The sequence below is a fragment of the Grampus griseus genome, assembly GCF_964374135.1.
Source record: "Grampus griseus genome assembly, chromosome: 16".
Classification (NCBI taxonomy): Eukaryota; Metazoa; Chordata; class Mammalia; order Artiodactyla; family Delphinidae; genus Grampus; species Grampus griseus.
The window spans coordinates 14,737,280-15,025,637 of NC_139010.1; the positions used below are offsets into that span (position 1 = coordinate 14,737,280).

Genomic DNA, 288,358 nt, shown 5'->3' on the forward strand with positions numbered 1-288,358 from the left:
CCACCTCCCCTTGGCAAATTCCTTTTATTCCATTCATTTTGATGCAATCCATGTTATACAAACTTAAATACTTTGCCTCTAACATCCATTCTTATTGCAGGAGGCAGACCTCTCACATTTATTTCTCAAATTTCGAAAAGGGCTGTAGTTTAAAAAATGCCAGTGATTATAAGAAATGAAAAAAAACACCCTATGGGATTATGTATGCAAGCTGTTTCTCAAGTATTTTTCCCCAACTTCAACTCAAGAAGCTGGTTTGGTTTTTTCCCCCGACCAGGGATAGAACCCAGGCCCCCGGCCGTGGAAGCGCAAAGTCCTAACCACTGGAACGCCAGGGAGTTCCCTGTATTTTTGTTACGAAGCAGAACCTGGCTTGATAAATGTGTGTTGAATGAAGGTGTCCGTGAAGCAAGTAAGAAAACTCAGCGAACCCTCAATCGATAAGATTCAAGAAGCAACACTCTCTTCTCACAAGCCCACAGCCCCTTCCAGCACTCTCAGAGCAGCAGAAGGAAGCATACATCCAAGTCCGGGCTCTGAACATCCCTCGACAATACTGTTAACATCAGATAGAGCCTGCTGGTGTTTTCGCTTAGTGGAAGGCACAGGATGTTTGCGGGAGGGGGACTGGCTTCTGGCAGGAAGGTTCATTCAAGTGAAGGTAATTGGCAACCAGGAACTAAAGGACTGCCCTTCAGTCCTTGATAGATATCAGGAAATTAACTTCCTGTCCTTAATCAGCCCACTGTTTGTTAAAGAGATGAGAATGGCTTGGGCATGGTAGGGGGCAGTGGAGAGGAAGTGATAGAGAACAGTCATCAAAAGCTGTTGCCTAGTGTCTCTGCCCCGACCAGCTCAACTCTGGCCCAGTTTCAATTTCTGGGCAAGTTTGGGGAAACTTGTGTGGCTGATACAGGCATGGACCTCGGAGGTAAAGAGTTCTGTTCAGTTTTCCGGTCGGACAGGCAAGTCATTGTAACTGAGCAGGACCTCCCCCCCATCATGTCCTCCACCTGCCTTTTGTCTATAGAAAAACTTTAGTCAAAGAATAAATTTAATCAGAGAAGTGAAAAAATGCAGAAAGGAAAACAGTCAAGCAAGACAAAATAAAAATAGTTTAGCCATTAAGCAAAGCCAAGGACCTTTAGTTCCTCCTCAAGGGTTATAGATAATATTCTGAGCCACATCCTTTGAGCTGTTTTGCAGATACTGAAAGCCCCACCGGGTGGAAGAAGTTAACTGATGCTGCCCACGAGCACTTAGACCCCAAACCGGTTGGAACCAGGTTGATAATGCTGACTCCCAATTACCTCACCACCAACCAATCAGAAGAATGTCCACGAGCCGATCACGCATCCCATAATCCCCTTCCTCGCCCTGTCTTTAACAACCTTTCCCTGAAACCTTTGGGGAGTTTGGGTCTTTTAAGTACTAGCTGCCCCGGACTCCTTGCTTGGTGCCTGAAATAAACCCTGCACTTTCCTTTACCACAAGCCGGTGTCAGTAGACTGGCTTTGCTGTACACGGGTGAGTGGACGCAAGTTTGGTTCGGTAACATTATCACATTTTCCAGGTGGGAAGTTGACAAGGATTAAGCACATAAGTAATTCTTAAGACACGACAAAGGAGACTAAACAAAACTCAGACAAAATCAGTAAGGTAATCTTACATGTTTGGATGCGTCTTTCACACACCACTACCAGCAAGAAAAGTCAGTCAATTTTGAAGACTGCAACTGTCTTTTTTTTAAATTGCATTTTCAGAAAGTAAACATTAAAAAAGAAAAAGAAAAACTTAGAGGTATGAGAAACTAAGGTGGCATCTGTCATTAGAACTTAATATTATGACAATGCTGGAATGGTAAACCCAGGGAATACAGAAATGTATAATAATAGTTCTTGTATATTGAGGGTTTAACTTGTCCTAAGTTCTAGGTTCCTGTCCTAGAGCTTTATCTGTACTGTGGGAACATACTTACTCCACACAACTCTATGAGGAAGATGAGAAAACAGACTCTGAGTGGTTATGCAATTTGTCCAAGGCTCTAAGTTTCAGAGCCAATATCTAAAATCAGGCACTCCGGTCCCAAGGCCCAGTCTCTCTCCTACGCTTTCAAAATATACATGGGTAGCTACAACAAAAGCATATATTTTTTTAGTTTTTTAATTTGGCCACGCCATGCAGCTTGTGGGATCCTAGTTCCCTGACAAGGGACTGAAACTACACCCTCCATAGTGAAAGCTTGGAATCCTAACCAACTGGACTGCCAGGGAATTCCCTAAAAGCATATGTTTTGATGCAATGAAAAAAAGTTGGGGGAGCCACACCTCATATCAGCTGATCAGAGAGGTCAATCGGATGAGTGCTAGCACCCTCTTTGTTTTTTTTTCTTAATTTTAAAAAATTAATTTATTTATTGGCTGCCTTGGGTCTTTGTTGCTGCATGCGGGCTTTCTCTAGTTGTGGCGAGCAGGGGCTACTCTTCACTGTGGTGCACTTCTCACTGCAGTGGCTTCTCTTGCCGCACAGCACAGGTTCTAGGTGTGCAGGCTCAGTAGTTGTGGCTCACGGGCTCTAGAGCGCAGGCTCAGTAGCTGTGGTGCATGGGCTCAGTTGCTCCGCAGCATGTGGGATCTTCCCGGACCAGGGCTCGAACCCATGTCCCCTGCATTGGCAGGTGGATTCTTAACCACTGCGCCACCAGGGGAGTCCATGGCACCCTCTTTAGATACCGACTGAACTTTCCTTCAGAGACATAGATAGGCCGATCCAGCTTATAGAGAATTCCATTTATCACACAAAAACAAACAAACAAACATGCAACTCAGGGTATGGGTTCATGGATATTTCATTTCAAACCTGGCTCAGAGTCTGAAATGTGGGTATTTCCCACCTAACCTTTGGAGGGACTCTGAATGCATAAAAAAAAGCCAATAACATGAATAAGCTGCACTTTATCTAAATGGTACTAAAACTTACTTAACAATTGAGGATCTTAATGCCAATTTAAGGCATTTGCTTTCCTAAAACACAGAGAGTAAGTAACATTAAAGAGCACTTGGTTTTTAATTGCTTTACAAATAAAATCATTCCTTTTCCCCTTTAAGCTGCTACAATTGCCATCTGGTAAATCAGCTCTGGAGAGCTGAGCCGAACTAGTCTCTGAAGTATTTTCTTTAGGACCAAGGAAACCAAGGATCCGAAACCAAACTTTTCCAGATGAGGGAACGGAATTTGAAGACAGGGTTCTTCAGATGAGGAAGGTGGCTGGGAATCTGGGGACCGGAAGAATCTAATCAAACTTTTGCTGGTTCCATGGCTCACAATGTCACTGTCCCAAACTCTCACCCAGTCAAATGAACAAATGCTACCCTTGGGGGGAAGCTAGGAGGAGAGTAGAGAATTTAAGAGCTTTCCTCCAGACAACATTTTTTTTTTTTTTTTTTTTTTTGTGGTACGCGGCCTCTCACTGTTGCGGCCTCTCCCGCTGCGGGGCACAGGCTCCGGATGCGCAGGCTCAGCGGCCATGGCTCACGGGCGCAGCCGCTCCGCGGCATGTGGGATCTTCCCGGACCGGGGCACGAACCCGTGTTCCCTGCATCGGCAGGCGGACTCTCAACCACTGCGCCACCAGGGAAGCCCCAGCCAACATTTCTTTACATTTAGTTTTATTAAACCATTCGCTTTCACAGCCAACACGAAATATGTGATTATCCCTTTAAGAGAAGAAGCTGAGAGTATCAGAAATGCGCTGTCCACACCCATGTAGCCATTGAATTTTTTAAAAATTACTGTTCTTAAGTACTGACCTAGGGTTAGTGAGACAAGCCAGGTAGAAGCGGCACCCAAGGTCTGAAATTGGTCAAGTCGGACATTAAGCACACTTCAGAGCTGGACCCTTGGAGGACTGACCCCTTATTCTGCATCTCACCTTGATTTTATGCCCAATTGTGCTACCCGACCTGGGGTTATATATATGTTATATAACCTAAAAGGCTAATACAACGAGTGATGAACACTCCCCACAGGGAAAGTCCAGCAATTTAAAAAGCACCCCCAGGGACTTCCCTGGTGGTGCAGTGGTTAAGAATCCGCTTGCCAATGCAGGGGACACGGGTTCAAGCCCTGGTCCGGGAAGATCACACATGCCGTGGAGCCACTGAGCCCGTGAGCCACAACTACTGAGCCTGCGCTCTAGAGCCCGTGAGCCACAACTACTGAGCCCACGTGCCACAACTACTGAAGCCCGTGCACCTAGAGCCCGTGCTCTGCAACAAGAGAAGCCACCACAGTGAGAAGCCTGTGCACCGCAACGAAGAATAGGCCCCGCCTGCCGCAGCTAGAGAAAGCCCGTGCGAAGCAACGAAGACCCAACACAGCCAAAAATAAATAAATAAATAAATTCGAAAAAAGAAAGTGTGAATTAAAATAAAAAGAAATAAAATGAACTCTTCTTGGATTTCTTAAAAAATAAAATAAAATAAAAAGCATCTCCAAGTTGAACCTCAGAGTCCCACAAAGAGACGGAAAAGCCAAAGTGATTTTCTTTCCCTAATCTCGTTGTTAGCTCATGTATACTAATGGGAACCTCACTCAATACTCAGTTAAGTATAGACTATTTTTTCAGAAACCTCGTTACTGATTACCTTCTTCAGGACTCCCAAGCTGTATGAATTTACCCCAAGCCTCTTGTGGTCCCAAAGTTCCATAAGGCCAACCCAAAACTTAGTGACAGTGACATCACGTCTCGACTCAAAAATGAGAACCCCATGGGACACCTGCAGGCAGCGGCCTTTCCCAAGCGAAAGGGAAGCCCCACCGTGCCAGCCAGCCCCGCTATCTGCAGAAATGTAGATATGAGAACAAAATGGAAAAAAGGAGAGGACATTCTCTTGTGATGAACTTCACCAGGTTATCAGTCACTCCAAGCCATTTGCCCAGTGTCCACAACTCCCAAACCCAGATACACGTGCTCATTTCAGAGCAACTTATCCCCAGGTTTCTCAGGTTGGAGGGTGGTGTAGAGAACGCTCCCGCTTTCCTGCAAAAATTAGAATCTTCTATGGCGGCATCTCTCTCACTTTCCCAAGACTCCCTTCTCCCTTTCCATCCTTAAAAATCTCTTGATCTCTTCCCTTCCATTTCTGAAAAATTTACTAAGAAAATCTTAAACATACAAGTGTAGAGAATAGTATAACAAACTCTCAGGCGTCTATCACCGAATTTAGGGCATCGACATGCTCCCCATCCTGTTCTCCTGTTTCCTCTATACCTACATCCACCTGCCTACCACCTGCCCCCTCAGTGAACCTTTTCAAAGAGAACCCACGATACCATATCATTGCATCAGTAAGTATTTTATTTAGGAACTTCTAAAAGATACAGATCTTTTAGAAATATTATTTTTATTTACAGATAAACAATAGGATGAATGCATCTTACACATCAATAAAAAACAGAAAAAAAAAAAAAAAGCAAAATTAGAGAGATTTAGTAACTTCCATAAAGTCATGAGCCAGGCAAAAGTGAGTCTATCTGTAACCTGCATCTTCTGTTGCTTGGAATTCTGTCCTTCTGCAGTTATACTCTGTGACCTCTCAGGCAACCCTATCTCTGATGGCTCTGCTGAGTAAGCGTTTGAACTCATGTTTAAGGACAAAGCTCCCCCAAGTAACTAATCTGCCTAAAGCCATGAGAAAGGTCTCACGGTAAACCTGGAATCTTCCCCGGATGGATTTCCATCTCTGTAGCCTTCCCCAGCACCTTCATTCCATGGTCCTGGTATTTCTCATGGATCTGGGGCCCAGGTTCTAGGGGAAATAGTCATTGGCTAAAATAAAAACCTTAAAAAAAAAAAAAAAGGAAACAGTTACAATACCATTATCACAGCTGGAAAAGAAATGAACAAGAATCCTTTAATACCAACTATCCAGGGGGTGTTGGACCCATTTCTGCTTTGATCCAGGTGGCCCTGGTCTCTCGGGTACTCGACTAGGCACGGAGAGAGGAAGCCTCTTTGCTTCTGAGGGCCCAGTCAGTCCCCCAACACACACCTAAACACACATATGAATGGGGCACCTCTCCAAACAACATTCACAGGCTTCCCTTCCCTCCACTCTGAACCAACGCCTCCAACCCCACTCCTCTGCTCCCATATCCCAACACATCTTCCTAAGGATTTTGTGGCAGCTGCCAATGACCACCGCACCAGAATTCCTTAAGTCTGTGAGGCCTGCCTGCCTCATGGTGATACACCCACCCCGTTACCACATTTCTTTTCCATCAAGTGGTTAAGATTGCACGATCTGGAGCCAGACGGTCTGGCCTTGCCACTTACCGCGTGATTCTGGGCAAGTTATTGAAACTTTACGTGTCTTGCTCAGTTGATAGTCCAACCGAGACCAAGAGGAACGGGACGAGAGGCAGCCCGTCTCGAGGATAGCTGAGGGAGAACCCATCACCCCGCAGAGCCGGTAACGCCCTTGCTTCTGCAGAATGAAGCTCTAACCTCCTGTCCCGCTGAAAGCTAGGATGGTGGGGAGGGGAGGTAAAGGGAGAGTAGGGGGAAAACTGTGACTGCAGAAACTGTGCCGCCTGAGTGTGCCTGGGTCTAGGCAACAGTCCTGGGATCCTTCCCGCAAGAGCAGCTGCCTCAGCTGCCTTGAGATTCCTGAGGGAGTCTCACCCTCAACCTTTTGCCCTCTGCCAAGTCCAGACCCAGGCTTGCTCAGAGCCTGCACCTGTGCTTGGGGTTTAAGCGCCCTCAAGTAAATCACTTTCCCTACCATCACCACTGCCCTTGCAGTGGGATGTATAAACACCAGAGGCCTCCGATAGAGGAGGCTCCCCGGACCTCTGGCCCACAGGTATCCTAGAACAAGCTCAAAAGGCTCAAGGGAGCTGATGGTTAAACTGCCAGGAATTTTGTGAGCTGGTTGTTAAACACAGATACTATTAAAAATTAAATTATTTAAGATAATTTACAAGATGGTATTGAAAATACAAGTGAAGGGAATTCCCTGGTGGTCCAATGGTTAGGACTCCGCGCTTCCACTGCAGGGGTCACGGGTTTGATCCCTGGAAGGAGAACTAAGATCCCGCATGCCTCGCAGTGGGGCCAAAGAAACCCCACAGGTTTAAAAGAACACATAGGTAACAAATACTCAAACCACCCCGCTTCCTAATCATTTGACTACATTTTACTATTACTATGCATTTAAGGTTATTTATACCTAATGTATCTGTACGGTAGAAATACCATATACGGTGTTACTACTGCACCTCTCTCTCCAAGTTTAGTGACTTCACCTTGGTAGCTTGAAATCAGCCACGGTGGGGAGTATTTACACCATGAACATCCATAAGCAATAAAAACCAAGGTTTGTTTTCCCAGAGGGCAGACACTTATCAACAACGCTGTCTGACTCATCTCCTCTATAGTTCTCCACCCATGGGTACATCCTCCTCTCAGCCTGCTGAAACCACGCTGCCTGTTGAATTGGGGGAGAACAAGGGGCAAAGTAGATGGCATCGCAGCTGAGAATCCAGGAGCACTTTAATCCCATCTCAAATCTTGGCCAACCATCCCTATGAGGCTCACAAGAAAGACTGATTTCCCGAAGTCCATTGCGCATCCACAAGCCACTTTTTGTTTTTTTTTTAATATTTATTTATTTGGCTGTGCCGGGTCTCAGTTGTGGCATGTACGCGGGACCTAGCTTCCTGACCAGGGATGGAACCTGGGCCCCCTGCATTGGGAGTGCGGAGTCTTAGCCCCTGGACCACCAGGGAAGTCCCCAAACCACTTTCTTATTAGCTGGATTTGTGCTGGGAGCTTCTGGTATAGGCCTCTTTCCAAACAGGGCTTCAGTTTTCACCCCTCACTCTCCTACTCTTGCCCCCTTCTCTCTTTCTCACGCACACACACAAGCTCTAGCCTTCTCTTCTCAAGGAGCCTATACCAGGGCTCCACGAACTCAAAGCCCGCAGGGACCACACTGTAATAACTTGTGTGGTGGGCAGGGGGACCACCGTGGCTCTGGAGGGGCAGGTGTTCCCTGCTCCCCTGGCATAGCTACTGCTCAGCCCCTGCTGACTGAGCAATGGATGGCGAGGCCCTGCTGAGCTCTTATTTTTTAAGAATAATAAGAAATCTGGATTTTTTAAAAAATGAAAGTCTCCCTCATTTCAAATCAAAAGGTATTTCAACTTTTCATAAATTGTAACTATGGGAAGCGACAGATATGTTCACTAACCTTATTGCGTTCATCATTATGCAATATCTATGTATCAAATATTACATTACACCTTAAACTTACACCATGTTATATGTCACTTATTTCTCAATAAGATGCGAGGGAAAAAGGAAAATAAAACACATTACATTTTTCCACCTTTGGGGAAAAACCGTTTTTCATGCATACTTAGGCCAAACCAAATGACGGTGGGAGGTGTTTAGCCCCCAGACCACCTGTAGCAGAGCTGATGCAATCCATCCCACCCCCGTCCTCCAGCCCACCTGATTTCACTGTGAACACTCATACACCTTGCCAGCATCCCTCATCAAACAGGGAGTGACCATCATAGGGACACAAAACACATCAGTGGCTGCCCCGTGGTGGCGGAAGGAGGTGACTGGATACAAAAGGGAATGAGGAAACTTCTGGGGGTGATGAAAATGATCTACAGATTAAAGAGAAAACTACTATTGGGTCTTGGGTGATGGTGTGGAAAGGGACAAAAGGACATTGCAGGAAGGTCATTTTAAGCATAGAGTACGGTTCTGGGACTTCCCTGGTGGTGCAGTGGTTAAGGATCCGCCTGCCAATGCAGGGGACACGGGTTCGAGCCCTGGTCTGGGAAGATCCCACATACCGCGGAGCAACTAAGCCTGTGAGCCACAACTACTGAGCCTGCGCTCTAGAGCCCATGAGCCACAACTACGGAGCCTGTGTGCCACAACTACTGAAGCCCGCGTGCCTAGAGCCCGTGCTCCGCAACAAGAGAAGCCACCACAATGAGAAGCCTGTGCACCGCAACGAAGAGTAGCCCCTGTTCACCACAACTAGAGAAAGCCTGCATGCAGCAATGAAGACCCAACACAGCCAAAAATAAATAAATTTATTTTTTTTTAAAAAAGCATAGAGTATGGTTCTGTTGTCTTGAGAAACAGGGTCATCTGCTCAGGCTTTGGCTTCAGCAAACGGCACTAATTCATTTCTATGTTCTTTAGACCACCCATGAGGAGCTGGTAAACACAAGATTCTGCAGAAGACTGAGAACACCCTGTAAGCTGAACTCTGGTTCTTAAATACCTGTGAAAGGCCTTAAATAGATTAAAATATGGTTCTCCTTAAGAAGAAAGCATTGCCGTGTTTTACAGAGGGTTCTGTATGTTCATTTTCAGTGTTCTTTTTGGAGGGAGGAGGGGGTACTGTGGTCTTCCATGACTTGTTCGTAACTGACAGATTTTGCCTCAGTGAAGGATCCTTCTTACTGAAGTACATCCTTGACTGTTTACCATGGTCCCAAGCAAACATGCCTGTAAATGATTATAATAAAATTGCGGGAATCCCTGCACCTAGAAGGAGGGCGATGGGCATGGGCAGAGTGAGGAACAGATACCTTCGGTTGAAGGGACCTGTCCAATACCTTAAGCCACATCACACAAGCAGCTGCCTCTTCTGGGACAACTCTGACCACAAGATCCGGGACAGTGGTACCTGAATTAGTGTCTACAAGGTGATCTGATGAAGAAGCTTGGTCCAAATAATTGGTGTCAACAGAATCCCATGGCTATTTTGGGGCTGGTGTATGTTTTGTAAAAACTTGTCATCGTTGATGGTATTTTCTCCCATGAATATGTGTTGCACATGTGCATGTCCCTGCGTCCTGGTTATTAAGCAATGGGATTTTGTAAATATGCATTCCACTCAGATATAACATTACTTCCGAGTTTCAAAGCATGACCATTTCAGAACTATGGCATCGATACCTCCATTCCCAGACACAGGATTTTCAAAAGTGCAGATTAAGTGCTAAACAAACGAACAAACAAAACTATGGGGCAGCCACCCTTGGCTTTGTTGTCTCAGGGTTTCCAGGAAGCCTCACACACAATGGAGAAAATTCAAATGTGGGAGTCATTCTCCCCGGGGTCACCTTCAACCCCTGGAGGAAGGAGTAGGTGCATTGGACAGCATTCCTGTCCTCTGGTGGGATAGTACTGAGGCACGTTCTCAGTTCTTCCTCGGGGACACCCAGTGGGACTGAATTGCAGTTGCCCCCCAATGCTAACGGGCTCATCTGCACACCCTTTGTTGGCCTCACCTTCTCCACGTTCTCATTCCGCTTTCTGGACTCCCCTTCCAAGGAAGCTCCCTGCACCAAGTCCGTCTCAGTTTGCTTTCAGGGAACCCAAACAGTCACCACTTGTGTCATGCTCAGACCTGCAGGTTTCCACACGTTATTCCCTCTGCCCCAAACACTCTTCGCCCAATTTCCACCTGTTCTTCAAGAATGTGCTTAGAGATCGACTCCTCCAGAAATCCTCTCTGACCCTCCCTCTCTTCTAATGCCGTGGGTCCCACTGCGCTGCTGCCCCGCTCACAGCACCCACCACACTGGGAAACGCCAAAAGGGAAAGAAGTCGGTATTCACGTCCCCTCTCCCCCCGCCCCATCCCCCGAATTCCCAGCACCGCACACAACGGCTGGCGTGAGCAGTATTTTTAAAACAGCTGTAGAGTGAATGAAATGATACTAGAAGTAGTTAAGAAGCGACACTATGAAGACTCTTAACGCTCCCATGTTTTAACAATGTTCACTGGATCCCAACCACCCCATTTGTAACAGAGAAGAACAAACGTGACAGCATATTAGATCTATTCCTTTAGCTCTAACCCCTGTGCTCTGTGGCCTGTACTCAGCTGTGCTGGCTCTACACCTCTGGAAAAGAATGTTGCCCACAGCCTGAAATACACAGGAGGACTCTCAAGGCTCTGACCTTCAGAGATGCAAAGTTGCAGAACAGAGAATAACATCTGTCTGGTTGGAGGTGCACAGGGAACACAGTGGCCAGATCTATGTGGACCGCTGTAAGAACAGAGCATCCCAGCGCCACAAAGTCTGCACCAACCAACCTCCATCTTGCCCCACCCCCCGTCCTTTTTAGTATAAAAGAAGCCTGAATTCTATCCCTGGTAAGATGGTACTTTGGGACACTAGCCCACCATCTTCTCAGTTGGCTGGCTTTGCAAATAAAGTCGCTGTTCCGTGCTCCAACTCATCTCTCGACGTACCGGCCTGTCGCCTGGTGAGCAGTACGAGCTTGGACGCGGTAACACATTCTCATTCTTATCTTGTAGGTGAGGAAACCAAAGCCCAGAAAACTGGACTTAGGCCAGACCTGAACCCACAGGACACTTTCTACCGTACCTGGGTACCTTAAACCTGAGGCTTCGTGCCCAACATTAAAGTAACAGATAGCAGTAGTCAGTCAGTCCCCCAGGTTAATGACTTCCCAATAGCATTTCACCAGGACCCAGACAAAGCTACCCCTGGGGAGATGCGGTGGGAGAAAAGTAGGTTAAGGGGGCTTAAGTTGAATTTCAGCAGTTGCCTTTCAAAGGAACATTTAAAGAACACAAATGCGAATCCACAAAAGACGTTTTTGTTGCTTTACGTATTTCATATACTGTATTTTTTGTCTCTAGAAGTTCGACTGGAGGCTTTTTTACGTTTCATTTTCCTTATGCTCATGTATTCTTCTGCCTTCTAGAATGCACGAAGAATGTTTATAATGGCTGTTTTCACATCCTTGCCTACTAATCCTATCATCTTGTTTCACTTCTGAGTCTGGCTTTTCCTTTTCTTGATTTTTAAGATGAAAAATTTTCAGGTTAATTACTAAGCTCTCCTTATGGGATAATTAGTAATCTTGAAAGTTGCACTCAATCATGAGTAGGGTATCAGAAAATACGATCTTTAGAAAAAGATCTAAATACATTCAGTTCAAAAGGATTCAATGTAATATGGAAATAGGGGTGATGTGAAAGATAGAAAAAAAAACCTTTAAAGGACAGAAATTCAACGTCTCATGTTGACAGAAACATTTGGCACAAACCATATTTACCATGCACTGGCGTCTTCCTGTTTCTAAAGAGAATGTTTAAAAGTTTGGGCCTGAATTAGACATTAGCGAATACAACTGAATTTTCCCAAGTATTTTTTAACTTAAATAGCCCATACGTTAAAACAAGGACCCAGATTTACCTACAGAGTTTTACGTAAACACAAAAAAAGTTTCTAAACCCACCGTTTCAATCTTAGAAGCACCACGTGGACACGCAGCCTCTAAAAGGTGTTAAAAGAAAAAAAGTGTACATATAGCTTAAACTTTATAACTTACATGTTGTTAAAGCACTTCGTTTTGAATCCCATTTTCTTCAAATTCTACATGAAGTAAGAACGGCTATCTCCACTAGATAGATTAGAAAACTGAAGCCGGCAGATGAAGCCAAGTCCTAAATTCAGAGGTCCTGCGGAATTTCTTGGTCAACATTTTCGTCAAGTTACAACTAAAACCTCGCTGCCATGAGAACAGAGGCATTTTGAGATTTTGGTCAATTCACCAAATGACAAATCAAATTAAAAACTCTTTTCATTAACTAATAGTTAATATGATATCTTGCTTAAGCCAGAGCGAGTCAAGACTAACTCAAGGTTTATTTAGCTCTTTAATATGGAAAAGGACCTAGATTTAAACAGCTCGCACTCCTAAGACGATATCACAACGGTGTTCTTGAAGGCCATGCTCCTAGGGCAGGATCCTAAGTCTGTTCTTTTCCCCTACAGAATGTGGACTAACTGCTAGGGGCTTCCTAAAATGCAAGGTGTATAAAACATCACCCCAAATATTCATTCTACCTTTCTACCTAAAGGAATGGACACGGAAAGGACTTGTGTCTTATTGTATATGTGAAGGCCTGTACTAGAGGGTTTCATCTTGATTTTCTCATCTTAGCAAGGCATATAGTATTGTTATTTTACAGGTAAGAAACTTGAGTTCCAGGGAGGTTAAGTAACTGAGCCAGTGAAGGAACTGGTACTCAAACCTAGAACTCATTCTAAAGCCATGCTTCTTATACGTAGGAAGAGAAAACCATACAAACAGACTTAAACATTTAAGAATAAGCTAATATACTGAGTGTAATTTCCAAAGCCTGACAATATATGTGTGTGTATATACCTATATCTAATTGTTTATACGGAACATTTTGGGAATGAGTGTGCTTTTCCTTTCCTTTTCATAATCCCCTAGGTGTATGGTTTTCAAGTGAAATACAACACAGATATGGGACAGTGCGCAGATCATAAACGCACAGCTCAATGAATTTTCAAAAACTCAATACATCCAGGTAACCAGCATCCTGATTAAGAAACAGAGCGGTACCAATCCCTTTTGTGTCCTCATCTTAAGTTCACTTTCTAAGGCAGCCTTTAGTATTCAGAATCTAAGCTGGATATCTATCAGAAATCACAGGGAAACAAGGTTCATTTTCCGACTCAAAGACCAGAAAGAAAGAGATAGGGTATAAAGCTCAAGAGATTCATTTTAAAAAATTATCTTTATTTAGGTTTCTGATTCAGCACATGTATCAAAGACTAATCAACATAAAGAAGTAAATAAGACATTAATTGGAAGTCTTACATCTCTCTAAACTCTGACCAAGAATGTCAAGATTGCCACTATTACCAGAACTCCAACCTAGTCAAGTTGTAGACAAGCTATCATGAACGACGTACAGTGAGCACACATACACAGAGGCCAGAGACACGCTATAGCACTCGGCTGTCCTCTCTTCCTTGTTGATGTCTTTCCATGGGACAGTCCACTTTTGCTGTCCATGCCTAGTTCCAAAGAAAGTCCAAAGAAGGCTCAGGGTCAACCTGATCCAACACTCTGCTGGAGGAATGCATTCTCAAACCGGTGTGCCTGCAACTTTGTTTTTGCCAGGATGAAGTTCAGATCGAGATGTACAGTACAATCTAGATGACGGTGCAGACTAAGTGAAGAACTAAAGTTGAGCGGTAACCCGAGTTAAGGCATGAATGCGCACACATGTGCACACACACAGCACCCACGTTATCATGCACATAGGATTCCTCCCATTGCCTAGCGAGAGGCAACCGGGGCTCGACAGTTAACCACGACTGCTGAGCGTACTGAAGCATGCCCCCCATAATTCTATCCTAACAGCTGTGTGTGTCTGTTTTATCACAAAAAAAAAAAAAGAGAAAAAGGAAAAAAGAAAACTAAAAAAACAACAACAAGAAAAAAAAAACAAAACCCAAAACCTAAAAACCCCTTAATCTCTTACAATGGCTCTTGAGCATGGAACTCACGTAGCAGCGTCGATGGCTGGGTCTTTAGTAATTTGGAAATAAAAGGTTGTTTTACTATGTATTTCTTTGGTAGTCCTCACTACAAAGTTTTCAGTGTTGGTTACCTATAAGACAAGTACTAGATAGAAGATAAAGTTACGCAGAAATATTTCTTCTATACTGATAAGATAAAAATAGTGAGCTCTCCAAGCACAAGTTACTATGCTTTTTCTTGCCTTATTGGGCTTCCTCTACAAGCAAGGCTTCGTGCAGGAAAAGTTCGTGTCTACCTAACAAAGGGCGATACATATTCTATCTTCCTACAATTGAAGAGTTAACGAAAATTCACATTATCCGTTATTTCTGGTCAAATCAGTTAGAAGCCGATTACAAAGGGGCAGCAAGCACTTGGTGTCAAAGCCACATTCTGGTCACACATTCATTCCATGGTTGTGGTCAGTCTCTCAGGAGCTCAGAATTTAAAACTCCTTTCAATGAACAAAGGAGCAAGTTAAATCAAATCCGAAATACTTCCACCATCTGCCCAATGTCTAGAAGTCTGTCTAGAATGCCAGCATGCTGGATGAAAGAGAGCAGTTCAGAGCCCAGAGAGGCCTCAGGTGTTAGGGAAAGTAATTTGGTTTTGTATAAAAGGCATGGTCCTCTGGCGAAGAGTACTTATCCTACTAGCAGCACAGTGGTAGCCAAGGGTCTCTGTCAGCAAGACAGGAAAATGAAGCTACTGAACCTGCTGTGGCTCCCACCTGCCTTCCAAGGCCTCTGGGGCCTCTGGGAGTCAGTCCGGGGTTGCCCTGGGCGGGTGGGCAACAGGAATAGCAGGAACCAAGTTCAGCCCCCCCGAGAAGTGCCCCAGGTAAGTCAGCTTCTCGTGGCCTTGGGGTTGGAATCTTCGGGGTCCCTGGGGGCTAAACCATGGCCAAGGAACTGCCCTAGCAGGTACTGCCCAAGTGTGACAGGCTCCACACGGGGTCATAAAACACTCGAACAGGACATGAAACAGCATCATTTCGAAAGGGTAGTGTTTGTTCTATCAATCCAGAATGTCCACCGGGAGAGGCAACTCGATTTACGGTGAGAAAGTGCTGTTTGAAGGAGCTGTGTTTTATTTTGCAGTGAAACAACTAGTCTAAGGAAACTGGTGCTACATTTCTGTAGAAGTCTGGATGTCAAGAACCTGTCTCCAAAAGGCATTTATCAGAACTGTCTGCTCACTCCGAATGCTTTTTTCAGTCACCACAGGGCAATGTTTTGACTTTTGTGCTTTCAGGAGGTCACTAAATTGTTAGCAAGTGGAAGGAAGATGATTACATTTTGGACTTTCTTGTTTGAGTGCAAGACACTACTCAACAGCACTGAAATCTATAGTCTCGTAGAAGATTCTTGTAAACATATACCATTTCTCCTGTAAGAAAAACCGAGAACTGTACGATGCAGGCAATACTTGTTCGCCTGCTCTCAGAATTCCTCAGAATGGCCAGGTGCCAGGAGGGATGGTGAGCCGTTGGTGAAATCCCCGGGTTGGACAGGACCCCATCTGACTGAATTAAAAACCTCAAGCCTCAATAATTAAATGCCGAACTTCTTCCCCATATTTGAAAACTGTACTATGATTATGTATATTACACCTTATAAATAAAATTTATAGAGACCTACGATTTCTTTCAAATGACTGAGGAGTGACACTCTCAGTTTGGAGGTGGAAACTGAAAGAGTCAAAAAAAAAATCCTATTGTTGCTTTTACTCTCAAGTTCTTAAGATGCTAGTCAAACACGACTAGCCAGTGAGACGAGACCTTTTCTCATTCTGTAACTTGTAAATATGCAATTCAAAGGCAAAAATGGAGGTTTCCCTACTGTACAATATTAAATATCTACAATGTCATGGTTCCTTACGGGTAGGAGTGTGTTCAGTAAAGAGCTAGCTATTAGCTATCACAAAACATGGACTCTTCAAAATTACGGATAAATTAACTTTCAGTTCTCTGATTATATCCAACAGATACACATTCTCATCATAAAATATACATTCTCTAGTAAGTTATTTTTGTCCACGGCATATATAAATATGCAAACACAGGTGGTAAAAATCACTTTACTACCAAAGTACAAAACAGTAACTGCTGAAAAGCCAAAATAAAGGTGTTGCAAGTGTTAAGAAAAGACTGACTCACGGCGTTCCACTGTAGAGTGAAACCAGACGATTTATTTGTGCTAAATGAATGGAAATGACGCATTCAGGATATACTTCTTTGTACACTGCGCTTGCTTTGACTGGGCGAACTAAGCAGTCCTCAAGGCTAATGTGCCACTTTCCTCTACGCCTCTTTCCTGCCAGCAATAAAGTATTTTGGCCATTGTGCCAAGATGTTCCTATAATGTTCATTTCACATAGTATTTTCTCATAGTACTCTGCACCTTTAAAATATCTGTTCGAACTCTATTTTAGGGGAACGCGAGTAAAGAATGTAAAGGGAAATGAGCTGTTTCTGTCACCATCACGTTGCCTTCTGCAGCAGAAATCACACAGCACATCCTAATCAGCCATCGCAACCACTGGTGGGTAGGACAACAGGTATCGACTCACGTGAGAGGGCCAGTTTGGGTAGGGTAACATCAAGGATAAAGAAAGACTCACACCCAGATATACGATAATTATCTATCCCATGTATGTGGAAAAGGTACAGCCATGTGATCCAATACTTCAGGAGATCTGTTTTACAAGAGACATGGATGTTGAGATATACTGAAAAGAACGCATACAAAGTGTATCCGTAGAAAGCTCTATTAAACATTGTCTTGGGCACTGATGCATCCAACTTCCCATTCTATAGTGAGAGCTAGATTTTCAAAGGTCTGAATTGTAGTGCTGAATTACTGGTATGCTTGGTAAACACTATTCTAATGGGGGTGGGGGGAGAGGTGGGTAATAACAGCTCAGTAACTTTCTGCAAATTCATGGGAAAAAAAAATATAAAAAAGATATCCCTTTTTATTTTACAAACCTAAAAGCCAGGAAAATGAAGCTCTGGGGCCAAGCAAAAAAATTGCACACCGCTGCTGAACTACCAAATAGTCGAATAGCCGACGTCCCAGCCAGGGAATGGACGCACATGAAGATTCAAGTAAAACACCGATGGAGAAAGTCGTCTGTTTAGTGTTGTAGACCCACAACACTGGCTGCGTTTCCGACACACATTTACAACACAATGAATAGTGAAGCCTAGATAACCTCAGTGCAAATAAGTCAGATCCGAATATGCCAGGGAAGGAAGCCTGTGGCGTCTTGAGTCGACGGCTCCACTGCACGAACGAGTCCCAACGTGAGGTTCGGACTGCGCACATGCATTAAGGCTGGGAGGAGGGGTGCACCGAATGTTGCGAGGGGGCGGGCTGCAAGGTGGCTGCCGAGGGGACCGCGGGCTGCATGGGTGGCGGAGGTGGAGGTGGCGGAGGCTGGACGGGGGTCTGTGTGTTGGGAGACGGAGGCGGCGTGGGCCGTTTGAATTTGTCAGGGCTGTTGCTCCTCCGCGGTGAAGGCCTCTGTAGACAGGACAGGAACAGCAGGTCAGAGCAGGCACAGACGGCTCATCCCTAACCCAGCGTGACTCGGAGCCCAGGATGCCCCAAAGCGGACCCACAGAGACCAAACACCAGCGAGGTCCTTGTCCATCCCTACTGGCTTCTGAACCCATCAGGAACACTTCAACAAGGTAGAGTTTACACCGACATCTATGAAAAAGCTATGCAAAATCACTATGAAACGTGCATCGATCAAACGACTGGACTTCGGTGAGACAGTCCTAAAATTGGAAAAACAGCTGTCACGTCCTCCCCTTAAATCTTTTCTGTTCGTTGTATGTCTCCAGCTCCTTCCATCCCTCAAACAAGTTGTCAATGTCATGAAGGCTACAGCTCGACCCAAAACGTTCCTGCTTTAATGTAAAGCTCATCAAACCAGCAAAACAGATTCAGAAATATCTTACATGCTTTTTTTAGAGAATGGGGTTCTTTTCAAGATTCCCTCATTGGGAATACCCTCAGTTCTACCCTATTCTCAAACCCCTATTAGCGACATTTCTAACCGGTCTATTAGTCAACTAAATAACCAGCTCTAATGAAAACACTCCCCTGAGTAGAGTTTGAACTGGATACACTTAAGGTTCCTTCTAATTCCAGGAAAGAAAATTCTGGATGAAACTAGAAACAAGTCTAATTCCAGGAAGAATACTGAGGGTCAGTGAACTGTGAAGGTGCGGACAATAAATATTTTAGACATTGTGGCAACCAACGATAATTCGCTATGGCAAGGAGCTGGCTAGAGTTCAAACGAGGCACAGGCCGGAGGTCAAATTACGTTTCACAAAGGGCAATATTTCATAGAAAATGAAGGTGAAGTTTTGCCTCCTGGGAAGGATTTTAGTTTCAACACCAGAATGTAGCATCAAACTGTTGGGAGGTCTCTAGAAGTTTAAGGTGAACTGAAGGAAGGAAGGAAGAAGAAAGGTAAATGTCCGAGGACATCAATGTTGGCTCCCACGGAGGACCAGTCGCTACCACCACCAGGAGGAAAGCGCTGCTTCCTGCCCCGTGGATACTTACTGTGATACCGTGGGAGGCTCCCATATGCTGCACATGAAGACCTGGGGAATTGTAATAAGACATTCCAGCTCTAGTCAGTGAAGTCGGTGGCGTGAAACCAACTGTGTGACTTGCATACGAGAGACCTAAAATAGAACAACAACTTGTAAGTATTATTACAAACTCAACTCTCTGGTGTCTTTAAGCATGTAGGAGGCTTTAAAATGCAGAAGCTCTTAGTCACCCACAAAAATGCAAACAGATAAGAGGAGTGGTGGGCTCACCAAACGGCCTGCTGGATGGGTAACAAGGGATATAAAAGTCAAGCCCTGGTACAGACTAAACAGCCCAGAAATAAGTGCACACGTAAATGGTCAGATAATCTTCAGCGAACGTTCCAGGAATATGCAATGCGGAAAGGGTAGTCTCTTCGACAAACGGTGCTGGGAAAACTGGAGATTCATGGGCAAAAAGAATGAAAGTGGAGCCCTATCTTACACCATACACAAAAATCAACTCAAAAGGAATTAAAGACCTAAACATAAGACCTGAAACCATAAAACTCCTAGAAGGAAACACAGGGGGAAAGCTTTATGACATTGGTCTCAGGAATGATTTCTTAGATAGGACACCAAAAGCACGGGCAGCGAAGCACACGTAGCCAAGTAGGACTACAGCATCCGAAAACGCTTCTGTTCAGCAAAGGAAATCATCAACAGAAAGGTCACCGATGGAATGGGAGAAAATATTTACAAACCATAGATCAGATAAGGGATTAGTATCCAAAATAGATAAGGAACTCCTACAACTCAAAAGCAAACAAACCAATACCCTGATTTAAAAATGGGCAAATGACTTGAATAGACATTTTTCCAAAGACAACATACAAATGGCCAATAGGTACATGAAAAGATGCTCAGCTTCACTAATCATCAGGGAAAAGCAAATCAAAACCATAATAGGATATCATGTTACACCTGTTGGGATGGCTATTATAAAAAATAAAAATAAAAAACATTTTTAAAGTGCTGGCAAGGATGTGGAGAAAAGGGAACTGCTAATGGGAATGTAAATTGGTAGAGCCACTATGGAAAGCAGTACGGAGCTACCACAAAAAATTAACAATAGAACTACCACATGATCCAGCAATCCCACTGCTGGCTATTATCCAAAAGGACTGAAAACAGGATCTTGAGAAGAAATTTGCACTCATGTGTGCATTACAACACTATTCACAGTAGCCAAGACGTAGAAACAACCTAAAAGTTCATCAACAGATGAGTGGATAAGGAAAACATGGTATATACACACAATGGAATACTATTTAGCCCTTAAAAAGAAGAAAATTCCTTTAAAAAAGAACATGGATGAGCCTGCAGGACATTATGCTAATATAAGCCCGTAACAGAAGGACAGATACTGCATGATACCATATACACGAGGGATCTAGGTCACACTCACAGAAGCAGAGAGCACAACAGTGGTTGCTAGGGGCTGGGGGTAGAGGAAATGGGGGACTGTTGTTTAATGGGCACAAAGTTTCAATTTTATAAGAAGAATAAGTTCTAGAGATCTACTGCACAACACTGTGGTTTGTTTGTTTTTTAATTTATTTTATTTTTGGTTGCGTTGGGCTTGTGGGCTTTTTCTAGTTGCAGCGAGCGGGCTCTTCGTTGTGGTGCGTGGCCTTCTCATTGCGGTGACTTCTCTTGTCGCTGAACACGGGCTTTAGGTGTGCGGGCTTCACTAGCTGTGGCATGTGGGCTCTAGAGCGCAGGCTCAGTAGTTGAGGTGCACGGGCTTAGCTGCTCCGCGGCATGCGGGATCTTCCCAGAACAGGGCTCGAACCCATGTCCCCTGCATTGGCAGGTGGATTCTTAACCACCGTGCCACCAGGGAAGCCCCACTGTGCTTTTTTAACAATACTGTACTGTACAGTTAATAATGTGTTAAGAGGGTAGATCTCATGTAAAGTATTCTTATGACAACTAAAAAAAAAACAAGTCCAGCCTTGACAGGAGTCCAACTGAGATGTACAGAAGTAGAAGACATGAGAAGAAACAAGAGTAAAGTGGAAAAAATAGAGCAAAGGGGTAAAAATCGGATGCAAGGAAAGGGTAAGTGTCAAAAGATATACCAATAATAACGAGACAAAACCAATGGGTGTGTATAGCAGCCACAAAGCAAACAAAAAATTCACCACTGAGAACTTGGCAACTTCAGGATATTCAATGAAGAAAACAAAAAGCCCTACATATGCCATTGTTCCCCCCAAAGAAACTGATATTTAAGGAAGAAACACCCCCAGCCCACTATAACCTTCTGCATAGTCTTCATCTAGGACCCCAGAATCAGCTCCAAAGTTTAATGCCTAGATCTTAGTTCCCTGACCAGGGATCGAACCCGTATCCCTGCAGTGCTCGAGCAGTCTTAACGACTGGAACACCAGGGAAGTCCTTAAAGATGCTCTTCTATAGTGTCTTTTGACTTCCACGGTTGAGACATGCAGCCACCACGCCTATCTTTATTTGTCCTGTCCCAGAATCTGTCTGTGCCCTCAACACCTATGGTTAAGGATTTTATTTCTTGCTTTGACTATGAACTAGTGTGCTGCTTTCTATCTGACATATTTCCATTTCCAATTGTGGATTTGGTTCACATGTACACAATGGAGGTCTGGGGTAAAGCACAAGTCTTTGGGAGCTCAGGGGTCATTTACTGTGACTTGTATTTGTATCGCAAGAACTTCGTTCAGCTTGGGGAGGGAAGAAGGGGTTTTCTTTAAACAACGTGGGGAAATACAACCCTAATTCCATTTCTTATGAAAGTGATGAAATTTAAGAGAAAAGCTTTGAAGGTAGGTCCTTATCCCCAGATAGAGAAGCTCAGGGGGTTCGATTCATAATACAAAATAAATGAATAAGATCAAGCCCATTGCCCAGTATGACAAGGTTAATAATGATGAGTATGTTAATCTGCTAATCACGAATCTTCAAAGACCGCCTACTGCCTGCTCAAATTAAAAAAAAAAAAAGAAAGTCCCTTCTCTGGCTATTAAAAAGGCCTGCATTTGGCTCCAAACTATCTCCTGATGTTCTAGGTCAGTGGTTCTCAATGCCGAGAATCAAAGCCCTCGTCCGACCCCAAATCAAGTGAATCCGAATCTATGGGGAGCAGGGCCCCAGGGCAGCCGGTGATAAGAACCACAGTGACCTGATCACTCTTGATTCTGACCTCCACGTCTCAGTTCCCACCATGGCCTTTGCCTGGGATGTCTTCTCTTTACTGCGGGACTTGGTTTCTCCTTCTCCCCTTGTCAATCAGGACCTCACTCAGCCTTTGGAGGGGCAAAGAGCCCAGACTCCAGAGCCGACTGCCATATTATCTCGGGCTCCAGTTCTGCCACTTGGTGCTGAGCGACACTGGACTTTAGATCCCTCAACTGTGAAATGAGATTATCACAGTGACTGCATAAGGTTGTTGTGAGGATGAAATGAGTGCCTGGCACAAAGGAAGGGCTCAGCATGTTTCAGCTCATTAACCTCTCCTTCAGGGCTCTTCTCAAAAGCTCTCTAAGCTGGTAGCTCTCTCTTCTTTGAAACTCTCTTTATTTAGTGCTTTTTTTTAATTATACCTTTTAATTTTATCCTAACTTTTTATTTTGAAATAGTTTGTAATTCGTAAGAAGTTGCAAAAATACTACAGGGTCCCTGTCTACCCTTCACCCAGCTCCCCCCAGTGATATCTTACATAACCAGAGCACACTGTCAAAACCAGAAAATTGACACTGGTCCAATACAAGTGACTAAGGTACAGACTTTATTTGGATTTCATCAGTTTTTAATGCATTCTTCGTGTGTGTGTGGGTACAGGTGTAATTTTTATCACCTGTGTAGATCCAAGTAATTATCACCACAATCTGGATACAGAACTGTTACAAAACCACAGACAAGCTTCCTTGTGTTGTCCCTTTATAGGGACATATAGTCACCCCTTCCCTCTAATCCTAACCCCTGGCAACGACGGATCTGTGCTCCACCACTGTAATTTTGTCACTTTGAGAATGTTATAGATATGAAATCATATAGTATATAACCCTTTGAGATTAGTTTTTCATTCATCACAATGCCCCTGTGACACATACAAGTTATTGTGTGTATCAAGTTAATTCCTTTTTAGTTCTGGGTAGTATGTCATTGAGTGGGTGTACCACAACTTAACTTTTTAGGGGATATAAAATACATAAAATGCGGGCTTCCCTGGTGGCACAGTGGTTAAGAATCCGCCTGCCAATGCGGGGAACGTGGGTTCAAGCCCTGGTCCAGGAAGATCCCGTGTGCCACGGAGCAACTAAGCCCATGTGCCACAACTACCGAGCCTGCATTCTAGAACTCATGAGCCACAACTACTGAGCCCGTGTGCCACAACTACTGAGCCTGCGCTCTACAGCCCATGCTCCGCCAACAAGAGAAGCCACCGCAATGAGAAGCCCGCGCACCGCAATGAAGAGTAGCACCCACCTGCCGCAACTAGAGAAAGCCCGCGTGCAGCAATGAAGACCCAACACAGCCAAAAATAAATCAATTAAATAAAATTTTTAAAAAACCTATAAAAAAGGCACTGCTTATTAAAAAACAAGCAAACAAATATATATATATATAAAACTTGTATTAAGATTATCTTATTTCTTGTGTTTTGCCCCCTACTTCCCTAGGCCCTATAAGCTCTTAGAGGCCAGAGACCATGTCTTACTAGTTTTTGTTTTCCCTTAATCATCATGCATCTGACCCTCTTGCCCAGGAATACAATAAACAGTAAGAATCCCAAAAAGCCTAGCTAGAAAATATCTCCTAAACAGAATACTGTGGCTTTATAAAGCTATTCCTGGAATAAATTGCTCTTGCTGTGCTATACAAATGCATTAACTAGAGTAAAAATTTTAAGATTTATTTCATTGTCCACAAGTTCAAGACAACAAATTCTAAAAATGACTCATGAAAAGCAATTCATGACCAAAAACCACTGAGCAAAATGAATCAAGATACCAAAGTGTATAATCCATAGAAAACCGACTACTTAAAGGAAAACTACAAGAGGTCGGGGGGATAGGGAGAGGAGACACTTGAAAACACTAAAATATTAACACTGCCTTCGGATAAAAGGATTCTGGATGATTTTATTTCTGCTTCTTTATACCCTTCCGACTGCCCCCAAATTCCCTCTAATAAATCTTTGCTGAAGGAAGAAAAAAAAATAAGCATCGTCGAACCAAACTAAAGGCAGACACCTTCTGTTCCTTTGAAATTTATCTTAGTTCCACAAGTCGGACATGTCTCTGTTAACATTCATACGCTAGAGATACGACTTCCTCTTTAACGCTCTCTCATCTGGCTCTGTCCCCATCACTCCATCAAGGCTGCTCTCGCCAAGGCCAGCAGTGTTTCCGCGCTGCCAGGTGCACTGCTACTCTCCACCTCTCATTGCACTTGACCTTGGGGCAACAACAGACAAAGCTGACCCCTCCCTTCCTGCTGAAATGCTTTATCTTAACCTCAGTGACATCGGATACCCGTTTCCCTTCCCCTTCCCTGGCAGCAACTTCCCAATCTCCTTCACCAGGTTTCCTCCTGTACCTGACCTCTACATATTACATCCTTCAGGATCAGATGGGAGGGTTTTCCTCTTCTCCCTCCATCTTCCACGACTAGGTGATTTCATCTATGTTAGTAGCTTTCTTTAAAATAAATTTTTTTATTTTAGAATAGTTTTAGGTTTACAGAAAAGTGGCAAAAATAGTACAGAGAGTTCCTGCATCTCACACACTCAGATTCCCCGTTATTATTATTATTATTATTATTTTTTGGCCGTGCCCCGAGGCTTGTGGAATTTTAGTTCCCCAACCAGGATCGAACCCAGGCCCTCGGGAGTGAAAGTGCAGAGTCCTAACTACTGGACCACTGGGGAATTCTGAAAGATGCCCTATTATTAACTTCTTAAGCCAGTGTGGTACCTTCATCACAACTAATAAACCAATGTTGACACATTATTATTAACTCAGGTCCACACGTTATCTGGATTTCCTGAGGTTTTGCCTAATGTCCTCTTCCTGTTTCAGGAACCCATTTAGGATACCACATGCTATTTAGTTTTCATGTCTCCTTAGGCACCTCTTGGCTGAGATAGTTCCTCAAACTTCCTTGTTTTTGATGACCTTGTCAGTTTTAAGGTGTGTTGATCAGGTATTTTATAGACAGACTGTCCCTCTACTGTCTGATGTTTTCCACGTGGTTAGACTGGGGTGATTCGTTTTGAGGAGGAAGACTACAGAGGTAAAGGGCCCTTCTCATCACATCGTATCAAGGGTACATACTACTGACATGACTGACCACTGTCGATGCTGACCTTGATCTCCCAGATAAGGCAGTGCCTGTCAAGTCTTTCCTCTGTAAAGGTACTTTCTTTTTTTAAATAGCTAAGAAGGTTTTTTTATTATTATTTAGTTAGTTATTTTATTTATTTTTGGCTGTGTCGGGTCTTAGTTGCGGCACGCGAGCTCTTCCTTGTGGTGCGTGGGCTTCTCTCTAGTTGTGGCACACAGGCCCCAGGGAGCCCGGGCTCTGTAGCTGTGGTGCACGGGTTCCAGAGGGCGTGGACTCTGCAGTTTGCAGCACATGGGCTCTAGTTGAGGTGCGCGAGCTCAGTAGTTGTGGCGCGCAGGCTTGGCTGGCCCCCGGCGTGTGGGATCTTAGTTCCCTGACCAGGGGTTGAACTCGCGCCCCCTTCATTGTAAGGTGGATTTTTTTACCACTGGACCACCAGGGAAGTCCCAAGGTACTCTTTTTCCCCCCCCCTCCCTTTTACACTGTATTCTTTGCAAGGAAGTCCCTATCTTTAGCCCACATTTAAAGAGTAGGGAGCTATTTCCACTTCCGTGAAGATGGAATCTCTATGTCAATTATTTGGAATTCTTCTGTATAGGTGATTTCTCTCTTCTCTCGTGTTTATTTACTCAGTCAGTCATTTGTTCATATCAGTGTGAACCAATGCATATTTGTTTTATGTTTGGGTTATAATCTAATATTACATTATTTATTTCATTGCTCGAACTGTTCCAGTTTGGGCCTTTGGGAGCACTTTCAGTTTCCTCCTGCGTCTCTTGGACCTATCCTCATCTTTCAGTTTTTTGACCTTCTCCTTCTGGCATGACCAGACTGTCCACGTTCATCTTGTATGTTCCCTGCCCAAGGCCCTAGAAACATCCATTTCTTCCAGGAGCCCTAGTTCTCTTCATTGGAGAACGGAATTAGAAACCAAGATCTGGGTGGTAGGTGTGCCTGTGGCTAGTGGGATGTAGATCCTTTTTAAAACTTCAGTTATTCCCCATGGCTGATGTAGGCATATGAAAATATGTTAACTGGGAATGTCTTTTTCTCAGGCTATATCAAATAGTGAACAACCTGAAAAAAATTGTTGAAAAAATAATCCTGTCCCTCTATATAATCCACACATAAGCAAGCAGAAGATTTTTCAGAAGTACTGGGAAATGTACCTTTCAATCAAATTGTGAGATCGCCCTCAAAATATTCCAAGTCAGTGAAAATGCAAGACTGCCAATGCCAATGTTAACCAGAAATGGTAAGGGAAGAAGAAAAGCCAAAATGCTTCAAATGGAAATGAAAACTATACAAACAGCATAATTCCACTAGAGAAGTGATTAGATATTCTTAATACGGAGAAGCACAAGTTCTTCCAACAAAAAATAAAGTGAAAAGAAAACTTGAAAATTCAGATTGTGCTAATGTATTATGTATCCAATGGACTAGATCAGAATAGGAGTAATTCTACCGCCAAATAGGAGATTATAACCTACTTTGATGATATTATAGAACTTAAAATACGATACAAATGTTCTCACTAAGGCTGGCTGAGAGAAAAAAAAAATCTAGGTGTTACTTATTATGATGTAGTTTAAGGGAAAAACCAACTAGCTTGTCTATACAAGCAAGCCCCACATTACAGGAACAGGGCCAGCGAAAGCCAAAATTCTGTGCATGGAATAAAATCTTCCTGCAGAGTATTTGTTACCATAGAAGTTAATATTCCCAACCAAGGCCTCACTTTTGTTTTTTTCTTTCTTCAATGACCACAACACTATATTTAATGAACTGGAAGTTACACGCCTGTAGGTTTAAATAAATCAAAGAGAACATGAATTTATATTAGCATGAATCAGCATCACGATCAACTATAAAAGCCTCCCTCCTTCTTGCTTCTTCCTAACTCATGACTTCCTTTTACATCAATAAATCAGAAAGCAAAGACAACCTTTATCACGGTAACGAAATCCAAGTGCTATTTGGGGAAAACTGAGAGGCGGCTAGGGAGAGAAGCTTCTGGAGAGACCTCAAGGCCACTGCAGAGCAGGAGAAACAGATTCAGGAACATCCTCGGGGCAAGAACAGCTGAGGACTGCGCTGTGGATCCACAACACAAAGTCCTTTTGGTTCGCACACAGCCCCTCTTCCCCCCGTCACATGCCAGAGAGCGTGCCGGCCCCAAGCGGACAAAAGCTGCCACACTTCGTGTTGGACTTTTTAAAAATCACCCCTCTTACAAAAACAAAAAGTCACAGCAGCACAGTGCTTGGGCTGGATCCTAAACTCACAAACCCAAGCCCCTCCTGCCTGCCGCTACCCACGGCCACCCGCGAGGCTGCAGCATTCCCCCTCGGTCAACCTGAAGGGCGTCCCTGGTGTCTAATGATTACAAACAGACAAAATGAGACGTCACCCTAACCTGAAGCTGTTTTACTGTCCGAAGCCACAAAACCTTTATTGCTGCCACCTTCTAAGCCGTCACCTCACTGTATTCTGTGCGAAAGTGCTCCGCCACCGCCCTTCCCCCCTCCCCACACACGTTTTTCCCCAACTCTGTTGAAAATCTGTTTACCAGCGCGCACAAGAATGTCAGCCTGGACACTTCAGTCACAAGACACGATCCCTTGGCCGACTACCTTTGCTTTCCTCCCTCCACCCCACTTGCCCACACACACCCCCTCCGGCCCCCTGCTTCCTCTTTCTTCCCTGCTGGATCATTTACTTGCCCTCCTGGCCCGAAAGCCCCATGCTGTGCGGGTACCGAGCCAGAGACCCTGGGGAGAGAGTTTTTCAGGGTCAGATGAACACAAGCACGCCTTTGAGGGAAAGGCTTCTGAGGGGCAAAGCCAGAGGCAGAAGCGCAGCCAGTTCCTTCTTGCACGGCCTGCCTGCTAGGGCCGAGGCCCACTCACCCACCAGTGGAAATAGCAGGATGCAGCTCATGCTCGAAAGAACACAGGCTTTGTGTGAAGCAAGACACGCCCTGCCTGGCCACGGCCACTTCCTGGCCACGTGACCAGTAGCTACAGACCCACCAAATGACTGCTTCCTCAATTTTAACACGACGCCTGCGTTAATTATTCTGAGGATAAAAAGGAGATGAGGTATGTAGACCATAATGAGAGAACCCATAAAAGATATGCTATGGTGCATCTCAGAAATCTGCCCGAGGTTTTTGTCAAACCACCGGCACTTAAAATCATAGTCAAAGATAGTCTTTTTAAAAAGGTTTTATAGAGTTAAGTTACTTTTTTGGTTCCAGAAAACCACCAGTTGACACTGTTTTAAAATTGCAAGCTAAGACTCAGTTGTGATAGCACTGATCATTTCTGGTGTTTTGGGACAACACGTGACCACCCTCTGTTTACAAGCTTTTCAGATGCTAGAAGGGAATGTATTCAGGGATACGTTAAATACAGCAGAAACAGAGGTAGCTGAGAACATGTACTCACCAGGTGATATCGGCCGGCTAGAACTGGGAGAAGGTGTGTAAGGAATCGGGCTGGACACAGTGCGAGGTCTTAATCCTTGTGCAGACATCTCGTTAAAATACCTAAGAGGAGTGAAGGAGATGGTTAGAGCTGCCTGCGTTGCAGTAGTTCCTAAGAAAGCTCCTATGAGAAAATGTTTGGGGTTCACATCTTGAGGTCAAACTCCTGAATGTTTAGAAATCAATGCTGCAGTGAGGAGACATGTATAATGTGGACCCCAGAGCCATGCTGTTCCACTGCTTGGCAAAGCTCTCTCCCCAGGGGCACAGGTGAGGGAATCCGGGGTGTTTTCGCTCAGGATGGAGGCCTGGTGACAGAGCTGCGTCATGCAACAGAGAGGACCAGGCTTTTCTCCATCACACTATAGCTATGTAGACATTCACCACCACTGTCCCAAGAATTAGACAAATCCACATTCTAGTGGCTACCTGTAAACTGTTACTTGAAAGGCAAAACCAAACAAGCCCTCTGAGACGCAGATCATCGAATTGGAGATAATGTGATCCCGTGAAATGGATGTCAATTGTCCACAAGGCAGGGTTTGCTTAACTAACAGTCACGTGTTCAAATGCAGAACGTGGAATATAATAAATGACACATGGGCTGAGCACCTCTGCAGGTCACGCTGTGCCGGGTCTGACTTATTACTGGATTCGGAAGTCACATCAGGCCGCACTTTGTGAACAAGCACAGAGAGCTGAGGAGGAGGAATTTCTGCTTGAGAGACTCCCTAATAAGCGATCCTTCCCAGGCCTTCTGGCCAAAGGAAGGAACGGCCACATGTGCAGGCGTTTCTATCCCAGGAAACATCTCAGCCCTGATATGCAACCAGTTCACGTGAGGAACTTTTAACACAGGTATTCCTATGCTAGTTTATTCAACTCGAAGAAAAACAGATTCCCAAGGTTTTTTTTTTTTTTCTTTGCTGTACGCGGGCCTCTCACTGTTGTGGCCTCTCCCATTGCGGAGCACAGGCTCTGGACGTGCAGGCTCAGTGGCCACGGCTCACGGGCCCAGCTGCTCTGCGGCATGTGGGATCTTCCCGGACCGGGGCACGAACCCGTGTCCCCTGCATCAGCAGGCGGACTCTCAACCACTGCGCCACCAGGGAAGCCCTAGACTCCCAAGTTTGGCATGCACCTCTCAACGAGCTACCTACCACCAATTCTTCCTTCTCTCTTTAGCACGGCCCACCACAGTGCCACCAGGCTGGACCTCTTGTATTCTACAGCCAGGGGGGTGGCTAAGACCGCCTCTTGGTCTTTAAGGAATTAAACACACTTGTAGACGTCTCAAGTGTCTGACTATTTTCTTCCTCCCAGATCTGACATCATCATTCCCAGTAGAGAGAGCAGATGTCTTTATTCAACAGCGGTACTCTACCTGGGACAATCTAACCTAAAAAGGTAAGGCAAACCTTCTGGAGTGAACACCAATCCTGGAAAAAAAAAAAATTTATCTGGAAAGCCTGAAGTAGCTTCAGTGCTGTCACCACAGTCAGAGAAACTGTCCCTCAGAGTATGTCGTAATCAAAATCAAGCACAGGGTACTGTGTGTGTTAATACATGCTCTGCTCCATGTCTTAAGGTGGTTAAAAAAGTAGTTAATAAGTTATCTACTATTGTAGCTTATGTTTTCAATGAAATGGTTTTCAGAGGAGAAGAGTTTCAGAAAGAAGGAGACACCGTCAGAAGCAGATCAGTGAAATTCAGAGTTAAGGTTGATAGTTTTATGATAGAAACTTCTGAGAAAGAATCCTCTTTATTCTTTTCAAATGAGGAAGATTTTTTTTTTAAAAAAACAGATCTAAGTCTGTTTTTTATAAAGTTTTTTAAATTATAAAAGTAGATCGGGAATTCCCTGGTGGTCCAATGGTTAGGACTCTGTGCTCTCACTGCTGAGGGCCTGGGTTCCAGCCCTGGTCGGGGAACTAAGACCTTGTAAGCTGTGCAGTGCAGCCAAAAAAAAAGACCAGATCTTCATTATAGAAAAATTTACATTTTTCATGAAACGATAATACCACAGCAAATACTGTCCACAGCAAATTAATCAAAAGCCCCTCCCTGGTGGCGCAGTGGTTGAGAGTCCGCCTGCCGATGCAGGGGACACAGATTCATGTCCCGGTCCGGGAAGATCCTACATGCCGCAGAGCGTCTGGACCTATGAGCCATGGCTGCTGAGCCTGCACGTCCGGAGACTGCGCTCTGCAACGGGAGAGGCCACAACAGTGAGAGGCCCGCATACCACACAAAAAAAAGCCTTGTTAGCCCTCTGGATCTATTTCAATAAGAGAAACAGAGTGCTGATCTGCTAACACTGCCCACATGCGTTCAAACAACGTGCTCTGGCATCGACAGCCTGTATTAGTCCTCACAGCCGTTGGCAGACCCTGGTCTGAGGCGCTGGCTGCCCAGCACAGGTGGATGTTGCTTATCTTAACGATCACCTCACTCCCAAGCACAGAGGAGGAGGGCAGGTGGGGAAGGAAAGGAAAATCTGGGTGAGCAAGGAGAACTGAGCCGTGTCCTCTAGTTAACCAAAGGATGCCTCTCTTATGCCGGCCCATTTCCCAGAGGGCCAGTGAGGGGACTTGACATTGCGACCTGAGCACTGCGTGAGTTCTGTTTTTGAAAACCAGCTGCAAAAAGGTTGAAGTTACCAAGTGTGGTAAACCAAAGCCTCTGGCTTTCAACAGCTTCCACCCACCCCGCCGTGGACTCTTTCGCCCCCTGGATGTATTTGCTTCCTCAGGCTGTACCGCGCACCGCCTGCTCACCTGTACCTAGGGATTAAGATATGCGCCCATGCTCCAGGATGGGACGATTCAACGACACCTGCAAACGCTGCCTCCCGACACAAAACCCGCCTCCATGTCTGTCCCACTGAGTAATTTGGGAAAGGCCATGTTTTGTGTGTCTTTTTGTGTTTAAGGAGGACGGTCAAACTTCTTCATTTATCCCATTCTCAGCATCCGCACTGAGGCCACAGTGTTCATCATCACAATAAATAAACGTCCCTGCCGTCTGCTGCCTCCTCTTACAGGAGGTGAAGAGGGGCTGGAGCCTGGGCTGCTGCTTTCCCGAGGCTTGTGAGACACGCACGCACCTTTCATCATCCATCTCTAAGCTGGACTCGCTCTCGGAGAGCTGCCGACACAGGGCCTCTCTTCTCTCCATCTCCCTCTGCAGCTTCCTCTGCAGCCTCAGGTTCTCCTCCCTCATGTGGCGTTCCTCCTCCAGATACTGCGCCATCTTCTCAGAATCTGAAAGGCCAGAGTTCTCAATTAAACCACGGTCCGTGCAGTCACAGTACACGCTTCAAAAAGACGGTGGTCCAGCTCCTGTGCCACAGACCGAGAAGTGCTGAAAGACAGCCATTCTCACTCTCCCACACACAGATGAGATCCGGATTTCCAGTTTATCCCAGGTTCCAAGGTTGACCCACGATGTGCGTTTAGAAAAACATACGAAAAGCAGTGCTGTCAGGTTAGGCATCTTCCATCCTGCTTCCCTGCCTTCTAAAGGGCTTTATGTAGAGAAGGAATGCTGGAGCTACGTGTGGCCCGAGCAGCTCCCAGAGCTCCCTCTATACTGCTGGAGCGGAGAGGGAACGGGGTCCAGCTGGGGAAACAGACTCAGCCCACGGGGCTCCCCTCCAGGCACCAGTTCTGCTGTCTGTCAACTCCAGACACAGCAGGGTAGGTCACCTATGGGAGCACACCCACGGGTCACACTTGTTAGCACACCCCCCAGTGCACTGGGAGGTGCGGGGTGGGGGGAAGCGGTTTGCACACGGAGAACCAGTGTACTCAACGTGCTAGGTAACAGTTATAAATCTTTTTATAAAACTAGAAACTGACATAACAAGCAACTTTAGATCAATATTTCAAATCAGTCTAGTTTTCGGCGTTTGTGTTACTGCTTCCTGACTTACGCACAGTCTTTCGGAGTCAGACAGCAGGTAAAGACATACATGCAGCCAGGAGCTCGGCATGGCACCGTGCTTATGACAAATACCCCTTCCTTGGGAGCTGCCCTGTATGCGGAGAGGTCTCTGCTACAGCGCCGGCCAGAGCTAACCAGCCCCAGGGCGAGACACTGGACCCAGGCTAAGCTGGCCAGATCATCCTTCCTGCGAATCTGAAATGTGGAACTGATACCTTCCTGGGGCTCTGGAATCTCGTTCTGCTGAGTTGCCTGGACCCACTGTAACCCCTGCCCTTCTGAGTGACCCTGTGCAGGACTCTGTGGCGCCCTCTAGTGTCCTTCCAGGCAATGGGAAAACATGACCCTCCCCGCTGTCCTGTGTTGTCACTAAGTATCTTGAATACTTATCTTGGTATCTTGAATATCCTTATTTCAGAAATTCAAATGGAAATACCAACATTATTAAACACTATATTCCTGGGCCGTTTTCAATCTAACCAGAAACCCTGCTGTCTAATCCAGATGCAAAAATCACTTTACTGGAAGGCATGCTGGGAAAATATTTACAAAGTACACTTTTAATATAAATGATTTACGTTATTTCATCCCAAATATGTCAGCAGACGGAATTTTTCACTTGCTCTACAGGCATCGCTACACTGACCTCTTGGAGTATCTACTGTTTCTAGACGAGAGGGACAGTTGTCGGAGGAGGTTGCCTTTCTTTTCCATAAATAGGAAAGCTTCGCAGAACTGAGGATTCATGAGGCTTTGAGAATAATTACTTAAGAGGAAACACTGTCTTTCAAAGAAAATGGCAATCCTCTAGCATCTGGGGAAACCAGCAGGGGGATCCTTCAACAATAAGCTACCGACAAGAACATCAGTCACCAGGGGTGATGGCTGAAAAGACCTCCTGGCAGTCTGGCAATTAACCCAGAAGCTGGAGGCAAGGAGAAGGCGCCAGGCCCACAGTCTCTGGGAGTGAGAGACCCAGGCACAGATGGCTGACGCCGTGGCATTCCTTGGGTGCCCTCTGCTGGCTACCGCACACCTGACTTCGAAGGACCATAGATTTACTCTCAGGAGTCTTCCTCTTTCCCCCACAAAGAGCTCCCTAGGACTCAGGGTCCTGAGGTTATGTTGCCCCCATCTTCAGCCATCTCACAGCAGTTAGTCAAAGACAGTGTCAGCTGAGGGTGACTTACGGACAGTCTCCCAAGAGACGAGTCCTACCTGATCCCAAGGTGGGGATCTTTTAAATTCCCTTTCAGGTTTATGGCTAGAAAATACTAGCCGTATTGGATGGGGTGTCCAGACCCCATCCAAACCACTTAAGTCAGAATCCCCGAGGATGAAGCCTCTCCACTGGTCTACCAAAAACTCCCCAGGGGACTCTAATGTCAGTTGAGAGCTACTGGGAGAGCGGTTCAAGTTCAGACACAGCTGGACTTGGGGGAGAGGGACCAAGTGCCCCAGGAGCTTTCAAAGTGGACAAGGTTATCCAGCCTAAGGAGGCAGAGGCAGGTGGATGAGGAAAGCCATTAACTCATACTCTACACCCAACCCAAAGCTACTGTGTGCAGCTAAGTGCCACGGCCTTCCCTGTCCTCACAGAATCCAAACAGCACTTTGCAGAAGCCTCTGCTGACATCCGCAGTCTCTCCAGAGACCAAGCAGTACAGTAGGAAGGAAGTAGAGGAAGTAAGATATTCTTCACAAATTTCTTCTAAAAATGTTGTCTGGGGAACAACAAGGCAAGTCTATACAAGAAAGAAAAATATAAACTGACAGCAGTGGAAAGAGTTCAGAAAGGGGCTCACAAGACCTGTGTCTGTCCAACACAGCAAAACCTCAAAAAATATCCTAACCTAAAGCAACTAATATTTGAGAACTCCTTGATTTGTTTTCACGGAATACACATCCATTCTGGTTCTCAAGCCGGGGTACATATCAGAATCACCTCTACTTAAAAAATACAGAGGACCAGGCTCCACCCCTAGAGTAAAAGCCCAGAACCCTGGATGGGGTTAGACAGGACAGTGGCCTCCCAAAGATGTCTGCATCCTAATCCCTGGAGCCCGTGTCCAGGTTGCCTTCCATGGCAAAAGAGACTTGCAGGTGTGATTAAATTAAGGACCTTGAGATGGGAACTCATCCTGGATTATCTGTCTGGGCCCGAGGCAATCAAGAGTCCTTACACAGGGAAGGCAGGAGGGTCAGAGGGAAAAGATGTGACAAGAAGCAGAGGTGCGAGTGGTACCAATGCAAAGGAGTCATGAGCCAGAGAACGCAGAAGCTGGAACAAGCAAGGACACGGATTCTCCCTTAGAGCCTTTTACAAGGAACCAGCCCTGCTGACACCTTGATTTCAGCCCAGTGAGACCTATTTTGAACCCAGGCCTCCAAAAAACATGATATCATAAATTTGTGTTGTTTGAAATCACTAAGTTTGTGCTCATCTGTTAACAGCGGCAACAGGAAACTGACCACACTGTACTTCTTAAAGGCTCCCAGGAGAACCTTGAGGCACCCATCCCAGATGCACTACTGCACTAGAACTTGAAATCAGCTTCGGAGAAGAAAACATAAAGATAAGAAGCGCTGAAATTTTAAATGCACATTTCATTTGACTCAGCAAATCCACGCTGTGGAATTTACCCTGAAGGTGTTCGTGCACAGGTATCAAACGTTTGTACAGAGATGTTCGCTATGGTTGTAGCATCACCACCCAAAGGGTCTGTTGGTAATGGATGAGTTAAATAAGTTACAGTGTATCCAAACACTCAAATACTATAGAGCCTTTAACAGGGGGAGTGGACTCCCCTGGCAGTCCAGTGGTTAAGACTCCATGCTTCCAAAGCACAGGGCGTGGGTTCAATTTCTGGTCGGGGAACTAGGATCCCACATGCCACATGGTGCGGCCAAAAGATTCAAAAAAAAAAGGGGCAGGGGGAGTAAGGCAGCTCTGTATATATTGGCAGGGAAAAAACTGTAAGACATAGTGAGTGAAAAGAAAAATGCAAAAGGGTATGTTCATTGTGCTACTATTGGTATAAAAGAAATCTATACAGGGCTTCCCTGGTGGCGCAGCGGTTGAGAGTCCGCCTGCCGATGCCGGGGACACGGGTTCGTGCCCTGGTCCTAGAAGATCCCACATGCCCCGGAGCGGCTGGGCCTGTGAGCCACGGCCGCTGAGCCTGCGCGTCTGGAGCCTGTGCTCCACAATGGGAGAGGCCACAAGAGTGAGAGGCCCGCGTACTGCAAAAAAAAAAAAAAAAAAAAAGAAGTCTATACACACACACACACACACCTGAAAAATATATTAAAAATGTGTTAATTGTGAGAACTGTGCGGCTGGGGATCAGGGGTGAAAGGGAGACTTATTTTTCCCCTGCATACCTTTCACTGTATTGTCTATTCAAATAAGTTGAACGGCCTAAAAACCAAAACAGAAGAAACCCAAGTGAATGCAGAGTGATGTAATCAAGTGTCCAGAAATTAGTTCCTTTGATTTCCAAAAATAAAAAGGAGATATTTCAAAAGCATTTATTCCTCAATCACCATGAACAATCGTTAGCTGAGGCCAAATTTCGGTAGTAAAGAAGATAAACACTGTTTTCTGCCTAATGCCCCCAAAGTACACTGAGGTCTCCTGCACTGCTTCTGTTAGCACCATCCGAGGGGTGAACACCAGGGAGAAGGTTAGAAATAGTAACACTGATATAAAATAGATAACTAATGGGAACCTACTGTATAGCACAGGGACCTCTACTCAATATTATGTAACGACCTTATACAGGAAAAGAATCCAAAAAAAAAGAGTGGATATATGTATATGAATAACTGATTCACTTTGCTGTACCACAGAAACTAACACAACACTGTAAATCAACTATACTCCAATAAAAATTTATTAAAAAAAAAAAGAAAGAAATAGTACCTCTGATTCTGGACCATCCTGAAACTATGTGATTTTCTAGAAGTATTCTAAACTATTTGCCCTGCTCTACTGTAATTTTTTTTTAAATAATCTATTCCAGGATGACAGACATAAATATGTACTAGCAATGAAACACAATATGAATTTGATTTATACAAATTCAATAGTAAATATAGGTAAAACTCTATACTTGGTAAGTGGATTAATTCTGTGGACAGACGACCAGTGACACCAAGGCTACGTACGCTGTAACTGGGCAGCTCTCAGTTGCTTCTTCAGCCTCTCCACTTCATTCTTTAAAAACCTGATGTGTCGCATCATGTTTTCTGGAGAGTCGATCTCCATGGAGATGTCTCTAGGCGATGGGGGAGCGGACACCGGCTGGTCTAATTTCTCCTGCAGGATTCTTCATTGAAAAGAAAATTCCAACAATGAAAAACAGTTTGCCTTTAAAACACAAAACGTTGATTTGATGCTCACCATTGTCTATTTAAAAAATACATGAATAAGTTCTCAGCAATCAGAAAAATAAATAAAGACAGAAACAACAAATTCTAGCCGGGAGGTTCATTAACAGCATGCCCATGTTAATCGCCAAAACTCAATGAATTGTTTGACTCCTGTGCCCATTTTCCATCAACTTCTGGTCGCCCCTACCTGACAGTCAAGTCAGAGGGCAGAGCTGAAGGAGCCACCTTCCTTTTTCTCCTTTCAAACGGCCACTGGTAATTAAGCCTTAATGAAAAAAAAGTCTGTAACACTGGCTTCTGATTATCATGCCGGAATACACTGGGCAATCAGAATGATCCGCTGACTAAATGGTCCACAGGCTTGGGTTGCAGGGAACGGCCACACTGGAGGAACTTCCTCTCAAGGCTTTCAGTTGAAACTTACAGACTATGACTCTCCTTGGAGAGTGACATCATGTCAAGAGACTGACTTCTCAACTCCCCTCCTGAAAAACCAGTCCTGAAGGTATGGCAAACTGGACCGAAGGCCCTTTGCTTCAGGCCACAGCAAAGGTAACAAGAGTTAAAAAAAACAAAAACAAAATGTACTGGGTTAATAACTGGTGGTTGCCACCTTCTCTACCAATTATCATTATTTTGAAGCACATAAAACATGAATATTCTACAAAGTGACAATTTCATACTGTTCGATGCAATAATTTGGTACTTATATATATAAAACCTCCCACTGCTTTTTAAAAAGGAAGACAGACTGGCAACAGACCTCTCTGCCCCTTTTTATACGCTGCTGGGAAGTTTCTGGTTTCGTTTGGTTTTCACCTTTTTACCGTTGAGTTTACCCAAGTGCAAACTGTGAATTACCTTCAGGCCTTGTTGAGAAACCTAGTAGGTTAAATATTGTAATGGTCCCCCCATCTATTATATGAAATCATTTTTCAAGCTTCAATTTATTAGCACTACTGTAATAAGGCAAAACACAGCTGATTCAACTACTGCTTGCATAATTCCGTATAGATACACCTCAGATTGTCAGTTTTCTTAAGCCTGTGGTATGGCTCTATGTTGCAAATCTTGAGATGAACTCAATTTACGGATGTTTATCCAAACCAAGTACTTATGGCAAATGTCTCTGGCTAGCAAACAGAAGATCGTGGTGAAGGAGATGAATGAATATTTTCAAGGAGCTCCCTTTCTACACCCAGACACACATCCCACCCACAGAACCTCCTGCCATTATTCAAGGTCCACTCCACCCACCCCAAAGCACACAGTACTTAAATCTAAGGGCCCAACCGGATCTTGCACACAGGGGTTCAAGAAATATGTGCTGCTGAGTATTCCATATCCATGTATATACGTTTAACACCAAGAACCCTAACCTTAATTAAATATGTACCAGTATTTCTTTATAGCAAGTCTCAAAACACACAGATGATCGTTTTTCTATCAAAATCCCAGCCTTCCTCATGAAGTACCTTCTAGAAATGTGTGATAATTCACAGTACCCAGCACATATCCGAAGCACTTGAGAAAATGAGTGGGGAAGCCAGTTCAATTAGGTAAAAAGCTGGAACTGCAACCATCCTCTAGAACAACAGAGGCGAACAATAGTATTAAATTAAATGGTATTAAATCCTGTGAACAATTTCACAGGATTTAATACCAAACGAAAAGAAATTTTACCGGGTCAGTGAGGGAGAAGTATAAAGAAGTGACCAACAGGAGGACAGGCTATCAACATTTTTTCCACTTGATCAAGGAATTAAAATGTCCCACTGTCATTCCTCGGTCACACCCAGCAAGCTACCCCACTCCTCCAACACACACATACGTACAGAACACCGAACAGCAAGACTAAACGAACCGCTTTTCAGCTTCAAGTTTATCCATCCTTTTCCAGAGACGATTCACTAGTGCTTCCTGTTCTTGTTCCAAAGTATTTTCAAGGTCAATCTTCTCTCGTCTCAGCTGAAGGAAGGAAAACAGTTTTGCTGAGAATTGTAGACCACTTAAACTTCGTTAATTAGATTCTTTTTGATTGGACCATTAGGACCCCTTTTCATGGAGAAAACTGCAAAGGAATGGCCAATTTTCTGGCACAGATACATTAAGCGCGTCTAGTTCTTAAACTTTAATTGAGAACATCGAGACAGGTTCATTCTCTGATGTTAAAGCTTAATTGCTATCTGGTACGTGAATCACAGTGGTTGCCTCAGCATTTATGCAAGGCACATGGAAAGTCTTCCTTAAAGAGGGTTTGAGGAGTTCTGCTTACTAGTTGTCCCAGGACTTAACTGGGTTTGTCCCCCCAGTCCTGCATGTAGTTCAACATTAAACCAGAAAGGTTATAGTACTATTTATATAAATAACTCAAACACCTGAAGACAATTCTACGTAGTGGTTAATTGGTACACATAAATATGTCCTAAGATATAAAAAGCATATGCAAAAAGGATAAACGCTGAATTCACAATACAGGTTACCTACGGTGAGGTAGGGAAGAAGGAAAATTTGATTTGGGGGGGTGGGGTGGGCAGTTGCAGAGGGAACCCCGAACTGCATTCTACTTCATAAAAAGAAGCAATATGCGGAAGCAATTAATTTAATCCACTAATGTAAAGCAATATGCAAATATAGAGAACAACGTCAGACACCGGTTAATAGGGATGATATAACACGGAACTAAGGAGTCAGAAATGTCTGCCCTCAGGGGCCTTACCTTGTAGTGGGGGCCAAGACAGTAAACGAAACAAATTATAGACTCTGGTAGAGGGTGAGAGAGAGAGGAAGAGAAAGAGCGCTAGTGAGGGGGGTAGGAAGTGCCACGATGAACAGACTTCACAGAGCCGGGGAGAGGGAATGTGTGATATCATTCTTTGTATTTGTCTATATGCTTGAGATGTTAAGTAACTTTAACAGGAATCTTTTTTAAAAGGAGGAAAAGGTTGTGTTACTGCCCCATGCTGTCTCTTCAACCAATAGCAAGTTACCTTTTCAATCACAGGCTCAACGAATTATTTTTGTTTGCACAGCTGTAAAGACGTCGAAGTAGCAGAGTTCGTATCTTTTTAGCAGGTTATTTCTCTTTGATCAAAGATCCCTATACATACAGTAAAGAGAGACCAATTCCCTGGACAAAAGGTAGTCTTTTTTTTTTTTGCGTTATGTGGGCCTCCCACTGTCGTGGCCTCTCTCGTTGCGGAGCACAGGCTCCGGACGTGCTGGCTTAGCGGCCATGGCTTATGGGCCTAGCCGCTTCGCGGCATGTGGGATCTTCCCGGACCGGGGCACGAACCCGTGTCCCCTGCATCGGCAGGCGGACTCTCAACCACTGCGCCACCAGGGAAGCCCAAAAGGTAGTCTTTTAAAGCAACCAAAGCAGACAGACCTTACTGCACAAGTGAAGGAGCCAAGATCACACAGAGTCAACTGGAAACACAGCCTCGGTACACTTTCTTCGCATAGGAAAAGGCAGAGGAGTCAAACCGAGTCGGAAGCATTCTGTGCTGAAGCTTGGAGCCGCCTAGTGCACAAATGCTCTTCAAGATATTAAACGGTTCCTACCCGCAGCGAGGAGGAGAAACCCAGGAACACCTCGCAGACCTCCTAAGAACCTTGGCGATCCTCTGACCACATTTTGGGCCAAGCTTTGAAGTACAATTCACAGCCATTTATTTAAAGAAACAAAATGCCATGGCATTTACCCTTTAAGGACTCTATTCCCAGGTTTAACTAAAACATGATAGGGGGTACTTGGTAGGTGAGAAAAAAATTCAAGCAAGGCATCATTTCGTAGTAGAGATGCCTGGTAGAAACTTATGCCCAACGACTTTTAATTTTAGAGTCATCATGCACCATGCTACTCAGTAACCCTGAAAAGCCAAGTCAAGACAAAGCTCTCTTTGCCCACGTATAACTGACTTGGCGTGTGGCTTTGAGTAGGTACTCACCTGCCCTCATCTACGCTGGCCTTGATGACGGCCAAGGTCCCTTCTGGGGCCACCCACTCTATCATTCTCTGTCCATCTCAAGAGGGCAGCTGTCTTCAGTCTGAACTAGCTCCGTAAGAGATTTTTAGAGCCAGAAGCAGCAAGAGAAATCATCTAAATCCACCCTTTCATTTAAGAGCTGAGGACACCACTGGCCTGGGAGATGGTGTGACTCAGGAAAAGCGATGGATGCTGCCAGGAGAGGAATGGGTATCAGTCACCATGGTGACCAAAAGAGCTGGGTCCCACCCAACCAGCGAGTTCAGAGCACCTCGAGGGGCAAGTAGGATTTGGGGTAAATTACCCAATAATACTTGGGAGTAGCCGAGTAGGGGTAGCTTAGTGAGTCCGAGAGTATGCAGGAGCAAATAAGAGAGCAGGAAAAACAGGAGTTGAAAACAAACACGAATCTCAGCTTCTTTTTGGTACCTGTTGGTAGAGCTACCAGCTATCAATTTGCTGCCCACTTCAGTGAACCAAGGCCTCCTGGGGGTGCAACTTGGGTTTGCTGTACCAGTTTGCTCTACTAATTTGTTTCCATGAAGCAGGCAACACAGGAAGCCCAGCGCAGCAGCTTGGATTTGGGTGTTTCATTACACAGGCTGGCAGTGCTATGGGAGTCCATATTCTCTCTGGCCTTAGAAAGAACAGGGCTTCCAGTCTTGTTTTTTCAGCTAAAGAAAATCTTAACTTTTCAGCATTGCTGAAGACCAGAGAAGTTAGAGGAAACGGTACTAATTATGATCATGATTAATTCCCCCTGAAGTTCTTTATCAGAGCTGCCCTTCCATCTCCCGTCCATCTAATCCCACAGCCTAAAAAGAGTCCACACCAGTACTATCAATTCGGACAGAAGTAGATTTTCAGTGCTTGCATTGCCCTGAGATCAAACAACCCTCAAATCTGACGGTATACGTTAAATTTACAGCGTGCAAAGTCAGAAATTCTTGCTGGAATGGAAACAGCAGCCCAGCGCTGCATTCCTTGCCTGTGCAGATGATCTTTTCTGTGCTGGTCTCCATCTGTAATACTCTCCCCCATCTCCTTCCTCATAATAGCTAACGGCCTTTTAAACTCAGTGTTCGCGCAACAGGCACCTACTCTCTTCCACTGCCAGACATTAAATTCTCAGGCTAACCCAAGCCCCTTCCGACTGCATAGTCTGTGAGCACGCGGCAGCAACGGATATAGTCGATTCGTAGATGATTTATTTGAAAGGCTGCTTTGTAATTAAGTCAGGTCAGCGGCCTCCCAGCCAAACTCTTTACTCCTCTTCAGTAGCCCTTCCTCCCACTGAAAGTTAATTAACGTGGCCCCAAGAGTTGTTATTATATTCCCCAAATAAATACACAACTTCTTTAATGGATAAACTTAAGAGTGTAAAAAGAGAGCTGGCTGTCTGAATTCACAGCCCACCCTAGCTGTGTCTTTGCAGTGGGCAGACACTCACCACTAAAAAGGCAGAAAAAGGGGGCAGCCAAGAGACGGCTCCCAACACCATCGCACTTCTCTCTCAGCGCAGCATTTTCCCATTTAAAGAGAGCCGCGATGCTGGGCTGGGGGGAGAGGGTGGAAGGGAGTACTTGGCCAAAAAAAAGCCCGATGAGAACTTTACCATGACCTCTGCGCTCAACGATAGAATTCTGAAAGGTTTTAGTGCACCTTTTCAAGCTACTTGGTTTTAGCCTAACTGCCATATTATCATCATTTCTATGGGAAAATATATGAACCCCAAACGTCTGACTGAAAAAACGAATTCTGGAAGGCAGCCCATGACAACTAATCCACGTAAGGGCTACCATATACACGGAACAGAGACACAAAGTTTGTTACAACGTACGGCAAAAAGTACTTAGAATGATGGTGATACAAGAGGTGTATACCAGATGTAAGAAATAGCAGAGTACTCTAAGACCTACGTTGACCAAACTCTTTATTAGTTGGCTAATTGTTTTTTGTTTTTTTAAAGAGATGGCGGTTAATCCTAAGAAAACAAATGGGTGTGGGAATTAACACAATCCCCCCAAACTTTCCAAGTTAGGTAGCATCTGAGAGCCATTAACAGTTCAGCCCGATTTCCCATCAATTTATTACATAATACCATAGATGTTCAAAGTGGGGACCTTGGAGGTATATCAGAGTCACCTGGGAAAATAAAACATACAATATTCAAAACATGACTAAATCAAAGTCAGAAAAATGAATGCAGTTTCTGTAATGGACTGAATGTTTGTGTCCAAAATTCACATGGTGAAGCCTAAATCCCCAGGGTGACGGTATTTGGAGGTGAGGCCTTTGGGAGGTGACTGGGTTTAGCTGAGGTCAGGAGGGTGGGACTCCCATGACGGGATTAGTGTCCTTTCTAGTCACGAGCGACCCTGCAGCTTGCTGCTCTCTGCTCTCTACCAACTGAGGACACACACAGTCAGCAGTCGGCAGAACTCCATCAAGCTAGCATCCTGATTCTCGACCTCCAGCCTCCAGAACTGTGAGAAATAAATTTCTGTTGTTTATAAGCCAGTCTGTGTTGTTAAATCAGCCCAAATGGGCTAAGACAGTTTTGTTTATACTGCAAGAGTAGAGACAGTAAAAGATATTACCTCATTCCATCCTACTTTGCCAATACATCTAAGTTAATCATAGTTTTACTTATATATAGGAAAGAAGTGACTAATAGGATTCATGAAGGGGCTATTAAAACATACCACATGCAAATGATGCGAAAAGCACTGAAATCATGCACAATGGTCCTTGCTCGGTGGTAAAGGTCCCTCACAAATTAAAGCAACAGAGACAAGTAAAGTAAAACTTAAACACTGCCTCTGCTGGTGTAGCAATCAGCGGAATTTTACTTAGCCCTGGCAGGTTTCCTAGGCTGGAAGACATCTGACCTTTGCCTTCTGGAAAACATATATATATCTTTAAGAAATCAAGCAGCCAATTTGTGTTATAGATGAGACAGGTGTTCACAGACTACAGAGCTCCCAAGGTACCTATTTGATCAATCAAGTGCATATGGTTTCAGAATTAAAAACAAGTTCTAGTTCATCGCCACTGGCTTGTGTAATGTTGAGCCCAGAAAGAGCTAATGGAAGTTCATCAGTAAGGAGCAAGAGAAAAGGAGAGAAAGGATGATCACTTTCAAGTCTAGGTGGTCAAAAATTACAGTTCAAAAGAAATATATATATGTGCATCAGAAATATACTGACACGGGGACTTCCCTGGTGGCACAGCAGATAAGATTCTGAGCTCCCAGTGCAGGGGCCCGGGTTCAAGCCCTGGTCAGGGAACTAGATCCCACATGCATGCCGCAACTAAGAGTTCGCATGCCACAACTAAGGAGCCAGCCTGCTGCAACTAAGAAGCCTGTGGGCCACAACTAAGGAGCCTGCCTGCCGCAACTAAGACCCAGTGCAACCAAATAAATAATTTTTTTTTTTTTTTTTGCGGTACGCAGGCCTCTCACTGTTGTGGCCTCTCCCATCGTGGAGCACAGGCTCCGGACGTGCAGGCTCAGCGGCCATGGCTCACGGGCCCAGCCGCTCCGCGGCCATGTGGGATCTTCCCGGACCGGGGCATGAACCCGTGTCCCCTGAATCGGCAGGTGGACTCTCAACCACTGTGCCACCAGGGAAGTCCATAAATATTTTTTAAAAAGAAAAAGAAATATATACTGAGAGAAGGAATTTCCTGGTGGCCCAGTGGTTAGGACTCTGCACTTTCACTGCTGAGGGCCCAGGTTCCATCCCTGCTCTGGGAACTAAGATCCCACAAGCCACGCGGCACGGCCAAAAAATGAAAAAAAAAAAAAAAATACTGATAGAGAACAGAAAAAGATGCAAAAAAAAAAAAAATCATGAAGAACTATATAGCAAGATAAATAGGGTCGGCCCTTGGGTGAAAGTAATGTTGGTGGTAATTTATCTTCCTACCTTTTCCAGCTCCCACCCTATTTTTTATTTTTTTTTTATTTTTTTTTGTGGTACGTGGGCCTCTCACTGTTGTGGCCTCTCCCGTTGCAGGGCACAGGCTCTGGATGCGCAGGCTCAGCGGCCATGGCTCACGGGCCCAGCCGCTCCGCGGCATGTGGGATCCTCCCGGACCGGGGCACGAACCCGTGTCCCCCGCATCGGCAGGCGGACTCTCAACCACTGTGCCACAGGGAAGCCCTCCCATCCAATTTTTTAATGAACATTTACTATTTTTATAACAAAAAAAATTAAAGACATCTAATCTTAAAAATTAACTATTTCCTAATAGTACATCCATTAATTTAGGATATTAATTCACATATCTAAAATACAGAGTGAACCAATAAACTCTCAGAGGAGAAATGATAGTGAAGGCTTAGCTATCTGGAAGACAGAATTTTCCAGACTGCCAAGAGTTAACTTTCTTTACCATAGCTTATAACTTTTTTCTTCTCAAACACTGTGTTCCCATAAAAATTAGATTTGTTCTTTGAAATGGACAGAACTTCAGGATAATATTAAAACCCCGTTAATATATAATATGTGAAAATAACACTTTCATAGTTTACCAGCTCAGTAAATTTTGCTTTTGTTCAATGACACTGAAAATGAAGGTCTTTTATGCAATAGATACATATATAATTAGTCAGATTTATATGGTTTCTGAGCTCAAGTTTTTATCACTTTGACATCAGCACAGTATTATACAAATGTGCATAATGGGTTCATAATTCCAGGGGTCTCTTTTACCAAATAATTACCATTGGTGGAAAGCAGGTTTCAAAGTCTGGGGTGTAAACTCTTTTGCTACATCAAGAGCACAGTGGAGAAATCCTGGGGAAAGAACACATACCATAGTGCATGTTGCAAACACACTATCACATCAAGAAAAAATATCAATAGCAGTCGTTTGGGGAGGATTGTAGTCTAGGTAATTTTTTTCATTTTTGTACTTCTGTGTTTACATTTACCACATTTTCTTGAAAGAGCAATGGATTACTTTTACAATGCAAATGCTTGATTAAAAAAGTTTTCAAGGGCTTCCCTGGTGGCGCAGTGGTTGAGAGTCCGCCTGCCGATGCAGGGGACACGGGTTCGTGCCCTGATCCAGGAAGATCACACATGCCGCGGAGCGGCTGGGCCCGTGAGCCATGGCCGCTGGGCCTGCGCGTCCGGAGCCTGTGCTCCGCAATGGGAGAGGCCACAACAGTGAGAGGCCCGCGTACCACAAAAAAAAAAAAAAAAAAAAAAGACTAGCTTATGTCCTCAAAGACACCGCACATGCAGACTGCCAAAATCCCTACTGTTCCCCTTCCCAGTAACAAAGAAGAGGGATTCCACTTCGCGTCTTCTGCAGGAACTCTCTTCTGTGTTCTCGGCATCTCTACTCCATGCAACCTGTATCTACATTTTACTGCATTATCTTCTCTCCCATTTCTGTCTCCTCTCACATCCCTGCTTCCCTGCAACAAGGCTCGATTTAGATTTATCCAGCCCATGTGTGTTAAGTAACAAACAATTAAACCAAATGCCAAGGAGCTTCAGGTCCTTCTCAGTTGGTTACGCGGGAGCGGGGAGTCCTGCTGCAGTAGTAATGCTGTTCCCCTAAGCACAGCTCGGCACAGGGCATCCCTCGTCACTGTCCACAGGTCCACTGGCCTCCCTGGACCAGGCTCCACGAGACCAGGGACCCGACGTCATCTTTCTTAGCAGAGTTTGTGGCAGACAACAGGCATGTTAATAAAGGTGTGTTGAATTAACGCAGAATGTGTGCCACACAAGTGCAGCATGGACCAAAAAGACAGTCACACAGATCCATGGATTAAAGAGATGGATAACCAGATCAAGGAAGGTGGTGAGACGTTTGAGGCTCAAATAATATGTATGCTCATTTTCCTGGAAAATGGGGAGGGCAAAGTACCACAGAAATTAGATGAACACTTTGATTATTAATGGCAGCACACACAATTTTTGGAGCGCTTACTATATGTGAGTCACCAGGGATACAGGGGTGAGGTTAACATCGTACCTTCCCTCCCTTACCTTATGAGGAGCTCACAGAAACGAAATGATTTAATTGTTAATTGCTGTTTGTGTACCAAGTGGTACAGGAAAAGGACAGAACGTCATGGAAACACTTTGGAGCACAGACCCCAAAGTGACTAGAGGAGCAAACTGGGTAACAGTTAAGTAGGGATGGGGCAGGGGAGGGAGAAAATGGGCCAGGCAGAGGACACAGATCCATGGAAACCTGGGGGCAGGAAAGCACTGGGCACATCAGAGCATGATTTTTAAACTGCAGGTTGTGACCCACTATTGGATTAGGAAATTAGTTCAAGTCACTTGTCACCTACATTTTGCTAAAAACGGAATAGGATTGAACAGAAAATCAGTGCAAAGCACATAAGCAAGTGTTTCACAGAACTTGTCCCAGTCATAAATACAGTTACAAAAACATCAGTGTACTGGGTCACCATGTAAACTTATTTACTGCTGTGCAATCCACATGGGGACAATTCTGTGCAGGGGAACAAAACTTGCCACCCCAAAATAGGTCTGTTTGGCACAAGGATTAATTTAGGCTGATTGTGACATAGAGAACAGACTGGGGGGTTGCCAAGGTGGGGGAGGGGTGGAGAGGGATGGGCTGGGAGTCTGGGATGAGCAGATGCAAACTGGTATATACAGAACAGATAAACAACCAGGTCCTGCATAGCACAGGGAACTGTATTCAATATCCTGTGACAAACTATAATGGAAAAGAACATGAAAAAGAGTGTATATATATGTATAACTGAGTCACTTTGCTGCACAGAAGTAATTAATACAACATTGTAAATCAAGTATACTTCGATTTTTAAATAAATAAACAAATAAATGATTTAGGCTGATTCTTTTTAAGGCCCCAAAGAATCGGGAGGAAACTTTGACCTTCCCCCTAACTGCCTAAAAGAATGTAGGTAGAGGACCTGTTCCAGAAAGGGAGCTATCACCATGATAACGGTAGCATGACCTAGGTATGTAGAGTGGGAGGAATCCAGCAAAGCCTGTTTGTTGAAATTCCTCTCTGTGTCCCACTGTCTCTGCCTAGCAAACATTTGTTTGCCCAATGTTTGCTTTTCCCTCTGCCTGTCAACTGCCTTCCTCTCCTGCTCTGAAGTTCCAAACCTCTGCCCACAACATCCTCTTTTGTCTTTAGTGCTGAAGACAGTGTTAAAGTGAGGGCTTCGACAATTTTGACGAATTTTCTCTCCCACGTATACATGTCATTAAACTTCTGTTGATTTTCTCTGCCAGAAAAACCTAGAAGGGAAGAGGATAATTTCTCCTTCCCCGACAAGACAAATGAAAGAACTTCAATAGGGATGGAGCGTGAGGAGAGGCAGAATGGAAGATTTATCCCCCCAACAAACCTACAAGTTAGAGAGTACGTCTGTTCACAGAAGAGATCAAATCGCTGGCCTGACGTCACACAGCTTATTCAGGTGAAAGGGAGATATGAACCCAAGAGTGTCCCGAAACTACAGGGGCTGAGATACTGTCATTACACGTAGATGCTAATAAATAAAATGACCATTCCAATCCTAAAGCCAACCTTTAGAAATGGGTGTCTGTGCTTTGGGACGAAAGGGCATCTCCGATAAGAAAATACACCCCAAATTCTAGAAATAACTGAGAAGACTTTACTGGGCCAACCACAGGAGAAAAGAGTAAGAGGTCTAGTACATGACAGGCATCCCTGTTCGTCATTAAGTGTTAGCTGAATTACATGACTAATTCTCCAACCAATTTATTCCAGATTTTTCTACTGTACTAGCTAATAATAGTTAAGTGTCAAATCCACCTGTTTATGGCTGTTTTCTTCTTTCCTATAACTTTCTGTGCAAAGTGCACAGAAGGTTCTCACATCTGCTGAGCTGAACTTCACTTAATAAATAAGCTAATTTGTGCCCTTTCATGCTAGTTATCCTCAGGAGAAGGAAAATCCTTCCTAGTTGACAGAACACATTTTGATGAAGAGTTCTTGACACTTAGAGAATATTTTAAGTTCGAAATGTTCTTATCACCTAAATGTAACAGTGACCACATGTCGGAATAGGCAGTGCCCACCAGTGTGTGTTAGAAAGAGCCCTTAAGAGTACTAAAGTCATACTGACTAAAGTAATCCAGTTTATTAGACTAATTATTAGTGCTGCAAAGACCACCTAACGTTACAGTTTTCTGAACATGCTTTTTTACATCTGCTTATAAAGTATCTTTTGGAGTTAAACATTCAGAATGCTAAGTTGTGTGACTTGAAGAAAGCCTCTTGATCTCCCTCTGGGTTTCCTTCTCTGAAAAAGTGTGAGCAGGTATGAGCAGGCTGGGCCACCTACAGGCCAAGCTGGTCCATTTTCCTCCCAAGCCTGCTTCCTAGGCAGCAAGTTCTGGAGGAAGAGGAAACGGGTGCAGGTAGCTGTGGTTCCAAAGCCTGGGCAGATCTGATGCCCCTGCCCCTGGATTTCCTCGTGATTTCCCCACTTTCTCACATCCCCATGAGGGGCTGGGGACAAAGTAACGACAGAGTAGTCTTCTCCCGCAATGTGGCCTTCCAGCTCTACAATTCTATGAATTCTCATCCTGCAAAACACCGACAGAACCACTGATAGCCCAGAGCCCTTGATGATCAAGCTGGTAACATTCCCTTCTTAAAGAATGAAAAGATCTCAGATTCTAAGAGAAGAACAAATGCTATCTGACTAATTCCAGCGTCCATGCCGAAGGCCTGACTTTTGGTGAGATTAACTTAAAATTAGGCCTCCAGCACGTGAGTTAATTGGAGCCCACCTTGCAAGGAGTCTAAGACTTAGTCCCAAACCCAGATAAGTTCTGCTTTACAGAGAATAGGCAGGTGCCTTCTTTTTCTTTCTTTCTTTTCTTTTTTAATTCATTCATTCATTCATTTATTTTTGGCTGCGTTGGGTCTTCGTTGCTGTGTGCGGGTTTTCTCTAGTTGCAGTGAGCAGGGGCTACTCTTCGTAGCAGTGTGCGGGCTTCTCATTGCGATGGCTTCTCTTGTCGCGGAGCACGGGCTCTAGGCACGCAGGCTTCAGTAGTTTTGGCACACGGGCTCAGCAGTTGCGGCTCATGGGCTTAGTTGCTCCGTGGCACGTGGGATCTTCCCAGACCAGGGCTCGAACCCGTGTCCCCTGCATTGGCAGGTGGATTCTTAACCACTGCGCCACCAGGGAAGTCCCCAGGTGCCCTCTTAAAAACCGTTACAACCTAAGCTACACCTTCAAAACAAACATGTATGGCCAACACGAATCCCTGGCAGAGGCCTTCCAATACCCCTTCTGCAGGTTCAACCCATTAGGTTCAAAATATAGATGATTTTTTTTTTTAGTTTCTTTTTATTTTGAATTAAAGTATAGTTAATTAAAGATGTGTTTGTTTCAAGTGTACAGCAAAGTGATTCTGTTACACACACATATATATATATATATGCTTATTTAAAAATTAACAGCAGCAGCTACCTTATGTTGAGTGCTTATGTAGCAGGCATTATACAAATCACCTTACACTCTCATTCACTGTACCTGACACAGGTTTGCTATTATTGCCATTTTACAGATAAGGAAACTGAGGCTCAGAAACGGACTGGTTGAGACAACTAGATGCAAAAGAATGAATTTGGATCCTATTTTACACCACATATAAAAATTAACTCAAAAGGAATCAAAGACCTAAATGTAAGCACCCAAAAAAGACAACGGGGTAAATCTTCGTGACTTTGCATTCTAAGATATGATACCAAAACACAGCAACCAAAGAAAAAGATTAATAATTGGACTTCACCAGAATTAAAAAAGCTCTATGCTTCAAAGGACACGCTCAAGAAAGTGCAAAGAACACCCACAGAAAATGAGAAAATATTTGCAATGATGTATCTCGTAAGGGACTTGTATCTTATAAAATACATATATGTATAAGAATATATAAGGAACTCTTATAATTCCATAATAAAAAGACCTTGAATAGACATTTCTCCAAAGAAGATATACCAAGAAGCACCTGAAAATATACTCGACATCATTAGCCTCAGGGAAATACAAAACCACAATGTGATGCCGCTTCCCAGCCACCAGGATGGCTGCAATAACACGGTGCAGCCACTTTGAAAACTGTCTGGCATTTCCTCCAAAAGATAAACAGAGAGTTGGCATGTGACCCTGCAATTCCATTCTAATTTCCAAGAAAAATTCAAACACATGTCCACGCAAAAAATCGTACATGAATGTTCACAGCAGCATTACTCATAATAACCAAAAGGCTGAAACAACCTAAATGTCCAGCAAAGGATGAATGGATAAACAAAATGTGGTACATCCATATAATGGATTATTACTTAGCCAGGAAAAGGAATGAAGTACTGATATATGCTACACCGTGGATAAAAATATCACGCTAAGTGAAAGAAGGCAGTCACACAAGACCACACACTATATGATTCCGTTTATAGGATGTGTCCAGAATAAGCAAATACACAGAGACAGAAAGTAGAGTAGTGGTTGCTTAACGGGATTAGGGGATTGAGTGACAAGGTTTATTTTGAGGTGATGAAAATGTTCTAAAATTGATTTTGGTTATGGTTACACAACACTAAATATACTAAAAACCATTGCATTGTACGCTTTAAATGGATGATTTGGAATGGTATGTGAATTATAACTCAATAAAGCTGCTACCAAAAAAATAAATAATTAAGATATTCAGCAGAGGAAAAAGGTTCACATCTGGTTCCATTCAAGTCCAATACCCAGACCCTGAACCTACCCTACACCGCCTTTCAAAGTACAAATGACAGCTCTTCAGGCACCTGTCTAAATCCACACTTTATTTAAACTCTTCCAACAAAGCAGCGGCGAGGCACGGGACACATAGGATAATTGTCTTCAAATAGCTTTTAGTTTTAAAAATATGTTTATTGTCAGATAGGAGAGCAAAGGCATGTACTACACACATATATCGTTATAATGCATAGTACAGCACATGCCTTGGCTCTTCTGATAATAATTTCAGTATAGGATATATTATATTATATAGACTACGATGTATCGTAAATATTATAATACAGATGATAATCCCAAGAGATGGCCACAAGAGAGGATCAGATCACATCCATGGAAACATGGAAGACATTTATTTCTACAGTAGAGCAAAACAAACATTCTCCCCTAAACACCGACTAAAATTACTTGTAGTTAAAACAAATAAATTCCCCAACATATAATCACCCTAGACATACCCAAAAGAAAGGGGGGAAAGTTTTAGGATGGTGTTACTTTTCCCCATCTTAATTAAAATGAGGACTTGTAATGGTCTATATGGGAAAAGAATCCAAAAAAAGAGTGGATATATGTACATGTATAACTGATTCACTTCGCTGTACACCTGCAACTAACACAACATTGTAAATCAACTATACTCCAATAAAAAAAATTTTTAAATAAAATTAAAAATATAAAATAAGGACCTGATATCCCAGATCTGAGGATAATTTCTAGTTTAGGGCTTTGCAATGCACACATTCCATTGTGGAAATCCATTTCTTTGGTGCTGAGGTCTGAAAGAAGCCTTACAGTGGACTAAATCATTAACTTTGGGAGAGTGTATGCCTTTGGGCCTCATTTTAAAAGCATTTAGTCACTAAAGTTTCCAAAGAGCCTTAAGACCGTGCAGCCATCCATCCTCTCTCCCAGGGACAGTAGGATCAGTCAACCCTTCTCTTTCTGACTCTAGGCCACTACCTCCACCTTGTGGCCACAACTGAACTGTGGGGGTCAGAGCTCCAAAGTCTCCTCAAGGAGCCTGTAAACAAACACAAGATAGAAGCTACTTCCGTTATTGACAGCCATCACAGGGAAGGTGTTGACCAAGTGAAGTTCTCACAATACTAACCACTGTGAAAATTTCACCTGGCCACTTGGTTAACTCTTGATTAACAAGTACCAGTAACGAGTTCTTGGTATGTCAGGGACTTAAACAAGAATCTTCAAAACTTTAATTGGGAAGAACTGGCTATTGCCTACCCTGGAAATTAAACAGGTGAACTTTGGAACAAAATGCTTTAAGCTGGAGGCAGGGTCGGGGTGGGGGGTGGGGGGACGTGGGGGAGTTTTCTAAATTTAGAAATTGCATCTGAATTCCAAAGAGGACGGGTAAGAATCGATTACTCTGGATATGTGTAAAACAGCCAACCCTTGGAAATGAAGCTTTTTTGTTCTTTAACCTAGAAGGAATGGAAAAATTTCCAAGGCCATTATTCATAGTCTTAGAAAACCCAGTGACGTTCCACCCTTTGATATAGGTAGATACAAGAATAACACAAAAACCAAAAGTCAGTCCAATTAGTTTAAAACAAACCCTGGCTTCCTCTCAAGCCTGACATTGCCGTCACGGTTTCAGCCTCAAGTACAATGATGAAATGAGAATGGTGCCGAGGGTGATTCAAGAACCAGTCAGCATGGAGTAAGATGCACAGAAAGATCCTAAAATTGGGATAAATCAGACAAGTCTGCATGAAGAGCTTGGCCAGATCATCAAAGTGGTAATTGGGATCCACATCGCAAAGAACTAGAAAATGTGAATACGCTGAATTTGACACGGAGACCAGGTGGCAGTAGACTACGGTCAGCCTCTTCTAACTCTGGGGAAAGAGCGTGGGGAAAAGCGCTAGGAGCTTCTGTCTGACACCCCAACTTGGAAGGACTGATAACGGTGGTCCACGATTCTGTGAGTTGGCAAATAAGGACCAGCCTGGCCTCCTAAGGCAAGACCTGTGCTCAAATACCAACGTCTACCAAGGGCAATGGCCGAAGAAACTGTGCGCTATCACCTTCCGCCTTCTGTACCTTTTTAAGGTTGCCACACCTGACTTTAGTTTGTGCTTCTCTGTTTGCAAATGGAAAACCTGGGCCCAGAGAAGTTAATGAAGTTAATGCAAGGTCACAAAACTCATTAGTGGCTGAACCAGGACGTGCAACTAAGTCTAGGGCTCCATACCCGTATCAACAAATCTAGGTGGGAAAAGACAGGGTTCATATAAGGTTGCTAATAATTCAAAGACAGAAAATGCTAATTGTTCTGAAGAACGCTTGAAAGAAAAGTTTTAGTTCCATAGCCACACCGTCTCAGGAAATTTCACAGAAACGATCCTGTGGTTAAAAACATATTCTTCCCCCTTTTGCAAAAGGAACCTAACATTTCCTGCCTATAAATCAGTACATCACAACGTATCTCCTGAAACTTTATTAATTGTGGTTAAGAAAAGCACAAGTGTGTGAAAGAGTGAGCAGGTGCTATGCAGATCTGCCAATGTGTACTTCAGAGAGGAAGCCGCCACTGTGGGAAGAAAAAGTTGAAAAACATTTTTCACTGACATTCCTCAGGACCTCTTAAAGCTTGAAGGAACAGTTGATGATATGAGAAATATATATATATATATAATTATAACGATCCTAAAAAGGGTACAGAGAGAACTATACATTTTTACCTGTTCTAACGTAAGCTGCTTAGAAATGGTATCGTTCTCCAGTTTCTTAATTTTCTTCATCAGTTTGTTGACCTGGAATTCCTGTTCCTGCTCGAGGTGCTGTTCTAGCTCAGCTTTCTCATGCTGCAACTGGAAAATGAAAAAACACAGATGTGGAAAGCAAGACACTCAAAAGCCATGGGAACAACGGCTCCGAAAGCTAGTTAAACCGAGTATATCATAAAGTTACATTAGTCATTTCTGCTCATATGTCCAAGTGTACACCTAGTAACTTGCTCCTGATTCCTCTAACTTATAACCGAAAATTATAGTGCACAGTCAGAGGCACTTGATCTTAGTGAAAAGGCCAAGAAATGACAGGGCAAATATATCAGAGCATCAAACCATGATTAAACACCGATTTCCATTTTTAAGAACATGTAAGTGGTTATCTCTGTAGGGAACAACTGGGGATGAGGAAAGGAAGAAAACTTACTTTCCAGCATATATATAACCCTTTGGTACTCTTAAATTTTTATACCATGAGCATAAAAATTATTAAAAAATAGAAAATTTGCAACTGTTGGTTTTTATTGAATGAATTACAGTTTACTTGCATTTATACAATGTGTGGAGAGAGGGAAGAGATGCTACAATCACAAAAAATACTTAGTAAATTATTCTGAAAGCTGTTTCCCAATGTACTAAGTAAGCATGCTTGGCAAAAATAAGTACAAATAATTAACTTTCTGTAATGAGACCAAACATCACACCTCCTACATCTTTCCTAAAAAACCAAAAGGCAAGGCCTCTTATTTATGAAATTAAAAGATAAGGTTATGGTGTTGCTGCAAAAGAAATTTAAAAAAAAAATGTACTCCAACCTTCAAAACCAGAAGAGAATAAAAGAAATTCAGTGGACACACAACGACTGGGGTTCTCATGAAACACTGTGCATTATTTCTAAGGTTCTCAGCTGGGAGGGGCTGTTGATTCATGGTAGGGGGTGAAGGGAATGAGAGCCACAGGGCCTGGTAGTTTCAGAACCATGGACAGATTAAGCAAAAACTACTAAAAACAATGAAGCACACCTAGTTGGATTGTGGGGTCTAAGATGACACCACTCCCTAATTCTACCTTCAAAACCATTTCCTCAGGCAGGCAGTGCGTACCAGGCTCATCACATGTGTTAGGCAGGCATGATCACCCCCATTTCAAATGTGACGAAACAGGTTAATGGATCAAGGTAATTCATCTGGAAGGCGGCAGAGCTTGGGGCCCAAACCCTGCTCTGAACTCTAAACCAGAGTTCTCCCACCGGATCCTGAGCACTCCTCAGAGGGGCTGGCTTCACACTCCTCCATCCACAAGTGCCTAGTGCGCCCTTGGCATTCAGAAGGTCAAATGACTGAATGTAGAAAACAGTGAGCCATATATGCCCACCCAGTGGATGCTACGTTTCTTTGTAAACCCTGCACAGGGTGAGATGGACAACAGAGAGCTCAGTGGGCCTGACGGACCTCAAAAGGCTACACCTAACCATCTCCACATTTGAAACAATTTCCATTGCTCTGAAAGCACCATACTTGGTGTTTAAAAAGAAAACAAAAAAAGTTAAAAATCTGACATCTTCTTCCAACACTGGAAATGTTGACTAAACAGATGCTGTTTTGCCTCCAACTGTTTGTGATGCACAACTCCAAAAAAAACTGGTCAACCTTGCAGGGACCGAGAAAGAAAGCAGATGTGAAGAGGTGCTTACAGCCATGAGTCTATTTTTAGCTAACCCTTTAAAACTCAGTTTCTGCAAGACCAAGCAGTAATTAAAAGAACTAAGAGGAACACACAGAGAATGAGAAGAGTTTCCAGCATTTCGGACACAAAGACCTGAGTGGGAAAAGCATCACTTACGAGGAAAAAATAGCAAAACATGTACATCTTCAACTAACACCTGTATTCTATAAACATTACCTGTGTGGCATGTCTTTTACCTGAATGTATTATGTCAGAGGGAGTACAATCTATGGTTAAGACATTATCCTTGCCCTAAAATAGTTTATGAACACTAAGCTTAAATGATATCTACTGGTTTTAGAAAAATGAACTGTAGTCTTAAAACCTTTAAACCATTTGCATAGCTTTTTAAAAATATTAGCTGTGTTTTCCTCTAATATGTTTTCAATTGCTGTCTTTTTTATTTGAAAGAGCCCCCTTCCGCCTTTTTTTAGCGTTATGCTTCTGCCTTGAAGTAAATTAAAACAATAAAGGATGCAATCTAATGTTGAAAAATCTCTTGCCCCCCAAGCAGCAGTTGTCGCAGAATATCAATCTGAGCAAAGGTAAGGTTCTCATTGGCTTAGAGGAAAATACTCATATACAGACAGATGGCCCAACACCGTCAATATCTGATTAGGTATTTCCTATAAGAATACAGATTCAACTAGTAAGGAAATCTATAAAAAGCTCTCAATTTGAAAAGGCCTTTTCCTCTCAAGAGCCATACCCTGAGGAATAAGCTGTCGTTACCAGAACTCAAGCGAGGTCCCTGGGTTATGCTAACCCACTGGGAAAATGTCAAGCCATCCTGAGCTCTAACTCTGCCAAAGACTCACAGTTTTCATTGTCCCCCAAAGACAGACCTGGAACACATGGCTCTGCTGCCTGCTTTGCTCTGCCATCTCTCGGGCGACAGGCAATCTAGGGGCAGGGCATGGAGTTTCTGAACAGAATACTAGAAATAGAAAATCTGGTTCTTCCTTGGAACAAAGACACCACCAATACAAAGAAAAACACAGAGAAAAATACAGAAACAACCCCCGCCAAAGCAATTATGAGATGAGAATTAAGATGGGCAAGGAGAAGGGGGGCAGAGCAGGGAAAGAGAACTTGAGGAACTAACAGCCATAGAGTTTGCCTCATAACAGGTTGCCTGAGAAAAATTCAGAAACCGTTTCTGTTTTAAATAGACACCATGTATATTCAAGCCATGTGGCCCCAGGAGGACTGGAACCAACACCCTGAATCCACCTGCCTATTTTATTTTATTATTTTCTGCATTTTGCCGCGCCTTACAGCCTGCGGGATCTTAGTTCCCTGACCAGGGATCCAACCGTGCCCCCGTCAGTGGAAGCACGGCGTCCTAACCACTGGACCGCCAGGGAATTCCCTCCACCTGCCTATTTTAAAGCTGTAGCCCATGATACCATAAACAAAAACCCTAAAAGGAAGCCTGGTTTAGGCTGACCCAGGACCTATCAAAAGAACTAAACTCCGGTTTCATCTCTGAGTAGCATCTTCAACGTGGGCATAAAATTCAAGCCATGATTTTAAATTTCTTACCAAAGGTCTTAACACTTTATGAACGATTTTTAATCTTTCAATTAGGTCAGAGATCCTGAGCTAGAACAAAAGTCATTCAACCTAAGAAGTAAATAGTCAAGCAAATTCTATTCATGTGTTTGAAAAAAATTCACGTGTTTGCCTTCAAAATATCTAAAGCAAAATGCTTAAGGAGATTAAAATTTGTTTCCAAAATCAGAATTTTCTGTAAATATACTTCTTATAAAGTCAATCTCAAAGACTATGGAAGAGTTTTGGAACTCTTACCCGTGCAATATACTTTTAACATTAACAACAAAAAACCTTATAGAATGGAAATTATGTTATATAACCGATGATCCACTGGCAGCACATTTTCAATGGAATTAGGGTTATATAAATAAAGATTTGTTCCTTAGGATTCAGCATGAAAAATATATTAACATAAGTGAAAAAGCTATAAGCAAAAATACAACTACAAACCTGTAAAATTCTAAGTACTCAAACATGAGCATTTTTTGACTGTATCCACTCACATATGGAGTCCCAAAGCCAATTTCCAGCCCATTAAAAAGCACAAGTATAGCATTAAGTTGATCTAAAAACAGGCAAGCCTTAAGCATCAGTGAATTACCAATAATTGTTGTCTTTCTCATAATTTACAAAAGCTTTCTGGAGCCACTTCAGTAAACCAGGCTTCTTATATCAGAGATTCAAGCACTCTTCACTGAATGGCTTTTCTTCTGGGCAAAAATTCTCTCCAGCAGGTGAAGGCACCACTGCAGGTGCACATGGATGAGTCAGGCCACCCACTCAGCACACAGCAGGTGTGCCAAATCCCAGGCTGGGCGAAGTGTGTTTGCAAGTGTGTCTGGGCTTCTTGTCAATCCAGCCAGTGCCAAATGAGGCATGCCTTCCGGCCACCAGCCCCGGGACCCACCCTTCTCAGTGCAACTTGAGGATAAACCCAAGATGCCCCCACCTCTGTTTTCAGTAATCATTCTTTCTGTGTACCACCCACAGTTCTGCAACCAACGTGCCTGGTTTATTGACAACCACCAAGGACTAGGGCCACTTGCACTGGACCAAGTAAAGCCCACCATAGGACAGTGACCACATTAAGTCATTGGACTGTCATAAACAATTACAGTAAATCCCCTACACACGAACCTTCAAGTTGCAAGCTTTCAAAGATGCGAACGTGCGTTCGACACATCCAATCATGTAAGTTAGTTCACGTGTCTGGCGTACATTGTCATGTATGCGCATCCTCTGCGATTGGTTGTGCTTTTGTGTACTTTATTGTAAGTACTGTATAGAGTACAGTAGTACAGTATCTTTATTTCAAGTCCAGGATGTCCGGAAGCAAGTGTAAAAGCAGCAGTGATAGGGCTTCCCTGGTGGCGTAGTGGTTGAGAGTCCACTTGCCGATGCAGGGGACAAGGGTTCATGCCCCAGTCCAGGAAGATCCCACATGCCGCGGAGCGGCTGGGCCCGTAAGCCATGGCCGCTGAGCCTGCGCGTCCGGAGCCTGTGCTCCGCAACAGGAGAGGCCACAACAGTGAGAGGCCCGCGTACCGCAAAAAAAAAAAAAGCAGCAGTGATACAGCTAGTACTACTGTACTTTTCAAGGTACTGAAGTGTAAGATTAAAAATGTTTTCTTTTTTGTGTTTGTTTTTTATGCATTAATATTATTTGTGTGACAGTACTATATAGATCATTGTGTTAGTTGGGTACCTAGGCTAACTCTGTTGGACTAATGAACAAATTGGACTTACAGACGCGCTCTCGGAACAGAACTCGTTTGCATGTAGAGGACCTACTGTATCATGCAGTTAACATGGCCTTTGAGAAAAAAGTTCAGAACTCTCTCACAGCACTGAGTCTCTTAATCAACTCTAAACCGTTCTGCTGAGCAGAAAGCCTGCCTCCCACCTCAAACTCAGTGCCTCACCACTAAATGCCTCCTGGGCCCACACTTATGCCCACCTCCTTCCTCCTTCTGTCACTGGTACTATTATTCTCATTCAACACACACCTCATCAGTTACCAAATGGCATTAAGTCAGCCCCCAGAACAGCTGTCAAATATACCCTGTGCTTTCTGTGCTCTAGTTCAAGTCTTTTATTCCTTTTCACCGGGCCACCGCCAAAGCCTCCTAATGGATGCCCCCAGGTCCAGTGTAGATCATGCTAGACTAAACTAACAGAGTTTTCTATGCATTCAACACCCTGCTCAAAACCTTGCAATGGCTCCCTACTACCTGCAGAGTAAGTCCAAACTCACTGGTATGACGTTCAACTCCTCCCATGATCCACTCCCCATGCAAGTTTCCCATGGTTTCCTCTTGCTACTTTCACACTCAACCCAAGTGACAGTCTAAGGTTTATAAACGTTAATGCCTTCAGGGTCCAGGCATCTGGCAAACAAAGAATGATGGGTCTCAGCACAGAGAGTGGTACTAACTGCAGTTAGAGGCACAGCTCGTGTCCTCTTCTAAAGACTCTTTCCCTGAAAAAACACATTTTACAAAATGAAGCCTATGGGCTTCCCTGGTGGCGCAGTGGTTGAGAGTCCGCCTGCCGATGCAGGGGACGCGGGTTCGTGCCCCGGTCCGGGAAGATCCCACATGCCGTGGAGCGGCTGGGCCCGTGAGCCATGGCCGCTGAGCCTGCGCGTCCGGAGCCTGTGCTCCGCAACGGGAGGGGCCACAACAGTGAGAGGCCCGCGTACCGCAAAAAAAAAAAAAAAAAGAAGCCTATGATCCCAGGCAAACGTGTCTACAGACCACTCCAGCCCAGGGGCTTCCAGACCACGAGCCCCGCTGGTCACACAGGACTATGCTAACACGAGCTGCTGCACCCTGAGCCCACAGCCCTGGTCACACTGCCCTCTGACTAGGGTACCTGGACCCCTCCCTCCAACTTTCTGAAACTCCCACAGCTCCTTCCCATACGCCCTCAGCATCACGTATACTCCCCGCTCTTCAGGCTGGGATGAGCGCAGTGTGCTTCCGGTGCATCTCCACATCTTGTTCATGGTGTTTTCATATCCTTTCTATGAGTTACGTTCATGGTGGTTTCATATCCTTTCTCTGAGTTACTTCAAAAAGCAGCTAATACTTCAAGGCACTAGTTACTATGGAGCAAGCACTTTATGCACATCAATGCACTTACTATTTCTAACTCTGTGGTAGATACTACCATCTGCATTTTGCACATTATGAAGCCACAGCTTCGAGAAATGAGGTAAGCTGCCCAGAGTCACACCGCTGCTAACAGGTAGATCCTGGCTTAAAATACAGGCTTCTGGCTTCAAAGCCTTTATTCTTATCCCTGATGTGTGCTGCCACCCTTGAGCACCTGGGTGCACTCTCAATCACCCTGACAGCACTGTGAGCTCTATGAACAGCAGTGACCAGGATTTGCTCAACTCTACCCTAGAGCATCTAGAAAAATGTCTTATCTATGCAAATACTGACTGGATGAATGGTAACGAATGACCTCCCTTCCTACAGACTCTTTCCCCCTAGATTAAGCCTCCGGATGAGCAAAATAACCAGGCAAGTAGAAAGGATACCACTGGCGTATATTAATATATATATATATGGCCCCAAATCAAGAAATATAACATCGCCAGCACCCCAAAGCCCAGTGCATCCCTTCCAGATCACATCCTCTATCCCCTAGAGGTAAATGCTCTCCTGATTCTTATCGTATTCACTTCTTTGCACCTTTTATCTTAAAAGATTTTACTATTATTTCTAAGCATTAGTTCTTGCTTGATTTTATATTCTTTTTTGTCTAGCACCTTCTGCTAAATGAAATTGTGACTTCACTCACCCCTGTTATTGAGTATAGCTGAGGTGTGTATTTTCATTGCCTGATAATATCCCATTGGATGAGTACATCAAAATTTATCCACTCTACAGATGACGGGTATTTACGTCATTTCTAGGTTTTCACTATTATGAGCAAACGTCACAAAGAACATTCTTCTACACATCTGGTGCACACGTGCAAACACCGTAAGATATACCCGGGGTGGAAGTGCTGGGTTAAAGACAATGAGTATTTCCAACTTCATTAGGTAATGCCAAATTATTTTTAAATGGCTGAAACGATTTCCATGCTCTGACGGTATGCATGGGGATTCTCTAGTAATATCTTTCTTTCTGTGGTTGATTTCACCTTTCCTGATTACTAATTGGGTTGTGTACCCTTCCATATGGTTAGTGGCCGTTTAGCTACCTGTTTATATGAAGAACCAGTTCAAGTCTCTAGCCATTTCTCTTTGGGGTTGTCTGTTTTTCTGCTGATTTGTAGTTTTGTGTTGGTTACATATGTCGATAATACCTTCCTCCACTCTGTGGCTCGTCCTTGCAGTCTCTCTACGTGATCTCCTGTGTCTTTGGTCTTCTTCTCCAGGCATTAATTAATTAATAACAACAGTCCCGAATTTATATCTTTAGCCCAGACTTCTCTTGTTGAGAGAGCCTGCCTATTTGTTACTTACATTTGGATGTCTAGACATCTCAACTGCACTTCTGACCTTGCCACTCCAAGTCTACTCCACTTGCCATCTTTTCCACCTTAAATGGTGGGAAAGAACTCTGTTCTTCCAGTCATGGAGGCCAAAACCAAAGTCTTCCATGATCCTGTCTTTGACTCACACCCACTTCTAATCTCTCCTAAAGTCCTGTAAGGATAGTCCCTCAAAATGCACCCAAAATTCAATAAAATTTTATTTGTAGGTGAAACCTGTGGCCTAGGGTGATGGTACCTTCCTCCAGAAAATTCCATTTTCTTCTGCCAGGCACCAGAGGTCTGGGTCTACCTTAAGCCTAAACCAAAGCTAGCTCTCTAGCTCACCCAGATGATGCAAAACTGGTTCACTCTGGTCCTGAGGGTATAGCTCTTCATGATTCCAGCTTAAAGTGGGGGTGACTTTTCTTTGTCCTCACCTGTGGCCAGCCCCATGTTCTGACTTCTGTAACCCCAGCTCCACACAACTGTCAAAAGCACAATTCAGTTTCTTGGCTGTTCTGTAACGAATAAATAGCAAATGTGTTCAGGACAAAAGGAGGCTTGGGTGCTGGGTCTCCTTCTCAGTTCCTACCCCCCCAGATCTCCAACAGTTCTTCATGATCTTGTTAGTTCTTTCGTTTATCCTCGGTGAGGTTTGCCTGAACTGTCGAACCTGTCATTTTCTAAAGGGAAAGGCATATATAACTTTTGCAAGGGAAAAAAATAGGTAGGTCCTTCCAGAAAATTAATTATTTTTTAAATGTTGCTTTCTTGTGAGCATCCTCAACACCAAGGACAAGCTCTCACCTCTGAGTGGAGGGCTCCAGTACATGGGGCTTCCCGTCCACTCACAATACCTAAGGGGCTAAGTCTGAGTTTCCTAGATTCCCAGTAGCATCATGCTGCTTAAAGCATTAACACCTTTAGGGCTTCCCTGGTGGCGCAGTGGTTGAGAGTCCGCCTGCCGATACAGGGGACATGGGTTCGTGCCCCGGTCTGGGAAGATCCCACATGCTGCGGAGCGGCTAGGCCTGTGAGCCATGGCTGCTGAGCCTGCGCATCCGGAGCCTGTGCTCCACAACTGGAGAGGCCACAACAGTGAGAGGCCCGCGTACCGCAAAAAAAAAAAAAAAAAGCATTAACACCTTTAAAGAAATCTGGTTAGGAGGGAGGTTTAAAAAAGATGCTCCACAAATAAGATAAAGAAGTCCTTTAGGCTCTAGAGTTAACCTGCAAAAAAAAATCCATTTTGTAAAAACTAGCCTTTTCTTCTTTGAGGAATAGAGAGTATTTAGCCCAAAGAAAGAATTCATTCTAAGCTGAGACCTTACTGTAAATTAAAATAAAAAGCCCCATCTTTCTTATCCAGTTAATGAATAAAGAGGAAAAAGGAAAGTAAAGATAATTAGCAGCAGGATATAACTCTGTATTTTAAGGTAACTACTAACTGGGCTGAGTGTAAACTGTTTTGAAAATGAAAAAAAAATTTACCCAATAAATGCAAAACGTTGCAACATTTATAACTGTAGTTTTGAAATCATTTGAAAAGTGTTTCCAGTGATAGCTCAAGTCCATTTACAGTGGAGCCAAGTATCCTTCAAACACCAAGATTCACCTTTTCAATTAGAAATAGCAATGCTTACCCCTATCCTGGTGAAGAAAGCAACCTCTCACTCCAGCTTCACCTTATTATTTATTTGTTTATTTTTAATTTATTTACTTTTGGCTGCTTTGGGTCTTTGTTGCTGCGCGGGGGCTTTCTATAGTTGCGGTAAGCGGGGCCAACTCTTTGTTGCGGTGCGCGGGCTTCTCATTGCGGTGGCTTCTCTCATTGCGGAGCACGGGCTCTAGGCACACAGGCTTCAGTAGTTGTGGCTCGCAGGCTCTAGAGCGCAGGCCCAGTAGTCGTGGCTCACGGGCTTAGCTGCTCCACGGCATGTGGGATCTTCCCAGACCAGGGATGTGAACCCGTGTCCCCTGCGTTGGCAGGCGGATTCTTAACCACTGCGCCACCAGGGAAGCCCACCTCATTATCTTTAATTTCCTTTTCCTTCTACCTTTATTTCCTACCCGCGCTTTCCTGTATTTCGTCAAAGAAGTCAGCCTGGGAGGCTTCTAAGCCCTTGCCCTTGCCCTTGCCCTTGCCCTTACACTTTGGGGAGGCTGGCACATTAACTCCGGCCGTAATGACAACACACATGCACACACTTTGAAAAAAACTCAGTGATTTCTGAAGACTAAAGAACTGCATCAAATTTAGTGTATTTTCTAATCACAGTGCAAATTATGTTAGACTGAGAGATTTCTGGCATGCTGCTAACAGGAAAGTTTGAGCTTATAATTTGCCCTCTGGTGGTTGCAGCATTTAAAATGCAATGAAAACATCCCAGAAGCCTTTTGCAGATGCATTGGGAACACAATGTATACGCCCCTTGCTCCGTGAAAAGAAACAAAGAACACACAAAGCTGAGGTTCAGATAATTTGGAACGAAAAACAACAACAACCAGAAAACCCAGCTTTGCCCCAAATGTTCTGTTAGCTATTAGGTGATGGCCAATTTTCCTGCTCAGCCTTAATAGCCCTGAAAAACTAAAAGCCAAGAGGGCCACTGGCCGAGCCAGCTTAATGAAGAACATATTTCAAGGTCTCTTCCCCCCTGCCATCAGGGAACAAGTTTTCACCTGAATGGATGCAATGGCAGTGTTAGCCTCGGTGCCTTTAAAATGAACTAAACAGAGTTCCATACATATTTATCACCCTGACATGTGATTTTGCTGCCTGAACAAACAAAATCACTGCACTGCCGTCTTAGTGACTTGGAGAACTTGAAGTAAAAAAAGGGAGCCTCACGGATGGACCTAGAGTCTGTCATACAGAGTGAAGTAAGTCAGAAAGAGAAAAACAAATACCGTATGCTAACACATATATATGGAATCTTAAAAAACAGTACTGATGAACCTAGTGGCCGGACAGGAATAAAGACACAGACGTAGAGAATGGACTTGAGGACACAGGGGAAGCTGCGATGAAGTGAGAGAGTAGCACTGATAATATACACACTACCAAATGTAAAATAGATGGCTAGTGGGAAGCAGCCGCAGAGCACAGGGAGATAAGCTCGGTGCTTTGTGACAACACAGAGTGGGGGGACAGGGAGGGTGGGAGGGAGATACAAGAGGGAGGAGATATGGGGATATATGTATACATATAGCTGATTCACTTTGTTATAAAGCAGAAACTAACACACCATTGTAAAGCAATTATACACCAATAAAGATATTTAAAAAAAAAAGGCAGCTTCAGATTCTGGTGTACAGGCTTGAGAAGGGAACTGGGGGTCTACACTCACTTCTAATGCCTGAGGACACTCCAGCTGCCCAGAGACACAGCCTCGCAGGGGCTAGGGAAATGCACGCTGCAGAAAAATCCTGCATCCATTCACTTGGTATTGGAAGAAGAAACTACTTCTCCAGACTGAGGGGAGGAGAGGGAGACGGAAAATGAAGGTATGCCTTTGCCTAGATGAATAGGCAGATTTGGGGACTTACTGAAATCCTTCCTCTCAGTTTCACTCCGAACTGCTCGGCAATACATCATTTGGTACTGGCAGATTCAGCAGTGGTTTTTGCCCACAACTTCCTTCCTTCCCTCCATATATCATCTTTCCATAGATGCTAGGAAACTACGACTGCTTTAATTCCAGGAGGCATTTTCACCTCAGGGAGCAAGTCAATAATGGTAAAAATAAGCCATGCCACTTAACAAGAAATCCAGGAAACCTTTGTTCGTAAGTGCTTTCAACCATCAATAAGAATGTGCCTCCCCCATAAGAAAATGAGTACAATAATTTCTATTATAGTCATAGTGGCATTATTTTCTGAGGACCAGATCCAATTTCAAGTGTGAATCAAAAGAACAAAACTACAAACCTATCTGTTATTTTAAGGTCTAAAATTTGAATATTGGATTATAGGGAAAAGATTCAGAGATACATATAATACCTCGTACTCTTATCTCACTCCTGTTCCAGCCTTTTAAAAAAAAGATAAAAAAAAATATTCATTACCTTTTGGCAGTGGTATTGGTTGAGAAGAGTGTAGGCCACAACTGAACAGGGCTTCCCAAGAGCAGGAAGTGAACCTGATGCCTTGGGCTTACAAAAAACTGAGGAGAAAATCCACGAGTGCTAAAACCACTGTCACTCTCAGCAACAACAGATCTTCCACTTGGCACTGGTGATGGGGTGGTTAACAGGCGGCGGAATTAAGGATTTTTTTTTCTAAGTTTTAAGACTGAGGGGCCAATGGAATGAATCATATCAAGAGTGACAAGACAGTTAAGCCAATCATTAGAGCATTCTGTTTATGCTAGCTCGTAATGATTTGGGCAGTCCAGAATCTTCCATCACTGCAAAATGAGCCCTGACTTTGCAAGGAGCTCCCGTGCATTGCTGTCCATGACAAACAGATGCAACTATGATAGTGAAACCAAGTAGGACCCTTCAGGGCCTTACCAGGCAGAGATCTCCATCCTACCCCCGTCCCTGCTGGAACCCCTGCCTCTTGGTTTGTAGCAAAGCTTTAGCCTCCTTGGCCTTCTCTGAGTTCCAAAGAGCAAATTTAATCAGAGAAGTGAGAAAACAGTCAAGCAAGACAGAATAATAATAGTTTAGCCATAAAACAAAGTCAAGGATCTTTAGTTCCTCTTCAAGGGCTATAAATAATATCCTAAGCCATATCCTTGAGTTGTTTTGCAGATACTAAAACCCCCACCAGGTAGAAGAAGTTAGCTGCCTGCTGACCACCAGCACACATAGACCCCAGACCAGTTGGAACCCGAAGGTTGATGACTGAGATTCCTGAAACATCACCATTACCTCGCCATCAACCAACCAGAGAATTGTGCACGAGCTGATCATGCACCTTGTAACCCTCTCCCCTCACATCGTCTTTAAAAACTCTTCCCTAAAAGCCATTGGGGAGTTCAGGTCTTTTGAGCACAAGCTGCCTGTTCTCCTTGCTTGGTGCCCTGCAATAAACGCTGTACTTTCCTTCACCACAACCCGGTATCAGTGGACTAGCTTTTTTGCGCATCAGGTAAGCAGACTAAAGTTTGGTTCAGTAGCAACTGCAGGACTGTGAGCTCTAGAAGTCAGTGACACAGAAGGAGGTTTCAAAAGGTAAGGACAAAACAGGCATCAGAATTTTTAAATTTCCTTTTTAGAAAGTAAGATATTTTCCGATTGCAAAAGTAATGCACATTGCTTTCTATAAAATGAGAAGGAAAGGAGCATAAGAAAATTAACATGGGGGAGTGGTGATGGTGGGATGAACTGGGAGATTGGGATTGACACCTATACACTAATATGTATAAAATAGATAACTAATAAAAACCTGCTGTATAAAAAAAGTTTTATAGACCAAAAAAAAAAAGAAAATTAACATAACCTATAAGCTCAGCACCCAAGTATAATTACAGCTAACATTTCAGAGAATAGTCTTTCAGACTTTTTTTCTAACATAAGTATTATATATCAAATTCTTCTGAAGAGTTTGCTCATAAAACATTTCTTATAAATTTTAATTACAAATTATGATTAAACTAAAACCTCTCTTCAAGGCGTTCCAGGGCTGAATTTAGTTCTAAAGTAGGCTTGGCATTAGACTAGAAGGCTCTTTTTCAGACTTTTCACCAATCAGGTCAATCAATCCCATGGTCTGGGCTCAGAAGTATGCAGATCTTTCAGACGGAGAGTGTTCACAAAATCAAAGTAACTATCTTGCAGATATATACAAAAACAAGGGAGGAAAGCTGCATGCTTTTGTCTGTGTGTGTGTTTTTTGTTTGTTTCAGACGGGCTTAACATATTTGGAGACATTGAAGCTATCTTCCAAACTCGACCTTCTAAAAGGGCAAAGGGATTTCCACTCATCTACACTTAAATAAACTTGATTCAGTTTTTAAAGGTATTAGATACCACCTCTATCATAGCAGATGGGAAGGGAGGTATCTCCTCTAAAGTAATAATCTCGTTTTGTTCTCAGGACCAAAGAATTCCTTTGAAATGCACATAAAGGCACTGCTCAATCACTATCGGAGACAATAGCCATAGAACAAATGACAAAACCAAAATTGTTTCATAAACAGCCTCTAAGCAGCCTTTGGGTGAAAAATGCTAAACACTTCCCTGGTGAACAGGTCAATTTACTTCTTTGTCCATCAGTGTCACCTGCAACACAGGTTCTCTTAGTAGGCTATCATAACAAGGTCTTATTCAGAAGCAAGCATCCTAGAGAGTCTTTTTTTTTTCCCTCCTCGGTACACGGGTCTCTCACTGCCATGGCCTCTCCCATTGCAGAGCACAGGGCTCCAGACGCGCAGGCTCAGCGGCCATGGCTCACGGGCCCAGCCGCTCTGCAGCATGTGGGATCTTCCCGGACCGGGGCACGAACCCACGTCCCCTGCATCGGCAGGCGGACTCTCAACCACTGCGCCACCAGGGAAGCCCCCTAGAGAGTCTTAATGAAGTAATTACACCGTTGGAAACTGATACCAATTACTCTAAAAATCTTCCATACGGAGATGAGTTCTACCATACTGGGTGGCAGAAGATGTGAGCCTTCAACAAAGGACTGGCTGGAATCCTTCAGGAAAGCCTGGGGGATGCGTACAGTAGGCCTACAGCTCTTCTTCCCTGCATCTATACAAGATCCTTCCAACTGGCCAACGGTGAGAGGGATTCTCGGGTATTTACCACAAAATGGCATGCTGTGATATCTGGTGTCTAAAGTGAGAGATCACCTACCATGCCACATAACAGACATAGCTCCAGAACTTGCCAGAGACCTCAACCTCAAACTACCTGCCAACCGTGTCCTTTCAAAAGGAAGAACCAGGTGTGGGGAATGAGGAGTTCTTTTTTAATGGGTTCAGAGTTTCAGTTTGAAAAAGTTCTGGGGATGCATGGTGGTGATCGTTGCACAGCAATGTGAATGTACAATCCTTAATGCCACTGAATTATACACTCAAAAATGGTTGAGAAGGCAAATTTTGTTCTGTTTGTTTATGTTATTTATATTTTACTACAAAAACAAAAAATATATATGGCTTAAGAACCAAGCTGAGATTCATGAGAGACTGTCTCAGAGACATGCTGACCATCCATTTGTCCAGATTCGACAGGTGAGGCCACTGACGAGCTACAGACCCACCTAGAGCTCCCGAAACAATAGACTCACACCCTCGTACCAGACACTTTGCTTTGACTGAGGGCAAACATAAGACCCGGCCATGTGAAGACAAGCGCTCCACATGACAGACTACTTTGCGCAAGAACAGTTTCTTGTGTTGTTCAGTTTGTTTATTATTCAGTACCTTTAGAAAGATCCATGCCCCTCAAAAAAATTTAAGTTTTTAATATATGAAAATTTTTTTCTCTTGACCAAGTAAAACTAGTTCTTTTAATGTAAGAATTGTGAAAAAAATCACTATGTTTTTCCAAGTTATAGTTTTATTTATAGGATGCTCAGAGCTTAAATTTTAAGTTCAAACCTCCTTATGCCAAGTACATTTCTATAACTAACCTCCTTTTCGCTGCACGTGTCTCTTGTGCTTTCACTCTATTCAGCAGCTTATTTTAAGGGACATCCATGTCCTTGGAAAGTAGGTGGGTCATGATAATAAGTGAATGAGCGATTAGTGATAAACGACTCGCTACAGACCACTCACGATGAAAATAAGTCTTTCCAGAGAAAAGGAGTATGATCTGGCTAGGTTTTGACTGCTTTACAATGTACTTTAATCAGACTCCAAATACCAACGACTATGCAAGTTGAAAACCAAAAAATGTTTCTTAAAGTGTTAAAAATTAGGACACCTGATTACACACTAAACTCAGAAGAGCAAACGATAATCGATCGCATCCTTCTATTTCTAGAAGCAACATGCAGAATAATTCGTCTAATGCCGCCAAGGTGAGGTAGAGTCAAAGGTCAAACTAACCTTCTTCCTCGTTTTTTGTCTAAATCAGAATACAGTTTCAATGCAGAAATTTCACCATAAATCTCTGCTAGACAATAATGCCTGGGTACCTCTATCCTTCACATTCCATCAGCTACCACATAAACCAAATTTTGTACGAGACTGCAATGGTATCTTTATTCAGTAATTAGGTAGGAAAATGAGAAGAAAAGAAAGATGGGATAAAAGTTGCCTGGACCATTGCATGGTCTTAACACTAAGGTTTCTGGTCTTCTCTTCTAATATTTTATATGTTAGAAGGTAAGAGAAGAATTTAGGAAGTTTTTTAAAAGTCCCAAATATCCTTGTGTTGTAATCTCACTAAAATATGTATTTCAATCAAATTAATGAGTGAAATTGTTAGTAATACCAGTGAATAGAAAATACAAGGGAGTGTTCCTACCTTTTACAGCCATCTGACAAAATGGTAATTGTGGTCCTCCTCGGAAAATTTTATACCTGCCCACTCTTTTGGACACGCTTTGTTAAATAATGAAAACTCAGTGTCCTACTTATTCTCAAGTTCACATTAAATACACCGTAAAATATTTGCCCTCAACAAATTCTACTTTTGTACTTTACTAGTAAGCTTCGAGGAAAACCAAACCAAACAGGAAGGGGAGGAGGAGAATCTCTGAACTAGAAACATCAAAACTTCTATATGTTTTGTGTGTTGTCTTCTACACACCATTAGCGATAAAAGTTAAGTTTCAACATTTGTTATTTGCTCAGTAACATATTACTCACCCGTGTGAACACGATTGTGTAAAATTTTAACTATCACAGATACGTATCTTTTTCTCCCCCCAAACTGACATTTCCCTTTGTGTCCTCATATATTCGTGCAAAAGACCCACTTCTGCTTGCCAAAAATGTTTATGTATTCATTACAGATTCAACATTACAGGAAAAGAAATCTCATATTTGGTGTTAATCCTCATAATTCCCAAATACTGCATACAGCATTTACTCCTGCGCTAAGACCTCAGGCTTATCAGCAGTTTCTTGAAATGCTCAGGGTATAAAATATCTTACCTTACCTAAGCAGAAGCACAGTCTTGAGTATTATACTGCTGCCATCTTTACTAGGTATTTTTAATCTCTAAAGAATTTTAGCTACAACCTCATCAGCAAACGTTTCAAGCAAAGTGCTGTATCAAAGTCATTTATTTCCTAGAGAAGAAAACAGGCAGGGAAGATGAGAGGGGAGAAAAGGTAATTTACCTGCATCAATTTTCTCGAGAGCTCATTAGTGAGGAACTCTTCTTCCTTCTCATAATTTACAGCAAGGGTTTCTTTCTCCTTCTGCAAAGCCTGAATTTTCTTGAATAAAGTGTTACTGATGAATTCTTCTTCCTGCTCAGCCCGGGCTTGCTGTTAAAATAAAAAAGAGAACAAAAAAATATGTTAAGGAAACAGGAATTTACTAATTGAAATATAGTCCTTATTTCCAGAGAGGGCACCCATTTTAATTAGAGCTCTATTTTTAACTGTGAACCAATATACCCCAAGAAGCACAAAACAGAGGAACTCAGTAGCAGCCATAAAAGTAAATGTTACCCCAAAGGGCCTCCCTGTGTTATGCATGGCCCCTCTTCTTAAAGAGATATTCCAAAGAAATTAACAAAGGTTGTCTTGCAAGTTTTAGAAGCCATCCCACGTCAATCACCAGACTACAGAAAGCTTCTTCTTGCATAGGGCAGACGGGTCCAGTACTGGGGTATATGCATCGATTCATGACAACTCTCTACAACTCTCCACATCCCAAAGGTTCAGAGGTAAAATATCTAGGCAACATTTTTACTGAAGCAGAGAAGTACCTCTCGCTTAAAAGTGAAATCGTAAAATCATGTCATCTCTCTAAGATGTTACTGAAAGGGTTTCAGTATGCAATTTAAAAAGCAATACAGATAGACATAGATTAATTTACATGTTTGTTGAATAGTTGCTGGAAGGCTAAAAAGTAGTTAACTGCAAAGCAGCAAGAATCCAGGGAGTGAAGGGTAAGGACGGATGAGAGTGTCATTTTTCACTTATTTATTTCCCTACTGGGAATTTTCTGGAGGTGAGGGCACGGACAGGCATTACTGAGCATTAAAAACAGAAGAAAAGGGGGTCAGGCATAATTCCATGGAGATGAAAATATTTTTCTGCAGATCCCTTCCACCACCTATGTTCTAACAGAATAAACAGAAAAACCAGCCATCCTTGAAGGAAATTAATCTTTTCAGAAAAAGGGTACTTCTTTCAAATGGACTCAACTCTATTCAAAGTACTTTTTAAACTGCAACATTTTGATGTGTTAATCCCCAATAATGCATTCCTGTTTCATCTGCCAAGTCCAGGAAGGGAGAACTGCATCAATTCCAAGCCTCCAGTACCTGTCACTTATAATAATACAAGAGAGCTAGAGGGCAGGAGACAAAAGGGCACCTACATTAAACAGTTACCACCTTGTACTGTAAAAGGTCCGCCAACCACTCCCAACTCAGCTGGTTTGGATTTCTGTACATACGCACTGACTTCCCCGACACCCAGGGCCCCCTAGAGCCCTGATTTCTGGGGAGCCCATCCTCCCTGCTCCCCATGATAGCAGCAGAGAGAAGGATGCCAGGGCCTGAACTGCCTGCCAAGCAAATCTACCAAAGAAAGCCACGTGTATGTAGTACTTAGACTGAAAAACAGAGCTACGTAGAAAATGGAAACTTCAGGAGGAGGTGTTGCAGTCCAGTTCTTTAAGACAGCATTTTGGGATAGGCCGGGAGATGTGAACAGCAAAGAACAGATCACTCAGCTAATAAGGATTTATGACCAGCCAAGCACATCCAGGTAGCAGGCCCTAGGTGCCCAGGCCCTTACACACTCCGTAATTCATTAGCACTTCTCAAGGTCATACTCCTTACTCCATGGTCAAGGGAACACTGCCCAGGACTGGCACTTCCCCCCTCCCCTTTAAATTAACCTCCAACTCGGCTTCAAAACTCTCAGACCTCAAGATCTCATCCTAGTGCAATGGGCAGGAACCCAAAGCATTTCTTTCAGGCATATCTGACACACACATCCAAGCCCGCAATCTGTCTGAGCTACCTGTTTTTCTGGTTTTGACTGACAAAGTTCTATATGATTTGAATTCTGATTATTCTAAAAGCTACAGGACAAAAATGGTAGGGAGGGGAACTGTAATGCCTTTGCAGGTGACTGTGCACTTAGATTTCAAAAGGTTTGCCATAAATTCATTTTGTTACCAAGTCAGACTCAACTTCTTGCCTATTACCAGGCATTCCCTATGTTCAATGACTGGGAAATTTACCCACAGACAGTAACAGAGAACCAGACTCAGAGGCCCAGCAGATCACCTCCCCCTGTGCACAAGGACCCAGAAGTGAGAAGCTGAGAATAAGAGGCCAGGCCCTAAGGGCTTATTCATGAAACTTCCACCTCGGCCCCTCACCCTTCCCATATTTCATCCAATCATTAAGTTGCAGGGGTAACAGGTCTCAGTGTAATATAAAACAAAACTCTGTGATAGAAAATAGATTAGTAGTTGCCAGGGGCTGGGAGGGGTGGAGGTGGGAGAACGGGGAATGACTGCTTCTGAGTACAGGGATTCTTCTGGGGTGTCGAAAATGGTGTGGAATTAGACAGTGCTAACAGGGTTATGTAACCTGGTGAATATACTAAAAGTCAGCGAACTGTACACTTGAAAATGGTGAATTTTATGGTATGTGAATTATAACTAGATTAAGGGAAACAACTCTAATAATTAACAGGGCCCTGTATTTCACAGAGCATTGGGTTTCCTTTGCAATTCTTCCCAGGGAAAGTAGCAAATTTATTATAAAAAGGATCAGGAGGACTTCCCTGGTGGGCCAGTGGTTGAGACTCCGCGCTTCCACTGCAGGGGGCGTGGGTTCGATTCCTGGTCAGGGAACTAAGGTCCCACATACATGCCTTGCGGCCCGGCCAAAAAATTAAATAAATAAAATAAAAAGGATTCGGAGAGGGCGACGTTCAAGCTAGATCTGCTCTGAAAGTGCCTTCCAAAATGAGTGATGGTTGTGAGAGACTCGGGCTTTAGCCAACAAAATTCTTCACCGCTTTAGAGTAGCCACTTATTTCTAGGCAAAGCCCATTCATAGAAAACTCCACTCTCAGGACCCACCACCAGCGTGAGGAACTGATCTGTGGAAGCTAGTTAAAGCCTCTCTAGCTTAACAAGGGGTTAAGCAGGCCGGGCACAGATTTTGTTCAAGGCTTCCTTTTGCTAAGGTTTAGCACGGGGACTGTCACTCTGCCTCCCACTGTCATCCCAGAGAAAAACCACACATCTGAAGGGCAAGACTCCAGGCCCCGGAAACATAAAACCCCAGTTCACACTTTTTCCAACTGGTCAGGGGGCACTGTTAGAAATTAACACGTAAACAAGGACAAAGACAAGGTGCCACATCCAATACAGCCCCAGAGAAAATTGGTTAAAAGACCAGCTCCAGGGGCTTCCCTGGTGGCGCAGTGGTTAAGGATCCGCCTGTCAATGCAGGGGACACGGGTTCAAGTCCTGGTCTGGGAAAAGCCCACATGCCTCGGAGCCACGAAGCCCATGCGCCACAACTACTGAGCCTGCGCTCTAGAGCCCGCAAGCCACAACTACTGAAGCCCCCACGCCTAGAGCCTGTGCTTTGCAACAAGAGAAGCCACCGCAATGAGAAGCCCACACACCACAACGAAGAGTAGCCCCTGCTCACCGCAACTAGAGAAAGCCCAAGCGCACCAACGAAGACCCAATGCAGCCAAAATAAATTAAAAAATTAAATCTTTAAAAGACCAGCTCTAGTGTACTGACAACCAGAGTAGGCACCATGCATCACAGACAAGCAGGACGCACCCATCTGGAATTCTCCCTGCAGCCTTCTTCCCATTCTTTGTGTATTATCTTCTCAATCTTAACCTTAAATCCTGGCTTTTTCTTCCCCTAAACTCCAAAACAGGCCTTTTTATTTAGGCCATAAAACAAATTACCTTTGCAATTTATTTCCCCCAAGCCAAGAGCTAGGTAGACAAAGGCAAAACAGGCCATGTGCCATTTGCAAGGAACTAGGGGTCAGGCAGGTAGACAGAGCAAAGATAAAACAGGCTAACATGGAATCTCATCAGTTTTATCAATCTATTTCCCTTTTATCTGCAATGCTTTAAAATCAGCATACCTCAACAAATTCAAAAATAAAACTATATTTCCAAAGCTAAAATTTATTTTAAAATTTAAAATCAAGGTTTGCCTATAATTCCATAAACTCTCAAAAGAAAATGTGAAGCAAAAACTTAGGAACTCTTTGTTTTGCATACGTTTGTAGAGTTGAAGATTGGGAAAATCTGGGGGGAAATTTTTAAAAACCTGTGATTAGAGATATAGAGAACAAACTAGTGGTTACCAGTGGGGTGAGGGAAAGGGGGAAGGGGCGTTAGAGGAGTAGGGAAGTAACAGGTACAAACAATTAGATATAAAATAAGGTACAAGGATATATTGTACAACATGGGGAATATAGCCAATATTTTATAATAACTATAAATGGAGTATAACTTTTTTAAATTGTGAGTTACTATATTGTACACCTACAACTTATATAATATTACACAGTAACTACAGTTCAATTAAAAATATGATTATATTTTCATGTTCAATAAGGTTCTAACTGCTATGTTCAGAAGCAGAGTGAATGTTGGTATAACCTTATTCACTTATCGGTGTCTGCTACTTTGACCCTCACCCAGCAGGGATCACTCGATGTGTGATGTGAGGACTAGAGTACAAAGCAAGTCTCCATCACTCTTCCCCCATCCTCCAAGAGTCCAATTAAAAAAAAAAAAAAAAAAGGAAAGGGAGAGCAAGGGAGAGACAGGAGCAATTTACCAAGTCCTCTGGGAAACACACACACACACACACACACACGCACGCACACACATTTAGAAAAAATTCTTTTCTCTTGAGTCACCACGTATTGAGGCAACCATACTCTAGGTGGGCACAATTTTCTGATAAGGAAATCATTCTCACCCACTGCTCTCACGACTGGGGCACAGATTTGACAGGAGATTCCCATGTGCTTGTTTAGTGCTTCTGTTCTTTATCAGTGGTATTTTGGAGATCAAGGGTTAGTACAGAAAGCAGAATTCAAACTCTCTCAACAATAGCACTGCTGAAAATTCAAGAACCAAGACCAAAATTATATAAAATGATGCAACTCATCATCTGTCAAGAATTTAAAAAAAGGACAGTTTCCAAAGCAAAAAAATATAGGCACTATCTATTTCAGAGCAGGCATGGGTAAAGGATATAATCAAGAGGAAGTTCAAGTGCCTACCAAGATAACACATTTGCATTTGTTTTAAAAAATTACTTTTAAGTTGAATGCTGACTTGCTCTAATAACAAAAAATCATAATAAATAATAAGATACCTTGAAGCTCTAATGCTTAAGAATCCAGGCAGGCTCTATGTATTATTTTAATTATTTAAATTCCTTAAAGTTAGGAACCTATTTAAATGTATTCTTCCAATTATTTAAATTTATTATCCTGTTGCTTAGTCACTTACAGTACAAATTTTCATTATCTTAACACATCAGTTTGAAAGAGCATCTGAAACCAAACTGTCAGGATAGCAGAAACCACCAGGGCAACCGAGTAACACTCGGTTCTTTTCTCTGCTGTCATATTTATTAGGTGCATCACTGCCCATATCAATTGTTCTGGGAGATGCTCGGCGTTCAGTAGAGCTCATGACTGATGGCTGGTACCTCTTATAGGACTCGCTTGAACACCGGTCATACCCATGGGTTTATCAACACAAACCACTATGTTGCAGTGGTCCTGCACTGGCTAACACTTTAAGTGCCAGTACTGCAGGGGTGGGTGACAAGTGATACATGTGACAGGCCCAAAGTGCACACCTACGTTTCTTCTATTAGAAGAACTAGGGAAATAAAACAGCAAAAATGTGACTTAAAAAAAAAAAAAAAAGAACTAGGGAGGTGATGTCAATTACATGCCTAAGTATTACAACTCTCTATTTAGTCTATGAAAGCATCAGGTAATTTTGTGCTTCCTTCACACTGCGTACCAGCCCGCAGTAAAAGCAATTATTAGCTGATGGACGAAGGCACTTATATTATTTATTTCCTTCCAGTATTGCCAGCAAATCACTAAGTACACAGGAGCCAGAGAAGAATCATGATTAGCCCTCACAACTGGGCTGTTCTGCCCCAGACACTACGCCCAGGCCACTGTTCCAGGACTGGAGGGCAAGAGCTCAAACGGCAACAAAGGGTGACTTTCAGGACAAGAAGAGAATCTTGATGTTAAAAAGGACCCTAAAGGTTACCGAGCTTCATCAAGCTGCAGTGCCTCTCAAACCAGCTTCAGTGAAAGACGGCGTCCTCACCACCGATCTGCAGGGGACAACACATCCCTCTGTGCATGTCCTATTAGACATGACCAGAACACAGCTCCACAGACATGCCTCGTCCCATGAATTCAACAACACCCAAACTGGTCCACGCCTGGCTCAGGAAGATAAGTCCACTGGTCACTCGCTTGGATACAGAGCAGTGAGAAATTGCTAGAGAAGCTGCTAAATGTTTGCATGGATTATGGATTAAGAACTTATCTCCCGGTGACAAAGAGTACGGGTCCACAGGCCAAGCTCTGAATAACGTCACTGGCGGGGGCGGCTGCGCGTACACCATCAGACTCTGGGGTCAGGTTGCCTGGTCTGCAGGGTGCCTATGGCCACCTCCAGCTGTGTGGCCCTCAGGGAAGCCATGGGACCTCTCGGAGCCATTGCTTTCTCCTCTGTAAAGTGAAAATAACGGCACCTCCTTCCGGGTTGGTTATGAAGATAAAGTAACATAATTCACATCAAGAGCTTACGTAGTACCTCGCATGAGTAAGCACGCAAGAGATATTTACAACAAAGCTTGAGGAGGGGGCATGTACGGGATGGTTCATGAGAAAACAGGGAAATCTTACAGAATCTCCATTTAGCTAAAAGGAGAAATGGACAGAATTATGACACATCCACGGGGGGGGGGAACATAGCGGAACCATTTTGTACCGTCATATGTACCTATGTATGTACCGTCATAAAAAGATGTCTAGCAACAAATGGCCAAGTGAAATAGCGAAGGTAAAGGTGGAAGGGCCCCAGGTTGAGTTCCCAAACCAAAACCACACATCAGGGACACAAACCGCTATGCATCAGTTAACAGAAACTATCTGTTTACGATTCCACGCACAGACACGAACTACCCTATCCTCACGATAAGCAAAGGCTTCAGACATTCAAATTCTCATAAACTATACAATAATTTTATCTAAAACGTGCACAAGGAAACAAGAGGATCACAAATGTGAAAGACATCAATCGACTCAGCAAGGAAAAGGAAAAGATGTAACACACAACTAACTAAAGACTAGGATGAGTAACAGTAGAGAAAGAGGGAGGGAGCATATTTGAAGAGATGGTGGCTTCAACTCCACAAACATATGCAAATCTGAGAATATCCCGTAACTAATCTAATGAAAGACCTGAGGGAATTCCCTGGTGGTCCACTGGTTAGGCCTCGGTGCTTTCACTGCCAGGGCCTGAGTTCAATCACTGGTCGGGGAACTAAGATCCCAAAAGCCTCAGGGCGCAGCCAAAAATAAATAAATAAATCAACGCAACTCCTCATCCTGTGTCCGTTTTTGCCAAATCTGCCAACCCTATTTGGCTTCCGAGTCTCTCGCCGTTACACCAACTTCAGCTTTGGGGGTATGGCACAATGCTCACACCCTTGCCCCTTCTTTAGCAACAGGCTGCTTGTTCAAGACAGTTTTCAAACAGGTTCTCTGGTATTTTCTCATTCTTCCTCTCAAAATTCTTTATCTCCTACTGCAACAGTCACCAGATCCACAGTATACTCCAACTGCTGTTAGGTCCCCACTCCAGTATAACTCCCAAACAACCCTTTCCCCAAAATGAATCACGCCCCCAAATCAGCGACCTTCTTTCCATTACAAAACAAAGCTGTGAGCACCTAGCAGCCCTTTCTTTGCTGAAGAAAGCAATCAGATTGCTTGCTAAATTATACTAAAATGTGAAAGACTTTCTTCCTAACCCTGATTTTTTTTTTTTTTTTCCTGAGAAGACAGGAGGGCATAATAGGATCCCTGCCTGAGTATTTTCATTCAGAACAAGTTCGTTCTATCAGTTACCTACTGCTATGTAACAGGCCATACGTATTATTTGTCATTATTCTATAGGTTGATGGGTGGGTGACTCCTTGGTTGGTTTCATGGCGCTCACGCCCAAGGCTGCATTCAGCTGGAGGTTCAGCTGAGCTAGATGATCCAAGATCAAGGGGTAGGAAATAGATTCATATAGACGCCATGTCTTAATGGGAGGAACAGTCAAATACTGTGCTGGTGATTTTCAAGTGACCACACTCAACCAGAATACTTCCCTTTTTCAAAGCTTCTTCCCTTCTTTCGAAGGCACAGATTTCCTAAAATCTCTCAAGGTTTTTTGGTAACGGATCAGAATGGGAAAGGAGCAACTCTAGAATTTGGTTCGTGTGTGCAGTCAGATCTAAGTGGGAGGACTACCTGCACCGGTAATGACCACCAAATTCAGTACAGTCAGAAGTTTTTTTCTTGTTAAGCTTACATGATATACTTGTTCTCTAAACTCCATTCCTTTCTTGCTGACAGCACTAGAGAATGTAGTCTCCTGGCGCAGTAATAACCCATTTTCCCAATTAAAAATACAGGAATGGGTCCTGCAGTACTATCATGGGTAATCTCAGATCTATCAGCAATAAGTAAAAAGAGATCAGACAAAAAATATCGGTGCCTGTCTCAAGCCACACAGATCTGTAAGAACAGGGCTCACAAACTAGACAGATGCAGAGATATATGGATAGAAATGCAAAGGGAGAAAGGACCACATCAGTGTTGTGTGTTTGTGATTCACATCACTGATTAACTTAAATCCATGATCTTCACGTTAATTTAAAAAATTTAACTGAAGGCTTTCCTTTTTTTTTTTTTTAACGTCTTTATTGGAGTATAGTTGCTTTGCAGTATTGTGCTAGTTGCTGCTGTATAACAAAGTGAATCAGCTATACGTATATATATCTCCCCATATCTCCTCCCTCTTGCATCTCTCTCCCACCCTCCCTATCCCACCCCTCTAGGTGGTCACAAAGCACCGAGCTGATCTCCCTGTGCTATGCGGCTGCTTCCCACTAGCTATCTACTTTACGTTAGGTAGTGTATATATGTCAATGCCACTCTCTCACTTCGTCTCTGCTTACCCTTCCCCCTCCTCGTGTCCTCAAGTCCATTCTCTACGTCTGCGTTGAAGGCTTTTCTTTTAATACATTTAAAGAGCTCCACGGGGCTTCCCTGGTGGCAAAGTGGTTAAGAATCCGCCTGCCAGTGCAGGGGACATGGGTTCGAGCTCTGGTCCGGGAAGATCCCACATGCCGCAGAGCAACTAAGCCTGTGCGTCACGACTACTGAGCCTGCACTCTAGAGCCCATGAGCCACAACTACTGAGCCTGCGTGCTGCAACTACTAAAGCCCACGTGCCTAGAGCCCGTGCTCCGCAACAAGTGAAGCCACTGCAATGAGAAGCCCACGCACCGTAACGAAGAGTAGCCCCCGCTCACCGCAACTAGAGAAAGCCAAGCCCATGCGCAGCAACGAAGACCCAACGTAGCCAAAAATAAATACATTAAAAATAATAATAAAAAAATAAAGAGCTCCACGGAAACAGGTAACATTCAACAGGTAAATAATCTCCAGGGGTTATTTTGGCTCAAAAGCCATGGGGGAAGTTATTCATTGCTCTTGGAATATGTGTCCTTAAAACAGGTCTTCAGGCTTCCCTGGTGGTCCAGTGGTTAAGAATCCACCTTCCAGTGCATGAGACACGGGTTCAATCCGTGGTCGGAGAACTAACATCCCACATGCCGCAGAGCAGCTAAGCCCGCAGGCCACAACTAGAGAGAGGCCAGTGCACCGCAACAGAGGTCCCTCGTGCTGCAACTAAGACCTGACGCAGCCTAATTAATTAATTTAAAAAAACAAACAAACTGAGGTCTCTATCATTTTCTTTCACAAGTAAACCACCAATGCCACACTCTCCATACATCTACCTCCACCCAAACACCCTGAGGTTTCTCAACCTGGCGCCGGGGCAGTGACGGAGACCCGGAGAACAGGGATATGAAGTGTCTACAGCACTTGGGAAATGCGTGTTGCTTCTCCGTTGCCACCTGTGCAGAGTCAGGCAAGCTCTACGCCAAAGAATCAATAGGGGGAGCTGTGGGCAAGTGACCTCTATGGAACAGGAAGGCAGGCCAATTCCGGACAGAAAGACTGAGGGACCCGCCCCTCCTCCACTCTTCCCCTCATACAAGGTACAGTCCCCCAAAATGAGAAATGGTGAAGGAAATGAAAAACGACAAAACAAAACAAAATTCGAGCAAAGAATGAACTCACCGGCAGTCAATTTCACCCTGAAGGTAAAGCTGACTGCAAATGAATGATTCCAGATTGAATACGGGTCACGCACCATTCGTCATATGCCTAACTTGAAGCTTCCCTATATCAGGAAATGTGTCCTTCTAACCACATCCCCACTGTTTCTGACACGGTAGGGGGTCAGCCTCATTGCTACTCCCAGAGACATCGCTCCCATATGCTCCCCCCTCCCCCAATAATAAGTTCCCAACCAGAACCGCTGACAAGTAAGAGCAAACTACAGTCGTTAGATTTTTAAAATTTAATTCAACACGCATGACAGAGTATCTCGTACACGGTAACCACTGTGTGGACATGGCAGTGAATAACAGACACTGTCCCCGCCCTGAAGGGGTATATAATCCTTCTAGCAATTAAAGAAAAGTAACATCTTAATCCATACATTTAGCAACTGGCCTTGGAATGGTCTTGGCTCTATAAAATAGCCTGAAGAACCAAGGGATTTAAAATGAGATTAAGAGGGCTTCACTGGTGGCGCAGTGGTTGAGAGTCCGCCTGCCGACGCAGGGGACGTGGGTTCGTGCCCCGGAGCGGCTGGGCCCGTGAGCCACGGCCGCTGAGCCTGCGCGTCCGGAGCCTGTGCTCCGCAACGGGAGAGGCCACAGCAGTGAGAGGTCCGCGTACCGCAAAAAAAAAAAAAAAAAAAAAAAAGATGAGATTAAGATGCACAGAAGAAAAAGCTAAGTATTGTATCCACTACGGTAACAGAAGAAATGGTCTGGCACGTAAGCACTCATACACCTGTTGAATAATGAGGAGCGTAATCGTATACAAATATACAAACTTTATATTATGTGTGTGTGTGTATATATATATTTATAAATGCATATTTAACTTTTGGACTCTCTTATAATAAATGATAAAGGCAGTCAGCGTTAAAGAACTGATTATACTGCTGGCACTGTAGCAGCCTCTTCCTATGGGCCCTCATTTCATCCACACGTTGGCTCCACACATTTTAGCCCCATCTCATATTCGGGGAAACAGGGGCTGAGCATGGTAAAGCAACTTGCCCAAGCATCCAAGCTACTAAACACCAGGGCTACAATCTTCCACCCTGGACTGGCTCCAGAGTGCCCAGTCCTTCTACGTCCTGCCCCACCATCCAGGAACAATGTCTTCCCCTGGGACAAGGGCTGTGGAACCAAGCTCGAGAAGCCGAACCCACTCACTTGCTAGTAAAGCCAACATCCTCTGCGCTGCCACACAGCGACTGAGCATCACAAAGCAGTTCATCTTTGCAAGGAGATACCCTGTAATTTCCTTGCCTGAACTAAGTAAGTAAATGTTAGGTGAATGACAGGTAATCTTTAAGAACTGCAAAAGAGCCACTTTTTGCTACTGCTACCGTTGCTGCTACAAGAAGGAGACCACATATTTCCTGGTGGCACACACATCATATGTGTACGTGTATGTATCATTCCTGTGTGCTGACAGCAAGCTCTTTTCCCCCTCTCCTTCAGACAGTGAAGAAAGGCATAGCTGTCGGGGGGTAAGGACAGACATGTCAAAGAGCCCAGGGAGGGCTTCCCTGGTGTCGCAGTGGTTGGGAGTCCGCCTGCCGATGCAGGGGACGCGGGTTCGTGCTGCGGTCTGGGAGGATCCCACGTGCCGCGGAGCGGCTGGGCCCGTGAGCCATGGCCGCTGAGCCTGCGCGTCCGGAGCCTGTGCTCCGCAACGGGAGAGGCCACAGCAGTGAGAGGCCTGCGTACTGCAAAAAAAAAAAAAAAAAGAGCCCAGGGAAACAGGTCTGCCTTAGGCAGGCCAGTGAAGATATGGATTTAAGTCTACTGCAGAATAAGGAAAGTCACACTCTGCATGTGTAAAAAGAGTTAACGTAGCAGGACGAACTTCTATCCTTTGAAAGCCTGTTTACAAGGCGGCCCTTGGCTGGTGACTCAGCACTTGGATTTGGGAAGGGTTCCCACCACCCTGATAAAAGTGGCTCACTGTGTCAAAACTTTACAAACGAAATGGTCTGTGATGAACACCTGCTTTCCTTTAGGAGTCTAAAATTCTGGTACATGTTAAGCAGAGGGTGCCTACAGGACCAGTCCCCAGTTAAAGAGTCTGGGTGCTGTGTCGCTAATGAGCTTCCCTGGTAGACAGCATTCCACATGTGCTGTCAAAACGTGTTGCTGGGAGAATTAAGTACATCCTGGATGACTCTACTGGGAGAACACTCTTGGAAGCTTGTGCCTGGTTTCTTCCAGAGCGGAGTGGTACAGGCTATAACCCAAAGTCCGGAATTTAAGTGCAACCTAAGATGGACCTGAGACCACCTGGCCAGACAAATCTCCCCAGATCTCTAGACTCTTAATCGACTCCCTACTCACCAGCTCCCACTGGAGATCATAAAGGCACCTCAACCAACCAGTCCCCAACACATCTCGAGTGAACCTTGGTTTTTCTCTCCTTCGCTGCCTTGTGCCCATTCAATCCACCAGAAAGCCCCGTTTCTAACTGAGACAGATCCAGAATGTTCCGTTCTCTTCTTCTTTGGTCCAGCCGCCACCACCTCTCTTCAGGTTTCCAGCAGCCGCCTAGCTGACCCTGCTGATTCTTCCACTCTTCCTTTCATACAATCTACGCTCCATCCTACATCCATAGTGTTTTTAGAGGCAGAAAACTGATCACTTCACTGCCCTGCTTCAAGCCCTCCAAAGGCTTCTCGCCATCCTCAGGAATAGCGATTCCCTCCCATAATCCGCCAGCCCTCCCGTGATGCAGCCCCCGCCTGCCTCTCCCAGCCAAGCTCACGAGGCTCGGGCCACACCAGCAAATCTGTTCCCACACACGCCATGCTCACAATTCCTGTGGTGGGACTTGGGCACTGGCTAGACCCTCTGCCACACAGGCTGGCTACCTTTCATCTCCCACCTCCCCAAAGGGGTCATCCCTGCACCCAACCTAAAGTCAGCCCCCAGTTGCTTGCCATCGCATGACCTTGCTTTCTTTTCATCAGAGCATCCGCTGCTACTGGAATTTTTCCCCCCCTTTCTTGTTTGCCACCCTGCCACTCCTCACCAGACTGTGGGCTTAGGGGGCAGAGCTGGGTCTGCTGGGGACGGATGCGGCCTCAGAGCCCAGAACCGCACCTGGCATAGGGCAAGCGCGCAAACGCTGCGCCAACAGGCACACGCTAAGATGCGGGAAAAACCTTCTCTCAATCTCGGGACCTTTTCTCCCTCCCCTCCTCTGCTGGCTAGCGGATGGTCAAAGCATTAAGTAGGGTTCGCATGACAGAAAACATGATGGAGGTACTATCACTGCTCTTGGAGGAACTCAGAGTCCGGTCATTCCAGACCCTTCAGAGCCTTTCACACCCCGACGTCTGCTTTCACAGACACTGTCACTGCCAAATCACAGCCCAGTACTCGGCAGCTCTAACTTGCCTCCTGCCAGCCTGTCACCACTGCTGGCCAGTGCTCGAGCTGCAGCAGACAGTGAGTGATGGACCCCCAGCATTAACTTGCTCCTTCCTCCTTGTGCTAAAAGGACCCTCCCACGGCCTAGATGGACACACGTCCACCCACTGGACTACATCTCGCAGCCTCTCCGCCAGCTAGGTGCGGCCACGAGACTAACGTCTGGTCAGCAGAGGCGAATGGAAGTGACGGGCAACAACTCAGGAGTCACATCTTTCTTTAAAAAGGAAGCGGGGGGCTTCCCTGGTGGCGCAGTGGTTGAGAGTCCGCGGGCCGATGCAGGGGACACAGGTTCGTGCCCCGGTCCAGGAAGATCCCACGTGCCGCGGAGCGGCTGGGCCCGTGAGCCACGGCCGCTGAGCCTGCGCGTCCGGAGCCTGTGCTCCGCAACGGGAGAGGCCACAGCAGTGAGAGGCCCGCATACCGCAAAAAAAAAAAAAAAAGAAAAAAAGGAAGCGGGTGTCATCCAGGCTCATTCCTGCATCCCACAGGTTGGAAGCAGACCTAGTGGTCAGGAACCAGCTCCCACCCCAGGGGCCAGGGCTAACCCCTGGCCAGTGAACAACCTCACCGAGCCCTGGGCTGTTAAGTGGGTGCAAAAGAACTCGAAGCCACTGGGTTTTGGTGTCTCCCTTTCAGCAGTTCAGCATCTACTTTAACTAATACAATTCCTGAAATGAAAACTCATCAGTACAAGAGGAGAGGCAGATCTAAGTTTAGAAATGAAAAGCTCCCCCAAGATGTAGGAAATTAAAAAGGCAAAAGGCTAGAGCATGTGTATTATGATCCCACCACAAATAAAGTTTTATTTAACAAGGGTATATGAAACGCATTTATGTAATAATAAATATAAATTATAAAAGTTTACTATATTATATAAATGTATGTAAGTATCAAAACCATCATAAATATTTTAAAAATTAATAGAACTGCACTCCAGAAATGTTACAATGCCTCCGGAGTTAAGTGACTAATTTGTCACACGACATCCACAAGGCAGACAGCATTGCCTTGTACATACTAGGCACTCAAGTACTATAAAAATGAATACTCACCTTGCATTTCTATGTGTGTACACATACACACGTGTACACACACACACACACCCCCGGGAGGGACTGCCTTGTAGGCAAAGGATTTCCAAAATCCAGTACCAAGATTGCATCTGCATCACCTAATACTCATTTTAAAAAACGGGGTGGGCAATCTGTGCTCCCTTCCATCTTCTTGTCCGTACTGTGAAGAAATAACTCCACCCCCTCTCCTACCCCGGCCCTGGCCTGGGTTGGGGGGGAGCTAAAGTCTAGAGAAGCCCCAGGAAAAACCTGCCCCCTCAGCCGTGCCCATTCAAAAGCCACAGCTGGTGAGGGGGACAAGCGGAGTGCCCTGGCGGGGGGGCGGGGCTTCCTCCTTCCGGGTCTCCCCGCAGGCTGAGCTGGGCCTCCATCTCCATTTGCTGGGTGCTGCCCCCCGCCCCCCCGCCCCGGGAGCAGAGGAAGAGACCTGTGGCCGTTGCACTCGCGGAGGTGCAGCCGCTGAAGGCGGCCGAGCTGCCCTTGAGGCTGGAGTTGGGGCCCCACGGGGTGCCAGGGCTGGGGGAAACATCTGCCTGTGTCCAGGGAAAGGCCAGGCTGAAAGCAGGCTTGAGGGGCGGGTGGGATGAACACGGCAGCTGCTGTGACCCGACAGGACTCCCACCCCAGCCTTCAGGTGCCCCACCGCCGTCTTCTCTCACTCGCCCTCAGCACCCCTTCCCCGACCCTGCCACTCACACAGATGACCAAAGACCTTTCTTATGCCGGAAGCAAAAACCAAAACTTTTTGTTGGCTTTTTCCTTTGTCGCCTCCCGTACCCCCTGCTCAACCCGCTTCCCATCCTGGCCCCAGGCTGGAAGCCCTCCCCAACTTCAGTTATTGTTTTAAACCAAAGTTTACAGTGCCTGCTGGTGGCCTAGACCCTCTCTCTCTACCCACCCTCCACCTCACCCTGAGGACCCTGGGACAGTAGAGGTTGGTGGCCCTGCTCACCTCCCCTCTGCTCTTGCCCGGCCTGGGGGAAGGAAAGCAGGCAGAGGGGAGGAGATGGGCAGCCCTCAGCACCCCGCGGGGTCTTCGGCCCCTAGGGCAGTGGGCACAAGAGCCCTCTTTCCAACCCTGGGCTGCGTACTGGGGACTCTCCAGACCCCTTTCTCCAGGACCAAGTTCCCCATCGCACTGGGAGTGTGGATTCCAGCAAAGGAGCTGGAAAAAAAGTGAGACTCTCCACAGACCCCCTATGCGGGACCCCAACTTAAGGCCAAGGACTGGGTGTGTGTGATGCTTATGACACCCCAGGCCAGGCCCCTTTGCTGAGAAGACTCCTTGGACTATTTCCCAGGAAAGCCCCACATACACCCCTTCAAAAGGCACCCCTCCCCTATGTATTCCCCACCTGCGTTCTGTTTGACCAGCACAGAAATATTGAACGTCCTCTATTCACAGGGAAAAGAAACAAAAACGGGGCGGGAGTGGGAGTTAAACTACTGATGCTCAGCCCCTCTCCCGGCACACTGGGCCAGCTCCGAGGGGTGGGCCTCAGGGGTTCCAACCGGCAGCAGAGGGACGGACACTGCAGCAGCCCTGGGGAGACCTCAGCTCTGGCCCTGGCGGCCCATTTGCTGTTAATGTCTAATGAACCTCAGCAAACTTCCTTCTCCCCTAAGCTTCCACTCCCCGCTCTGTAAAATGTGAGACAATCCCTTATGACACAGCAGCTGAGAAAAACCAGTCACCTACTCAAGAGGGACTTAGGGAAAACCTGTTGTCATTGGAGGAACTGAGGCCAAGCAGTTGGGCTGGTCAGTAGGAAAGCGAGAAGCAGAGCCAAGTATCCCTCTTCCCTCATCACCATCCTGCCCACCCGGCTTGCAACAGTAACCCCTATGGCATCCCCCAAACTCAGCTGATAACTGGCAGCAATGAGGATAGTGCTGGGATTAAATTTAAGAGAATACAGTTATCTGTTACAAAGTAACAGGCTCCTAGACCACAGGACTTAGAGGGAAGGAAGGGGGAAAAAAAGGAAAAGAAGAGATTACAGAGAAGTAGAAAACTCCCAAGTACAAAGCAAATAAGTAGTCTATTAGCAAAAACACTGCCAACATTGTTATCCATGCTTTCTAGACCCTATGTTTACATATTTGACAAAACTGGTTCCCATTACAGGTAAACTGTATCCGTTCACCTCACTTATTATATTGTAAGAATTCTCTGTGACTAAACGTTCCTCTAATAATTTTTAATGTCACGAATGTCCCATCTCACTGATGGGCATCTCCCTGACATCCCAGATGCTCCCAATACTTCTGCCATAAGGACTGTTACAATGAACATGCTTTCAACAGTGTCTAATACTGTTCTGGCTGGATATTCCTTCCAGCAGGTTTCCGTATGCAGTTTAGATGTGGGGATGTAAGCAAACCGCTTCCTACTTTGGCAGCTACAAAGCTGAGTCTGTTTCCTGTGCAGATGCAGGCGAGGAGATGGTAGCCAATCGACTTTCCACTCACCCTCCGCTTGCTCCAAGGTGTCTAGGGGTTTGGCTTCTATGCTGACTTTCTGTGGACGCCCACCCCTTCGAAGAGGGGAAAGGCACAATGCTTTGGTTAAACAGAAGATTGGCTTTGTGACTTGGCGGTTGTTGGTGTCTGGAGATGCTCAGGGAGGAGGGAGAGAAGTTTTAACCTGGAGCAAGGGTTTAACTTTCAGAACAAAGTTTCTATTCTGGTTGGACGCGAGGATGTGGGGGTCGAAGTACTTCAGCTCCTTGATACCCAGGGCTGAGGAACTGCCTTAGATAGGGAAAAAGAAGAAGACAGCAACATTAGACAGTAGACGTGCAGCAATTCTCCCGACAGAACTGCCAAGAAAGCTCACTACCTGGCTGTTAGGAATCAAGGTGAAAACCTAGCTCGCACAGGTCCTCAATCCTTTAAACGCAACTCCAAATCCAAGAGATTCTGAAAACCGAAAGCTGCAGCCATCTGGCAGGAAGCCAAGCAGCCTGGCCTGCGTTCAGGTGGTGGCAAAGCCTGATCTGAAAGGACCTGAGGCCGTCTGCAGCTTCAGTACCAGCCTTAGGGTGGCTGCCTGTGCGTCTGACGATGGGCTGCTGCTCCAACCCAGCGGAAGTGCTGTGTTACACATGCCTGTGCTCAGGACGACCTTCCCACACCCCACCCGGTTACGGGTTCAAATGTGTGCGTCTCCCCCATCAAAAGATATGTTGAAGTCCTAACCCCAACAGTACCCGTGGATGTGGCCTTATTTGGAAGTAGGGCCTCTGCAGATGGAATCAAATGAAGATGAGGTCATTAGGATGGGCCCTAATCCAATATGACTGGTGTCCTTATAAGAAGGGGAAACAGACACACAGGGACAATGCCATGTGACTGCAGAGGCAGAGGCACAGACTGAAACGCTGCAGCTGCAAGCCCGGGAACGCCTGGAGCTGCCGGAAGCTGGCAGGGGCAAGGAAGGATCCTGCCCTCAAGGATTCCCGGTGAGCACGGCCCTGCCAACGCCTTGATTTCAGGCCTTTAGCCTCCAGAACTGTGAGAGAATAAATTCCTGCTGTTTCAAGCCACCAAGCTTGCGGTGCTTTGTTACGGAAGCCCTGGGAGGCACATACACCCCCATCCCCCCACCCAAAACCCTTAGTTCTCAAACATATCTGGCCCCATGGATAAGGGACTGCAGAACAGTCATTTCAAGCGTCATCTGATTCTGCTTATTCCAAAGTAACTCTCAGTTTCATTCACTCTTTCTGGCAACTGGTATTTATATAAATCTGTGAAGATTTTATAATAAACTTTTCGTATTAAAAAAGAAAAAGGAAGGAAGGAGAAAGACAGAGAACACAGGACACATACTTAGCCTTTAAAATTAGCAAGACGGGGGTCTTCCCTGGTGGCGCGGTGGTTAGGAATCTGCCTGCCAATGCAGGGGACATGGGTTCGAGCCCTGGTCCGGGAATATCCCACATGCCGCGGAGCAACTGAGCCCATGTGCCACAACTACTGAGCCTGCGCTCTAGAGCCCGGGAACCACAACTACTGAGCCTGAGTGCTGCAACTACTGGAGCATGCGCGCCTAGAGCCCGTGTTCTGCAACAAGAGAGGCCACCTGATGAGAAGCCCGCACATCGCAACGAAAAGTAGCCCCCGCTCGCTGCAACTAGAGAAAGCCCGCACACAGCAACAAAGACCCAATGCAGCCAAAAATAAAAAAATAAATTTATAAACAAAAAAAATTAGCAAGACAGAACAGTTAGAACTATCCAAGTACATCTTAAATGCTCAATATGAGAATCAATGTCCCCCATTTCAGTGATGTCTAGGCAGTATTACATTTAATCACAAAACAGTTGTCAACAACCAAAATGCTGCAAAATTAACCATGGCTAGTAATTCAGATTGATTATCTACTAGGATTTAATACTGGAAAAGAAACAGAGTGAAAGAAGGAGTTTAATGGTGAAGCGTGTATGCGTGCATGTGTGTGTAACTTCCTTACTCGTTCATCCAGCAAACAGATACCAAAGAAACGCATGTTACATACATCAGAAGGCACAGGGAATAAGTAACGCTCTAATGAGTAACAACCATACACTCTAACTGGGATGCAACAGAGGGACAAAATGATCTCCTCTGGGTTCTGAAATTTTCTCTTTGGCACTAAACTTGCCTCCTGTTCTCCTACTCAACCAAGACTGGAGTTTCAGTACTTTGATCCTTTTTTCCTGTCAAGCATATGAAAATGATCGCTTTGAAATATTCCATTTACAGAAAGGTGGTCCATGGACTAACCAGAGATCCACAGAGATCAACGTATGAAGGTGTTCACTGAATCGTCAACCACACTAACACAAGCAACCAATTAATTCATCAACCAGGAGATGCGCATGGGCAGAATAATGCCCCTCCCCATCCCGCCCCAAAGATCCTGACATCCTAAATCCGAGAGCCTGTGAGTATATAGCTTATATGGCAAAGGGGAATTAAGGGAGGAGATGGAATTGCTAATCAACTGACCTTAAAATAAGATGATCCTGGAATATCTGGATGAGTTCATGTAATCACAGGGGTCCTTTAAAACGGTAACTAGAGGCAGAGAGGAGGTCAGAGTGAGGCCAAGTGAGAGGGACTCGTTCTGCCATAGCTGGCTTGGAAGATGGAGGAGGGACCACCAGCCAAAGAACAGAGGCAGCCTCTACAAGACGGATGAGGCAAAGAAATGGATTTTCCTCTCGAGCATCCAGAACGTAAGGCGGCCCTGCCACGCCTTGACTTTAGCTCAGGGAGACCTGTGCTGGACTTCTACAGAACTGGAAGATAATAAACTTATGTGGCCCCAAGCCACTACGTGTGTGTAATCTGTTGCTGCAGAAGCAGCCACCGATAAATGATAGTTTATTCTAACGATGGAATAATCATGCTGCTGCCATAATTAAGAACAAGCAACGATTGTCACATGCCTTCAATAGGAGAAGAACAGGGTGGGATGCACCACACGATCCCAATTGTGCTTGCCGGAAAGGTCCACACCAACCCTCGGAGGCGTGAGAAATGACGGAAGCACACAAACCACGGCAACAGAGGGGCTGCTGAGGGATGGCACTGATGACACAGTCTTTGCACAGTGAGCCTGCTTTTCAAAGTTTCTGCAATAAGTAAGTATTTACCTTCCAGCAAAACATACTTAAAATCTGGCGGAGATCTGCTCATCTAGGATGACTGTGACAGCTTCCTTCATGACTGAGCCAGGGAAGGCCTGGGAGGGACAAACTCTTTTTTTTTTTTTTTAACATCTTTATTGGAGGATAATTGCTTTACAGTGGTGTGTTAGTTTCTGCTTTATAACAAAGTGAATCAGCTATATGTATACATATATCCCCATATCTCCTCCCTCTTGTGTCTCCCTCCCACCCTCCCTATCCCACCCCTCTAGGTGGTCACAAAGCACCGAGCTGATCTCCCTGTGCTATGCGGCTGCTTCCCACTAGCTATCTATTTTACGTTTGGCAGTGTATACAGGACAAACTCTAAGGGGTGATGAAGAACACGCAAGAGGTTAGTAAACCACAGAAGTTCAAAGATTCCTGTCCAGGTGAACTTCAAGGACAAAGAACTGTTTTATCTTTCTCTCTGAGCACACAGTGGGAACATCAAGCATTTGAAAGTTGCTGATCCACTGAAAACTACTCCACAAGTCCAAGCTGTATCTCCCAAGTTACCAAAAACCATTTGCCTAGTTCTCCAGTTACACCACCACGTAGTGAGTGGTCTGCCTCAACACTGGTGCTCCCCCAAGCCCTGATATTGGTAGTGTGCGATTTTGCAGAATGCAACATTTTTCAGGAACACATAGATCATGTGAGGGCAGAAACCCCTATACTCAATTTGATATTTTAAGACCTACAGAGGCACTGAACTGGCTGAAACTGACCAAACCAAAAGCGCTGACCACTCCAGACCTGCCCAATGGCATTGTGAATGTGTCTGATAATTATGCAAAGAACACTGACACGTGGATATAACTTGGTACTATTTACTCATACCCAAACACTAAAGTCAGTTCTGCAATCCTGAAAAAATAGTGGTTGCTAAAAAGCCTTGAGGAGCAATTTCGCAATGCCAAGCCGTGTGTGTGAGCAACATGCATGCACACAGACAAGAATGTGTGGACACACCTGTCATTTTTTAAAAAGCATCATCACTGATGTGTGACATGCCCAGCTGCCTCACTGAATAGGTTACCCGCCCCCACTATTCTCCTACCACGGAAGCTTCTGGCATTTTTGAAAGCCTTCCCTATTCAGAAAAGATACCATGCCAGAGGTTTTTTTTTCTTTTTACAGGAAGTGCCACCAAATTTTTAAGATAAAGATAACTGCCATGTTATATAAATATTTAAAAAAATAAATAAATCAAGGAAAGCTACCCAAAAGTGACCATGCTTCCAAAGTTGTACAACAAAAAAGCCAAAGGCCACTTTTGCATAATATATGTACAGAAATCTTGACTAAAATATTAGCGGAATGAATATGAATGCAGCAATGTATTAAAATTAAAAATATTACCTAGTAAGGTTGATCTCAAGAATAAGTGGATAGTTCAACATGAGATGATGCATTATTGTATTTCATTACATTAAGATTTTTAAGATATTAACAGATGCAAAACATTTGCCAAAAACTCTGCTCACTCGTGACAGCAAACAAAACAAAGCAACACCCTACGTCCAGGCTTCTACCAAATGCTTTCGTCAGACAACATATTTATGCATACAGCTCTAGAAGCATTCCCATTAAAGTTGGGAACAAGAGAAGGACACCTGCTATCATCAATATTATTCAACGCCATAGAGAACATCTTAACGCAGTCAACAGGAAATATGGTGGAGGGGCTTCTTATGTTTGGGTTAGCTTTCAAGGTTAGCTTGTAAGTGGGAAATGGCATAAAGTCAGTTTTCCTTTGATTATGATATGGCTGGGATGGGGTAGGGCATCCTGGTCTGCTTTAAAACAAAAAACCAAAAACAAAAAATCACACGCACCGGTGGAAAGGTACAAGGAAATATCAACAGCCAACCAAGGCAAGGAGAGACGGACCCAGAGCCTACAAAGGCTCACGGAATGAGAAAGAGGGGCCACCACTGTTCAAATCAGTACTCTCTTCTGTTTACTACGTATAAACAGCTGAACATGTTAAATTAAACGTATGACCTGATTCTACGCTAAGGGATTAGAAGATGCTAGAAAGGAGGGAACACCAGTCTGTCATTCCAGATGTCATCCACCTAGAAAGTCTAAGGGAACCAACCAATAATTGTTGAGCAACATAACAAGAAGCCAAGCAACATATTAAAAACACACAAACACAATCATCATGCCTAAATACGAGAAAGTAAACCAGAAAAACTCCTATTCGTAATGGCAAGAACAAGATACAAGAAAAAAAGAGAGAGAGCCCACAAAACCTACATGAAGGAGAGTAGCTTTAAAAGCCGCACTAGAGGGTTAAAATAAAGAAACACGAACCTCAATCAATGGACAAACAGGAGATTTTTTAAAGATGTTAATTCTCCCCAAACTAAAACCTCCACAGGACTTAAGGGCTGAGAGGCGGAGGGGGAAGTCATCACAGCCGGGACGATACTGAAAACAATGTGTCAGAACTGGCCGCAGGGCAGAGTAAAAACTACTATACAGTTATAATAATCAAAATAGAGTTATTCACACAGGAATACAGAGATTAAAAAATCAGAAAAGAGCGTACATAACTAAAGCTGGGTATTTATGAATGTAGATGCCATTTCAAGGTATTTCAAGGGGATAAGTAGCCATAGATTTAGACAAAAATAAAATTAGAGTACATCGAAACATGCACAAAAAGTGCCACACAACCCCCAAAATATCTACTTTCTAGCTCCTCTCTTGTTTCTTTCACCTCCTTGCATTGGCTTGAAGCTCTTATTCAATTGCTCCAAGCCCTCCTCTCTTCATCCTTTTCCCTTCCTTTCTTAAATATCGTCAGGCTGGATGATGCAAGGTGAAACACCACTCTCGCTAGCCAGTTTCCTCTTCTGGTCCACGAAACCGGATGAGAATTCATACACAGCTGCAGCTCACAAATAAGGCTCCGTTTACAAGCATTCAAGCCGCAAGAAGGAGGGGCCGGGAATCAGCAGGTTAAATGCTCTGTCAGACAAGGAAATTAGAAAAGCATGTGATCAAGCCCCATCCCTGGCCCCTGCGAAAAGGGCAGGAGTCTAAGGTGACCCGCATGTGACACACAAGCCCCTAACTCTTCATAAGCGACCAGAATGCAGGGCTCACCAAAGTACTGGGTTGGCCCAAAAGTTCGTTCGGGATTTTCCATAACATCCGACAGAAAAACCCAAACGAACTTCTGGGCCAGCCCAATGCGAGCCTTCTTAGCACACCCTACTTCAGAAAGCAATGAGAACACATACAGAGAACATACTAGTGGGGGGGAGGGCAGAGGGAGGGCCAAGTTAGGGGCAGGGGAGTAAGAGACACAAACTACAATGTATAAAATAAATAAGCTACAAGGATATAGGACACAGCACAGGGAATACAGCCAATATTTTATAATAGCTAAAAACGGAGTATAAAAAAAAACGGAGTATAACCTTTAAAAATTGTGACCCACTATGCTGTACACCTGAAATACATAATACTGTACAACAAATACACCTCAATTTTTAAAAAGTAAAAGAAAGGGCTTCCCGGATGGCGCAGTGGTTGAGAGTCCGCCTGCCGATGCAGGGGACGCGGGTCCGTGAAGGTCCAGGAAGATCCCACATGCCGCGGAGCGGCTGGGCCCGTGAGCCATGGCCGCTGAGCCTGCACGTCCGGAGCCTGTGCTCCGCAACAGGAGAGGCCACAGCAGTGAGAGGCCTGCGTACTGCAAAAAAAAAAAAAAAAAAAAAAAAAGACACAAAAAATAAAAGAAAAATTATGAAAAAGATTTTAACGCAGTCAAGAGGTATTTCAGCACCTCCATGGGGCATCCTTAGATGTAGCTTCCTTAGGTGAAGAACCACTCCCCACCCCCCAGTGCTTTCAGAAACATTTTTTTCTTTGTGGGCAAAGAGTTGTCTCACAGCTGTGACTGCTCATTTAGGCCAGGCCATGAGGGAAAGGAAAGAAAAAAAAAGGTAAAAGATGAGGTTGGACTGCTCAAAGGGGAATGCATATCCCCTTGTCCACCTCGAACCCCTTTCGGAAGCAAGTACAATATGAATTAGCAGGTATCATCTCAGCCTGAGATCGAACCATTAGATCACAAGAGGCCATTAAAAAATCTGGGTCGGGCTTCCCTGGTGGCACAGTGGTTGAGAGTCCGCCTGCCGATGCAGGGGACGCGGGTTTGTGCCCCGGTCCGGGAAGATCCCACATGCCGCGGAGTGGCTGCGCCCGTGAGCCATGGCCGCTGAGCCTGCGCGTCCGGAGCCTGTGCTCCGCAACGGGAGAGGCCACAACAGTGAGAGGCCCGCGTACCGCAAAAAAAAAAAAAAAAAAAAAAAAAAAAAAAATCTGGGTCACTGGTCTTCCCTGGGGGCGCAGTGGTTAAGAATCCGCCTGCCAATGCAGGGGACATGGGTTCAAGCCCTGGTACGGGAAGATTCCCACACGCCGCGGAGCAGCTGAGCCCATGCGCCACAGCTACTGAGCCTGCGCTCTGGAGCCCGCAGGCCACTACTGAAGCCTGCGCGCCCAGAGCCCGTGCTCCTTAACAAGAGAAGCCACCGCAATGAGAAGCTCGCACACTGCAACAAAGAGTAGCCCCCGCTCGCCGCAACTAGAGAAAGCCCATGCGCAGCAATGAAGACCCAACACGGACAAAAATAAATAAATAAATATATATATTTAAAAAATCGGGGTCGCTGTTATAATTACCCTCACTCAACAGGTAAGGAAAGAAGGGTCTGGTGTGAATGAGCAATTGCCAAAGGCCCATGTGACTTCACAAGGATCACCTAAAACCACTAAAAACCAGTACACACAGGGCAACCCAGTCACTTAAGCCTGGAAACAAGGATCTAAAGGGTCATGTTCTAAATATACTTTCTGTTTGGAATTCTTATTTAGTATCTTAAGGCATAGGTATCTACTAAAGGTCAATCCTATTTTAAGAACACTCATATTATAAAGTGTAGATTTATGGGAAACAAAAGCCTGGAAGTTTTCCTTGAGAAAGAAAGGAAAAACAAAACAAAACAAACAGCAGCAGCCCCTGATACCCAGGAGCTGATCCGAGGCTCACAGCTAAAGCTCAACATTACCAACTGATGTGACACAGCTAAGCCGTGACGTTCTCCCGTAGGACATAAACGATCTCACAGAACATCCACGTCAAACAAGGTCACTCTGAGACCACGACAAAATAAGACAAAACAAGATCACTGTGAAACCCACAAAATACCTAACATCCCCTCTCTCGGCTAAAATGAGTGACTGCTGCTTCTTTACCAATTAACCAGTTACAGCTTTCATCTGACTCTACTCTGCCCTCGCTCTAGATAAGATTTATTGAGATACCCAATCAGAGAACTGTCCCTGCTTTTTGGAAACACCCAATCTAGAAGGAACCTGTGCTTTTGCAGACCCTCCCAAGATGAGCCAACCCAAGCCCAAACCCTATAGTAGATATGCCTTCTACGCACTCTTACTCCAGCCAGTGTTTTTCACTGCAGTGAGGAATATACTCAGTTTGTTCAGTGACAGGTGTGTCCCTGGTGGTCTTTTGTAAAAAGGTTTTGTAAAACCTTCACTTTGCAGATTTCTAATGTCTTCTCCCATGAAGATCCCACATATGCTTACTGTTTGATAAAAACAAATTTTATTGCATTTACAAACAAACTTTTCAGGATCCTAGCTATTGCATAAAAGTACATGCCCTCTGTAAGAGAAAATGTCTCTGACGGAGACCCTGAATGCATCAAGAGTTTTACTTCGTTCTTTTAAAAATACCAAAAGGCATTTCCCTGAATATACAGGGAATCCTTTACACCAAGGACCCTGAAGATCCAGAAAGTTTTTTCTTCTAAAGTTCAAAGGACAGCAAACTGTGATGACACCTAATTGCCTACATTTCCCAAATTTACAAGTTTTGAAAATTCTAACTGTATACTAAGGGAATTTTGTAGCCCTGGAGTATAAATGGTTTTTCTAGATACTCTAAGTCCCAAGACCCAATGTCAAAAAGGAAGAGAGCAACAACGTGGATGAATCTTCACAGACATAATGTTGGGAGAAAGTCAAATACTAAAGAATATATACTATAAGATTCCAGTTAGATAGAGTTCAAACTCAGGCCAGTGGTAACTCTCAGAGTGATAATGACTGAAGGGAGGAAAGCAGAGTCCAGGGTGTTTCTCCTGTATCTTCATCAGGTGCAAGTTATACAATGCCTTCAATCTGCGAAAATTCATCCAGCCATATGTTGAGCATATGTGTAAATTATTTAAGTCATACTTCAAAATAAGTTTAAAAAATAGGCGGGGGGGACTTCCCTGGTGGTCCAGTGGTTAAGACTCCCAATGCAGGGGGCCTGCGTTCGTTCCCTGGTCGAGGAACTAGATCCTGCATGCCACAACTAACAGTCCACATGCCGCAACTAAGAAGTCTGCATGTCACAACTGAAAAAGATCCCTCATGCTGCAACGAAGATCCCACTTGCTGCAACTAAGGCCCGGCACAGCCAGATAAATGAATATATTTTTTAAAAGGGGAGGGGGAGGGGATGAAGTAGCAGCATGGCACAGAGCAGCCTCCAGTTAACTGAGAATCTGGAGGTAACACAGGTCCACATTTAAGGCCAGTGTCTTAAAACTCTCTGAGCCTAACCTTTTCCATCGGTAAATGAGAACTGCTTAAACTACACAGGGTTCCTCTGTGGGCTACATGAGATAACACTCGTACACAGCCTGGTGCCCAGTGCTCAGAACATGGTGATTCCACCAACTGGATATCCGGACATCCAGTCTCCACCCAGGGTCCCCTCCCTACACCTCGGGGAGGAGTGGTCATCTCCGGCATGATCTGAGGAGACGGCACAGAGCAGACTGACGTCTGACCCCACCCGCACTCCCTTTATCTCCTTCTCCCCCCGACCTGTTCAGCAGGTCTCACCAGGCTCCTCCAGCCACTGGTGCCCTCTGACCACCTCCACGTCCTCTACTAATTCAGGTAATACCCATCCTTTCTCAAAACCCCACAGCACTGTCTGTACCATTCAATCCAGACCCTTCCCACTGTCTTCGCTTTGTTCTCACAGATGTAACCATCAAAAGGGTGCTCACTTCCCACCAGTGTCAGGGGCCGATGGTACCGATGTCACCCAAGGTCTGAGTGGGCAGAGCTCTCCCCGAGAGACCGTGAGACCTGGGGATTTCTCTGAGAGGCGGGCGTGCGCGGAGTGTGACACGTCCTGTAAGACTTAAGATGAGAAGGCCCTTAAGATGAGCAGTATATTCAAAAGAAAAAAGGAAGTAGTGGGACTTTAGGTGGGGGAAATTCCACCTGCTTTGTCCTGATGACCCAGAAGGAACATGAGGGGGCTGAACAATGATGACCTGTTCCTCTCTGGAGGGTCAGCTGAGGGCACACTGCAATTTCAGATTCACTTTGAGTCGATTTCGGGGGCGCCTCACTGCGTGGCTTGCAGGATCTTAGTTCCCCAACCAGGGATTGAACCCGCGTCCTCGGCAGTGAAAGCGCTGAGTCATAACCACTGGACCGCCAGGCAATTCCCGAGTTAATTTTTATACATCAGTTCATTCTCAAGTTCATGGGGGTTCTCTGCATAAATATATAAGATGTTAAAAGGGAAAGACGTATGAATGGTCACAGGGGGAAAAAAAGGCTAATAGCCCAATAAAGCTAAAAGTTACAGAGATGCTAATCAACAGGTCCTATGCATTTTGAAAATCTAGTTCTGAGTGTCCTAGCAGCCTAGCAGTTTGTGTTGCCCAAAAGCTGAGGAGCTTTTCCTGGTATTAAGACCTAAGAAAACAATTTCTTCTGTGATTCCCCATAATGGGGACACCGTGTGATAGGGTGGATGGCAGCCTCAAAAATATTCTCACTCTCATGTCCCGCTCCTGGGAGATGCACACTGAATACTTAGGAATGAAGTGGCCTGATATTTGAAACTGACTTTCAGAGGGTTGGGCAAAAGGAGACAGAGACAGAGAGAGGGAGGGAGAGTTGTATGTGATGGAATCGAATGATGTTCAAATTGGTGAGTTCAGGTGAGGAGTACAAGGGTCTTCACTGTACTGATCTGTTTACATTCTTTTTTTTTTCTTTTTGGCCACACTGCGCCACACAGCTTGCGGCATCTTAGCTCCCCGACCAGAGACTGAACCTGGGCCCACAGCAGTGAAAGCACCAAGTCTTAACCACTGGACCACCAGGGAATCAATTCCCTGATCTGTCTACATTTTAAGTGAAAAAAATATTTAACTCAGTAGGAAAAAAAAAAGGGATATACTGTTACCCCCAAAGTACAGTGAGTAACAGGGATTCTGAAGGGTCATCTCAAGTTAGTATCAGCTGGGTTCGCTGCCCACGGCGCTCTTTCTCTCTCCATTTCTCTGTACTAGCGATGCCTTCAGGATCCTTTGAGTTCAAACACCATGTGTCTCTCCAGTTCTGCAAAACACATCCATTCTGCAAAAGACTAAAGTTTACCGATGAAGGAAACACGACAGTGAAGTTGGAGGACCGGAAACTGGGAAGGGAAAGGAACGCGCCCTTTTGTGACTTCCAAGTGAGAGGATGGCAACAACACCTTGCAAAGGATGAAAGGTTCAAAAACTAAGACACACTCAGAGGTAGCCAATGACCCAGCTGTCACAAGTGACACCAGAAGCTGTGCTAGTACCTTTCATGGGAGCCACCACCTGGCGCAGCTCTGTATTTAGAAATCCAGGTCGTCCTTTTCCTTCTCTTTGCATTTTCCTATTCTAACAACGGAACCCATGTAATAAGCAGGAGTCAATGACAGGAAAACTATCACTAACTAATTAGTAAGTTTTATTGCAACGTTGCTCAAATTATATATCCTGTCCAACTGAACCATAATATTAAAAGCTTGTGTTCCTTTTATCAGTTCAACTTACATAAATTGGAGTGAATTCAATTGATTATGTACTTAATGAGGAAATCCACTTTACTCTAAAACGCCCTAAAATATCTTTGAGAACATGAGGCTAAGATTCCTATCATGTTAGTGAACTGATGGAGATCAGGATAGAACATGTTTTACGAAACTGAACTCTGTACACAGTGCACGCCAGGTAAAGTTTGATGTGTTGTTGTCAGAGTTCAAAACCCTCAACGGAGAGCCCCAAACTCCGAACAAATTTCTTAACACTTCCTAGCGTCTTACAAAGACCATCACCTCCTTCTGTCACCTGAGGGAGTGGGCCATGCTAGTGACACGTCTTAATGGTACTCCAAAAACAGTTTTGAACTCCCAACATCTATCAATTCAGATTCTTAGTAAAAGGAGAGTTTGGTCATAAAAGCCATGTATCTTTGGTCTCTCACTGGCTTCTAAGTTATCAATATGCAGACAAAAGGAGTTTTCAAAGCTAAGAAAGTTGACTAAGTTCAGGGGCAGGGAGGAGGGTAAACAACATGGCACTTATTTCAAAGGAAAACCAATCCCTCCAAAACTCGATAAAGAATAAAAGATATTTCCACCTAAGGGATAAAGAAAAGGCCGAAACAGACAAGAGAGTAAAAAGAAGAAAGGATTACAAGTGCAGAGAGAGATGACAAAAAGCAAAACATGACTCAAGGGCTTCCCTGGTGGCGCAGTGGTTGAGAGTCCGCCTGCCGATGCAGGGGACACGGGTTCGTGCCACGGTGCGGGAAGATCCCACATGCCGCGGAGCAGCTGGGCCCGTGAGCCATGGCCGCTGAGCCTGCGCGTCCGGAGCCTGTGCTCCGCAGCGGGAGAGGCCACAGCAGTGAAAGGCCCGCATACCGCAAAAAAAAACAAAACAAAACATGACTCAATACTGCCCAAGTGAATATAAACAAGAACATTAAGAACACATATACTTTGAAACCCGTAATTCCACTCTTAGATATTTATCCCATAGATAATATTTACCAACTATCACTAAGATTTATGCTAAAATTTTTTTAAAAGAATGTTTACTGTAGGGAATTTCCTGGTGGTCCGGTGGTTAAGACTAGGGCTTTCACTGCTGTGGACCCGGGTTTAATCCCTGGTTGGGGAACTAAGATCCCACAAGCCGTGCAGTGCGGCCAAATAAATAAATAAATAGTTGCTGCAGGTGTCAAAAAGAAAAAACGAATGTTTACTTTGGCTTTGTCTATAAAAAGCAAAAGACTGGAAACAATTAATAGTTACAAAAATAGAGAGCTCCCATTTCACGGAATCCCATTTCATGGAATACTTTATAGGGGGCCCTTTATACAATGAGACAGCTCTAGGCCCGACAGGAATGAACTCATGACATACGCGGCTAAGTGAAAAGAGCATGAGCCAGAACAGCATGTACAATGAGCTCCCATTTCTGTGTATGTTTTAAGGGGGACAACAGAGGCCCACACGTGCATCTGGGTAAAACATATCCAGAAAAAACCCTTAAGAAACTGTGTAAGAAACTAGTGACAGCGGTTATGGCTATGAGGACAAACCAGGGTCCAGGACAAGAGAGACTTAACTTTCATATTTGTGTGCCTTGAATTCCAAAGGCACCAATTACGTGATTTTTTAAAACTACCTTTCCTAAAAATATAAAACTATTTGCTTTTTCAGTTTTAACATGGAGCCTATGCATTTTTTATCTGTAAAAGAAGAGTCTCAGATGATGTCCGCAAAGTAAATAGCAGTAGAGGGTTCAGCGCTGGGGACAAAACAGGAACAGTTAATAATATTTAATGATGGAAAGGGGGTTAAGAAAGAACACGGAATACAGAATGGGAAAATGCCAGTAGAACTTTCCTGACTGTCTTCATCTATAGACTGAAACCCACCAGTAAGCAGAGATGTGACAACCTTGGGCAGAAAACACAGAAGAGGAGCTCTCTACCTTACCACCTTGCTGAGCGAGCCCTGTTCAGGTTCCTGGTGCCCTCTGCCGACCAGACCACCCCCAAATAACCTGATTCTTCTCCACTCACCTCCCCAGGCAGCTGATCCAGGCAGGAGGGAACCTTCCTACATCTGTCCCCTGCCTATCTAAGACCCTAAGATTGACTGTTCCTCCCCACTCACTTCAACCTCCCCTGTGGCCCACCTCATTGGTAATACCACTGAATCCACCTTTTCACCAGGTTTCCTTTCCATCGCTTACCTAAGCAGCCAAGATCTGAAATGTGTACCTGAGACATTAGAGAGACAACCACAGCACAGCAATGTACAGGCTCCAATAAGGGAAGGTCTCGAGGCTCTGACTCACTCAGATACAGGGTGCAGGACTCCTAAACACATTAGTAAGACGCCAAGAAATCCCACTGAGCACAGGGAAGAGCCCTCCCCCACCTAAGGATCTAAGACTCTAACAGATGTAGAGAGGACATACCCTCTACCACTTCCCTTTTTTTCTTCCCTTGTACAAAGAAAGCCCAGAGCTGGCTACTCATCTTTCAACTTCAAACGGGCACACAATAAAGTGTGAACCAAGGGCGAGGAAGGGAGAAACCCATTTTTGGACACATTTACTATATATCAACAGTCCTCCCATCTTTATTCCTTCTTCAATCCTCCAGCCAAGTGGAGGTTTGCTTAACAAGCAGTAAATCTTTTTGCCACATATGGGTTTTGAAACAGGAAGACTATTGGCAAAAACACATCCTAAAGAAAAACTAAAGTGGGATGGATTTAAATGCCACTTTTGCCGGCCAAATTTATTCATCTGAAGAATGTTCTAGATTGGCACAGACACTGGAATAAACACCTATTCCTAATTTAAAAGACATATACGCCAGCATTGCTCCTTGAATTAGATGCTCTAGGTACTAAAGGGTGTACAGAAGCTGTAGGATTAGAGGCACGGAAGTGGTCTCAGCAGATCCCACCTTCTAGAAGGCATTCTCTTCCCTTTTGTATGGTGTGTGTGGGGGGTTGTTTTGTTTTGTTTTTGTTTTCGTTTTTTTGGCCGCGCCATGCGGCTTGTGGGATCTTATTTCCCCGACCAGGAAGCAAAACCCAGGCCCTCAGCAGTCAAAGTGCTGCGTCCTAACCACTGGACCGCCAGAGAATTCCCTGTGTGGTGTTTTTAATAAATGTTACTCGACAAAATTCTTAAATGATTTAATTTTTATACCTTCGTACGAGTTCTCATACAAATCAGGGAAAAACTACACATCAAAAGACACTTCCATTTTTAGAACACATATTCTCTGAGGGAAGAGGAAGTGCAGAGTACAAAGAACACCGTCTCCAAACCGGGAGACCAAGGTTCAAGTTCTGACACTGGCTAAAAGCGTGGACTCGTGTCATTTGATTTCCCTAGTCTGTACTCTGTAGAAGTGAACATCAGACTAGCAATAAGCAACATTTAAGATATTCTCAGATCAGAAATTTGAAGACAGCCAGAGACAAGGCTAACGAGTAGGTCTCTTCCCTTCAAATGGACATCTTACAGATTTCACTAAGGGTTCAAGGTTTATGCAAAGGGATACTCGGTAGCATCAGAAGAGAGACTACCACCCCTGTCAAAACTGGCCCCACCTACTTCCAGATCCTTCCTCAGGCCACATCCAGATCGTACTCTGACCACATCTTTCAGTTCCTCAAACTTGCCATGCTTCTGTTGCTTTCAGGATTTTTGCATGGCCTGTTATCTTGGCCCAGAACGTGTTTTACCAATCCTCTGCGTAGCTAACTTTTACTCATCTTTCAGATGATGGCAGCCTACATGGCGTCTCTGGGGAGCATCTCCCGGGCTGCTCAGTTCCCCCATCATATCCTCTGAGAACCACATGCGTATCTTTCAAAGCATCTATCACAATGTAACTTGAAATCAGTTGTCTGATGTCTATTCCCTCCCTACCCCTCCCGTGCCCCCCTTAGAATATAAGCTCCAAGACGCAGGGACTGTCCCCTAAACCCTAGCACAGCAGCTGCTCACACAATATCCTCAGAAATATTTGTGAGATGAACAAAGATGACTGGCTAATTGGTCAATATGGAAGATAATTAAATTTAACGTCCAGAGCTTCAAACCTTTCTTTAAGCAGGGGAAATGGAAAATACTGCAGAGTAAAATAAAACCACCAGATAAACAGTCTGAAACTGACCAGGAGAGAGAAATAATGCCAATTAAATGGAAGGTCATTTAAGAAGGTTCTGCAGAGCGGAAAAGGCTACAGTAATAATATCCAAAATGCACATAATTCAGGAATTGATCAGTTCCTCACAGGAGGGGATTTATCCTAATTCAAGATCTTATATGAAATTATAAAGTGATACTGCAGAGAAATATGAGGGGGAAAGACACCAGGAGATGTGCCTCTATTATTCAGCTATGAATTCAAGAAGTTTAACGCAACTTCAAAGAGTATCTAGCATCTTTACTTCTATGATTTCTTCTGAATCTCTCTTAAATGCACTGTTTACCATTGAAACAAAACTGCAACAGAAGTCTGTCCTACATTTTTTTTCAAAAGTGTAAATACCCAGTTTTATCATAACAGTAATTCCTGCAGATCATAAACGGCATTAAGAAAGCATAAAGAGGGCTTCCCTGGTGGCGCAGTGGTTGAGAGTCTGCCTGCCGATGCAGGGGACACGGGTTCGTGCCCCGGTCCAGGAAGACCCCTCATGCCGCAGAGCGGCTGGGCCCGTGAGCCACGGCCGCTGAGCCTGTGCGTCCGGAGCCTGTGCTCCGCAACGGGAGAGGCCACAACAGTGAGAGGCCCGCGTACTGCAAAAAAAAAAGAAAAAAAAAAGCATAAAGAAATTTCACTGTGGCTTTAAAAACAAAGAAACACTAAAGCCAAGTCAAAAGATAAATGACACGTGGGAAATGTTTTTGCAACTCAAAATTAGAAAAAAGGGCAATTCTCTGCAATATGGAGAGTACTGAGAAAAATGGGTAAGAGAAAGACCAACGTCCCAAAAGACAAATGCGGAAGACTATGAACTAGGCATTGACAGAAAAGGCAATCCAAATGCTCTCACACACGTGTGAAAAGACGCTTCCCCGCACCCTCGAGGGAAATGCAAAGAGACTACGTCAACTTGACAATTTTTACCTTACCAGACTGGCAAAATCCAAGTTTGATAAAAACGTGGTAGGAGGCCACACACTCTCTCTCTCACATCCTGCACATGGAAGCGTCAATAAATCAGTACAAGCCCTGTCCAGGGCAATTTGGTAACATCTATTCAGATTACACATGCATAGGGCATCTGACCCCACAATGACATGTCTGAGAATTTACCCAGAAAGGTAGTATATCTCAGAGTGAAGGGACTCCTCTGGCATCAGCCTGCCTAGCTGTGAATTCTGGCTCTGCCACTCTCTGGGGTGTTGACTTTGGGCAAATCACCCAAGCCTCTCTAAGCCTCAGTTTCCTCATCTGTAAAACAGAGGTAATAATACTGGCTACCTCACAGACTAATGTGAGGATTGAGCCAATAGAAGGAAATGGTTTAAAAGGATAGCCAGTACGTAATACGCACTAGGTAAGCGTTAACAAATGCAATGTATCCCCTTCGATATACTCACCCACAGACAAAATTATCCATGTTCAAGGTTACGGTAACCTTGTTTGTGAGACCAGAGACTGAAAACAAATGAGATGCCCAACTGTAACACCCAGCCATACAATGGATCACTATGCAACTGTAAAAAAGAATGAGGAAGCAATCAGCAGACCGTTACCAAAAAATCTCCAAAATATAATTAAGTGGGAGAGGCACAGAACAGAGAAGCATTTACACCACCTTCTGTGTAAAAGGGAAGGAGAAAGCACGTCATGAGCTGCCTCTGCTATTCAGAAAATGCAATTAAAAAATAAAAGAACATTTTAGGTAATTACATGACTGACGCAATGCAGGTGGTTAGCTGATGCTGCAGTAGTTAATCACTTTGCAATATACGAGTCTATCAAATCAACACCTCCAACCTACGCAATGTTTTATGTTACCTATATCTCAATAAAGCTGGGGAAAAATAACTAATGGGAAAAAACCCACAAAAGAACAGTTTAAAGGGGCAGTAGTTTTTCTCTAGCCTCAGGTGAGATTACTATGTACTCAAAAATGTATTACCTAGGAACCTTTAAAAAAAAAAAAACTAATGCCTGGCTCCTGTCCCCAGAATTTGAAGGACATGACACCAGGTATCATGACTTCTGAAGTTCTCCAGGGGATTCAGATGGAGAGCAAAGTCTGGGAACCACACAGTGAAAAGTGAAAGGCTATGGCCTACAGAGGTCAAATTATTCCCACAAAGAGCAACGGCTCCAAAAGTAACCAAAGGCCCAAGCACCCAAGCCCCCGAGCCAGCGGCCCATTTCAAACACTAGCTGACACAGGGAAACGAGAGCAAAGTCAAATAATCCGGACCGTCCCTCGGAGGTCATTTCAACAGGTGAACCGCCCACCATTTCTCTTCCTAGACTCACAGAAGTCAAAGGCCTGGCCGTCCTGCCCCAACCCCCATGAGGCTTCATTACCCTCGTGGAGTGGCCCCACCTGGCAGAGGTCTGGCAAGTATCTGGATAAATCCTGGTAAAAGGACGCTTGCTACCTGTCACCTCACTCTCCTTCATGCATTACCGTCAAAGCTACAGTCAGTCCCCCTTGTTTCTAAGTGTGGAAGGACCAGATCCCTTTTTTTCCTTTTCTGCTGAAGAGCTAGCCAAGTGGAAAGCATCCTGGCCTGGGAGTTGGGTCATTACCTTGCAAGCCCACTGTCCCATTTACCGGCACTCCTCCCTGAGCGTTTCACCTGAGCCCCAGATCCTTTGTTTCCCAGGTGAGGTTCCCACTACCTCCCCCACAGACTTGCTGTGAGATTTCCAGTGAAATAGGTGAGTTGAAACCATTCTGTGGATGCTGCACAAGCTGCAGATTTCACAGCTGGAGATTCTGCGCCAAGATGCTCATTTTCTACCTGTCCAGAAGCCACCCGTCTGCACACACTGCCCATAGCTTCCTGGCTGCTGCCGTCGAGCCCTGCGTGGCTTCACACACAACACTGCGCCAGACTTTCTAGATGCCTGCCCAGCTTGCTATGGCATGATTCCTCCAGGGTGCTCAGCAGACATCTCCCGGCTTCCAGGGAAGACTGCAAAGGAGATTTCCTTGCAGCAGAGCTGCAGACGCCATGATTCTTGCCCTACATGCACAAGGTGGTGACCTGAGACTCAGACCGCTGTGTGCCATGGGGGCTGGGAAGCCAGCCCGCATACTTTCCTGAGGACAGACAGATCTAGCATGACTGGGATTCTTCTGGGGCTCGTACCAAGAAACAGGGCAGCAGGTAAAAGGTCCCAGAGCCTTCGGTCGGCACACTGGTGAGGAAGAGATTTCCATCTGTGCCTCAGGGCACAGGGGTAAAGCATTAAAGCAGAGGGGGCGCAAGGATAACACATTTAATTCCAGAAAAGCCTTTGCTGTTTACCTTTCAAACACAAATTTACTACAGTAAATACTATTTTTTTCAAACGTGATAATGGTGTGGTGGTTATAAAATCCTTATCAGAGATGCAAACTGAACCATTTCTGGGTGAAACCACTTCAAGACTGACCATCTGTTGATCACTAGTGAAGCTAAGTGGTTTGTACATTCTCTCTACTTTTGTGCACGCTTGAAAACTTCCATCATAAAAAAAGTTTAAACAAAATCCTCCATCATCATAAAAACAGATTTCACAGCAGGGGAAAGTGAGAAATGGATTCTAACAGCATGATCGAGTGCCAGACGTTCGAGGCTAGGAGACAAGCCACGAAGAGTCACTAATGTGAGCAGCTCTGTCTCCTCCCTAGGTATCAGCATCCTCATCAGAGCCCTGGGGCAGGAAGGGTCCCAGGCACCATGTGTAACTGGCATTGGCCATAAACTGCTTTCTGGGCTGGCGAGGCACCCCAGCTGCTGTGAGAGGACATGTGCTCTGTGAAGGAGGCAGCAAGATGCAGAGCTCCCCACTCGGCCTTCCCCGTAGGAAAACTCACTTCAGCCATAAATGAGAACACGGACACGAGAAAGCACTCTGGGAAAGGGGCTTCTGATGCAGAAAAGAAAGAGGGACACAACAAGACGGCAGGTACCAATTCAGCCATCTGGAGCCACCTGCAATGCTGCAAGCGAAGGCTGCCGTTTCCGGCTGCTGTGCTTTGGTCCCTGCAGGTCCTCCTCCCTGGAATGCCCTTCGCCATGAAAACCTACAAGTCCTCCAACATTCTGCCATCTGTGAAGCGTTCAGCGATCACCCAGGCCGATGCCACTCATTCCATTTTCATTTCTGCCTGAGCCAGTCCTGGGCGTGTCTGGTGCAAGAGCTCTGCACTGACTGCCCTTCTCCTGCTCAGCGGGGGAGGGGCAACCTCTGCAGGCTGCATCTCCCTGTTCCCTGGAATCGGAGATCTTCAAGCCGATTCAGCCAATGAAAAGCACAGGCCGGAGGCTGGAAGGGTGGAAGCAGGGAGGGTTGGGGTGTTTCTCCCCTCTCCTCTCCACCTTGGGCAGCATTCCTGTCTCAAGGCCCCCATGGTTCCAGCCCTCTCCCTGAGTGACCCCTGCCCTGGGCTCTGATAACACCACCTCTACCCTTTGCCCTCTGGAGGAGGAGGTATGGGAGTGCTGTCCTGCCGCTCCAAACCCCTGGCCTGTCTCATCGCACCTCCCGGTGAGTTGTATTCTCAGCGACTCTATCATTGGGATAACCAACTCCCGGGATTAAATTCTCTCCCTCCTACTCTGCAGGGTCTGTGTTCCTGTGTGAACCCTGAATGGGTTCCATCTTCCTTCAACCATGCTGCGGTCACTGCTTTCTCACCTGTCTCCTAGCAGCCTCTGAGCTCCTTCACAAAGTCTCCTTGAGCTTTGGATGCCCTGCCTTACTCCTAAAAGGACATCTCAAGCATACAGCCGGCACTTAGTAGGTGTCCAAAAACTAAACTGAGTTAAATGAACGCCAAGGACACTTGATCATCTCTAAGCGCTAGAGGCAGGCTGCAGGAAGAGAAAACTTTTGGAAACATCTTTACGGTGGAAGCAGGTAGGGTAGGGGGTCCCTGGAGAAAGAGAACCAGGCATGGCTTTCTTGACATAAGGGAAGCCATTTTGGGCCTAAGCCAACCTGTGATCAAAGCCTAGCCACAGTGCTTGCCCTTGAACAGGTCTCAGTAATTAACGATCTTAAAGGAAGTGAGGGAATGCAGAAACAAAGGAAAAGCAGCCCGGAAACAAAAGCTGAGCAATAAAACAGAGTCCTAGTTCCTCCTCAAGGGATATATAATCTGATACCTATCTTTGAGTTCTGCAGGGACAAAGGTCCCCACCCAGGTGGGGGACCGGAATGATACTGACCTTTTCTGACCCTCGTGACTTCAATAAACTAAAGCTTGGACTCTGTCAAACTCTGCCCCAATTCTATGCTGAAGTCTCTGCTCAAGCCACTTCACAAATATGCATGTACCCTTAGCTAACCCTATCCCGAACCCCAATTTTGCCGTTGGGGAGACACTGCTTTGGGGAAAGATCCCCGGTGTCCTCCTTACTTGCCACAAGTAATAAATCTTTCCTTCTCCCCCTCTTTGGCTTGGTTGTATCTTTTGACCTGAAACCCACCAAGAGGCAAACCCGGTTTTCAGGTAACAAAGGGAAAGAAGAAGGATCCTTGAGAGGAAACTGAGTCTAAGGATTCACTACCCAAGAATATAGAGCAACTGCCCAGATGACAGGACAAGGACTTAAGATTATGAATGTAAAAGACAAACAAACTTTGCTCTACTCTGCACTCCTACAAGGAATTTCACGGAACCTCACAGCTGCAAGTGGTCACAGAAATACAACACAGTGGCGAAGAATGGGGGCTGCAGAGCCGGCCTGCCAGTCCAATGACTCTGGCAAGGTAACCTCTCTGTACTTCAGCTCTCTCGATCTGTAAATCTGCACCAACTGTGCCCTGTGGTTTTGTTTCAAGAGCTCAATGAAACAGTGCATGCTGGCTTCATCAGCCATTACCTGAAACATAGCTCCGGGGTTTCAATCCCGACTGCCAGGAAGATGCAAAATGAACCAGCCTGTGAAGCTGACAGAGATGATGCCCAAGGCAAACGAGAGCATCCGTGCCTTTCCTGCCCTAAGACCTCTCTTTCCAAGGGGCTTTCCAAACTCTGAAGCCAAACCACTCACCTGTGGGCCAAAAGCAGCCTGCCCGTTTGCAATCCCTGAGACTCTCAACAAGCCTTCTCAGTGAACCGAGGAGAAAACCGAGGCCCCAAAAGTATTTGTTATCTGTGCCTGGCCCTACAGTGAGAGGCCGAAAGGCCCTGTTCTCCCTGTGCCACTGCAGGCTCAGAAGGAAAGGAGAAATGAAACAAGAGGGCTGGTAACATGTGGCCAAATAAAGGGAGACACCTGAGACAGACAGTCAAAGACCGCTTGCAGGGAGGAAGAAATAAGGAAGCTGGTGGAGGAAGGACAGAAAAAGTGAAAGCGAACTGAGAGCAGCCTGAGGAAGAAGAGGAGGTGATGCCCCGAGAAGACCCCAGAGAGCCACACTAGGGACTTCCCTGGCGGTCCAGCGGTTAAGACTCCGTGCTTCCACTGCAGGGGGCATGGGTTCCATCCCTGGTCCGGGAGCTGAGATCCTGCAAGCCACTCGGTGTAGCCAAAAAAAAAGAAGCCACACTAAAGGAGAGGACAGTGTGGGCTAGCTTCACAGAGGAGGAGAGGAGGCAAAGGAAGGGCAAGGAGATCCACCATCACCCCATAAAGACAGAAAAGGAAGACACGGAATGTGTCCTGAGGGCATCAGTTATCCCCCAAACCTGAGAGCTAAGACGGCATGAGCCCTTTTTAGAGAAGGCGCAGTGGCTTAGGGGTCAGGTAAGATGCCACACGATCACAGAGGGAGGCAGGAGCAGAACTGAGTTGTTTGTTTGTTTCTTTTTTAAGTCTTAATGGGTTTTAGGATTGCCAGATAAAATACAGGATGCCCAGTTAAATTCGCATTTCAAATAAACAGCAAAGAATTTTTTAGCACACGTGTGTTCCATGCCACAGTGGGGACATACAGACACTAAAAAACTATTCATTGTTTACCTGAAATTTAAGTACAGCTCCTCAACCTGTGTTTGCTTTTGCTGAATCTGGCACCCCTATCTGGTTTCTGAGTCTCTCTCCATTCCACCAAGTTCTCTCCAAGAACCCAGGGGTGGAAAAACAGAAAGGAGTTAATGCATAAAAGGAAAGAAGGGATGATTCACACAGATGGCCTCACGGAGCATGCTAATCTAAAACATGTCAAAGCCTAAGAACAAAAAATGTGAGCGGTGGAACCCACGGGAATTCGAGAACAAGAGAAAGAATGTACTCAGGAAAATCAGCGCAGCCTACTGGCTTCCGCGTGTGGGCTGGCAGGTGGATTCCAGGTGCCTTTTCACATCACCCATCACGTACCAAGGACCCAGAGCTGCAAGGCACGGGGTCAAGGAAGAACCAAACAAATCAGGGGTTCAAGTGATCAGTGCTGTTCTCTCCCTCATCTCAAAGGCTTGGATGGGCAGGCACTCCAAGCAGCCCAGGAGCGAGGCAGGGAGAAACCAGAAGACCCTACCAGCCTTGGCTAGAGCAGACAGATGACAGCAAAGGCGGGAAGGGCATCCCTGGGTCCCAGACGGCCTACTGCAACTCGTTTACTGACAATGCCAGCTGAGTCCCTGAATTTCACCGACTGCCCGTCTGTCTGTCTGTCCTCCTCGCCCCCTCTCATCACACCAAAAGCCTTCATAGCAGGAGAGTAAAACCCCAACGGTGCCCTGGTGAAAAGCACGCGCCTTCGACCTTCACGAAGTCCCCAGGCTACCATTTCTACTGCTAGAGAGAGAGCCAGAGGCAACAGAAAGAAAACCAGTCCCTTGAGGAGTCCCCAGCGAGCAAACTGCCGGCCTCCACAGACCCACTCTGGGCTCACAGGCCCGACGGTCCCTCCGGCACGTGGGCACTGCAAGCCTGCGAAGCTGGGCAGTTTCAGAGAGTCCTGTTTTGCTTTCTGTTCTTCAGACCAGCCGCTAAGCAGGAGAGGCATTCGTGTCTCAGCCGTCAAAGTCCGCCCTCTAGAACCCACACCCCCATGAAACAGGGTCAAAGGTCACACGACACAGAAGCAGGACAACTGCCTGCTGCGCACAGCAGTAGAGGCAGAAAACTGGGCAAAGGCACGCGCTGGGTCTTTTTTCATGAAATAACGGAAGGAGCCCGACAACTGGCCTATAAGAAAACATGGATCTTTTAGGAAACGCGTTTGCCTCCTGCTGTCCTGTTACTTTTACACGGCCACACAGGCTGGTTTCATCCTGACTCACCAAACCCTAGGAAATCGGCCGAGTTCCCAGGCATCCCCAAGTGCCAGAAAAACACAGGCCCTGAGAAGCCAGGCTGCAGAGCTCCCCAGCCTGAGGTCTCCGCAGAGCTTGGTTCTTGCTGCCTCAAACCGTCGCCTCTCAGCTTGCCAGACGCTGCTTTGCACCATCATGTTATATACAGGATTAACAAGAACAGTTTTGATCTTGAAACATATTTTGGAGAACAAGAGAAAGTGTGTATGGGGGGGGGGGTGTTACTAATCATCTTTAATATCATTTTCTACAAGAATAATAATTCACAAATTACCAAAACACTCTGATGTGCACTGTTTCATCTGATCCTCATAACGACAGTGGGTGGAAGCAAGACAGGTACCAACTCCAAAGACCGGTTTAACCAGGTAAGTCCACCAAGGCTCAAAGGCTCTGAGGGCAGCATAACATAACTAGCAAGGTAGCTAGAACCTCAACTAACTGGGAGACACGTTCTGCAGGGCCTGTGTCCCCTCCCAGTGCCCAGTGATCAACACTAGGGAAGGGGGTGGGGCTACCCAGGGGGCAGAGCTAAATTGAAAACAATTCCACAGATACTCACACAGTGGAGCACTGCATAGCAGTGGCAAAGAAGCACCGCTACAGGTAACACGGAGGCTAACTAATTAGTCAGTGTAGAAACCAGGATAAGAAATCAAAGAATCTACACACATACAAAATACATTCTGTATAAAGTCACTTGTCATATGAAGTTCAGAAAGAAGCAAAATTAACCTACAGTGATAGAAGTCAGAACAAGGTTACTTTTGGAGGGGTGATGAGTGGAACAGAGCACAAGGGAACTTCAGGGGGTGCTGATACCAGCATGCATTTTGATCAGGGAAATGATTTACACTGGTGAATTCATTTGTGAATTCACTGAGCACTTTTCCATAAATTGGTACATTCAAAGCTTGGGTACTTTACTGTATGTTTAACTCCATTAGAGTTTAATAAGAAGTAAACCTGGGCACCCCCCAAAATAAATTCCACCAACGTTACTGAGCAGCTGCTGTGCTAAGGCTATGGAAAAATGCAAATGATGCTTCAAATGGCAGGGTTTTATGCGCCGACCAAGGTACCATCAGACTGCCCAGTTCAAATCCTGGGACACAGAGAAAGCAAAACGTTGCTATGAGAATGAAGTGAGTCCCTGAAAGTAAGGTGTTCAGATATGCACCGGGCAGAGAGTGAGACCATAATCCGTAGCTATTATTATCATGGAATAAGACAGATCATCTTATAGATGACAAATGACAAAGTACCTGTCTCCCAGCAGTTTAGAAGGGAAACACCAATGTCTGCACTAAGCAGCCAGAGCAGATTATGAAAAGGCAGAAACGCTCCTACCGTCCCCCCCTTCCCTGCCCGCTTCTGTCATTAGCCCCTGGATGGGACCCAGGAAAAGAGCCCACGCTGGCCCTGCTCTGCTCCCCAGTTTCCTTTCTTTCCCCACATTCATGGAATGCTTCCTCCTGCCACCGCCCCTGCCCACACCTACATGAACTTCAATTTCTCCTTCAGGTTTTAGCTTCAGCGTCACCTCCTGAGAGAGAGACAGCCCTCCTTGACTGTGGTTCCCACTCCCGGCCTAAGTCAGGGGCCCTCCCCCAGCTCCCCGAGTGCAGTCTCCTCCCAGCTGCGATCCGTGACACAGCGTCTGGCATACAGCAGGTGATCAATACAGTGCTTGAAAAACAATCCACTCTTATTGTGCTAGTCAGACTATTTTTAAGTAGAGATTATAACAGAAGTACAACGGGACTTGTTCCAACCTGGGATTGGGTGGGGGGAGAGGAGGTGGGGAGAGGCGCCCAGATGGCTGAGCTATCAGCAGAGGTGGCACCTACTGGGGTACATTAGACAGGGTCAGGGATGGAACAGACCAAGGCCAAATACTGGAGGGTAAGACAGCCCGAAAGGTGCTGACAAACCGCCCCCCTACCCACTGAAGGCACCCTCTTTATCACTGTTTCTTTTCCAAAGCAGGGAGTTTGCTACCCTGGATACACTCCCTGAGGCCTGGGTTGGCATCCTGGGAATTTGCTGTGCTAATGGAGCAGCCCTCACTACTCTAAACGAAGGGCTACAACAGTGTGGGAACAACTAAGAGGAAAACGCCCCCAACAGGATAAAAATAAAACTGTTCATAAATTAATTTATGGGTAGTCTTGTGCTTAAACTCTGAGGTCAGACTGGGAGTTCAAATTCCAGCCCCCCCGATAGCCTGGGGTCTTCAGGCAAGTTACATGACCTCTCTGGGCCTGCATTTGCAAATGTGCAGGCTACCCATCAGTGGTGCAGATTAAATGAGAGGATATATGCCAGGCCTCCAGACAGCACCTTTGCCATAGTAAAAGCACTGGGTAAACATTAGCTGTCGTCACAGCAGCACAAAATGACTTGCAAGTAGAGCAATGCTTGGAAGGAAGAATCTCAAGCTTTTTTTTCTTTTTCAGACTTCCTTAAATTATGATTTATTCGAAATGCCATCAAGGAAATTAAACATGAGACATTTCACTAAAAAAAAAAAAAGGGCACCCATCATCTACAAGGTTTCTTTCCTTTCCCAGTCCTTTCTCTTTCCCAGAGGACAAGTTTTCACTGTGGGTGAGTCCCTCCCCAGGTTCTCCACATCTGGGTGCTCACTCTAAAGGCAAATCCAGAGCGACGGTGCAGAGCCCAGAGCTGGGGTGCCACATGTTTACTGAATGACAGGAAAGAACCAGATGTGGGATGGCCAACAGGCAATAAAAATCGAAGTCGGAGCAAGATATCAACAGCACTTTAATTAAAATGCTTTGGGTCCTAATTCACAACTTCAACACCAAGACAAGAAAAAGCAGCTAGCTGCTTCTGTAGATCAGACTAAATTTTTCCTATAAAAAATACACAAATTTTAGGGCTTCCCTGGTGATGCAGTGGTTGAGAGTCCGCCTGCCGATGCAGGGGACACGGGTTCGTGCCCCGGTCCGGGAAGATCCCACATGCCGCGCAGCGTCTGGGCCCGTGAGCCATGGCCGCTGAGCCTGCGCGTCCGGAGCCTGTGCTCCGCAACGGGAGAGGCCACAACGGTGAGAGGCCCGCGTACCGCAAAAAAAAAAAAAAAAAAAAAAAAGGTTAAAAGGGTAACTTTTATGTCGTGTATATATTACCACCAAAAAAAAAGAAAAATTACCAAAAAAAAAAGTCACTGGCCCTCTTCTCTGGGTACTTAGGGTATTTCTCAATAATAAGCTACACGCACTGAAGGTTTAAAATGATGTGAAATACTTAATATATTTTTCAAAGGACATGGCACCTTACCAGGTAGTGATTTGGACCTAAAGAAGTCCAAACCTCTGCTTTATGGTACATATACTCAAAATTGTATTCTTTGATTAACAAAGACGTTAAAATCATCTAACCGATTTTTTTCCTCAAATTTTTGTGTTTCTATAATCGGGAGCTACTAAACGAAGCAGAGACACAATGTTTTGACTCTTAGCAAATGTCTGTTTAGATAAATTAAGGCCTGCCTAGTGAAGAACAACCACAAAAACAAAAAGCAAACAAAAAACCCCAAACAAAAACAAAAATCTCAATAGAATAAAAGTTATTATTTGAGTTGGTATATTGGGATAATTGAAAAAAAAAAACCCCTGCTTACATGCAAATAATTTCATGAGTTGAGAAGCTCTTCCTATAATTAAACACCAAATAATTTTTCTCTCAAGACTATTTTAGCCCTTCTAATTCAGTCTCAAAAACCTTGACTGCACAAGACTGTTCACTAAGGAAAGAAACACGTGAAGGGTTTAATACAGGTACTAGATTTCTAAGAACTCTCCTTAGCTCACCCATACTCCATGTTTTCATTCTTTTACTTTCCTCTTTCCTCCTATGGAAAACTTTTTTGAATTATGAGCTATGTCTGTCTAGCTGAATATGCCAACTCTGCTCCTTAGCAGCGAATGGCCTCATTTGATCCCAAGTGCCCTGAGACGCCCTGAAGGGTATTAACCAGCTCACTGGTGACACAAACCTGGCACCCACAGAGGCTGGTTTGATTTGGAACAGATGCGTGGAAGATTATCCCATCAATCAACACCGCTTTTTTAAAAAACTGGAGTTTGAAATTGTCCATAAACTAGTATCTCTAATTAACTTTAAGGTAAACACAGTTTCCCATTAAAGACTTAAGAAATTTGGTCCATCCAATAATTTCCATGTAAGGAAAGTGGGTGGGCCCCAGAGTGTAACAGGAATAGATGAAAAAAACCACCTACATAATTTTGATCTACAGGCAGATGTAAATTATGAAATTAAAAACATCAATGCCATTTCTTTTCAATCATCAGCACATAAAAAGAAAATTAAAAACAAACAAAAAGCCTTTCGGTGCCACCTGGACAGACAAATTGAGCAACAGTTCTCCCCATCTCTGCCTTACAAAATAAAAATAAACTCCAAGCTAATCGAACTGTGAGTGAATATGACACATTGTTTTCCTCAGATGTATTCACCGCATTAGATGAACTTCATTTTGGAAGGTGGAAGGTAAGCCAGCCCTCCCTGGAACTCTGGCACCAGTCTGCCTGAACTACCTTTCTTGTTTCCACTTGTATGTTGGTTATTTCTGCATTTCACAACTCTCTGGGCTGCAAAGTGCTGGAGAGGGAAGGACCGTTCCCTCTGCTCTGAATTCCCTACAGCACCCAGCTGGGGCCGAGCTGAATGCAAGTCAAGTGCAATCCTGCTGGAGAAGGCCTTACATTCCTTCTGGGTATTTCAGAGTATTTGGCACACAGTAGGCAGTTCCCAAGTACTTGTAGGTTGAATCCTATTTCAGGCTGTATTTATCACACGCCATTCCGTGCCATACTGAAGAGGTGAAAATTCCCCAGCATTAAACGAGTGAGTATTAAAATGAACTTTAATCACCAAACTGCACCCCATGCATCGAATCTAGGGACTAATAATAAGTAAGGAGGTGAGTTCATTCTAAATAACCATCAAACTATTAACCCTTTGTTTAATATTAATACTCTCCCTGAAAGAGAAGGCCTACACAGTGTGACATCTGCAATTTACTGGTAGGAGTAAATAGGGATAAAATCCACAGCTGTGGGCTTGAGAAGCATCAAAGATAAGAAAATCTGACAGCCTTGGAGAAGTAAAATAGGAAGAGTCTGCAAGTTAACCCCACTCCAAGATCCTGACGATTAGAAATATCTTCCAGAACATTCGTTCCCCTGTCAAGAAAATTTCAACCACCACCAAGAAAGCACACCCTGAACCTGTGAACATTTACTTCGCTAGCTTTGATGATCAATCAATCTAAAAGCAACTGCTGGTGCTGAAAACAAAATACAACACCTATCCACTGAGGGAACAAGGAAGGTGACTGTTACTCCTTGCTCAACCTGGCTGTATGAGTCTAAAAGCTCAGATTAGCATTTCTAGGTGTAAATGCTGCAAGGCATAATTTGAGAAAAAAGAAGAAAAAAAGAAAAATGAATGCAAGTACACACTGGGTGTGACACTCTATCAACCCCCCGAACTCCACTCTGCAAGCCACGTGTGGAAATCCACAGAATTCAGCAAGTCTCCCCATCCTGTTTGCGGCAACTTCCTCAGTTTGGAGATTCAGGTGCCTGGTAATCGCCCCGATGCCTCCCCACCCTTGACGGCCATGCTTGTTTCCCAGAAGCCACTGTGGGGCATTTCAACATTAAATACGGTTATAAGAAACACCTGGAGTGACCTGCCACCATCACCAAAACTGAGATGGCAAATCTGAACACTTCCAACAAAGCCCTTGGAAAGGTGAACCCAAAGACACTTTGTCCCCTTTTAGAGGTGAAATGTATCACGAACGCCTAGGTATATGCTACAAAGTAGCCTACAACATCATCCACAGTTAGAAAGCAAAGGCGTGGGACACACGCTGATTTGTAGCGTTCCACCAAAGTGTACAATATATCCACTCATCCGTCCAACGATGGTGAGGATGGCGTTTGCTGTTGTTCCGGACGCAGGCAGCAGAGCAGCTCTATGAGCACAAGGTCAGGAGACAGTCTTGGTGCCCTTGCCCAGTAAAAAACAAAACAAAACAAAAACACCTCATCACCCAATGCCTCTGCGGTCAACCCAACATCCCCTTGAGTGTCTACTGCATGCCAAGCACTGAGGAACGGAAGTGAACAAGGCAAATTCTGCCCCTGAAGGAATGAACACATCTGCCATCTCCCAAAGGGGAGACCTATGTGATGGGGGCCTGGAGAAGGGGCGGTCTCATGAATGGGCACGTAACCCAGCGTGTGGCTAGTAAACAGGCAGTGCTAGCGCACGCTGGGGTCGGGGAGGAAGTATAGTCTACTTGCATTTACTAGGTGAAGGGGTAGGAAAGGACATTTAAGGGCAGGAGGTACATCTTAGAGAAGCCAGAGAAATCTACTGAAATTCCAGGAACCAGCAGTTCAGCAGAGTGGGAGCTTTGAGAATGTGAGGGGTGTGTCTGTGAAGCAAGCAGGGGCTGGAGCACACAGTGCCTGGTAAACCACAGGAAGTTTACCTGGATCCAGAGGGCAATGGAAGCCACTGGAAATCTGTGAGCCAGCAACGGCCAGCTTGGATTTCTGCTTCAGACCAGTGTCTCTGGTCTTGAACAAGAGTCACCACAAACTAGATACTGGTGATTCTCTGAACTATTCCCCATCCTCAGCAAAATAAATAAAAGCACTAGAAAAGACTGTCACAACTGTCCTCTACGGTTTTGTGGGGATTTGTTTTTTAATCAAATACAAAGAGATTATATGAAACATATAGAAGAAATCTAAGAATAGCCTCCTTAAGAAGACTGGATTTGTGTATGATTAGACCTAACTGTGAGGTCATACTTTTCTCAGAGTTGTGTCTAAAGTTGGGTGTTACCATAAGAACCTAAGAAAAAAAGTTTTAAAGCAGGAAAAAAAAAAAATGACACACACTACACCTTTTTATAAGGGCAATGTTGATCTGATAGCTTCATAGAGTCTGCCAAAACAAAGTCTTAAAAAATGGAAAATAATGTATTAGGCTTCCAGAACAAATAATCCAAAATCCACAATATTAACTATACGGTGGCTTTTACTGGTTAATGAAATCATTACACTGTTGATGTTTAAAATAGCCAGGTTTTCTAATCATGCCGTACTAACATGTTTTTCTACTATAACTTCAAAATGCCTTTGTATTCCTCTATTTCCCTAAACTTCTACAATGAAAGACTAATTTTATAGATAGAAAAAGACAACTAAACTCTAGTGATTTAACATAGGTATTTATTTTCTAACCAAACACATGGCGAAGGCCTGAAGTGGTATAGAAAACACACCTTAGAGAACTAGCCACGCCAAGTATGAGACCCTGCTTATACCCTGAGAAACTAGTCCAGAACTTACAAGCCATTCAATTACTGCCCACAATTGCATTTCCTCATCTTCTCAGAGACCGCGACCCCTGGACACATCTCACTACACTGAGTCAGACAGTCTCCGATTACACTTTAACTCACAGGACAAGCCAGATAGACTTAGCCTAACATCTAAAAGCTACTCAACAGCGTGACTGAGCATTTGTTGTTTATTTTCCCCACTCCAAAGGGGAAATTATGATCGATAATAAGCAGTCTGGTTCCACTGCTGATTTACTGGGAGAAATCAGATAATCACTCAAAACATTCCATTCCACCTCTAAGCCAAAGAAAACACACCGGGGGCAAGTGGTAACACCAGACACTTGTAGACCTGGATGAAGGGCCTCGTACAGTTGGTTCTTCCCCAAAGATGACGTTTACCTCTATCATACAAATGCAGAGAACACAGACCCATGAAGCCAGTCCTTTACTAAATGGGTAGCTGGACCAGAGTACACGCCTACATACCAAAAGAGACAGAAAAGACCACTGGTTAAGAACTTCCATGGGCCTTTGGACTTGGCTTACAAAAAGAGGGCACAATAATGAGATATTACTACACACCTATTAGAATGGGCAAAATCCAAAACAGACAACATCAAATGCTAGCAAGGACGTGGAGCAACAGGAACTCTCATTCATTGCTGGTGGGAATGCAAAATGCTACAGCCACTTCAAAAAGACTGTCTGGCAGTTTCTCAACAAAATAAACACACTCTCACCATACCATCCAGTAATTGTGCTCCTTAGTATTTACCCAAATGAGCTGAAACCTCTGTCCACCCAAAAACTTGTACACAGATGTTTACTGCAGCTTTATTAATAATTGCCAAAACTTGGAAGCAACCAAGTCCTTCAGTAGGTAAATGGATAAGTAAGCTGTGGTACAGCCAAACAATGGAATATTATTCAACACTAAAAAGAAATGAGCTATCAAGCCATGAAAAAACATGGAGGAAACTTAAATGCATATTACTAAGTGAAAGAAGTCAATGTGAAAAGGCTACAGACTGTATGATTCCAACTATATGACTTTCTGGAAAAGACAAAACGATGGAGACAGTAAAAAGATCAGTGGTGGCCAGGGGTTAGGGACAGATGAAAAATCAGAGCACAGGGGATTTTGGGGGCACTGGATCTGCTCTATATACTATTATGGTGCTACATGTCATTTTACACTTGCCCAGACCCACAGAATGTACAACACCAAGAGTGAACCCTAATGTAAACTATAGACTTGGGGTGATTAAGATGTTTCAATGTTGGGTCATTGATTGTAACGAATGTACCACTCAGATGGGGGATGTTGATAATGGAGGATGGGAGGAAGGGCAGGGAATATTGGGGAAATCTCTGCACCTTCTGCTTAAATTTTCTGCAAACCTAAAACTACTCTAAAAAACAGTTTTAATAAAAGCACACTGCTCTCTTCCCAGGGTGTAGCTGATTAGCAAGGTAACTTCCTGAATACGTTCAAGGAAAATGAAAGACATCCATAATCGCCTTTTGTGTTCAAAACATGAAAGTTAATATCACAATTAGAGGAACTAGTGAGAGGCATGAAGGCAAGTACTAATAGGATTCTGGTACCATCTTCCCTTCAAATAAACTCGAAAGTGAAAAATCTAGCAAAGCCTTCACTTAATTGAATATCTAGACCTTGTCAAACACTTCCTGGGCAGCTACCAGCAAGGGCTATATGTCAGAGTTGTCAGGGGCTGTGCAGCTTAACCTTGACATAGACTATGACAGTGTTGTTCAATGGAATCCTTACATCCACAGACCCAGTTCATGTGGTCGCACACATTTCTCCTCGCAAATTACACACCCTAGAGGTCAAACCCCCCAAACACAATCTGCGTCCTAGGTCAGTTAACTCTAACTCTCAAAAGCTGAAAGGAATCTCTCCTCTGCATTTGCCTTAGTAACACCTGCCAAGTACTAGGGAACTCAGGAAACCACAAGCACTTTATTTGTTTCCCTGATTATATTAATCAGAGATTAAAGAAGCATGGAGAAATTTCTGGTACGTATAGGCTGTCATCTAAAACAATTTTAAAATTTGACTCAGTGAGGCCACAGAACATTTCACAAGGCGTATTTGGTGAAATGTCAGTTTTAGTTGCGGGAAGTACCAAGGAAGCCACCACCTCGCACGCTCTTCTCGCCAAGTATTCAGAGGTCTCTGATCTTATACACCAGGAACGAATGTGTTTGTCCATGCAAAGCCAACGTGTGGTGAACAGTTTACAGACCTACTTTTTAATATGGCCAGGTGTCAAACAGATAACCCTTTCCTAGTCTCTCCACCCCCCCATCCTCCCTCCCAAACAAAAACAGCCTGAATTGCTCACAATACGCAAGAAGCCAGAGATTCTGTTTCGTGTAAGTGTTGCTGCTTTTGGTGGTTCACATTCTCCAAGAGACCAACGAACCCTCTCATTTACTAACTCCAACCTTAACTAAATTGCTTCCACCAGCTTCCCCCTCTTCTCAAACCCCCACTCACCGTAGACATCTCTCTCAGCCAAAAAAGCTACTCAAGAGGCTTGGAAGCGGCTGCCTCTGCAAATTCCTCCCCCTTCCTACCAAAAGGGCACTTCAAGAACTTTACAGTCTGCAGACACATGAATATGGCTCCAATGCCATCCACCAGGGCTGCATTTGAGCATGCGGAGTGTCTTTCAACAATCAATTTCTATTTAGGCTGCCCATCACACTGAAACTGGGGTGAAAACCTGCTTTCTAAGCAAATTCAGAATGCCATCCAGTTCCCAAGTGTGAGCTAGCACTGGGGGGGGAGCATACACACACTCCCTCCTCCACTGAAGACTTTTTCCTGGCACAGGGGCATCCTAAACTCGCCCCATTTCCTTTCCAGGGTCGTGATCTTTGATCTGTCCCCAAGTTCATGCCTTTTTCTCCATCTGAAGGTTCAGCCTAATCAGCTATTCTGCAGCAGCAATAGCAATTTATCCCCTTGGTTTCTTGACACTTTCCTCTCTCCTCCTGGCTGTGAATCTGTTTTGATCTCAACAGGGCTGTCTGTAGGGGGATCCTGCAAGTTAATGATGTGGCTAGCTGGCAGGGATGGTAGGTGAGAGCACACAATGTACTTTTTCCAGTTATGTTTCGCTTCACCATAGCTAATAGTGGCCTTTCTAAAGGCCTGCTACACTAAAAGGGAGACCTACACCCCTAAACTTCCCCTCTTCGGGGGCGCCTCTGGAGGCCAGGTGGAAACAGAACAGACAGCCCGTTCTCCCGTCAAGTGTCTGGACTCCGAGGCAAAATATCCCTAGACACTCCACCACCAATGAAGCAAACACACGTACATCTTGCTCAGCAAGGGAGTCAGTCGATCCCCTTCACCCAGGTTTCGGCCGGTTCAGGCTTCGTAGCCTTCACTCTGTCCAGGCCGGTATAAGATGCTGCATTCTCCCGGCTGTACACCGCCGCCGCCACCCCCCACCCAAGGAAAGGGCTTCCAACGGAGGTGGGAGCATCAGCTCCGGTACCCGCCCTTCCCTCTCGATCCTGGCCAGAAAAACTCCACTTCCCGGATTCCCGGCCACTCTCTCCCGCCCCCTCCCCGGGCGATCCAGCTATAGCGCCGTCCTGATGCCAGCGAAGTACCCAGCCCAGCTGCGCACCCCCCGAACCCCAACGCAGGCCCCCGGAACAGGCCCCGGCTTCCTCCCTCTCCCTCTGCCTAGGGCTCCCGGGCTCTGAACGCACCCCTCAAGCAAACTAGGACTGAAAAAAGTCCCACCCCGCCTCCCCAGCCACGCCGCCGGCCTCCAGCTCCGCCCGGGAGGGGCCTCCTCCCCAGAGGCGACAAGGAAACGCGGGTGGTGGTTCCAGCAGCCTCCTCCCGCACCCCGCGAGGGGCCTGGACCCCAGGGAGGGCAGACCCGCGCGGCCCCGAAGGGACACCTCCCTCTCCCCCCACCCTCCGGGGCCGGCGGGTCTTGGCAGGGAGCGTGCTCTCTGCGGGTCCTCGGGAGCCTCGGGGAGCCCGGGGGCCGCCCGGGTCTGGGCGCAGCGTCTCCCGGGGGCGGGCGGAGGTCGGCGCTGCGGCGCGCCCGTGGGGGACACTCACGATGGTCACGCTGGCTTTGCGCAGGTCGCGGTTCTCCTCCTGCAGCGCCTTGCACTTGAGTTTGTAGGTCTCCAGCTCGATCTTGAGCACCTTGTTCTCCTGCTGCAGCGAGGCCAGGCGGTTGGTGAGCTCCTCCAGGCGGAACGGCGAGATGACAATGCCCCCCGACTTCCCACCGCCGCCGCCTCCCCCGCCGCCACCGCCGCCGCCGGCGCCCGAAGTCGACGAGCAAGACGACTGCATGGCGGCCGAGCTGCCGCTGCTGCCCCCCGCCCCGTCCGTGTCGCTCTCGCTGGCGCTGTCCGCCATGGCCGCGGCGGGCTGGGGAGACGACGAGGAGGAGGAGCAGGGAGGCGGCGGCGGCGAAGGCTGGGCTGCGAATGAGTGGGCGCCGGTCGAGCACAGGGGAGCGCCGAGCTGGGAGCCTGGCAGCAGGGCGCAGACTCGGAGTGGCTGCGAGAGAAAGAGAGGGAGCTTCCCGCTGCCAAGGGACCTCCTCTGCCAGCGAACAGAGACCCCGCCCGGGCTCGGGCAGTATTGCACTGGGGCTCGCTCCAGCCGGGCCTGGCGCGCTCGCTAGGCCGCCCTGCAAAGCCGGCCGAAAGCTCCGAGACCCGCCCCCCGCCGCCGCCGCCGCCGCCGCAGCCGCCCTCCTCCTGGCGTGCGCCGGACGGCTGGGGAAGCGCGGGCCCGGCCGGGGCGGGAAGGCCAGACCAGCCTACGCGCCAGCCGCTCGCCGGCCACAAGTGTTCCGAGGGTGGGCCTCCCAGCCCCCTGACCTAAGCCCGAGGCCGCCCATCCTCTTCCGGGCTCAAGCCAGCTCCTGGGAGAAGGAAACCTAACGCCCCACTAGCCTCGCAGGTGCTGGGGACACGTGGAAAGGTCAGCCCGGCTCTGGCATCCAGCCCCGGCCGAGCCCGTGGCCCCATCTTCCGCCGACAGTGTGTGCTCCTGTCTCCCTCTGTCTGTTTCAGACATACACGCAGCCCTTTTAGTTTGATCTCCGTGAGCTTGCCTGGGAAGCTTCGGATAGCGCTCACAGAACAGAAAGTTACCCTGCAAGGAGCCGAGTAGGGCGAGGCGACAGCAGCCACAGGTTAACCTCGTTAAGAAAAAATTTGCAGAAGAGACACGCCGTCCTCTCTACTCCTCCTCCTCCTAATCTGGTAAAGCACACTGCGCGCAATTGTTTAAACAAGGTGCAATTTTTTTTCTCTCTCTGCATCTTGCAGACAATGCCAGGACCTGTAGCGCAATAGGATTAAGACAGTAACATTTATCTAATCCCAAAAGAAAAAAAGAGAAACACTTTCTGTGGATTAAAACATCTCTTTTAAGTGCCAATTTTCCAAAGTAACTGCAGACAGAGCATTCGGCTATACTAATAGTGGTGATTAAGTGGGAATACAACATAACCATCATTCTTCTTTACGATCATTTAGCCCACTTCTAGGAAAGTTTAGTAGGTCAAAAATAAAACAGAGTAATTATGCTACTGTGGTCTAATTCAGGGTTCTAGTTTTGAAAAGCATAAGAAATTCAAAATCAAAACTTGTATTTCCCCTCTCCCCTCCCAAACAAAGGCTTACAGGAAATTGGCCCAGCAGGTGAGATGATTCTAAACACTTTACACGGTTGACACAAAACAGCTTTCACTTATGTATAAAAATCAGAAAATGAAACTGACCAGACTAGTTTTATTATCCAAGCTTAGCCAACGGAAGAACAAACACATGGAAGCAAAAAATAGGAAAAAATAAAGTGTAAAACTTTTTATATTGCTTTGAACTCTGGGGAAAGTTTATAAAGTGTTAGGAAGAATAAAGAAGTGGCTTTAATGATTTTTATTCCAACTCCTCCATTATCTTTAAACCTAAACTTGACTTAATGATTACACTGTTATTCAATGGCTAATGAAAACTGGTACCCGGGAGTAAACTGAAACCTCCAAGTGTTCCAAATGACATCGTCTTTTACCAAGATGGCTGCTTCTAGCAGACAGCTCCAAAATGCCAACTGCAATTAAGCCCCAAATTTCTCCTAATTATTTTTTAGTTTAGTACTAGAGGACTTCTGGACTTAGTCACTGTTGCTGTAGCAGGAACAAAAAGAAAACTTTACTTTACAAAAAGAAAGCTTTACTCTTCAGAAGCATACAACCAATGTAAATAATTCTGTTAGAAGTGATCCAGTTTAATTTTCACTGAAACTGACTCCTCTCGCTGACTTTTCCTTTTGGGGATCTGCTACATGAGACAAGCAGCTCGTTAAATTGGAAACGGCTTCTGGAAAACTCACTTGCTGGGTGAAATGGAGGAGCAATGCTAGCAGGGAGCAGTGCCACAAGGCGAAACTCAGACTTAACAGCATTCTTTCCACTTTATCCAGCACCATGATAGAATCTTAAGAGCCAGTCTGGCTTCCATACTTCACAAGTTTCCATTGTTCCCTATCCCACAGTATCTTAAAGCTTCCACTTTTCAAGCGTACTTAGAAACATTCCTTCCAGGCAAAGCAGGGGGCAAGCTGGCTCTCAGCTTTATCACCAACTGCCTCAGAAAGAGAACCTACTGCTACAAGTCAGCAGAGGGGTGGGGTTTAAAGTGCCTGACTTTCTTAAAGGGCCCACGGTTATGGTAACTTAAAATGGATTGGTCTTGAACAGGATCTGGAGGAAAACAGCATTCTGACCCGGTACTCACAGGCAGTAACTGTGTTTAGAAGACTTTAGGGAGAAAGCCATCTTCTAAAGCTTCCCTGCTGATACAGATGGGAATAAACTGGAGAATATTTTTTCACTGTGCTTTTTTATTGTTATTGCAAAGCAGAAGCGTGTCTAATTTTCTACTTGTAAAAGTGGTTCCCCTTATAAACAGACCATTTATCACAACACTGGTTCAGTAATAGCATTACAATGAAAACACTAGTTAGAAAACCAATAATATCATAAAACTTCTTCCCAGCTTTCCAGGGGAAATGAATCAGAAGACTAAATGGTAGTCTGTGTTGCCTGGAGGAAGAAGAGACAAATGTAGATCGTCACGTCCATTGGAGAAATAACAAAATTTTCTTTTGTCCTAAATTCAAGCTGCAAAAATATGACAACAAAGATAAAGAATACCTATAGTCTAATTACAAAGCACAACATCGAAATCTGTCCGAGTCCATTTGTGCGGCTGATTTACTCCATGGCCTTGGAACTTTCAATAATAAAGTTAAAATAAGGGCATAAATCATAGGCGATTTTTGTTGTTTAATTTTTAGTGGCTCTAAATAAATTGCTGTACGTATCTAATTACATTAGTGTGAGATACAAGTGATTTCATTCAAACTCTGAAAGGATTTAGTGGTTGCAGAACCCACCATTGCAGTTTTAAAAAGAACTGGAGTAAGCCAAGTATGAGATGGTTATCACAGATTATCAGAATTTGGATAGAATCGTAGAATGTGCCACTGGGGTGCTATCATTTCTTGAAAGGTAATTGATAGTGTTTATTTAAATATATCTTGATTTAGAGGCTAAGTCTAGTCCCTAAGTCTGGTACAGAGTTTCTCACCCTCAGCACTATTAACACTTGGAGCCAGAAAATTCTTTTTTTTTAAATTGAAGTATAGTTGATTTACAATGTCATGTTACTTTCAGGTGTACAGCACAGTGATTCAGTTATATATATATATATATATATATATATATATATTCTTTTTCAGATTCTTTTCCCATATGGGTTATTACAAAATAGTATAGTTCCCTGTGCTATTGCTCTACAGTAGGTCCTTGTTTGTTATCTATTTTACATATACTAATGTGTATCTGTTAATCCCATCCTCCTAATTTCTCCCTCCCCACCTTCCCCTTGAGTTACCATAAATTTGTTTCCTATGTCTGTGGGTCTATTTCTGTTTTGTAAATAAGTTCATTTGTATCCTTTTTTTTTCAGATTCTACATATAAGTGATATCATATGATATTTGTCTTTTTCCATCTGGCTTACTTCACTTAGTATGATAATCTCTAGGTCCATTGGAAAATTCTTCACTGGGGGCATGGGTAGAGGGGCTGTCCCGTGCATTCCCAGCCTCTACCCACTAGACACCAATAGCGTGCTGACCAAGTGTCTCCAGAAGTTGCAAAATTGCCCAAGGTTGAGAACCACTGATCTAGTAGAACAATTACTTTTGCAGGGCAAAAGCAGGCCCACTTTGGAGTGGCTCTTCAGGCAACATATTGATAACATACCAGTGAGCCATTAAGAGAGGCTCCCTCTCATTTCAGATTCCCAGTGTCTGGGTATTCCCTGGTGGTCCAGTGGTTAGGACTCTGTGCTGTCACTGCCGAGGGCCCAGGTTCAGTCCCTGGTTGGGGAACTAAGATCCCACAAGCCGCATGGCGCTACAGAAAAAAAAAAACAAAAACGAACCAATTCCCAGTGTCAACTAGCCAGGAGATCCTGGACCCAAACAGTCACATCCACACTTACACTTCTTACTATTGTTTGTCTTCAATCACCCATTTCTTTAACATGCCTTTTCAATATTTACACTGATTAACATTTGACTACCCTTGCATATGCAGTATCCAACCCAGGCAAGAGATAAAGCCTACAAGATTAATTACATATCTCATCTCTACCCTCCCACATGTGTTTACTCACTATTTGTTTACAGGAATCAAAACCATTTCTACCAACAGCAGTCTGAAGAACTGTCATCAGTAAATCAAGTGAGAATCAAGATTTTCAACAAAAAATGAAATATATGACTTACATGTCTGAAAATCTGGCAATCTGAAAAACCTAAAACATATCTTGACACAGATCATACAGAACTGCTGAGCAGGAAATGCTTTTTAAATCCTACTAAATACACAGCAGAGCTTGAAAGAAAGAAAGGGAAATCCCAGGCTCCAAAAGCAAAGAGGAAAGCTGGAAACAAACCAAATGTCCACCTACAATATAAATCCTGTTATATTCATGCAGTGAAATAATATACAACAATGAGAATAAACAAACTACAACTCCAAGAAACAATACGAGTGAACCTCAGAAATACAATGATAAGCAAAGGAAGCCAGATTCAAAAGGATGTATGCTGTGATTGCATTTATACAAAGTTCAAAGGTAGGCAAAATTAATCTATGATGCTAGAAGTCAGAATAATGATTCTTCTTGGGAGGAAATAGTGTTTGGAAAGGATATTAGGAGATTTCTAGTAATGTTCTTTTTCTTTATCTGGGTACATGTTACATAGGTATGTTCACTTGTGAAAAGATATTGAGTTATATATTTATAATCTGTGTGCTTTTCTATATGTATGTTATACTTCAATAAAATGTATGAATCAAAAAGGGAAGGGGCAGCGTACTAGAAACCAGAGCAGTAACCTGGTAGCTGAAACAGGAGCAGTAGACTTGTGAGTCTTCCTAACCATGACATTTGAGTTTAATGCCCACCAGGGACAGGACTTTGAGGCCTTGGGGCCATATAAGGCAGGAAGATGTATCTAAGATACCTACAAAATACCAGACTGTCAAAGAGCTACACCACACTGAAAGGCTGGATTGGAGGGGAATGTCTTCCTACCAGTAAACAGGAAGATAACAAGAAAGATTGTTTTCCTTAAACTGGGTTCAGAGTTTAAAAGAAAATCTCTTTGGAAAAGTTACAATCTAGACCCAATCCTCATGGTGTTAAGGGCTTCACATATATACCTCATACTAGCTACCTGGTCCAGACATCCCCAAAATGATATAATATCTTAAAAGTTGGGCTGGCATGGGAACTCTTTGGGTGATGCAGTGTTCTATATCTTGACTGTGGTGATGGTTCCACAAATGTATACATTTCTCAGATCTCATCAAACATACTTTAAAAGGGTGTTTGTACTCTGTGTAAAATCCAACTAAAAAAATAAACTGACAAAAAATAGTTGGCATAGGGATGGTAATATCCCTAGTGCACCTGGCAGAAACAAATACAAATTTACTCTGGAAGCAGTCTCAAAATGAAGATGGGATTACAACTGAAAATTATAAAACACACAGAGAAAGAATCCACCTTGAACAAAAATTAGCAAACAATAAACAACAGGATGGTATCACTATCCCTAGAACTTTAATTAAGACCAGTGTTGGACAGAGTTGGATTGGATAAAATTAAGTATGTTTAAAATAACTAGAGCCACAAAGGAAGGAATAGAAAGCATAAGACAGAAAAAAACACAATCAGAATTGAAGACAGAACAATCAGAATCACAAAATTATTAAATAGAACATTTAGAACTTAAAAACATCGTATGGTAAAACCCATTAACCAAAGACTAGGAACACACCTGCAGTCAAAAAAAACTAGCTTCATCTAGCTTGCTATAGCAAAGGAGAATGTACACCAGAGCAGTTGTTGGAGGGCTTTATTATAGAATTTGTACTTGAACTTGGTGAACTAAGCAGGGTTTAAGAAAGCAGGTGTTGGTTCTAGATCTGATGTTGTTGAGGAGCGGAGGAAATCTGGTGATTGAATATCTTGATAATTTTTATGTAAAAAGCAAGAGTATTAAAGCATGGCTGGAGTTATAATTGTCAAAGAAGCAGTAGTCACTCACATTAGTCAAGGGTACTATGTTTAATTATTCTTATGGCTGCAGAGTGTACTTCTTTCTGTCTTGTTCCAAACACCTAGATGGAGGGGTGTTATCTGGTCATTGTTTTTACTCTGTTAGCATTGTCGTTTTTCAATTATAAACACCTGAACTTCCACCTGATCAGTTTTTTATTTTATTAAGTGATTAACTTTTAAAACCCTCAAGGAGTTAAATTATTTAGCAGATTGATATAGCTGAAGAGAGAATTAGCAAAGTAGAAAATAAATCTGAGGATATTAGAATGCAGCATAGAGACATACAGTGTCATACAGACATACAGAGCAGATAGGAGACTTAGAGGATAGAATAACAAGGTCTAGCATACATACTATAGATATTTAGGATGGAGATGCAATATTCAAAGTGATAATAGCTGAGAACTTTCCATAATTGTTAGAAAATACGAATGGCCATATTCAGGAGGTAAAATGATAATGGCATAGGATAAATAAAAATAAAGCTATATCAAGAGAAATTCACACATATACTAGTAAAAATTCTGGAGACCAAGTGCAAAAAAAATAAAAACGATCTTATGTAAAACCAGAGAGAAAAAAGAAAACAGGGATTACCTATAAAGGACAACTACCTAAAATTAGAGTGTCAACATATTTCTGGGTTCTTTTCTTTTCTGTTTTTTGGGCCATGCTGCACAGCTTGCAGGATCTTAGTTCCCTGACCAGGGATCAAACCCAGGCCCCCGCAGTGAAAGCACCAAATCCTAAACACTGGACCACCAGGGAATTCCCGTCAACAGATTTCTTAATAGCAACAATAAAATACAGAAGACAGTACAATAATAACATCAAAACGCTAAGAGAAAATAACTGTACTATGATTCTATGCACAGCTATACAGCTATCTAACAATAAGACTCAATTAAAGACACTTTAAGACAAATACAATACCACTAACAAAGTCCAGCTGAAAGAATTTCTAGGTGTTCTACTGGAAGGAACAAGATACAAGAAAGAACCATGAGCAAAGAAACCTGGAAGGAAGTGGATAAATTTAAATAAATACTATCTACACAAATATATAATAATAATAATGATGAATAATGGGAGTTAAAAAACCAACAATAATAATAATTACTATTTTAGGGAGAACTAAAATACTGGACAACAACAACAAATTAGTAGAGAGGAATTAGAGTTAAGGCGTTCTAAAAACTTTATGTTTAACAGGAGAGTAGAGATAATGACTCATGTTTTTGTTAAGTTGAATAATGCATGTAAAAAATTTAAAGTAAACCATTAAAGGAATAGAAATGGAATTTTTAACTTCCAAATCAATCAAGGGGAATAAAAGAGAACAGCAAATGCTGATCAATCCACTAGGAGGTTTAAAAAAATAAAAGGAGGGCTTCCCTGGCGGCACAGTGGTTGACAGTCCGCCTGCCAATGCAGGGGACACGGGTTCGTGCCCCGGTCCGGGAAGATCCCACATGCCGCGGAGCGGCTGGGCCCGTGAGCCATGGCCGCTGAGCCTGCGCGTCCAGAGCCTGTGCTCCGCAACGGGAGAGGCCACAGCAGTGAGAAGCCCGCGTACCGCAAAATAAATAAATAAATAAATAAATATAAATAAAAGGAGAAAAGAGAACAGAGAAAATCAGAATGAATAGAAATCACACACATGAACACAAAAATTAGAGAAATTTGTGCAAACATATGAGAAAGCATGATAACTGTAATTGACCCTACCTATAAAAACGTAGCAATAATCAGATTGGGAAAAAAGAAAGAAAAATTCAGCCTTTTTAAAATAAGACATTAAAACTAAGGAGTTAAAAATATTAAAAGAATGAAAAAAGGTATATTATACAAAAACTTACCAAAACTGAAGAAACCACATTAAAATAAGCCCCTCAAAGAACTCAAAAGCGCTATAAGCAGTATAAACTATAACAGAAAGGAGACACCTAATAACTAAAGAAACAAATAGAAAGGAAAATTTAACAAAGTGTTAATGCACCTAGTAATACAGCCTCATGTACGTGTATGAAAAATTAACAGATTATAAATATAAATTGACAAATCCACCATCATTGTATGTGATCATAGCACATATCTCTGTTGTAAGATTAAGCAAATGAAAAATTAAAAAGAATGTGGAAGATTTGAACACAATTAACAACCTTGATCAAATGTGTGTGTGTGTGTGTGTGTGTGTGTGTATACCTGCACCTGACATTAATAGAACAAACATTCTATTCAGGCACACAATTTACCAAAACTGACAATAAACTAGGTCTCAAAGCAAGTCTCAACACATAATATCTCATATTTATTAGGCGCTTACTCTGTGCGAGGCACTGGCTAAATGCTTCAGTGCTTCACACGTATTAACTTGTTTAACCCTCACAATAACCCTACTGGAGTAGGTATTATTATTATCCCCATGTTAAAGATGAGGAAACTCAGGATAAAAAGAAATAAAGAAAATTGCCTGAAAAAAAAAAAAAGAAAATTGCCTGAACTCATCAACTGATAAATTGGACTGCTGTTCAAACTAATGTCGTCTGCAGATATGCACTTTTTTTTGTTCAGAGAGAAAGTTTTAAAAGATAGGTGCAAGTACATGTTCTAATCACCCTGAATTGATAAGTTTTGGCATTTGGTCATATATCTTCTAGTATTTTCCTTTTTTCAAAAAGACATAGAACCCTTATAGTTAAGTCCCCTTTAACAACCATTAACAGTTCGATTTCCAACCTCTTCTCCATGATATATATGAATCCTCCCAGTTTTATGTGTACTTTATATATTTATAACAGCCAATGTGTCACCATTAAAAATGTTTAATATTGGTATTGGTGACCATGTATGTGCAAATGTGCACATATACATGGACATCAATTTTAACAGTTACATGGAGAAGGTACAGCAGGGCATCCTGAGTGGAAAAAAAAAAAATAGCTTTTCCTGTAGGAAATACATCAGAACTGTTGTCTTTTTCTTTCTAAGGAGGAGGTGTTTATCCTAAAGTAAAACAGAGACATCATAATGCTTCACTCCAAATAATTTTCCTACATACCACAAAACAATGATTATCCCTAATAAAATTAACTGTGATTCCCTTAATATCATATAATACTGTATCAATATCAAAATTTTCCCAGTTGTCTCCAGCATGTCATTTACTGCTGGCTTATTCAAATTAAGATTTAATCAAAGATCACACATTGCATTGCACTTGGGGCTTTTCTGTCTCTTCAGTCTCTTTTATCTTAATAAAGGCCTCCCATCACTTTTTCGTGTCATTAAAATACTGAAGATAATTGTAGAGTATCCCACTTCTAGGTTTGCCCAATTTTTTCTTTAGATATTGTTTTAACTTTTTTCTCTGCCCTTTGTATATCCTGTAAACCATAATTTAGGTCTAAAGCTTGTTTAGATTCAGGCTAAATATTTTTAGTGCGAATACTTCGTACGTGAGTCTATGTGCTTCACATCACAATACATTAGGAAGCGCATAATGTCTGATTGTTGACTAAAAATGGATGGTAAGATTAATAACTGAGTTAAAGAGATGACACTCAGGTTCCACCATTGCAGTGCTATGGTTTACCTTTTTTTCCCAGCAAATAGTTGGTGGGGTGGTATTTTGGCAATGGGTACGTTGTCATCCTGTCTCCCATCATCACTTGACCTAATGGTTTCAACATTCATGGATGACCTAGGTTCAAAGAGTCATTTCTTTAAGGGTTCCAAAATGGTTATTGTCCAGTTCTGTCCTTTCTTCTACATCTATATTAGCTGTCATTCTTTTTTTTTTTTTTAATTCATTTTTGGCTGCGTTGGGTCTTCATTGCTGCCCAGGCTTTCTCTAGTTGCGGCGAGCAGGGGCTACTCTTCATTGCGGTGCGTGTGCTTGTGGCTTCTCTTGTTGCGGCGCACAGGCTCTAGGTGTGCGGGCTTCAGCAGTTGCGGCGCACAGGCTTAGTTGCTCTGTGGCCTGTGAGATCTTCCCGGACCAGGGATCGAACCCGTGTCCCCTGCATTAAGCGGGCGGATTCTTAACCACTGTGCCACCAGGGAAGCCCAAGGGCATATACTCTTAACAGCCATGATCTCTTGCTTCTCCAAAGAATCAGTAGCAAGGTTTCTGATCATAATGCAATTAAAAGAGAATTATTAATAAAATATGATGAAAATAATATGTATATTTAGAAATTTAAAATAGTTTCTAAATAATTGGGTCAGAAGTGAATTAAATGTAAAAATTAAGACATTTATAACAATGATAACTTAAAATCTACCCATCAAACATGTGGGATGCTGTTAAGGCCGCAAAATAACAGAGGAACAGATAGTAAGATTCAGCAAGGAAAAAAGATAAGGGGCAAATACCTATAAGCAATTTTATGGCAAGAAATAAAAAATTTAGACAAAAGGTACATTTTTGTAGGAAAAAAATAGCTTGCCAAGAACAAATAGAAAACCTGAATGTAAACATTTAACAAATTGAGTCAGAAGTTTAAAATGTTCCCCCCAGAAAACTCTCCCCTGTCGTCTGAAAGGTTTATAAGAAAATGCTACCAATCAAAGAACAAATAAGCCCTGTCTTATACAAAGTGTTCCAGAAAGTAGAAAAACAAGGAAACAACCCACAACTATTTTATGAGGATTATAAACCTGATACTAAAACCAGACGAGGGTAGTACATAAAAAAAAAAGAAAGAAAGAAAGTGAAATGCTATTAGACTGCTAAGTATTCACCAAAATTGTTCATATCTCCCAACTTCCCTTGCAGTTAGGTGTAGGTATATGACAATGTTCCCGAAGTGGAATATAAGTGTAAGTGATATATGCCACCACCCACATGGAGACTTAAAAATTTCAAGCACAAGCTTTCATGTTTTTTTCCTTTATGACTAACTGTAATGATGACCTCCAGGTCTACCGTAAAGAACACAAATTCAAGATGGCAGAGCCCCTGTCAGCCTCCATCCCTGAAAGACTACATATAGCAGATAAGATATTTGCATCTCATATGCAAAGGATTAGTATCAGAATACAGAAACAACTCCTATAAGTGGATAAGAAAAAGACAAACAATCCATTAAGGAAAAAAAGGCAAAAGCTATTGATCGGACAATTCAGCAGAAGTACAAAACCAAATTGCCAATAAACAAAGGACAAAATGCTCAATCTCACTAGTAATAAGTGAAATCCGAAATAATATTACAGTAAGATACCCTTGCATAACCTTCAAATTGGCAACAAAATTTAAACCTAACAATAGCAAGCGTTGGTGAGAACATGAGGCAGTGACAACTGTCTCATTCATTGCTGACAGAAGCATAAAAAGGAGAAAAATTTGGGAATAACCAATCAAGTTGAAAATGCACATTTCTTATAATCCACCAATTCCATTCCTTAATATACATTCTAGAAAACAATTGCATGCAAACACAAAGAGACATTAACAGAATCTTTGCAAAGAGCAAAGAGCTCTTTGTGAAAGAGAAAAACATAAGAATAAATAAATGTTCATCAGCAGGAAAGATGAACGCATTCTATGCAGCAAGAAAACTAAATTCTCTAGGACAATATGTATCAACAAGGATAATTCTCCAAAACATGTTAAGGGGAAACAAAACAAGTAGCAGAGACATAGTACATATGATATGATTTACATACAATTCAAAAGTAGGCAAAACAATGACCATTTGTGAATACTTACATATGTAGTAAATATAAATAGTAAATATACAAAAGCTATATATAATGATAAACACCAAATTCAGGATAGTGGTTGCCTCTAGGAAGGGAGAGAAAATAACAGAGGGCTTCAACTGTGTCTGTAATAATTTATTTCCTTAAAAAAAAAGTATAGAAAGGATTAGATGTAAATGTAAGAAAATGTTAAGATTTGATAGATCCTGCGTGCCAGGCTGCTCAATATTTTTCTGTACATTTAAAATACAATTGACCATATGCTTATGAATTTGCCTACTCCCTAAAATTTATCTGTAATTCCCAGATCAATGCACACATGGGGCTTTTTTGGTCACTGGAAGGCATGCACAGTGTCAAACAACTTGAGTCACTTGATACCCATATTCCCAGCTGAGGCAGAAGGCAGCACTACCTTACAAAGTCCTTTTTGTGGTCTGTTTAGTGCTTCGTGTTTTGCATTTTTGTGGTTTTTGTTGATGGTTTCACTACTTAAAATGGCCCTCAAGTGTATAAGAAAGCTGTGCGGCCTAGTGTGTTAGATTTGGTGCCTGCAGGCATGTTATATATAGTGGTGTTGGCCCTGAGTTCAGTGTTAGTGAATGAACAATTATATATTGTTCATTAAACGAGGTGTCTTTAAAAAGAAACACACATAGGGCTTCCCTGGTGGCGCAGTGGTTGAGAGTCCGCCTGCTGATGCAGGGGACACGGATTCGTGCCCCTGTCCGGGAAGATCCCACATGCCGCAGAGCAGCTGGGCCCATGAGCCATGGCCGCTGAGCCTGCGCGTCCGGAGCCTGTGCTCCACAACGGGAGAGGCCACAGCGGTGAGAGGCCCGCGTACCGCAAAAAAAAAAAAAAAAAAAAAAAAAAAGAAAAAAGAAAAGAAACACAGATAGAGCAAGCTTATGTATTGATAGGTTGATGAAAAATTGTGACCAGAAATTCACAGGAACCTAACCTTGTTCTTGTGAAGCAATGACTCATAATTCAATGTTTGCTAATTTGCTATGTCGGGGACAGGGAAATTTCCCTCCTACCTCCCTTGAGTTCTTCTGACTGATTTAATAATTAAATTGACACAAGACAGATAAACAGGAAAACAAACAAACAAACAAACTGGAGAGCTCATAGAAATGGGAGTCCTGAACTGACCAAAGCAGGCTGTCTATATATCATTTTTAGATAATTATTTGTGAAGATTTAATAAAGGTCCTTGTGCTTAGGGTAGCAGACTAATGAAGAAGTAACAAAGTTTGTTTATACATCTTTCTTAGTCTTGAATTCCATAACTCTGGTAATAAGGATACTTTCTATCCTCCTGTTATAGGAAAGATACTTTCGCATGGGAGATTTATTTCCTGCTTTCAGGGAGAAAGAGTGGGGTCAGAATGTTTTTCTATATCAATTTTTTTCCACCAGCTGTTTCTCAAGTAACTTTAAATCAAAATAATCAATATACTATTGGGCCGTATCTTGGGGTGATCTGCTCTGAGCCCCAACAGCTGATTATTCAGCATTTGCAGAGAGAGTATAGACCATAATTACCATGAATAACAAGAATCAACTGTATTTAATTTAAAATATTACAGCATATATTTCCATGAAAGGTGCAAGCTGTGGTACCTCCCTGCAATTCCACTCCTAGGCGTACACCCAAAAGGACTGAAAATATATGTTCCTACAGAAATGTGGATGCAAATGTTCGCAGCAACATTATTCACAATGGCCAAAAATAACCCAAATGTCTATGAACTGATAAATGGATAAATTAATGTGATATACTCATACAATGAATATCATTCAGCCATTAGAAGGAATAAGACATGCTACAACATACATGAACCTTGAAAACTTTATGCTGAGTGAAAGAAGCCGGACATAAAAGGCACATTGTATGACTCCATTTTCATGAAATGTCCAGAATAGAGAGATCTATAGAGACAGACAGTAAATTAGTGGCTTCCAAGGACTTGGGGAAGGGAGAAATGAGGGTTGACTGCTAATGGGTATTGTTCAAGGCCACATACACAAAAAGGAAGCCTTCACAGTTCATTAGTTTTTAAAATGCATGTTCTCATATGATGAACCAGTGATCACAAAGCAGGGTCTGCTGAGCCTGAATGACCATCTCATCCAGGTTTGTTATTCTTTTCTTTCCTTCCTTCCTCTGTCCCTCCCTTCCTTCCTTCCATTTTGAACTTTCCACTGTGGAAGTTTTACCACAGGTTCAAAATAGACTCTATAATGGACTTCCTATTCATTTAGAGAGTATAGTGGAGGGTCAGACAGATCCATCACCTACCCTCAACAATTATTACATGGCCGATTTTTTTTAAATCTACAGCCCCATTTGTTCTTGTGTTAGGTTTGGTACTCTGACAAATAACTGTGAAGACGGGATAAAATGACCAAAAGATTTACTGGGGAAAATACTTGAGGGAAAAGGGGAAGAGAGCCAGAGAAGGCTAGGAGAGCTGCCAGACTGCAGCACAAGCAGTGGCACTGTGGAGAAGAGAAAGGAGGTGGGGTAGGAAAAGTCTTAGACCTCAGTGCAATTTTAAGAAATTTTCAGCAAAGTGAATTTTTGAGCCAAGGTGACATGTCAGATGAGTCCCCATCTCCTAGGAATGGGCCTGCCTTAGATCTCTGCTGCACTCAGTCATTGGCCAGGAATAGTTCATGAGAAGCATGGCCTTAGTGTAAACTGGTAATGTCAGAGTACAGTTCAGCTGGGTGCAGTTTCCTACATTCACCTAATGTTTTCACAGACAAAATTGCACATAAATTCAAAGTTTGCATTATGCTCAATAATTTCTTAATAAATCAATTGCATGGAATATTGCATGGAAAATTCTCATTTTCAATACAAGTGTTACAGTAAAACTGACAGAATGGCAAAGGGTATTTCCACGTTCCCTTCAAGTAACACTGAAAACATACATTGAAAAAAAAGGGGAGGGCTTCCCTGGTGGCGCAGTGGTTGACAGTCCGCCTGCCGATGCAGGGGACACGGGTTCGTGCCCCGGTCCGGTCCGGGAAGATCCCACATGCCGCGGAGTGGCTGGGCCCGTGAGCCATGGCCGCTGAGCCTGCACGTCCGAAGCCTGTGCGCCGCAACAGGAGAGGCCACAGTGAGAGGCCCGCGTACCGCCCCCCAAAAAAAAAAAGAAAAGAAAAAAATGGGGAGCCTGGCAGGTCACCAACTCACTTCCACTCCAGAAAAATTATGGGCTGGAGTTCAATCTTATATCTTTGATGCGCATGTATTTATTTCTACATGTTTGTCAGAAAGAATGAGGTATACTCAAACATGCATTTGAAACTATTTGGAGACATTTATATATCACCTGGAGAATTACCTTTAATCCTTTGATTTTTCAGGTTGTTCACTGTGAACACGTTATTTTTTCTTTCCTTTCTCTTTCCCCCAAAGTTTGTCAATTTTAAAAGAAATTTTTCTTTTAAAGTTTCTCTGAATGGTTCACCACTTAGGAATATATTTCTTTTGTCCAGAAAAGTACTAATTAAAAATTTTAAGGGGCTTCCTTGAATTCCCTATTCCCCAGAGGCAAAAAAAAAAAATAATGAAACGTATGATGTTGGCAATATCAGTACAGTAACAAATTTATAAGGAAAGTTTTCTTCATATTTCTGTAATTTGGGAACGAATGGGGCAGTAGAAGAAATGATATCAAATGGATATAGGAGATTGAGTTACATAGGTTTTGTTTTTATTTTACTGTGATATATTCATAATTCCAATCCCCACAACATTCTCTGGAATGACTATTTATTGGAGCCTACTCAAAAATAAATTTTATTTTTAAATTCTCCCAAGTTCTCCCTTTTCCATGTTAAACAGTTATGGTTCCTCCAGCCATTTCTCATTTGGTACAATTTTAAGTTCTTTCACTACCATCTTTGTATTTCTTTTGGAGAAGCTTCTGTGCCTTAGTGGCCCAGAGCTCCTCAGTCTTGGAACTATTAACATTTTAAATCAGATAATTCTCTGCTGTGGGAGACTGTTCTGTGCTCCACACGTAGTATAGCAGCATCCCTGGCCTTTAAGAACTAGATGCCAGTCATACAACCCCTCCCTCCCCTAGTTGTGACAAACAACATTGTCTACAAATGTTCCCTGGGGACAAAATTGCCCTTGGTTGAGAACTACTGGTCTAGCCATTGAAGAACAAAGAAGAAATTCCGAATGTAACAAAGACTTTACACTTTCTATTTGAAAAACAAAAGGCCCTCGCACTTTGGGAGGAGCAGATCGCTCTCCAGAGTAAAGAAGGATTATTTGTAGTTTAGAAAGGACAGGATGAGGAGAGCAGGGAGAAGAAGCTCACCCCTAGGAAAGTCTTAATGTTTTCCTGCCTGAAGGCATTTCAGTATAGAAATGTCTCATATGTGATTATACCATGCTTACTCTGTTACAGATCTCCGTAAATTTTACTATATCCTGGAAAGCTTTGGGTCAGATTGTATGATTTGTGAACTTAAGAAAGGGACTCAGTTCCTCATCTGGGTTGATCTAGTGCAAAATACAAATACTTTGTGCGCAATAGGAGCCTGGAGACTGTGGAATCTACAGAACTCTCCTTTGACCTTCCTTGAGATGTGGACTCAAATTTTATCAGGTTCTTAAGAACCTGTTCAATTCCAGCTGACATCTGTGTATTATGTGCATCTTAACCATCAGAGCAGAAGAGGTCTGTAAGCTCTCTTGTTTTGGACACCTATTAATATGAAACTGAAACAGGAGGGAAGGGGGCAGGGCATCACCTTTAAAAGAATGACTTAGCTGTTGAGGACACGACATAAACTGGTTAGAATCAACTAGGTCCAAGATGGTGGGAGATTCAACTTCCAGTGGACCTTGAGCCTCATTATACGCTCATTGTAATACAATAGCTAAATGACTCACCCACAGGTGCCACGACACTTCTGAGGCCAACCATAAAAGGCCAAGAAGTAGACGTGGGCAGTGGTCCAATTCCTGGAAATTCCCTCACTTTTCCTGAAATAGTTGGAATAATTCACCCACTCATTAGCCTATGAAATTACCCAGCCCATAAAAGCTAACCACCCCGTATTTCAGGGCCTCTTGCTTTCTGAGATGGCCCACACTCTGCCTGTAGAGTGTGTTTCTCCCATGCCACTCTCACTTTCCGAGATGACCCCGTGCCCTGGGGCCACTCTCGCCTTTTGAGACGGACCACATTCTGTCTATGGAATCTGTCTCTCTCTAAATAAATCCGGTTCTTACCTCTCGCTTCGTCTCTCACCGAATTCCTTCTGTGCTGAGACATAAAGAACCTGAACTTCAGTAGGTCTTGAGACCAGGTGTGTAATTATAATTAAAAGACAGTGGGTTCAAATCCCAGTCTGGGTTTTAGCTGGGTTCGGGTCCCAGCCTGTGGGTTCAAGTCCCATCTTAGTTGTGCAGTTTCAAAACCAAGTGCCTCTGCCAAGTTCATGATTAACCTCTCTATCCAGAACGCTGTTCCCTTTCTGGTTCCACACGTGTTGCCCTCAGGACCGAGGAGTATCAAAGAAAGGAGGGGATTGAAACTGAGCAGCACCCTGTGCGGCCCTCCTGGGCACAAAAGCCTTACCATGTCCCCCATTTCTTTTTTTTTTAAGTTAATTAATTAATTTATTTATTTTTGGCCGCGTGGGGTCTTCGTTACCACGCCCGGGCTTTCTCTAGCTGTGGCGAGCGGGGACTTCTCTTGCTGCGGAGCACGGGCTCTAGGCACGCGGGCCTCTGTAGCTGTGGCACGTGGGCTCAGTAGTGGCTCGTGGGCTCTAGGGCACAGGCTCAGTAGTTGTGGCACATGGGCTTACTTGCTCTGCCGCATGTGGGATCGTCCCAGACCAGGGATCGAACCTATGTCCCCTGCATTTGGCAGGCGGATTCTTAACCACTGCACCACCAAGGAAGTTCATCCCCCATTTCTTGTTTGTAGGAAAAAGGTTTCAGCCTCCTAGACTTTCACTGAGTTCCTAAGGGCAGATTCAAATAGTTACTAATTAGCAGAGTGAGGGAATGCAGGAACAGAGGAAAGGCAGTCAAGAAACAATAGTGCAGCAATGGGGCAGCATCCTGGTTCCTCAAGGGATACACATAACAATCGGATACATCTCTGAGCTCTTCTATAGGAACTAAGGCCCCCAGACAGGCTGGAACCAGAAGACTAATGACTGAAAATTCCTGGAGCACCACCTTGTTACCTCCTCACCAAGCAATCAGAGGAAGGTCACATGCCCTGCAGACCTCTCCCCACATTTTACCTATAAAAACTCTTCCCCTAAACCTATTGAGGAGTTAGGAGTTTTTTGTTTGTTTGTTTTTTGTTTGCATTATGCGGGCCTCTACACCGTTGTGGCCTCTCCCGTTGCGGAGCACAGGCTCCAGACGCGCAGGCTCAGCGGCCATGGCTCACAGGCCCAGCCGCTCCGCGGCATGTGGGATCTTCCCGGACCAGGGCACGAACCCGTGTCCCCTGCATCGGCAGGCGGACTCCCAACCGCTGCGCCACCAGGGAAGCCCTATCTGCACTTTTCTTCACCACAACCCCGTGTCAGTAGATTGGCTTTATTGTGCACAGGTGTGTGGACCTAGTTTGGTTTGGTGACAAATATACTCTAGTATTTTTCTCCCAGACACATTGCAGTGATGATTGCTTTATATGTGTGTGTGTGTGTGTGTGTGTGTGTGAAGTATTATTTAGAAGCTAAGAGCATTGACTCTAGAGTTGGACTCCTTGAATTCAAATCATGGCATTGTCACTTTACCTCTACCACTATGCTATGCTGTCTTTAAACTTCAATGTCCTCGCACTCCAAAATAGGGATAATAATATTATTTGTCTCATGGGGCTACTTGAGAGGATTAAATGAGCTTGTGTGCAGAGCACGTAGCAGAATCTGAAAAGGTGTTAGCCTTTGACAAATGTTGGCTAGAATTATTTATTCCTAACTCACCTTTATATACGTTTTCTTTCATAGGTGTTAACTCTCATAATTGTCCCATCATGGGCTTATGTCTTTGTTGTTGCTTGGCTCTAAGTGCAGGAATTTACATTCATCTCTCATTAATCTCATCTTGATGAGAGCATGGCACTCAGAATCAGATAACTTTGGTTTCGATTTCAACTCTACTTACATCTTACCAGAATTATGAAAATTAAATCAAAACTGTATGTGGCGGGCTTCCCTGGTGGCGCAGTGGTTGAGAGTCCGCCTGCCGATGCAGGGGACACGGGTTCGTGCCCCGGTCCGGGAAGATCCCACATGCCGCGGAGCGGCTGGGCCCGTGAGCCATGGCCGCTGAGCCTGCGCGTCCGGAGCCTGTGCTTCTCAACGGGAGAGGCCATAGCAGTGAGAGGCCCGCGTACTGCAAAAAAAAAGAAAAAAAGAAAGAAAGAAAGAAAACAATATGTGGCAAAAGACTAAATCAGTGGTTCTTAACCAGGGGTGATTTTTGCCTCCCAGGTGACACTTGGTGTTGCCGAAATTTGGCCTCTGTACACCTGTGCCGGATTAAATCTCGCAGACAGAGTTTTGGGTGAAGTAGGAAGAAATAGCTTTATTGCTTTGCCAGGCAAAGGGGGCCACAGGAGGCTAATGCCCTCCAAACTGTGTGTCCCACCCTGGAGGGGGCAGTGAGGAGTCTTATAGTGTTCAGGGAGCAGGGCGTGATCAGCTCGTGGACATTCTTCTGATTGGTTGGTGGTGAGGTAATTGGGAGTCAGCATCACCAACTTTCTGATTCCAACTGGTCTGGGGTCCACGTGCTGTGGGCAGCATACAGTTAATTTCTTCCAGCTGGTGGGGTTTTTAGTATCTGCAAAACAGCTCAAAAAACATAGCTCAGAATATTATCTACAGCCCTTGAGGAAAAACTAAAGGTCTTTGACTTTGTTTAATGGCTCAAGTTTTATTATTTTGTCTTGCTTGACTGTTTTCCTTTCTTTCTGCATTTTCTCACTTCTCTGATTAAATTTATTCTTTGACTAAAGTTTTTCTACAGACAAAAGGCAGTCGGAGGACATGGGTTGGGGTACTGTGGGAAGGTCTCATAGGGTCCTGCTCAGTTACATTGGCAGTGTTTGGAGACATTTTTGGTTGTCACAACTGGAGGCTCTTACTAGCATGTAGTGGGTAGAGGCCAGGGATGCTGCTACACCACTGCTACACATCTTATAGTGCGCAGGACAGATCCTCGCAACAAACAATTATCCAGTTCCAAATGTTAACAGCACTGAGGTTGAAAAACCCTGCATTAAACTGAAAATGTCAGCTGTTATCTCTTCTAGCACCAACAAAATCTGTTGAAATAACTTTGAACCCCGACGACCTTTCTAAAACTTTAGCTCCTCCTCCCTGCTTTAGATTATGCTTAAATTTGATCAGTACACCATCTATACCTTTATCCAAAAAAATTTTTTTCTTTTTTGGCTGCACTGCACAGCTTGTGGAATCTTAGTTCCCCAACCAGGGATTGAATCCCAGCTTTCAGCAGTGAGAGCTTGGAGTCCTAACAATTGGACCGCCAGGGAATTCCTGTATCCAAATTATTAATAAAAATTGATAGTGTATAAGGATGGAGTGCTCCAGTTGCGTTACTGTTGAGGCAGCATGCATGGGAGTTAAGTGCACTGATAGGAATTTGTTAGTGTTCAATTCCCATCTCTATTGGTTACTAGCTGTGTGACTGTGGAAGTTATTTAACTCATGTGTGCCTCAGCTTCCTAATTTGTAAAACAGAGAAAGAATAATAAACCCACAGGGTCTCAGGGAGGATTAAATGGGATTAAAGCAGGTAAAGCATCAGGTGACGAGCCCATAGGAAGTATTCAGTGTTAACCAATCCCCATTTGCTAACTGAGTATCCTTCAGGTGCACTTGTTCAAGGAGTTATATATTCCGTGCTCTGTACCCCAGTCCACACCACATTTCATCATTTTGTCAAAATAACATTATGATAATATTTATACGATTTGTTGACATCCTCTCATCATACACATTTTATAAAGATATTAGCTCCAATGAACGTCCTTCCTTCTTTCCTTCACTCCCTCCCTCTCCATCTCTCTCTCTTTTTTCTAAGACCACTGTTAGTATTGCAGAAACCTGAGCTCTGATTACCATAAATTCTCCCTTTGAAATCAGTTAAAAATTTATTTATTTGGTTGTGTTGGGTCTTCGTTACTGCGCGTGGGCTTTTCTCTAGTTGTGGTGATCAGGAGCCACTCTTCCTCACAGTGCACGCGGTCTTCTCATTGTGGTGGCTTCTCTTGTTGCAGTGCACAGGCTCTAGGTGCACAGGCTTCAGTAGTTGTGGCACGCGGGCTCGGTAGCTGTGGCTCTTGGGCTCTAGAGCACAGGCTCAGTAGTTGTGGTGCACGGGCTTAGTTGCTCCGCGGCACGTGGGATCTTCCCGGACCCGGGCTCGAACCCGTGTCCTCTGCATCAGCAGGCAGATTCTTTTTTTTTTTTTTTTTTTTTTTTTGCGTTACGCGGGCCTCTCACTGTTGTGGCCTCTCCCGTTGCGGAGCACAGGCTCCAGACGCGCAGGCGCAGCGGCCATGGCTCACGGGCCCAGCCGCTCCGCGGCATGCGGGATCCTCCCAGACCGCTGCACGAACCCGTGTCCCCTGCATCGGCAGGCGGACTCCCAACCACCGCGCCACCAGGGAAGCCCAGCAGGCGGATTCTTAACCACTGCGCCACCAGGGAAGTCTCGATGTAGATGCTTTCTAATTTGTTAGTTAAAATTCTGTTACAAATTTAATGAGACAATGCATGTAAATCACTTATCGCCATGCTTGCCACATCCAAAGCTCTAAAAAATGTTAAGAGTCCTTTATGAAAGCAGCCAGGGAATCCAAGGCGAGGCTAAGGTGATGTAGGGGAAGGGCCCTTATCAAGGAATGGGGTTTGGATGATGTAGAAAGATGGGGCTGGCCTCGGTGCCCTGGGGCCTAAATTAGGAGGCCTAGGCAATATAAGAAAAGAGACAGAGGCCCACGCCAGAGTAAGATTACAAGAGGCGTCCTCTGGATCCCGCTGGAGGCATAGTGGTACCAGTGAGGCAGGGCAGAGAGCCGTGCAGGCGCAGTGCAAAGTGGGACGACCTCTCCCAGAAGGCACCGCCTCTCCCAGAAGGCACCGCAACTGAGAGGACGCCGGGAAGGAAGCCTTTGCTCCTGCAGGCTCCAGTGTTCCACAGGCGACCTGCTTGCTTTCTCCTGGCTGCTGGGTCAGAAATGGTGAGTCAATACATGAATGAATGTGTGTACAAGTAAATAAACACGCAGGGCTCATACTCAAAGTCCAGGCACATCCCCTGAGGCCGTGCAGAGAGGGGCGTGGCTGGCCTCAGGCCACTGACTCTGCCCACCTGGATCTCTGAGGTGCAGGTGGGATTTGGGGCCTGGGCAGTGGAAGCCTCCGGGCCCTGTGAAGTTTACATGCCTCGTTCTAGCTGCTTGAAGAGCCCAATTTGTGTATGTATGTATGTACATATATATATATGTATTTATTTATTTGTTTTTTCGGTACGCGGGCCTCTCACTGCTGCGGCCTCTCCCGTTGCGGAGCACAGGCTCCGGACGCTCAGGCTCAGCGGCCATGGCTCACAGGCCCAGCCGATCCGCGGCATGTGGGATCTTCCCGGACCGGGGCACGAACCCGTGTCCCCTGCATCGGCAGGCGGACTCTCAACCACTGCGCCACCAGGGAAGCCCTATATATATATATATTTTTTTTTTTTCCAATTTGTATTTTATTTTTTTATTGTGGGAAAATACACATGACATAAAACTTACCTTTCTAACCGCTTTAAAGCGTACATTTCAGTGTCATTAAGTATATTTACCACCAATTTTCATTTGTGACAATCAACTTTAATAACAAAGAGCATTTCTTGAACTCTTACCATGTTGTAGTGCAGCACTAAGAATAAAATTCAGAGTTCTTATTGTGGCCGACAGGTGAGTTGCTTTGACCTTCAGGAAGGATTGGATGCAGTCGTTCTTTAAGTAATTATATACGTTGATCACCAGTTGGTCTAAGTGCGACGGGGAGCATATCAGTCAGCCCAGGGGAAGGATGAGAGTGCCTTTTTACAAAGGACAGTTCCATCTCATCAGGTAGAAGTCACTAGATGGAAGTTCCCATCCACATAGTTATACATGGATGAGTAGCTGAGGGGCGAACAGTGCGGACCTTTAAAACTATGACTCAGCAGCCAGTTTGTAGAAAACTCAAAGGGCTGATTATTTCATTCTTGCCATATGTTGGTAATCAGCGAAACCAGGCTGTAGGAAACTCTATAAAGACCTGAGGGAGACAGGGAACATGCTTGCCAGGGGGAATATCCTGGGGGATGGGGGTGGGGGAGCACGCCTTCCAGGCAGAGGAAACAAATGCAGAGGCTCCAAGACAGGAACATCCTGATGTTTTTGAGAGATAGCTAGGAGATAATGTGACAGGAGAGGGTAGAGGGGTGAGGGAGACTGAGAACCCTTGAATGCCACCGAGAGGAGTTTGGATTTTATTTTGAATAAGATAGGATGGCACTGGGGGGGTTGAATGAGCGTTCCAGTGTTGGGGAGAGAAAATGGATGGTGATCAAGATGGAACAAGAAGGGCCGTGCAGGGCTTCCCTGGTGGCGCATGATTGAGAGTCTGCCTGCCGATGCAGGGGACACGGGTTCGTGCCCCGGTCCGCGAAGATCCCACATGCCGCGGAGCTGCTGGGCCCGTGAGCCATGGCCGCTGAGCCTGCGCGTCCAGAGCCTGTGTTCCACAATGGGAGAGGCCTCAGCAGTGAGAGGCCCGCGTACCCAAAAAAAAAAAAAAAAAAAAAAGAACGGCCGTGCATTGAAAACTGTTGAAGCTGAGTAGGTTCGGGGTTACATTATGCTGTTCTCCCTTTTGCATTTGTTGAAAACTTTCCATAATGAAAAATAAAACAAACAAGAACCCTTCAGCTGCTGTTTAATAAGTAGTTGGAAGGGGGCAAATGTAGAAGCAAAGGGGATCAGTTAGAAGGCTCCTATACTTGCCGAGGAGAGAACCGATGGTGGCTTTGGATGGTTACCGTGAAGGTAATGAGAAGTGGTGGGTTCTGGATATGTTATTAAGGGAGATTAGAAAGGATTGGTTAATGGATTTGGTTGTGGAGTGAGAGAGAAACAAGAATCAAGGATGACTGAACAAGTGGAAAAAAGTTGTTATCAACTGAGATGGAAAAGGATGAGGGATGCGAGGAAGACCAAAGTTCAGTTTTAGTCTTGTAAAGTTTTAGATGCATTATTAAAGTGTAGATAAAGAGTTGGATATAAGAATCTGAGGTTCAGGGAGAGGTCAGGGCTAGAGATATGAATTTGGAACTAGCAATGTATAGACAGCATTTAAAGCCGTGAGGCTGGATGAGATCACCAAATCTAATTCTCTAATATTCTGGGATTCTTCTGGAAAACAGACCTTTCTCCTACAAAGCTCACACGCTCGCAGGTTGGTTCTCTGAATGTAGAAACAAACAGACTATCTGAAAAATGACTGTACTCAGAACTCTGAGTGCACATATATTAATCACTTTTGTGAGGCCTTCCAAGTGTCATTTAATAAATTGTATGGTCCTCGGCCACACTAAGTGGAGTCCACTTGTTCTGGCAGCATGAAAAGAAATAATTTTACATCTTGAAGCGTACAATGGAAGATAAATTAAGTCATTCTCTTTTTCAATGTCAGTAATCTCAGTGGTTTTATTGAATATAAATTGTTTAGTTTATTAATATGCTAGTCACCCTTCTAATAATCTGTCAGTGAAAGTGCCAATAATTATTTAAGCCAGAAACCCTGTGTGAGGGGTAAAGGAGTAAGATTGTGGTTTCTCAGGGAACACTCTTGCACTGCTGGTGGGAATGTGAATTGGTACAGCCACTATGGAGAACAGTATGGAGGTTCCTTAAAAAACTACAAATAGAACTACCATATGACCCAGCCATCCCACTACTGGGCATATACCCTGAGAAAACCATAATTCAAAAAGAGTCATGTACCAAAATGTTCACTGCAGCTCTGTTTACAGTAGCCCGGAGATGGAAGCAACCTAGGTGTCCATCATTGGATGAATGGATGGAGAGGATGTGGCACATATATACAATGGAATATTACTCAGCCATAAAAAGAAACGAAATTGAGATATTTGTAATGAGGTGGATGGACCTAGAGTCTGTCATACAGAGTGAAGTAAGTCAGAAAGAGAAGGACAAATACCGTATGCTAACACATATATATGGAATTTAAGAAAAAAAAATGTCATGAAGAACCTAGGGGTAAGACAGGAATAAAGACACAGACCTACTAGAGCATGGACTTGAGGATATGGGGAGGGGGAAGGGTAAGCTGTGACAAAGCGAGAGCGTGGCATGGACATATATACACTACCAAATGTAAAATAGATAGCTAGTAGGAAGCAGCCGCATAGCACAGGGAGCTCAGCTCGGTGCTTTGTGACCACCTAGAGGGGTGGGATAGGGAGGGTGGGAGAGAAGGAGACGCAAGAGGGAAGAGATATGGGAACATATGTATATGTATAACTGATTCACTTTGTTATAAAGCAGAAACTAACACACCATTGTAAAAAAATAAAAATAATTAATTAATTAATTAAAAAAAAAAGATTGTGGTTTCTCAGTCCAGGCCTGCTAAGCATCGTGTTCCATGGGTATTCTAGGTTATTCCCCACAAATATTTATAGTGTTTTCCAAACTGGCTGATCATTGTAATCACTGGAGGTGATTTTTGGGCCCAGCCCTTAGGTTCTCTGAGTCAATATGTCTGGGGTGGAGCTCAGGAATTTGTATATTTAACTAGTGCCCACGTTTGGGAAATACAGTACTTCTAAGCAAACAGTTACAAGAAGCATTTGATTTCTTCTTACTCTACAAATGTGCTTCCCATGCCCCATTTTCCTGCCTTAATATAATGTATTTTTAATATCTGCTTCCCTTTTGCAGTTGGCCACAGGGAACCAGCCTCTGGGGTGTGTTGCAGTAGACTGTGGATGTGCTGGGTTCAAGTTGTGGGGACTCTTCTTACCCTGACCCCAAAGTCACTCTCAATCTGGTCACTTTACCTACGGCGGGGTTTGTCTTTGAATCTGAGCCTTTTAAGTTAGTAGGCCTCCAGCAGGGATTAGATTTAAACACTATCTTAAGGGGAAAACCAGCAAAGGAAGAACCTGCCTATGAGGTTGGGAATCCTGCGACTATGGCACTCCGAAACCAGAGAGGATATTTCAAAAAGAGGAATTGGAGGATAGACAAAATAGAGCCGTTTTGAGATTTTTACTTCTTTAAGTGGCTGGGCCAGGTAGTTTTCTCCCATTCAAGGTAACGAACCCCCTGAATTGTATTTGTGGACTTCTTGGGAGTGTGTCTGGACCTCTTCACCTCTTATTGGGAATCTTTGCTCTTAGTGTTCTCCACGGTGAAGCCAGATTAAAAATTTAGAACATACAGATCAAACCTGTTAAAACCCTTCAGCATCTTCCTGCTCTTTAAGGCCAAATTCTTTTGACATCCTTCTTCCCCAAAGCCCTCCACGATGTGTCCCAGGCCCATGGCTTCAACGGCATCTCCTAACTCTCTACCTCTCACCATGCTATAAGAGCCACACTGGCCTTCTTTCTGTATTCGTTTAAGGGTTTGTTTGGGTTTTTTTTCCCTACTCTTCTCTGTACTTGCAGTATCTTCCCTCAGTCTTCACTGGGCTGATTTTATCTTCACAGTTTAATCTCAGGTATAATATTGCCCTCTTTTTTTCTGTATAACATTTATTACTAGCTAGTGTTTTTCTATTTATCGATTTGTTTACTGTTTTATTGTGGGTCTTCTTTCACTACAGTGTAACCCATGGAAACAGAGATCTTATCAGATTTAAATACCAGTGAAACAGCTATGTTTAGAATAGTGCCTGGCCCAAGATGCCCACTCGGTAGCTATTTGCTGAATCAGTAAATGAATAAGCAAGAGAGAAATTGGCAGGGCTGATGAGGACCAAATCCATAAAGGTGGTTGTCTCAGGGAAGGGGTTGTTGAGATTGGAGGCAGGGAGGAAAAGGCTTGCGTGTTTTACTTTATACTCTTTCCCACCGTAAAAGGAGAAAAATGACTATGGGTAATTTTAAGTTTCCCTTTTGTGTTTTTATGTTTTTTTCAAATTTTCTAAAATAAACATGTTTTACTTAGAAATCAGAAAAGTGACATAAACCATAAATAGTGATTATAGTTACTTGCCAAGATTTGCACTTTCAGGGAACCCTGGCCTCCACATTCTTGCATAAACACCATTGCTTTTGTTTTCTACAGAGGACCTAGTCATCTATTGGTGTAAAGCCATATATTCGAATATTTTCTGAAAAGGTATTCTGTTTGGGTTTTCTTGGACATCACTAAGGAAAAGCATGAATTAGAGGGTCTCCATGGTAACTAATTCAGAGCCAAGACTGATCCTTGAGGATAACAGCAATGGATGTCCTAGCACTAGAAAATGTTTTGGATGTCCCCCAGGTTGGGTAGCACCTTGTGTTTTTAGTTATCTGAGTACCAGTCTCAGGAACCTTCTTTAGCCAAAGACTTTGCTTTACAAATGTGATCTGAACACAAACTGGGAAAGAGCCTTCTGGGTTGAAGCTGCTTCCTCTGTCTGTAAGATCCTGCCCCCACTATACAGGTCTCCTCCTGTCACAATCTTACTCATCCCTTACTGCTCAGGTAAAAAGTTATCTCCTGGATGAAGTGAAACTTGAATCCTGTATACCCATCATTAGCCCTATTTTATTCTGCTTTATAAATATGATCTTTACATGTCTATTCTTCTGAAATATTGATGGCAAAGACCAACACAGACAGGCAAACGTTAATTAATATGATAGTTAACTTTATGTGTCAACTTGATTGGGCCACAGGGTGCCCAGGTATTTGGTTAAACATTATTTGGGTGTTTCTGTGAGGGTGTTTTTGCATGACTTTAACAGTTGAATGGTAAACTGAGTAACGCAGATTACTGTCTCTAATGTGGGTGGACCTCATTCTATCAGTTGAAGGCCCAAATAGAACTGAGTGAGAGGGAACTCCTCCTCCCTGAGGGCTTTCAAGGTAGTATATCCATTCTTTCCTGTCTTTAGACTTAAATTGAAACATGGCTCTTCCTGGGTTTTAAGCCTGTTGGCATTTGGTTTAGAGCGATGTATGTCTTGGTCCTTCTTAGGCTTCTGGACTCCACCATCAGCTTTCCTGTCTGCAGCTATGTAGGTGTGTGTGTGAGTGTGGGTGTATGTATGTATGTATGTAGATATAGCTATAGATACAGATATAAATAGATATAGCTATATTCCTATTGGTTCTGCTTCAATGGAGAATCCTGACTAATATAAATAAGATCCTATTATGTGTCAGGTCCTGGGCTAGGATTTGGGTTCCCCAGCTCTCCAGCTTAAAAGAGATGATAGACTAACTTCAATATGATAAGTGATCTAGTTGAGTTACATACCTACAAAATGCTGTGAGACCAGAAAAGGAGCACCTAATGGCATAAGGAGTTAAGAGGGATTCACTTAAGAGTTGACATGATCAGGGTTGTGAAAAATGACACCAGATTAGAAGATTGAAGAAATTGAACTACTGGTGTATCCAACAACATAGGTGAATCTCACAGTCATAATTTTTAGTGGAATAAAAACCAGACAACAAAAGAGGGCATATGAATAAAGGTTCTGTGGACATCCTTAAAAAACAAGCTCTTTGACAATGAACTTGGGAGGAAAATATCCAATATCTCATTGTTCAGTGTGGTGGTAACAGTGCTAAGGGTATATGACACCCCAAGAGGATCATTTGTTAATGTCCCTCTCCTCTCTATGACAAAATTATTTTCAACAATAATAATGAAATAATTAATAAAAATAATTATTTTCTTGATTTGTTGTTTAGGTTAAAAACAATGAGCAGTTAAAAAAGAATACATTTCAGTTTTATAGATATTATTAAAATTCAGCAAAATATTTCACAAATGAACTAAAATTTACTCTTAAAATCTTTACACTGAACAGTTCACACTATTTCATGGTTTTAAATTTTAAACAAACAAAAGCTCCACGTGGTCACATAGAATTACAGAATTGAAGTAACTTGAGTTCTGTTTGTCTTTATGATCACTATTCTGTCATTTTATTTTGAATCCACTGTTTGAAAGTAGGAATGTGTAGTGCTACAGGAGTGGAGATAAGAACTATGCATGAAGTAAGCTTGAATGATTCTGAATTGAGAATTTACTCTCTGAAATGGATGCATGTAGCTGAGTCTGTGTGTAGTGAGCTAACTGTAAGAAGTGAAGTTCTTTGAATGAACTTCCACACAGAATAAATGCTTGTTACAGAGAAAGTAATAAAGATGTGCTAATTTGATCCTTAAATGTATTACTAAAATTCAACAATAATAGCAGCAGTTGTTTAGAACAGCAGTGCTCAGACCTTTTAGTCTCAGGACTTCACTGCACTCTTACAAATTTTTGAGCTCTTTGCTTTTGTTTATGTGAGTTATATCTATTGATATTTACCTTATTAGAAATTAAAACAGAAAAAATTATTTTAAAAGCAAATTTCCATCTTAAAATTACATGATCAATTCATTGAATATTAACATACATAATAAACATTTATAAAAGTAATTAATTTTCCAAAACAAAGGAAAATTTAATGATGAGAGTGACATCATTTTACATTTATGAAGCTGGAGTCTCATAGATGCTTCTGAATCCAATCTGTTGCAATATGTTAAAGTATATGAAAAGTATATGAAAAGAATATGAAAAAGTTAAAGTATATGAAAAGAATCTGGCCTTACACAAATATGTAGTTAGAAAAGAGGGCATTTTAATACGCTTTAAAAATAGTGTAGGTATTCTTCGATACTGTACCAAAACGTGACAAAGGAAGTAGTTTCTTACAGGTTAGTTATGTGTTCTGAAACCACATAAATGAACTTTTCATACTCTGTTATGTTATAAAACCTGTTGGTCTTCCTTACATTCTGAATAAATCTGTTTACTCATGCTTGACTTTGTAGCATTATGTGTTGGTGATTTGGAAAATATTACTTCCCAGGGTTAATGCAACTTTTCTAAATGTTCACACATTAAGGTTGTTTTTGGACACATTTAGTTTTATAATAGTAAAACATTGTTAATCTCACCACTGACCTTATCAGGAGAGTCTGTAAATGCACAGAAGCTTCCAAGCTCACAGTGTTTCTGACATTCAGTTTTGGTTTGAAAGCTCAAATTTTAGGTAGCAAATATTTAAATTGTTTTCCCTGAAATGCCAGCTCACTTTGTTCATTTTCGAGAAAATGCCTGCTGAATAACCAGGTCTGAATAACTATAGTCTTTCAGTTGTTTTTTCAAGTCAGAATGGTGTTTTCATTAAAAAGGTGGATAGATCAGCTCACAATTCAAATAATCACTAAAGTGCTTTCCCTTCAGATAGCAGAAACGCTTTATTTTCCATTTCATTACACAAAAAATATGGGTGCTCAAGGGTTGAGATTTAGTAAAATGTTTACTGTTTTATTAGGGATATTTTTTCAGTAAGGCTAGGTTTCTGTTATTGTTGTTAATTGTGTGTAGCGGTGAAGAATACAGTGTGTACCGGTACAATCTGTGCCCCTGCCCTGACTCATGCTCCCGGGTGAGCAGTTTTACTCACTATTGTTTCTGGACCATCAGTGCACATACTTAACAAAGTGAGAAAGCAAATAATGTTTTATATTATTATGACAATATGTTTACCCCATAGACTCTCTGAAAAGATCTTAGGTTACTCCAGGTCTTTGGATCATACTTTAAGTTCAGAACTTACACCCACAAAAGATGTTTTCTCTAGATGAGTATTTTATGATGACATTGTTTGGAATTTCCAGTGCATGGTAATAATGTGTAGACCGACTTTTAGTCAGTTTAATTATTGCTTTTACATTCTCCACAGACAATATGCCATTTTATTGTCTGTACCCAGGGCAGACTTTTCCACTGCCCTGCCCATGGTATACCACTGGATGTTTTTTATATATACACACATATGTGTGTTTTATATACGTCTATATGGTAGGTATATATATATGTATTTTTTTAAAGAATTGAGTTCTTTATTAGATGTATTTATTGCAGATATTTTTTCCCAGTCAGTGTTTTGTCTTTTCCTTCCCTCAATGGTATCTTTTTTTTTTAAATGGTGTCTTTTGATGAACAGAAATTAAAATAAAAATGTTCAATTTTAGAATGGCTGTAGATTTACAGAAAAGTTGTACAGCTAGTACAGAGAGTCCCTGTATATCTCTCACCCAGGTTCCCCTAACACTAACATCTCACATTGCCATGGTGAGTTTGTCACAACTGGTAAACCAACATCGATACGTTACAATTAACTAAATTCCAGAATCATTCAAATTTCAATCATTTTTCCACTAATGTCTTTTATTCTGTTTCAGAATTCCATTCAGGATACCCAATTGCATTTAGTCATCCTGTCTCCTGGTACCCTCTGTTCCGTGACAATTTCTTAGTCTTTCTGTGTTTTGGATGACTGACAGTTTTGAGGAATACTAATCAGATATTTTGTAGACTGTCCTTCAATTTCAGATTGTATGATGTTTTTCTCATAGATTGGAGTTATGGGTTTGATGAGGAAGGTCACAAAGGTGAAGTGCCCTTCTCATCACATCATACCAGGGCTATATGATATCAGCATGATTTATCAATGGTGATGTTAACCTTGATCACTGGGCGAGGTAGTATTGCCAGGTTAAAATTACTCAATGGTGTATTTATACATTTGTAGTATGGTCAGTTCTTGCTTTGTACATTTCTTTATATATTTCATGTCATGCGTACAGTATTGAGATTATTGTATCTTCCTAATTAATTGAACCTTTTGTCATTACATAGTAACTATTTCTAGCGATCTTTAAAAATTTTAAATTTATATGTTTGCTATTAATGTAAGTACACTGGTTTTTATTAGGGCTAGTTTATTTCCCCATAGTACATCTTTTCATTGTTTGTTTTTCGTCTTTTTTAGTGTTTTTGTTTTAATTGAGCTATAATTGACATATAACATTATGTTAGTTTCAGGTGTACAGCATAATGATAGGATATTTTTATATGTTGCAAAACGAGCACCACAATAAATCTAGTTAATATCCATTAACATACATGGTTACAGTTTTTTTTCTTGTGATGAGAACTTTTAAGATCTACTCTCTTAGCAACTTTCAAATATACAGTACAGTGTTATTAACTATACCCGCCATGCTGTAAAACATACAGCAGGACTTACATACATCCCTATGACTTATTTTATAACTGGAAGTTTGTACCTTTTGACCCTCTTCACCCATTTTGCCCCCCTCCCTAACCACCACCTCTGGCAGCCACCAGTCAGTTTTCTGTATCTATATGTATAAGCTTGGTGGGTTTTAAAATTTTTTTATTTTTTAAAATTTAGATTCCACATATAAGTGAGATGATACAGTATTTGTCTTTCTCTGTCTGACTTATTTCACTTAGCATAATGCCCTCAAGGTCCAAACATGTTGTCACAAATGGCAAGATTTTCTTTATCCGTTCTTCCATTGACGGATCCCTGGGTTGTTTCCATATCTTGGCTATTGTAAATAATGCTGCAGTGAACCTGAGAGTGCAGATATCTCTTCTAGTTAGTGTTTTCATTTTCTTTGAATAAATACCGAGAGGCTGGATCATGTGGATCTGTATCCTGGTCATTTTTCATTTTCTGAGGAACCTCCATACTGTTTCCCGTAGTGGCTGCACCAGTTTACATTCCCACCAACAGTGCACAAAGGTTCCCTTTTCTCTATATCCTTGCCACAATTGTTATTTCTTTTTTCTACAGAAATTCTTTAATTTTAGTGGTCTAATTTAAGTCTTTTATAGTTTGTGCTTTTTATGCTTATTCCAAGATTACATTCCTGGCATAAATTCCACTTGGTCATAATATATTATCCTTTTTACATAAAGGAGAAAACCCATATAATCATCTCAACAGAGGCAGAAAAATATTTTTGATACAATTTAACAATTCTTCATAAACTCTCAGTAATCCAGTGATAGAATGAAGCTCCAAGGTTATGCTAATCTTATAAAATGAGTTGGAGAATATTCCTCTTCTCTAGTCTCTGGGCGAGTTTATTTTTGTTTGTTTTTTTGTAAGATTGGTTTTATTTTTTTCCTTAAAAGTGTTCTGAAGAATTTACCACAAGCTGTTTTGAAGTTTTCTTTCTGGGAAGGTTTTTTCTTAAGGATGTATGTCATTGATATTTAATTTCATTCAGATTTTCTATTTCTTCTTTTTTTAAGATTTTTATTTATTTTATTTAAGTATAGTTGATTTACAATGTTGTGCCATCTCTGCTGGAAAGTGACTCAGTGATACACATATAGACATTCCTTTTTTTATATACTTTTCCATTATGGTTTGTCACAGGATATTGAATATAGTTCCCTGTGCTATACAGTAGGACCTCGTCGTTTATCCATGCTGTATATAATAGTTTACATCTGCTAACCCCAAACTCCCAGTTCATCCCTCTCTCACCCCACTCCCCCTTGGCAACCACAAGTCTGTTCTCTATGTTTGTGAGTCTGTTTCTGTTTTGTAGATAGGTTCATTTGTGCCATATTTCAGATTGCACATATAAGAGATATCATATGGTATTTGTCTTTCTTTTTCTGACTTACTTCACATAGTATGATAATCTCTAGTTGCATCTGTGTTGCCACAAATGGCATTATTTCGTTCTTTTTTATGACTGAGTAGTATTCCGTTGTATATATGTATCACATCTTCTTTATCCATTCACCTGTCGATGGACATTTAGGTTGTCTCCATGTTTTGGCTATTGTGAATAGTGCTACTTTGAACGTAGGGGTGCACGTATCTTTTTGAATTATAGTTTTGTCCGGGTATACACCCGGATTGCTGGATCATATGGCAATTCTATTTTTAGTTTTCTGGGGTACCTCCATACTGTTTTCCATAGTGGCTGCACCAATTTACATTCCTACCAACAGTGTAGCAGGGATCCCTTTTCTCCACACCCTCTCCAACATTTATTTATAGACTTTTTAATAATGGCCATTATGACTGGTGTGAGGTGGTACCTCACTGTAGTTTTGATTGGCATTTCTCTAATAATTACATATATTGAGCATCTTTTCATGTGCCTACTGGCCATCTGTATGTCTTCTTTGGAGAAATGTCTATTAAGGTCTTCTGCCCATTTTTCCATTGGGTTGTTTGTTTTTTGTTGTTGAATTGCATGTGCTGTTTGTATATTTTGGAGATTAAGCCCTTGTCTGTAGCATCATTTGCAAATATTTTCTCCCATTCTGTAGGTTGTCTTTTCATTTTTTTATGGTTTCCTTTACTGTGCAAATGCTTGTAAGTTTGATTAGGTCCCATTTGTTTGTTTTTGTTTTTACTTTTATATTGCCTTGGGAGACTGACCTAAGAAAACATTGGTACAATTTATGTCAGAAAATGTTTTGCCTATGCTTTCTTCTAGGAGTTTTATGGTGTCATGTCTTAAGATTAAGTGTTTAAGCCATTTTGAGTTTTCTTTTTTACATGGTGTGAGGGTGTGTTCTAACTTTATTGATTTACATGCAGCTGTCCAATTTTCCCAGCACCACTTGCTGAAGAGACTGTCTCTTTCCCATTTTATATTCTTACCTCCTGTAAGAAGGTGGTAATTGACTGTAGGTGTGTGAGTTTATTCCTGGGCTCTCTATTCTGTTCCATTGACCTGTATGTCTGTTTTTGTACCAATACCACACTGTTTTGTTTTGTTTTGTTTTCTACATATTTATTGGAGCACAATTGCTTCACAATGGTGTGTTAGTTTCCGCTTTACAACAAAGTGAATCAGTTATACATATACATATGTTCCCATATCTCTTCCCTCTTGCGTCTCCCTCCCTCCCACCCTCCCTATCCCACCTTTCTAGGTGGTCACAAAGCACCAAATTGATCTCCCTGTGCTATGCGGCTGCTTCCCACTAGCTATCTATTTTACGTTTGGTAGTGTATATATGTCCATGCCACTCTCTCACTTTGTCACATCTTACCCTTCCCCCTCCCCATATCCTCAAGTCCATTCTCTAGTAGATCTGTGTCTTTATTCCTGTCTTACCCCTAGGTTCTTCATGACATTTTTTTCCCTTAAATTCCATATATATGTGTTAGCATACGGTATTTGTCCTTCTCTTTCTGACTTACTTCACACTGTATGACAGACTCTAGGTCCATCCACCTCACTACAAATAACTCAATTTCGTTTCTTTTTATGGCTGAGTAATATTCCATTGTATATATTGTGCCACATCTTCTTTATCCTTTCATCCGATGATGGACACTTAGGTTGTTTCCATCTCCTGGCTATTGTAAACAGAGCTGCAGTGAACATTTTGGTACATGACTCTTTTTGAATTATGGTTTTCTCAGGGTATATGCCCAGTAGTGGGATGGCTGGGTCATACGGTAGTTCTATTTGTAGTTTTTTAAGGAACCTCCATACTGTTCTCCATAGTGGCTGTACTAATTCACATTCCCACCAGCAATGCAAGAGTGTTCCCTTTTCACCACACCCTATCCAGCATTTATTGTTTCTAGATTTTTTGATGATGGCCATTCTGACTGGTGTGAGATGATATCTCGTTGTAGTTTTGATTTGCATTTCTCTAATGATTAATGATGTTGAGCATTCTTACATGTGTTTGTTGGCAGTCTGTATATCTTCTTTGGAGAAATGTCTATTTAGGTTTTCTGCCCATTATTGGATTGGGTTATTTGTTTTCTTGTTATTGAGCTGCATGAGCTGCTTGTAAATTTTGGAGATTAATTCTTTGTCAGTTGCCTCATTTGCAAATATTTTCTCCCATTCTGAGGGTTGTCTTTTGGTCTTGTTTATGGTTTCCTGTGCTGTGCAAAAGCTTTGAAGTTTCATTAGGTCCCATTTGTTTATTTTCATTTTTATTTCCATATCTCTAGGAGGTGGGTCAAAAAGGATCTTGCTGTGATTTCTGTCATAGAGTGTTCTGCCTAAGTTTTCCTCTAAGAGTTTGATAGTTTCTGGCCTTACATTTAGGTCTTTAATCCATTTTGAGCTTATTTTTGTGTATGGTGTTAGGGAGTGTTCTAATCTCATACTTTTACATGTACCTGTCCAGTTTTCCCAGCACCACTTATTGAAGAGGCTGTCCTTTCTCCACTGTACATTCCTGCCTCCTTTATCAAAGATAAGGTGACCATATGTGCATGGGTTTATCTCTGGGCTTTCTATCCTATTCCATTGATCGATATTTCTGTTTTTGTGCGAGTACCATACTGTCTTGATTACTGTAGCTTTGTAGTATAGTCTGAAGTCAGGACTCCTGATTCTTCCAGCTCAGTTTTTTGTTCTCAAGATTGCTTTGGCTATTCGGGTTCTTTTGTGTTTCCATACAAATTGTGAAATTTTTGTTCTAGTTCTGTGGAAAATGCCAGTGGTAGTTTGATAGGGATTGCATTGAATCTGTAGATTGCTTTGGGTAGTAGAGTCATTTTCACAATGTTGATTCTTCCAATTCAAGAACATGGTATATCTCTCCATCTCTTTGTATCGTCTTTAATTTCTTTCATCAGTGTCTTATAATTTTCTGCATACAGGTCTTTTGTCTCTGTAGGTAGGTTTATTCCTAGATATTTTATTCTTTTTGTTGCAATGGTAAATGGGAGTATTTTCTTGATTTCACTTTCAGATTTTTCTTCATTAGAGTATAGGCATGCCAGAGATTTCTATGCATTAATTTTGTATCCTGCTACTTTACCAAATTCATTGATTAGCTCTAGTAGTTTTCTGGTGGCATCTTTAGGATTCTCTATGTATAGTATCATCTCATCTGCAAACAGTGACAGCTTTACTTCTCCTTTTCCGATTTGGATTCCTTTTCTTCTCTGATTGCTGTGGCTAAAACTTCCAAAACTATGTTGAATAAGAGTGGTGAGAGTGGGCAACCTTGTCTTGGTCCTGATCTTAGTGGAAATGCTTTCAGTTTTTCACATTGAGGATGATGTTGGCTGTGGGTTTGTCATATATGGCCTTTATTATGTTGAGGAAAGTTCCCTCCATGCCTACTTTCTGGAGGGTTTTTATCATAAATGGGTGTTGAATTTTGTCGAAAGCTTTCTCTGCATCTATTGAGATGACCACATGGTTTTTCTCCTTCAATTTGTTAATATGGTGTATCACACTGATTGATTTGCATATATTGAAGAATCCTTGCATTCCTGGAATAAACCCCCCTTGATCATGGTGTATGATCCTTTTAATGTGCTGTTGGATTCTGTTTGCTAGTATTTTGTTGAGGATTTTTGCATCTATGTTCATCAGTGATATTGGCCTGTAGTTTTCTTTCTTTGTGACATCCTTGTCTGGTTTTGGTATCAGGGTGATGGTGGCCTCGTAGAATGAGTTTGGGAGTGTTCCTCCCTCTGCTATATTTTGGAAGAGTTTGAGAAGGATAGGTGTTAGCTCTTCTCTAAATGTTTGATAGAATTCGCCAGTGAAGCCATCTGGTCCTGGGCTTTTGTTTGTTGGAAGATTTTTAATCACAGTTTCAATTTCAGTGCTTGTGATTGGTCTGTTCATATTTTCTATTTCTTCCTGATTCAGTCTTGGCAGGTTTTGCATTTCTAAGAATTTGTCCATTTCTTCCAGGTTGTCCATTTTATTGGCATAGAGTTGCTTGTAGTAATCGCTCATGATCTTTTGTATTTCTGCAGTGTCAGTTGTTACTTCTCCCTTTTCATTTCTAATTGTATTGATTTGAGTCTTCTCCCTTTTTTTCTTGATGAGTCTGGCTAATGGTTTATCAATTTTGTTTAGCTTCTCAAAGAACCAGCTTTTAGTTTTGTTGATCTTTGCTATCGTTTCCTTTATTTCTTTTTCATTTATTTCTGATCTGATCTTTATGATTTCTCTCCTTCTGCTAACATTGGGTTTTTTTTGTTGTTCTTTCTCTAATTGCTTTAGGTGCAAGGTTAGGTTGTTTATTTAAGATGTTTCCTGTTTCTTAAGGTAGGATTGTATTGCTATAAACTTCCCTCTTAGAACTGCTTTTGCTGCATCCCATAGGTTTTGGGTCGTTGTGTCTCCATTGTCATTTGTTTCTAGGTATTTTTTGATTTCCTCTTTGATTTATTCAGTGATCACTTCGTTATTAAGTAGTGTATTGTTTAGCCTCTGTGTGTTTGTATTTTTTACAGATCTTTTCCTGTAATTGATATCTAGTCTCATAGTGTTGTGGTCCGAAAAGATACTTGATACAATTTCTATTTTCTTAAATTTACCAAGATCATGATATGATCTATCCTGGAGAATGTTCCATGAGCACTTGAGAAAAATGTATATTCTGTTGTTTTTGGATGGAATGTCCTATAAATATCAATTAAGTCCATCTTGTTTAATGTATCATTTAAAGCTTGTGTTTTGTTATTTATTTTCATTTTGGATGATCTGTCCATTGGTGAAAGTGAGGTGTTAAAGTCCCCTACTATGAATGTGTTCCTGTCGATTTCCCCTTTTATGGCTGTTAGTATTTGCCTTATGTATTGAGGTGCTCCTATGTTGGGTGCATAAATATTTACAATTGTTATATCTTCTTCTTGGATTGATCCCTTTATCATTATGTAGTGTCCTTCTTTGTCTCTTCTAATAGTCTTTATTTTAAAGTCTATTTTGTCTGATATGAGAATTGCTACTCCAGCTTTCTTTTGGTTTCCATTTGCATGGAATATCCTTTTCCTTCCCCTCACTTTCAGTCTGTATGTGTCTCCAGGTCTGAAGTGGGTCTCTTGTACACAGCATATATATGGGTCTTGTTTTTGTATCATTCAGCCAGTCTGTGTCTTTTGGTGGGAGCATTTAATCCATTTACATTTAAGGTAATTATTGATATGTATGTTCCCATTCCCATTTTCTTAATTGTTTTTTGTTTGTTATTGTAGGTCTTTTCCTTCTCTTGGCGTTTCTTGCCTAGAGAAGATCCTTTAGCATTTGTTGTAAAGCTGGTTTGGTGGTGCTGAACTCTCTCAGCTTTTGCTTGTCTGTAAAGGTTTTAATTTCTCCATCAAATCTGAATGAGATCCTTGCTGGGTAGAGTAATCTTGGTTGTAGGTTTTTCTCCTTCATCACTTTAAATATGTCCTGCCAGTCCCTTCTGGCTTGCAGAATTCTGCTGAAAGATCAGCTGTTAACCTTACGGGGATTCCCTTGTGTGTTATTTGTTGTTTTTCCCTTGCTGCTTTTAATATGTTTTCTTTGTATTTAATTTTTGACAGTTTAATTAATATGTGTCTTGGCGTGTTTCTCCTTGGATTTACCCTGTATGGGACTCTCTGTGCTTCCTGGACTTGATTAACTATTTCCTTTTCCATATTAGGGAAGTTTTCAACTATAATCTCTTCAAAAATTTTTTCAGTCCCTTTCTTTTTCTCTTCTTCTTCTGGAACCCCTATAATTCAAATGTTGGTGCGTTTAATGTTGTCCCAGAAGTGTCTGAGACTGTCCTCAGTTCTTTTCATTTCTTTTCTTTATTCTGCTCTGCAGTAGTTGTTTCCACTATTTTATCTTCCAGGTCACTTATCCGTTCTTCTGCCTCAGTTATGCTATTGATCCCTTCTAGAGTACTTTTAATTTCATTTATTGTGTTGGTCATCGTTGCTTGTTTCATCTTTAGTTCTTCTAGGTCCTTGTTAAATGTTTCTTGCATTTTGTCTATTCTATTTCCAAGATTTTGGATCATCTTTATTATCATTATTCTGAATTCTTTTTCAGGTATTTCCTCTTCATTTGTTAGGTCTGGTGGGTTTTTATCTTGCTCCTTCATCTGCTGTGTGCTTTTCTGTCTTCTCATTTTGCTTATCTTACTGTGTTTGGGGTCTCCTTTTTTCAGGCTGCAGGTTCGTAGTTCCCATTGTTTCTTGTGTCTGTCCCCAGTGGCTAAAGTTGGTTCAGTGGGTTGTGTAGGCTTCCTGGTGGAGGGGACTAGTGCCTGTGTTCTGGTGGATGGGGCTGGATCTTGTCTCTCTGGTGGGCAGGTCCAAGTCTGGTGGTGTGTTTTGGGGTGTCTGTGGACTTATTATGATTTTAGGCATCCTCTCTGCTAATGGGTGGCGTTGTGTTCCTGTCTCGCTAGTTGTTTGGCATAGGGTGTCCAGCACTGTAGCTTGCTGGTCATTGAGTGAAGCTGGGTGTTGGTGTTGAGATGGAGATCTCTGGGAGATTTTTGCCGTTTGATATTACGTGGAGCTGGGAGGTCTCTTGTGGACCAGTGTCCTGAAGTTGGCTCTCCCATCTCAGAGGCACAGCACTGACTCCTGGCTGCAGCGCCAAGAGCCTTTCATCCACAGGGCTCAGAAAAAAAGGGACAAAAAGTAGAAAGAAAGAAAGAAAGAGGATAAAAGAAAATAAAATAAGATAAAGTTATTAAAATAAAAAATAATTATTAACAAAAAAATTTTTTTTAAGTAAAGAAAAAGAAAACGGACGGATAGAACCCTAGGACAAATGGTGAAAGCAAAGCTATGCAGACAAAATCTCACACAGAAGCATAACCATACACACTCACAAAAAGAGGAAAAGGGGAAAAATTAATGAATCTTGCTCAATTTGGGATGATTCATTGTCTATTCAGGTATTCCACAGATGCAGGGTACATCAGGTTGATTGTGTAGATTTAATCCGCTGCTCCTGAGGCTGCTGGGAGAGATTTCCCTTTCTCTTCTTTGTTCGCACAGCTCCCAGGGGCTCAGCTTTGGGTTTGGCCCCGCCTCTGAGTGTAGGTCGCTGGAGGGCATCTGTTCTTCGCTCAGACAGGACGGGGTTAAAGGAGCCGCTGATTCAGAGGCTCTGGCTCACTCAGGCCGGGGGGAGGGAGGGGTACGGATGCGCGGCGAGCCTGCGGCAGCAGAGGCCAACGTGACGTTGCACCAGCCTGAGGCGCGCCGTGCGTTCTTCCGGGGAAGTTGTCCCTGGATCCCGGGACCCTGGCAGTGGTGGGCTGCACAGGCTCCCCGGAAGGGAGGTGTGGATAGTGACCTGTGCTTGCACGCTGGCTTCTTGGTGGCGGCAGCAGCAGTCTTAGCGTCTCAGGCCCGTGTCTGGGGTCCGCGCTGTTAGCCGTGGCTCGCACCCGTCTCTGGAGCTCCTTTAAGTAGCGCTCTTAATCCCCTCTTCTCGAGCACCAGGAAACAAAGAGGGAAGAAAAAGTCTCTTGCCTCTTCGGCAGGTCCAGACTTTTTCCTGGACTCCCTCCCGGCTACCTGTGGTGCACTAACGTCTTCAGGCTGTGTTCACGCTGCCAGTCCTCTCCCTGCGCTCCCACCCCGAGCCTCAGCTCCCAGCCCCGCCCGCCCCGGCGGGTGAGCAGACAAGCCTCTCGGGCTGGTGAGTGCTGGTCGGCACTGATCCTCTGTGAGGGAATCTCTACGCTTTGCCCTCCACACCCTTGCTGCTGCGCTCTCCTCCGCGGCTCTGAAGCTTCCGCGCTCCGCCACCTACAATCTCCACCCATGAAGGGGCTTCCTAGTGTGTGGAAACCTTTCCTCCTTCACAGCTCCCTCCCACTGGTGCAGGTCCCGTCCCTATTTTTTTTGTCTCTGTTTATTCTTTTTTCTTTTGCCCTACACAGGTACTTGGGGGAGTTTCTTGCCTTTTGGGAGGTCTCAGGTCTTCTGCCAGTGTTCAGTAGGTGTTCTGTAGGAGTTGTTCCACGTGTAGATGTATTTCTGATGTATCTCAGAGCGGCTGCGCTACCGTGGGCCTGCTCGGTGGACACTGCAACCGCGCCGGCTCCTCCATCACCTTGTTTTGATTACTGTAGCTTTGTAGTATTGTCTGAAGTCTGGGAGAGTTATGCCTCCTGCTTTGTTTCTTTTCCTTTGGATTGCTTTGGCAATTCTGGATCATTTATGGTTCCATATACATTTTTGGATTATTTTTTCTAGTTTTTTGGAAAATTTCATGGGTATTTTGATAAGGATCACATTAATTCTGTAGATTGCTTTGGTTAGTATGGGCATTTTAACGAGATTAATTCTTCCACTCCAAGAGCATGGGATATCTTTCCACTTCTTTGAATCCTCTTTAATTTTCTCTTTAATTAATAAAATGTGTTATAGTTCTCAAACTATAAGTCTTTCACCTCCTTGGTCAGGTTTATTCGTAGGTATTTTATTTTTGGGGGGGTGCTATTTTATTTTTATTATTTATTTAAGAAGAATATTGTTATTTTAAAAATATTTATTTGGCTGTGTTGGGTCTTAGTTGCGGCACGTGGGATCTTCACTGCTGTGTGCAGGATCTTCATTGCCACGTGCGGGATCTTTAGTGGCGGCGTGTGGGATATTTTATTTGTGGCATGTGAACTCTTAATTGTGGCATTTGGGATCTAGTTCCCTGACCAGGGATCAAACCTGGGCCACCTCTATTGGGAATGTGGAGTCTTAGCCACTGGACCACCAGGGAAGTCCCTGGGATGCTATTTTAAAAGGTATTATTTCTTTACATTCCCTTTCTGATATTCATTGTTAGTGTAAAGAAATGCAACCGATTTTTGAATGTTAATCTCGTATCCTGCTACTTTGCTGAATTAACTTACTAGATCTAGTAGTTTTTGTGTGGAGTCCTTAGGGTTTTCTATATATAGTGTTATGTCATCTGCGTATAGTAACAATTTTGTGTATTAGAGTTGGTAAGTTGCCTTTTTCAAGGAATTTATCCATTTCATCTGTATTTTTCACAACTTTATTGAGATTATAATTAACATGCCATAAAATTCTCCCATTTAAAGCGTGTAATTTTTTTAAAAGTATATTCTCAAAGTTGTGCAACTATTACCACAGTCTAATTTTAGAACATTTCCATTACTCCAAAGAGAAGTTTCATGCCTATTTGCAAGCACTCCCATTTCCATCCCCAGGCCTAGGTAACCACTAATTTACTTTCTGCCTCCAAAGATTTGCCTTTTCAAAATATTTCATATAAATGGAATTAAATAATGTGTGGTGTTTTATGTATGACTTCTTTCAGTGTAATTTTTTTTTTTCGCGGTACACAGAACTCTTACTGTTGTGGCCTCGCCCGTTGCGGTGCACAGGCTCCAGATGCGCAGGCTCAGCAGCCATGGCTCACGGGCCCAGCCGCTCCGCGGCATGTGGAATCTTCCCGGACCGGGACATGAACCCGTGTCCCCTGCATCGGCAGGTGGACTCTCAACCACTGCGCCACCAGGGAAGCTCCTAGTGTAATGTTTTTAAGGTTCATCTATATTGTAGTTTGTATCAGTACTTTGCTCGTTTTTTTTCCTTTTGTGGGTTTTTTTTTTTTTTTTGCGGGTCTTGTTTTTCCTTTTAAAAATGCATTTTTATTGTAAAGTATAACTTACATACAGAAAAGTGCACATATTTTAAGCACAATAAAAAAGTTTAAGTGAACACTTCTATGAAACCACTATACACATCAAGAAATAAGTTATTACAAGATATTGAATATAGTTCCTTGGTTCCTTGTGCTATACAGTTGGTCCCTGTTGTTTATTTTATATATAGTAATGTCAGTATAGTAATCCCAAATTTCTAATTTATCAACAGTGTATTTTTTTTTTTTTTTTTTTTGCGGTACGTGGGCCTCTCACTGTTGTGGCCTCTCCCGTTGCGGAGCACAGGCTCCGGACGTGCAGGCTCAGCAGCCATGGCTCACGGGCCCAGCTGCTCCGCAGCATGTGGGATCTTCCCAGACCGGGACATGAACCCGTGTACCCTGCATTGGCAGGCGGACTCTCAACCACTGCGCCACCAGGGAAGCCCAGTGTATTTTTTTTTGACTGCTGTCTTTTATTTTTTTAATAAATTTATTTATTTGTTTTTGGCTGCATTGGGTCTTCATTGCTGTGTGCAGGCTTTCTCTAGTTGTGGCGAGAGGGGGCTACTCTTCATTGTGGTGCGCGGGCTTCTCATTGTGGTGGCTTCTCTTGTGGCAGAGCATGGACTCTAGGTGCGCAGGCTTCAGTAATTGTGGCAGGCAGGTTCAGTAGTTGTGACTCGCGGGCTCTGGAGTGCAGGCTCAGTAGTTGTGGTGCACAGGCTTAGTTGCTCCATAGCATGTGGGATCTTCCTGGACCAGGGCTCGAACCTGTGTCCCCTGCATTGGCAGCTGGATTCTTAACCACTGCGCCACCAGGGAAATCCCAACAGTGTATTTTTTAAAAGATTTTATTTTTTAGAGGAAGTTTTAGGTTCACAACATAACCGAGAGGAAGATAGAGTTTTCCCATATACTTCTCACCCCCATACATGCCTAGCCTCCCCCCATTATCAACATTACTCACCAGAATGGTACATTGTTACCAAGGATAGACCTACATTGACGCATAATCACCCATAGCCCTTAGTTTACCTTATAGGTTCACTTTTGGTGCTGTACGTTCTGTGGGTTTGGACAAATGTATACTGACATATATCCATCATTATAATATCATTCAGAGAATTTTCACTGCCCTAAAAATCTACTTTTTCCTTATTACTGCTGAATGGTGTTTTATTGTGTAGATATATGCTGCGTTTTGTTTATCCATTCAGCAGTTGATAGGCATTTGGATTGTTTTCACTTTTTGGCTATTATGAATAACGCTGCTGTGAGCAAATTTAAGTACAAGTCTTTGTATGGAACATTCATGTCTCTTGTGTTGATACCTAGGAATGGAATTGCTGAGTCATATAGAAACTCTACATTTAACGTTTTGTGAATCTGTTTTCAAAAGTGGCTTGTACCATTTTACATTGCTCCTAGCAATATATGATGGCTCTAATTTCTCAAGAATTTTGCCCACGCTTGTTATTTTGTTATTATTATTTTTTAAATTTTAGCCATCCTAGCATTTGTGAAGTGGTATCCCATTGCAGTTTTGATTTGTGTTTCCTTAATCACTAATGATGTTGAGCATTTTTTTGTGTTTATTAACTATTTGCATGTTCTTCTTTGGAGAAATGTCTGTTGAAATCTGTTCCCTATTTTCTTTTTCTAATTTCTCAAAGTGAATTGATTAGATCTCTTGGCTGCATATGACAGAAACCACCTCTACCTATCTTAAATAAAAGAACAGAATTTATTTTGAGGATGGTGTGGGGGAGAGAGATTCATCGTATCCAAGGGCAGCAATACAGTGAAGCACAGCAAAGACTGGACACAAACACTGGATACTGTAGAACACCCAGGAAATCCCCTATACTCTGTTAATATCTCCTTCTTAGTGGCTTCATTCTTACTGCTCATCAAGTTCTGGTCTTCCATTTTCAGGCCACATGGCAGGACACAGTTATTGCTGATTATTCTTAGGTTCCCTCTCTTCATTTTAAAAAAGCAATCAGATATTTCTTAGTCATATTCTAATTTCCTATGGAAAACATTCTGCTTGTCACAACTTGGGTTATATACCCACCTCGAGACCAAATATTGTGGCCAAAGGAGTGGTAACCCATATGATAACCATGTAGATCCAGGACAGATATTGGCAACTATGGCCCTCCAGCACACAGACCATTGAGCAAAGAATGTTTTTTGCATTTGTAAAGAACTGAAAAAAAAAAAATAGCAAAAAAAGAAGAATATGTGATAGGGACGTATATGGCCAGAAAAGTAAAATATTTATTCTCTGACCCTTTACAGAAGAAGGTTGCTTATCCCGATCTAGGGGGAGGGGGAGCAGTTCCTGCAAAAGAAGGGTGAGATGAACTGGTGTGGCACTGTAAAAGAAATCTGCAGATCACCAACTCTACAGGATATTAACAAATGACCCCATACTCAATATGCTTGGGGAGCTGGATGGAAAATGTAAAAGGACTTCTGTATTGAAGGATTTCTCAAGTATTTGATATGCTAGAAAACAGTGGGAATCTTCAAGAATCTTTAAGAGGAAGATATAGTACGTTCTGTTTCTCAAACTTATTTGACCACAGAACTGTATTTCCTCCCACCTCCAAGGAAGTACCATTTCGTGGAACACACTTTGGGAAGACTGTTATATGTGAGCTCTCACATATAACTAATATGGGCTTTATTTCCAGTCTTCCTTGAAATTGAATTCAGCAATGACTATGTGCCAGGCTTGTGGTGCTATGTGTAATAGAGGCCCACAATGAATAAAACAAATCTCTGTCTTCAGGGAGTTTTAAATCTGGTGAGGGAGACCAATTTAAAAAAACAACAGCAAGCTGTTATAAGGGTATGACCAATGATGTAAAGGGTAACATATCGAATCAAGAAACACAGAGAAGGAACACCTCGTCAGCTTTGTGGGGTAGGAGTGGAAACATCAAGGAAGGCTTTCATGAAGACATGATGCCTGAACCTTAAAGGTCAACCAGTAGAAGTTAGCCAGGTGAAAAGCGAGAACAAAAGATGAACTTTTGCATAGAAGCACATAGAGGAGTGGCATTGTGGATCATTCTGAGTGTAACTGAAGTAGGACTCAGTGATTGGATATAGGAGATGAGAGAGGAGAAGGGACAGAAGATAACTCTCGAGATTATGAGTTGGACAATTTGATGGGGCCCCATAATCAATTTGGGATCTATACGTTTCTTTGTCCCACAGGATATCCTTTTGGAGGTGTCCTGCAAGGTTGGACATACGAGGCTCAAAAGAGTGATCTGGACTGGAGATACAGATGAAAGGAGTCATTATCATACAGAAGGTAGTTGAAACTGTTCGCCTACTTTTAAATTCGATTATTTGTCTTCTTAATATTGAGTTATAAGATTTCTTTATGTTTTCTGGATACAAGCCCCTTATCAGATATAGTTTTGCAAATATTTTCTCCCAGTCTGTGAATTCTATTTCACTTTCTTTAATGGTGTTGTTTGAAGCCCCAAACCAGATTTTTGTGGTTTCTATGAGTCTGGCTAATGCTATTTCTATTATCTACCATATGATTCTGTGTAATTTTGAAATTTAAGGAGGTTAAGTTCCTTTAATGGGCCCATGGCAAAATGCTTGCTACTGGCTCCTGGATTCCTGGTAAGGGTTCTTATTTTTGCTCCTCTGCTCTATGTTTTGTGGACAGAACCGGTGGGAAGTAATTTTATATTAGGAAGAGTTTTATAGTCCATCTTAGCTTTTTGTTGGAATAGGAACAACTTTAAAGTCATAGCTGTTTATATGCAGATTATGCCCGGATTTATACATCCAGTATTTACTGTTCATCAAAATCAGCTGGGGATTCTCGCAAGCCCTAATGTCAAGGCTGCAGCCAAAACCAATTTAATCAGAACAACGGGGAAGGAGAGGGTGTAACCCAGGCATCAGTGGCTTTGAAAGCTATCCAGATGAGTTCAGTATTTAGTTAAAGTTGAGAACCGTGGTGGTTAGAGTCTCCTGCTGGACTTCACTTCATTTATTCATTAATTCAATGAATATTACTTGAAAGCTGGCTGTGTTCTAGGCACACTGGCAGTCAGGGGCTGGGTATTTAGTGATCAGTAAGAAAAATAAGTTCTGTTCAAAATCTAGCTGAGAAAGGCAGATGCTAAACAAAACATTATGTAAGTATTTATTTAATTGCAGTTGTGAGCTCAGTGCCTAGTAGATACCTCCATGCAGATTTCCTCAAGTTCATTGTTTCAAAAACTGAACTCTTAATCACTCCCACCAAATCATTTCATCCTTCCATAATTTCTAAGTTGGTTAATGGCCATTTCAGTCATCTAAGCCTTGTTGTTTGCCTTACTCCTTTATGTTTCTCATCTAATCAGTAACTAGGCATCCTGTTTCTGCCCACACATAATGTCCTGTCACTGCTCTTTCCTCTCAGTCCCCATTGTTGTTGTCTCAGGGCAGGTCCTCGTCATCTCTTGCCTAGATTACTGCAGTTATCTATGACTGGTAACTCTCATTCTGGACTGGTTCCCTTCTAATCCAGTCTCCATAATACTGTCGGAATGATTGTTCAAGAATGCAAGTATTTAATGGTCCCTCAAGACTCATTAGATAAAAATCCAAGCTCTTTACGTGGCCCTCCAGGATCTGCCAATTTTTCTAGTTTTATGTCCCAACGTGAAACTCACTCTCCTCCAATGGGAAGTATTTTGATTATCTGTTGCTACATAACAAATCATCTCAAAACTTAGTGGCATAAAACAACAACCATTTATGACCTAAGAACCCCAGAACATCATTTCTGTTGCATTTTATTGATTAGACAAGTCACGAAGGCCAGTCCATGGGAGAGGCATTAGACCCCACCTCTCACTAGGATGAGTAGGAAAGAATGTGTGTGTGTCTCTAATTTACCACACCAAGTAGACCACATCTGTTGAACCATAGGTCTAGTTTCTTTCTAGTATCGATACTATCCCATTTGCATCTTCTGCACATCCTTGGCTTGGCGGCTTCAGGCTCTGCTAGACTTAACTCCGGTGTCACAAAGCCTAGCTTGAGTAGGAGGGCAACTGCATGCTGTTTTTTTCTGTGACTTAGCATTTACTGAATGCCCTAAAAAAGAATAACCCAAGCTCTGGCTGATGGGCTAGGAACCATCCAAGCAGAGTTGATCATTCTCTCTTTTGTGCTGTGACTGTATATTGTATTTATGCCTACATTATGTTTTTGCAGTTATTTGTGCATATGATTGCTCCGCTACTAAATTGACCTCATATCCTCTGATTTCATCTAAATTCTCTCAGTTGCAGGTGGCTAAAATCAGTGTAAGAGAAAACGAAAAGTGTGCGTGGGAGGAGGGCAAGATTTATTGCCTCAAGATCATGTGATTTAAAAAAAATTTTTTTTAAATTAATTATTTATTTATTTTGGCTGCACCGGGTCTTAGTTGCGGCACGTGGGATCTTTAGTTGCAGCATGCATGCTGGCTCTAGTTCCCTGACGAGACATCAAACCTGGACCCTCTGCACTGGGAGTGCAGAGTCTTAGCCACTGGACCACCAGGGAAATCCCAAGATCATGTGATTTTAAAAGAGCAGGGGCAGTACTGATGTTTAGCGTGACCGGCAGCAAACAATGCCCAGTGGTCTCCCTCTTACCCTCCTTCCACTCCCTCTCTCTCCTCCTCTGCTTTCCTCCCTCCCTTTGCTTCAGTCTTTGTGCTGCCTTCCTTCACTCCCACTGCAGACATTGTTTCTCCACAAGATGGATAATTTGGCCATCATGGTACTAGGCTTCCAGAAAGATGTCCCCAGAGGCAAATGGCAGTCTTTCCTATTCGTCCCAGATAAAAATTCCTGAGAGGATGGCCTCTGACTGAGGCCAGGGGCATGGAGCCCTGTGGTTGGCCAACCCTGCAGTTCTGGGGAAGGGTTTGTCTGTTATCAGAAAGGTGGTGGGGAATTGTCCCAGGTCAAAAACCATAGGATACACTGTATTTGTCTGTTTCCCCATACCTCTCCTGAGTTACTGGCACATTACAGGAACTTCCTAAATGTTTATTAAAGGAAATGAATGAATGATGAATCTTTTTTTTTTTTTCTTTTTTTTTTTTTCCTTTTTTCCTTTTTCTCCTTTGCGGCATGCGGGCCCCTCACTGCTGTGGCCTCTCCCGTTGTGGGGCACAGGCTCCGGACGCGCAGGCCCAGCGGCCATGGCCCATGGGCCCAGCCGCTCCGCGGCATGTGGGATCCTCCCAGACCGGGGCACGAACCCGCGTCCTCTGCATTGGCAGGCGGACTCCCAACCACTGTGCCACCAGGGAAGCCCAATGATGAATCTTTGCCGTGAAATGTCTCCCTCTCCACGCAGAAGTCCTGACCCTATGACGCTCAAACATTTCTCACTGACTACAGAAGTCAGGGATTTTGCTGTTTGACTACTTCATGGCCACTCTTTGTGAGTCTACCTTAAAGTACTGACACATGAAAACATGATTCAAATTCTAAATCCCTACGCTTTTTGGTTTCATCTTCAGTCTGGGTTAGGCCAAGAAAGGTTTAGTAAGTATGGGTGTCCTCGTGAAAGATCTTTCAGGAAGTCAGAGAGCTTCAAGGTGAGTTAGTGCTGAAATGCAGATTCGAGTCTCAGCAGCTCCTCATTACCGGCAGCCTGGGCTTGCCTTGAAAGCTCTGTTAGTTTTTATGGACTTTAACCCTTAACGCAGGCAGTGGTTAATCCACAATTCCTCCCAAAGGCTGGTCAGTGAGCGGAAAAGCTTTGTGAAGAATTTTCCTGAGATCTTTCATTCACATTCAGTGTGTTCAGAGAGATGAGAGAATTTCAAAGACCCTCCATCATTTCATTCTCACCAGCGGTTATTTCTTTTGTCATCGGTAAGAAGAAACAGTCAGAATCTTATGGAGAAAGAGAAAGAAAGGCTAAATGATTTTTGCAGCTCTCACACCTTCCCAGAGTAATTCTAAGCCCATCAGCCAGGGCTTAGTTCGTTCCCTTTTAAGATTTGTTCAGTCATAGAAAAAACATGTAATACTCTCCTATTCAAAGAAACACTGTACCACTGTCACTGCCACTGGGTTATCACCCCAAGGGATCATTCAGGACACTAGATAGTGATAAATAAACCAAGCTTCTGAATTTAGTGGCCTTTTTTTTCTGATGGAGGACACAATCAAACTTAAAAACAAATACTTGGAAACAAATAGTTTCAGTTTATGGTAAATGTTATAAATGTTTCTTACAATGTGTTAAATGTGACAGGATTTAGGATAGATTTTAGGGATGCTGGCTAAAGAAGCCTCTCTGCAGAGGTGAAATTTGAGCAGAAACCTGAATGAGAAGAAGGAGTTGATTATGTAAGGATCCATGGAAGAGGGATCAGCAAATACCAGAGAGAGTGAACCTGATGTATTTGAGGCACTCACTGGATTTGACTTGTGGCTGGAGTGTATTGAACTAGGGAGAGAAGGCAGGCAGGGCCCAGGCCATGAGGGACCTTGTGGGCCAGGCAGGGAATTTGTATTTTATTTAACTGCAGTGGAAGATTTCAAGCAGATAAATTGTGTGATTCGACTAGTGTTATTTATCTGTGCTGTCCAATATGGTAGCCCCTAGTGTCATACGGCTCCTCAAGTTTAAATTAATTAAAATTAACTAAAATTTAATTCCTCAGTTGCACCAGACAAATTTCAAATAGCTACATATGGCTAATGGCAACCATATTGGACAGCGTACATATGCAATGTTTCCAGGACTGCAGAAAGTTCTGTTGGACAGTATTACTATAGACAGTGGAGGCAGAGAGACCAGTTCTAGTTCAAGTGAGAGACAAGGGGCTGTCGCAGTAGAGATGGTGAGAAGTGTTTGCACTTAGGGTAGAGTTTGAAGGCAAGGGCAAACAGGACTTGCTGATGAATTGTTCATGAGGGAATGAAGGAAAGAGATGCATTAGTTATGTTTGCAGTTCTACTTCTGGGAGGTAGAAGGATTAGAAGTGTTTACGCGCAGAAGAAATAGATCTCTGTTGGCTCAATGGGATAGAACTCATCCTTTACCTGTAAAAGAGCAAGAAACTTTAAAAATAACTGAGATACATTCATGACCAAAAAAATGCCTGCAGGAGTTGGTGGGGAACTGGTAGATTGGGGAACTTGTAAATACCTGTGATTGACAGGTCAGTGGAGGTCTATCACTAAAAGGTGGTGGGAATCATTCTGAGAAAATTTTGGTCACTGCTGAATCAGGCACATGGATACCCCGCCAGTCTCATTTCTGATGTCACAGAGAAGGTCATCTTTTTCAAGTCTCCTCCAAGGAAACTATTTTCTTTGTCATTAAAAAAAATTACTTTTTCTCAAGTTGACATGTTCAGCTTGAATCTGCAGGTACTGAAGGTTATCAACAGGAAAGACTTGGGCACTGGGAGGCTGATTGTGCACTTTGGTGGGAAGTTGGTAATTTGAAAACTTCATTTGGAGCAAATATTCCACTGTTGTCCCTTGCTCCTGTTCATGAACGGATTTACTTGGGGAAAATAGTTGTGCATTGGAGAACGATTCACAAGGTCGAATCTTAAATGCTCAGTTGACTCCTTAGGGACTCTTGTGATATTGGACAAACCATTTACCATCTCTGGGCCTTCAGTTCCTCATCTGTGAAATGAGATTAGAAATCCCTGCTCTGGCTGCCTTATATAAATATTTTGAGCTTTAAACTAGATGAAGATAATAATGATAACACCATTTGCCATTTATTAAGTACTTATTAGGTGCCAGGCACTGTGCTAAGTAGTATGATGAAGCTAAGACAGATGCTGGGCTACACTTAGTGACTTAAAACAACCACCATTTTATTTACTCACCATTCTGTGAGTTAGCAATTTGGGCTCATCTCATCTGGATGGCTTTTCTGCTTTTCTTGCCTGTGGTCATGCATGTGGCTGCAAATTATCTGGCCGCTCTAATGGCCTAAGTTGTCCCCTTTCGTATGTCTGGCACTTGGTGGTAGCTGTTAGCTGGTCAGTGTAAGGGGTCCTCAACTGGGACAGCTTGTGTCTTCTCCATTGACCTTTCATCCTCTAGTAGGCTAGCCCGGGCTTCTTCACATGGGATTTTTAGGGAAGAATTCCAAGTGGTGAGAGCAGAAGCCACAAGGCTGGTTAAGTTCTAGGCTTAGAAGTCCCAACATCACTTCTACCGTATTCTATTGGTCAAAGCAAGTCATAGGTACAACCCAGATCCAAGGGCAGGGAAATAAACTTTACCTTTTTATGGGAAGAGTGGAAAAATCACATTGCAGATGGGCAGGTGCACAAGGATAGGTTATCATGGTCATTGTGTGAGCACTTTTTGTGCTTATCAGTGTATAATCTCACCTAATCTGCACAGAAACCTTGTTATCCTCATTGGACCGGAGAGGAAACGGAGGCACAATGAAGTAGAATAACTTGCTCAAAGTCATATAGTCAGTAAGTGTCTAAGCTGGGATATGAACTCAGGCAGCCTGTGTTCTAGAGGCCATGCTCTTTTCTTATGGTCTTCAAAGTGGAAATCACATTATGATAGAGGTTAATTGCATTTGCTATGTCCAGTTCTCTCCTTGTGAGGCACTTCCCACCCCTTGCAGTTTAGTTGGGGCCATGTAACTGGTTCTGGGTCGATGGAGGTGTTTAACAGCAGGTGTAAATTCCTCATTCTCTTTCATCCCCTGCCTCTGTGACCCTAGAAACGGAGGGTTGAAATGATGGAACTCTAAGATAGAAGTAGACTTGATTGCTGAGTTACCATTCAAAAGGAAACTTTCCTGTAGAGCTGCCAGATCTCCAGCAGAAAAGAAATATAAGAGCATGTGTTAAACCACTGAGATTTGGGGATTTGTTATTGTAGTGAAGCCAGTTCTCTCCTGATTAATACACTGTATTTTTCTACTTACAAAGTGAATTAATACACTGATTAATACACTGTATTTTTCTACCTACAAAGTGAATTCATAATCTTATAAAGTTTTTAATTAAACTTTAATTAGAAAGAATAAAGAAAAATTTTAAAATCACTCCAAATCCTACAATCCAGGGTCAACAATTCTAAGTCTTTTGGTGAATATCATGCCAGGTAATTCTCTGTGTTTAAAAATGCACACATAGTTCGTGTAAATAGGTTCACACTCTCCAGATTTGCTGGTAGCGTCGTTTTGTCGTCAAACAATATAGTTTCAAAATCATTCTAGGGCAAGTAAATAGAGACCTATGTAGGAAGCGCTTTGACATATATAATATATAAAAGGAAGGTTTTTGAGAACATACAGTAGAGGTGTTAAGAATATGGGTTCTGCATCTGAGTACTTGAATTCAAATCCTCACCCCATCACTGACTTTGAGAAAGTTACCTAATCTTTTTATGCCTCTATTTCTTCAACTGTAAAAGGGGGATAATGATAGTACTTACTTCACAGTAAGGATTAAATAAAATAAGGTTTAAAGCACTTTGGAGGGCAGACAGCAGAAGCAAGAAGAACTACAATTCTGCAGCCTGTGGAAGCAAAACCACATTCACAGAAAGATAGACAAAATGAAAAGTCAGAGGACTTTGTACCAAATGAAGGAACAAGATAAAACCCCAGAAAAACAACTACATGAAGTGGAGATAGGCAACCTTCCAGAAAAAGAATTCAGAATAATGATAGTGAAGATGATCCAGGACCTTGGAAAAAGCATGGAGGCAAAGATCGAGAAGATACAAGAAATGTTTAACAAAGACCTAGAAGAATTAAAGAACAAACAAACAGAGATGAACAATACAATAACTGAAATGAAAAATACAGTAGAAAGAATCAATAGCAGAATAACTGAGGCAGAAGAACGGATAAGTGACGTGGAAGACAGAACGGTGAAATTCACTGCCGCGGAACAGAATAAAGAAAAAAGAATGAAAAGAAATGAAGACAGCCTAAGAGACCTCTGGGACAACATTAAAAGCAACAACATTCACATTATAGGGGTCCAAGAAGGAGGAGAGAGAGAAACGACCCGAGAAAATATTTGAAGAGATTATAGTCGAAAACTTCCCTAACATGGGAAAGGAAATAGCCATCCAAGTCCAGGAAGCACAGAGAGTCCCAGGTAGGATAAACCAAAGGAGAAACATGCCAAGACACATAGTAATCAAATTGACAAAAATTAACGACAAAGAAAAATTATTGAAAGCAACAAGGGAAAAACGACAAATAACATACAAGGGAACTCCCATAAGGTTAACAGCTGATTTCTCCGCAGAAACTCTACGAGCTAGAAGGGAGTGGCAGGATATACTTAAAGTGATGAAAGGGAAGAACCTACAACCAAGATTACTCTAACCGGCAAGGATCTCATTCAGATTCGACGGAGAAATCAAAAGTGTTACAGACAAGCAAAAATTAAGAGAATTCAGCACCACCAAACCAGCTCTACAACAAATGCTAAAGGCACTTCTCTAAGTGTGAAACACAAGAGAAGAAAAGGACATACAAAAACAAATCCGTAAGAATTAAGAAAATGGTAAAAGGAACATACATATCAATAATTACCTTAAATGTAAATGGATTAAATGCTCCAACCAAAAGACACAGGCTCGCTGAATGGATACAAAAACAAGACCCACATATATGCTGCCTACAAGAGACCCACTTCAGACCTAGGGACACACACAGACTGAAAGGGAGGGGATGGAAAAAGATACTCCATGCAAATGGAAATCAAAAGAAAGCTGGAGTAGCAATACTCATATCAGATAAAATAGACTTTAAAATAAAGAATGTTACAAGAGACAGGGAAGGACACTACATAATGATCAAGGGATCAATCCAAGAAGAAGATATAACAATTATAAATATATGTGCACCCAACATAGGAGCACCTCAGTGCATAAGGCAACTGGTAACAGCTATAAAAGAGGAAATTGACGGTAACACAATGATAGTGGGAGACTTTAACACCTCACTTACACCAATGGACAGGTTATCCAGACAGAAAATTAATAAGAAAACACAAGCTTTAAATGACATAATAGACCAGATAAATTTTCTTTTAAATTTTCTTTTATTTATTGTTTTTACAGCAGGCTCTTATTAGTTATCTATTTTATACATATTAGTGTATATATGTCAATCCCAGTCTCCCAATTCATCACACCACCACCACCCCTGCCACTTTCCCCCCTTGGTGTCCATATGTTTGTTCTCTACATCTGTGTCTCTATTTCTGCCCTGCAAACCCGTTCATAGACCAGATAGATTTAATTGATATTTATAGGACATTCCATCCAAAAACAGCAGATTACACTTTCTTCTCAAGTGCACATAGAACATTCTCCAGGATAGATCATATCTTGGGTCACAAATCAAGCCTCGGTAAATTTAAGAAAATTGAAATCATATCAAGCATTTTTTCTGACCACAACGCTATAGAGATTAGAAATCAATTACAGGGAAAAAAACATAAAAAACACAAACACATGGAGGCTAAACAATACATTTCTAAATAACCAAGAGATCACTGAAGAAATCAAAGAGGAAATCAAAAAATACCTAGAGACAAATTACAATGAAAACACAATGACCCGAAACCTATGGGATGCAGCAAAAGCAGTCCTAAGAGGGAAGTTTATAGCAATAAAAGGCTACCTCAAGAAACAAGAAGAATCTTAAACAATCTAACATTTCACCTAAAGGAACTAGAGAAAGAAGAACAAACAAAAAGCAAAGTTAGTAGAAGGAAAGAAATCATAAAGATCAGAGCAGAAATAAATGAAATAGAAACAAAGAAAACGATAAAAAAGATCAATAAAACTAACAGCTGGTTCTTTGAGCTTTTGCTAAAAGCTTGATAAAAGCTTGATAAGATTTTGATAAAAGCTGATCAATAAAAATTGATAAAACTTTAACCAGGGCTTCCCTGGTGGCGCAGTGGTTGAGAGTCTGCCTGCTGATGCAGGGGACACGGGTTCGTGCCCCGGTCTGGGAAGATCCCACATGCTGCGGAGCGGCTGGGCCCATGAGCCATGGCCACTGAGCCTGTGCGTCCAGAGCCTGAGCTCCACAGCAGGAGAGGCCGCAGCAGTGAGAGGCCTGTGTAACGCAAAAAAAAAAAAAAACAAAAACAAAAAACTTTAACCAGACTCATCAAGAAAAAGAGGGGTAGGACTCAAATCAATAAAATTAGAAATGAAAAAGGAGAAGTTACAACAGACACTGCAGAAATACAAAGCATCCTAAGAGACTACTACAAGCAACTCTTTGCCAGTAAAATGGACAACCTGGAAGAAATGGACAAATTGTTAGAAAGGTATAACCTTCCAAGCGTGAACCAGGAAGAAATAGAAAATATGAACAGACTGATCACAAGTAATGAAATTGAAACTGTGATTAAAAATGTTCCAACAAACAAAAGTCCAGGACCAGATGGCTTCACAGGTGAATTCTATCAAACATTTAGAGAAGAGCTAACACCCATCCTTCTCAAACTCTTCCGAAGAATTGCAGAGGAAGGAACACTCCCAAACTCATTCTATGAGGCCACCATCACCCTGATACCAAAACCAGACAAAGATACTACAAAAAAAAGAAAACTACAGACCAATATCACTGATGAATATTGATGCAAAAATCCTCAACAAAATACTAGCAAACAGAATCCAACAACACATTAAAAGGATCATCCACCATGATCAAGTGGGATTTATCCCAGGGATGCAAGGATTCTTCAGTATACGCAAATCAGTCAAGGTGATACACCATATTAACAAATTGAAGAATATAAACCATTGATCATCTCCATAGATGCAGAAAAAGCTTTTGACAAAATTCAACACCCATTTATGAAAAAAACTCTCCAGAAAGTGGGCATAGAGGGAACCTACCTCAACATAATAAAGGCCACATATGACAAACCCACAGCCAACATCGTCCTCAATGGTGAAAAACTGAGAGCATTTCCTCTAAAATGAGGAACAAGACAAGGATGTCCACTCTCACCACTATTATTCAGCATAGTTTTGGAAGTCGTAGCTATGGCAGTCAGAAAAGAAAAAGAAATAAAAGGAATCCAAGTTGGAAAAGCAGAAGTAAAACTGTCACTGTTTGCAATTGACATCATACTATACATAGAGAATCCTAAAGGTGCCACCAGAAAACTACTAGAGCTAATCAATGAATTTGGTAAAGTTGCAGAATACAAAATTAATGCACAGAAATCTCTTGCATTCCTGTACACTAACAACAAAAGATCAGAAAGAGAAATTAAGGAAACAATCCCATTCACCATTGCAACAAAAAGAATAAAATACCTAATAAACCTACCTAAGGAGGTAAAAGACCTGTACTCAGAAAACTATAAGATGCTGATGAAAGAAATTAAAGATGACACAAACAGATGGAGAGATATACCATGTTCTTGGATTGGAAGAATCAATTTTGTGAAAATGACTGTACTACAGAAAGCAATGTACACAGATTCAATGCAATGCTTATCAAATTACCAGTGGCATTTTTTATACAACTAGAACAAAAAATTTTAAAATTTGTATAGAGACACAAAAGACCCCAAATATCCAAAGCAGTCTTGAGGGAAAAAAAACGGAGCTGGAGGAATCAGACTCCCTGATTTCAAACTATACTACAAAGTTACAGTCATCAAGACAATATGGTACTGGCACAAAAACAGAAATACAGATCAATGGAACAGGATAGAAAGTCCAGAGATAAACCCACGCATCTATGGTCAACTAATCTATGACAAAGGAGGCAAGGACGTACAATGCAGAAAAGACAATTTCTTCAATAAGTGGTGCTGGGAAGACTGGGCAGATACATGGAAAAGAATGAAATTAGAGCACTCCCTAACACCATGCACAAAAATAAACTCAAAATGGGTTAGAGACCCAAATGTAATACCAGACACTATAAAACTCTTAGAGGAAAATACAGGAAGAACACTCTTTGGCATAAATCGCAGCAAGATCTTTTTTGATCCACCTCCTAGAGTAATGGAAATAAAAACAAAAATAAAGAAATGGGACCTAATGAAACTTAAAAGCTTTTGCAAAGCAAAGGAAACTACAAACAAGACGAAAAGACAACCCTCAGAATGGGAGAAAATATTTGCAAATGAATCAACAGACAAAGGATTAATCTCCAAAATATATAAACAGCTCATGCAGCTCAATATTAAAAAAAAAACCCAATCAAAAAATGGGCAGAAGACCTAAATAGATATTTCTCCAAAGAAGACATACAGATGGCCAAGAAGCACATGAAAAGCTGCTCAACATCACTAATTATTAGAGAAATGGAAATCAAAACTACAATGAGGGATCACCTCACACCAGTTAGAATGGCATCATCAGAAAATCTACAAACAGCAAATGCTGGAGAGGGTGTGGAGAAAAGGGAACTCTCTTGCACTGTTGGTGGGAATGTAAATTGATACAGCCACTATGGAGAACAGTATGGAGGTTCCTTAAAAAACTAAAAATAGAATTACCATATGACCCAGCAATCCCACTACTGGGCATATACCCAGAGAAAACCATAATTCAAAAAGATACATGCGGCCTCCCTGGCTCAGTGGTTAAGAATCCGCCTGCCAATGCAGGGGACACAGGTTCGAGCCCTGGTCCAGGAAGATCCTACATGCTGAGAAGCAACTAAGCCCGTGTGCCAGAACTACTGAAGCCTGCATGCCTAGAGCCCATGCTCTGCAACAAGAGAAGCCACCGCAATGAGAAGCCTGCTCACCGCAACGAAGAGTGGCCCCCACTTGCCGAAAGCCCTCGTGCAGCAACGAACACCCAATGTGGCCAAAAAATAAACAAATAAATCAGTAAAAAAAAAAAAAACAAATTAGAGGGAGTTCCCTGGTGGCGCAGTGGTTAAGAATCCACCTGCCAATGCAGGTGACATGGGTTTGAGCCCTGGTCCAGGGAGAGCCCCCATGCTGCAGAGCAACTAAACCCGTGTGCCACAACTGCTGAGCCTGTGCTCTAGAGCCCACGAGCCACAACTACTGAGCACACGTGCCGGAACTACTGAAGCCCCCATGCCTAGAGCCCATGCTCTGCAACGAGAGAAGGCACCGCAATGAGAAGCCTGCGCACCGCAACAAAGAGTAGCCCTGCTCACTGCAACCAGAGAAAGCCCACACGCAGCAATGAAGACCCAATGTAGCCAAAAATAAATTAAAAAAAAAAAAAACCACATGTGTCCCAATGTTCATTGCAGCACTATTTACAATAGCCAGGTCATGGAAGCAACCTAATTGCCATTGACAGACACATGGATAAAGAAGTTGTTGTACATATATACAATGGAATATTACTCAGCCATAAAAAGGAACGAAATTGGGTCATTTGTAGAGACGTGGATGGACCTAGAGACTGTCATACAGAGTGAAGTAAGTCAGAAAGAGAAAAACAAATATTGTATATTAATGCACATATGTGGAACCTAGAAAAATGGTATAGATGAACCGTTTTGCAGTGCAGAAATAGAGACACAGATGTAGAGAACAGACGTATGGACACCAAGAGGGAAGTGGTGGGTTGGGTGGTGGTGGTGGTGTGATGAATCGGGAGATTTTGATTGACATGTATACACTAATATGTATAAAATAGATAATAAGAACCTGCTGTATAAAAATAAAATAAAATTCAAAAAAATAAAACACTTTGCACAGTACCAGGCATGTAGTAACACTCAAATGTTAGCTACAATACCAAGGTAGCAAATATATACATTCTACCAGATGTGCAAAGAAAATGGAGCTTCTTTACATCCTATAAGTGATCTCTTAAAACCCCTTGCTAAACAGCAGAGGACTGCTCTTGGGGGTGGCGGGGGGAGAAACCATGTTACCTTCTGGTTTTAAAACACTACTAAGGAAATATTGTCAGTCGAAAGTCTATCTTCATAATGGGGCAGTTGGCCCCTGCCCTTATCTTTTTCCCCAAAGATGGTGTAAAGAAAACCTCAGTCTTCCTCCTATGTAGTATCTCTTTTATTCTCATGACACTTTTTTTTTTTAATATTTATTTACTTATTTGGTTGCATTGGGTCGTAGTTGAGGCAGGTGGACTCCTTAGTTTCGGTTCGCCAGCTTCTTAGTTGTGACACGTGAACTCTTAGTTGCGGCGTGCATGTGGGATCTAGTTCCCAGACCAGGGACCGAACTCAGGCCCCTACATTGGGAGCACAGAGTCTTACCACTGCGCCACAGGGAAGTCCCTACTCTCACAACACTTCTGACAACAGATGTGTGTGGATTTTCCCCCACCAAGCAATTGTCTGCAACATCATATGGGTGTCCTACAATTCTATCATCATCTACCTGGAGATAGCATCAGATCCTACAGGTTAAGGGCTCAGCCCCACAAGACTGTGCTCACCTTACTTTAGATGCCAGTTGCAAGTCCAGGTTGTCACCTGTGCTTCTGACCTATCGGCTATAAATCAGAGGTTCTTGTGACTCCTTTTTTTGGTTTGATTAATTTGGAAGAGTGGCTCACAGGAACCAGGAAAAGAGTTTACTTGCTGCTTACCAGTTTATTGTAAAAGGATATGATGAAGGGTACAGGTGAACGTCCATATGGGAGAGATGCACGAGTAAGGCAAGGTGTGTGGGAAGGGCACAGAGCTTCCACGCCCTCTCTAGCCTGCTACTCTCCCGGCACCTTCATGTGTTCACCAACATGGAAACTCTCTGAACTCCATACTTTTGAGATTTCTATGGAGGCTTCATCTTGTAGGCAATGATCAATCATTAACTCCATTTCCAGCCACTCTCCCCCTTGGAGAGTGGGAGTTGGGACTGAAAATTCTAAGCTTCTCATAATGGCTTGGTCTTTCTGGTGACCAGCCTCCATTCAGGGACCCACTTAGAGTCACCTCATTAGGAGAAAAGACACTGCTATCACCCGGAAAATTCCAGGGGATTTAGGAGCCCTGTGTCAGGAGCTGGGGTCAGAAACCAATATATAATTTTTCTATTATCTCACAGATGGGTTTCTCTGTGTAGGGGAAAAGCTTATGAGGTCTCCTGGTGACAGAGGAAGTTTACATGTTATCTGTCTTAACTTGTCTTGCCATGGGGTGGGTGGTTTAGTCTGCACTGACATCCATTGCAGGAAAACTAGTTCCATTTGACCTTTTGGTGAACAGTGGTATCCACTGCTGTCTGTTGGTAACTTGACATTGCCGCCTGTCATTGAAGGTCTTTTCCCAACTCCAGGCCTCTGCCAGTCTCACGGTCCTTCCAGCCTCTCTCCAGACCCTCACCAGGGCACACGGGAGCTTCCTGTGCACACTGCGCACAGGCCATAGGGAGCAAAGGGCACTGCCTCTCTTCCTTTTGCCCAGCCCGTTCACCCTAACCTCTCACCAGTGGCTGGCAGAGTTCCTTGCATAGATGCCTCATTCCAGGATCCCAGACGGGGAGTGGGTCAAAACCTCCTCTGATTTTGGTCTTTTATTCAAACCTATGTAATAATCCTCTGCCCTGTTCATCAGTCAGTTCATGTGTCAGACAGCTTACTTCCCCTCTTCTCCCTAACCCTGCCTAACCATGATTTCCAGGTGCCGAATGGGGCAGGTTTTCTCCTTCATCTTGTCCGCACGGGCTTCTCTTATACCAGTAAACTTCATTGCTCAACTTTAATGACAGAGAGGTAAAAATCTCTACGCGAGAAAGAAACTACATGGCTCTTGATATGAGAGCTACAAGTCAATTAGGAACTAGAGTTAACCATAAATACAAATACATTTATTTAATCTTCTCAGATGTTGGCTCATTATAGTATATAATCATTATTATTATCATCAGCATGTAGGAAGTGCTTATTTCTCCCTCAGTGCCCCTCCACCTTTCTCATGGATGTACATTGCTAGATTCAGGAATTCCTAGCAGCTTTGCCTGTTAAAAGGCAGTGGGAAGGCAGTCCACCTGCCCTTTGCCTAGCATGCAGGAAATGAGCATCATATCATATGGGCTCTTCAACACCCACCTGAGCCACAAGGAGCAGATCCTCTGGCAGCTGTGGGCCAGGCACCGCGGGGGTGGCTGCTTTGCTTGGGAATAATGCATTTAAAAAATCTTTTTACGGCTTCCCTGGTGGCGCAGTGGTTGAGAGTCCGCCTGCCAATGCAGGGGACACGGGTTCGTGCCCCGGTCTGGGCAGATCCCACGTGCCGCGGAGCGGCTGGGCCCGTGAGCCATGGCCGCTGAGCCTGCGCGTCCGGAGCCTGTGCTCCACAACGGGAGAGGCCACAACAGTGAGAGGCCCGCGTACCGCAAAAAAAAAAAAAAAATCTTTTTAATTACATTTTTGTCCCACTGATACAAAATTAAATTTTTGGTCTTTCTATTGTCTATAAACTGACCCGGGATCTCTCTCCCTCTCTGTCTGATTGTCCATTCTACACATAGCCTACAGATGACCAATACATGTTATGTCAGTGGCAGCTGCATAATTAACACTGTCAACCAGCAGAGCTAACCTTACATAGAGTGAATAAAAGACCTGTCTAGGTGTGAGGGCAGAGGCTGCCACTAAGACCTCTCCTAACTATGTGCTAAAGCCCCAAACATCACATTTTGGTGTTTATTTCTTTGAATTTAGACACTGTTTTTGTACCTTTATGTCAACGGATTTATCAGACCATATAAGAACTCAACGGGTCTGGGTGAATCTTACTTTTAACCAGCACGGCAGGTAATTAATATGATCAACTTCAACTGCAATTCTTTCTTGATGACTGCATATTATTTAAAAACAAAAACGAAACTTGTTATTCATTTGCTTCTTCTTTCAGGTTAAATGATCTCAGGTGAGTCCAGTTAAGGAGCCCTCATGTGGTATCCCTTTAAGCTGTGGCTGACAAGATCCAACAAGGTCCTATGGCATTTTTGAGCTCTTTTCCCTGACTTAACTGTATTTGAAGTTTTGCCAAAATAAAAAAAATTAGGCCCTGTGCCTTGGGGCAGAGCTATAGAACTAGAACATGACTCTTGGTTTTCATTTAAGAAGGCCTGAACTTCCCTGGAGGTCAAGTGGTTAAGATTCCGTGGTTCCAATGCAGGGGGTATGGGTTCAATCCCTCGTCTGGGAACTAGGATCCCACATGCCCCTCTAAGGGGGACAAATAAACGGAAATCAATGTATGCCTGCCCTCACGCATGAATTAAGCACACAGGTGGGAGTGCGTGGGCAGCACAGGGAACTTGCCCCTCCTCCTCGCCCTGCAATCCCAGGTGAGATGTGTTTTGCTGGTGTGATCCCCACTGCTGGGATTTCTGCGTCTCTCCTCCGGGACTTGAAGAGAGCTGCCTCAGGATGCAAGTTCCAAGATAGGATTTATCTACTTTCTTTTAAATTGGTGAGGACTGTATTGAGAACTGCAGTTAGACTGTTTCTGACTTCAGGAGAGCCAGTTCTGCACTGTCCATGTTGATAGCGAACGTGGATACTGACTTTCCATGGAGGAAAATCAACAAAAACAGCGGTGCTGGAGAAAGTGCTTTGGCTTAAACACGCGTGAGTGCTGATACTACTTTCTTACCCTTAAGTTTTTCTCTCTCTGTGTTTAAAGTCAGCTATTCCTTCTTTCAAATGGTGCTTGTGCAGTAGTTTTTTGGTTACTATGTTATGAGAGATGAACATGGTGATTGGAAAACAAGTGTCAAGCTGCAGTTCCAATAACCAAGTCTCATTTGGGGCTGCTAGCAATGCCTCTGCTGTGCAGTTTATTTTTTAATTTTTATTTATTTTTAACATCTTTATTGGAGTATAATTGCTTTACAATGGTGTGTTAGTTTCTGCTCTATAACAAAGTGAATCAGCTATACATATACATATATCCCCGTATCTCCTCCCTGTTGCATCTCCCTCCCTCCCACCCTCCCTATCCCACCCCTCTAGGTGGTCACAAAGCACAGAGCTGATCTCCCTGTGCTATGTGGCTGCTTCCCACTAGCTATCTGTTTCACGTTTGGTAGTGTGTGTATGTCCATGCCACTCTCTCACTTCGTCCCAGCTTACCCTTCCCCCTCCCCGTGTCCTCAAGTCCATTCTCTACATCTGCGTCTTTATTCCTGTCCTGCCCCTAGGTTCTTCAGAACCTTTTTTTTTTTTTTTTTTTTGAAGCAGGGGCTTCTAACCTCATAATGTTAAGCCAAGTCTTGGGGTCATCAGAAAAGAGGAGTGAGTATGTGTGACTGTGTTTGCGCATGTAGGGAGGGGAAGTGTCTCCCTCTACTCCTCTCCAGTTCTGCTGGCCGGACTAGTAAACTGGACTCATAGATTGACACAGACAGATTAACAGGAGAAAAAGAAACATTTTAATTTGTGAGCATAGAGGCCTCATAGAAATAAGACCCAGGAAGTGGCCAGAGAGGCAGCTTTTATATTTTTTAGGCAAAGAAACAATGAATTTGTGAAGAATTGAGGGGACAAAGAAACTAATTGAGCTTTGAGTGCTCAATTAGTGAAGCATCTAAACAGAATTTAGACTTTGGGTGGAAAATTCAAGAAGTAACAAGGTTTGTTTATACAGGCTTCTGGGCCTCAATTCCCCAGCTCTGGCGATAAGAGTGTCCTTCTACCTGCAGATGCAGGGAGTGTGCCTTTCGCATGACAGATTTATTTCCAGCTTTCAGCGAGACAGAAAGGAGGGTCAGAGTGTCCCTCTGGCATTGGCTGTTTCTTAAGTAACTTTCATTGAAAATAACCACTCTGCCATTGTGGCATATTTTGGAGCGGCCTGCCCTGAGCCCCAGCAGGGCATTGTGGCAGCTCTAGACTGGCAGAGGCTAGAGGAAGAACAAAACGATAGATGCTGCAAAGTGCAAAGAGCTGTTTCTTTCTTTTTTTAAAAATTAATTTTTATTGGAGTATAGTTGATTTACAATGTTGTGTTAGTTTTAGGTGTACAGCAAAGTGAATCAGTTATACATATACATATATCCACTCTTTTTTTAGATTCTTTCCCCATATAGGCCATTACAGAGTACTGAGTAGAGTACCCTGTGCTATACAGTAGGTTCTTATTAGTTTTTGGTTTTGTATATAGTAATGTGTATATGTCAATCCCAGTCTCCCAATTTATCCCCCCCCCACCCCTTTCCCCCTTGGTAACCGTAAGTTCAAAGAGGCATTTCTTGTTTAAAGTCTCCCCACCTCCTCAAGTTTGTCATTCTCCATCTCAGTTCCTTGTGTGTTTCTTCAGGGACTTAATGTAATTTTCTATTATTACATTCATTATATATATTAGTTTAATTTAATTAACTCTGTTTATTAGTCTGTCCCGTCTTGTTCCACTTCTGAAAGTGTATGTTCCCAGAGAGGGCAAGGACCTCACTTATCTTTATTCACCACTGAATTTCTAACTCCTAACAGGTGCTCAATAAAAATTTGCTGAATGAATGGTGGGTTGAATGCACTCAGCCCTTCACATATATTACCTCTCCATAACCTACGGTGTAGAATAATTTGAACTGGAAATAGTTTTGCTTTTTTAACCTGCCATTTTTTTTTTGTTGCTGTTTTATATACTTAACAAGAAAAACCTGTGGGTGAATAGTTTAAATCCAGGAGTTTATAGTTATATGATCATTATATCACTAGGTATGTGGCACCTTTCCATTACTTTTATGAAGTCTACATACATTTCTCTGATAAGTAAGCAAGGAGTTGGAAACCGTCCCTCAAGTTTGCATCCAGTCTATTTTAGGACTGCTGGTCTCTGCAGTCTGACCACACTGTTTAACGTGTCTGTCATTTCACTCTTCATTGTCCTAAGTCTAGCCCAGAGCTGCTTCTCATTCTTGGCAGAATTCCAAAGTTAAAGAGGGTTCCGGAGCCCACGTCAAGGGCCACATAGCCCTCCTCAGCCTGTTAGCTGCTTCCGCAGTAACGCACCCTGGAGTTTTACAGCTTGGATACAAGGTTCAAACCTTGGAAGAGAGAAGGTAGTGCATCAAGCATCAGAAACACATGGGATATTTTCAGATAATATCGGTTCATAAATTTTTGAATCCCTCTTCTATGTAACTCAGTAAAACCTCTCAAAGGAAATGTCTAGCTTTTTCCCTCTCTGATGTTCATTTTCTGTTACAGTTTTGTCTTTTATAAAGTACACCCCCCATTTTTGGAAGAGTATAAAATGACAAATTTGCATCCTTGTTTTAATACCCTGTGAAACCAGAGTCCTTATTGGTAAGATAGCACGTCCATGCAAAATTACATTCTCCTCTATAGGTTATGGTGTCTAAAAGAGGGAAAGGAATTATAAATAGTGTAGGTTAATAATGTTAATTTTCAAGAGATTTAGAAATAGAAAATCTACATATTTACAAGGTTTTATTTTTGTCTCCTTTCTTTGGTCTTAATTATTCTCTTTCTGAAATTCAGATTTTAATTTATATGGTGTCCACTAAGTGGTAACATGCTATACATGTTACATAAGAAAAGAAAAATAAGATAATACCAAAGACAGGATTTCCTGTATTATAAGGAAACGTCCATACACATATGCCCACACTTGCTGACGGTGGGGTAACTCAGGAAAATTCTTTGGGTTATTTTACATAAAACACAGCAAGAGCTGTTCATAGATTTTTGACCCAGAAATCCCACTTTTCATTGTAGCACTATTCATAATATATTTGGGAAAAAAATGTCCAACAACTGGAGAATATAAATTAGGTGTATCATGTAAGTTATATATCTACTGGAAGGAATAGAATGATTAAATTAAATTTATGTGTATAGTTATATACATACCTATTAAATTATATTAATATTTATGAAGATCAAGCATCGAGAAAAACTTTTTATTAATATAAGTGAAAAACAAAAAGATAAAGTTACATCACTGTGATTTCACCTGTGGAAAAATATGAATACATTAGATACAAACTGGAAGGAAATACTTGTTTTAGAAAGGTAGAATTAAACAAGGTCTTTTTAAAAATATAGTTTTTTCCCTTTTGTAATACAATGTAAAAAAAATTGGGAAGATCATGCAATTTCTAGGAAATGCCAATTGAAATAAAATGGGCAAAAGTCTTAACTAAAAACCTGAAATGAAACAAACAAATGCTCACTGGTTACACAAAATATTCCACTGTTCAACTTCACTTACTCTACCAAAGCAAATATTAGCAACCCAGCTTTTGTGACCTTCACAGTGTATCTCTGCTATTTTCAAAAGCTACTAAAAAATATTTGGAATTATATTTAGTACAGTTCAAGGTGTATCCAGCAACACGGAAGGAAAATGAGGCCCAGTTACACAACTAGTAAGGGGTGCTGCATTTACCCCTCATAGGCCAACTCCAGAGAGAGAAACTAATCCGGGGACACTGGCCAGTGTCACTCCTGGAGTTGCCCTTGGGACAGAGCCTTGGGGTAGAGTGGTCAAAACTCAAGGAAACCAGGTGGAAATATGCTGAGTGATCAGGGAGAAGACAATGAGCAAACACATCTGGGAGCGGGTCAGCGACTGAAGCTGTATTAGGGCTCTTGTTTATAAGGGACAAACCCCCCACAATTCAGAGTATATTAAACACAAGGAGACTGGCTTATATAACTAGGAAGTATATAACTTCTAGGAGCTCAAATGACTTCATCAGAATCCCCCCCACCCCGCTCTATTTCATTGTCCATCTTTCAAATCAGCTTCTCTTTCAGTGTTGGCCTCCCTCTCTCCTACTTCAATTGGCCTTCCTCCAGGGCTCAGGCTTTGCTACTGACTGTCTCAGGCATACGTCATCCATCATAGAGGTGGATGCGAACGGTGGCTAGGGTCTCGTACACGTGGTGGCTGTGAATTGTGCTTACAAGTTAATGTGTCTTGCTGAGGATGCTGTGCCTAGGATGCTGACTACCCGTCATGGTTGATGAAGTCAGAGCACCTTTCTGTCTCTGATTAAAATGCTGATATTAAGAATCATATCATTATTGAAAAATTAGCCCGAAAGTAATAGAGTATTATTGCCAAAGCTCCCGTTAGAAGTAGTTGTCTTTTTCAAAAGTCCTGCTTGCTAATCGTGGCCCTCCAAAATTCTAAAATCAGGCAGTAATACAGAGTTCATGCTTGGGAAGACAAGCTGTTCTTTTCTCAGTTTCTTCCCTTTTATTTTGAACCCCCTGATTTTCTAAAACCTTCAGTTTTCTTTCCCCATTCCTGCCCCTAGTGGTTTCCATGGCAATAGCAGCTTGCTGGGTTGGGGCTGGGGAAGGGAAGTGGTGTGTGTCTGGGTCATTTGGAAGCAGAGTGTTTATAAGGTGGGAACTGTCTGTACTGCATTAGTCATTTGTATCTCAGGTTTCAAGTAGGTCAGCTGTCTCTTCTCTAATGAGGAAGTGTGCGTTCTCTTAACATTCTGGCAAGCCTGTTTGTTTATTCTCTTTCTCATCCAAGACATATAGATGAATATGTCCTAGGCTTTTGCTTCTCAGGAAGTATATGGAGTGAAAGGAAACCTTGTGGATAGAAAAGGGGAACAAGTGGGAGTAGCAAGAGTAGCCAGTGTCTGTAAGAATGTTAGTAATTCTGAAATGATTCAGTGATGCAGGGTAAACTGTCGTGACAGTGAGCATTATCCACCCCTCAGTCAGGTTCTGTATGAAAGAACAAACATCTGATGGCCCACTCTACTAAAAGTTCTTCCCGTCAGACTGTCAGTGGGCCTTGACACCCTCATTAGTTGTATTCCTTGGGATAAGGCACGGACGATTTCTTTTTGAAAAGGCAAAAGTACAGGGTGGAGGTCACATTTGATTCGTTTTCGTATCTCCTACACCAGCTCCAGTGCACAGTAAATATTTAGTACATGACATGACCAACGTGATCTTCTAAGAATGGTTCACATTCAATATTTTTAGCAGATTAATTCCAGTCATTCATTTAATCGTCTGTGTAGCACATATTTTCTAATGATGAAGATAATAAAATGTGCATGTACCATAAGTTAGGCAATGAGCTAAGTGTTTTATGTTCATTATGTAAATAATCATAACAGCCCTATGAGATAAATTACCATTTTACAAGTAAGGAGGCCTAAGCTTGACTATATGTCTCTCTGATACTTAAAGTCTGTACTTTATCCCAATGCTGTTGAGTGTTAGGGGATAATTCTCTATGGTTATCTTGCATTTTCTTCTTGAAATTTCTTTGTTAAAGAAACTGGGATGTTTGTCCTGTAAATCCGGAGTCTGGGTTTTCTGATTGCATTCCTGAGATATCATTTAATGTTTTCATCTTTCTTCTTTATTTTTTGTGAACTGGTAGTTGGTTGTAGAAGCTTGATCAGATTGAAGCTCAAAGTTTTGGGCAGACCTGCTAAAATCAGCGTTGTCGTCTTCTTCCATGTGCCAGAAGACATGTAACACGATTGTCTCTCTATAATTTTAGCAGCCATTCATATTGAATATCTGGTTCAACTAGTTTTTTAGAGGTTGCAAAATAGTGATTTTCTATTACATTGATTATATATATGTGTATATGTAGAGTGTGTTTGTGTTTGTAAACCTCTTATTGGCTAGGATACTTCTGTAAAGAGTATTCTCATCCATTATTTGGTTATTTAACAGTATACTTTGTTCAGGATGAATGTTTGAATCTTTCCCTTATACATTTTCAAAATAATGAGTTGGTTCCCAAGCGTCTTCCATGGTGATCAGTTAATTGTTTTTATTATGATTATGGACTCACAAATTTAAATACGTTTGATGTTTTTTTAATCCATTGCAGTTGTTCTTGTTGTTGATAAAATCATTGCACGTTATCTGTCTGAACTTCTTCAAGTTTCTCCTGAGTCATCTGATACTACCTTCAGTAGTCTTTGGTAACTTCTTTCCTATCTTGTATGAAAAGATGTTCCAGCTCATCTTTTAAAATTGCCTGCCCAAACTTGGAATTGTCTGTTTCTCCAAAGAATCCTGGTTTTCCTAAGTGGAAAATGATATCTGGAGACTCCTGGATTTTACATTGGTGACTAATATTTTTTAAAAAAAGTCTCCTGCCTGGATTCAGCTTGTGGATAGTCTATTGCTTACCTCTGGCCAGATGTAAGCAATACAGTGAGAATTAAGAGAAAAGGTGGATGATGGTGGTTTTTTCCCCCCAATTTTTTATTGTGATAAAGTACACATAACATAAAATTTACTGTCTTAACTATTTTTAAAGTGTACAGTTCAGTGGTATTAAGTACATTAATAATGTGTTGTGTACCCATATATCCATAAATAATAACTCCCCATTCCTCCCGCTCTCCTGCCCTTGACAGCCACCATTCTACTGTATATCTGTATGATTTTGACTAATTTACTTATAAGTGGAATCATGCAGTATGGCAGTATTTGTCTGTTTGTGACTGGTTTATTGCACTTAGTATAGTGTCCTCAAGGTTCATCCATGTCGTAGCGTATGTCAGAATTTTCTTCATTTTTAAAGCTGAATAATATTCCATTGTGTGTGTTATATCACATCTTGCTTATCCATTCGTCCTTCAGTGGACACTTGGGTTGCTTCCACATTTTAGCTATTGTGAGTAATTCTGCTATGAGTGTGAGACTACCAGTATCTCTTTGAGACCCTGATTTCAGTCCTTTTGGGTATATACCTGGAAGTGGAATTGCTGGGTCATATGATAATTCTATTTTTAACTTTTTGAGGAATCTTCATACAGTTTTCCACAGTGGCTGTACTGTTTTATATTGCCACCAAGAATGCAGAAGGGTCCCATTTCTCCACATCCACACCAATACTTATTTTATTTTTTGGCCGTGCCACGTGGCGTGCAGACTCTTAGATTCCTGACCAGGGATATAACCTGTGCCCCATGCAGTGGAAGGGCGGACTCCTAACCACTGGACCGCCAGGGAATTCCCAACACTTGTTGTTTTTGTTTGTTTGTTTTTGGATAGTAGCCAAAAAGTATTGACAGAGTGAGATGGTTTCTTATTGTACTTTTGATGTGAATATCCCTCATGATTAGTGATGTTGAACATCTTTTCGTGTGCTTATTGGTCATTTTTTATATCTTCCTTGGAGAAATGTCTATTCAAGGCCTTTGCCCATTTTTAAATGGGATCATTTTTGTTATTAAGGTTTAGGAGTTCTCTATATATTCTGGAAATTAATCCCTTAGCAGATATATAATTTGCAAACGTTCTCTTGTTCTGTGGGTTGCCTTTATACTCTGTTCATATTGTCTTTTGATGCATAACATTTAAAAATTTTTAAGTTCAGTTTATTTCTCCTTTCTGCCTGTGCCTTTGGTGTCATATCCAAGAAATCATTGCTACATCCAGTGTCATGAAGCTTTTCCCCTGTGTTTTATTCTAAGAGTTTGATAGTCTTAGGTCTTACATTTAGGTCTTTGATTCATTTTGAGTTAATTTTTGTATATGTTGTTGGGTTGAGGGACCAGCTTCATTGTTTGGCATGTGGCTATCAAGTTTTTCAGCACCCATTTCTTGAAAAGATTGTCCTTTCCCCATTGAATGCTCTTGACATCCTTGTCAAAAAGCATATAATCATACATGCAAGAGTTTATTTCTGGGCTCTTTATTCTATTGGTGTGTGTGCACTGTTTTGATTACTTTAGCCTTGTAGTAAGTTTTGAAATCCAGAAGTAGGGGTCCTCAAGCCTTGTTCTTTTTTGATTATTTTGGCCATTAGGAGTCCCTTGAAATTCTTACGAATTTTAGGATGGGTTTTTCTATTTTTGTAAAAAATACAGTTGAGATTTTGGTAGGGGTTGCATTGAATCTATAGATTGCTTTGGCTATTATTGACATATTAACAATATTAAGTCTTCCAGTACATGAACGTGTGATGTATTTCCATTTATCTTTGTCTTGTTTAATGAAATGTTTTGTAATTTGCATTGTTCAAATTTTTCATGTCTTTGGTTAATTCCTAAGTATTTTATTCTTTTTGATGCTATTTCAAGTGGAATTATTTTTGTATTTCCTTTTTAGATTTTTCACTGTTAGTGTAAAGAAATGCAACTGACTTACGTGTTGGCTTTATTTCCTACCTTGCTGAATTCATTTATTAGTTGTAAGAATTTTTTTGTGAAATCTTTAGGTTTTTAATTTTTTTAACATATAAGATCATGTCATCTGTGAACAGAGATCATTTTACTTCTTATTTTCCCATTTGGATGCCTTTTATTTCTATTTCTTGCCTAATTGCTTTGCGTAGAACTGCCAGTACTATGTTGAATAGAAGTGGCTAAAGTGGCAATCAAAGTCTTTTACTGATAGTAGAGGAAAAGTTTTCAGTCTTTCCCCATTGATGTTTGCTCTGGGTTTTTCAAATATGGGTTTTATTATGTTGAGGTAGTTCCCTTCTATTCCTAATGTTTTGAGTGTTTTTTTAAATTTTTATTTATTTATTTATTTTTGGCCACATCACATGGCATGTAGGATCTTAATCCCCTGAGCAAGGATCATACCCTTGCCTCCTGCAATGGAAGCATGGAGTCTTAACCACTGGACCACCAGGAAAATCCTTGAGTGTTTTTTAAAATTTGATTTTTATTTTATATTGGAGTATAGTTGGCTTACAGTGTTGTGTTAGGTTCAGGTGTACAGCAAAGTGATTCAGTTATACACATACATATATCCATTCTTTTTCAGATTCTTTTCCCATATAGGTTATTACAGAATATTGAGTAGAGCTCCTGGTGCTATACAGTAGGTCCTTGTTGATTATCTATTTTATATATAGTAGTGTGTATCTGTTAATCCCAACTTGTTAATTTATCCCTCCCCCCACAACCTTTCCCTATCAGTAACCAGAACTTTGTTTTCAAAGTCTGTGAGTCAGTTTCTGTTTGTAAATAAGTTCATTTGTATCATTTTTAAAGATTCCACATATAAGTGATATCATATGATATTTGTCTTTCTCTGTCTGACTTACTTCACTTAGTATGATAATCTCTAGATCCATCTATGTTACTGCAAATGGCATTATTTCATTCTTTTTTTATGGCTGAGTAATACTTCATTGTATATATGTACCATACCCTCTTTATCCATTCATCTGTTGATGGACATTTAGGTTGCTTCCATGGCTTGGCTATTGTTAGTGCTGCAGTGAACATTGGGGTGCATGTATCTTTTTTTTTTTTAACATTAACTCAAACTATTTAAACTGCTTATAAATAATCCCAGATCAATTGACAAGTAAACAATATAGAATATAGAAAACATATAGAAAAATAATTCCATGACGTTGAGGTATACAAAGATTTCTTATACAGTGAACAAAAAACTAACCAGAAAATAATTTGGAAATAGGATTTCTTGAAAATTAAGATGTTTTGTTCATCAAAAGATGCCATTAAGAGACTTAAAGATAAGCCATAGACTGGAAGAAAATATTTGTGTTACATATCTTTGGCATATTACTCAAAATCAGAATATAAAAAGAACTTCTACTAATTAACACTGGGGAACAAGTACAACAACAAAAAGATGTGTAAAAACTCATGGAAAAAGCTATCAACATAGATTTTACACAGTTGAAAGCATGCTTAACATTGTTAGCCAATTAAAATCCTAGTACAATACCACCATACATACTAAAGAAAGGTTCAAATTAAAATGCTTGGTAAAATCAAGTCTTAGTGAGGATGTGGAGCAATTGGCGCTCCCTTCATACATTCTTATGGGAGTGTAAATTGGTACAACCCCTATGGAAAACTTTTTAGAGGATCTGATATACTATGAAAATGCTTTTCCTGTGACCCAACAATTCTAGTTTGATGTGTATGACACAGGTAAATGACCACCAAAAGATTGGTGCAGAAATAATCACAGCAGCTTTAGCGTGTATCTTTTTGAATTACGGTTTTCTCCAGATATATGCCCAGGAGTGGGATTGCTGGGTCATATGGTAGCCCTATTTTTAGTTTTCTTGAGGAGCCTCCATACTGTTCTCCATAGTGGCTGCACCAACTTACATTCCCACCAAAAGTGTAGGAGGGTTCCCTTCTCTCCACACCCTCACCAGCATTTATTGTTTGTAGACTTTTCCATGATGGCCATTCTAACTGGTGTGAGGTTATACCTCATTGTAGTTTTGATTTGCATTTTTCTAATAATTAGTGATGTTGATCATCTTTTCATGTGCCACTTGGCCATCTGTATGTCTTCTTTGCAGAAATGTTTATTTAGGTCTTCTGCTCATTTTTTGATTGGGTTGTTTTTTGCTTTTTGTTTAGCTATTCAGCCGTATGAATTGTTTGTAAATTTTGGAGATTAATCCCTTGTCGCTCACATCATTTGCAAATATTTTCTCCCATTCTGTGGGTTGTCTTTTGTTTTTGTTTATGGTTCCCTTTGCTGTGCAAAAGCTTTTAAGTTTAGTTAGGTTCCATTTGTTTATTTTTGTTTTCATTTTCATTGCTCTAGGAGGTGGATCCAAAAAGATACTGCTGCGATTTACGTCAAAGAGTGTTCTGCCTGTTTCCCTCTAAGGGTTTTATAGTATCCGGTCTTACATATAGGTCTTTAATCCATTTTGAGTTTATTTTTGTGTATGGTATTAGAGAATGTTCTAATTTCATTCTTTTTTTTTTTAAATTTATTTTTGGCTGCATTGGATCCTCATTGCTGTGTGGGCTTTCTCCAGTTGTGGCGAGCGGGGGGGCCACTCTTCCTTGCAGTGCACAGGCTTCTCATTGCAGTGGCTTCTCTTGTTGCAGAGCACGGGCTCGAGGCACGCAGGCCTCAGCAGCCATGGCACGTGGGCTTCAGTAGCTGTGGCTCGCGGGCTCTAGAGCGCAGGCTCAGCAGCTGTGGCGCACAGGCCTAGCTGCTCTGTGGCATGTGGAATCCTCCCAGAAAGGGCTCGAACCCGTGTCCCCTGCATTGGCAGGCGGATTCCCAACCACTGCACCACGAGGGAAGCCCCTAATTTCATTATTTTGCATGTAGCTGTCCAGTTTTCTGAGCACCACTTGTTGAAGAGACTGTCTTTTCTTTGTTGTATATTCTTGCCTCCTTTGTCATAGATTCAGTGACCACAGGTGTGTGGGTTTATTTTTCTGGGCTTTCTATCCTGTTCCATTGATTTATATTTCTGTTTTTGTGCCAGTACCATACCATTTTCATGGCTGTAGCTTTGTAGTATAGTCTGAAGTCAGGGAACCTGATTCTTCCAGCTCCCTTTTTCTTTCTCAGGATTGCTTTGGCTATTTGGGTTTTTTTATGTTTACAGAGAAATTAAAAATTTTTTTGTTCTCGTTCTGTGAAAAATGCCATTGATAATTTGATAGGGATTGCATTGTACCTGTAGATTGCCTAAGGTAGTCTAGTAATTTTGACAATATTGATTCTTCCAATCCAAGAATATGGTATATCTTTCCATCTGTTTGTATCATCTTTGATTTCTTTCAGCAGCATCTTATAGTTTTCAGAGTACAGGTCTTTTGCCTCTTTAGATAGGTTTATTCCTAGGTATTTTATTCTTTTTGATACCATGGTAATTGGGATTATTTCCTTAATATCGCTTTCTGATCTTTCATTGTTAGTGTATAGGCATGCAAGAGATTTCTGTGTATTAATTTTGTATCCTGCAACTTTACCAGATTCATTAATGAGCTCTAGTAGTTTTCTGGTAGCATCTGTAGGATTCTCCATGTATAATATCATGTCATCTGCAAACAGTGACAGTTTTACTTCTTCTTTTCCAACTCGGATTCCTTTTATTTCTTTTTCTTCTCTGATTGCCGTGGCTAGGACTTCCAAAACTATGTTGAAAGTGGCAAGAGTGGACATCCTGGTCTTGTTTCTGATCTTAGAGGGAATGTTTTCAGCTTTTCACCATTGAGTATGATATTAGCTGTGGCTTTGTCATATATGGCCTTTATTTTGTTGAGGTAGGTTCCCTCTATGCCCACTTTCAGGAGAGTTTTTATCATAAATGGATGTTGAATTTTGTCAAAAGTTTTTTCTGGGCTTCCCTGCTGGCGCAGTGGTTGAGAGTCCGTCTGCCAATGCAGGGGACACAGGTTCATGCCCCGGTCTGGGAAGATCCCACATGCTGCGAAGCGGCTAGGCCCATGAGCCATGGCCGCTGAGCCTGCACCTCCGGAGCCTGTGCTCCACAACGGGAGAGGCCACAACAGTGAGAGGTCTGCGTACCGCAAAAAAAAAAAAAAAAAAGTTTTTTCTGCATCTGTTGAGATGATCATATGGTTTTTATTCTTCAATTTGTTAATGTGGTGTATCACGCTGATTGATTTGCAGATATTGAAAAATCCTTGCATCTCTGGGACAAATCTCAGTTGATCAAGGTGTATGAGCCTTTTAATGTATTGTTGGATTTGGTTTGCTAGCATTTTGTTGATGATTTTTGTGTCTATGTTCATCAGTGGTATTGCCTGTAGTTTTCCTCTTTTTTATTTTTGGTATCTTTGGCTGGTTTTGGTATCCAGGTGATGGTAGCCTCATGGAATGAGTTTGGGAGTGTTCCTTCCTTTACAATTTTTTGGAATAGTTTCAAAAGGATAGGTGTTAACTCTTCTTTAAATATTTGATAGAATTCGCCTCTGAAGCCATCTGGTCCTGGACTTCTGTTTGTTGGAAGTTTTTAAATCACTGTTTTCAATTTAGTACTTGTGATTGGTCTCTTTGTCTTTTCTATTTCTTCCTGATTGTCTTGGAAGATTGTACCATTCTAAGAATTTGTCCATTTCTTCTAGAGTGTCCATTTTACTGGCGTATAGTTGCTTGTAGTAGTCTCCTATGATCCTTTGCATTTCTGTGGCATCATTTGTAACTTCTCATTTTTCATTGATAATTTTATTGATTGGAGCCCTCTCCTTTTCTTTCTTGATGAGTCTGGCTAAAGGTTTCTCAATTTTATCTTTTCAAAGAACGAGCTTTTAGTTTCATTGATCTTTTCTGTTGTTTTCTTTGTCTCTATTTCATTAATTTCTCCTCTGATCTTTATGATTTCTTTCCTTCTACTAACATTGGGTTTTGTTTGTTCTTCTTTCTCTACTTGCTTTAGGTGTGTGGTTAGGTTATTTGAGATCTTTCTTGTTTCCTAAGTTAAGATTGTATTGCTATAAATTTCCCTCTTAGAACTGCTTTTGCTGCATCCCATAGGTTTTGGATCATCATGTTTTCATTGTCAACTGTCTCTAGGTAATTTTTGATTTCCTCTTTCATTTCTTCAGTGATCCATTGGTTGTTTAGTATCATGTTGTTTAGCCTACACATGTTTGTGTTTTTTAGGTTTTTTTTTTTTTTTGTAGTTGATTTCTAATCTCATAGCATTGTGGTCAGCAAAGATGCTCGATATGATTTCAGTTTTCTTAAATTTACCAAGGCTTGATTTGTGGCCCAGTATGTGATCTATCCTGGAGAATCTTCCATGTGCTCTTGAAAGGAAAGAGTATTCTGCTGCTTTGGGATGGAATGTTTTGTAAATATCAATTAAGTCCATCTGGTCTAATGTGTCATTTAAGGCCTGTGTTTCCTTATTGATTTTCTGTCTGGATGATCTGTCCATTGATGAAAGTGGGGTATTAATGTCCCCCACTATTATTGTGTTACTGTCAATTTCTCCTTTTATGGCTCTTAATATTTGTCTTATATATTGAGGTGCTCCTATTTTGGGTGCATACATATTTACAATTGTTATATCTTCTTCTTGGGTTGATCCCTTGATCATTATGTGGTGTCCTTCTTTGTCTCTTGTAACAGTCTTTACTTGAAAGTCTATTTTGTCTGATATGAGTATTGCTACTCCAGGTTTCTTTTGATTTCCATTTGCATGGAATATCTTTTTCCATCCCCTCACTTTCAGTCTGTATGTGTCCCTAGGTCTGAAGTGGGTTTCTTGTAGATAGCATATATGTGGGTCTTGTTTTTGTATACATTCAGTGAGCCTGTGTCTTTTGGTTGGAGCATTTAATCCGTTTACATTACAAGGTAATTACTGATATGTATGTTCTTACTGCCATTTTGTGAATTGTTTTCAATTTTTCTTTTAGGTCTTTTTTCTTTCCTTCCTCTTTTGTCCTCTTCTCTTGTGATTTGATGACCATATTTAATGTTGTGTTTGGATTGCTTTTTCTTTTTTTTTTTGTCTCTATTGTAGATTTTTGGTTTTCAGTTCCCATGAGGTTTTGATACAGCAGTCTGTTATATAAAGCCTTGTTTTAAGTTGCTGGTCTCTTAATTTCAAATGCATTTCCAGTATCCTGCGTTTGTACTGTCCTTTTCTCAAGATTGCTAGTTTTGATATAATTGTTTTCAGGTGATTTCCTTCCTTTACTGTATGTTTGCCTTTACCAATGAGCTTTCCCATTTGTAATTTTCTTATTTTTACTTGTGGCCTTTTCTTTTCTGCCTAGAGAAGTTCCTTTAGCATTTGTTGTAAATCTGGTTCAGTGGTGCCGAATTCTCTTAGCTTTTGCTTCTCTGTAAAGCTTTTATTTCTGTGTCTAATCTGAATGAGAGCCTTGTTCAGTGGAGTATTCTTGGTTGTAGCTTTTCCCCTTTCATCACTTTAAATATATCGTGGCACTCCCTTTTGGTCTGCAGAGTTCCTCCTGAAAAGTCAGCTGATAACCTTATGGGGATTCTGTTGTATGTTATTTGTTGTTTTTCCCTTGTTGCTTTTAATATTTTCTCTTTGTCTTTAATTTTTGTCAATTTGATTAACATGTGTCTTGGCCTGTTCCTCCTTGGGTTTATCCTGCATGGGGCTCTCTGTGTTTCTTAGAGTTAGGTGACTGTTTCCTTTCCCATGTTAGGGACATTTTCAGATATTATCTCTTCAAATATTTCCTCAGGCCCTTTCTCTCTCTCTCTTCTTCTGGGATCCCTATAATGTGAATGTTGGTGCATTTAATGTTGTCCCAGAAATCTCTTAGACTGTCCTCACTTCATTCTTTTTTCTATTCCGTGGCAGTGATTTCCACCAATCTGTCTTCCAGTTAACTTAGTTGTTCTGCCTCATTATCCTGCTGTTGATTCCTTCTAGTGTATTTTTTCATGTCAGTTATTGTATTGTTCATCTCTGTTTGTTTGTTCTTTAAATCTTCTAGCTCTTTGTTAAACATTTCTTGTATCTTTTGATCTGTGCCTCCATTCTTTTTCTGAGATCTTGGATCATCTTTACTGTCATTACTCTGAATTCTTTTTCATGCAGATTGCCTGTCTCCACTTCACTTAATTCTTGTGAGGTTTTATCTTGTTTCGTTATCTGGAACATACTTCTCTGCTGTCTTATTTTGTCTAACTTCCTGTGTTTGTGGTCTCTGTTCCACAGGCTGAAGGGTTGTAGTTCCTTTTGCTTCTGGTGTCTCCTCCCTGGTGGGTGAGGTTGATCCAGAGACTTGCACAGGCCTCCTGATGGGAGGGACTGGTGCCTGCCCACTGGTTGGTGGAGCTGTGTATTGTCCGTCTGGTGGGAAGGGCCATGTTAACTAGTGTGCTTAGAGGACTGTGGGCTCAGGAAGACTTTAGGCAGCCTGTCTGATGATGAGTGGGGCTCTGTTCCCACTCTGTTGGTTGTTTCACCTGAGGCATCTCAACACTGGAGCCTGTAGGTTCCTGGGTGGGGCCAGGTCTCGATGCCATGATGACCTCCAGGAGAGCTCATGCCAATGGATATTCCCTCAGGACTCTGCCACCAGTGTCCTTGTCCCTCAGCGAGCAACAGCTGACCCCTGCCTCCCCAGGAGACACACAGATTGTTTTGGCCCAGGCTCCTATGGAATCACTGCTTTGCCCTGGCTTCCAGTGCATGTGAAACCTGTGTGCACCCTACAGGAATGGAGTCCTCATTTGCTCAGTCCTGCAGAGCTCCTGCACTCAAGCCCTGCTGGCCTTCAAAGCCAAATGCTCTGGGAGCTCCTTCTCCTGATGCCAAATATCCAGGATGGGGAGCCTCACATGGGGCTCAAAACTCTCACTCCTGTGGGAGAACCTCTGAGATATAATTATTTTCGTGTTTGTGGGTCTCCCACGTGGAGGGTATGGGGTTTGATTATATTGCGAAAGCGCCACTCATACCATCTTGTTGTGGCTGCTTCTTTGTCTTTGGACGTAGAATATCTTTTTTTTCCACTAGTTTCCAGTCTCTTTTGTCGATGTTTGTTCAGCAATTAGTTCTCATTTTGGTGTTTTTGTGAGGGGAGGTGAGCTCAAGTTCTTCTACTTCGCCATCTTGTCTCCTCCATAAGTTTTTTAGTGTTTTTAATTGTAAAATGGTGTTGAATTTTGTCAAATGCTTTTTCTGCATCAGTAGAGGTGATTATGTAGTTTTTTTTCAAATTTATTTATTTATGCTGCGTTGGGTCTTTGTTGCTGCACGTGGGCTTTCTCTAGTTGCAGTGAGTGGGGGCTGCTCTTTGTTGCAGTGCACAGGCTTCTCATTGCGGTGGCTTCTCTTGTTGTGGAGCATGGGCTCTAGGTGTGTGGGCTTCAGTAGTTGCAGCACGTGGGCTCAGTAGTTGCGGCACGTGGGCTCTAGTGTGTGCGGGTTTCAGTCACTGTGGCATGCGGGCTCAGTAGTTGTGGCTCGCAGGTTCTAGAGCGCAGGCTCAGCACTTGTGACACACGAGCTTAGTTGCTCTGTGACACGTTGGATTTTCCTGGATCAGGGATTGAACTCGTGTCTCCTGCATTGGCAGGTGGATTCTTAACCATTGTGTCACCCGGGAAGTCCCAATCATGTAGTTTTTCCATCTACTCTGTTAATATGGTGTATTACATTGATTGAGTTTTGTATGTTGAACCATCTTTGCATTCCAGGAATACATCTCACTTGATCATGGTACATAGTCCCTTAAATATGCTGCTGAATTTCATTTGCCGGTATTTTATTGAGGATTTTTGCCTCAGTGTTTATAAGAGATACTAGTCTATATTTTTTGTACTTATTATTTCTTGTAGTGTCTTTGGTATCAGAGTAATGCTGGTCTCATAGAATGAGTTAGGGAGTATTCTTTCTTTTTTAATTTTTTGGGAATTTGAGAAGGATTGGTGTTAGTTCTTCTTTAAATATTTGGTAGAATTCATCATGAAGCCATCAGGTTCATGGCTTTTTTATTGTTGTTGGGAGATTTTTGAGTACTGACTGAATCTCCTTACTAGTTATAGGTCAATTCAGATTTTCTGTTTCTTTGTGATTAGTCTGGATAGGTTTGTGTTTCCAGGAATTTGTCCATTTCATCTGGGTTATCAAATTTGTTGGCATACAGTTGTTCATAGCACTTTCTTATCATTTTTATTTCTGAAGAATTGGTAATGTCCTCACTTTCATTTCTGATTCTAATCATTTGAGTCTTCTCTTTTCCTTAGTCCATCTGGCTAAAAGTTTATCGATTTTGTTGATCTTTTCAAAGAACCTAGTTTTGATTCTCAATGATTTTCTGTATATTTCATTCTGTTTCATTTATCTCTGCTCTAATCTTTATTTCCTTCCTTCTACTACCTTTGGGTTTAGTTTGTTCTTTTTCTAGTTTCTTAAGTCAGATTGTTAACTTTAGATTATTAATTTGAACAAAAAATTTTTGAAATGTAAGCTTTTATAGCTATGAATTTCCTCTTTAACACTACTTTTGCTGCATCATATAAGTTTTGGTATGTTCTGTTTTTGTTTTCATTAGTCTCTCAGTATATTCTTATATCCTTTGATATTTTTTCTTTGATCCATTGGTTGTTCGTGTTGTTCAGTTCCCACAAATTTGTAAATTTGCCAGATTTGCTTCTGTTCGTGAATTCTAATTTCATCTGTTGTAGTCAGAAACTATACTCTTTATGATAGCTGTCTTTTAAAATCTATTGAGACTTAATTTGTGGCCTCATGTATAGAGTCTTCTGGAAAAATGTTCCATGTGCACTTGAGAAGAATAGGTATGCTGTTGTTGTTGGGGAGAGTGCTATGTCTGTCAGATCAGGTTTTTTTTTTTTTTTTTTTTTTTGTGGTACGCGGGCCTCTCACTGCTGCAGCCTCTCCCGTTGCGGAGCACAGGCTCCGGACGTGCAGGCTCAGCAGCCATGGCTCAAGGGCCCAGCCACTCCACGGCATGTAGGACTGGGGCACGAACCCGTGTCCCCTGCATCGGCAGGTGGACTCTCAACCACTGCGCCACTAGGGAAGCCCGTCAGGTTGGTTTTTATCTTGTTTAAGTTATCTGTTTTCTTATTTATCTTCTGTCTGGTTGTTCTATTTATTGCTCACATTGGAGTGTTGAAGTCTCTATTATTGTAGAACGGTCTATCTCTCCCTTTAATTCTGTCAGTTTTTGCTTCATATAATTTGATTGTTTGTTGTTTGTTGTGTACATGTTTATAATTGTTATGTCTTCTTGCTGTATTGAAGCTTTTCATAACATATAATGTCCTCCTTTGTCTCATGTAAACTGTTTTGACTTAATGTCTGTTTTGTCTAATATTAGTGTAGCCACTCCTTCTCTCTACTGTTTACATGGAATATCTTTTTCTATTTTTTCACTTTCAATATATTTTTGTCTTTGGCTGTAATATGAGTTTCTTGTAGACAGCATATAATTAGATTATATGTTTTATATTCATTCTGCCAATCTTTTTTTTCATAGGAGAGTTTAATCCATTTACATTTTCCATAATTACTCATAAAGAAAGACTTCTGTCACTTTGTTTTCTATTTGCCTTATAGCTTTTTTGTTCCTTATTTCCTTCATTACTGTCTTCTTTTTGTAGTTGGTTTTTTTTTTTGTAGTGAAATTCCTTTCGCATTTCTCTAGTTACTTTCTTTGTGGTTACCATGGGGATATTATTGTAGTGAAATTCTTTTCCCATTTCTCTAGTTATTTTCTTTGTGGTTACTGTGGGATTCCATTTAACATCCTAATGTTGTAACCCTCTAATTTGAATTTAAACCAGCTTAACTTTAATAACGTATAAAATCTCTGTTCTTTTACGGCTCTCACCCCCACCTCATTCAGTTGTTGATGTCACAGAATTACATGTTTACACATGTATGCCCCAAAACATAAACTGGTAATTCTTTTTTTAAAAATAAATTTACTTATTTATTTATTTGTTTATTTATGGCTGTGTTGGGTCTTCGTTGCTGCGTGCAGGCTTTCTCTAGTTGTGGTGAGCAGGGGCTACTCTTCATTGCAGTGTGTGGGCTTCTCATTGCAGTGGCTTCTCTTGTTGTGGACCATGGACTCTAGGGACATGGGCTTCAGTAATTGTGGCCCGCGGGCTCAGTAGTTGTGGGTCACAGGCTCTAGAATGCAGGCTCAGTAGTTGTGGCGCATGGGCTTAGTTGTTCTGCGGCATGTGGGGTCTTCCTGGACCAGGTATTGAACCCATGTCCCCTGCATTGGCAGGTGGACTCTTAACCACTGCGCCACCAGGAAGGTCCCTAAACTGGTAATTCTTTTAAATGCTTTAATCACTTAAATTATGTAGAAAACAAAATGTGGGTTACAAACCAAAGTTACAATAATATTAGCTTTTATAATTGCCCATGTATTTACCTTTGTTGAGATCTTTATTTTTTCATACTGCTTCAGGTTACTGTCTAGTGTCCTTTCATTTTATTTTGCAGGAGTCCCTTGAGCATATCTTACTGGGCAGCTCTGGTGATAACAAACACCCTCAAGTTTTGTTTACCTGTGAAAGTCTTAATTTCTCCTTCACTTTTGAAGGGCAGTTTTCCCAGATATTGGATTTTTGGTTGACTTTTTTTTTTTTTAAGCACTTTGAATATATCAGCTCACTGCCTCCTGGCCTCCAAAGTTTCTGATAATAAATCTGTTGATAATCGTATAGAGGATCCCTTGTATGTGATGGGTTGCTTCTCTCTTGCTGATTTCAAGGTTCTCTCTGTCTTTGTTTTCTCAAAGTTCAGTTATAATATGTCTCAGTGAGAGTCTCTTTGAGTTTATCTTATTTGGAGTTCATTAAACTCTTGGATGTTTATATTCATTCATTTCATCAAATTTGGGAAGTTTTCAGCTGTTATTTTTTGAGATATTCTCTCTGCCTTTTTCTCTGTCTTCTTCTTCTGGCTCTCCCACAATACACACGTTAGTTTGTTGGTGGTGTCCAAAAGGTCTTTCGGGTTCTGTTTGCTTTTCTTTAAACCTTTTTGTTTCTGTGATCATTTCCATTGCTGTATCTTCAAGTTCACTGATACTTTCTTCTGACTGCTCAGATCTGCCTTTGAATCCCTCTAGTTTTGTTTTTTTTTACTTCAGTTATCATACTTTTCAACTGCAGAATTTCTGTTTCATTTCATCTTAGGTTTTCTCTTTATTGATATTTCCATTTAATTCATTTTCGTCATTTACATCACATTCTTGACTTTCTCCATGTCTTCCTTTAGCTGTTTAAGCATCTTGTAGACAGCTCTTTTAAAGTCTTTGTCTAGTAGATCAGCTGTCAGGTCTTTTTCAGGGAGAGTTTCTGTTGATGTTTATTTTTCCTTTGAATGGGCCATACTCTCCTGGTTTTTGTTGTTGTTTGTATGCCTTGTGTGCGTGTGCGTGTGTGTGTGTGTGTGTGTGTGGAAAACTGGACATTTGAATCTAATAATGTGGTGACTGAAAATCAGATGCTCCCTCTTCCCCAAAGCTTGCTGTTTTTGTCATTGTTTTTGTTGTTTTGATTGTTGTAGGCTCTCTTTGTGCCAAGGATCCATCTGAGGTATAAACTTAAGAAGGTCTTTCTGACCCTGTACCTTTTGCTGGGCATGTGCAGTCACTTTCTAATTTTCTCTATATATGCTATTGTTTTTGAATGTCCTTATCTTCAGTGTCTGCCTCCCAAAAGAGGAAAAAGAAAAAAAATGAAAGGGAGGGGAAAGTGTGCCAGCCCTTTAAATTTGCTGGCTGTCATTTCATCTAAGGGGGAGAGGCTTGCAACAATGGAGAAAGGTACAACAACAATTCTCACTTGCCTCTTTGTCTACTCTTCTGTGGTATGAAACAGCAGTCAGTGTTTAGAGCACAGATCCCTGATCGTTGGAGAACAGGATCCTTTATGTCCACCCTGACTCCTGAAAGCTGTGTGCAAGCTGTTCTGGGAACACGTGCATGGCTCCCTGCCATGGGTAGCTGCTACTGTGGTAGCAGCTACTGTGGTAGCAGCTGAAATTGACCAAAATTACCATAATTTACAGTTTAAGCCTTCCCCTTGAAATTGCAAGTCTTCGATAGGATCCAGAGTCCCAGAATTGTTACATCAGACAAATTCTGCCAGCACAATTGTTGTCTAGGTGGGGAGACAGATTTCTGATGCTTCCTACTCTGCCATCTTCCCAGAATCCTCTGATAAAGATATTTTGCATTTGGATATGTGGGAAGGAAAGCACATTCAATGTTTCAAATGAGAAGATTCTGGTTTTTGTTAAAGCTATCATTGCTTGAACCTTAAGATGTGTACTTAATGCATTACATACACTATTTAATTTAATCCTTGTAATAACATTGAAAGAGCGGTATTATTATTCATTTTAATAGGTGAAAAAATTGGGCAGAGAGCAGAGGAGTTCTGTCTGTGTAGTATGTCACTTCTGAAGAGGTCTTCTTATACTTTCTCTTCTTGCCCATACTACTTAGAATATTGGTTTGACTATAGAGTCAAAATATCAGAGGCTCAATCAGGATTAACATTTCTTTCTCTTTCTCTGTGATACAGTGGTAGGCCTATGGTCCTGGGTGTGTAGGCAGTTTTGTTCCTTGAGGACATCCAGAGACCCAAGTTCCTTCTATTTTGTTGTTCCTCCATTCCCTGGGGTTTTACCCTCATCCATATATTTGAAACTGGCTTACCAGCACCCATGGAAGGGGAAAATGGAAGGGAGACCAAGTGACTCGTTTTAAGAAGTGAAGATGTTTTGAGAAGTTGCATACATCACTCCTGCTCATATCCTATCTGCCAGTACTTTGCTCAGTCACATGGCCATGGTGAGGTGGAAGGAATGCTCTGGTCTGTAATCTATAGCTGGGCAGAGGAGTTATATTACAAAAATACAGAGAGAGCAAATGGTTATTGGGGAGATATTTAGCAATATCTTTCACTCTTCCAATTCACACCTCTCCCCTCTCAAAAACATGTCGTAGCATTCTCTCTACTTTAAGGGAGAAGTGAATCTTTTTTGAACAAAAACAGAGAGCCACATCAGACTCTGCAGGGAGGCAGTGTTGGTCGTCGTGGTGTAGTTTTGATGGTGAACTTCCTTGGAACAGTACGTCACTCCTAGGAACATACCTGGAGGCAGGGAAGGTAGGTAAGCTGGAGAGGTACTGACAGCAAAATTTGGCTGCTTTACAAAGCATTGCCAAGGGTAAATGCTTTGTCTCAGCCCTGGTTTAACTGACTTTAGGCCTAAAAACTATTCTGCCAAAACCCTTTTTGTTTTCTTTCTAAGATTATAAACACTTGAAGTCAGTGCAAATGTCCTTACGATGCAGGGATGAGTGCATTTTTTACAGATGATGTTGTTACTTGGAAAGCAAGTTCTACTCCAATGTCTGCCTAAGTAAATAGTTCAGTTATTAGAAATAAAGAGCCAGTATATCTCACCTTTAAGTGAAGTAAGCTGAAATTCCTTTGTTCTTGCCAGGACACTGATGTACTTTCAACTGCTTTTCTGTGCTCTTGATATTAGTGTGTGCAAGTCTTCAAACTTGTTTACTCTTGCCAGTGAAATCTGAAGCAATCAGGCACATTAGTCTTCTGTATTAATCTTTCACATATGGGGAGAGCAAGATATCTAGTGAACATTTTTACTTCCTGGGAGCTTTATTTCTAGATTCCTTTTGTTCTGTCTGAATGAATGGTCTTTGGTTTCCTCTCCATCAAAAAGAACCAAAGCAAGAAGTTTTGTAAAGGATTTAAATGCTACTGAAGCTGTGTTTTTGGCCTGCAAAAAGGGGAAATAGCACTCACTGGCCTGTGTTTGATTCTGACTTTGCTGCTTAGTAATTGTGTAAATTTGGGTTAATCACTTGAGCTCTTTGACGCCTATATTCCTTGTCCAAAAAGTAGGGAAAATTCTCTGTACCCCATTGCATTATTATTAGAATTAGATCATAGTTACACTACTTACTAACTGTATGGCCTTAGTCAAGTTACTAAAACTTCCTGTGTCTCAATTTCTTCATCTGTAAAATGGGGTAATAATAGTAACTACTATATAGGGTTTTTGAGAAGTAACATGCTTAGAATAGTGCCTGGCACCACAGTAAACTCTATGTAAATGGTAGCTGTTGTGGCTGTTCTATGAATATGTAATAGCCTCCTGTGTTCATTGGCCTTGGTTGGGACATTGACAAGATAGAAAAAGGAGTCAGTCTCCAGCCTGGTTGTCCAGTGCAGTCTGGTATTCTTATGAACTCCTGTATTTGCAGGGAGCAGTATAGAGCCTGCTCAGAGGCCAAAGCTATGCTAACCTTTTAAAACTGCTGGGGATGCATCTGAGAGAACCTAGTACCACATGGTTTTGCTGAAAAAGGGAAAAAAAAAATCTTAAAATGAAAATGTCTTCTTAGGGGCAAAATGCCATAAATGTGTAAATGGGAGCAATCCCAGAAATAGATTGTGGTGAAATCCATTCAGTGATAAATTTTATTTCTTTAAAAAAACTCTTTAATTATTTTATTTGAGTTTTATTTCTTGTAATCCTTAGTAATATGAGCTCCATCCTCCTCCTCGTGTGCATGATTTATTTTCCTTTATCTATGAAAACCCTTCTGTGATGATATTACAGTGATGTAGTTCTGTGTGTTAACAGAGTATAGCAGATAAAATATTTCATAGGGAACTCTTATCAAAGAGTCTCCCTCAGGAAGATTCCACTCAATAGGCTGCCCAGATATGCTCAGTTCTTCTACTCACTCCCAACCCTATTTCCCCTACTTTTCAAATTAGGCGTTTTCAAGGACGTTGATTTCAAGAAATGGGGGCAGCATCTGATTTTGGAAAACATACATTTTTAGCTCACAAAATGTGTTGTCATTTCCATTTTAGCTTTCTGTAGCTCCTTCCTTGATCCTTGAAGAAGGTGGAGATTTACAGTCACATTTTATTGGTACTTTTCTCCATCACACAGATGATAAATTATTGAGAAGCCATTTGGTCTATAAAAATGAAATACACAGCCCATCCTCTTCCAGCATGCTGCTTGGACTGACTCCAGCTGCTGTGAACGGCTAGGGCTCTGTATTCAGAAAAACAAAGCAAATCCCTTATACATTTTGGGCTTGCTCCTTTGTTGGTGGATAGAGAGGGACAATGACCTGATGGATTATTGGCTCTCTGGATGTTACTAAGGGCCACAGACAGAGTCAGCTCTTTTATTGCTCCAGAAAGATCCTTTGTGCTGATTGTTGCCATTCAGAGATTTTGTACCTATATTTTTGCTAGTTCTTGTTTTGGACTGCAGTCAAAGATGGTCAGAGCTTCCAGTAATGGACAGGGTTTAAATGTTTTTCTCATACTTTACTACAATTAATCTTAACCCTTGTTTGGGTCACATTCTGCTTTGAGAATCTGATATCATAAACTCCCTTTCCTCTCCTCCCACCAACTGCACTTATGCACAAACACAGAAAAGACTTCAGAGTGCTTATGAACCCCCGACCACCAACTGTTCAACTCTTTACAGTTCCGTGAATCTCTCTTTTGAGATTAAAATTTCTCTGTGGTTTTCAAAAGCATATGTTTGATAATATTATAATTTATTTTTCTCTAGAAATAGAAGGTTCATTATTTCACTGTGACCTTGTTTTTTGTGTGATTGTAAAATCAGCTGAAGTTTTAACTTTAATTTTATTGTTTTTCAGTAAATGATTCATTTATTTGATGAAAATTGCATAGCTGTTATAATTATTTCCAGAAAACTTCTCAAGATAAAATGTTAAAAACAGTAATAAAAACTGTATCTTTATTTTTTTAAAAAGTCAGTGCAATGGGCTTCCCTGGTGGCGCAGTGGTTAAGAATCCACCTGCCAATGCAGGGGACACAGGTTCGAGCCCTGGTCCGGAAAGATCCCAGATGTCGTGGAGCAGCTAAGCCTGTGCGCCACAACTACTGAGCCTGCACTCTAGAGCCTGCGAGCCACAACTATTGAAGCCCGCACAAGTAGAGCCTGTGCTCCACAACAAGAGAAGCCACTGCAACGAGAAGCCTGTGCACTGCAATGAAGAGTAGCCCCTGCTCACTGCAACTAGAGAAAGCCCGCACACAGCAATGAAGACCCAATGCAGCCAAAAAGAAAATAAATAAAATAAATTTATAAAAAAATAGAAGCAAGTGGAATAAGCGAAAATCACCATTTTTATTATATTTATTTAAATATAGATAAATTTGATCACAGTAAAAATGATTAATAGTATTTTATTTATTTACTTTTAAATTTTATGGAGTGTAGTTGATTTACAATGTTGTGTTAGGCTCAGGTGTGCAGCAAAGTGATTCAGTTATACATATACATATATTCATTCTTTTTCAGGTTCTTTTCTCATATAGGTTATCACAGAATATTGAGTAGAGTTCTCTGTGCTATACAGTAGGTCCTTGTTTGTTATCTATCTTATGTATAGTAGTGTGTGTATGTTAATCCCAAGCTCTTGATTTATTCCTTCCCCCACCACATTTCCCCTTTGGTAACCATGAGTTTTTTTTGATATCAGTAAGTCTGTCTCTGTTTTGTAAATAGGTTCATTTGTAACATTTAAAAAATTAGGGGACTTCCCTTGGGCGCAGCAGTTAAGAATCTGCCTGCCAATGCAGGGGACACGGGTTTGAGCCCTGGTCCAGGAAGATCCCACATGCCGTGGAGCAACTAAGCCTGCGAGCCACAACTACTGAGCCCACGTGCCACAGCTGCTGAAGCCTGTGCACCCTAGAGCCCGCGAACCACAACTGCTGAGCCCTTGTGCTGCAACTACCAAAGCCCGCATGCCTAGAGCCTGTGCTCCGCAACAAGAGAAGCCACCACAATGAGAAGCCCTCACACCACAACGAAGAGTAGCCCCCACTCGCTGCAACTAGAGGAAGCCCACGCGCAGCAATGAAGACCCAACGCAGCCAAAAATAAATAAATAAATTTATTTTAAAAAAGAAGAAAAAAAGAATAGCCTCCACTAGCCACAATTAGAGAGAAAAAACTGCCTGCAGCAATGAAGACCCAACACAGCCAAAACATTAATAAATAAATAAATAAAATGAAAAATAAAATTATCATATATTAGGAAAAAAAATTAGATTCCTCATATGAGTGATATTGTATGATATTTGTCTTTGTCTGAATTACTTCACTTAGTATGATAATCTCTAGGTCCATCCATGTTATGGAAAATGGCATTACTTCATTCCTTTTTATGGCTGAGTAATAATATTCCATTGTATATATGTACCACATCTTCTTCTTCTTTTTTTTCAATATTTATTTATTTAGGCTGCACTGGGTCTTAGTTGCGGCAGGTGGAATCTTTGTTGCAGCATGTGGGATCTTTAGTTGAGGGATGCAGGCTTCTTAGTTGTGGCATGCAGACTCTTAGTTGCGGCATGTGAACTCTTTGTTGCGGCATGCAGGTGGGATCTAGTTCCCCGACCAGGGATTGAACCCAAGTCCCCTGCATTAGGGGTGCAGAATCTTACCCACTGGACAACGAGGGAAGTCTCTGTACCACATCTTCTTTATCCACTCCTCTGCTGATGGACATTTAGTTGCTTCCATGTCTTGGCTATTGTAAATAGTGCCACAGTGAACATTGGAGTGCATGTATCTTTTTGAATTATGGTTTTCTCTGGATATATGTCCAGGAGTAGGATTGTTGGATCATGTGGTGGTTCTATTTTTAGTTTTTTAAGGCAACTCTATACTGTTCTCCATAGTGGTTGTACCAATTTACATTCCCGCTAATAGTGTAGGAGGGTTCCCTTTTCTTCACACCCTCTGCAGCATTTATTGATTGTAGACTTTTTCATGATGGCCATTCTGACTGGTGTGAGATTATACAACTACCATTGTAGTTTTTTTAAAGATTTTCTTGTGATATGGACCATTTTTAGAGTCTTTACTGAATTTGTTACAATATTGCTTCTGTTTTATATTTTTTTCTTTGTCTTTTGGCCACGAGGCATGTGGGATCTTAACTCCCCAACCAGGGATCGAACCCGCACCCCCTGCATTGGAAGGCGAAGGCTTAACCACTGGACCGCCAGGGAAGCCCCACCACCAGGGAAGCCCCACCACCATTGTAGTTTTGATGTGCATTTCTCTGATAATTAGTGATGTTGAGCATCTTTTCATGTGCTTTTTGGCCATCTCTGTGTCTTCTTTGGAGAAATGTCTATTTAGATCTTCTGCCCATTTTTTGATTGGGTTATTTCTTTTGTTGATATTGAGCTGCATGTGCTGTTTGTATATTTTGGAGATTAATCCCTTGTCAGTGACTTCATTTACAAATATTTTCTCCCATTCTGTGGCTTGTCTTTTGGTTTTGTTTATGGTTTCCTTTGCTGTGCAGACACTTAAGTTTAATTAGGTCCCATTTGTTTATTTTTATTTTCATTACTCTAGGGAGTGGATCAAGGAAGATTTGCTGCAATTTATGTCAAAGAGTGTTCTGCTTGTATTTTTCTCTAAGAGTTTTATAGTGTCCAGCCTTACTTTTAGGCCCTTGATCCATTTTGAGTTTATTTTTGTATATGGTGTTAGGGAATGTTCTAGTTTCATTCCTTTACATGTAGCTGTCCAGTTTTCTGAGCACCACTTACTGAAGAGACTGTCTTTTCTCCATTGTATATTCTTACCTCCTTTGTCATAGATTAGGTGACCATAGATGAGTGGGTTTATCTCTGGATTTTCTATCCTGTTCCATTGATCTATATTTTTGTTTTTGTGCCAGTACCATACTGTTTTCATGACTGTAGCTTTGTAGTATAGTCTGAAGTCAGGAAGCCTGATTCTTCCAGCTCCCTTTTTCTTTCTCAAGATTGCTTTGGCTATTCGGGTTCTTTTGTGTTTCTGTACAAAATGTAAGAATTTTTTGTTCTAATTCTGTGAAAAATGCTATTGATAATTCAATAGGGACTACATTGAATCTGTAGATTACTTTGGGTAATATAGTCATTTTGACAATATTGATTCTTCCAGCTGTAACACCAAATAATTCTTGGTATTAAGCTCACGTTACCTCTCTTGCTGGGTTATTCTAGGATTAGAGATAGTATCTGTAAAACACATGTTCATTACTTAATAAATGGTAACTGTTCTTGCTATGACCTTCTAGCCATAATCCATATCTCTGAAAAGCTAAAGGGAACCAAAGGTTTTTCTGTTTGATTTGCATAGATGTAAACTAGCAGAATATTTGATGTTGGGCTGGGAGAGCCTGTCATGGTAAGTGAGACAGAAAGAAGACAAGGGCCGGTGCGAACTGCAAATGCAGTTCTCATTTTAGAACAGTGCCTCCTTGGAAGTGCACAGTATAGACTTCTAAAACATAGATCATCCAAGGTGAAAGCTTCTGTTACTTAGAAAAAAATTCAGGTAACGTGAGGAGATCATTAGCTACAAGTAGGAATTCTCACTGGTTTAAAAGAAACAAACAACTCCAATCAAATTGTACCTGTGAGTGCAAATAGATCGCCTATGGTAATTACAGTAAGGGAGAAGATTATTTTTTAATATTTTGCAGCTTTACAGAAGACTTAAGAAAGATGGATATTTAGTTTTAAGGAGTTAAAAAAAAAAACAACGTAATACTGTTATCTCAGTGTTGCTCTAATTGAGGTTTAGGTGAATTACTTGGTCCTTGAGACCCTACTCTGCTTTGGGGAGATAGAAACAATTTCTGTACTTCTCACATGAGCTTGATTATAGCAAAGACCTGTGTCTAGGCCTCGTTGACACACTGTTCATATCTTGAAGGGTAGACTCAATATCAGGCCTTGGAAAGATTTTGGGCATTTCTTATCTGAAGTTGCATATGAGCAAGCTGTGTGAACCTGTTTTTACTGTGTCGCATGTCTGGAAGAGAAAGGGGCACCATGGAATCTGAGGGTTTAAAAAAGCCTCTAAACTCTGACTCTGCTGCACATTTAAATTAGGTCTACCTGGTTTTTAATATAAATTGGCTCAATAACACTATTGCCAAAAATCTAGGTGCCTTCTTGAGGAACAGCTGTTTTATTTGGTGTTTGCTTAACTTAGTCCCCTTGGGAAGGAGAATGGTACAGGGGCTCAGACCGGGATGGACTGTTGAGTTAACCTTGACAGTGAACCCTTCCCCACACTCAGTTCAGAGGACCAGGACAAGGTGGTTTCACACAGGCAGCTCAGCTCATTTCTGAACAACTGAAATGCTAAGGGCTTTTGCTGTCCAAGCTATTGCAAATGGCTTCTTTCATTCTCAGCCTGCTCTGTAGCTGACAAAGGTGCAAAGCCTTTCTGTAATTAAGAGTCCAGGATGCCAATGTCAATTAGCTCATTAGTGAGTATCTGCCAGGATCTTTGCATATGGCTATGCAGGTTGAACAGTGTTTGCTGCCCTTGGAGTTGAGTGCTGCATGGCTTGTACAACTGTGATAAAGGAGCCCTGATCACCCATTTTAAATGCAGAGTGGCAGGGGTTTGGAATTCCCTTTCTTATGGGTAATTGCTTTTCCAGCATTGGCTTCTTTGGCAGAGAAGGGTGGTCTGGTCCGTGAGCTCCTGCTGAATAGCAGCAGTCAGGAGTCCTGGCTCTAAGAATTCTAGGAAATGTACTATATCTCTTTCTTCAGTGCTGGGTTCCAGAAACCTTGTTCCATCAGTAATAGTATGGTCCAGACTCAGGACGAACTGCTCCTCAATGAACCTGCAGGAGTTGGATGATAAGGCCTCCAAAGTACGAGCTGATGGAGGGGCGGATGAAGCTTACTTGGAGATCTGTGATCAGAGCTGGCCCCAGGCAAGGCTGTGCTGGAACTGGCTTGCTTCCAACACCTCTCCACCTGCTGTTTCACATGGGGCTCTTTAGGTTAGAGGAGACAGAAAACCACCTTAAGTGGATTAAATAAAAATAAACAGGCTCTATTGGCTCATTTTACTGAAAAGTGTGTGAGTATAGTTGGCTTCAGGTGATCAAATGATGACTTTAGAATCTAGTCTCTTTCTCTCTCTCTCTCCTCCCCTGTCCCTCTCTGCATCTCTCAGTTCTCCTTTCCTTTGTGTTGGCCTTGTCCCTAGGCAGGCTTTCTGCATTTGATGATCTCCAGCATCTCCAGGCATATATCCCACAGGCTTAGTAGTTCCGGAAGAAAGGAGCCCCAAAGCTCTAAAACAAGCAAATAAACAAGCACACCCAACTGACACCAAACCAAACCAAAAATGTAAAAACAAGACCACACACACAAAAACAGCAATGCACTGTGTCTCCATGTTCTAGTTTGTGTTATGGGTAATGTCTGAATCAGTTGCTGTAGCCAAGGGACTGGAACCCTCTGATTGACCAGGCTAGGGTCATGTGTTCATACAGCTTAGGGAATGCCCACCCTCAGCCAGGTAGGTTCTGGGAGATGGAGGATTAGTTCTCCAAAGAAAAATCAAGGTGATGTCATTAGGAGGAGGAGGAGTGTTTGGGTGGCAAAACAAGAGCCATCAGATAGGCCTTTTCACCTCTCCCTTCCTGCATCTACCGTACAGGGCTGTGGGGCTAGGCTCTTCACAATGGCCTTACTTTTCTGAGATGTATTTATTTCTCTGTTTTGGTGTAACCCTTAACATTTATTAAAACTGCTTATACTGCATTTACCAAAATGTCTAAAAGCCTTAGAGACATCAAACCTTTACAAAAATGTTTCTATTCCTGACTTACATAGCTTTTCGTAACATTTTAATCTGTTGACATCCATTTCCGTTTAAAACTGTCTCCTCTGTCCACCTTTATGACACTGTGGCCTCCTTGTTCTCTTCCTACCTCCCTGATCCTCAGAGATCTCTTTCAGTGGCAACACACTAGGTTAATGCACAGATTTCTTAAACCACTAACATTTCTCTGCCCTACTTCCTGGGTAGTCCTTCAATCTAGCATCTCTCCATCTTCACGGTCCCTTCAGTTAGGGCCTCCTCATCTCTCATCTGTGATGCTGCCATCCCTTCTCCTAACTCTCTTTGCTTGCAGTTTTATACTTCTCAAATCTGTCCACCTGACTCCTTCCAGATCCTCCCTGTTCACTGTTTGAATCCCCTGTGTTGTTTCCCACTTGCCCATAGATGGTCACAAGAGGCCCTCCATTCATTGTCCCTAGCGCCTGGCTCTAGTCTTCATTTCTTTCTTGATTCCCTCTGGATTTCCATCACTTCAAACGTCTTGTGGATCCCATTATGCACTGAATGTTTCAGTCCTGCATACTTTTCCACATGATATTAACTTTGCCTGAGATGCCCTTCTCCCAACTAATCTGCCTGGGAATCTCCTATTGGTCTTTCAAAACCCTCTTCAGGCATCATGTTCTCTTGGAAACTTTCTGTAATACCCTTACCACCCCACGCTTGGCAGAACAAATCACTTTCAATTCTGTATTAATATGTACATACTTTATTGCATTCAGTGTCCTGTATTTTGCTTATTTATTTATATTCATGCCTTTTTTTTTTTTTTAACGTTTTGGTTTTGTTGGCCATGAGGCATGTGGGACCTTAGCTCCCTGACCAGAGATCGCACCCGCAACCCCCTGCATTGGAAGGCGAAGTCTTAACCACTGGACTGCCAGGGAAGTCCCGCCTTCTTTTTTAAATAAACAGACTGAATGCCTTTTTTCTTTGGAATCACCTTTAATAAACATCTTTGGTAGGTTCTGTAGTAACTGTGCTCACAGGATGAGGCAACATTTTTCTGTTATCCTTGTATGCATTTTGAAAACAATTTCAAAACAACCTAGAAGTCAAATCAAGATAGAAAAGGTACACAGAAAATTTGCGCCTGATTCTCCACAGTGTAATTTGTATACAAGTCAATATTTATACAAGCTGTATTGTTACATGGGTATATTATTTGATCCTGAATATTTTATCATGATTCTGAAGTCTTCTCAACGGCAAATGATAAAACATATGAAAAGTATTTGGGGCCAAAGAATTTATCATTATGACATTATGTACTGACCAGAGTCCTGAAACAGTGTTTTTTGAAGGCCTAATTCGAGGACTTAGGTGTCTTGTGCACATTTATATTGACAATAGCACTCCTTAAAATAAAGTAAAAATAAGTTTACAAATATTCCCTTTTCTTAGTGCTGGGTTTCTTAGATTAGGTGACCCATACCAACCTTTTAATCATTATGGTAAACATTCCTGGGATGCCCTTAGAAGAATTTTTTAAATTTTTATTTTATATTGGAGTATAGTTGATTAACAATGTTGGTTGTTTCAGGTGTACACCAAAGTGATTCAGTTACACATATACATGTATCTATTCTTTTTCGAATTCTTTTCTCATTTAGGTTATTACAGAATATTGAGCAGAGTTCCCTGTGCTATACAGTAGGTCCTTGTTGTTTATCTATCTTATATACTAGTGTGTACATGTCAGTCCCAAACTCCCAGTCTATCCCTTCCTACCACCCTTCCTGCTGCTAACCATAAGTTCGTAAATTTGGTCTCTAAGTCTGAGTGTCTGTTTCTGTTTTGTAAATAAGTTCATTTGTATCATTTTTTTTCGACTCTGCATATAGGCGATATCGTATGATATTTGTCTTTCCTCTGTCTTACTTATTTCACTTAGTATGATAATCTCCAGGTCCATCTATGTTGCTGCCAATGGCATTATTTCATTCTTTTTTATGACTGAGTACTTTTCCATTATATATGTGTACCACATCTTTATCCATTCATCTGTCAATGGACATTTAGGTTTCTTCTATGTCTTGGCTATTGTAAACAGCACTGCAGTGAACATTGCGTGCATGTATCCTTTCGAACCATGTTTTTCTCTGGATATATGCCCAGGAGTGGGATTGCTGGATCACATACTAGTTCTAGTTTTAGTTTCTTAAGGAACCTCCATACTGTTCTCCATAGTGGCTACACCAATTTACATTCCTACCAACAGTATAGGAGGGTTCCCTTCTCTCCACACCCTCACCAGCATTTATTGTTTGTAGACTTTTTCATGATGGCCGTTCTAACTGGTGTGAGGTGATACCTCATTGTAGATTTGATTTGCATTTCTCTAATAATTAGTGATGTTGAGCATCTTTTCATGTGCCTCTTGGCCATCTGTATGTCTTCTTTGCAGAAATGTCTATTTAGGTCTTCTGCTCATTTTTTGATTGGGTTTTGTTGTTGTTGTTTGTTTTTGGGTTTTTTTGCTGTACGCGGGCGTCTCACTGTTGTGGCCTCTCCCATTGCAGAGCACAGGCTCCGGATGCACAGGCTTAGCGGCCATGGCTCACGGGCCCAGCCGCTCCGCGGAATGTGGGATCTTCCCGGACCGGGGCATGAACCCGTATCCCCTGCATTGGCAGGCGGACTCTCAACCATTGCGCCACCAGGGAAGCCCTGTTTTTTGTTTTGATATTCAGCCGCATGAGTTGTTTGTAAATTTTGGAGATTAATCCCTTGTCGGTCACATCATTTGCAAATATTTTCTCCCATTCTGTGGGTTGTCTTTTGGTTTTGTTTATGGTTCCGTTTGCTGTGCAAAAGTTTTTAAGTTTAATTAGGATCCATTTGTTTATTTTTGTTTTTATTTTCATTGCTCTAGGAGGTGGATCCAAAAAGATACTGCTGTGATTCATGGCAAAGAGTGTTCTGCCTATGTTTCCCTCTAAGAATTTTATAGTATCTGGTCTTACATGTAGGTCTTTAATCCATTTTGAGTTTATTTTTGTGTATGGTATTAGAGAATGTTCTAATTTCATTCTTTTGCATGTAGCTGTCCAGTTTTCCAAGCACCACTTGTTGAAGAGACTGTCTTTTCTTCATTGTATATTCTTGCCTCCTTTGTCATAGATTAGGTGACCATAGGTGCGTGGGTTTATTTTTCTGGGCTTTCTATCCTGTTCCATTGATCTATATTTCTGTTTTTGTGCAAGTACCATACTGTTTTCATGGCTGTAGCTTTGTAGTATAGTCTGAAGTCAGGGAGCCTGATTCCTTTAGCTCCCTTTTTCTTTCTCAGGATTGCTTTGGCTATTTGGGGTCTTTTATGTTTACAGAGAAATTTAAAATTTTTTTGTTCTCATTCTGTGAAAAATGCCATTGATAATTTGATAGGGATTGCATTGTATCTGTAGATTGCCCTGGGTAGTATAGTAATTTTGACAATATTGATTCTTCCAATCCAAGAATATGGTATATCTTTCCATCTGTTTGTGTCATCTTCGATTTCTTCCGTCACCGTTTTATAGTTTTCGAAGTACAGGTCTTTTGCCTCCTTAGGTAGGTTTATTCCTAGATATTATGTTCTTTTCAATGTGGTGGTAAATGTGATTGTTTCTTTAATATCTCTTTCTGATCTTTCATTGTTAATGTATAGAAATGCAATAGATTTCTCTGTATTTCAGACTGAATGCCTTTGGGTAGGACTTGCACACAGCCAGTCTCCATCCCACAACACTGTTAGAAAAATGGCTGTTTCACAATTTCTGTTACTTTCCTGGCCACTGAAGGCATTTGAGTTTCTGTCCAAACCATAAATACACTTTTAGTATATAAGCTTCAGGGTAGTAACCTTTGTGTCTTATTCACTATGATTATCACACAGTAAGTTCTCAGTGAATAAATAGATGGATGAATGGATAAACAAATCCATAGGGTTGTTCAGAAGCACTTCAGCTTTCGTGTGTATAGTCTCTGTCACTGCAGCTGCTCTGAGCACTGAGATGGATGTTAGGTGGTTTCCTGTGGTCATCTCACCTCTAAGGCAAAACCTTGGACTAGAATATGGTTTTTTTCCATGACTCAGGCTTAGGCTTATCTCATCATAGCACTCGAACTCAGTCACTCATCATTTTTTGGAGAGATTCGGAGAATTTTTCTTTTAAAACCGTGGCCAGTAACATGATAAGATTTCAATATCGTATACTAGTAATCCTTTATGTCTAAATCTCAAACAAATCCAGGATAACTGAAGAACAAGTTCTAGAAATCCTATGGATTGGGAGAGGCTTTTTATACCTTTTCACACTACTGAGAATGAAAGAAATTGCATAGGAGGAGGAAGAGAGAAAAACATAGGAAGAATGTAAGGGAAAAGAGTAACAGAAATAATAGAAACCATTTTTTTCTTTCTACTTCTAGCACCTCTTTGCCCCAATCTCCTGTGGCCTTTCTGGTCTTTTTCCATGGCTTCTAAATTCCTGTCCTTTTTTTCTTTTCCCCACACATCCATTGAATCTGTGCCTTTTATCGTTAGCCTCTTTAAGTGTTTTCTGAAGGTAGAGTATATAAACCATGAACACAAAAGAATACTTCTGTGGGGAACCTTTATGTTTTGGGGGCGCTACCCGATATCCAAGCCTCCTCCTGTTTGATGAGGCTGGTAGGAGGTGGAAAACGCCAATTGTGGAAATTGAAAAGGCCGTATCCTTTTGACTCCTGGGCACTAGGACCACCTGAGCTCAGCCTATCTGATCATCCCATGCAAGACTTTGTGTCTGGAGTGAGTGTCACAAAGAAGCAAAGACAGTTTTGGGTCCAAGCCACTGCCAGCAGTGGTGGCTTTGAGTGTCCTTGACAAGTTGCAGGGTCTCCCTAAGCAGGCTTCTCTTGTGACATGACATTGGCTCCAGTTCCAGCCTCCCACCTTCCCTTGATTTGTGTTCATTTTTCCAAAGCTCTAACCTTTCCCTGGATTCTGTGAGCTGCTTGACATTCTTTCAGTAAACTCCTTTTTGCTCAAGTTAGCCAGGTGGATTTCCTTCGTTTTCAACTAAGAACCCTGACTGGTAACCTTTCCTTATCAGCATTAGAAAAGTACAGAGAAGAAATATGCAGGGAGTCCCCTGGTGGTCTAGTGGTTAGGATTCGGTACTTTCACTGCAGTGGCCGGGGTTCAGTCCCTAGTCAGGGAATTAAGATCCCACCAGCAGCACAGCTTGGCCAAAATTAAAAAAAAAAAAAAAAATGCAGTCTTATTGTGTGACAGTTCTTACCTAAGTCCCCCTCACTCTTTGATTTTATTCTTTTTTTTTTTTATCCTTCTCTTTCTTCTTGTCATTCCATAGCTATCAATGCCTCCTTTCAACTCTATTTCAGTTCAAGCTAGTGGATTAATCATGCCAGATGCTTGTGTTATATCTGAATCCTGAATAATCAGCTTTCTTCTGTGTGAGATTGGCAAGTGTGAAAAATACTGGAAATCTCTTTGTATAGAATACAAACACACCTAATATTTGATGGTCAGGGAATGTATTTCCATGACAACAGGATACTTAGGATTTTAGACAAATAAAGGGATGCAAATGTACTTAAAACCATTTTTCCCCCCTACATACAGGCAATAAGCATAACTCTGATCTAATACTGGCCTGTAGAACTCATTTTAGAAGTCAAGAAAATGTGCTTATTAACAAGGTATCTTAATCATTATACATTTTCTAAGACAAAAACAAATTTCTCTCTTTTTTCTCCCCTCTTTGGGGGAGGAGGTAAAGGTAGACATTTTCAATTCTATCTGTCAAGAATTGAAAGATCGCTCTCTTTTTTTTTTAATAATTCATTTTCTCCATAAACAATGTGAAACATATGTCTTTAGTACAGTTTTCAGAGCAATTATAATGAGACACATTTAAAGATAGAGCATGTTTTTGACTCACGATCCGTTTACTTCCTGCCCCTCACGTACCGCTTCCTTTCATTCCTACCCAACCATGCTGTGCTCCTGCCACAGCACAAAGAACCTTTAAAATGACTCATTTGCTATGTCTGCACAGTGTTCAGCTGGATTCTCTTAGTGCCCTGGTAACTTAATTCCTGGTCAACATTTTGCTGTGATTAAAATGATAATAGCTACCATTACTGGACAAGGACTTATACATAAACGATCTTAAATCCTTAAACACCCTTGCCAGGAGGGGTTAGTATCCCATCTGCATATAGAAAGATAATTTGCCCAAGATCACAGAGTGAGAATGTGAACCCAGGTCTGTCACACTGAGAAGCCTGTGCCTCTACCACTTCTGCATTTTGTCTCTTCTCGCTTGATGTCTTCAGGAGAATTTTTTTGGAGATATAATTGACAGAAAACATTACACTAGTTTCAGGTGTACAGCATAATGATTTAATATTTGTATATATTGCAAGATGGTTGTAATAAGTCTAGTAAACATCCATCACCACACGTAGTTACAAATTTTTTTTTCTTGTGAGAAGAACTTTTTAAGATGTATTCTTTCAGCAACTTTCAAATATACATACAGTATTGTTTAACTATAGTCTCCATGCTGTATACTACATCCCCAGGACTTATTTTATAACTGGAAGTTTGTACCTTTTGACCCCTTTCACCCATTTTGCCCATGCCGCTCCCCCCCGACCTCTGTCAACTGCCAGTCTATTCTCTATTTATGAGTTTGTTTTTTCTTTCTTTTTAAAGATTTCACATATATTTGAAATCATATGATATTTATCTTTCTCCTTCCTTCATGCTCCATCCATGCTGTCACAAATGGCAGGATTTCCTTCTTTTTTCTGGCTGAATAATATTCCATTGTATATATACCATGTTTTCTTCACCATTCATCCATCAGTGGACACTTAGGTTATTTCCATATCTTGGCTATTATAAACAATGCTGCAATGAAGATGAGTACAGATATCTTTTTGAGTTAGTGTTTTCATTTTTTTTTTTTCAGTTAAATGCCCAGAAGTGGGATTGCTGGATCATATGGTAGTTCTATTTTTAATTTTCTGAGGAACCTCTATACTGTTGTCCATAGTGGTTGTACCCATTTACAGTCCTACCAACAGTGCATGAGGGTTTCCTTTTCTCCACATTCTCACCAGCCCTTGTTAGCTCGTTTTTTTGTTAATTAGCCATTCTAACAGTTGTGAGGTGATGTCTCATTGTGGTTTTGATTTGCATTTCCCTGATAGGTAGTGATGTTGAGCTCATTTTTATGTACCTATCAGCCGTTTGTATGTCGTCTTTGGAAAAATGTCTGTTCAGATCTGACCATTTTAAAATTGGATTGTGTTTTTGCTGTTGAATTACATGATTTCTTTATATATTTTGGATATTAACCCTGTATCAGATATATGAATTGCAAATATTTTCTGATATTCCTTAGGTCGTCTTTTTTTTTAATTTATTTATTTATTTTAACATCTTTATTGGAGTATAATTGCTTTACAATGGTGTGTTAGTTTCTGCTTTATAACAAAGTGAATCAGTTATACATATACATATATCCCCATATCTCTTCCCTCTTGCGTCTCCCTCCCTCCCTCCCACCCTCCCTATCCCACCCCTCTAGGTGGTCACAAAGCACCAAGCTGATCTCCCTGTGCTATGCGGCTGCTTCCCACTAGCTATCTGTTTTACATTTGGTGGTGTATATATGTCCATGCCACTCTCTCACTTTGTCCCACCTTACCCTTCCCCCTCCCTGTATCCTCAAGCCCATTCTCTAGTAGGTCTGTGTCTTTATTCCCCTCTTGCCCCTAGGTTCTTCATGACCATTTTTTTTTTTTAGATTCCGTATATATGTGTTAGCGTACAGTATTTGTTTTTCTCTTTCTGACTTATTTCATTCTGTATGACAGACTCTAGGTCCATCCACCTCACTACAAATAACTCAATTTCATTTCTTTTTATGACTGAGTAATATTCCATTGTATATTTGTGCCACATCTTCTTTATCCATTCATCTGTTGATGGACACTTAGGTTGCTTCCATGTCCTGGCTATTGTAAACAGAGCTACAATGAACATTGTGGTATATGACTCTTTTCCTTAGGTCATCTTTTCATTTTGTTGATGGTTTCCTTTGCTGTGCAGGAGAATTTTATGACAAAAGGACAAGTTCCCTTTAACTAGTACTTACATTTTATCACTCTGCTGCCTTTTTTTTTTTTTTTTTTTTTTGTGGTACGCGGGCCTCTCACTGTTGTGGCCTCTCCCGTTGTGGAGCACAGGCTCCGGATGTGCAGGCTCAGCAGCCATGGCTCACGGGCCTAGCTGCTCCGTGGTATGCAGGATCCTCCCAGACCGGGGCACGAACCCATGTCCCCTGCATTGGCAGGTGGACTCCCAACCACTGCGCCACCAGGGAAGCCCTGCTGCTTTTAAACAGACTAAAAAACAAGGAAAATTTACAATACCTGGAAAGCTAGAGAAATCAGGAGAAAATAAGTCTTTAGAGCCTAGTGCTTTCTTGTTCCTGTTGGCTACACAGGAGCAAAGAAATAAAAGCAACAATGCCTTGAAATTAAGAATGCCTCCTCCCTGGGCCAAGATAATAGAACAGACACTTGTGAAAAGCAAATAGGCTCTGAATGATTTCTGATGAATCAGCCACCGTTCAGTGTTCACTAGCAATACCATTGAAAACAACCTGTGTTGCTGAGGTACTTTGTACTTTGCAAGGGACTTGTGTCTGAAGCGTGTGGTGCCTTTAAGTTGCCTCTGGATCGAAAGCTGCCACATTTGAAGGTGGTGTAACAGAAATAGGCTCAGGTAACAGGGAAGGCATTAGACAACAATCCTGAATCCGGTTTTTCCTGACTCACCTTCTATCCCAACTGCTTGGTTGCCAAACTCAGCTTGGCCTCTAGGTTATTGCTTTCAACAGCCTCCCAGTGTCCTCATGAGAACGTGCATCTCCAGTCCTGACTGTGGCCCTGACTTTGGACCCGTGATCCTGGATCCTTAGTGTGGCATTGTCTCTCATACCTGGAAGTCATCATGCTTCCATTGTGGACCCCTGCCCAGGCTGTACACAGTAGAGGCAGCTCTCCATTTGAATATCTGATTTGCTTTTGGCAGGGAGTTCACTCTCATTATGACTTGGTAAGCTGTGACCTTTAGTACTATTTTGGATGATCAAGAGGTAGTTAAATCATCCAAGCATCAGAATCTTTTCATTTTAATCTTTTGGTGTAATTGTGGGCCCAACTCATAAAAAATCGTGTCTGGTTACAAATGTCCCATGAGTCCGCCTTCACTCCTCACCCCAGATACCCACACATTTTACGCCTCTGTGAACAACAACAGAAAAACACTTCTCTTTTCTTGTGGTGTAGAGGAAGTGGATTTGGAGAAACAAGAATGAGACTGGAGAGCTTCCCTGGTGGCGCAGTGGTTGAGAGTCTGCCTGCCGATGCAGGGGACACGGGTTCGTGCCCCAGTCCGCGAAGATCCCACATGCCGCGGAGCGGCTGGGCCCGTGAGCCATGGCCACTGAGCCTGTGCGTCCGGAGCCTGTGCTCCGCAACGGGAGAGGCCACAGCAGTGAGAGGCCCACATACCGCAAAAAAAAAAAAAAAAAAAAAAGAAGAATGAGACTGGAGACTATTGTGTCAAGAGTGGACCTTCCTTCTTTCAAGAAGGAGTTAGTGACTAACTTTAGAGAGGGGTGGGGCTGCGTGGTGGGGACAGAGTGGGTGTTTCTAGCAGGATGCTCCCTTTTGGCCTCTGAGCTGGGTACGCAGGCCCATTTGTCCAGGGGCAAGGGTGGGAGCGAGGGGACTGCTGGAGCCCTGAGGCCTTGGTAGGCAGTGGGGAAGGGCTGGATTATAAGTCCCTGAGTGGACGTCCCCTGGCCTCTGTAGCAGCGGGTAGCATCCTAGAGCATAAAAGATTGTGTCACAGGTCTCATATCAGCACCACTGCTCACCAACCGGAGAGGCCCAAGTCAGGCACATCCTTCTGTTTTACCTCTCCATATATAATAAACCACCACAAGTCACAACAAGTAGGCTTCCCAGATGAAGAAATATAAAGGTTAAGTGTAATGCCCAAGGTCATTATAACTAGTACAGCATGATGTAAACTACATAAAAGCATGTATGCACATGAAACTCTGTTCCCTGTTTTAAATACCTAAAATTTGGGCCTGCTTTTGAAAACTAGTTTCACTTTTGGCTGAGTAGTCATTTATGCAATCTAGAAGGCTGTGCAGAGCAGGCTTTACATGGAGTTCAAGCGTCTACTGTGATCCACCTGGTGTCTTGAGTAGCATTCAAGGCTGTCCATAGTGAGTTGCTCTTTCCATCCTTGCCTCCTGTTCTTTCTCCTGAAGTTCTGACCAGAACAGAGTTTGTGCATGCTTTTGGATGCCTTTATCCTTCTAGCTTCTTTGTTCCTTTTGCCTAGGCCTCCTTTCTTCACAATGTTAAAATCCTTCTTATTTCTCAAGTCCCAGCTCAAATGCTGCTCTTTCACCAAGCATTCATTCATTCAGCTAGTGTTTATTAAATACCTAATATGTGCAAGACTCTCAGCTAGGCCTTCTCCAGTTCACTGTGTCAGGAGTAATCCTGAGATCATGATTGTAATACAATCAACAATGGTAGCCAACACATGTAGGATTTACTTTGTGTCAGGACTGTTTTGTGCTTTATACACATAGACTTATTTAATACACAGCACTCCCCATATTGTCTTATGTTCTATTTATTTAAGAGCATGTCTTGGTTTTCTGATAAGATTAAAGCTTTTCGAGTCCATGAGTCTCAGCTCTTATTCCTTTTTACTTTTAATAAACAGCTGTGTCTAGGACATATATACATGCCTAGGACAGTGACTTGGACATAGTATGAACTAAATAAATAGCATTTGAGTTGAATTTTATGTATATCCATACTCATCTGCATCCATACCCCACCTTCATCCCTTCTTACAGATTTCCAGTGTCTCTTGAAAAATCAGAAGAGCTGACAATTTCTGGGCTTGCATTCTTGCATTATAATATTTTGTTAGAGCTAGCTAACCACTGTGGTTTTAGTTGAGGCACATGCTCTCAGGTTTTCCACAGTCCCTACTACTCTTTAATGCCTTGCACCAGGCCCTGTACCATCTGATTTTTGACTCTTGTGAAGCCAAAGGAGAATTTAGATTCCAGCTGCAGGTTGCCCCCTCAGTGTAGGAAGAGTTGCAGCAATTATACAATGTAGCCACTTAGTCTCTCTGTTCTGTTACTAGTCCACCAGCAAGATTTTTGTTTCAGCCAGAAAGATGGCTCTTTTTTTTTTTGCGGTACGCGGGCCTCTCACTGTTGTGGCCCCTCCCGTTGCGGAGCACGGGCTCTGGACGCGCAGGCTCAGTGGCCAAGGCTCACGGGCCCAGCCGCTCCGCGGCATGTGGGATCTGCTCAGACTGGGGCATGAACCCGTGTCCCCTGCATCGGCAGGCAGACTCTCAACCACTGCGCCCCCAGAGAAGCCCAAGATGGCTCATATTTTAAGCACCAGTTTAGCAGGGGCTGGGCTGCCTTTGGGTGATTCAAAGAGTCATTTGAAGCTCTGCTGTGACACATACCAGATGATTTTAACAACCTTCCCATCACGTGGCCTCGGTGCAAGATGGAAAAACACCACAATGATACCTGACAGTCAGTAACAAAGCTCTCGCAGGAGGCTGTGGAGGGGGAGTTGCATTCTAAAGCTCTTCTCAGCAAGTCTGCACCGGGGGTGGGAGCTCAGCAGCCCTCCCAGGAAAATGAAATCTTTTTGATAGTTGACAATGAGTCACTGAAGATGTTGCTGTTCTTCCTTGGCGTTCACAGATATGTGGCCTAAGCCATACTTGTCTGTGCTTTCCTCCACCCCTCATTCATTTGTTCAACAAATGCGGAGTGCCTACTAGTACCAGGCCTGTGCTAGAGGCTTTGGATATAGCAGTGAATAAGGAGGAGAGTAAACGAGTGTACAAATAAACAAAAAGGATGATTCTAGTGATAAATGCTATGAAGCGAATAAGTAAAGTGGTGTGACAGAGAATTCTAGGGGTGGGTGTCAGGCTGCTTTGGAGAGGGTGTGCCGGGAAGGCCTGAGGAGGGGACATTTGGAGATTGAGATGAGAGTTCCTCTGGCAGAGGGTAAGTACAAATAGGAATGAGATGAGGAGGAACTTGGCATTATTTGAGGAACACAAAGGAAGCTAGTATGGCTACAACTGTGCTATGCAGAGTTCTGCACAAGATAAGGAACAGTCTGCGACAGGATAAGGAGCTTGCACCAGATTGTAAGTCTGTGCACCCTTTCCTTCTCAAGAAAGACTTACTATATTAAAAAAAAAAGTTAAATAAAGAACATGCTTAGTAACACAGTTGCTTTAAAATCCGGATCAGGTTTTTTTTTAAAAAATTTATTTGTTTTTGGCTGCGTTGGTTCTAAGTTGCTGCGCATAGGCTTTCTCTAGTTGCGGCAAGCGGGAGGTATTCTTCGTTGCGGTGCTCGGGCTTCTCATTGCAGTGGCTTTTCTTGTTATGGAGCACAGGCTCTAGGCACGTGGGCTTCAGTAGTTGTGGTGCACAGGCTCAGTAGTTATGGCTCGCGGGCTCTAGAGTGCAGGATCAGTAGTTGTGGCGCATGGGCTTAGTTGCTCCACAGCATGTGGGATCTTCCCGGACCAGGGATCAAACCCATGCCCCCTGCATCGGCAGGCGGATTCTTAACCCCTGCGCCACCAGGGAAGTCCCTGGGTCAGGTTTTTTATCTCATTGCAACAGGCAACAAAAAAATCCTCAGACTAAGACCAGTCCATGGACTACACTTTATCACTGGTTTGGAGTGTAGTGAGAGAGAAGGGCAGGATGGGAGGGTTTGGTTATAGAGGTGGGCAGAGCCACATTAGGCCCAGGTGGACAAGTGAAGGTCAACTCTTCACTAAAATGCAATAAAATGCATGTAAAAAAGTCAAGTGACTTCTTCAGACACTTAATGAGAGTTTCAGCGTTTGAAATGGTACTTAGAGAACAACCACGCTGTCATCCATCAGCTGACTCAGGAATTCAGACATTTGCTTATGCATGCCAGCTTCAGACTGTGTAATTCAGAATCACATCTCAGGAGGTGTGTATAGCATGATCCAGGCGTGTGTGCATTCTGCAAATGCCAAGAGCCAGTGGCTGAGGTGGAACACCAGTAGCCCATGTTTTGTTTGATCCACACAACATTACTGGGTAAAAAAATCAAATTAACTGCCAACGTTTAAAAAACTTGACAGCTGGGCTTGTATTCCCACAAGGGAGACTCTTAGAAGGGGAATGGGCTTACCCAGTACCTGCCACCACTTCGTATCTTCTGCCTGACTTGTATGTTAATTGTGGGTTATGCTATACTAACGAATGACTGAAGAATCTCAGTGGCTGACTAGAAAGGTTCATTTCTGGCTCACACTGCATGCCCAGTGTGGGTCGACTGAGGTTCGTCTTCACTGCAGGCCAGGGAGCATTCCCTCTGTGGAGCAACTCTGGTGTTGAAGTAAGAGGAAAGGGAGCATGAAGAAAAGTACACTATCTACATGGCCTTGAATGGGTTACGGTTTCACAGGCTTTTCCTTAGATGCTCATTATTTACTTGCTTTCAGCTCCACCTGGCAAGGCGCACCAACCACGACGGCAGCGTTAGTGAGCCAGGCTGGGAGGCAGCTCTAGCACTGCTCTTTATTGCACTCAAGCATTGACTTCCAGAGGGTGGGATGTATGCCCAGACTGCGCATCAGTGTGTATTGCAGCATCGCTGGGTTCTGGCAAGACGACCATAAAGAACAATAAGTGATGAGGCCTGTGAAAGGTATTTATTATACCCTCTATGCATCCAGCTTTGCTCTTGGGACTGTGGAAAACACAGTCCTTGTTCTTGGAAGTGCCAGATGCCCAGAGGAACCATCAAGGATGTAGACTCAATGAGTGCTGGGTACTCACGGGGTACTCGTTTAGTTCACCTGAGCTACCAGCGTGGGTTGGCATCAGCGGGGGAGGCTTGGTGAGGCCGTCAGAATTAGGGGGGACTTGACGTAGGGAAGGTAAAGAACACGGAACATGAGTTGAAAGTTTCAACTGTTTTCACCTAAATTTAGAATCTTTGGAAGCAAGATGGCTTGTATTCTCTTGTAGAGTTTTAAAAATACCTTTGAAATGTTTTAAAGTTTTCTACCGAAATTGATACTTTTGTCAGGCTGGAGTCTCACTTAACTGTGAAGAGCAGGTGTGCGCAGGGGCTGCCTGAGCAGCATGGGCCGTTCCTCTCCATCCGTCATGGCCTGCCCTGTTCTCCGGCATGCACTGTTGCGGAGGGGCTGCTAGGAGTTTTGTTTCCACAAGTCATTCCAGGGCTTCCTTTCCCGAGGAGCCCTAGATTTAGATTTCACACAGAAGCTACTTATGTCCTCCTCATTTTGAAGGCAGTGGGCAGGAAATTGATGTATCCTGTCCCCAGGAGAGCACCTGAAAAGTGGCAGGCAGTGACTACACGTTGTTGAATGAGATGGATGGGTGGATTTGGAGAAGCACATGATTCATCTTCCTCTTCCCAGTCACTCAGTCTTCTATTCCATCTTCTTATTGGCCCTGAGACAGGATGAAAATGAGGTAGATGTTTGGCTTGCCGTAAAGAAGGAAGAATTTAAACAGGCTCTCATCAATTTGCCTTCTTCTCCTTCCTCCCATTAGCTCAGAGACTGGGGATAGAAATGAATAAAGTAGATTGAGTTTTAGAAGCTATAGGGTAAGGAGGGACGGTGGTGAACAGTAAAACACAGGTTGTCCAAAGGAGGCAGGCGTGGTTCAGCTCTACCTGGTTGTTGTCCTAAGGCATTTCAGGAACAGCATTGTCACTTCTTCAGATCTTAAAAAGAAGCTGAAATCCCCTTTTCATCTACAGTCTCCTGATTTTTTAAAAATGTTGGTGTATTTCAAACTCTTTGTGGTCCAAACAAAGCATTGCTGTAGGCTGGATTTGGTCCAGGGGCTTCTAGGGTGTCATTTCTGGACCTCCGGTCCTTTACGGGCCTAACGCTTAGCAACGCTGAGGTGGAGCTCTTGAGGTGGTCAGACTTTTTAAAACTTTTGGATATTATGTCTGAAAGAGAGGAGGCTCAGCTGACTTTTTTAATAGAGACGAGGGTTCATGATGGGTTCTCCACTCTCTCGCCTGGTTTCTCAGTGGCCTGTCAGTGAGGAGGACTAAAGCCCGTGGCCGTGGGAGAGATGCTAATTCAGCAGTGTGTCGGACATGCTGTTTGCTTACGAGGTAAACCCAGGTATTTAAGACTTTGTGGCTAACAAGGGGATTGTGCACCTGGAAAGGGCTAGTGCAGGACGGTGACACAAGTCAGTCCTTGGTGAGTTAAGTCATTAGAATCAACAACAGTGTTTTCTTTTGATTCACAGCTTGCTTGAACCTGTAAAGGAAGTGGTGCACAAGATGGTGCCCAGAGTAACATTTCCCATTTACTGTTCCTTGCCCTTTGACATTCGTCGATGGATTCATTCATGTACTCAGTGCGTGTTTTTTGAGTACCTATGTATGAGGTGTCAGGCAGTATTCTAGGTTTTGTGGATACAGCAGAGAACAAAACAAAGTCCCTCCCTTCAGAGTGCTGTGCAGTGTGGTGTGAGGACCTGGTGGTGTGCCTCACATGCTGGAACTCTTTTGAAAAGCTGGCAAATCATCATTCCTTCCCAGCTCTCAGAATTACGCCCTTGCTTGAGTTAGATGTCAGGAGAAAAGTGGCAGTTGAGGATGGCGGGGGAAATTAGGCCAGGAGATCACCTGTTTTTCTGGATGTCCACAAGATGTTCTAAGGTGGTCCTGGAGAAAAAGCCCTAATAGTCCTTGCGTCTGGGGTGCCTCCTGTGGCCCAGTGGTTCCTCACTCCTTTCGAACCCCCTGAGGGTATTCATCTCTGCTGTGCTTGGGAACACCTCTGGAATTGGTGAGGAGTCTCAGGATGTCCTGTTGGAAATGCAGCCCTCAGGGTGTTTATTCCTTAACACAGGAAGCACCAAGGGATAATTTCTTCACTGCAGGTTCACCTAGTTGTCGTTATCATTCGTAGCCGTCAGTCATTGAGTGTAGCAGATATAATGGCAATTTTCTTTTTGCTCCTATGTTGAACTGTCTGCATTTAATTCTCTTGAAAAAAGGGAAAGCTATTGGGCCTGTTACTAAGAATGCTCGTCCGAGACCACTCTGTTATTTATTGACTGATTTTGTATTGGTGCATGGTTAGCCGGATAACCTTTTGTCTCTGTTATTGAAAGAACTCTTGTAAAGTTGGCCTCGAATCCCAGGGTTGGAAATGTTTACTTATGGCCTGCTGATGATTAATTCGTGAAAGAGAAGCAGTACCATATGACCAGGAAACCACACACCTTTTAATATGCCAGGGCCTCTTTAACAGATCAAGAGCATCCACAAGCAGACAACTTTCTGTTTGTTTATTTGCCCTGGAAAAAAACACGTCTTGATGGGATCTCAGGATGGTACCAAAATGAACATGGTGGAACATCAGGAGGCCAAGGCAGAATTTATTAATAGAAGGCTGGCTGCTTGTGTGTTCAGTGAAGTAGATCCCTCTTAGAAATGGTGAAATAACCCTGCACAGTATATTGCCATAACTTGGCAATACAATAATGATAATACCTTTAAATGTAAGAAACTCAGGAGTTTGGTAGGATTATAAAATTGAAAAACACAGCAAATATCAGAATCTGTCAATCACAGTTCATTTTTTTTAACAGCAATGTAAATCAAGGAAAGCTAAAATACATTTTCATAAGCTAGCAGGCTGAAGACTGTATACAACGCATGCCCGCATTCAGTCCATGCACACATATATAAATATATACATATACCTATGTATATGCAAATAAAATCGTGATTATCCTACTTTGGATACTTCCCTTTTTGAGTAAATTTATGAACTTTTGCTTGGCCTGAAGTTTAGCCCATCACGTGTCCCTAAAGTCAAATTTTCAGGTATATAAACATAACAACCATTTAATACCCAAACAAGTACACTTCACTGAATTTCTAGTTCAGGGTAAATACCTTTCTGTCAAGGACTGTGAGTCAGAAATTCATAACACTTAGATGGGAAGTTAGGATACCTGGATTTTAAAAAATCTTCCTGGGGTCTCGGTTTGCTCATCATAAGATGATTTTGATGCTGGGCTGAGGGCGCCCAATGAATATCTTTTTATTGGGGATGCCGTGCAAATGCAGTCTAGCCCCATTCTTTACGCACAGTAGATTCCCTATACATGTGTTCTGCATTGATACTGAAACCTGACTGGGAACAACTTGTCCCGTTTGGCAATAATCCTAAATGACAGAAAACCTGTGACATTGCTGGATGGCTCTAAGCACCCACTGAATATTTATACAGGGACGATTACTATCAAAGACAGTATCTACTTCATAAAGTTGTTATGAGGACTGAGTTAATAAACGCAACATACTTAGAATCGTCTGGCATTCTGTGAGCATTCCAGTTGCAGCAATGGTGATGACAGTTGCTCCTACCACCATTACTATATGCCAGGCTCTGGGCTAGAATAAAAATGAAAACAGACACGGTCTCCGCCTTGTTGAGTTCATCATGTAGTGTGTGATCACAGACTCCAGCACCTACAGGCCAGCCAGGGCACTCACAGTGTGAGAAGTGGGGACGGGACTGGGTGCCTGGAGACCCCAGGCCTGGCTGGAGCGGGCAGGGGCAGTGTGGCCCAGCAGGTTGGGCCTTCTGGCAGTGAGACTTGTGGTTGCTAAATCTTGCTTTTCAAGAGAAGTTAGAAATTTGGGTTATTATGTGAAATCTCCCAGCTCACAAGCACGGACAGTGAATGTCAATTTAAAAACGATTGCTTTATGGGCTACAGACAACTGCTGTCTGAATGGTTCCTGGAAGTGCTCTTTTACAACTTCTGTACGTGCCAGCTGTTACAGCCCCAATTCTCCACGTTTTGGGGGGGCAGCTCATACCAGCTGTGGGCAAAGATCACTTGTCAGTCAGTCTGTAATTGTTGGCTTCTCAATGAAATGCACAGAATTTGTGTTAAGTTGGGAGTTGGCAGGGCAGGACTGAATGTTGGGGACTATCTCTTTAGTGACCACAGAGGCAGAGGCATGAAACGGGCTGGTGAGGAAGACGGCTGCGGCCAAGTGACAAGCAGTTAAGACAATTACCTTTTGCCAGAGAACACAAGGACACTGTAGAGCACAGATAGGTGAAGAGTTTAACACAATTTATTTTATGCTTAAATAATCGACTAGGTCATCCAGTGTATGGTTTCTCATACATATGTCATTAGAGCTATGTGTCAATAAATGCTGATTTTATATGAATATAATCAACAAATTAAAGAATTTCACCAAAACCCAAATAAAAATGCCCTTTAAAACACAGCAGCCTTATTAACCTAATATGACATGGCTAGAATGGTTACAAATGATTGGCTTACTGAAAGGTGTCTACATCTTACAGCCAGTACACGATACAGGAATAAGTTTACAGCGTGCTGCCATTCTACTAGCTAAGAATTTCTGTGCAGTCCACTGAAAATACCCCTGACAGGGGCCTCTTATGAGCACCATCCACCTCTAAAGCGGCAAGCATTACCCTTTTAAGCACTACCAGCACCCCCCTCCCCCTAAAGCAACTACCGTATAGGGTTTTTTTTTTCATTTTTAGGTCATTTCATTGAAAAATTGGCAATAGCAACAAATATTAGATGAAGGGCTTTGTGTTTACAGATAAAATCTTCTGTGTTGCAGTATACTGTAGTGTTTGCAAAATTGGAAAAGATTTAATCAAAATAAGGTGATACACATGCATCAAAATATTAGTATTCTGAAGAAAAATTTTTTTCACAGAACTACAGAATTCCTCATTTTGGGAATTATTTAAATTTGCAGCAGATTTTAAAGATTTGTTTTTTTAAAATCAAGCTAGCAGTTTTGCGTATACAAACATTATAATTGCTAATATACAAGAATCGGTGAAGATCCCCCTACCCATCACCCCTCCTCCTTCTTTTGGGGTGAAGTCACTTGAGACCCCCGTTATGTTAAATGCATCTGCAATATTCTCTTTGTGTTCTAAGAGGCAGTGCCTTATTGACATTTATTCCATTTTTTCTGTTAGAATTTATACAGTGTTATTATTTACAGCAAAACTATAGATGTTTTAAAAAAGAAACAAATAGTGTTTATACCCTGACAGTTTGGGTCCAAGAAAAATAAGGCGAGCTGTTGTGGATTTTTAGTAATTTTAGTGTTTCTCCATGATTTGATCATTCCATCTCCTTCTGTCTCTTCTGGCGGCAGGAATTTCTTCCTTTTGTAAATGACACCAAATTACTTGAGATAAACTGGTAACAGCATGGCTTCTCGTATATACACTGCATTGCTAATTGCACACGTGCCAATCCTGGGAATGAAAGTGAATTTTCATGCTCTGTAAATTGGCTCATGCTAAATTAAAATGTGGGTGGTTTTCTTTTCCTTTTTTTCTTTGTGCATAAAAAAAAAATCATGCCATTAATGTGTGGAAGCAGCAAACACACACACCCTTCTCCGTAAATTTTTACTTCCTGCTGACTTATCTTCCATGAATTTCTCAATACTGGCAATAAAAACAATATGATCCTGTGGATAGAGAAACAATAGGTGGTGAGTTTAGCTTTTTCCCCCCCTTCCTTTTATTTATTTATTTATTTTAAAGAACTTGCCAAAATCTTCCTTGCCATTCAGCAGAAATGCCTCAGAGAATGGGGGCCCTCGACTTCTTAATGGCGTGGTTTAACATACTTTTGACTGAGGCGATTTGCTAGATGCCTCAGGGAACAAAGCCCTGAAGTGTGCTAGAAAGCTCTTGGAAGGCAATGACCTTCTCTGGGTGACCCTGTCCCCTCCACAGAAGATCGTTTCCCGTATTAGGGGTTTCAGGGATGGAGTCGGAAAGATCCTCTTCTAGTTCTGAAGTCTCTGACGCTCAGGTCACTCACTCAGGTACTGGGGAAAGCCATTTGCAGACCTCTGGGCCTCAGTCTTATCTGTGAAGTAAGGAGGCTGACAAAGGTGCTCTGAGATTTCCATCCAAATGTCTGGGGTTTTCAAGGGCACACGGGGCCAGGGGTACGGAGTCAGGATGCAGCATCTCGGTCATGCCTCTGTGTTGTATAATAAACCTCTCACCCTGCAAAATGCAGCCTTTCAAGAAGGGAGAACAGTGTCCTTACTTCATTTACTATGAAATTGCTTTTCCATATGCAAATTCAAATGAAAGACTATCTTCTGCCATTGCAAAGAATACCTTCCCTTCTCCTGCCTCATGTCAGTCATGACAGGATAAATCAATTTTATTTGAGCTTTTTCATGGACACTCCACTAAGAACATCTTGCCCTACTGGATAATACCTGCATAAAGTTATCAGTGTTTCAGAGCCAGTCTTAATAAGTCAAAATAAATCAACATCCTTTGGCAGAGGTTTTCATACTCTTGTGCAGTATTGTTCTTGGTAGGAACTCCTCCTCCATAAAACAAAGTTCTTCCTTCGTATGTCCCTTCCTCCCCAGCAGTGTGAAAGGGTGACACCTGAATGCCTGCCCGAGAACAAGACATAGGCCCTAGAGAAAAGGCGAGTCAGGCAAGATGAATTTTGGGAACAACCCTGTTCACTCCCATACATGCAACAGACTATTTTTGCAGGTCCAGGAGAACCTCTAGAATTCTGCTTCTGTTGGGGCCTAAAAGTGTTCTCAGTGACCTTGAGGTTGCTTACTTACCCCAGACAAGTTTCTTTCCCTTTACGTGGGTCACCCAGGCTACCTTGGCTTCTGTAAACATGTTAGTACAGCACTTCCTCTGTCTGCCCCACCGTGGTCCTGCCTTCCTTTTTTGTATTAAAAGTGGCACTGACCTCCATGCCCCAGGTCACTAAAGCTTGGAGCCAAGAATATCAAAGTATCAATTCCTTCTGGGGTGATTTCAACACCTGCCCCACTCCCATGACTCTGCAGAGGTTCCAGAGAAGGAAAGTGACTCATTTGGGCAGGCCATGTCCCAGAGAATGTGCAAATCCGAGTAAGAAGATCAGGATTTTCTCACCTCTGCTTTTACCATCTATTCCTAACCTTCCAGGCACCAGGCTTCTCAGACGCGCCTATGATAATGTTACCCTGGTGATCTCACTTTGTTTTCTTAGGGAGAATTCTTAGCAATTTTTTTCTAATTGACCCTCCCTCCAACTTTTTACAGCTTAACTGATATATCATTTATATACCATATCATTCATCTATTATATATAGCTTGATAATTTTTAGTAAATGTATATAGATGTGCAGTCATCACTACAGCCCAGTTGAACTTTTTTTGTTTTGCTTCATCTTCCAAAAACCAGTCCAGCTTCCCAATTAATCTTGCAATAAGAAGCAAGGTCTTTCTCTTAGCACCTCAATGCACGCGAACATTATCTTTCTAGAAATAGTGGATATGTTTCTATAATTAAAAAAAACTATTATGCCCATTTATATTCAGGTATAATGTGGGTGATAGTTTAAAAGGTTGGGTGTTACTTGCCCTTATAAATCTCTCTTGTTCTTGGTCACGCAATCAGGGTGTGTAGGCCCCAGCTACACGGGGTGCAGGAAGGTTATTCACTGGGCAAAAGCCTATACCAAGTACAGTGTTGCACAAAAAGCATGAGCGCTTTGGCTGACTGGCTGTGGACCTGTTACAGAATACTGACAAGTGTATAAACTGTGATGAGATTGCCATCTGATGGAAAGGTGCAAGGGCAGGATCCATCAAGATGACATTTCAGAAATAGAATTTGAGTCATCTTCTCTTTCCGGGTTTAGACAGTGGATCTGAGAGAGAAGCATTTGCATGGAGGAATCTGTCTGTCCTTGGGTTTTCATGCTTTTCAAACCCAAATGTAGTGGAAAACAAGGCAGAAAACCAATCGTTCCATTTAGTCATTTCACTATACATTTTTTAAAATTTTAAGAAACATTTAAAATATAGAAAAACAGCTATTCATCGGATTCTCATGGTTATATTTCAGGTTATATTTCACAGATGAATGTTGTACTTTCCATGTCACATTTTCAAGTCAGCAATATATTTAGGTTAAAACCAACCTTTCCTCTATAGGTTCACATACTGGTGGTATTTAGCCCCTAGTGGCTAGCTAAAACAAACCCACCAACAACCCCCCCCCCCCCGCTCCACACACACCCCCTTACGCCTTTAGCGCTCTGCAGTTCATCCCAATAAACCTTTTCATGCTTAATGACCATACTCTCCACTGAAAAGCACTGTTTGACAATCTCCACTGCTTCTCAAACTTGGGTACACATTAGAATTATCTGGGGAGATTTAAAAAATCCCAGTGTCCAGGCCACTTCCCTTACCAGTTTATTTAGAATTTCTTGGGGTGGTGCCCAGCATCAAACACTTAAAAAAGAAAACCAAAAAACCTCTGTAGATGATTCCGATGTTCGGCCAAGATTAAGGGCCAGTGATACATTCTGGAGCAGCACTTCCCAAAGCTTAAAGTGCATACGTATCACCCCGGGATCTTCAAATGTGGATGCTGGTCGAGGAGTCAGGGTGAGCCCAGAGATGCTGCGTTTCTAACAAGACTCCCAGGTGATGGCGATACTGCTGGTCCACAGACCATACTGGAGGGTCTAGAGGATCTAGACTACAGGCCAGTCATCAGCCCGTTGGTTTCTAACTTCCTTTTCTTTGCTCACGATTTCATTATCCACTTATAATCCCCTGCTGTCATCTTCATTTACCTCTAACTTCTCTTTACTCTTCAGGTGTGTTTCAAATGCCATCTCCTTGAAAGTGTGGTCTATCTTCTCCCTAGTGAGATCCACCTTCGCAGGCTCTTTTTTTTTTTTTTTAATATTTATTTATTTATTTGGCTGTACTGGCATGCAGGATCTTTAGTTGCATGCAGCATGTGGGCTCTACTTCCCTGACCAGAGATCAAACCCAGTCCCCCTGCATTGGGAGCGCAGAGTCTTAGCCACTGGACCACCAGGGAAGTCCCTGTAGGCTCACTCTTACTCATCTTTAAAGACTTAGCTGTGTTATGCCCTAAGGAAAGTCTTTTCTGATATGCCTTCCCTATAGCCCACTGAGAACAGAGAATTTGTTATTCTAGTTCTCTTCCTAACCCACCTCTCTCTTTCCTTTCCTTCTCCTTTTCTCTCTCTCTTCTTAAGGAAGTCATGGAGCTAAAAACATTTTTTCCTAAGCATTAATTCTAACTACTTTATGTAATCATAATAAACTACTGCACCATTTAAAAATAATTCCCAGTTTGTGTAGATTTGTTCTTCAACTAATACCAATAAGTGGGACTTAATTTTTGTTTGTTCTTTTCTAGTGACTTGTGATTAAAAAAATATCTGAGGTCACAGGGCCAGTTTTACAAAAATGAAAAGTAATTACTGGTAAAGTACTGATGTACATGTTGGCTATAGAAGAAAAATATAACCCTAATAAAGTTGTATAGTTAACTTAGTAGTACAACTAATAATGTTGTTATTATTAACAGGCACTGTTCTAAGGTGGAACTCATTTAATCCTAATAACAGCGAGGTACTATCTCTTCCATTTTACAAATAAGAAAATAGAGCCATACAGCTATTATACTGGTGGCACATTTAGTACATGGGCGAGCCAGAATTGGAAGTCAAGCCACCTGGCTCTAGACCCCTGCTTTTGGTTAATTAGGGATTTTTTTAAAGGGAAAGAAAAATGAAAAACACTACATAAAAACATTATCTACTTCAGATGGATTCTGGAAAAGATTCTGGAGGGCAGGGTCCTGAATCTGGAGTGAAGCAATTCAGACCATAGTTCTGACTTCCCGGAAGCAGAATCAGGAGGTCTAGGTCACAAACCGAACATGTCATTTATTAACTATAGCTTCGGCGATTTTGCTCTCTCTCCTTAGTAAAGAGGAATGAGAATACCTACTTTAATGATTTCCCAGGGCTACTGTGAGAAACGAGTCATAGGAAATAATTGAAAGTGTTCTGAATTATAAACCGACGTGACACGCAGAGGACTTCAGCGATGCTGCTGTCCCGACCTCTCCCACTGTTGTGCTCTAGCACACCTGGCGGCTGCTGCTCTGTCCACTGGCCTCCTGAATCCAGGCTCTTCGGGTGCTAGTCTCGGCTCTTGTCTCACCTCTCTCTTTTTAAAAAATCTACATCATTTTTAAAGAATTGAAGTAGAGTTGATTTACAATCTTGTGTCAGTTTCACGTGTACAGCACAGTGATTCAGTTATACATACACATATATTCTTTTTCAGATTCTCTTCCATTGCAGGTTATGACAAGCTATTAAGTAGAGTTCCCTGTGCTATGCAGTAGGTCCTTGTTGTTTACCTGTTTTATATACAGTGGTGTGTATATGTTCATCCCAAGCTCCTGATTTATCTTCCTGCCCCCACCTCTTAGCACTACTAATAATAGCTGAATTTACTGAGGGCTTACTATGGGCTTGCCAGTCACTGTTAAGTGATTTACATGGATTCACTTGTTTAATTCTAACGACAGTTCTGTGAGATATGTTACTCTTATCCTAATAGAGGCGAGGAAATTAAGGCACAGAAATGAAATAAGCTGGCTAAGCTTACACAGCTAGTAAGCGTGTGATTTACGTTCACTCAGGCCACTTCTGTAACCACGTTAAGATTGCTAGCCCAGATTTCTCTTCCTCATCACTGACAAATATTTAAGGCACTACAGATTGACCTATTTCAGTCCCGAATTTTGTTTTCCTTTTCTTAGCTTCTATATTTTTGTTAGTAGTTACACACAGGATCACAACCCTCACTCCCTCTATGGAATTAATCTGGTTGTTATACTTCTGAAATGTCCCTCACATCAGCCCTCTCCTTTCTGTCGTCTCTGCCCAGGATCAGGCCCTCATCCTGTCTCATAACTGGGGTCCTCGTGTTCAAACTCTCCTCACCACTAACTCCCTCTCCTACCACTAGGGTTACCTAAATCCCAACTGACTGTATTATTCTCCTTCGACAACACTTCCAGTGGTACCTTACTGTCTCTGGGATAAAGGCCAAACTCCTGAGCATAGCACATATCACACTGCCCAGTCTTAAATCCTACCCTTTCTTCAAAAGCCAGTTCAAATATGCACTTCAAGAAGCTTTGCAAGATCTCCTCCATTGGTGTTTACTACATCTTCCAGTGGATTCTCCTAGCGATATTTTTATATCTTTTATCATAGCTCTGTGCTTTGATTTGTGTAACTTACTATCATGTTTGCCTCTTGGACTAGACTGTACAGTTATATACCCTCAAGTGAGTGGTGATGCTGGGGATAATGTCTTTTTTTTTTTTTTAATATATTTTTAAAAATTGAAGTAGAGTTGATTAACAATGTTGTGTTAGATTCAGGTGTACAGCAAAGTGATTTAGTTATATGTATATATATTCTTCTTCAGATTCTCTTCCCTTATAGGTTATTACAAAATACTGAGTATAGTTCCAGGTTCTATACAGTAGGTCCTTGTTGATTATCTATTTTATATACAGTAGTGTGTATATATCAATCCCAACCTCCTAATTTGTCCCTCCCCCTCTCCTCCCTTTGGTAACCATATGCTTGTTTTCTATGTCTGTGAGTCTCTGTCTTGGAAATAAGTTCATTTGTATCTTTTTTTTTTTTTTAAGAGTTCACATATAAGTGATATCATATGATATTTATCTTTGTCTGGCTTACTTCACTTAATATGATCATCTCTAGGTCCATCCATGTTGCTGCAAATGGCATTATTTCATTCTTTTTTTAATGGCTGAGTAATATTAGGATAATGTCTTCAATGCTGGACTCCCCCGACCACCTACACAGTGTGTGTCACAAACTAAGAAGTAAAGGGGCTCTAAATGTGCATGGTCAGTTATTTACAAAAGCTTATCAGCTAATCTGCATTATAGGAAAGTTTCTTTCATCCACTGATACTAAACTGCATGGATTAAAATATTTTGGGTAAAACCAAACAAATATACTAGAGGACCAGGGGCACAGGGGAAAAAATGAGCCAAGAACCAGCAGAAACAGTCCTGCACTGGGTTCCAATTTAGAATTATTATACACAGAATATGAGAGAACTACATTTATAATGCATAAAGGAATAAAAGTAAGATTAGAAATATCTTCAGAAAAGAATATGCTATGAAAAAAATTTAAAAGTATATACTAGAGGGCCGAGGCTGAATATGATTATAGATTAGAGGAGCTAGCACAGCTTGGAGATCTCTAGGAAGGAAGAGGTCAGAGGCAACCTTTTACAGCTCTCTATTCCTCTTCAAAATGTTGTTCTTTGGGGCTCGATCCTGAGCCCCTTCTTTGCTCACTTTCACTTTCTCCCTAGGTAATCACACCTATTCTCTGGTGTTCCCTTTCTCTGATATTCAGTATTCACCTCTTTAGTGATAACACTCACATTTTTATACGCCTAGTCCAACCTTTCCTCAAAGCTCCAGACTTGTGTATCGACAAAAGCCTGAGTGCTTGATATTCTTCTTAAAACCCATCCTGTTTCTTTTCCACCGCCCACCTGCTTACCCTTGAAACCTTGAGTCAAGGCATCATCCTTGACTCAACCCTTCTTCTCCATCCTAACCCCAAGCCATCAGATACTGTTGACTTTCCTAAAACTGCTGCCCAGGTCCTAGCCCTGCCACCATGGTGGCCTAGCTGGACTACAGCAATAACCTCCTAGCTCACCTCCTTCAGTTTATTCTTGTTTTCCCTCCAATCCTTCTCTACATAGCTGGTGTGCTTAAAAAAATAAGTAAAACATCAGGTCAGACTCTTGCTTGAAATCTTTCAAAGGCTTCACATTTTTTTTAGAATGAAATCCAAATCCTATATTCTGGCCTATGATGAGGCATTTCTCACTTCATCATGGGCCTGCCTCACCCCCCACCAGCTCATCAGGCTCTGTTACACTAATCTTCTTTCATTTCCTCAAACGTGTTAGGCCTTTTCCTGCCTCAGGGCTCTTGCACACTTTGTACTCTCTGCTGGAGTCCTCTTCTCCTTCTCCCCATTCTTTACATTGTTGGCACCACCTACGAGGTCTTAGCATAAATGTCATGACTTCCGAGGGACTTTCCCCAGCCCCCAAGTCTAAATATGTTTCTGTGCTACTCTTCCATTGGATCTTGGAGTTTGCATTTTTAGCCCTTAAACAATTCATGTTCCATCTCTTTCCCCCTTGCATGCTGAGAGATGCAGAAGGGCAGGGGCCGTGGAGGTTTTATTCACCACTGTATATTATTACTAGCCTTTTCGCTCTAAACAAGGTGGAAGGTCAAGTCCTTTTTTTTTTTCCAAACTGTATCCAGCTTTATTAAAGATACTTTTCATAAACAATCGTGGTATTTCAGGCAGGACATGGGCAGACAATCGTTAACAGTATACAACAACTTTCAAACTCCCTTTTGCAATGGACTACCAAAATCAGAAAGCCACTATAAAACCCCATGAAGCCTTCATGTGATGCTCTGAACAGGGGAAGTTTAGAGTGAGGGTTGACACTTCACATTTAGTATGTTGTTTAACAGCTTTCCACAAGCCGACCCTGACTTTCAGGAAATGGCAATGAAAATGGCAAAAGTATCAATCTGAAGATCCACAATCTAAAGAAGGAGCCGCTGCTCTTTTGAGGGACGCTATCTCAGTGGTGACAATGCAAAGTCCAGATTGCCTGACATACTGGTAACCAACTTTGGGAGGTCAGGTTCCAACAGGTCTCTGGGTTTAAGAGAGTCAAGTCTATGCTGAAGGTGGAGAGGGAGAAGAGGACATAAAGACTAATTTTAGTTTTTCCACACCACAAGGCGTTTGTGCCAAGGTGGCTACTGTGTGTCAACATCAAGGAACCCCTCCTTCCTGGGAACCAGGAGGAAGTCTCTCAAAACCAGACGGGAAAGGTGTTTCTTTCCCATGTCAATCCAGCTTCAGAGACAATCTATTAGTGACATGTGCTCTTCCCCCAAAAAACAACAACGAAGTGTTCTGTATGCTAACAACATAGCTTAAAAGAAAAAAAAGTAAAACAAAATTCTGCATTTTTATAAAACTTGATTAAAAAATAGTATTTCAAACTGTACAGTCACCAGAAGTACACAGTTGTCAAAAATGCACACTTGGCCTCTCCAGCACCCTCAGCTTTCTGTGCCTGGTCTGTTTCGGCATCTCCGTTTTCTGCAGGGTTATTCCCATCCTTGCCAGCATCAGCTTTCCCCCTTTTCCTTTTGGGTACTTTCTTTCCCTTCTTTGCAGGGGTCTTTTTAGGCTTGGGCTCTGGCTTTGGAGGAGCAGGTTTAGCAGATAACCTTGCAGGTCTTCTCTATGGTTCATCCTTCACCTTGGTTTTATCTCGTTTAGCATCCCCTTCAGCCTTTCTCTTGGGCATGGTGGTGACGGCGGCGGGACGTAGGCGCTGGACACGGGGATGCAGTGGCGCGCGGCTTTGGCCAGTGCAGGGGTCGCTCTCGCCTCTTCTTCACACTGCTGGCCAAGTCCTTTTTAGAAGGCGTGAATGAAATGAGTCAACTTTTTGGCCTCAGATAAAGTGTTTCCCCCGGCAAGCCTCGTGCTGTTGCTGCTGCTCTTGGCTTCCATGTGGCTGTGAGATCCTGAGCATTTCCCTAAAAGAGGTTTACAATACAGCTGTTCCAGTCTTTTCCAACGTGTGTCTGGGGTACCTCCGTTGTCACAGCCTCACTAATCAGCTAATGGTATTTTTGAAGGTTATGGCTATGAAGTTTTGCTTTATTTAAAAAAACTAAACCAAAAAACTGAGTACTTTCACTGTGTATTGTATGAAGAAATTAACTACAGTTTGCGTTTGTACGTACATTTGATTCAAAATTTGCTTTTAGGTTTCTGATAATCATCAAGTACTATTCAACTATTAATATGAGTAATAGTTAAGAGCTAGGCTCTGGTTAAGTTAAAATTTTATCCTTTTGCTCATTAACTATAGGACCTTGGGTAACTCATTTAATTCTTCTAAGCTTCAGTTTCCTTGTTTATTAAAAAAGAGATAATAGTACTTACGTTATAGCATTGTTTTGGGGACTATATGAGGTAATGTATGTAATGATCTTACCTAGTACCTGGCATACAGTAATCTTTTATAGAATATGACTATTATTATTATTATTCTAACTAATTTTAGAAAGACAGCTTAGTGGAATCGGACACTAGGTGAAGTGTCAATAATCTTGAGGCCAAGTCCTAGTTCTTCCAGTCACAGCTGTTTGAAAGAAGAAATGTCAGATGACCTCTCCAAGCCATAGTATCCTCATCTGTAAAAGGTAGCAATCAAAATCGGTCTCCTCTTCCTGGAGGCTTGTTTGAAGGATTAAATAAGACAAAAATGTAAATGCGTTTTATAAACTATAAATCACTATATATTACGTATAAATTTTATACTTATTTTAAGCCATCAGCTTTTCCCTTACATTAAAAATAGGATGGTTGTGACTCAGTATTAAAGAAAAGCAGGTATAGGGTTCAGATAGCTCAAAATTCAACTGGTTACAAAATGCAGAATAAAAATTTTGATGTCACCATCTGAGACTCAGTGAAACTGGGTCACATTCCATGTGCTTAGTTGTTCTTTAAAAAAAAAAGACAGTAGGGCCATAAGAACTTTCAATATACTTGCAAATTGATTTTTCCAGAGCACACATTCAGTGTCCTGGAATTCCAGGTAGTCTTCTTGGACTCATTTCCTAAATTCACTTATGAAAGGCAAATACCACCCTGGAGAGTAAAATGAGGCTTGCAGTCAAATCGCTGTTCTTTCCATCTGACACATTAAGTTTGCTTTATGCTGAAGCTATTTTCACATTCATATGAATTCTCCTAGTGAGTTTCTCTGTCCTTTGAGTGGTGTAGCAAGTGAGCCAAGGCCCTGCCAACTGCTTTACAGGGTGGATTATTTATCATCTTAAAGTCTCTTGTACATTTAGTGACCTAGTCATTTCTGTATTAATTCACTCTAAAGGCCCCTGGAAGCACAGCACTGTCATATATTTTTTGGTATCATTTATTCATAGATATTAGGTATATATTACTCTAGAAAAATGGCTCAGCTGGTGTCGATAACCTTTTTGGTTCTGTCCCACCCAGAGTCTGAGTCTATTACTGAACAAGTTGCTAAACTTTTAGGGGCATACTAAAGCTGACTGAAGTCTCTTCTAGGTTTTTTTTTTTTTTTTTGCGTTATGCAGGCCTCTCACTGTTGTGGCCTCTCCCATTGCGGAGCACAGGCTCTGGATGTGCAGGCTCAGCGGCCATGGCTCACGGGCCTAGCCGCTCTGTGGCGTGTGGGATCTTCCCGGACCAGGGCACGAACCCGTGTCCCCTGCATTGGCAGGTGGACTCTCAACTACTGCGCCACCAGGGAAGCCCTCTTCTAGTTTAATTTATCAGAATTGCTTAAACAGCAATTTAAGACTGCAAAATCATGCTTAGTGTTTTATTAATCTGCTGTATAGCCAAAGCAGTCTTGAGAAAGAAGGACAGAGCTAGAGTTATCATGCTCCCTGACCAGACTATACTACAAAGCTACAGTAATCAAAACAGGATGGTACTGGCACAAAAACAGACACATGGATCAATGCAACAGAATAGAGACCCCAGAAATAAACCCACACACTTATGCTCAGTTAATCTATGACAAAGCAGGCAAGAATATACAATGGAGAAAAGACAGTCTCTTCAATAAATGATGTTGGTAAAACTGGACAGCTACATGTAAAAGAATAATATTAGAACATTTTCTCACAACATATTAAAAAAAACCCCTAAAAATAGATTAAAGACCTAAAAGTAAGACTGGAAACCATAAAAGTCCTAGAAGAAAATATAGAATACTCTTTGACATAAATTGTAGCAATAGTTTTTTGGATCTGTCTCCTAAGGCAGAGGAAACAAAAGCAAAAATAAACAAATGGAACAGAGGAGTGGATAAAAAAGATGTGGTACATATATACAATGGAATATTACTCAGCCATTAAAAATGAAATTCTGCCATTTTCAACAACATGGATGGACCTGGAGGGTATTATGCTTAGTGAAAGAAGTCAGAGAAAGACAAATACTCTGTTATTACTTATATGTAGAATCTAAAACATATCCAAATGAATATAACAAAACAGAAATAGACTCACAGATATAGAGAACAAACCAGTGGTTAACCAGTGGGGAGAGGGAAGGCAGGAGGGGCAAGACACGGGTAGGGGATTAAGAGGTGCAAACTACTATGTATAAAATAAATAAGCTACAAGCATATATTGTATAGCACGGGGAAATATAGCCAATATTTTATAACAACTTTAAATGGAGTATAATCTATAAAAATTTTGAATCACTGTGTTGTACATCTGAAACTAATATTATAAATCGTCTACACCTCAATTTAAAAAAATCTTGTATATGTCTTTTACCAGATTCAGCTGTAAGACACGCATAATGGGTGGGTTCATTCTAGATATTGCTACACTGATGTCATCCTTAATTTTCTCATCTCTCACACTTGTCATCTGACAAAAAGCAATTCATGTCGCTATCTCTCGAGTCAGCCTACCTCTTACCATCCTTACTGCCCAAGCCAGCATCTTCAGTAGTTTAATAGGTTTTCTGCTCATCCATTATTGCCACCTCCAATTCATTCTGTGCCCTGCAGCTAGAGTGTGTGATGAGAACCTAAACTTTTAGTGAAAAAAGGCTTATGAGGCCCGGATATTCCGATTTTTCCTACCTCTCCAGACACAATGACAAAACCTTCTGCAGGCTACACCGACCTGTTCTCCTTTCTTGTTTCTTCCCAGTTCTGGCCTTTGCAGAACGCTAGAGCCTGTGCCTAGGAGGCTACCCCAAACACCATCAAATTTCCTCCCCTTCATCCAGATGAATCCTGTTCATCCTTTAAAACTAATCTCAAGCATCATTTTCTTAAGGAAACCTTCCCTGTCACCCTCAGACCAGGTCAGATCTCCAGTTAACAGGGTTGAGTGTGTGGGCTCCAGAGGCAGCCTGTTAGGGTTTGTATCCTGTTTCTGCCACTTTTTATTTAGGTGACCTTGGGCAATTTGGGGCCTGTTAAATGGGGATGATAAAGGCACCGATCCAAGTGAATTAAATGAAGAGTACACCTGAAACACTGGAAGAGTACGTATGGATAGCAAATACTGTTACTTCCAGAGCACTCTGCAGTTCTTAGGAGTTTTCTCAATGCCTTAAATACTGAAGTGACTGACTACCGTTAAATCTCCAAAACGTAAGGTCAGCGAGGGCCAGTACCTCCCTAGTGCTGTTTACCGATGATTTCCCAGTGCCTAGGCAGAAAGCGTCACAGAGAGGAAGGGAAATAAATCTTTAAGTGAATAAATAAAGAAGAAGCTGTTTTTGGAGGTGGAGGGATTAAGAATTTCTTTGGGCCTTAGTTACAGTTACCTTGCATACAAAATTTGGGGCAGTGAGACTCCGTGATTTCTCAATTCCTTACAGCAGCACTCCAAGTACCAGGATTCTGGTAACTGGGGAACAGTTGATGAGTGAAAGTGGAAACTGGGATCTGTTTGCTTTGTTACTTGGGGCTAGGAGAACTGTTGGTGAGCAGCCCTAAAGGACTCATCCTGCTTTACCTCACAGACTTACACAGAGCTTTTCAAAGCTCTATCAATGGGCTTTTGAATTGTAGCTACATAGAAAGAAACAGCACAAAGTTCAGAAAACAGTGTTAGAGGACAATATCCTTCTCCGTGAAGAAAAGTTCAGACAACCTTAAACAAAGCTCACTAAACATTTTAACTTAGAAAACACAGTAGTGCCATTAACCTCCTATTTCATTTGCTTTGGTTTATACAGAATATCTGAAGTAGGATATAGGGATTTTGCTCATTTAAGCTTGGCAACCACTGTATTTCAACCAAAATTATATTCTTAGGTGCTGTTGTGGTAAAATGGTGAAAAGCTGGTCAATACAAATCTCCAAATACATTTGTATGAACTGTTTGTTGCCAAATAGTCTTCCTGTTAGAGTGAATAATGCTACTGCACTTCATACTGAGCCTTCGCTCTTAAGAGAAGACTCAAGATCACTATTTACATTTGCTTCTGCAACCATCATTTATATTTAAATTCCTAATTTGTGAAGAGGTTTATGGACTGTGAGCTAGAGGCCTTGGTTTTCGTGTGCAGATGTACGTGTACATGAACATGAAAATGACCACCAACTGCTTGTTGGATATTCAAAGCTGCAATTCAGTGAAAAAGAGAGGAAGGGGGTGGCGGGGGGATGGAATCACTTATTTGGTGAAATTAGAAGTTTCACAGGAAGTTACGTCTTACTGTTGTTGATAAGAGCACACTTACCACCTTGACTGACCATTTACTGTTATGAGTGACTCTTCTTTTCCACATGCCGGATTTCTTTCTTCGTCTTCATCTTATAACCTTCTCCCTGCTTTAAAAGGAATGTACACGTTAAGATTTCATGGTGAAAGGGTTTTCGTTAAAAAGCAGTTTCCATTCTGGTCCCTTGAGGCTGGATCAGGATAAGCGAAACACAGTTTCAAGTACTTTGTCACTTCACGTCCCCAGATATAATCTATTTGCCTCAACCACACAGCTCAGCAGCATCAGGGCGAGTGGGAGAGCACCGTCAGAAGGAATACGTAACTGTACTTCACAATAATTCAGTAGGTTAGTGATCAAACAACTGGACAGCCTGTCCAGTTCCTGTAAAACTAGAAGAAATCATCACTAAAACTCTCAAGGCACTCAAACCCCAATTATAAAAATATTAGTAAGTTATAATTTATGCCTTTTTAAGCCAGCAGAATGTTAAATAATCTGTTGTAATGAGACTGAAATTTCTCAGTAAAGCACTAATCATGAACTAAAGACCATGGAAATGCTGTTGAGCTGAGAGACTTTTTCTTTTTTAATTTGTGGAATTACCAAGCCCGTCCTCTTACTCCAGACCAAGCAGGCATCCCTTTTCCATAAAATAAGACCTGTCTTCACCAAGCACCAAGGACACACTTCTCTGAGAGCAAAGTGGTTCCACAGATACTCAGCTTTTACCCTTTACCCTCTTTATAATGGAAAACACAGTAGCCTTTCCAATTTTCTGATTTACTCCTTCTGAGAAATTTTCAGTTTACTTTTTTCTTATGTAAACACTGGCTATTGAAGTTTCTGTTTTTTAAATGAAAAGGGTAAAGGTCTGAGAAAGGGAAAGAAATGAAAAATAACCAGAGATGTTTTCTGTGGGAGCTAGAGATTCACTTGCTGAGTTACACTGCTCAGTGATGACTTTAGTTCTTTAACTGGCACATTGGAAATGGGCTGTTATTAACCCAGAGAGGAGAATCCTCCTCAGGTTAAGATGGGGGAATTCACATTTCCCTGTAGAATATACTGGAAAGAGAAAATGTATAGATTAGACGTAAGGATTTTGAGACGAGCTTTTTGTCATTCTAACTTTTAATTAAACCCTGTGCATTGGCTGGAAACAAGTGCTCTCTCTCTGGGTCCCAAGTAGGCTGCAGGTAAAGCACTGGGCAGGGGTGGGGCATGGCCGAGGGGTTTGGTGGTGGCAGAGGGTTTTAAATTTTGTCTCCCATGCTCGAACCGGCATGTTGCAACCTCCATGAATGAAATGATCTCTGTGAAAACTCTGAAGATAGTAAGAGTATATACTGTTAAAGAATGTTAGGAAGGAAAATCTTTTTCTTTGACCCTGATCAAATGCACAAGATGTCAAAAGCAGCAAATGCTTCAAGCTGCCACACTGCAGACGCCAGCCTGTTAGCAGCCTATTCTAGAGAGTTCACAAAGCTTTTATTCTCTACTTTCTTTACGACAGTCCCTCTCCATTACCACGTCATCATATTTTCTCTCTTGTGGGATAACAATTCGTCTTAGTACTTTCCGAGTGATCTGTAGGAAGCAATAGTGAAAAGGAGAGATTTTCCTGTTTTCTATTTTAAGAGGTGACACTACAGCAAACAAATAGTAGAAAATCTAAACCCCAAGAGAAGCATGAAACCCCAGTGATGATTACTTTTCTGGTGATGAGGTTGCCTTCTTCATCAGTAAACTGTTCTTCTGTGACTGATTCACCAGGAAGGTTTTTTGCTTCCTCTCCCTAAAGGATGTGGCATAGAGATTAGCAACATACTAGATGGATAGATCTCCACATCACTCCATACACCACACACATGCTCTGTGGCATTTTAGAAAAAGAAAGTATAAACTCTACTTGCAATTCCAGGGCCAGGGGAAAAGGCTGACTCCATGGATGGTTATTTAGCAGTCAACAACATTCAAAGCATTAAACCTCAAGTATGTACAAGAATGATGGTTAGCAACAAACTCCAAGAAGGAAGAATTTGAAAATATGTAATCACAGAATACAGTTATACATAGACAGACAAACAAAAAGGTTTCATTTGTTGAAAAAAGATGTAGCTAACGATTAGAGCTCTAATTAGATCATTTCACTTTGGATAATGTTTCTTCATTAGTCCTACGAAATCTCTCATTTTGGTGGATTTCCTTTTGTCTGATTTGAATTGAGGTAGCACCTTAGTTGGGGTGTTAATCACCCTTTGTTAGTTTGTTAAATTTAAAAATTCCTTACTAAAGGCAATATTTTTTCAAATACTATGAGAAAAGTTCAGAGTACAGAGAAAACCTTATTTTTTTCAGACTGAGCCTTTCATAAGTTGTAAATGAGAATAATTAATGTCTGATGAAGTACATAGTTTCAGAATATTATCAAGTGAATGAGTCTTATGTGATGACTGATTAATTACTAAAGGAATGTAAGACGACAGCCTTTCAGTTAGTGACTGCTATCTGATTTAGAAGGGGAAACTGTCAAGGATCTTCCTCTGGTGAGTTAACAAAAAAATGGGATAAATTCTTAACTTGCCAAGTGGCATCATATTTTCCTGCTAATAGGCAGGTCAGTAGATTTAGATGGCTCCTTAATGTCTATTAGCTCTATGATTGTAGGATAAGAAAAACCACTGAGAGAGCAGACATAGGGCTGTATTTGTAACACATTACCTTCTTCACTGGTGTCAACTTTAGGTCAGTCTCACTTACAGTTTTGGGGAACAAGGACAAACATCTTAAGTGCAGACCCATTCTAGAGACCTACTGACTTGTTAGTCATACTTCTTTTGTTGAAGAGGTGAACTGTACAGTGCTATAGTACTGTGTACTATAGTTACTGTACACCTGTAGGTTTTTTAGGAAAAATGGCAAATCACAAAGAAGACAGCTGCATTTCTGGGAGAGCCAGGATTCTAACCCTTTCAGTGTTATCGTCATGGGAAAGGTAGTAGCTCTGTTAATTTTGTCAGTGCCAGCCAATGGTGAGAAAATTCTATGATTGTTTTATGTCACAACCAGTAGAAAGGCAGTTGTGGTTTAAAATAACAGAGTAGAGACTGAAACACTACCTTGTTTTGCTAACAAAATTCTGTTTTTGTTCTTTTTTCTTTCTACAAAGTGACTTTGTATTCTTATAGATTGTGGGCTCATAGGTCCTGGGTGGGATATTTGACTCATTTTACCTCACTGTGGTATAAAGATGAGATGAAAATAAAACACGATGTTTCTCGCTGCTCTTGTTTGCTTCAAGGTTCACCTTGAACCTTGCCTATGATTAGTTTCAATTAGCACAGTTAAGCGAGGGAAGGAAATTGGAAAAATGTAGAGGTCTCCTGCCTGAATGCACTAAAATCTGCAACACGTTCTTATGGGAGTGTTATTTATGTTTCCTATGGTTGATTTCATATACCTGGAAAAGAAACAATTTCATTTTATTTTACAAGTAAAGGCTTAAAGACAGCAGAAAAGCCAAAAAAAGGGTCATGAAAAGTTTCACTATAGTTTAAACATGTATAAGTGAGATATGTTGGAACTAACTCTTGCACATGTCTAGCTCTTTGAGTGTTAAGACAATTCCAGGATCCCAGGAAAATCCATTAAAATAGCATACTATTACGAATGTTATAAATTGACCCTTTGGTGGGGAAAGATGCCAGTTAATTTGCAGACAGTCTCTGAAATGTGAAGTAGGTATTTTTATAAGCATAGCGAATACATTTAAGTACATTGATTTATATTAATAGCCTTAGAAAAAAGCAAAGCCCTAGTTATAAATAACAAGCCATATAGGTTGTTGAGATCTGCTGTGGTATGTGGGCATTTTCATTATTTCCTACTGAAAATTCATACTGCTTATGTATAATTAAAGGTGAAGATACTTCTCTTAGTCTTAATGGGCACTAACTATAGTCAACTAGTGCTTTACATAAGGTCAAAATAAGATATATGATTATGTAGAAACTCACTAAACTGAGGGAGTGGATTAGATAGTAGTTGACTGGATAGATAGGAAAGTTCGTAAGGAGTCACAAAGTACATTAAAAAAAATTTCATCCATCTTTAATTCTGTCAGGTACATTGGAGATCAGGTGTTACCAAGGAGAGGTCTTTAGGGCCTCTCTTTAATGAGAGAAAATAATCTCTAATTAGTTTCTAAGGTTCTTGAAAACCTTTGTACTTTTAAGTAAATAAAATTTCCCCGCTAGTTTTGGTGATGGTATTATTTTTGGCAACACCTACCCGCACTTTTTTTCTTTCCTATTTCAAAGGAAAATTACAGTACGTATGGTGTCACAGTATCATTCCTGGTGGCCACCTTTGTGAAGACTACTGTACTTTCCTTTGGACCCCTGCTGGAAACATAGCATTTTATAATTTTTATTCCTCTCTCCTTCTTGAATAAAATGAAAAAATAACATGAAATGTACCAATTTCCTTCGATGTACACAACATTAAAACTTGAACTTTCAAAAAAATGAGATGAGAGAAACTATATACATAAACTTAGCAGATTACTAAGCAATATGTATTCTGAGAAACCCACTTGCTGGGGATGTATGTGTATATGTATATAGCACATGTATATTCTATATACACATACATATTGGTATATGTATATAAAACGATCTGAAGCTTGTGAACAATAGTTACCTTGTTTCATAACAATGGTTATCTGAAGCTTGTGAACAATGGCAAGTGGAATGGATAGATTGAACTTTTTGTACTCTTGAGTTGTTTGATGGGGGGAAACATACACGTAAACCCTTATTTTGAAAGTCAGTAAAAACGCTCAAAAGTAGAAATAAAAATATAGTTGAGGGCTTCCCTGGTGGCACAGTGGTTGAGAGTCTGCCTGCCGATGCAGGGGACACGGGTTCGTGCCCCGGTCCGGGAAGATCCCACATGCCGCGGAGCGGCTAGGCCCGTGAGCCATGGCCGCTGAGCCTGCACGTCCAGAGCCTGTGCTCCACAACGGGAGAGGCCACAACAGTGAGAGGCCCGTGTACCGCAAAAAAAAAAAAAAAAAAAAATATATATATATATAGTTGAACTATATAGTAAAAATTCAGTTATTTGAATCTAATCAAACTTCACAATGGTTTGAGTTAGTTTAAAGTTTTTACCTTTGTAATCACTGCATTTGCTAAGCAAATAATGTAAACAAGCTCATAGGGACTGGTCAATTTAAACTGCTTCCAAGCATTTGAAACCACTGTGATATTATCATATTATATAGACATAAATGAATATGCTTATAAAATTTAAAAATACGCAAGCAAATGGGAGAGTTTGTTAACTTGACTCATTTCTTAAAGGACTTGAAAATATTAAATGTAAAAATATAAAAACATAAAAAAGAATGAATCCACATGTGAAATTAAAGAGAAAAATCATAAAATTCTACTTTCACTCCATTTATTATACTAGTTGAATGGCTAAGAACACAGATTTGCCTAGACTTGTGATAATGGAATCCTGAATATATCTACTGCTTTCATTGACATTTCCTGGCCAAAGCTAGCTCTGGGAAGGATGGAATAACCACCAAATAGTTTTCTGCTCTAGGATTCTAAGTGCTAGGGGAATTACTGTGGCTGGTTCAGTCCAAGGCTGGACAGCCTCCATGAAGTAGGTCAAATTCCTAGCATTCTAGCCCCATCAAATAGTTTCCAGGAAAGATAGCTCAATGCTGCCTTCTCCTATGCCACCGGAAAAGTCTCAATGGCCAAGTGCCTAATTTAGTCCAGGAAAAGTTATTCCTTTTTAGTTTGTTCTGGACGAGACGGAATACAGTATCGTGGAAAACGCAGGTAGAAGGCACTCCTCTAGAGGACCAGGGGTTAGGTTCTGGTCTCAGAACTGTTACTGCCCAGCTGTGTGGTTTTGGGAAAATCAATTCATCTCCTATCCTTGGTTTTTGTCATCTAGGAAAAGAAGTAATTTGAGTCTCAATGACTCCTTTAGGTCCTAACACTCTCATTTTATGTGTTTTGACAGAGATGGATCCCATGTCACATTTACCGCGTAGTACTGCAGTCTCGAGCTCTTTTACATTAAAAAGGTACCAACATATGGAATAAAGAGAAAAGGCAACAGAAATGTGATCTTTTTCAACTGCCCCCAAAATCTGAACAGAAAAATATTAACCAGAAAGACTTCTACGTATGTAATTGACAAAGATTTTTTCTTACACCTATAGCTTCCAATTATAATTGTAGCTATCCTTTAGCTTTTGGTTTCTCTGTCACATACGAAAGACATTTCTCAAAGCTTGTTTAAGTGATTCCATTGTTTATACAATGCCCTCCCCACTTATGAAACCCGTTCTCTGATGATTCCACTCAGCCTCCCTAAAATTACACTGACTTCAAGAAGTGAAGATTTGAAGAGAACACAGTCTCCTCTGTTTTATGAAGCCTATAACATCAGTGTATTTCAGTCTTTTAAACTTACGCTCTTAATAAAAATGTTAATATATATAATTATATGTTAAGCTTAAATATATAAATAACTCATTCTAACAAAATTACTTTAAAGCTAACTTGCTAATGCATGTTCTAGAATTATAGGAGACCAAAAGATATAACCCTCATTGACCTAGGGAGGGGGTTGATGCTTCTGCTGTTTTGTTTTAGTATTCCCCAGAGTAAAACTTCTCTACGCTTTCTCCCACTGCCTATGCAGGATTATGTTTATTTTCTTCTGTCATATACAGAGGAGTCAACTTCTACACTGGGCGGCTATTAGAAAGAAATGAGGTGAAGTTGATGCAACATGAGTATGTCATATGTTAAGCATAAAAAGCAAGTTACAAGACAGTATGTCTGGTGTGCTTTTTCTAGATGTTTCACTTTAGTGTCTTCAAGAAGTAATATTTTAATCATGGGACTAGCAAAGCCTGAACAGAGTTTGGCTTTAACATGTTCAGAAAAACCAAATTAAAGATTTCTTCCCCCTAATCCCAGCAAATGTGTGGGAGGTGACTGATTATGAGGACTTCATAAATAGGCCAAATGCTTGCAAATATGCTAGATAACAGTAAGTAATGTGGATTGCCCATGTGGAATTTTCAAAGTGATTCATACTTTTTTTTCATGGCCCCTATTGAGCTTAAGGTTGATTTGTGGATAATTTAGGATTTAGACAAGGACTTATTTTCTTCCCTAATGTTTCCAGAGTCTTAGAAAAACTATACTAGAGCAGATTTGGCAGATTTTCTTCTCTTCTTTCATCTGATCTACAAGAAAAGTACAAGCAGCAGGATTAAGAAGTTTTGGATACCTAAGCCAACTTCCCTACATCTCTGGTTTGGTGTCCTGACACTTTGGAAATGGGTGATAAGTTTGATAAATGGTTTTCAATAGATATTTCCTTTCCTTTCTTTCTCTTCAGAACTGCCAACCAAGGAGCCTCAAGTTATTTGGACCACATTCAAAGGACTGTGTATTGAAAATGGCTTCCTAGTTCTCTGCACTCAATTATTCCAACATCAAGAAAGATCTCTCTAAAGGCAGAGTAATGGAGACAAGCAGCAGACTGCAAGAAGCAGTCCGTAGGACCTCCCATACGTCAGGTCGGTGCTTCAAAAGGCCTTTGTGGGGGAAATCAGGATTTATTCATAGTATTCAACTGTGCTGTAACAGGGGAGAATTACATTTTTCACTTCCAGTAAGAGTTGCTTCCTCTAGTTAAAAATACAGCCTTAGAAAAAACCAGCCTGATTTTTTGTATGTCAGTCAAGTTAAAAACCTATTTCAGAAGTTTTTGCTTGGTTTGCATTATGTCATATACATCCATGCCAGGCTATAACACTGAATTCTTAGTCATTGATTGATAATGAAAAACTGGTTTTCACTTAAAAACTGTTAAGGCTGAGAAGGGAGCCTTTTAATTCTTTCACTCTCTTTCGTCTTTATCTTACCTCATACCTCATTACAGCCTCTGGGGTTTCAGTTGAACATTTCATTGGATATGAACTATTCTCTCACCAAGGTAGAATCTTTGTTCACACATAGAACACTTCTCCAAGGAAAGCAGTATACAAATGCCAAGAATTCTCGGGTAAAATTACAACTGCCACATGTCAAACACAGGCCTAGACAGAATACTCACTACCATGCAACGTGAGTTTTTCCTTTAGGTGGTTGTTTTTATAAGTTTTCAAATGTGCAAAGAAACATACAGAGCCATTTAGTTACCAAGCATGCTGAATTTTCCAAACCACAAGAAAGGTTCTAATAATACAGCGTTGCCCCATACTGATCTGGCTTCGGGATACCTTTATAATCAAACGCCGGCGAATAACTCGGGTAGTGACTCTCCGTTCTTCCTCTGAGCTTGAATCACTCTCACTGCCTTTCAAGTCCTGAGTAAATGCATTTTTAGTAGAATTTTACCATCACATTTAAAATAAAAGACATTCTGAGAAGGGAAATCATGAAAGAATTTTTTACTTCCTGGTTCCCCGCACTTAAGGAAAATCATGATGTATATTTGCGGAAATCTTAAAAAAAATTTAAGTGGAAGAAAGTTTTGAGCAGAATTCTAAATGAAATTACTCTGTATTTATATGTATATATGTGTATATAAATATATATAAATTATACATAAATAATATATATAATTACCTTGATCTTTACCTGCATATGTATATGCATATATATACTTATGTGTATATATAAATGCAATGCATATGTAAATGCATAAGTATATATATGCAGGTAAAGATCAAGACAATAAAATTGTAAATTATTAAAAATAACAATGGTGGAGACTTTGGCATCAGAAACTACATACATGCTACTAATTATTAGTTTGGGGAAATAATATAGATTTAAAGCTAGTTTAAAAATAAATATTATACATTTGACATGAATGTATAACCTTACAGTTACAGGCCATCTTTCACTTGATCTACAGAAAGAGGCACAGTATTTCTGACTTATATGATATTTTGGTCAGATTTGACAACTTTATCCAAAGCTATTTTGAACTTTATGAAAAGTATACAGTTTATATCAGCATAATTTGCCAGGAGATTTTTATCAGCATAATTCATACCTAATACATAATTGGAACTCAGTAGGAGTTTATTCAAATGAGGAATGTAGAAGATTTGAAAGCCTGAGGTCTTATTTTAAAGAACTGATATGAAATTAGAATAGAAACAACATTGCACAGACAAGAATATAGTACAGGTAAGAATACAGTAATTACACAAAGTATTACTTTTTAGGAAATAAGGATAGGAATAAGGAAAAACTACCAAGTGATAAACAGTTCATAAGTCAAAGGGAAAATTATCTTCAGCTTCTACTTAAATATCATGGTCAAGAGTATACACTGAATAATTTTATTTCTAAATTTTAGTGGTGGAGTTCTGAAAACAATTCTAGTATTTTATTTTCTAAGTGTACTAGTTACCCCAAATCTGACAGTCCCAGAGATAGAAACTGTAGTTAATATCCATTGGAAAAATCAATGGCAGAATTGGTAAAAATAGGAAAAAAAAAGGTAAAATTGTTACAGGAGGTGTAAGTGTTAGCAAAAATTATTAATGAAATGTTAGTCAAATAGATAATAAAGTAGGCCATTCTTCACCAAAGGTAAACTTACCAAATATTTTTAAATGTTATAGTAATATCAACTTTAACTTTGTAGGAAATTTCATCTGAACAAAATGCCTTACTGAATAATATGGTATCAAAAGGAAATAGTTTTCAAGTTTCTTACTCCTTGCAAAGATACTGGCTACTAAATTCCCCATTACTTTAAAATTTTTTTAGAAAAGGACCATAAATTCAGGACACTTAGAATGACCTAAATATTGTGAAAGGAGGCCCTACAATGGCTCAGAAAAGCAGAAAAAAGTAAGACGAATTCAGATTGCAAAAGAACTACTAATCAGCATTTAGCAATTAATAGATTAGATGAGGCAGAAGAGAAAATTCAATCTGAATTATCCATACCCAGAATCTCAGACTGGGGAAAGTTTTTCACTTGAAACATTTAAAAGCAGAAGAACATATGTTAATGCAAACACTGACAACAAACCTAGATGTCAATTATAATCCTATCAAGAATCATCTGAGACCAGCCCCTCACATAAAGAAAAAGTGGCCATTTGGCTAATGTTTGTTTCCATTTTCTCCATGGAGTCTCGCTAGTCTTAAGGTGAAGGGTAGAGAGAAGATGGTAGCAGAATCTCGACCAGGATTCCTTTTAGAGAATTCTCTTTGCAATGGCACAGAGGGTAACTAGGAGACCAAATGGAATTTTCTCAGTACTTCTTGCCATGGGTTGCGGCATGTAAAGAGGTGGAAAGCAGCAGGATTTTTACCTTGTAACAGCAGGCAGTCATCCGTTTAAGAGCTGCACCCGGACTTTTGACCTGATTTTTCAGGGGACAAAAAGGGGGCTGTTGTCTGAGATCATACATCCGACGACCTAGTTGATTACTATTGTACTATGGTCTAGCCACAAAAAATACATCCTGGACATCTTCGAATTTCTTGTGAGGTCAGACTTTTATGTTCCAGAAGCTTTAACTTCACTATGAATTGCTATGCTCCTGAAGCCTTTATGCATTTGAGTAGGACCAGTGACCAATGCGAAAGGCACAAACTCATTTATAAGAAATCTCGAAAACATTTTCTAACAACTAATTATTTTCCATTACTGATGAATTCAGCTGCATTTCCATTCAGGGTTAAGACTTTCTTTTTCAAATCCTCTTTATGCCTTCTCCAAGCTTCCCCAATGGGCAATATGTAGGCACATGTATGCCGTCGAAATGCTTACTTACATATTTCAGAACTTCCCTATCTATTTTTAATAGGTTTTTGCACAATACATTTTCATAGTTAAAACATCACTATGTTACTGCTCCTCCCTATATTTTGCAGGCTCATTTTAAAAGGGAACATTCCACCCAAAGTCATATTGCTTAAACATGCTAGGAGTTAACTAAAAGGCAGAAAGCAATACTCAAAACAGACTTGTCGGGAAGGAAATGAAAGAGAGTCCTGAGGATTTTATTTCCTCTCACTTTCCCTCCTAACAAGCAGGAAAGTGATCCAAAAAATAGCCTGCAGGAGGGAAAAGGAAAGGATATGATTAGTTAATAAGCTGATAATTAGCTCCTGAGGGATTAGGAGTTTACTAAATTTTCCTAAACCTCAAATTAGTCACGGGCTCATTATTTTACAAAAGATTTGTTTCTTTTTTTTTCTACCCAAAACACTGTAGAAGAGCTTAAGTAAACTAGATGCTTTAGGGAAAACTTCAAGTACTACTATTCCAAAGATGTATAACTCTCAGTCTATTTCTACTGCATAGTTCATGAAAAGACACAAAAATTGAGAGAGCAAAAAGCAGTCAAAAATACAGGAAACAGAACTGATCTTAATTTTCTTATATCCATCTATGAATCATAATTTCAATTAAAAATTTTTTAATATCTAAAAATGTTTACCCTCAAAGAATAATGAAATCTATTAGATGGTAGCACAAAAACATATAATTACAAAAAGCAAGCAAATAATTATATGACAGTAAGGTTTTTTAAATTATTAAAAACAAATATTAAGATAATTATCAACTTAGATATAAAAATAATTAAAATGATACTTTTAATGTTGCATTTCTAAATGCCGTCAACCAACAGTAGTATACCCACCTCATTTTAGGCTTGGGAACTGTGTTTCTTCAATTTTTAAAACACCCTTTCAGGCAACAGACCTTATAGGATAGAACTCTTAGATGGGTCAATGCTAGTGACTCTTTAAATTGTGCAAAGGAACCAGAAAGGGTCAGGATAATTATCCTCCATCCTCAAGAAAGAAGACTAGGTTGGGAGTGAGGAAACCTAAATCCCAGACCAAATTAAAACTGGACCTTAAGCTACTTACTTAACATCGCTGTATTCTTTTCCCTCCTGAAAAACGGCTAAGAAGATGTTTATTCCTTTTTTCTACCCAATGAAAGAGGGATGACAAATAGCATATATTTTACTCATTACTTTCTTTACCCCCATTATTAGTATTACAATTTTCAATCACACATTGATAATCTGGAAGTAGAAACGAACACTGGGCCCAGTGCTACAAGATTATAAAAGAATCGAAGCGTCAGTACTTTCAGCTTAAATGACAGCACAGTGGAAAACTAGATGACGTACCTTTTGCTCAGACCCATTGGATCCCTCTTCTTCATGGAGGTTAAGCCTTGGCTTGCCATCTGCAGGAGTAGTCCTACTCATCTTTTTCATACTGACAGGCACACAGGGTTTAGGCTCTTCTATGACAAACTTGCTGGTTTCTTCTAGAGCTTTCTGATATGCCGCTAGTGATGATGCTGGTTCATCAACACGACCAGAACCTTGTATTTTTGGTTTCAGAGTTTCCTTTGTACTCTGTTTCCCTATATCATTTTGGGATTCTGAAAAGTAAGATTTTGTCTTTGCTTCTGGAGTGACTTCTGCATGGCTTCCATTTGCTTCAAATCTTCCAGGTTCCCCTTTGAGATACGAGGTAATGGAATCTCTACACTGGTCAGGGCTGCAATAGAGAAGATGTGGAAATTTATAATGGTAACATATGGCTGCAAATGGGCTTCAGAAGCTCTAAATTTTCAACAGCCGTGTTTTTAACTACTTTTAAAGACATACAGTAGAAACGCATGAAAAACCTGGTCATCAGATTTCAAACTGTGAGGGCCTGTTATGGGTGTGGGTGTGGGGTGAGGAGATGATACACAGGCTCCAGGCATCCTCTTCACTCCAGCTCCCAAACTAGCTGGCTGGCTATGCTGTCACTGTTTTTCTTTTGTTTTGTTTAATTGTACTGATACAGTTCCTTGGATTCTGTATCTTTTAAAAAGTAATCCTGAGAGGTTCATGGACATACCCAGAGTTCCAGACCCACCAATCTAAAAGAGGAGGAGATCTCAAAATGCTTTTCTAGTGCCAGTGAAAAAACTGATGACAAAGAACAAAATGAATTCCTGTGATGAGAGCTCTGGCATCCTCAAGAACCCTACGTTCCAGTCTTTGGATGTGTTTCCAATCGTGAATCCTACCGTCATGCTTTTCCCACCGTGGAAGAACCATGAGAACCTTCCTTGGGTTCTCATCTTTCTCCACTCCTGCCCTCTGCTGACTCTCTCTGGTGATAAGGGTATGGATGCTCACCTGCTGCTTCTACTACCTGTGAGGACTGTTTTCCTTTTGACTCTTAAAAACCTTTCTCTTCCATTACTTTCTTTTAAATTGGTCTCTAATTTTTACTAGTTTCAATATAGACTTTTACTTTATTTTATAGTTTGTATATTGGGTTTTTTTTGTATATTGTTTTTATTAGCACCTTTGCTTATTACCTGTAGAATTCCGAAGGCAATGAAACTAGTGCAATGTTTTCTATGTACAATATATGTACTATGTATATGTATGTGCGTATCCTTATAAATCAAATTTTGATTAAACACCTTTATCAAAAAATATTAATAGCACATCCTATTCCAGATGTTTAAGGACAAACAGTCCCAGCATACTGTGAAGACCCTGTACGATAACTATAACTCCTAGCTATATCTAATTTCCTGTTATGCAACTATAAATTATGCGATTCTATCTGAACCTAGACATCAAAATTAGTACTATTTCTTGTCTCCATACTCTATTCTGTAGGCTGAACATAGAATTCACTGATGCTCCCATTCTTCAAAGGGAGTTTTGTGAACTCTTTGCAAATGTTGTCACCTCCCTCTGTGGGAATTTTCATTGAGCAAGAAGCTTATCAGCAATATGAAAATATTAAACATGGTTATAAAATAAGTTGTATGAAAAGAACTGAGGTTTATCACTAGTTACCACTGAAGTAAAATATATTTTATGTGTGCATAAATAAAATAATGCCAGCTATCACTGAGATACTGTTTGTACCAGTCATTGGGTAGGCATGCTACAGGCTTTCTTTTTCAATCTATAAACCTGTTTGAAGAAAGTAGTAGTATTCTTATTTTTAAAGCCAATTACAGTGGCATCCTTAGAGCTTAGAAATTAATCAAGTCGAAAAGTGCAAACCTAATGGTGGTGGGGTTTGAACCAGTGTCTCAAGGACACTAGCTCTTACCCTCCTAGAGGAAGATCACTGTAAAAAGAACCAGATTCATGATTAGGGAATTATTTTGGTTATAAACAAATTTCTATCATGCCCATATTATTTGGGGGTAAAGAATTACATATGCCATATTGCAAATTATATAAAATATTCATGTAGAAAAAAGGAAGGATATATAAAGTGTTAGTTGTTTTTCTTAGTATGATAAGGATAGATGACTTTTTTGCTTCTCTGCATTTTTCTGTGACATTTAAAAACACGTATGTAAAAGAAATTCACCAAAATTTTAGTGGTGGTTATTGCTAGATGATGGCATTGTATTGATTTTTTAAATCTGTATTTTAAAATTTTGTATAATAAGCACATTTATGTTTGAAGTCAGGAAATAATAGAAATGCTTATATTTCTAAACGACAGAATTATATTTATTACATTATTTTAAATGAGCATTAATTTCTGGCTATGTGAAAAGAATACTACTACAGGTAATAAAGTAGAAAAGAGTAACCTTCTAAAGTAAAGAAAATGTATTAATCTTTAGCATGTGTATAACTTTTTGCATTTTACTTCAGCTAATTATCAGTAGTTTTAAGAATTATATTTGAGTTTAATGTAACTTTCCCTCTCCAGATTAGCAGAATGAACTAACCTTTAAAGCATGTATTATCCTGAAATTGGAATGGTAATTTAGAAAAACAGTAATTGCTAAAAAGCATATATTTAAAACAAACTAGTGGAATTCCCTGGCAGTCCAGTGGTTAGGACTCCATGCTTTCACTGCCAAGGGCCCAGGTTCGATCCCTGGTCTGGGAACTAAGATCCCACAAGCTGTGTGGCGCAGCCAAAAAATAAAGAAAGAAAACAAACTATTAACATGTAACCTGCATTTCACGTTCCTTTTTCTGACCCAGAGCCATACCTGTCATCCAGTCGATCTAGTAACCCACCAGTTATTCTTCGAGCTTGAGCAGGGGACTCTAGGTTTCCACTTGATGTCTCATTCTGCCAACCTGTAATTGAAGACATTTCCAGTTCTGCTTGCTGAACACGTTTAAGAATAGCCTGTACTTTTTCTTCTGTCATCTCCTCAGACTCTACTCCTTCTTCAAGTTGAATATCCTCAAATAGAGATTTGAGTTTTTCTTCCGTCATCTCCTCATCAGGACCAGATTTTCCTTTCTCTTGCTGCTCAGGGCTCACTCCTACTTTTCTAGTCTGTTCCAATGGCTCTGCTGGTTTAACATCTTTTGGGACCCCAGCCATCCTTCCGAGGTATTGAGGATACTCACTCAGACATACATTCTCCAACTGGCTCTCATGTACATCCACTGCTTCAGGTATTTCTGTCAAAGGCATTGAGTCTTCAAGTCTGCTCTCTTCCAAGGACGTGTCTTCTGCAGTTACGACTGGAGGTCCGTCTGCTGAATGCTCTACGTTTCCCTGGGAAGGCACTACCCCATCACTCAGTCTACTGGGGGTTCTAAGGGGAGATTCTATGCTAGAGAGATCACTAAAATAATCATCTTGCTGGAAAGGGGTGGGTGGTGTGTACTGCAACCCTGTGGGAGTTTCCAGTTCCACTTGAAGGGGAGGAAAACCTATGGAAGACAGTACATTTGGACTGACTGGAATGAATTAGAGCACATCAAACAAAAACACATGGAATGACTTAAATTATATTAGGTATGAAAATGTGTGATGAATTACAGAATAATGTTGATAAATTTATTGGTGTAGTTCAAGTATATGTAATACAATGAAATAAAAGACTAGTGCAAACTACAATAAAATAGAATACTAGTTAATTAAGATATAAATTGTTTATCGATTTTGGTAATTTTAATACAGTAACTTAAATACACAAGTTTGATCCAATATAAAGTTAGCTGTCGTTACGTAAGATACATTTATTGCATGGCCAAATTAATATCTTTCTACTTTTAGCATGCAAAATCCACACTGTGGTGGACTGAATACAGCAAGCCACAAGAAACCAATTTTTATAATTAATTACTTATAACTTATTTTAAGAACTGTACATAAGAGTGATGCTACCCAACTCTTAATTCTTAACTTATTTCACATGAAATTTACAGCAAAGAAAAATGAATTTAATCTTTGGAAAGAAATGACCATTAGATTTTAGAGCAGTAGTACTGGGAAAAAAATCTAAAAAGATGTTAGGAAAAGGATTTAAAAAGCAGATAAAGTAGAAAAGACTCCATGTAAACTCTTCAGGTGTCATAATGTGACAGATGAAAGGGTTGTGTACGCATGAAAGTCTTGGTGAACTTGGTGGTAGGGGTCCACTCAGAAGCATGAATCAAATAAAGAGAAAAAAGAAATGATACACAACAGAGACGGGAGGAAGGCCATTCACAGAGAGCTCTCTGAATAGTCATGACAGTGCTATGAGACAGCAGAAGTTTACTAACCAGCCTACACAAAGGGGAAGGAGGGAGAAATTGCCTCGTTTTAAACTTTGCTGCGTGGACTAAGGGAGTTATTTTTCTCCTTCAGCAGAGAGAAAAGTCAACAATGGTCTGGTCATGGTGAGGAAAGGAAGTTTCACAAAAGTTCAACGAAGAGGAGAGACCGGAACAAAAAGGCAACCAGGCACACTTTCTGACTTATTGGTCTAAAAAACTAAAGCCTAATTTTTCCGTCAGTCCAAGATAAATACCAACTTAGCTTTGGTTGTAAATTCAAATTACTATAGGTACGTGAACATTTTTCTGTTATGGTCACCCATAAACCAGAATGTTGAAAATTTGTCTAAGACTACATGAGGTTTATAATCTGCACAAGTAAAATTTACTTCATAAACATAAATTTCCCTAAGAATTTTAAAAATAGAGAATATAAAATATTAAGATGTAGCAACAAAAAGCCCTTGTGGATTTATTTAATGATACTCTGATTTTAAAATGTTAAATGAAACTTTCAATTCCATTGAATACTTCCATTCCTTTCTGATCATCTTGTTTGTTAAAACTACTTTTCTTAAAAAAGTTTCCCAGTAAAGAATATTAAAATATTCTATAAACTTGGCAAAAACCCAAAATTTGATATAATAGTGGTCTGTCTTTATCTTGTGCACAGAGAGTTTGGTCATCAATATGTGGCCTCACATATAAGACAGGGCCTCGAAGAGAGCATTTTTCCAGGTTCTGTGATATTTATAAGCTTAAAAAGAAACCACTTTTGACATTATTACCCACATGTTTATGTTATGGGGATAACAAGGTACACTTTAAATTTTCTGTTGACTTTAGTAAGCAGAAACTTTCTAAGAATTTGAGATGTTTTGTCACATATGCAGAATTATAAGTTATTGATTATTGGTGGTCTAACTTTGCTGTTTAAAAATAGAAAAAAAATCACCATATTTAAAAAAAATTGAAATAGTAGAAAAATATCCCTAGCTCCTCTTCTTGCCTCCATAGCATCAACATTTTTGTACTCAAAATTCATTATAGGAATAAATTTCCATTTATGAACATCTTGAAAAACATAGTAAGATATTTGTCATACTTTTCTTAATACTTTGTTGAAAAAAGCCCCAATTTACATAATGAAGGAAAAATGACACCATTATCATATAAATTAAGCTAATGTAAAAGAGGAATTATTATATTAGTGACATCTATGCTCATTGAATTAGAAATTATGCTACCTTTTATATACGATGGGTCAAGTAGTGTTTTTCCAAACAAAAAAATGGCAGCATATGAAGTTAAAATAATGCTAAATAACGAAAACACCTGTTTGAGTGATACATTCGTCTCTTTCAGTACATGCTTAAATACTTGTTCTCAAAACAGTAATTAACCATTTTACTTAACAATTTGTATAATAGCCCACAATTTGTTTTTACCTAAATAGGAATAAAAGAGTTCCCTAGTTTTTTAGGTTAATATAAAAATGACAAAAGCAACGTATTCTCTAGATATTAAATTTTCTTCCATTTGGTCATATAAAACATTTGAGATACCAACTCTTTCAGTTAACTTATGCCTTTATATACTTCATTATCTGTATTTTATATAACAGAGACATTTATCAAGTTTGTTCTATCAGGGTGTTTGTTGGCAGACTCTGGCAGAGAATATGCCGTGAAAATGAGAAATTAAGTCAAGCAAATCATAATTTAGTTGGTTTTACGTGACTGCCTTGTCCTACTGCACTTTCAAATTTTATCAAATGATTAAGTAAATATGAACACTAAATTCAGTTACCATCCACAGGGTCATGGAAAACACTGTTCTCATCTGCAAAACTTCTGGTGCCTGAAATATTTCCATAATCAAATATTGGTCCTTCTAGCAGAGTCACTATATCTATTCGATTAATTTTTGTCAAGACCGCAGTTAAGGCATCAGCTGAAAGAGGAGGGAAAAAAAAAGGTTGAAAACCCAATTAAATGATTTTCTTCTAAGTCATCACAATACCCACACAAAGGAATGGCTCTCTTGACCCTCCTAGCGTCTTAGTCCCGCCTCACTGCACCTCTGCAACATTCACTACCCAGAGGGCTCAGAAAGCTCGCTGCTCCAGGGAAGATACGTTAGGGTCTTAAGAATCATTTTGTGAAGCCGTGTGTGATGACAGCCACATTCGTTCCGTCTCTGTAAGGCGCAGAGCAGATAGGCCTCAAGACAGCGAGACTCCCGTTAGTTATAAGGGGATCTAATAAACACATTCCTCTCCTGTTAGACTGTCAAAATATATATATATATGTCACCCTTATATTTGATGCTTAGCATTAATGACTTACTAAGGTCAGGCCGACCCAGGCAAACCCCCAGTAACTGATTCCACATCGTTATGGGTTGGCATTTGTCACAGTATAGCACCACTCCCCTACCACCACCTAAACCACACAAAACCCAGGAGTACTGGGGAGTGCTCTGCCATCACAGACCAGGCTGGATAAAATGGTTTGATCTTATCCTTTTCTCTATTATCTCCCTGCACATCCATTTCTGGCCATAGCAGTAACTTCACATTGTTTCCCACTACCGCCCCATGACTGAACAGCTAGAATTATATTTTCATTTTTGATGGTCACAGAGAAAAATGCAAAAAATGCAAATATAGATAAAATGCCCAAAAGCCCCTACTACTTGCTTCCTAAAAAGCTTCCTAAAGACAGAAGTTTAGAATATTAGCACAAAATTAAACAAGTATAACTTCAAAAGGCTTGCCATTACTTTATGATCACTGTGATTTTATTAACAGTAGGCTTATCTGAAATATTAGACATATGCAATTTTGCAAGTTAAAGTAATATAATTTCAGCATACTTGTAGCATTTTTTCCATCTCTGGTAACCCATTTTTTTAATAACATGAAGCTTTGAGAAATTAAAGAATTTGGATTTTCCACACGTATTTGATTGATTTCATCCACTGAAAAATTCAGTTCCCTTGCCAGTTCTGTAGAAAAGAAAAGGAGTTACTAAGATTTCATACTGTAATTTTATCACATATATTTCATAAAAGTAATGCTCAACTGCCCCCCCCCCCATAAAAGGGAAAGGATTTTATAGTAAAACCCAGGTACAGCCTTGGGCATTAATCTTTATATACTTGATTTCACAGGAAAATACTGATAATATACAAGCTGTGACTTATCTCTCCTAAGATAATTCCTTGGTTATAATCAGATTCCCTTTGGAGATTATTTTATAAAGATTCTTGCTCTGTTCAAAGAGGATGTTGCTAGGTTCTTTTAACTCAGCCAAATTATTGTCTGCAATTTGAGCAAACTTCATACAAGATAGGTAGGGATATACAATTCATAAACATGGCACAAGAGGAGCCGGTAGAGTTTTCTCTCGGCAACCTCCATGAAGTAGATCTTTTACTCACATAATACTCTATTCTATATGCCTTCAAGTTTCATCAGAGCCACTTGGGAGGTTAAATGATGACTCCAAGCCAGATCATTGTCTATGAGATGCTGTCACTTGTGTAAAAAATAAAAGGGAGATAAGCTTTCTGTCCAGCTAAGTGTTCTATAACCACACACTCAATCTTGTAAATGCAGAGTGTGTCTTTGGAAGGATACATATGATATGCGTAGTTGCCTTGGGAGAGTTAAACTTGGGAGTCAAAGGTGAGAAGGAGACTTACTTTTCACTGTATATTTTTTGTACATTTAAAAAAGATGTGTCAGGTGTTTATCACATTAAATGATTATAAAAAGTAAGAAATGGGAAAAAAATCCACGGAAAAGGAATTGGACGGTTCTATCCTCCTTAAGTACCATTTCCAGCAGTTTGGCAAAATATATTCAGAGGCTCAAAAAAGTCTGTATCCTTTGACCAACTGATTTCACTCCTAGAAATCTATGGTGACAGTACACAGGGTTGTACACAATTATTTACATACATGAATGCTCACTGTAGGCTTGTACTACTGAAAAATTGAAAACAAAGCATGTGTTGAACAAAAGGAGAGAAGTTAATTAATGTAATGCAGTGGCTGGCAAAGTGATCACAGCCCACAGTTAGAAATACATTGTATATCATGATGCTTATATAAATGAAACCACATCTTTATGGAGCAAAACAACCTTACTATATGTCATAGACATTTTCTTTTCCCTTTAAAAACAAAAACAAAGCATGAATTGATTTCATGACTCACTAGTGCATTGTGACCAACAGCAAAACGCCATTGTAAAGTATGGCTATTGGATGTTATTTGTCCATTAAAACCAAGATCAGAAAGTAAATAAAAAAGCAGAAAATTACATTGTGTATATAACATTTTAAAAGCTTTTTATTTTAAAAAAAAAACCAAAGTACATTAAGTTGCTTGTTAACAGCGGTTCTGAGGGATGGATTTAAATTTTGTTTTTCTAAATGCTAATTTTCCTAATAATCTTCATTGAGCATATAGTAATTCGAATTAGAAAAGTTAATTTTTTTTAAGTGCCTTATCTCTTTGTGTTTTAAGGGCAGTAATCCTTCCTGCCCTCGTGACCAAACCATATCCTTTGTCTAGAGACTCAGTGAAGAGCAAAAACACATTGTCACTAAGAATTTTACAGTTTTATGACTTTGTCTCGCTATTCTTTTTTTTTTTTCCGGTACGCGGGCCTCTCACTGTTGTGGCTGCTCCCATTGCGGAGCACAGGCTCCGGACGCGCAGGCTCAGCGGCCATGGCTCACGGGCCCAGCCGCTCCGTGGCATGTGGGAACCTCCCTGACCGGGGCACGAACCCGTGTTCCCTGCATCGGCAGGAGGACTCTCAACCACTGCGCCACCAGGGAAGCCCTCTCGCTATTCTTATGTCACATATTCTCCAAGAGTTTACTCTGACAAACTAAGGACTGGTTTTGCTTAAAGAAAATAATCCAATAGTTATGGGTAAATAATACACAAAATCAACATTAGCTCCAGGCTATTTTCAGATTACAGTGTCCACTGTTAAAATATAATACTATTATTAATTTTATGTGCAGAAATACTTATACATAATGAATTACTGTTAACTCTCAACAGTCTGCAAAGGATTACTCAGACCCACTGTTTCTTAAGAGCTCCACTAGGCCAGGTCAGTAGCAGTGTGCCTGAGGGCAGGGCTGGGCGGAAGGAGAGAGGAGGCCTTAATACGGAGGGTGGGGAAGGCCTGGGATTCAGGGCATTCGAAGGAAATAAATGTAAATGACCTTTTGTGCCATGATCTAGTTTCATGTTGTCCATTTTGATAGCCTAGATAATTGTTTCCCTGAGTAGAGAATGTATGTCGCTGATAGTATGCAAGATGACTTTAAATAGGACAATAATTAACATTTATTTATATTTAACTGTTGTTTTTTGGCTGTGCATTAAAAAAAAATACACTCAACCTATAAAACTTAAAATTTCTCTGATTCATGTGAAGTAGGATTTGGGGGGCCCAGTTAACATCAAAACTACAAAGCAGGGGCTTCCCTGGTGGCGCAGTGGTTGAGAGTCCGCCTGCCAATGCAGGGGATACGGGTTCGTGCCCCGGTCCGGGGGGATCCCACATGCCGCGGAGTGGCTAGGCCTGTGAGCCATGGCCGCTGAGCCTGCACGTCCGGAGACTGTGCTCCACAACGGGAGAGGGAGGCCACAACAGTGAGAGGCCCGCGTTCCGCAAAAAAAACCAAAAATAACTACAAAGCAGTATTGTCCAGTTGACACAGAGCCTTATCTTCATCTTTAATGAAGTGAAATCAAGCCCAAAATTCCTCTTCTACACCCTGATTATAAAAAGTATCATTCATTTCACAGAGCTCCACTATTTTTGTAAATTGAATAGATTCATTCACCTGTATCCTATTTTTTCAATTTTAATTCAAAATTTAAGCTTAACGCTCATCCTTTGTTTTCTTGTTTATATAGTTATTGAACATGATCCTTGTTTTCCATTATCAAAATGACGTAAGATTTCCTTTTAAATAAATCTTTGAGCGTAAAAGTGAGCCCGCTTAAAAGTATCAGCTCAATAAGCATGCAAATAATACGTGTATATCGTAAAAATTGTGACAGTGACTCATGAATGATTAAGATTTGTGAAACCTAGGCATGGATTAGTTGGACTATTGCCTAAGAGAGCTGATCTAAGGGCATAAACCATAGCTAAAATTTTTGGATTATTTGAAAACCATAGGCCCTAGCTACGTTTTCCTATATGCCACAAAATAAATTTGCTATTAGGTAAAAGGTTATCCCATATTACCAGAAATGGCATTGTGAAGAAAGTGCTTAAATTTAAGGTAAAATAAGATTTAAATGTCTATTCTTTAGGGTATGTGCCTAGAAAAGTTTTGAAAAACACAGTATACTATAATTAACTCTGGGTAGATAGAATTACAAGTGATAAAAATGTTTTTTACTCATTGCTTTTTGTTTTTAATAATAAACTGCTTGTGAAAAAGACAAATTAAGAAACTGTTTCATTCAGGTGTATACACACTTACCTGTCCAACTAAGTCCCAGGTGGTCGGCTACTATTGCCATCCTGATATCTGTCCGTTCACATGGACTCTGTGGACCTACGATTTACAATTTCTTAATTAAAATAATCATCGAGAAAGACACGATACTGGAAAATTGCTTTTAGCAGTATTCAGATTTTACAGAGAGACTACTGCTAACACTGTACACTTAAATGTGTCCTAATCACCTACATGAACACTGCTCTTTTCACATGACTCACTTGATTTTCACCTGCATCAGGCCAAATGTCAGACTACATGGATGCTCAATGTAATGGAATTCAACATGCTGACAAGCTAGCTACTTTAAGTAGTTACAGAAGTGTCGTGTTGGTGAAAACACCACGATGGCATTTCAACATCTGTGCTTTTACTTTGACAGAATCATATCCATTAGCACACTGAAAAAAAAAAAAAGTTGCTCATCTTGAATGACACCGATATCTTCAGCATGCTTCCCTAGCTGTCTACAGTGTCGTTGGGTTAAGAGGAAGAAAGAAGAGTATATAGACAGCACGTACAGATGACAATGACAGAATGAGAAACTACGGTTAAGTCACTCCACAGGCAATCACAACAGTTCATGCACTAGGGTCTACGAGTTGGAAAGTGTTTACAAACTATGCTCGTTCTCCAGGATGTGAGCAAAGAGTGCTCGAGAGACCTGACTGCCTTCATTCTCACCAGTCCTCCTACTGCTCCATTTCTCACTGCCGGCCTTTTCACTCTTTGATTTTAAAGGTGCTGCCTCTGTTTTCTTATCTCTAGCAGACTTCGCTGTAACCGAAGGCTGGCCACCCCGGGAAGTCTCGGACAACGACGTGTTTCTCGAGGTACTGTCTTCCTCATCGGACAACTCGGACTGCATCTTTTTGTCTTCTTCCGAGAGGCGGTCCACAAGCTTTAAGGTCTCACCACTAATTCCCTTAAAATATTCAATGGAGTGTTTACATACTTCCTTAAGCTGACTTTTCCTAACTTTAACTGTGGTGGTGGTGGTGGTGGTGGTGACGGTGGTGACACAGGTGGATCTTACCTTTACTGGCAACTTGGATGGAAGCTGTTTGGCCTTGCCTCTGTCTGGCTGCCCCTGCTTTTGTGTAGCACACGGTTTTCTAACTGAACCTGTGTTTTCCCTGTGTGTATTCTTCACTGGAATTCTGGACTTTACATCTACACGTGAAGAAGCAGTAAGGGTTTTGGTTTTCTCAGATTGACTAACCTGCTTCATTTTACTCACATGAATGTTTGGCATATGATCTGGTGGGAAGAGATCTTTTGGTGAAGTGGCCTTTATGGGAAGTTTGGATTTTCGCCTAATCCCTATTGATTCCTTTGTCTTTTGCTGCTCTCCGAGAACTTTCTGTTTCTCTCTCACACAGTGTCCTTGCAGTACCCCTGTCCTTTTTCCTGATGAGCTTTTCACTGGGTTAGCTCTCTCTGTGGTACAAGTGGGTGCAGAATGTTCTGTCAGAACTACGTGACTTGTAATGTTATCTGTCTGTATAGTGGAAGAATCCAAATTGTTGTTGTTATTAAAGTTATCTTTTTGAAAATCATGTTTTTCTTGGGGCCTAACGCCCATGTGGCTATCGGCTGTATTTGAAATCACTGTTACAGGTTCATTCTCTAATCCCTGACCACTGGTCATCACAGCTTCTATCTTATCTGTCACTTCTCCAGGGCCTTCTTTCTTCAAGGTCATGGTGGACGCAGAAATTCCCATCTTTATAGGCGTGCGCAACTTGGGGTCAAGTTTACAGGTGTTAGTGGCCGCTGCTGCTGCTTTCTCCTGGGAGCCGCTACCGGATGTGCCTTCCTGACACTCTCCGCTGGTCGGGATGCTGGGGTTAGGTTCCACTGTAGGTGCCTCTACATTTCCCTCTAGATTGGTTTCTACAGTGGTGTCCCCTGCCTGTGGCTGTGGTATGGCAGTGACTGTACTTCTATCCCCTTCCCCCGGGTCCCCTGACTTCCCTTCAGAAGTATGCTCACCAATCTGGAAAAATTGGAGCCTCTCTTCCACAAAATCCCTCTTGCTCATGTCAATTGCACCACTGCGAGTCATCTCAAACATTTTTCCTTCATGAAATGGGAAGGGGTTAGGCTCACTAGTAGGGGTACTTTCGTCAGTTGGCGTTCGGGCTGGCGTTGTATCAGGGGTGGTGGCTGGAGAGCGGTCTTCCACAGCCAGACCAAATGGCTTAGTTTCGTCTTCCCGTGATTTACTGTCATAAACGTCATCATCCCCTCGGTTATTAGACCAGGGGTCAAAATCTAGACCTTTGGTAGCTACCGTCTTAAAAGGAGTGGCAAATTCTTCATCTACTTTGTAACTGAAATAAGTATCAGGAAACACTGATCTGTCAGGATGTCTGCCTTCTAGTGTGAAAAACTGGGCCCCCGACTTCTGATCAGTCTTAGCGGGAGTCCTTTCAGATGAAGGGCTTTTGGAAGGTGGCTTCTCTTCATCTGGCCCCACCCTTCCCTCCTCCTCCTGGATAACTTCCAACTTGCTTTGGCTAAAGGAGCGATCAGCTGGCTTCAGAATGCCCTCCGTGTTCCAGACATCTTTCTTCAGCTCCAGGGTTTGACTTGGGAATTTAGAATCACTCTCTGTCAAGCCGTCATCTTCATCTTGCAGGTCGTAGCCGTCCAGAGAGTCGATCTCTGTGGCATCTGTATCGTGAGAAAACTCTGCCGTGGTGGCAATGGAACACTCTGTGATGGACTGGTCGTTGTTCCCATTCTGGGCCGTTTCATTCTGAGGTGAATCAAGGCCAAGGCCAAATTCAGTATCTTTTCCAGATCCGTTCATTTCTGATTCTCTCTGGGTGGAAGCCTTTTCAGCGGAGGCTTTGGATTTTGTCACTTCTTTTTGTTCGTCGTCGACCTCTTTTAACTTGAAGGTGTATTTTTTGACCGGGACTGGTTGATAAAGGGATTCGTCATCGCTGGAGTCACTGATGTCCGCTCCAGGAGGAACTGGGGAAGGCGGCTGCACCCTGATGACTGGTTCCGCCAGCCGGTACTTGTCATGCTCGTCTTGCAGACTGACTTCAATCATGTCAACCTCTCTTTCAGGGAGGTAAGGATGTTTCTTATCGGACTCCATCTGGTCTGCATCCAGCGGTGGAGGAGGGGGAAATTCAATGTAGGCAACCCTGTTAGCTCTGAGTCTTTGGTTAGAGTCTGTGCTCACACTGCTAGGCGTGTGGCGCCCGACTGCTGCCGTCTCCTCCACTGCAGTCTGCTGTAAGGAGGCTGACCTGGCCTGTCCCTCCTCCTCAGATTCCTCCGAAACCTCGGGAATTGGGCTGGGTTTGCCTGGTATATAAGCTATAAGCGAGTCGGGTGTCTTAGATGTAAATTCATAACTCACTTCCTCTGAACTGGGCGTCTCTGGGGTTAAAGGGCTTTTCCCAGAGCTGTCTAGAAAGGACACTTGCTCTAGAGTATCATCTTCGGGACTAGCCTGGGGAGAAGGGGGTTGCTTTTGCTGTCTAGTTGTATAAAAGGTCCCCCTGGTCTCTTGTACCGTCTTACATTCCTGACTTATGATTTTTTTTACACCTCCTTGTTGTATCTCCTTTTCATACTGCTTCCCCACCTGTACAAAACTGACATAAACAGGTAAAGTTTTTATCTCTTTCCCTCCCTCCGTCTGGGCCAGTGGTGCAACTTTTTCCAATCCATCAATGGGACTGTGGTCGAGTACATCACTAGAGGGCGATTCCTTTCCTGGGCTAAACTCTAGAGAATCAGGAGACTTGGTCGGGGAGAGCTCGGTTTCATTGAGAGGCGGGCATAAGCCTACGTAACTCTGACGTTTGGAAACTTTGCTGATTTCTGAATAGGTAACTTTTTCATCTTCTGTAGCATTAAAGTGCTGTGTCTCAGCTGTCTCTTTACTCATACTTGAGTGGGATAACTTTTGTGATAGTTCATGTTTTGGAAATGTCGACTGCTTGCAAAAACCATCGAGAATGTCAGAAGACGGCGTCCTCCTTTCCTCTGCAGCCCTGACTGGGATGTGCGACACTGCCGAGCTCTCACTTCTCCTGGAAGGTTGGTCAAGAGATCCACCTGGATGTTCCCCGTCTTTAACACCGTATTCCCTGTATAAGACTTTTTTGGAGGGAGATTTTACAGTCATTTCCTTAATTTCTGAGAGAGAGCCATTTGTTAACAATTTGTGTTCTCTCTCAGTCACAGACAGAAATTCATCCCTCTGATCAACAGTTTTACTCTCAGGGTGACCAACGTGATTCTCTCTTACATCATGAACAAGTACATGCGAAAGTTTCTCTTTCTGCGACTTATTGTTAGTGGCTCCAGGACTTTCCCACGTTCTAAAGACCTTTTTGTCCCATGGTCCCTTGGTTGCTAATTCTGCGGTTACGTGACAGGCCAAGTCCTTAGGCTGTTGCTCAGAAAAATAGTCAGGCATTGCTTTACTTGAGATTTCAGTTCTCTGTTTTTTCACATCATCAGAGCCAAAATCATTTACAACCGTTTCATGGCTCTGAACATGCTCATCTTTAGCTCTGAATACCGTAAGATCTTTTTGCATAGGGACACTTTCATCCAAAGGGTCTATGGCCTTCTGCTGTTTCTCTCTAGTGAACACCTGGTAGACAGGTAGCTTGCTCTCCTGGATTTTTTTAACTGGGATTCTGGATTGGCCATCCGGCTTTGTGTCTTCTTGAGAAACGTCCTTACTTTTGGCCTGCGCGCCTTGTTCAAATTTTAATCTAATGGAACTGAGTTTCGATTGTTTGAGCTGAAACCCAGACTGGGGCCCTTCTGATTCTTTGCTCTGTGAACGACTTCCTTTGGCTTCCTCTGTGGACTTGCTATCCTCAGTCTGTTGGGAAGGAACCACCTCCGGGCTGCTGGGCAGACTGACTGTGTCCTTCTCGTCGGCTCTGGGGAAGCCTTGTCTGTCACAGCCACGCTGCCTCGCCTTGACCCACTCGTCACTGTTGGCCAGCAGTTCTGTCAGCAGTGCTTTCTCAGGGCTGCTACCGGTAGAGCTTTGAGATGAGTATTCTTTGCCATTCCTAGGGTGTGGCTTTTTCTCTGGGGACTGCAGTTCATCATTGAGCTTTTCGGTTCTGTCACGAAAAAACTGTGACACTTCAGTCAGTTTTTCTTCAGCTTCCTTCACGGTCCTGTCCACCCTATCTTCGTATATCAACTTCTCTCTACCTCTGTCTAATCTGTCCTCAGCAAAGCGCATCCACATGGCATGTTTTGGACTACTAACATCGCCAGAATAGTGCAACACTGTCACTTTATCAAAATGCTCATCCTTAGACACTTTACCTACACCATTTTCAGACACATCTTTATAGATTTTGGAGAGAATTTCTTTTTTGGGGGCAGTGACTACTTTTTCTCTGGCCCGCTTATCAGACCCCTGTAACTCTGAGCTAGGGGGTCCCGCATGGTCTGTAACTGATTCCTCGGTATCAGAATGAGACACATCTAGCTTTTCTGACAGAAGCATTTTCTCAGCAAACCTGTAAGATTCCCCTCTTAGTTCTGACAACTCATCGTCATGGTATTCTATTGAGTGCTGACTCCAAAGCTTCAGTGTTTTATAAGAGTCATCAGATATGAGCTGAGCAGAACTAGGGCGACTATCTTCTTCTTGGGACACGGGAGTGTTTACTCTGGAAGACTCCAGATAAGAAGGCAACGACTCTTCAGCAGTGAGTTCTTCTTCTTCTTGCTGACCCTGTTCCTCTGAACAAGGAAAAGCATCGTGTTTTTCTGGCAGAAAATCTTTTAGGTTAATATCTCCCCGGGATAAGTCTTTCTGATATACATACATTTCCTTTTCGGGATGCTTTTTGGTTTCTCTAATAATGACTTCAGTGGGCTCAGCTTGGTTACCTTTTTCGATGTGGACTTCTATTATACGCTCCAGTTTGGGTTTCATTTGGTTGTCCTTCTCTGCGTGCTGGGCTGAGGTTTCAGCAGCAGACTTGTGAACGTCTGGGGACACTGCCGACTTATGTTCAAACAGACCTGCCAGCTCTTTGGAAGGGTCTCGCCCGGACTGAAAGGCCTTCATGATGTCGTGGACTGACATGGTTTCTTCAATTCTCTCAGAGGCGCCTTCACTGCCTGGTGGAGAATGATAAACCATTCTGGTGGTCGTGGTTATGTGAGTCTCTTCTTTAACACGCATGCCTTTGCCCAGAACGTGACTGTGGTCGTCTTCTTCGCTACTGGTTTTCATTTGAAACGCTTTGACTTTTTCTTTAATACTAGAAGCGGTGGGCTTTGGTTCCAGCTCCATAAACGTAGGTGACGGTTTGGGTGACATGGGCTCCTCTGGTTGGGACGGGGGAGCCTCTCCAGCTGAGGGCTCATAGCTCCTGATAACATGAACCACTTCAGTTCTCGTTTCTGTAATGACCGGAGGGATGGGGACTTCCTGAAAAAGTGGTTTGGGACCAGTGCTTTCAGCGCTTTGTGGGGCTGAAGGTGTTTTCTCACTTCTTGTTTCAAAGCCACTGTCAGACAAGGGACTTTTATCTTGGTCATGTTGAGAAAAGTCATCTGGAGACTCTAAAATAGTATCTGTTCCAAAGAAGGAATCGGCCATCTTACATAACTCCTTCTCGGAGGTGGAAGACCTCATGGAGGCTGGAGGCATTTTGAGTTTGTGTTCCTGCAGGGCGATTGCTGGTTTTAAAATTCGTTTCTGTCTCTCTTCACCATCCTTCTTGGCATCCTCAAACTTGTACTTGAAGTTCGTCAGTGAACTACTCCCGATATCATTTGTTAGGTAATCGATAACTTGGGTCAAGTTATAATCCTTGTCGGAGGCAGCCTTTGCCTTAACTTGCGCTCTCTCTGGCGGAGATGGAGAATGGCTCGCAGCAGCCTGTTGTCTTGCCTCTCTTATTTCTTCTGAACTGAATTCTGTCCAGTCGTCTTCGGGAGAATGTCCGTTGTCACTCTTTGGTGATTTGGGTGGTCCCTTGTTATCCACACAGACATCCTTTTTAAGGATTTCACTAACTTTCACTAAGTCTTCCTTCACTTTCTCGACAATTTTGAAAGGTTCTTCGTCGTCGATTCTCCCTTCTTTGGGGAGCTCAGGTTGGAATGGCTTCTCCTCAGGCACGTCTGTTTGGAGTATTGCAGTCATCCGCATTAGGTCCTCCTTCATTTCAGCCACGTCTTTTAGTATCTCCTGACTGGAAGACAGAGAAGATGGCGTAGACAGCTTGAGGGCAGATGGTGCAAGGAACAAAGATGACTTAACTGGAGATGAAGTTCGATTGAAATGGGGCTGAGGAAGTGTCTCCGTAGTCAATGTTTTAATGGGCGACAGCAAGGCTGCTGCTGATTTTGTAAGTGAATTAGAGTCTGGAAGTTTCTTTAATGCTGGTTCCGGCAAAACATTGACTACAGAGTATACTGGCACTGTTATTACTGATGAAGTTACAGATGAGGTAGTTGCAGATATCGACGACCCGAGGGATGTATAGAGTGCACTTGCAGAAGGAGTTCTTAGAGACTGAAAAGCTGATGGTGCTGGAGAAACATATGACCTGAGTGGGGAAAACGGCATTGCTGTGGTGGTCGGGAACACTTTCTCAACTGCGTCAGTGGCTCCATTAACCACAGAGCTCACAGAGTGTGTAGCTGTAGCAATTTTTTCCTGTAACGTGGCAGTGGCTTTGCATCCGTTAATTAAAGTTGAAGATGATGGGTATTTCAGAGGGGAAATAGATCCGTTGACTAATGCTACCTCTGCGTGTCCAGGCATCTGTTTCACGGGTGATGAGAGAGAAGAGGCCATCGTAACTTTAGCTGATGAAATGATATCAGCTGTTGATTTAGCTGGAGACACCACTGACATTAAAGGTGAAGATATTAGCGGTGCTGTGGATGTGATAATTGACTTAAATGGCAGACTCGAGGAATACATATTAATGTTTGATTTGGGGGAAGCAGGGGGTGTCATGGTAATGGACGACCTCTCCAAAAGAGATCCTGCTGTAGTCACCGGGGACGTTCGAGAGGAAAACGTAGAATTGGATGCCAGCCCCTTTAAAGGCGAGGCCTCCGTGACTGTGGGAGCTCTAACCAGGGTACCAGAGGAAACTTGGATATTGTATGGAGACTGTGACACCACTGTTTTTATTGGCGAAGAAATTGTCCGAAAGGATCTAATTGGAGATGCCACATCACTAATGGATTTAACCGAAGATGTAGTTGATGCGCCTAACGTGGATTTGATTGGAGAAGGAGTCGAAACAGACCATATTGATTTTAATGGAGAAGCTGATGGCGTATTAGAGGAGGAACTTGATAAGGAAGTGAAGCCTGACGTGGCCGGCCCGGGCACTGTCATCGGAGCTGCTGTGCAGGACTGGTATGCTCTTGCAGAAAAGAATGGCTTGTATGAGTAAGTGGTGGGGAGGGATCTCGTTGGTCCTGCGCTCCGTTCAACTGTTTCTTAAATTTTAAAATGAAATCAAACACAAAAATCAACAAAAATGGTTGAGAAACAGAGAGACCAGAGAAAAAAATTGGTCAGTAAACTTTGAAATATTACAAAAGCAAGTACAATTGTTTGCATGATTTAGAATGGAAGAGGCAAAAGGAACAATTAAGAGGAAAAAAAAATTGCTACAGACATAACTAATCCAAAGTTAAAAACAAAACTAAGTAAAACACAGAGCAGTGTGAAATGAAAAGACAGAAAAAGCACGTTGCAACCAAATAGGCCAACAGTGAAAAAAAACAAAGAAAACAAAAAACACAAGGAAACGATGATGAGAAAAATAACCACAATGGAAAAACTATTCCCTTACTTCCTATTGACTTTCTTATGTGCTGGTTTTGAAATATCAGTAGCCGTTCTGTTTTGCCCGTATAGGTACATATTTGTTTCGTGCAACCATGTAACTCTCATTTTAGTAAGTTCTAATGTTCCATCTCCTTGGACCTCTCGGTGATACAGATTGCACCTACTTAGAACCACATCAATGTGCGTAGCTATACATGAAATGTCTAAAACTCTTTTATTTTAGAAAACCACTCAAGCCTATTTCATGCAGGATCCAAAATAACTTTTAAGTGACAGGCAACTGATGTGCAAACTGTGAAGCCACTGGATTTTAAATCTGTATCTTCCATGCACAACTCGGTTATGCTTCACACCCGTAAAAAGCCAATAAGAGCAAGAAGTTTTCTGAGTCAGAATTTTAAAAGAAAAAAAAAAACAAAAGGAATGTTTGCATTTATCTTTTCCATGCAGTATATTCCTTTTGGTGAGGAAAAAAGGAACGTAACATGAAATGATTTTAGAATGCATGTGTACGCACACACAAAGGGGGGAAAGAAAACCAGAAATATGGTTCATGGTTACCATAAGCAAGCAAAGCAACTGAAAACATTTTCTCATGCGCGATATATCACGGCAAACGAGCCAAAGAAGTAATACAATTTTTATGCCATATTATGCACAATGTGTAAACTTTAAAAACACTTCCACAAGAGTATTTAGAAAGAAGAGTACACTTTTTCCATGAGATGTGAAGTCTTGGTACCTTTTGAGATTTTTTTTTTTTTTTTTTTTTTGGCCGCCCCTCGCAACTTGTGGGATCTTTAGTTCCCTGACCAGGGATCAAACTCGTGCCCCGTAAAGTGGAAGTGCGGAGTCTTTTAACCATAGGACCGCCAGGGAAGTCCCCTTTTGAGATTTTTTAGGAAAATATTTAATACTGCATATGAAAAATCCATCTGCAACTGAATATATCCATGTCTGGTGTTGTCTTCATTACAGATAAAAGCACATAGTTTATCTCAGATATTTTTCCTAATCCATTTACTTCTAATTCTCAAAAGGTATCATGGGGGAAATCTTAAAAGCAGTCATATTTTTAACACCCCCTATTTAACTCTCTACAGTAGGATACGGTATATATCCGTGTATATATTTTATCGATAGCAAAGGGACCAATTCTGGTTCCTTCCCAGAATATTCATGGGACTCATGGATACCTCAAACACTGGTGCAACCATGAGGCAGACCTACCACCAGGAAGGATGGATTTAGTACCAGCATTCTTCTGGCAATGGGATAAGAAACATACGAATGAGGTAAGCACCCTCGCTGGGGGAGAGCAAGCACACACTGAGTCCTCTCTACTTCTACAGTTCTAGGAAACAAACTGAGCTGGTCACAGAGGTTCGGACTGCCTGCCAAGGGCTAACGTTCTATGTCAAAGTTGAGTAGAGTTTCGCTTCCAGAAAGCACTGGTGTTCAGAATAAGAGTGAAACTCGAAGAGGAAATGAGAATCTGCTTCATCTTTACGCTCTTCATGCTGTGCTTGTGCCATTGCTACAATCCAGTCCTTGGATTAACAGCGACTCCCACAAGGGTGAAGATTTTCATTCCTGGTGTACATTTAAATTCAAACATTCAGAACATATCCTTTTCTAGGCTTACATATTATTCTAAAGAAAAGTGGAAGAACTAAGGAAAAAACTCACCCATTCATTACCCCTCCTAGTCACAATTCTCCACATTGGCTTAATTTTGGAAACACCACACTGCAAATGGAAGGTTTGGGGATTCCTTCAATTCAGTGATTTGGGCTCCGTTTAATGGCTCAAGAGAACTTATTTTTATAACTACCAGAAACTGGCAAAGCATCTC

General features: G+C 42.1%; 2 protein-coding genes and 1 pseudogene across 3 annotated transcripts in view; all 3 read right to left on the reverse strand.

Moving 5' to 3' along the window:
* Positions 1 to 13,608: 13,608 nt before the first annotated feature.
* On the reverse strand, positions 13,609 to 125,634 carry CCDC6 (coiled-coil domain containing 6). The gene is made up of 9 exons (XM_082673880.1): positions 125,213 to 125,634; positions 71,754 to 71,903; positions 54,686 to 54,814; positions 39,055 to 39,158; positions 36,966 to 37,126; positions 31,957 to 32,113; positions 28,813 to 28,913; positions 19,005 to 19,129; positions 13,609 to 17,945 (listed from the first exon to the last, which is right to left on the reverse strand). The coding sequence occupies exons 1-9, from the start codon at positions 125,519 to 125,521 to the stop codon at positions 17,751 to 17,753; spliced, it is 1,431 nt and encodes a 476-aa protein (XP_082530006.1). The 5' UTR covers positions 125,522 to 125,634; the 3' UTR covers positions 13,609 to 17,750.
* A 113,676-nt stretch (positions 125,635 to 239,310) lies between these two features.
* The window catches only part of ANK3 (ankyrin 3), a gene marked incomplete at its 5' end in the record, with an annotated part of 329,024 nt that continues 279,976 nt past the window's right edge, over positions 239,311 to 288,358 (reverse strand). The window contains 8 exon segments of the mRNA XM_082673732.1: positions 239,311 to 240,722; positions 254,535 to 254,625; positions 266,749 to 267,127; positions 269,607 to 269,697; positions 272,926 to 273,069; positions 273,994 to 274,125; positions 277,647 to 277,721; positions 278,349 to 286,142. Of these exon segments, the coding sequence (XP_082529858.1) occupies positions 254,557 to 254,625; positions 266,749 to 267,127; positions 269,607 to 269,697; positions 272,926 to 273,069; positions 273,994 to 274,125; positions 277,647 to 277,721; positions 278,349 to 286,142 (8,684 nt within the window). The 3' untranslated portion in view covers positions 239,311 to 240,722; positions 254,535 to 254,556.
* Positions 248,506 to 250,492, reverse strand: LOC309834497 (non-histone chromosomal protein HMG-17-like; annotated as a pseudogene). The gene has a single exon. The product of its transcript is annotated as a non-histone chromosomal protein HMG-17-like (transcript).

Coding starts and splice junctions, on each gene's coding strand:
- CCDC6 (XM_082673880.1), bottom strand. CDS start 125,521: ATGGCGGACAGCGCCAGCGAGAGCGACACGGACGGGGCGGGGGGCAGC. Junction 71,904..125,212: donor GCAAAGCCAGCGTGACCATC/GTGAGTGTCCCC, acceptor TTATTTTAACAG/CAAGCCCGGGCTGAGCAGGA. Junction 28,914..31,956: donor TTAGAGATGGATGATGAAAG/GTGCGTGCGTGT, acceptor CACTCCTCTTAG/GTATTTTAACGAGATGTCTG.